The following is a 288358-nucleotide window of genomic DNA, read 5'->3' as shown; positions in this document are numbered from 1 at the left end:
AGTTACCGTGTCTTATAGCATGTGGGCCCCAGGGAAGCGCTCAAGTCCACAGGTACTTCCTTAATTCCTGGTTGGTCTCCTGTTATGATGAGTCACCGAAGGAGGAAAAAACAAAATACCAGCTAAGTCCAGAAAAACCAGAGAGGTTGGCAGCTATCGGATTGCAGACCCCTGAACCAATCCACAACAACTAGCAGTAGCCGTGGGGGGTTCCTACGGTGCCCTAGACCCCTCGATCACAGCCGGAGAGCTACATAGCCTAAAGACAGAAAGGGGAAAAACTAAACTGCCCCAGAGCAGACCCCAAAGCAATAGGCAGCCCCCAACATATAATGACGGTGAAGCAAGATGAAAACACTAACACAGATAGAAAGATAGGTTGAGCAAATGATGGGGCCCAAGCTAACTACATAGGACAGGATAGGAAAGCTGCTGTCTGCCATCCGCAAAAACCCTATCAAAATGAGCCAACCGACTGATAGGAAAAACAGGCCCTGAAGTCGCTAGGCTTCAAAAGACTATATCAGCACTCAGGTATATTCTGAAGACAGAGCAAAAGATCAACAGATCAGAGACAAAAATGGAATTCAGCTCACCAGCGGCCGGGGATGGCAGAACTCCCAAAAAAACAAGGCAAACAAAAACAAAACTGAAGAGTACAAAGCAGAGCAGAAAAACTTAGCTTTGAGATGCAGGAATCAGACTGGTCTCCAAGAATCCAGCAGGAAAATCACCAGCCAGGAAGAAGGGGCGTCGGCAGCCTTATATCCAGTCCTCAATTCCAGCCACCCAGTTATCATCTAGCTGCCCAGGTGTTTGGTAATCAGTCTCACTACCTTCCTTCACCAGAGGAGGGAGTTCATCAGACCTCAATGGTGAAGGGAAAAATTAACTCATAACAGTACCTCCCCCTTGAGGAGGGGTCACCGAACCCTCATCCATGCCACCAGGGCGATCCGGGTGAGCTCGATGAAAGGCACGCACCAATCTTTCAGCATGAATATCAGAGGCAGAGACCCAGGAATTATCCTCCTGACCATAACCCTTCCACTTAACCAAATACTGGAGTCTCCGTCTAGCCAGACGGGAATCCAGTATCTTCTCTACCTCATATTCCATGTTACCTTCAACCAATATAGGGTCAGGAGGTGCCACCACAGGAACTACTGGTTCAACAAACCTCTTCAACAAGGACTTATGAAACACATTATGAATTTTAAATGTGACAGGAAGAGCCAACCGAAAAGAGACCGGATTAATAATCTCCAAAATCTTGTAAGGTCCAATAAATCTAGGCTTAAACTTAGGAGAAGCCACCTACATAGCGATATTTTTTGATGACAACCAAACCATATCACCCACCTTAAACTGGGGACCAACGGTCCTACGCCGGTTGGAAAACCGCTGGGCCTTTTCCTGGGAGAGAGACAACTTATCCACTACTTGGTCCCAGATCTGGTGCATTCTCTCCACCACAGTGTCAACACCTGGGCAGGCAGAAGGCTCCACCTGCCCTGAAGAAAATCGAGGGTGAAAACCAAAGTTACAAAAAAAAGGTGACATCAAAGTGGCAGAACTAGCTCTATTATTTAAAGCAAATTTGGCCAAGGGCAAAAATGAAACCCAATCATCCTGATCAGCGGAAATAAAACATCTCAAATACGACTCCAAGGTCTGGTTTGTTCTCTCCGTCTGCCCATTGGTCTGAGGGTGAAACCCAGAGGAGAAGGACAACTGAATTCCCAGCTTGGAACAGAAAGTCCTCCAAAATCTAGACACAAACTGAACTCCTCTGTCAGATACAATGTTCTCAGGAATCCCGTGCAAGCGAACCACCTGTTGCAAAAACAAGGGCACCAACTCAGAGGAAGATGGCAACTTAGGGAGTGGTACAAGATGGACCATCTTAGAGAATCTATCACAAATCACCCAAATAACAGTCATTCTCTGAGAGACAGGCATATCAGAGATAAAATCCATTGAAATATGGGTCCATGGCCTTCTGGGCACCGGCAAAGGCATCAACAAGCCACTAGAGCGAGAACAAGGTTTAGACCGGGAGCAAGTCCCACAGGACTGCACAAAATTCCTGACATCACGAGACAAGGCGGGCCACCAAAAAGACCGACTCACCAGATCTCTAGTACCAAAAATACCTGGATGACCAGCCAATGCAGAGCAATGAACTTCAGACATCACTCTCTTCCTCCACTGGTCAGGAACATACAACTTTCCACTGGGACACCACTCAGGTTTGTCCTCCTGAAACTCTTCCAGAGTAAGTCTCAAATCGGGCGAGATGGCAGAAAGAACTACCCCCTCGCCTAAGATGGTAGCAGGCTTAGTCACAACAGGAGAATCAGCAAGGAAACTCCTAGAGAGGGCGTCTGCCTTGACATTCTTAGTGCCCGGAAGAAAAGAGACCACAAAATCAAAACGTGTGAAAAACAAGGCCCACCTAGCCTGTCTAGGATTCAAGCGCTTGGCCGACTCCAGGTAAATCAAATTCTTGTGGTCAGTAAGGACCACGACTTGGTGTTTGGCTCCCTCCAACCAATGTCTCCACTCCTCAAATGCCCATTTCATGGCCAACAACAGTTCCCGATTCCCCACATCATAGTTACGTTCAGATGGGGAGAACTTTCGGGAAAAGAAAGCACAAGGATTCATTTTAGATGTCACAGGATCTTTTTGGGACAAAACAGCTCCTGCACCAATCTCAGAAGCGTCCACCTCCACCTGAAACGGGAGTGAGACATCAGGTTGCCGCAAAACCAGAGCAGAAGTGAATCTTCGCTTCAGCTCCTGAAAGGAAGAAACAGCCTCCGGAGACCAATTCAACACATCAGCACCCTTCCTAGTCAAATCCGTCAATGGCTTGGCAATACCAGAAAAATTAGCTATAAATTTCCGATAAAAATTAGCAAAACCCAAAAACTTCTGGAGGGCCTTCAAAGAAGTGGGCTGAACCCAATCATAAATGGCCTGTACCTTGGCCGGGTCCATTTCAATAGTTGACGGAGACAAAATAAATCCCAAAAATGAAACCCTCTGTACCCCAAAAAGGCATTTCGATCCCTTGACATACAGGGAATTCTCCCTCAAAATCCGGAACACAGTCCGAACATGTTCCACATGAGAGTCCCAATTCTTGGAGAAGATCAAAATATCATCCAGATAGATAATCAAAAATTTATCCACAAAGTCTCGGAATATATCGTTCATGAAGCACTGGAAGACAGAAGGGGCATTAGTGAGCCCAAAAGGCATCACCAGGTACTCAAAATGTCCCTCCGGAGTATTAAACGCCGTCTTCCATTCATCCCCATGCTTAATGCGAATAAGATTATACGCCCCCCTGAGGTCAAGCTTGGTAAACCAGCAAGCACCTTTAACTCTGGAGAATAGATCAGAAATCAGGGGTAACGGATACTGATATTTAACAGTAATTTTGTTGAGGGCACGATAGTCAATACAAGGCCTTAATGAACCATCCTTTTTAGCCACGAAAAAAAACCCAGCACCTAAGGGTGAAGAGGATGGTCTAATATGACCCTTCTCCAATGCCTCCTTAATATAGGATCGCATAGCCTCGTGCTCGGGTACAGATAAATTGAAAAGCCGACCCTTGGGGAATTTACACCCCAGGATCAGCTCAATTGCACAGTCATAACTCCTATGAGGAGGCAAAGACGCAGACTCATTCTCACTAAATACATCATAAAAGTCAGCCAAATAGTCAGGAACATCATGCGACTGGGGAGAGGTGGAGAAAACAGGAGCATCACTAAGGGCACACCGACAACCCCAACTCACCACAGACAAAGATTTCCAATCCAGAGCTGGATTATGGATTTGCAACCAGGGAAACCCCAGAACAATGGTATCATGCAAATTATGCAACACCAAAAATCTGCAATTTTCTTGATGGTCTGGGGCGACCCGCATTACCACCTGGGTCCAAAACTGAGGTTTATTCTTCGCCAAAGGAGTAGCATCAATACCCCTCAAAGGGATAGGCGTCCGCAGAGGTGTCATCGGAAATCCACAACGTTTAGCAAAATCCAAGTCCATCAGGTTCAGAGCTGCTCCTGAATCCACAAAAGCCTTGGCAGAAAATGTGGACAGGGAGCAGATCAGAGTAATTGCCAGAAGAAACTTAGGTTGAACACCACCCACAGAAAACGTGTGTGCAAAACGTTTCTCTCGTTTAGGGCAGACAGAAACAATATGCGAGGCATCTCCACAAAAAAAACACAGCTTATTACGCCTTCTGAACTCCTGACGTTGCACCCTAGACAAAACTCTATCACATTGCATAGGTTCAGACATTTGTTCAACAGGTGGCAACATCTCTCGTGTAGTTTTGCGTTCACGTAAACGTCGATCCACCTGAATGGCTAATGACATGGAACAGGAAATCCCACCATAGTATCTTTTACAGTTTCTGACAAACCCTTCCGAAAGAGGGCTGCCAAGGCACCATCATTCCAGGTAGTAAGGACCGCCCACTTTCGGAATTTTTGACAGTACAACTCTGCCGAATCCCGACCCTGGCTTAATGCCAACAGGGTCTTTTCAGCCTGATCAATAGCATTAGGTTCATCATACAACAACCCTAAGGCTTGAAAAAAATGCGTTCACATTATTCAGAATAGGATCATCAGGTTTCAAAAAAAACGCCCAATCCTGGGGATCGCCGCACAGCAAAGAGATGACAATTTTAACCTGCTGCGCGGAGTTCCCCGACGAGTTAGGCTTCAAGGCAAAAAATAATTTACAATTATTCTTGAAATTCAAGAATTTAGACCGATCCCCAAAAAACACATCAGGAGTAGGAATCTTTGGTTCAGCAGCATGTGAATGAGCAAGATAGGCGGAAATTCCCCGCACTTCAGCAGCGAGCTGCTCCACAGGATCAGACAATTGCTTCATCTCCATTGAGAGAAAAATTCCCCCTACGGCCTCAGAGATATAGAGGAAAAAATATGCACACAAAGAAAAAAAAAAATTCTGACACTTTTTTTTTTTTTCTTTCCTTCTTTTACAATTCTCTCCTGCTATTGAGTACCCTAGGATCTGCGGTATGGCTGGTGATTCTGTTATGATGAGTCACTGAAGGAGGAAAAAACAAAATACCAGCTAAGTCCAGAAAAACCAGAGAGGTTGGCAGCTATCGGATTGCAGACCCCTGAACCTATCCACAACAACTAGCAGTAGCCGTGGGGGGTTCCTACGGTGCCCTAGACCCTTCCATCACAGCCGGAGAGCTACATAGCCTAAAGACAGAAAGGGGAAAAACTAAACTGCCCCAGAGCAGACCCCAAAGCAATAGGCAGCCCCCAACATATAATGACGGTGAAGCAAGATGAAAACACTAACACAGATAGAAAGATAGGTTGAGCAAATGATGGGGCCCAAGCTAACTACATAGGACAGGATAGGAAAGCTGCTGTCTGCCATCCGCAAAAACCCTATCAAAATGAGCCAACCGACTGATAGGAAAAACAGGCCCTGAAGTCGCTAGGCTTCAAAAGACTATATCAGCACTCAGGTATATTCTGAAGACAGAGCAAAAGATCAACAGATCAGAGACAAAAATGGAATTCAGCTCACCAGCGGCCGGGGATGGCAGAACTCCCAAAAAACAAGGCAAACAAAAACAAAACTGAAGAGTACAAAGCAGAGCAGAAAAACTTAGCTTTGAGACGCAGGAATCAGACTGGTCTCCAAGAATCCAGCAGGAAAATCACCAGCCAGGAAGAAGGGCGTCGGCAGCCTTATATCCAGTCCTCAATTCCAGCCACCCAGTTATCATCTAGCTTCCCAGGTGTTTGGTAATCAGTCTCACTACCTTCCTTCACCAGAGGAGGGAGTTCATCAGACCTCAATGGTGAAGGGAAAAATGAACTCATAACAGTCTCCCCACGGAACTTGACATGGCTTCCAGGCATAAGAAAGACGGGGGCTAAAAGTGTGCAGTTAGCTTTTAACCCTTTGTGCGCCCCTTCCCATATTTGCCACCGCTCCTCTGGGTTGGACAGAATTCTCCTCCCTTGATCTGCTGGCCGAAATAATTCCCAATATCTAGAATGGGTCATACCTTCCTAGCAGGAGGTCAAAGCGGGACGACTGACGTCTCAATGGGTTCGTTGGGGCTTGACCGATAAAGAGAGTCCAAATTTGGGTCGGCTAAGTGGGTTCTGGAGAGCCAGTCTCGATAGCTCAGTATTCAGGACAGCTAGAGCAATATGAGACGCAGGGGTGTGTGCAGGGGGCTCCCATGGTTCGGGCAATACATTGGACTTAACCCTGAGATGCACGGTACTTTCATAGTCCATCTATAGATGTCAGTGCCAAAGAGTCTAGAGTTCTCCCTTGAACTAAGCAGACTTGCACAAAAGACAGCCTGGGGTCCTAGCTCTGCTCTTCCTTGCCTCATTATCACGTGGCTTCTAAATCACTGGCCATTTGGCAAAGGTTCCATTTTTTGGGGATTGTATACTTCTCCCAAGAGCGGGGGGCAGATTCCAGGAGTGGAGGGAGATCGCTGGATAAGCTATGGGGCCTGAATTCATTAATCCAAAATGGAGTCTCCCTCGTCCCTCACACCCATTGTAAAAAGACACCTCCTCGAGGCACAAGAAGCTCAGACCAGGGTCTACAACTGGTCAGCCAGAGTGAGGCAGTTCAATCCGGGAGACCATATTCTTGTGCTAATTCCTATGGTGGAGACCAAGATCTTGGCCAACTGGCAAGGGCCGTATGAGGTGGTGGAGAAGCTTGGTGATGTAGAGTATAAGATTCATCAACCAGGAATATGGAAACCATATAAGGTTTACCATGTCAACCACATCAAGCCATGGCAAGACAGAGAGCCGGCTGAAACTTCATGCTTTCTGGCCAACCTATATGGTGAGGTTTAAGGTGTTGCTATAGCGGTGACGTTGTCAAAGGCCAAGAAACAGCAGTGCCGGGAGTTGCTCCAGCAGAACAGGGACCTGTTCTCGGAATTGCCCGGGTGCACGAAGGTCTTAGAATACGAAGTTCTGACGGAGCTACATGTGCGTGTAAACGTGAAGCCTTATCGGGTTCAGGAGACCCTTCGAGGAGTGATCTCCAAGGAGGTGGAGCGCATGTTAAAACTCGGGGTCATTGAGGAGTCCAAGAGCAGTTGGTTGAGCCCAATTGTCCTGGTCCTAAAGCCTGATGGTAAATGGAGGTTCTGCAATGACTATAGGAAGTTGAATGAGGTCTCTAAGTTCGACGCATATCCCATGCCACGGGTCGATGAGCTAATCGAGAGACTTGGGCACGTAAGATACATAACCACCTTGGATTTGACAAAGGGATATTGGCAGTTCCCCATGGCACAGGGAGCCAAGGAGAAGACTGCGTTTTCTAAGCCGGACGGATGCTTCCAGTATGTTCGGATGCCGTTTGGACTGCAGGGGGATCCGGTGACCTTCCAGAGAGCTATGGATAGAATCCTTGCACCCCATAAGCAATACGCCGCTGCATACCTGGACGATATTGCTATCTTTAGCGCGGACTGGGAGAGTCATCTGGAAAAGGTCCAAGCGGTGTTTGATGCTCCATGGAAGGCGGAATTTTCAATAAACCCGATGAAGTGTGCCTTGGGGAAAGAATAAGCCAAGTACCGTACCTGGTATATGTAGTGGGTCAAGGTGAAATCAAACCCCAAACCTGCAAAGTGGAGGCAATTCAAACTTGGCCGAGACCGCTGTCCAAGAAACAAGTTAGAGCCTTCCTGAGGATCGTGGGATATTACAGGAGGTTAATCCCGAACTTTGCCATGATGGCCGCGGCCCTGACTGACCTCCTTAAGGGGATGAAATCAGTAATGGTCAAATTGTCTGAAGAGGCAGAGACGGCCTTTCAAGAAATGAAAGGGGCTCTGTGTATAGTGAGTAGAGGAGCTGTAGGCCCATCATGCTGTGTATAGGAGAGCTGTCGGGCATAATGTTTTGTATAGGGGAGCCGTGAGACCATAATACTCTGTATACGGAAGCAGTGTGCTCATCATTCTGTGTATAAGGAAGCTGTATACTGGGAACTCTTGGGACATTATTAAATGTTAAGCAGGAACTTAAGAAGCATTATTGTTGTGAGCTCATCTGTTCATTCATCTTTTGTGTCCGAGGAGCTCCCTCTTCTGGTGAAGGAAGGTAGTGAGGCTGATTTGGATGAAAGAAACCAAACACCTGATCAGGTGGATTGTCACTAGGTAACGGGAACTACAGACTGGATATAAGGCAGCTGACGCCCTTCTGAGTCGCTGGTGATTTCTCTGCTGGATTCTTGGAGACCAGTCTGATTCCTGCTTCCCAAAGATAAGTTTTTGCTCTGCTATTGAACTTATTAGTTTTGGTTTTGTTTACCTTGTTTTTTGAGTTCAGCCATCCCCGGCCGGGGGTGTGCTGGATTCTTTTTCCTTGATCAGTGTTCTCTTTTGCTCTGCTTCCAGAATATTCTGTTCTGAGTGCTGATATAGTGTTTGAAGTCTAGTGACTTCAGGGTCCTTTTTGCTTATCAGTTGTGTTGGTAATATTTTTAGCAGGGTTTTCTCGGATTGCAGACAGCAGCTTTTCTGTCCTGTCCTTTTTAGTTAGCTTGGGCCCCATCGTTTGCTCAAGCTATCTTTCTATCTGTGTTGGTGTTTTCATCTTGCTTCACCGTCATTATATGTTGGGGGCTGCCTATTGCTTTGGGGTCTGCTCTGGGGCAGTCAGTTTTTCCCTTTTCTCTCTTTAGGCTTATTTAGATCTCCGGCTGTGACGAGGTGTCTAGGATCACCGTAGGAACACTCCACGGCTACTGCTAGTTGTGTGATAGGATCAGGGGTCTGCAATCCGCTAGTTTCCAACCTCTCTGATTTTCTGGGTTGAGCTTGTGTTTTGTTTTTTCCTCCTCGGTGACTCAATAATAACAGAATCACCAGCCATAACGCAGATTCTAGGGTACTCAAAAGCAGGAAGGAATTGTTTAAAAAATAAAAAGAAGGGAAAAAAAAAAAAAGGTGTCAGAATTTTTATTTTTTTTGTGTATATTTTTTCCTCTTTTTCTCTGAGGCCGTAGGAGGAATATTTTTTTTTCGATGGAGTTTAAGCAATTGTCTGATCGTGTGGAGCAGCTTGCTGCTGAAGTGCGAGGAATTTCCGCCTATCTTGCTCATTCACACGCTGCTGAACCAAAAATCCCCACTCCTGATGTGTTTTTTGGGGATTGGTCTAAATTTTTGAATTTTAAGAATAATTGTAAATTATTTCTTGCCTTGAAGCCTAACTCATCGGGGAGCTCTGCGCAGCAGGTTAAAATTGTCATCTCCTTGCTGCGTGGCGATCCCCAGGATTGGGCATTTTCTTTAGTACCAGATGATCCTATTCTAGCTAATGTGGACGCATTTTTTCAGGCCTTAGGGTTGTTGTATGATGAACCTAATGCTATTGATCAAGCTGAAAAGACCCTGTTGGCATTGAGCCAGGGTCAAGATTCTGCAGAACTGTACTGTCAAAAATTCCGAAAGTGGGCGGTCCTCACCACTTGGAATGATGGTGCCTTGGCAGCTCTCTTTCGGAAGGGTTTGTCAGAAACTGTAAAAGATACTATGGTGGGATTCTATGTCATTAGCCATTCAGGTTGATCGACGTTTACGTGAACGTAAAATTATATGGGAAACGCTGCCACCTGTTGAACAAATGTCTGAACCTATGCAATGTGATAGAGTTTTGTCTAGGGCGCAACGTCAGAAGTTTAGAAGACGTAATAAGCTATGTTTTTTCTGTGGAAATGCCTCTCACATTATTTCTGTCTGCCCTAAACGAGAGAAACGTTTTGCACACACATTTGCTGTAGGTGGTGTACAACCTAAGTTTCTTCTGGCAATTACTCTGATCTGCTCCCTGTCCACATTTTCTGCTAAAGCCTTTGTGGACTCAGGAGCAGCCTTGAACCCAATGGATTTAGATTTTGCTAAACGTTGTGGTTTCCCTATGACACCCCTGCGGACGCCTATTCCTTTGATTGGTATTGATGCTACTCCTTTGGCGAAGAATAAACCTCAGTTTTGGACCCAGGTGGTAATGCGGGTCGCCCCAGACCATCAAGAAAATTGCAGATTTTTGGTGTTGCATAATTTGCATGATACCATCGTTCTGGGGTTCCCCTGGTTGCAAATCCATAACCCAGTTTTGCATTGGAAATCTGTGTCTGTGGTGAGTTGGGGTTGTCGGTGTGCTCTTAGTGACACTCCTGTTTTCTCCACCTCTCCCCAGTCGCATGAGGTTCCTGACTATTTGGCTGATTTTTATGATGTGTTTAGTGAGAGTAAGTCTGCGTCTTTGCCTCCTCATAGGAGTTATGACTGTGCAATTGAGCTGAGTCCGGGGTGTAAATTTCCCAAGGGTCGACTTTTTAATTTATCTTTACCCGAACATGAGACTATGCGTTCTTATATTAAGGAGTCGTTGGAGAAGGGTCATATTAGACCATCCTCTTCACCCTTGGGTGCTGGGGTTTTTTTTGTGGCCAAGAAGGATGGTTCATTAAGGCCCTGTATTGACTATCGCTCCCTTAACAAAATTACTGTTAAATATCAGTATCCGTCACCCCTGATCTCTGACCTATTTTCTAGAGTTGAAGGTGCTTGCTGGTTTACCAAGCTTGACCTCAGGGGGGCGTATAATCTTATTCTCATTAAGCATGGGGATGAATGGAAAACAGCGTTTAATACTCCAGAGGGACATTTTGAGTACCTGGTGATGCTTTTTTGGGCTCACTAACGCCCCTTCTGTCTTCCAGTGCTTCATGAATGATATTTTCCGGGACTTTGTGCATAAGTTTCTGATCATCTATTTGGATGATATTTTGATCCTTTCCAGGGATTGGGACTCTCATGTGGAACATGTTCGGACTGTGTTCCGGATTTTGAGGGAAAACTCCCTTTATGTTAAGGGATCGAAATGTCTTTTTGGTGTACAGAGCATTTCATTTTTGGGATTTATTTTGTCTCCGTCAACTATTGAAATGGACCCGGCCAAGGTACAGGCCATTTATGATTGGGTGCAGCCCACTTCTTTGAAGGCTCTCCAGAAGTTTTTGGGTTTTGCTAATTTTTATCGTAAGTTTATAGCCAATTTTTCTGTTGTTGCCAAACCATTGACTGATTTGACTAAGAAGGGCGCTGATTTGCTGAATTGGTCTCCAGAGGCTGTTGAAGTTTTTGGGTTTTGCTAATTTTTATCGTAAGTTTATAGCCAATTTTTCTGTTGTTGCCAAACCATTGACTGATTTGACTAAGAAGGGCGCTGATTTGCTGAATTGGTCTCCAGAGGCTGTTTCTTCTTTTCAGGAGCTGAAGCGGAGGTTCACTTCTCTGGTTTTGCGACAACCCGATGTCTCACTTCCATTTCAGGTGGAGGTGGATGCTTCAGAGACTGGTGCAGGAGCTGTTTTGTCCCAAGAAGATTCTGTAACATCTAAAATGAACCCCTGTGCCTTCTTTTCCCGAAAGTTCTCTCCTTCGGAACGCAACTATGATGTGGGGAATCGAGAACTGTTGGCCATGAAGTGGGCATTTGAGGAGTGGAGACATTGGTTGGAGAGAGCTAGACATCAAGTTGTGGTCCTCACTGATCACAAGAATTTGATCTACCTTAAGTCGGCTAAACGCTTGAATCCGAGACAGGCCAGGCGGGCCTTGTTTTTCACACGTTTTGATTTTGTTGTCTTCTTTCTTCCGGGCACTAAGAATGTTAAGGCTGATGCCCTCTCTAGGTGTTTTTTGGCCGATTCTCCTATTGTGACCAAGCCTGCTACCATCTTAGGTGAGGGGGTGGTTCTTTCTGCCATCTCGCCTGATTTGAGACGTGCTCTGGAGAAGTTTCAGGGGGATAAGCCTGAGCATTGTCCCAGTGGTAGGTTATATGTTCCTGACCAGTGGAGGAGGAAAGTGATGTCTGAGGTTCATTGCTCCACGTTGGCTGGTCATCCAGGTATTTTTGGTACTAGAGATTTGGTGAGTCGGTCTTTTTGGTGGCCTGCCTTGTCTTGTGATGTCAGAAATTTTGTGCAGTCCTGTGGGACTTGCTCCCAATCTAAGCCTTGTTCTCGTTCTAGTGGGTTGTTGATGCCTTTGTCGGTGCCCAGGAGGCCATGGACCCATATTTCAATGGATTTTATTTCTGATCTGCCTGTCTCTCAGAGGATGACTGTTATCTGGGTGATTTGTGATAGATTCTCTAAGATGGTCCATCTTTTACCACTCCCTAAGTTGCCATCTTCCTCAGAGTTGGTGCCCTTGTTTTTGCAACAGGTGGTTCGCTTGCACGGGATTCCTGAGAACATTGTATCGGACAGAGGAGTTCAGTTTGTCTCTAGATTCTGGAGGACCTTTTGTTCCAAGTTGGGAATTCAGTTGTCCTTCTCCTCTGCATTTCACCCTCAGACCAATGGGTAGACGGAGAGAACAAACCAGACTTTGGAGGCTTATTTGAGATGTTTTATATCTGCTGATCAGGATGATTGGGTCTCATTTTTACCCTTGGCCGAATTTGCTTTAAATAATAGAGCTAGTTCTGCCACTTTGATGTCACCCTTTTTCTGTAACTTTGGGTTTCATCCTCGATTTTCTTCAGGGCAAGTGGAGTCTTCTGCCTGTCGGTTGACACTGTGGTGGAAAGAATGCAGCAGATTTGGGACCAAGTGGTGGATAAGTTGTTTCTTTCCCAGGAAAAGGCCCAGCGGTTTTCTAACCGGCATAGGACCATTGGTCCCCGGTTTAAGGTGGGTGATAAGGTCTGGTTGTCATCAAAGAATATCTCTATGAAAGTGGCTTCTCCAAAGTTTAAACCTAGATTTATTGAACCTTACAAGATTTTGGAGATTATTAATCCGGTCTCTTTTCGGTTGGCTCTTCCTGTCACATTTAAGATTTATAATGTGTTTCATAAGTCCTTGTTGAAGAGGTTTGTTGAACCAGTGGTTCCTATGGCGGCACCTCCTGACCCTGTGTTGGTTGAAGGTAACATGGAATATGAGGTAGAGAAGATACTGGATTCCCGTCTGGCTAGAAGGAGACTCCAGTATTTGGTTAAGTGGAAGGGTTATGGTCAGGAGAATAATTCCTGGGTCTCTGCCTTTGATATTCATGCCGAAAGATTGGTGCGTGCTTTTCATCGGGCTCATCCTGATCGGCCTGGTGGCTTGGATGAGGGTTCGGTGACCCCTCCTCAAGGGGGAGGTACTGTTGTGAGCTCATCTGTTCATTCATCTTTTGTGTCCGAGGATCTCCCTCTTCTGGTGAAGGAAGGTAGTGAGGCTGATTTGGATGAAAGAAACCAAACACCTGATCAGGTGGATTGTGACTGGGTAACGGGAACTACAGACTGGATATAAGGCAGCCGACGCCCTTCTGAGTCGCTGGTGATTTCTCTGCTGGATTCTTGGAGACCAGTCTGATTCCTGCTTCCCAAAGATAAGTTTCTGCTCTGCTATTGAACTTATTAGTTTTGGTTTTTTAGTTTAGCCATCCCCGGCCGGGGGTGTGCTGGATTCTTTTTCCTTGATCAGTGTTCTCTTTTGCTCTGCTTCCAGAATATTCTGTTCTGAGTGTTGATATAGTGTTTGAAGTCTAGTGACTTCAGGGTCCTTTTTGCTTATCAGTTGTGTTGGTAATATTTTTAGCAGGGTTTTCTCGGATTGCAGACAGCAGCTTTTCTGTCCTGTCCTTTTTAGTTAGCTTGGGCCCCATCGTTTGCTCAACCTATCTTTCTATCTGTATTGGTGTTTTCATCTTGCTTCACCGTCATTATATGTTGGGGCTGCCTATTGCTTTGGGGTCTGCTCTGGGGCAGTCAGTTTTTCCCTTTTCTCTCTTTAGGCTTATTTAGATCTCTGGCTGTGACGAGGTGTCTAGGATCACCGTAGGAACACTCCACGGCTACTGCTAGTTGTGTGATAGGATCAGGGGTCTGCAATCCGCTAGTTTCCAACCTCTCTGACTTTCTGGGCTGAGCTTGTGTTTTGTTTTTTCCTCCTCGGTGACTCAACCATAACACATTATGTTTATAGGAGCACTCAGAGTATTGTGACCATCAAATAGGGCAAAATGTGGACAATGTTTTCAAGGGAATTTGCACAGGGCATTCATATTTTCTATGAGGCATTATTACTATGTAAGGGGCACAGTGGTGGCAATATTATGTGGAGGCACAGTGGTGTCATTATTTTGTGAGTACACAGTATTGGGCATTATTATGTGGGGGCACCGTGCTGATATTATTATGTGGGGGGCACAGTGGTGGCAATATTATGTGGTGGCATTATGTGGGGGCACAGTGGTGGTATTATTATATGGGAGAACAGTGGCGGCAATATCATGTGGCGGCACAGTGGTGGCATTACTATTTGTAGGTATAGTAGTGGGCATTATTATGTAAGGGAACAGTCAGTGGGGGTGTTATGTAGGGGGAACAGTGGTGGGCATTATTATTTGGGGTCACAGTGGGTCTATTATGTGGGGGGCACAGTGGAGTGTATTATGTGGGGCACAGTGATATCATTATTATGTGGGGGCACAGTGGCGGGCATTAGTAAGCAGAGTCACCGTGGGGGTACTATTATGTGGTGGCACAGTGGTGATATGTGGGGGCACAGTGTTGGCATTATTATATGGGGGCACAGTAGTGAGCATTATTTGTTGGTGCACAGTGTTGGCATTATTATGTGGGGCACAGTGGGGGTATTATGTGGGGGCACCGTGGGGGTATTATTATGTGGGGGCACAGTGGGGGTATTATGTGAAGGGCACAGTGGTGGCATTATTATGTGGGGGTATTATTATATGGGGGCATTGTTATGTGGGAGCACAGTGGTGGCATTATTATGTGGGGGCACAGTGGTGGCATTATTATGTGGGGGCATCATTATGTTGGCGCACATTGGGGGCATCATTATGTTGGGGCATGGTGGCATTATTATGTTGGGGCACAGTGTTGGCATTATTATGTAGGGTAGTAAGAGGAGCGTTGTTTTGTGCAACACATCAGGTGCAGTAATAGGGTCACATATGGCAGCAGCAGCTCAGTATCGGGGTGTCAGCAATATGAATGGTTAGTGTAGGTCGAGGATATATGTGTACGGTGCTGTAGATGTGAGAAGTTAATGTGTACGTGCTGTAATCTCAAGTGGAAAAGACGAGAAAAGTGAACGATTCCATCAGATAGAACGCCCTCTGTAAGTCACCATTTATAACTATACTATGTCCTGCAGCACTGGTATCTACACTTTTTGTCACTATATGGCGGTAATATAGATCTTGGTCTCTGTATAGAGATTTCTTTCAGTAACAGAGCGGTCATCTCCTGAGCTTCCCCTATACACACGATTAGGGGATGCCACTGTAGGGAAGTGGACTGACCTATAGACCTGCCTGCAGCAGGAAGGTGAATGCAAAATGTGCAGTAAAAGTACTTGACGTGAACTGGCATATATGTATGTGGGGAGACAGCTAGAGACAGTGAAAGATGGTAAAGTACTGGGTTTTGACCACTAGGGGAGACCAAGAACAGCAGGAAAAGGAGATGGTGCAGTACTAAGGTTTGGCCACAAGATGGAAGCAGAGAGCAGTGAGAAAAGGGCTTAACAGCAGCTTAAGGCTAGGAAACCGCATAGTCATGGTGGGCGGAGTTACAGGGCTCTAGAGGGGAATTCCAGGGGAGGGGAATAAATAGGCAGAGAGAGTTCCAGAAGGAAGCCAGTCCAGGAGGAGGAGTTCAGCAGAGCAGGAGACTGAAGGAGGAAGAGACAGAGAGGAAGAAATCAGGGAGGGACTGGAAGGAGAAACAGTCAGGGGGTGGCCCTGACAGGAGAGCTGCATGACAGAGGAAGACTGGGGGTACCAGACGGATGGACTCAGACAGGTGAAGCGCTGTGGTGGTAGGCCTAGGGCAGCCACAGTGAAAGAACCGCGAGGGACGTCAATTCAGAAAAGAGAAAAAGTGTAAGGTACCTGGGCCTGTGTGTACGGAAGCTGTCGTGCTGCTGTGGTTATCAGGAGGACGGCCAATAAAGAGGACCTGTTGAACGTACATCGGTTTCTGTCTCCAGTCTGTTCGCGGCGAAAAAAGGGACCACCCCCCAGTCGGCGCACGTACCTACACCACCACAGTTGTAATCAGGGTTACTGGTTAGAGGCCACTCAGTTTCTTTCCCCTGAGCTGAACCCGGCCGGGGGAATGCTGGGGGTTATGGATCATTCTGGATGATCCCAGACATGATGGTTTCAGGGCTGCAGGTGGCATCATGGCGGCCTCTGAGGTCATCACTGCACACGGGGCTCTATGATGTCAGTTGCTGACGCTCATGGGCCGCACTGATCACCCAATAATCTTTCTCCATCTGGGCACAGACAATCACTCTGTTCATCCTGGGCTTCCTGGTACATAACCATAATGCTATAACTGAGGTGGAAGGCCATCGCTGCCCAGTGTCTGTATGACAGGACCATGTGGCGGCTGCCATTCTCTTAATTTTGCTGAGGATAATTGTGGCGGGGGATGCACGTTGCTCAGCGCAGCCCCTAATTCTCATCCTGTGCCGCCTTGGACCCAGCACAGACATGGTTAAACATGTCCCGTTTTAGTTTCCTCTGGACGTTTTGTTTCCGACCGTTACGCCAGAGCCAGAATTAATTGCGCTGCCATGTGCAGCTCCCTCATTAGTGGTGCCAGTGGGAATCCGACGCAGGGGGACGGGGGGCTGAGCTCTGGCATCGTTACTGGGTGTTGTAGCGCTTTATAACGATGGCATTGGGGAACTGTGAATTAGAAAGTGCTGAAGGCTCCATGCGGCACAATGAACAACAACGTCTTCTATTCTGGCAGTGGAGACACCGACACGCACCTGCCGGATGTGCTGTCTGTCCTCACCAGGGGGTCTGTCCTCAACTGCCAGATGTGAGGACTGCCCTCACAGGGGGGGCTGTCCTCACCTGACGGATGTTCGGTCCGTCCTCACTGGGGGTCCACCCTCACCGGGGGTCCGTCCTCACCATGGATCTGCCCTCACCAGGGCGTCCGTTCTCTCCTGTCAGATGTGCGGTCTGTCCTCACCGGGGGGGTCCGTCCTCACCAGGGAGCCGCCCTCACCGGGGGGGTCTGTTCTCACCTGCCGGATGTGCGATCCGCCCTCGCTGGGGGGGTATGCCCTCAATGAGGATCCGCCCTCACCAGGGTTCCGTCCTCACCTGCCAGATGTGCAGTCTGTCCTCACGGGGGAACCGCCCTCACCGGGGTTCCATCCTCACCTGTCGGATATGCGGCCCGCACTCACCGGGGGGTTCCACTGTCACCGGGGAGTCTATCTTCACCTGCCGTATGTGCAGTCCGTCCTCACCAGGGGGGGTTCGTCATCACCAGGGGGTTTGTCCTCACCTGCTGGATGTGCGGTCCGTCCTCACTGAGGGTCAGTCCTCACCGGGGGGGTTTGTCCTCATCGAGGGTCCGTCCTCACCACTCACCGGGGGGGGGGGGTCCATCCTCACCGGGGAAGTCTGTCCTCACCTGGGGGTCCGTCCTCCCCGAGGGGGTCTGTCCTCACCGGGAAGGGGGGTTCGTCCTCCATAAGTGCCCTGTTTGTGTGGGTATCAGAGGGCGATATGGGAAGATCTTACTCATTACGGCTCTATATGGCGGCTTGGCTCTGGCTCCGCACAGCAGCACATGGTGATTCTCTGGGGCCAGGAGCCTTTGAACTGAGCAGATCTTGGGTTGTTTGAAGCCAGATAAAAAGAGTGAGGTGAGGAAATCGTACACGGAGCACTGGGAGACGCAGAATAAAAGTGCAGGCAAAGGAAGGAGGCCAGCGCTATACAACTTATACCTCTGGGACCCTCTCGTCTCAACTCAAAGAAATGAACCCCCTGCTCCCAGAGAAGAGATGCCGATCTCGTGTCTCCTCCAGACGTGTGGATTCGTCCATCCTGCAAAGAAACTGTGAAGATGAACTCACCCCGCCATCTTTCATACAAGGGGGAACTGCCTCCCCAACCGGCAAGGACACAACCATGGCGCGGATCACTGGACGGGCCACATGCCCATGTAATAGCGATTTATCACACGCAATTTGCTGTCAATAAGCTGCAGTCAGGGATGGCTGACTACTGTGCTCAGCACAATCCTCGCTCACACTCGGTTGTCACAGTAAAGTCCTGTATGTGAATGTTCATTCACACTCTGAGCACCTGTCCCAGCAAGCAGATGTCCTGAAAAGATTTGCACATGGCAATAGAAAGAATGACCGAGAGGTTAATTAAGAGAAGACCTCTGCCCACTCCTCCAAATTAGCAGATCTGACCCAAGATGCTAATTTCACATTTTTGCTAGTTTTGCCCTTGAATTCGTACTGGAGAATGTGACATTTGTTCTACAGAGATGGGACCACTCCATCGGCTATAAATTTATTCTGCAGCCGGACAACGACCCCCCAAATCCAGCCAATCTTATGCGTTGTGTAAAGAAGAACAAGGAGTACTGAGGGTTATGAGCCAGCATCGGAGCCCCGATCTCATATCATCCCTTCTGTCTAGAATCACATGAAGGGTCTGCACAAGCCTTATACATAGAAGATCTTGGCTCAGTTCTTCAAGATGCTTGGCACATCCTCCTACCGAGATCCTTCACTGCCGAATAGACTATGGCAGTCACTGTGCTGCCCCCACACAATGTGCCACACACAGCAATTGCCTTATCTCTGTTATCAACAAAGCTATTCAGAGGCCCTACATCTCCTCATCTCTGTTTACCACCTAACCATCCTCTCCACAGTGCTTCCCCGCAAATATCTCCTCCTCACCTCTGTTTACCACCCTACTTGTCTTCTCCACAGTGTTTCCCTGTCCAACAACTCCTCCTCATCTCTGTCTACCACCTACCCATCCTCTTCACTGCCCAACATGTCCTCCTTATCTGTCTGCCACCCCTGTCCTCTCCACAGTGCTTGCTCGCCAATATCTCCTCATCATCTCTGATTACCATCCTACTCGTCTTCTCCACAGTGCTCCCCCGCCCAACATCTCCTCATCTCTGTCTACCACCTACCCATCTTCTTCACCACCCAACATCTCCTTCTTATCTTATCTGCCTACCACCCTACCTATCCTCTCAACAGTGCTGCACCACCCTACATCTCCTCATCATCTCTGTCTACCACCTACCTGTCCTCGCCACACTGCTTCACCGTCCAACATCTCTTCCTAATCTTATCATCTTATCTTTGTCTACCACCCTATCCGTCCTCTTTACAGTGCTTCACTGCCCAACATTTCCTCATCTCTGTTTACCACCCAACCGATCTCTCTACAGTGCTTCACCACCCAACATCTCCTCATCTGTCTACCACCCGACCCGTCCTCTCTGCACCGCCGAACATCTCATCTGTCTACCACCCTACCCGTCCTCTCCAGTGCTGCACTGCCCTACATCTCATCACTATCCCCTACCTGTCCCCTCCACAGTGTTGCACCGCCCTACATCTCCTCATCTGTTTACCACCTACCTGTCCACTCCACAGTGCTTCACCGCCAAATATATCCTCCTCATCTATGTTTACCACCTATCCATCCTCTCCACAGTGCTTCACCACCCAATATTTCCTCCTCATCTCTAAAACCCTACCTGTCCTCTTCACAGTGCTTCACCCCCCAACATCTCCTCATCTCTGTTTACCATCTACCCGATCTCTCCACACTGCTTCAAAGCACAGCATCTCCTCCTCATCTCTGTCTACCACCCTACCCATCCTCTCCACAGTGCTTCACCACCCAAAATCTCTTCATCTGTCTATCATCTACCCATCCTCTTCACCGCCCAACATCTCCTCCTTATCTCTGTCTACCACCCTACATGTCCTCTCACAGTGCTGCACCAGCCTACATATTCTCATCTGTCTACCACCCTACCCGTCCTCTCCACAGAGTTGCACTGCCTTACATCTCCTCCTCATCGCTGTCTAGCACCAACCTGTCCTCTCCACAGTGCTGCACCACCCTACATCTCCTCCTCATTTATCTCTACCAACATACCCGTCCTCCCGACAGTTCTGCATAGCCCTACATCTCCTTCACATCTGTCTACCAACTACCTGTCCTCTCCTCAGCGCTGCACCACCTACATCTCCTCATATCTGTCCACCATCCCACCTGTCCACACCACAGTGCTGCACCACCCTACATCTCCTCATCTCTACCACCCTACCCGTCTTTTCCACAGTGCTGATCCACCCTACATTTCCTCATCTGTCTACCACCTACCCATTTTTTCCACAGTGCTACACCACCTTACATCTCCTCATTTCTACCACCTACCCGCTTTCTGGGCAGTTCTGCACCGCCCTACATCTCCTCATCTCTGTCTACCACCTACCCATCCTCTCCACTGTGCTGCACTGCCTTACATCTCCTCATTCCTGTTTACCACCCTACCATTCTCTCCACAGTGCTGCATGGCCCTACATCTTCTCATCTGTCTGCCACCTATCCATCCTCTCCACAATGCTGCACCACCCTACATCTCTTCCTCATCTATTTACCACCCTACCCCATCCTCTTCATAGTGCTACAACACCCTACATCTCCTCCTCATCTTTGTCTACCACCCTACCCGTCCTCTCCACAGTGCTGCACCACCCTACATCTCCTCATCGCTATCCCCTACCTGTCCCCTCCACAGTGTTCCACCTCCCTACATCTCCTCCTCATCTCTGTCAACACCTATCCAACCTCTCCACAGTGCTGCACTGCCCTACATCTGCTCCTCATCTGTCTACCACCTACCCATCCTACCCACAGTGCTGCACCACCCTACATCTGTTCCTCATCTGTCTACCACCCTTCGTCCTCTCAACGATGCTGCACTGCTCTATATCGCCTCCTGATCTAATTACCACCCTACCTATACTATCCACAGTGCTGCACTGTTTTACATTTCCTCCTGATCTGACTACCACCCTGCCCATCCTATCCACAGTGCTGCACTGCTCTACATTTCCTCCTGATCTGACTACCACCCTACCCATCCTATCCACGGTGCTGCACTGCTCTACATTTCCTCCTGATCTGACTACCACCCTGCCCATCCTATCCACAGTGCTGCACTACTCTACATTTCCTCCTGATCTGACTACCACCCTACCCATCCTATCCACGGTGCTGCACTGTTCTACATTTCCTCCTGATCTAACTACCACCCTACCCATCCTCTCCACAGTGCTGCACTGTTCTAGATCTCCTCCTGATCTGACTACCACCCTACCCATCCTATCCACAGTACTGCACTGTTCTACATCTCCTCCTGATCTGACTACCACCCTACCCATCCTCTCCACAGTGCAGTACTGCTCTATATCTCCTCCTGATCTGACTACCACCCTACCCATCCTCTCCACAGTGCAGTACTGCTCTATATCTCCTCCTGATCTGACTACCACCCTACCCATCCTATCCACAGTGCTGCACTGCTCTACATTTCCTCCTGATCTAACTACCACCCTACCCATCCTATCCACAGTGCTGCACTGTTCTACATCTCCTCCTGATCTGACTACCCCCCTACCCATCCTATCCACAGTGCAGTACTGCTCTACATTTCCTCCTGATCTAACTACCACCCTACCCATCCTCTCCACAGTGCTGCACTGTTCTAGATCTCCTCCTGATCTGACTACCACCCCTACCCATCCTATCCACAGTGCTGCACTGTTCTACATCTCCTCCTGATCTGACTACCACCCTACCCATCCTCTCCACAGTTCAGTACTGCTCTATATCTCCTCCTGATCTGACTACCACCCTACCCATCCTCTCCACAGTGCTGCACTGTTCTACATCTCCTCCTGATCTGACTACCACCCTACCCATCCTCTCCACAGTGCTGCACTGTTCTACATCTCCTCCTGATCTGACTACCCCCCTACCCATCCTATCCACGGTGCTGCACTGCTCTTCATTTCCTCCTGATCTGACTACCCCCCTACCCATCCTATCCACAGTGCTGCACTGTTCTACATCTCCTCCTGATCTGACTACCACCCTACCCATCCTCTCCACAGTGCTGCACTGCTCTACATCTCCTCCTGATCTGACTACCCCCCTACCCATCCTATCCACAGTGCTGCACTGTTCTACATCTCCTCCTGATCTGACAACCACCCTACCCATCCTATCCACAGTGCAGTACTGCTCTATATCTCCTCCTGATCTAACTACCACCCTACCCATCTTATCCACGGTGCTGCACTGCTCTACATCTCCTCCTGATCTAACTACCACCCTACCCATCCTATCCACAGTGCAGTACTGCTCTATATCTCCTCCTGATCTGACTACCACCCTACCCATCCTCTCCACAGTGCTGCACTGCTCTATATCTCCTCCTGATCTGACTACCCCCCTACCCATCCTATCCACAGTGCTGCACTGTTCTACATCTCCTCCTGATCTGACAACCACCCTACCCATCCTATCCACAGTGCAGTACTGCTCTATATCTCCTCCTGATCTAACTACCACCCTACCCATCTTATCCACGGTGCTGCACTGCTCTACATCTCCTCCTGATCTAACTACCACCCTACCCATCCTATCCACAGTGCAGTACTGCTCTATATCTCCTCCTGATCTGACTACCACCCTACCCATCTTATCCACGGTGCTGCACTGCTCTACATCTCCTCCTGATCTAACTACCACCCTACCCATCCTCTCCACAGTGCTGCACTGTTCTACATCTCCTCCTGATCTGACAACCACCCTACCCATCCTATCCACAGTGCAGTACTGCTCTATATCTTCTCCTGATCTAACTACCACCCTACCCATCTTATCCACGGTGCTGCACTGCTCTACATCTCCTCCTGATCTGACAACCACCCTACCCATCCTATCCACAGTGCAGTACTGCTCTATATCTCCTCCTGATCTGACTACCACCCTACCCATCTTATCCACGGTGCTGCACTGCTCTACATCTCCTCCTGATCTAACTACCACCCTACCCATCCTCTCCACAGTGCTGCACTGTTCTACATCTCCTCCTGATCTGACTACCACCCTACCCATCCTCTCCACAGTGCTGCACTGTTCTACATCTCCTCCTGATCTGACAACCACCCTACCCATCCTATCCACGGTGCTGCACTGTTCTAGATCTCCTCCTGATCTGACTACCCCCCTACCCATCCTCTCCACAGTGCAGTACTGCTCTATATCTCCTCCTGATCTGACTACCACCCTGCCCATCCTATCCACAGTGCTGCACTGTTCTACATCTCCTCCTGATCTGACTACCCCCCTACCCATCCTATCCACAGTGCTGCACTGTTCTACATCTCCTCCTGATCTGACTACCCCCCTACCCATCCTATCCACAGTGCTGCACTGCTCTACATTTCCTCCTGATCTGACTACCACCCTACCCATCCTCTCCACAGTGCTGCACTGTTCTAGATCTCCTCCTGATCTGACTACCCCCCTACCCATCCTCTCCACAGTGCTGCACTGTTCTACATCTCCTCCTGATCTGACTACCCCCCTACCCATCCTATCCACAGTGCTGCACTGCTCTACATTTCCTCCTGATCTGACTACCACCCTACCCATCCTATCCACAGTGCTGCACTGTTCTACATCTCCTCCTGATCTGACTACCCCCCTACCCATCCTATCCACAGTGCTGCACTGCTCTACATTTCCTCCTGATCTGACTACCACCCTACCCATCCTATCCACAGTGCTGCACTGTTCTACATCTCCTCCTGATCTGACTACCCCCCTACCCATCCTATCCACAGTGCAGTACTGCTCTACATTTCCTCCTGATCTGACTACCACCCTACCCATCCTCTCCACAGTGCTGCACTGTTCTACATCTCCTCCTGATCTGACTACCCCCCTACCCATCCTATCCACAGTGCTGCACTGTTCTACATCTCCTCCTGATCTGACTACCACCCTACCCATCCTCTCCACAGTGCTGCACTGTTCTACATCTCCTCCTGATCTGACTACCCCCCTACCCATCCTATCCACAGTGCTGCACTGCTCTACATTTCCTCCTGATCTGACTACCACCCTACCCATCCTCTCCACAGTGCTGCACTGTTCTACATCTCCTCCTGATCTGACTACCCCCCTACCCATCCTATCCACAGTGCTGCACTGCTCTACATTTCCTCCTGATCTGACTACCACCCTACCCATCCTCTCCACAGTGCTGCACTGTTCTACATCTCCTCCTGATCTAACTACCCCCCTACCCATCCTATCCACAGTGCTGCACTGCTCTACATTTCCTCCTGATCTGACTACCCCCCTACCCATCCTATCCACAGTGCTGCACTGCTCTACATCTCCTCCTGATCTGACTACCACCCTACCCATCCTCTCCACAGTGCTGCACTGCTCTACATCTCCTCCTGATCTGACTACCACCCTACCCATCCTCTCCACAGTGCTGCACTGTTCTAGATCTCCTCCTGATCTGACTACCCCCCTACCCATCCTCTCCACAGTGCAGTACTGCTCTATATCTCCTCCTGATCTGACTACCACCCTGCCCATCCTATCCACAGTGCTGCACTGTTCTACATCTCCTCCTGATCTGACTACCCCCCTACCCATCCTATCCACAGTGCTGCACTGTTCTACATCTCCTCCTGATCTGACTACCCCCCTACCCATCCTATCCACAGTGCTGCACTGCTCTACATTTCCTCCTGATCTGATTACCACCCTACCCATCCTATCCACGGTGCTGCACTGCTCTACATTTCCTCCTGATCTGACTACCACCCTACCCATCCTATCCATGGTGCTGCACTGCTCTACATCTCCTCCTGATCTAACTACCCCCCTACCCATCCTCTCCACAGTGCTGCACTGTTCTACATCTCCTCCTGATCTGACTACCACCCTACCCATCCTATCCACGGTGCTGCACTGCTCTTCATTTCCTCCTGATCTGACTACCCCCCTACCCATCCTATCCACAGTGCTGCACTGTTCTACATCTCCTCCTGATCTGACTACCACCCTACCCATCCTCTCCACGGTGCTGCACTGTTCTACATCTCCTCCTGATCTGACTACCACCCTACCCATCCTATCCACGGTGCTGCACTGCTCTTCATTTCCTCCTGATCTGACTACCCCCCTACCCATCCTATCCACAGTGCTGCACTGTTCTACATCTCCTCCTGATCTGACTACCACCCTACCCATCCTCTCCACGGTGCTGCACTGTTCTACATCTCCTCCTGATCTGACTACCACCCTACCCATCCTCTCCACAGTGCTGCACTGTTCTACATCTCCTCCTGATCTGACTACCACCCTACCCATCCTATCCACGGTGCTGCACTGCTCTTCATTTCCTCCTGATCTGACTACCCCCCTACCCATCCTATCCACGGTGCTGCACTGCTCTACATCTCCTCCTGATCTAACTACCACCCTACCCATCCTCTCCACAGTGCTGCACTGTTCTACATCTCCTCCTGATCTGACTACCCCCCTACCCATCCTATCCACAGTGCAGTACTGCTCTATATCTCCTCCTGATCTGACTACCACCCTACCCATCCTATTCACAGTGCAGTACTGCTCTATATCTCCTCCTGATCTGACTACCACCCTACCCATCCTATCCACAGTGCAGTACTGCTCTATATCTCCTCCTGATCTGACTATCCCCCTACCCATCCTATCCACAGTGCTGCACTGCTCTACATCTCCTCCTGATCTAACTACCACCCTACCCATCCTCTCCACAGTGCTGCACTGTTCTACATCTCCTCCTGATCTGACTACCACCCTACCCATCCTCTCCACAGTGCTGCACTGTTCTACATCTCCTCCTGATCTGACTACCACCCTACCCATCCTCTCCACAGTGCAGTACTGCTCTATATCTCCTCCTGATCTGACTACCCTCCTACCCATCCTATCCACAGTGCTGCACTGCTCTACATCTCCTCCTGATCTGACTACCACCCTACCCATCCTCTCCACAGTGCAGTACTGCTCTATATCTCCTCCTGATCTGACTACCCCCCTACCCATCCTATCCACAGTGCTGCACTGCTCTACATCTCCTCGTGATAAGACTACCACCCTACCCATCCTCTCCACAGTGCAGTACTGCTCTACATCTCCTCCTGTTCTGACTACCCTCCTACCCATCCTATCCACAGTGCTGCACTGCTCTACATCTCCTCCTGATCTGACTACCACCCTACCCATCCTCTCCACAGTGCTGCACTGTTCTACATCTCCTCCTGATCTGACTACCCCCATACCCATCCTATCCACAGTGCTGCACTGTTCTACATCTCCTCCTGATCTGACTACCACCCTACCCATCCTCTCCACAGTGCTGCACTGTTCTACATCTCCTCCTGATCTGACTACCACCCTACCCATCCTCTCCACAGTGCAGTACTGCTCTATATCTCCTCCTGATCTGACTACCCTCCTACCCATCCTATCCACAGTGCTGCACTGCTCTACATCTCCTCCTGATCTGACTACCACCCTACCCATCCTCTCCACAGTGCAGTACTGCTCTATATCTCCTCCTGATCTGACTACCCCCCTACCCATCGTATCCACAGTGCTGCACTGCTCTACATCTCCTCGTGATAAGACTACCACCCTACCCATCCTCTCCACAGTGCAGTACTGCTCTACATCTCCTCCTGATCTGACTACCACCCTACCCATCCTATCCACAGTGCAGTACTGCTCTACATTTCCTCCTGATCTGACTACCCCCCTACCCATCCTATCCACAGTGCTGCACTGTTCTACATCTCCTCCTGATCTGACTACCCCCCTACCCATCGTATCCACGGTGCTGCACTGCTCTACATCTCCTCCTGATCTAACTACCACCCTACCCATCCTATCCACAGTGCAGTACTGCTCTACATCTCCTCCTGATCTGACTACCACCCTACCCATCCTATCCACAGTGCTGCACTGTTCTACATCTCCTCCTGATCTAACTACCCCCTACCCATCCTATCCACAGTGCTGCACTGCTCTACATCTCCTCCTGATCTACCACCCTACCCATCCTCTCCACAGTGCAGCACTGCTCTATGTCTCCTCCTGATCTGACTACCCCCCTACCCATCCTCTCCACAGTGCTGCACTGTTCTACATCTCCTCCTGATCTGACTACCCCCCTACCCATCCTATCCACAGTGCTGCACTGCTCTACATTTCCTCCTGATCTGACTACCCCCCTACCCATCCTCTCCACAGTGCTGCACTGCTCTACATCTCCTCCTGATCTGACTACCACCCTACCCATCCTATCCACAGTGCTGCACTGCTCTACATTTCCTCCTGATCTGACTACCACCCTACCCATCCTATCCACGGTGCTGCACTGCTCTACATCTCCTCCTGATCTAACTACCACCCTACCCATCCTATCCACAGTGCAGTACTGCTCTACATTTCCTCCTGATCTGACTACCACCCTACCCATCCTATCCACGGTGCTGCACTGCTCTACATCTCCTCCTGATCTAACTACCACCCTACCCATCCTATCCACAGTGCAGTACTGCTCTACATCTCCTCCTGATCTAACTACCACCCTACCCATCCTATCCACAGGGCAGTACTGCTCTACATCTCCTCCTGATCTGACTACCACCCTACCCATCCTATCCACGGTGCTGCACTGCTCTACATCTCCTCCTGATCTAACTACCACCCTACCCATCCTATCCACAGTGCAGTACTGCTCTACATCTCCTCCTGATCTAACTACCACCCTACCCATCCTATCCACAGGGCAGTACTGCTCTACATCTCCTCCTGATCTGACTACCACCCTACCCATCCTATCCACAGTGCTGCACTGTTCTACATCTCCTCCTGATCTGACTACCCCCCCTACCCATCCTATCCACAGTGCTGCACTGTTCTACATCTCCTCCTGATCTGACTACCACCCTACCCATCCTATCCACAGTGCAGTACTGCTCTATATCTCCTCCTGATCTGACTACCCCCCTACCCATCCTATCCACAGTGCTGCACTGCTCTATGTCTCCTCCTGATCTGACTACCCCCCTACCCATCCTATCCACAGTGCTGCACTGTTCTACATCTCCTCCACCCTACCCATCCTATCCACGGTGCTGCACTGCTCTACATCTCCTCCTGATCTGACTACCCCCCTACCCATCCTCTCCACAGTGCTGCACTGCTCGATGTCTCCTCCTGATCTGACTACCACCCTACCCATCCTATCCACAGTGCAGTACTGCTCTATATCTCCTCCTGATCTGACTACCCCCCTACCCATCCTCTCCACAGTGCTGCACTGCTCGATGTCTCCTCCTGATCTGACTACCCCCCTACCCATCCTATCCACAGTGCTGCACTGCTCTACATCTCCTCCTGATCTGACTACCACCCTACCCATCCTATCCACAGTGCTGCACTGTTCTACATCTCCTCCTGATCTGACTACCACCCTACCCATCCTATCCACAGTGCAGTACTGCTCTATATCTCCTCCTGATCTGACTACCCCCCTACCCATCCTATCCACAGTGCTGCACTGCTCTATGTCTCCTCCTGATCTGACTACCCCCCTACCCATCCTATCCACAGTGCTGCACTGTTCTATATCTCCTCCTGATCTGACTACCACCCTACCCATCCTATCCACAGTGCAGTACTGCTCTATATCTCCTCCTGATCTGACTACCCCCCTACCCATCCTATCCACAGTGCTGCACTGCTCTACATCTCCTCGTGATAAGACTACCACCCTACCCATCCTCTCCACAGTGCAGTACTGCTCTACATCTCCTCCTGATCTGACTACCACCCTACCCATCCTATCCACAGTGCAGTACTGCTCTACATTTCCTCCTGATCTGACTACCCCCCTACCCATCCTATCCACAGTGCTGCACTGTTCTACATCTCCTCCTGATCTGACTACCCCCCTACCCATCGTATCCACGGTGCTGCACTGCTCTACATCTCCTCCTGATCTAACTACCACCCTACCCATCCTATCCACAGTGCAGTACTGCTCTACATCTCCTCCTGATCTGACTACCACCCTACCCATCCTATCCACAGTGCTGCACTGTTCTACATCTCCTCCTGATCTAACTACCCCCTACCCATCCTATCCACAGTGCTGCACTGCTCTACATCTCCTCCTGATCTACCACCCTACCCATCCTCTCCACAGTGCAGCACTGCTCTATGTCTCCTCCTGATCTGACTACCCCCCTACCCATCCTCTCCACAGTGCTGCACTGTTCTACATCTCCTCCTGATCTGACTACCCCCCTACCCATCCTATCCACAGTGCTGCACTGCTCTACATTTCCTCCTGATCTGACTACCCCCCTACCCATCCTCTCCACAGTGCTGCACTGCTCTACATCTCCTCCTGATCTGACTACCACCCTACCCATCCTATCCACAGTGCTGCACTGCTCTACATTTCCTCCTGATCTGACTACCACCCTACCCATCCTATCCACGGTGCTGCACTGCTCTACATCTCCTCCTGATCTAACTACCACCCTACCCATCCTATCCACAGTGCAGTACTGCTCTACATTTCCTCCTGATCTGACTACCACCCTACCCATCCTATCCACGGTGCTGCACTGCTCTACATCTCCTCCTGATCTAACTACCACCCTACCCATCCTATCCACAGTGCAGTACTGCTCTACATCTCCTCCTGATCTAACTACCACCCTACCCATCCTATCCACAGGGCAGTACTGCTCTACATCTCCTCCTGATCTGACTACCACCCTACCCATCCTATCCACGGTGCTGCACTGCTCTACATCTCCTCCTGATCTAACTACCACCCTACCCATCCTATCCACAGTGCAGTACTGCTCTACATCTCCTCCTGATCTAACTACCACCCTACCCATCCTATCCACAGGGCAGTACTGCTCTACATCTCCTCCTGATCTGACTACCACCCTACCCATCCTATCCACAGTGCTGCACTGTTCTACATCTCCTCCTGATCTGACTACCCCCCCTACCCATCCTATCCACAGGGCAGTACTGCTCTACATCTCCTCCTGATCTGACTACCACCCTACCCATCCTATCCACAGTGCTGCACTGTTCTACATCTCCTCCTGATCTGACTACCCCCCTACCCATCCTATCCACAGTGCTGCACTGTTCTACATCTCCTCCTGATCTGACTACCACCCTACCCATCCTATCCACAGTGCAGTACTGCTCTATATCTCCTCCTGATCTGACTACCCCCCTACCCATCCTATCCACAGTGCTGCACTGCTCTATGTCTCCTCCTGATCTGACTACCCCCCTACCCATCCTATCCACAGTGCTGCACTGTTCTACATCTCCTCCACCCTACCCATCCTATCCACGGTGCTGCACTGCTCTACATCTCCTCCTGATCTGACTACCCCCCTACCCATCCTCTCCACAGTGCTGCACTGCTCGATGTCTCCTCCTGATCTGACTACCCCCCTACCCATCCTATCCACAGTGCTGCACTGTTCTACATCTCCTCCTGATCTGACTACCACCCTACCCATCCTATCCACAGTGCAGTACTGCTCTATATCTCCTCCTGATCTGACTACCCCCCTACCCATCCTCTCCACAGTGCTGCACTGTTCTACATCTCCTCCTGATCTGACTACCACCCTACCCATCCTATCCACAGTGCTGCACTGTTCTACATCTCCTCCTGATCTGACTACCACCCTACCCATCCTATCCACAGTGCAGTACTGCTCTATATCTCCTCCTGATCTGACTACCCCCCTACCCATCCTATCCACAGTGCTGCACTGCTCTACATCTCCTCCTGATCTGACTACCACCCTACCCATCCTATCCACAGTGCTGCACTGTTCTACATCTCCTCCTGATCTGACTACCACCCTACCCATCCTATCCACAGTGCAGTACTGCTCTATATCTCCTCCTGATCTGACTACCCCCCTACCCATCCTATCCACAGTGCTGCACTGCTCTATGTCTCCTCCTGATCTGACTACCCCCCTACCCATCCTATCCACAGTGCTGCACTGTTCTATATCTCCTCCTGATCTGACTACCACCCTACCCATCCTATCCACAGTGCAGTACTGCTCTATATCTCCTCCTGATCTGACTACCCCCCTACCCATCCTATCCACAGTGCTGCACTGTTCTACATCTCCTCCTGATCTGACTACCACCCTACCCATCCTCTCCACAGTGCAGTACTGCTCTATATCTCCTCCTGATCTGACTACCCCCCTACCCATCCTATCCACAGTGCTGCACTGTTCTACATCTCCTCCTGATCTGACTACCACCCTACCCATCCTATCCACAGTGCAGTACTGCTCTATATCTCCTCCTGATCTGACTACCCCCCTACCCATCCTATCCACAGTGCTGCACTGCTCTATGTCTCCTCCTGATCTGACTACCCCCCTACCCATCCTATCCACAGTGCTGCACTGTTCTATATCTCCTCCTGATCTGACTACCACCCTACCCATCCTATCCACAGTGCAGTACTGCTCTATGTCTCCTCCTGATCTGACTACCCCCCTACCCATCCTATCCACAGTGCTGCACTGTTCTACATCTCCTCCTGATCTGACTACCCCCCTACCCATCCTATCCACAGTGCTGCACTGTTCTACATCTCCTCCTGATCTGACTATCACCCTACCCATCCTATCCACAGTGCAGTACTGCTCTATATCTCCTCCTGATCTGACTACCCCCCTACCCATCCTATCCACAGTGCTGCACTGCTCTATGTCTCCTCCTGATCTGACTACCCCCCTACCCATCCTATCCACAGTGCTGCACTGTTCTACATCTCCTCCTGATCTGACTACCACCCTACCCATCCTATCCACAGTGCAGTACTGCTCTATATCTCCTCCTGATCTGACTACCCCCCTACCCATCCTATCCACAGTGCTGCACTGCTCTATGTCTCCTCCTGATCTGACTACCCCCCTACCCATCCTATCCACAGTGCTGCACTGCTCTACATCTCCTCCTGATCTGACTACCCCCCCTACCCATCCTATCCACAGTGCTGCACTGTTCTACATCTCCTCCTGATCTGACTACCACCCTACCCATCCTATCCACAGTGCAGTACTGCTCTATATCTCCTCCTGATCTGACTACCCCCCTACCCATCCTATCCACAGTGCTGCACTGCTCTACATCTCCTCCTGATCTAACTACCCCCCTACCCATCCTATCCACAGTGCTGCACTGCTCTACATCTCCTCCTGATCTGACTACCACCCTACCCATCCTATCCACAGTGCTGCACTGCTCTACATCTCCTCCTGATCTGACTACCACCCTACCCATCCTCTCCACAGTGCAGTACTGCTCTATATCTCCTCCTGATCTGACTACCCCCCTACCCATCCTATCCACAGTGCTGCACTGCTCTACATCTCCTCGTGATAAGACTACCACCCTACCCATCCTCTCCACAGTGCAGTACTGCTCTACATCTCCTCCTGATCTGACTACCCTCCTACCCATCCTATCCACAGTGCTGCACTGCTCTACATCTCCTCCTGATCTGACTACCACCCTACCCATCCTCTCCACAGTGCTGCACTGTTCTACATCTCCTCCTGATCTGACTACCCCCATACCCATCCTATCCACAGTGCTGCACTGTTCTACATCTCCTCCTGATCTGACTACCACCCTACCCATCCTCTCCACAGTGCTGCACTGTTCTACATCTCCTCCTGATCTGACTACCACCCTACCCATCCTCTCCACAGTGCAGTACTGCTCTATATCTCCTCCTGATCTGACTACCCTCCTACCCATCCTATCCACAGTGCTGCACTGCTCTACATCTCCTCCTGATCTGACTACCACCCTACCCATCCTCTCCACAGTGCAGTACTGCTCTATATCTCCTCCTGATCTGACTACCCCCCTACCCATCCTATCCACAGTGCTGCACTGCTCTACATCTCCTCGTGATAAGACTACCACCCTACCCATCCTCTCCACAGTGCAGTACTGCTCTACATCTCCTCCTGATCTGACTACCCTCCTACCCATCCTATCCACAGTGCTGCACTGCTCTACATCTCCTCCTGATCTGACTACCCCCCTACCCATCCTCTCCACAGTGCTGCACTGCTCTACATCTCCTCCTGATCTGACTACCACCCTACCCATCCTCTCCACAGTGCAGTACTGCTCTATATCTCCTCCTGATCTGACTACCCCCCTACCCATCCTATCCACAGTGCTGCACTGCTCTACATCTCCTCGTGATAAGACTACCACCCTACCCATCCTCTCCACAGTGCAGTACTGCTCTACATCTCCTCCTGATCTGACTACCCTCCTACCCATCCTATCCACAGTGCTGCACTGCTCTACATCTCCTCCTGATCTGACTACCCTCCTACCCATCCTATCCACAGTGCTGCACTGCTCTACATCTCCTCCTGATCTGACTACCCTCCTACCCATCCTATCCACAGTGCTGCACTGCTCTACATCTCCTCCTGATCTGACTACCCCCCTACCCATCCTCTCCACAGTGCTGCACTGCTCTACATCTCCTCCTGATCTGACTACCACCCTACCCATCCTCTCCACAGTGCAGTACTGCTCTATATCTCCTCCTGATCTGACTACCCCCCTACCCATCCTATCCACAGTGCTGCACTGCTCTACATCTCCTCGTGATAAGACTACCACCCTACCCATCCTCTCCACAGTGCAGTACTGCTCTACATCTCCTCCTGATCTGACTACCCTCCTACCCATCCTATCCACAGTGCTGCACTGCTCTACATCTCCTCCTGATCTGACTACCACCCTACCCATCCTCTCCACAGTGCTGCACTGTTCTACATCTCCTCCTGATCTGACTACCACCCTACCCATCCTCTCCACAGTGCAGTACTGCTCTATATCTCCTCCTGATCTGACTACCCTCCTACCCATCCTATCCACAGTGCTGCACTGCTCTACATCTCCTCCTGATCTGACTACCACCCTACCCATCCTCTCCACAGTGCAGTACTGCTCTATATCTCCTCCTGATCTGACTACCCTCCTACCCATCCTATCCACAGTGCTGCACTGCTCTACATCTCCTCCTGATCTGACTACCACCCTACCCATCCTCTCCACAGTGCAGTACTGCTCTATATCTCCTCCTGATCTGACTACCCCCCTACCCATCCTATCCACAGTGCTGCACTGCTCTACATCTCCTCGTGATAAGACTACCACCCTACCCATCCTCTCCACAGTGCAGTACTGCTCTACATCTCCTCCTGATCTGACTACCCTCCTACCCATCCTATCCACAGTGCTGCACTGCTCTACATCTCCTCCTGATCTGACTACCCTCCTACCCATCCTATCCACAGTGCTGCACTGCTCTACATCTCCTCCTGATCTGACTACCCCCCTACCCATCCTATCCACAGTGCAGTACTGCTCTACATTTCCTCCTGATCTGACTACCCCCCTACCCATCCTCTCCACAGTGCTGCACTGTTCTACATCTCCTCCTGATCTGACTACCCCCCTACCCATCGTATCCACGGTGCTGCACTGCTCTACATCTCCTCCTGATCTAACTACCACCCTACCCATCCTATCCACAGTGCAGTACTGCTCTACATCTCCTCCTGATCTGACTACCACCCTACCCATCCTATCCACAGTGCTGCACTGTTCTACATCTCCTCCTGATCTAACTACCACCCTACCCATCCTATCCACAGTGCAGTACTGCTCTACATCTCCTCCTGATCTGACTACCACCCTACCCATCCTATCCACAGTGCTGCACTGTTCTACATCTCCTCCTGATCTAACTACCCCCTACCCATCCTATCCACAGTGCAGTACTGCTCTACATCTCCTCCTGATCTGACTACCACCCTACCCATCCTATCCACAGTGCTGCACTGTTCTACATCTCCTCCTGATCTAACTACCACCCTACCCATCCTATCCACAGTGCAGTACTGCTCTACATCTCCTCCTGATCTGACTACCACCCTACCCATCCTATCCACAGTGCTGCACTGCTCTACATCTCCTCCTGATCTACCACCCTACCCATCCTCTCCACAGTGCAGCACTGCTCTATGTCTCCTCCTGATCTGACTACCCCCCTACCCATCCTCTCCACAGTGCTGCACTGTTCTACATCTCCTCCTGATCTGACTACCCCCCTACCCATCCTATCCACAGTGCTGCACTGCTCTACATTTCCTCCTGATCTGACTACCCCCCTACCCATCCTCTCCACAGTGCTGCACTGCTCTACATCTCCTCCTGATCTGACTACCACCCTACCCATCCTATCCACAGTGCTGCACTGCTCTACATTTCCTCCTGATCTGACTACCACCCTACCCATCCTATCCACGGTGCTGCACTGCTCTACATCTCCTCCTGATCTAACTACCACCCTACCCATCCTATCCACAGTGCAGTACTGCTCTACATTTCCTCCTGATCTGACTACCACCCTACCCATCCTATCCACGGTGCTGCACTGCTCTACATCTCCTCCTGATCTAACTACCACCCTACCCATCCTATCCACAGTGCAGTACTGCTCTACATCTCCTCCTGATCTAACTACCACCCTACCCATCCTATCCACAGGGCAGTACTGCTCTACATCTCCTCCTGATCTGACTACCACCCTACCCATCCTATCCACGGTGCTGCACTGCTCTACATCTCCTCCTGATCTAACTACCACCCTACCCATCCTATCCACAGTGCAGTACTGCTCTACATCTCCTCCTGATCTAACTACCACCCTACCCATCCTATCCACAGGGCAGTACTGCTCTACATCTCCTCCTGATCTGATTACCACCCTACCCATCCTATCCACAGTGCTGCACTGTTCTACATCTCCTCCTGATCTGACTACCCCCCCTACCCATCCTATCCACAGTGCTGCACTGTTCTACATCTCCTCCTGATCTGACTACCACCCTACCCATCCTATCCACAGTGCAGTACTGCTCTATATCTCCTCCTGATCTGACTACCCCCCTACCCATCCTATCCACAGTGCTGCACTGCTCTATGTCTCCTCCTGATCTGACTACCCCCCTACCCATCCTATCCACAGTGCTGCACTGTTCTACATCTCCTCCACCCTACCCATCCTATCCACGGTGCTGCACTGCTCTACATCTCCTCCTGATCTGACTACCCCCCTACCCATCCTCTCCACAGTGCTGCACTGCTCGATGTCTCCTCCTGATCTGACTACCCCCCTACCCATCCTATCCACAGTGCTGCACTGTTCTACATCTCCTCCTGATCTGACTACCACCCTACCCATCCTATCCACAGTGCAGTACTGCTCTATATCTCCTCCTGATCTGACTACCCCCCTACCCATCCTATCCACAGTGCTGCACTGCTCTATGTCTCCTCCTGATCTGACTACCCCCCTACCCATCCTATCCACAGTGCTGCACTGTTCTACATCTCCTCCACCCTACCCATCCTATCCACGGTGCTGCACTGCTCTACATCTCCTCCTGATCTGACTACCCCCCTACCCATCCTCTCCACAGTGCTGCACTGCTCGATGTCTCCTCCTGATCTGACTACCCCCCTACCCATCCTATCCACAGTGCTGCACTGCTCTACATCTCCTCCTGATCTGACTACCACCCTACCCATCCTATCCACAGTGCTGCACTGTTCTACATCTCCTCCTGATCTGACTACCACCCTACCCATCCTATCCACAGTGCAGTACTGCTCTATATCTCCTCCTGATCTGACTACCCCCCTACCCATCCTATCCACAGTGCTGCACTGCTCTATGTCTCCTCCTGATCTGACTACCCCCCTACCCATCCTATCCACAGTGCTGCACTGTTCTATATCTCCTCCTGATCTGACTACCACCCTACCCATCCTATCCACAGTGCAGTACTGCTCTATATCTCCTCCTGATCTGACTACCCCCCTACCCATCCTATCCACAGTGCTGCACTGTTCTACATCTCCTCCTGATCTGACTACCACCCTACCCATCCTATCCACAGTGCAGTACTGCTCTATATCTCCTCCTGATCTGACTACCCCCCTACCCATCCTATCCACAGTGCTGCACTGTTCTATATCTCCTCCTGATCTGACTACCACCCTACCCATCCTATCCACAGTGCTGCACTGCTCTATGTCTCCTCCTGATCTGACTACCCCCCTACCCATCCTATCCACAGTGCTGCACTGTTCTATATCTCCTCCTGATCTGACTACCACCCTACCCATCCTATCCACAGTGCAGTACTGCTCTATGTCTCCTCCTGATCTGACTACCCCCCTACCCATCCTATCCACAGTGCTGCACTGTTCTACATCTCCTCCTGATCTGACTACCACCCTACCCATCCTATCCACAGTGCAGTACTGCTCTATATCTCCTCCTGATCTGACTACCCCCCTACCCATCCTATCCACAGTGCTGCACTGCTCTATGTCTCCTCCTGATCTGACTACCCCCCTACCCATCCTATCCACAGTGCTGCACTGTTCTACATCTCCTCCTGATCTGACTACCACCCTACCCATCCTATCCACAGTGCAGTACTGCTCTATATCTCCTCCTGATCTGACTACCCCCCTACCCATCCTATCCACAGTGCTGCACTGCTCTATGTCTCCTCCTGAACTGACTACCCCCCTACCCATCCTATCCACAGTGCTGCACTGCTCTATGTCTCCTCCTGATCTGACTACCCCCCTACCCATCCTATCCACAGTGCTGCACTGCTCTACATCTCCTCCTGATCTGACTACCCCCCCTACCCATCCTATCCACAGTGCTGCACTGTTCTACATCTCCTCCTGATCTGACTACCACCCTACCCATCCTATCCACAGTGCAGTACTGCTCTATATCTCCTCCTGATCTGACTACCCCCCTACCCATCCTATCCACAGTGCTGCACTGCTCTATGTCTCCTCCTGATCTGACTACCCCCCTACCCATCCTATCCACAGTGCTGCACTGCTCTACATCTCCTCCTGATCTAACTACCCCCCTACCCATCCTATCCACAGTGCTGCACTGCTCTACATCTCCTCCTGATCTGACTACCACCCTACCCATCCTATCCACAGTGCTGCACTGCGCTATGTCTCCTCCTGATCTTACTACCCCCCTACCCATCCTATCCACAGTGCTGCACTGTTCTACATCTCCTCCTGATCTAACTACCCCCCTACCCATCCTATCCACAGTGCTGCACTGCTCTACATCTCCTCCTGATCTGACTACCCCCCTACCCATCCTATCCACAGTGCTGCACTGCTCTACATTTCCTCCTGATCTGACTACCACCCTACCCATCCTATCCACAGTGCTGCACTGCGCTATGTCTCCTCCTGATCTTACTACCCCCCTACCCATCCTATCCACAGTGCTGCACTGTTCTACATCTCCTCCTGATCTAACTACCCCCCTACCCATCCAATCCACAGTGCTGCACTGTTCTACATCTCCTCCTGATCTGACTACCACCCTACCCATCCTATCCACAGTGCTGCACTGCGCTATGTCTCCTCCTGATCTGACTACCCCCCTACCCATCCTCTCCACAGTGCTGCACTGTTCTACATCTCCTCCTGATCTGACTACCCCCCTACCCATCCTCTCCACAGTGCTGCACTGTTCTACATCTCCTCCTGATCTGACTACCACCCTACCCATCCTCTCCACAGTGCAGTACTGCTCTATGTCTCCTCCTGATCTGACTACCCCCCTACCCATCCTATCCACAGTGCTGCACTGCTCTACATCTCCTCCTGATCTGACTACCCCCCTACCCATCCTATACACAGTGCTGCACTGCTCTACATCTCCTCCTGATCTAACTACCCCCCTACCCATCCTATCCACAGTGCTGCACTGCTCTACATCTCCTCCTGATCTGACTACCCCCCTACCCATCCTATACACAGTGCTGCACTGCTCTATGTCTCCTCCTGATCTGACTACCCCCCTACCCATCCTATCCACAGTGCTGCACTGTTCTACATCTCCTCCACCCTACCCATCCTATCCACGGTGCTGCACTGCTCTACATCTCCTCCTGATCTGACTACCCCCCTACCCATCCTCTCCACAGTGCTGCACTGCTCGATGTCTCCTCCTGATCTGACTACCCCCCTACCCATCCTATCCACAGTGCTGCACTGCTCTACATCTCCTCCTGATCTGACTACCACCCTACCCAACCTATCCACAGTGCTGCACTGCGCTATGTCTCCTCCTGATCTGACTACCCCCCTACCCATCCTATCCACAGTGCTGCACTGTTCTACATCTCCTCCTGATCTAACTACCCCCCTACCCATCCTATCCACAGTGCTGCACTGCTCTACATCTCCTCCTGATCTGACTACCACCCTACCCATCCTATCCACAGTGCTGCACTGCGCTATGTCTCCTCCTGATCTGACTACCCCCCTACCCATCCTCTCCACAGTGCTGCACTGTTCTACATCTCCTCCTGATCTGACTACCACCCTACCCATCCTCTCCACAGTGCAGCACTGCTCTATGTCTCCTCCTGATCTGACTACCCCCCTACCCATCCTATCCACAGTGCTGCACTGCTCTACATCTCCTCCTGATCTGACTACCCCCCTACCCATCCTATCCACAGTGCTGCACTGCTCTACATCTCCTCCTGATCTGACTACCACCCTACCCATCCTATCCACAGTGCTGCACTGCTCTACATCTCCTCCTGATCTAACTACCCCCCTACCCATCCTATCCACAGTGCTGCACTGCTCTACATCTCCTCCTGATCTGACTACCACCCTACCCATCCTATCCACAGTGCTGCACTGTTCTACATCTCCTCCTGATCTGACTACCACCCTACCCATCCTCTCCACAGTGCAGCACTGCTCTATGTCTCCTCCTGATCTGACTACCCCCCTACCCATCCTATCCACAGTGCTGCACTGCTCTACATCTCCTCCTGATCTGACTACCCCCCTACCCATCCTATCCACAGTGCTGCACTGCTCTACATCTCCTCCTGATCTGACTACCACCCTACCCATCCTATCCACAGTGCTGCACTGTTCTACATCTCCTCCTGATCTGACTACCACCCTACCCATCCTCTCCACAGTGCAGCACTGCTCTATGTCTCCTCCTGATCTGACTACCCCCCTACCCATCCTATCCACAGTGCTGCACTGCTCTACATCTCCTCCTGATCTGACTACCCCCCTACCCATCCTATCCACAGTGCTGCACTGCTCTACATCTCCTCCTGATCTGACTACCACCCTACCCATCCTATCCACAGTGCTGCACTGCTCTACATCTCCTCCTGATCTGACTACCCCCCTACCCATCCTATCCACAGTGCTGCACTGCTCTACATCTCCTCCTGATCTGACTACCACCCTACCCATCCTATACACAGTGCTGCACTGCTCTACATCTCCTCCTGATCTAACTACCCCCCTACCCATCCTATCCACAGTGCTGCACTGCTCTACATCTCCTCCTGATCTGACTACCACCCTACCCATCCTATCCACAGTGCTGCACTGCTCTACATCTCCTCCTGATCTGACTACCACCCTACCCATCCTATCCACAGTGCTGCACTGTTCTACATCTCCTCCTGATCTGACTACCACCCTACCCATCCTCTCCACAGTGCTGCACTGCTCTACATCTCCTCCTGATCTGACTACCACCCTACCCATCCTCTCCACAGTACTGCACTGTTCTACATCTCCTCCTGATCTGACTACCACCCTACCCATCCTATCCACAGTGCTGCACTGCGCTATGTCTCCTCCTGATCTTACTACCCCCCTACCCATCCTCTCCACAGTGCTGCACTGTTCTACATCTCCTCCTGATCTGACTACCCCCCTACCCATCCTATCCACAGTGCTGCACTGCTCTACATCTCCTCCTGATCTGACTACCCCCCTACCCATCCTATCCACAGTGCTGCACTGTTCTACATCTCCTCCTGATCTAACTACCCCCCTACCCATCCTATCCACAGTGCTGCACTGCTCTACATCTCCTCCTGATCTGACTACCACCCTACCCATCCTATCCACAGTGCAGTACTGCTCTATGTCTCCTCCTGATCTGACTACCACCCTACCCATCCTATCCACAGTGCTGCACTGCTCTACATCTCCTCCTGATCTGACTACCACCCTACCCATCCTCTCCACAGTGCAGTACTGTTCTACATCTCCTCCTGATCTGACTACCACCCTACCCATCCTATCCACAGTGCTGCACTGCGCTATGTCTCCTCCTGATCTTACTACCCCCCTACCCATCCTCTCCACAGTGCTGCACTGTTCTACATCTCCTCCTGATCTGACTACCCCCCTACCCATCCTATCCACAGTGCTGCACTGCTCTACATCTCCTCCTGATCTGACTACCACCCTACCCAACCTATCCACAGTGCTGCACTGCGCTATGTCTCCTCCTGATCTGACTACCCCCCTACCCATCCTATCCACAGTGCTGCACTGTTCTACATCTCCTCCTGATCTAACTACCCCCCTACCCATCCTATCCACAGTGCTGCACTGCTCTACATCTCCTCCTGATCTGACTACCACCCTACCCATCCTCTCCACAGTGCTGCACTGTTCTACATCTCCTCCTGATCTGACTACCACCCTACCCAACCTATCCACAGTGCTGCACTGCTCTACATCTCCTCCTGATCTGACTACCACCCTGCCCATCCTATCCACAGTGCTGCACTGCTCTACATCTCCTCCTGATCTGACTACCACCCTGCCCATCCTATCCACAGTGCTGCACTGCTCTACATCTCCTCCTGATCTGACTACCACCCTGCCCATCCTATCCACAGTGCTGCACTGCTCTACATCTCCTCCTGATCTGACTACCCCCCTACCCATCCTATACACAGTGCTGCACTGCTCTACATCTCCTCCTGATCTAACTACCCCCCTACCCATCCTATCCACAGTGCTGCACTGCTCTACATCTCCTCCTGATCTGACTACCACCCTACGCATCCTATCCACAGTGCTGCACTGCTCTACATCTCCTCCTGATCTGACTACCACCCTACCCATCCTATCCACAGTGCTGCACTGTTCTACATCTCCTCCTGATCTGACTACCCCCCTACCCATCCTCTCCACAGTGCTGCACTGTTCTACATCTCCTCCTGATCTGACTACCACCCTGCCCATCCTATCCACAGTGCTGCACTGCTCTACATCTCCTCCTGATCTGACTACCCCCCTACCCATCCTATACACAGTGCTGCACTGCTCTACATCTCCTCCTGATCTAACTACCCCCCTACCCATCCTATCCACAGTGCTGCACTGCTCTACATCTCCTCCTGATCTGACTACCACCCTACGCATCCTATCCACAGTGCTGCACTGCTCTACATCTCCTCCTGATCTGACTACCACCCTACCCATCCTATCCACAGTGCTGCACTGTTCTACATCTCCTCCTGATCTGACTACCACCCTACCCATCCTCTCCACAGTGCTGCACTGCTCTACATCTCCTCCTGATCTGACTACCACCCTGCCCATCCTATCCACAGTGCTGCACTGTTCTATATCTCCTCCTGATCTGACTACCCCCCTACCCATCCTATACACAGTGCTGCACTGCTCTACATCTCCTCCTGATCTGACTACCACCCTGCCCATCCTATCCACAGTGCAGTACTGCTCTACATCTCCTCCTGATCTGACTACCCCCCTACCCATCCTATACACAGTGCTGCACTGCTCTACATCTCCTCCTGATCTAACTACCCCCCTACCCATCCTATCCACAGTGCTGCACTGTTCTATATCTCCTCCTGATCTGACTACCCCCCTACCCATCCTATCCACAGTGCAGTACTGCGCTATATCTCCTCCTGATCTGACTACCCCCCTACCCATCCTCTCCACAGTGCTGCACTGTTCTATATCTCCTCCTGATCTGACTACCCCCCTACCCATCCTATCCACAGTGCTGCACTGCTCTACATCTCCTCCTGATCTGACTACCCCCCTACCCATCCTATCCACAGTGCTGCACTGTTCTATATCTCCTCCTGATCTGACTACCCCCCTACCCATCCTATCCACAGTGCTGCACTGCTCTACATCTCCTCCTGATCTGACTACCCCCCTACCCATCCTATCCACAGTGCTGCACTGTTCTATATCTCTTCCTGATCTGACTACCCCCCTACCCATCCTCTCCACAGTGCTGCACTGCTCTACATCTCCTCCTGATCTGACTACCCCCCTACCCATCCTCTCCACAGTGCTGCACTGCTCTACATCTCCTCCTGATCTAACTACCCCCCTACCCATCCTATCCACAGTGCTGCACTGTTCTATATCTCCTCCTGATCTGACTACCCCCCTACCCATCCTATCCACAGTGCTGCACTGTTCTATATCTCCTCCTGATCTGACTACCCCCCTACCCATCCTCTCCACAGTGCTGCACTGCTCTACATCTCCTCCTGATCTGACTACCCCCCTACCCATCCTATCCACAGTGCTGCACTGTTCTATATCTCCTCCTGATCTGACTACCCCCCTACCCATCCTCTCCACAGTGCTGCACTGCGCTATGTCTCCTCCTGATCTGACTACCACCCTACCCATCCTATCCACAGTGCTGCACTGCTCTACATCTCCTCCTGATCTGACTACCCCCCTACCCATCCTCTCCACAGTGCTGCACTGTTCTATATCTCCTCCTGATCTGACTACCCCCCTACCCATCCTCTCCACAGTGCTGCACTGTTCTACATCTCCTCCTGATCTGACTACCCCCCTACCCATCCTATCCACAGTGCTGCACTGTTCTATATCTCCTCCTGATCTGACTACCCCCCTACCCATCCTCTCCACAGTGCTGCACTGCTCTACATCTCCTCCTGATCTGACTACCCCCCTACCCATCCTATCCACAGTGCTGCACTGTTCTATATCTCCTCCTGATCTGACTACCCCCCTACCCATCCTCTCCACAGTGCTGCACTGCTCTACATCTCCTCCTGATCTGACTACCCCCCTACCCATCCTATCCACGGTGCTGCACTGTTCTATATCTCCTCCTGATCTGACTACCCCCCTACCCATCCTATCCACGGTGCTGCACTGTTCTATATCTCCTCCTGATCTGACTACCCCCCTACCCATCCTCTCCACAGTGCTGCACTGTTCTATATCTCCTCCTGATCTGACTACCCCCCTACCCATCCTATCCACAGTGCTGCACTGTTCTATATCTCCTCCTGATCTGACTACCCCCCTACCCATCCTCTCCACAGTGCTGCACTGCTCTACATCTCCTCCTGATCTGACTACCCCCCTACCCATCCTATCCACAGTGCTGCACTGTTCTATATCTCCTCCTGATCTGACTACCCCCCTACCCATCCTCTCCACAGTGCTGCACTGTTCTATATCTCCTCCTGATCTGACTACCACCCTACCCATCCTATCCACAGTGCTGCACTGTTCTATATCTCCTCCTGATCTGACTACCCCCCTACCCATCCTATCCACAGTGCTGCACTGTTCTATATCTCCTCCTGATCTGACTACCCCCCTACCCATCCTATCCACAGTGCTGCACTGCTCTACATCTCCTCCTGATCTGACTACCCCCCTACCCATCCTATCCACAGTGCTGCACTGTTCTATATCTCCTCCTGATCTGACTACCCCCCTACCCATCCTATCCACAGTGCTGCACTGTTCTATATCTCCTCCTGATCTGACTACCCCCCTACCCATCCTCTCCACAGTGCTGCACTGCTCTATGTCTCCTCCTGATCTGACTACCCCCCTACCCATCCTCTCCACAGTGCTGCACTGTTCTATATCTCCTCCTGATCTGACTACCACCCTACCCATCCTCTCCACAGTGCTGCACTGCTCTATGTCTCCTCCTGATCTGACTACCCCCCTACCCATCCTATCCACAGTGCTGCACTGTTCTACATCTCCTCCTGATCTGACTACCCCCCTACCCATCCTCTCCACAGTGCTGCACTGTTCTACATCTCCTCCTGATCTGACTACCACCCTACCCATCCTCTCCACAGTGCTGCACTGCTCTATGTCTCCTCCTGATCTGACTACCCCCCTACCCATCCTCTCCACAGTGCTGCACTGCTCTACATCTCCTCCTGATCTGACTACCACCCTACCCATCCTCTCCACAGTGCTGCACTGCTCTATGTCTCCTCCTGATCTGACTACCCCCCTACCCATCCTCTCCACAGTGCTGCACTGCTCTACATCTCCTCCTGATCTGACTACCCCCCTACCCATCCTATCCACAGTGCTGCACTGCTCTATATCTCCTCCTGATCTGACTACCCCCCTACCCATCCTCTCCACAGTGCTGCACTGCTCTATGTCTCCTCCTGATCTGACTACCCCCCTACCCATCCTCTCCACAGTGCTGCACTGCTCTATGTCTCCTCCTGATCTGACTACCCCCCTACCCATCCTATCCACAGTGCTGCACTGCTCTATGTCTCCTCCTGATCTGACTACCCCCCTACCCATCCTCTCCACAGTGCTGCACTGTTCTATATCTCCTCCTGATCTGACTACCACCCTACCCATCCTCTCCACAGTGCTGCACTGCTCTATGTCTCCTCCTGATCTGACTACCCCCCTACCCATCCTCTCCACAGTGCTGCACTGTTCTATATCTCCTCCTGATCTGACTACCACCCTACCCATCCTCTCCACAGTGCTGCACTGCTCTATGTCTCCTCCTGATCTGACTACCACCCTACCCATCCTCTCCACAGTGCTGCACTGCTCTATATCTCCTCCTGATCTGACTACCACCCTACCCATCCTCTCCACAGTGCTGCACTGCTCTATGTCTCCTCCTGATCTGACTACCCCCCTACCCATCCTCTCCACAGTGCTGCACTGCTCTACATCTCCTCCTGATCTGACTACCCCCCTACCCATCCTATCCACAGTGCTGCACTGTTCTATATCTCCTCCTGATCTGACTACCCCCCTACCCATCCTCTCCACAGTGCTGCACTGCTCTATGTCTCCTCCTGATCTGACTACCCCCCTACCCATCCTCTCCACAGTGCTGCACTGCTCTATGTCTCCTCCTGATCTGACTACCCCCCTACCCATCCTATCCACAGTGCTGCACTGCTCTATGTCTCCTCCTGATCTGACTACCCCCCTACCCATCCTCTCCACAGTGCAGTACTGCTCAATGTCTCCTCCTGATCTGACTACCCCCCTATCCATCCTCTCCACAGTGCTGCACTGCTCTATGTCTCCTCCTGATCTGACTACCCCCCTACCCATCCTATCCACAGTGCTGCACTGCTCTATGTCTCCTCCTCATCTGACTACCCCCCTACCCATCCTATCCACAGTGCTGCACTGCTCTATGTCTCCTCCTGATCTGACTACCCCCCTATCCATCCTCTCCACAGTGCTGCACTGCTCTATGTCTCCTCCTGATCTGACTACCCCCCTACCCATCCTCTCCACAGTGCAGCACTGCTCTATGTCTCCTCCTGATCTGACTACCACCTCATTTCACCCGTACTCTCTGTTCTGCCAATGATCTAAGACATCAAAGAATAGAAGGAATGGTTTGTGGATGGTTTTGGGGCTTGCTGAGAGCTAATGAGACGTATATCCCAGGATATAAAACAAAATGGTGGTTTATGCTACACGTTTCAAAGTACAAATGACTTCTTAATCAGGAAATACCACAAGTCTACAGCAAAAACAGCAACGGTATCGTTTAAATAGCAATGGAGGTTTCCAATCTGGATGCCAAATACACACGACAGATGTCAGAGTTCAGTCAGGTACCACAAGGGATGGAACATGACATACATGTGATATCTACAGAGAAAAAACATATTGTGTGTAGGTATATCTCAATATATATAAAACTGAATGTATGTATGGGTGTATCACCAACCAATCATGAAGCATCTTTCATTTCATCAGAGCTGTTCAAAAGAAGCTGAGCTGTGATTGGTTGCTATGAGCAACAGTTTGCCTTGCAACCAATCACTAAGCATCTCTCATTTCACCTGAGCTGGTTAAAAGAAGCTGAGCTGTGATTGCTTGCTATGAGCAAGTTTTCCCACTTGACAACACCTCAGTAGACACTGACATGGTGGGAGAAATCTAGCATCCCTGGGAACATAAGTTCCCAGCCATTGTCTGCCACCCAAAAAGGAGTAGAGAGCACATGACAGAAATGAATCCCCCCTCCCGTTCCCATATACCCATCACACATCCTCCATCCCATAGGCACATCTTCCCTCTTAAAGGGATCATTGGTATGTAAGTCAGAGCAAATCCATCCAGCGCTGTGATTCTGATGCCAGGGTCTCTTAAAGGGATCTCCGGTATGGAACTCAGGGCAAATCCACTCAGCGTTCTGGTTCTGATCCCAGGTTGATGGGATGATGTGGGATATTAGTGGTAGTAGTCCGGTGGCTCTGGCTGACGGGATGATGTGGGATATTAGGGGTAGTAGTCCGGCGGCTCTGGCTGACGGGATGATGTGGGATATTAGGGGTAGTAGTCCGGTGGCTCTGGCTGACGGGATAATGTGGGATATTAGGGGTAGTAGTCCGGTGGCTCTGGCTGACGGGATGATGTGGGATATTAGGGGTAGTAGTCCGGTGGCTCTGGCTGACGGGATGATGTGGGATATTAGGGGTAGTAGTCCGGTGGCTGTGACTGACGGGATGATGTGGGATATTAGGGGTAGTAGTCCGGTGGCTGTGACTGACGGGATGATGTGGGATATTAGGGGTAGTAGTCCGGTGGCTCTGGCTGACGGGATGATGTGGGATATTAGGGGGAGTAGTCCGGTGGCTCTGGCTGACGGGATGATGTGGGATATTAGGGGTAGTAGTCCGGTAGCTCTGGCTGACGGGATGATGTGGGATATTAGTGGTAGTAGTCCGGTAGCTCTGGCTGACGGGATGATGTGGGATATTAGGGGTAGTAGTCCGGTAGCTCTGGCTGATGGGATGATGTGGGATATAGTGGTAGTAGTCCGGTGGCTCTGGCTGACGGGATGATGTGGGATATTAGGGGTAGTAGTCCGGTGGCTCTGGCTGGCGGGATGATGTGGGATATTAGGGGTAGTAGTCCGGTAGCTCTGGCTGATGGGATGATGTGGGATATAGTGGTAGTAGTCCGGTGGCTCTGGCTGACGGGATAATGTGGGATATTAGGGGTAGTAGTCCGGTGGCTCTGGCTGGCGGGATGATGTGGGATATTAGGGGGAGTAGTCCGGTGGCTCTGGCTGACGGGATGATGTGGGATATTAGTGGTAGTAGTCCGGTAGCTATGGCTGACGGGATGATGTGGGATATTAGGGGTAGTAGTCCGGTAGCTCTGGCTGATGGGATGATGTGGGATATAGTGGTAGTAGTCCGGTGGCTCTGGCTGACGGGATGATGTGGGATATTAGGGGTAGTAGTCCGGTGGCTCTGGCTGACGGGATGATGTGGGATATTAGGGGGAGTAGTCCGGTGGCTCTGGCTGACGGGATGATGTGGGATATTAGGGGGAGTAGTCCGGTGGCTCTGGCTGACGGGATGATGTGGGATATTAGGGGTAGTAGTCCGGTGGCTATGGCTGACGGGATGATGTGGGATATTAGGGGTAGTAGTCTGGAGGCTCTGGCTGATGGGATGATGTGGGATATTAGGGGTAGTAGTCTGGCGGCTCTGGCTGATGGGATGATGTGGGATATTAGGGGTAGTAGTCTGGAGGCTCTGGCTGATGGGATGATGTGGGATATTAGGGGTAGTAGTCTGGCGGCTCTGGCTGATGGGATGATGTGGGATATTAGGGGTAGTAGTCCGGTAGCTCTGGCTGACGGGATGATGTGGGATATTAGGGGTAGTAGTCCGGTAGCTCTGGCTGACGGGATGATGTGGGATATTAGTGGTAGTAGTCCGGCGGCTCTGGCTGACGGGATGATGTGGGATAATAGGGGTAGTAGTCCGGTGGCTCTGGCTGACGGGATGATGTGGGATATTAGGGGTAGTAGTCCGGTAGCTATGGCTGACGGGATGATGTGGGATACTAGGGGTAGTAGTACGGTGGCTCTGGCTGATGGGATGATGTGGGATATTAGGGGTAGTAGTCTGGCGGCTCTGGCTGATGGGATGATGTGGGATATTAAGGGTAGTAGTCCGGTAGCTCTGGCTGATGGGATGATGTGGGATATTAGTGGTAGTAGTCCGGTGGCTCTGGCTGACGGGATGATGTGGGATATTAGGGGTAGTAGTCCGGTAGCTCTGGCTGACGGGATGATGTGGGATATTAGGGGTAGTAGTCCGGTGGCTCTGGCTGACGGGATGATGTGGGATATTAGTGGTAGTAGTCCGGTGACTCTGGCTGACGGGATGATGTGGGATATTAGGGGTAGTAGTCCGGCGGCTCTGGCTGATGGGATGATGTGGGATATTAGGGGTAGTAGTCCGGTGGCTCTGGCTGATGGGATGATGTGGGATATTAGGGGTAGTAGTCCGGCGGCTCTGGCTGATGGGATGATGTGGGATATTAGGGGTAGTAGTCCGGTGGCTCTGGCTGATGGGATGATGTGGGATATTAGTGGTAGTAGTCCGGTAGCTCTGGCTGACAGGATGATGTGGGATATTAGGGGTAGTAGTCCGGTGACTCTGGCTGACGGGATGATGTGGGATATTAGGGGTAGTAGTCCGGCGGCTCTGGCTGATGGGATGATGTGGGATATTAGTGGTAGTAGTCCGGTGGCTCTGGCTGATGGGATGATGTGGGATATTAGTGGTAGTAGTCCGGTAGCTCTGGCTGACGGGATGATGTGGGATATTAGTGGTAGTAGTCCGGTAGCTCTGGCTGATGGGATGATGTGGGATATTAGTGGTAGTAGTCCGGTGGCTCTGGCTGACGGGATGATGTGGGATATTAGGGATAGTAGTCCGGTAGCTCTGGCTGACGGGATGATGTGGGATATTAGTGGTAGTAGTCCGGTGGCTCTGGCTGACGGGATGATGTGGGATATTAGGGGTAGTAGTCCGGTAGCTCTGGCTGACGGGATGATGTGGGATATTAGGGGTAGTAGTCCGGTGGCTCTGGCTGACGGGATGATGTGGGATATTAGTGGTAGTAGTCCGGTGGCTCTGGCTGACGGGATGATGTGGGATATTAGGGGTAGTAGTCCGGTAGCTCTGGCTGACGGGATGATGTGGGATATTAGGGGTAGTAGTCCGGTGGCTCTGGCTGACGGGATGATGTGGGATATTAGGGGTAGTAGTCCGGTGGCTCTGGCTGACGGGATGATGTGGGATATTAGTGGTAGTAGTCCGGTGGCTCTGGCTGACGGGATGATGTGGGATATTAGGGGTAGTAGTCCGGTGGCTCTGGCTGATGGGATGATGTGGGATATTAGTGGTAGTAGTCCGGTGGCTCTGGCTGACGGGATGATGTGGGATATTAGGGGTAGTAGTCCGGTAGCTCTGGCTGACGGGATGATGTGAGATATTAGGGGTAGTAGTCCGGTGGCTCTGGCTGATGGGATGATGTGGGATATTAGTGGTAGTAGTCCGGTGGCTCTGGCTGATGGGATGATGTGGGATATTAGTGGTAGTAGTCCGGTGGCTCTGGCTGACGGGATGATGTGGGATATTAGGGGTAGTAGTCCGGTGGCTCTGGCTGACGGGATGATGTGAGATATTAGGGGTAGTAGTCCGGTGGCTCTGGCTGACGGGATGATGTGGGATATTAGGGGTAGTAGTCCGGTGGCTCTGGCTGACGGGATGATGTGGGATATTAGTGGTAGTAGTCCGGTGGCTCTGGCTGACGGGATGATGTGGGATATTAGGGGTAGTAGTCCGGTGGCTCTGGCTGATGGGATGATGTGGGATATTAGGGGTAGTAGTCCGGTAGCTCTGGCTGATGGGATGATGTGGGATATTAGTGGTAGTAGTCCGGTGGCTCTGGCTGACGGGATGATGTGGGATATTAGGGGTAGTAGTCCGGTAGCTCTGGCTGACGGGATGATGTGGGATATTGGGGGTAGTAGTCCGGTGGCTCTGGCTGACGGGATGATGTGGGATATTAGTGGTAGTAGTCCGGTGACTCTGGCTGACGGGATGATGTGGGATATTAGGGGTAGTAGTCCGGCGGCTGTGACGGGATGATGTGGGATATTAGTGGTAGTAGTCCGGTGGCTCTGGCTGACGGGATGATGTGGGATATTAGGGGTAGTAGTCCGGCGGCTGTGACGGGATGATGTGGGATATTAGTGGTAGTAGTCCGGTGACTCTGGCTGACGGGATGATGTGGGATATTAGGGGTAGTAGTCCGGCGGCTGTGACGGGATGATGTGGGATATTAGTGGTAGTAGTCCGGTGGCTCTGGCTGATGGGATGATGTGGGATATTAGTGGTAGTAGTCCGGTGGCTCTGGCTGACGGGATGATGTGAGATATTAGGGGTAGTAGTCCGGTGGCTCTGGCTGACGGGATGATGTGGGATATTAGGGGTAGTAGTCCGGTGGCTCTGGCTGACGGGATGATGTGGGATATTAGTGGTAGTAGTCCGGTGGCTCTGGCTGACGGGATGATGTGGGATATTAGGGGTAGTAGTCCGGTGGCTCTGGCTGATGGGATGATGTGGGATATTAGGGGTAGTAGTCCGGTAGCTCTGGCTGATGGGATGATGTGGGATATTAGTGGTAGTAGTCCGGTGGCTCTGGCTGACGGGATGATGTGGGATATTAGGGGTAGTAGTCCGGTAGCTCTGGCTGACGGGATGATGTGGGATATTAGGGGTAGTAGTCCGGTGGCTCTGGCTGACGGGATGATGTGGGATATTAGTGGTAGTAGTCCGGTGACTCTGGCTGACGGGATGATGTGGGATATTAGGGGTAGTAGTCCGGCGGCTGTGACGGGATGATGTGGGATATTAGTGGTAGTAGTCCGGTGGCTCTGGCTGACGGGATGATGTGGGATATTAGGGGTAGTAGTCCGGCGGCTATGACGGGATGATGTGGGATATTAGTGGTAGTAGTCCGGTGACTCTGGCTGACGGGATGATGTGGGATATTAGGGGTAGTAGTCCGGCGGCTGTGACGGGATGATGTGGGATATTAGTGGTAGTAGTCCGGTGGCTCTGGCTGACGGGATGATGTGGGATATTAGGGGTAGTAGTACGGTGGCTCTGGCTGATGGGATGATGTGGGATATTAGGGGTAGTAGTCCGGTAGCTCTGGCTGATGGGATGATGTGGGATATTAGTGGTAGTAGTCCGGCGGCTCTGGCTGACGGGATGATGTGGGATAATAGGGGTAGTAGTCCGGTGGCTCTGGCTGACGGGATGATGTGGGATATTAGGGGTAGTAGTCCGGTAGCTATGGCTGACGGGATGATGTGGGATATTAGGGGTAGTAGTACGGTGGCTCTGGCTGATGGGATGATGTGGGATATTAGGGGTAGTAGTCTGGCGGCTCTGGCTGATGGGATGATGTGGGATATTAGGGGTAGTAGTCCGGTAGCTCTGGCTGATGGGATGATGTGGGATATTAGTGGTAGTAGTCCGGTGGCTCTGGCTGACGGGATGATGTGGGATATTAGGGGTAGTAGTCCGGTAGCTCTGGATGACGGGATGATGTGGGATATTAGGGGTAGTAGTCCGGTGGCTCTGGCTGACGGGATGATGTGGGATATTAGTGGTAGTAGTCCGGTGACTCTGGCTGACGGGATGATGTGGGATATTAGGGGTAGTAGTCCGGTGGCTCTGGCTGACGGGATGATGTGGGATATTAGTGGTAGTAGTCCGGTGACTCTGGCTGACGGGATGATGTGGGATATTAGGGGTAGTAGTCCGGCGGCTGTGACGGGATGATGTGGGATATTAGTGGTAGTAGTCCGGTGGCTCTGGATGACGGGATGATGTGGGATATTAGTGGTAGTAGTCCGGTGACTCTGGCTGACGGGATGATGTGGGATATTAGGGGTAGTAGTCCGGTGACTCTGGCTGACGGGATGATGTGGGATATTAGGGGTAGTAGTCCGGCGGCTGTGACGGGATGATGTGGGATATTAGTGGTAGTAGTCCGGTGGCTCTGGCTGACGGGATGATGTGAGATATTAGTGGTAGTAGTCCGGTGGCTCTGGCTGACGGGATGATGTGAGATATTAGTGGTAGTAGTCCGGTGGCTCTGGCTGACGGGATGATGTGGGATATTAGTGGTAGTAGTCCGGTGGCTCTGGCTGACGGGATGATGTTGGATATTAGAGGTAGTAGTCCGGTGGCTCTGGCTGATGGGATGATGTGGGATATTAGGGGTAGTAGTCCGGTGGCTCTGGCTGACGGGATGATGTGGGATATTAGTGGTAGTAGACTGGTGGCTCTGGCTGACGGGATGATGTGTGATATTAGTGGTAGTAGTCCGGTGGCTCTGGCTGACGGGATGATGTGGGATATTAGTGGTAGTAGTCCGGTGGCTCTGGCTGACGGGATGATGTGGGATATTAGGGGTAGTAGTCCGGTGGCTCTGGCTGACGGGATGATGTGGGATATTAGGGGTAGTAGTCTGGTAGCTCTGGCTGACGGGATGATGTGGGATATTAGGGGTAGTAGTCCGGTGGCTCTGGCTGACGGGATGATGTGGGATATTAGTGGTAGTAGTCCGGTGGCTCTGGCTGACGGGATGATGTGGGATATTAGTGGTAGTAGTCCGGTGGCTCTGGCTGACGGGATGATGTGGGATATTAGTGGTAGTAGTCCGGTGGCTCTGGCTGACGGGATGATGTGGGATATTAGTGGTAGTAGTCCGGTGGCTCTGGCTGATGGGATGATGTGGGATATTAGGGGTAGTAGTCCGGCGGCTCTGGCTGACGGGATGATGTGAGATATTAGGGATAGTAGTCCGGTGGCTCTGGCTGACGGGATGATGTGGGATATTAGTGGTAGTAGTCCGGTAGCTCTGGCTGACGGGATGATGTGGGATATTAGGGGTAGTAGTCCGGTGGCTCTGGCTGACGGGATGATGTGGGATATTAGGGGTAGTAGTCCGGTGGCTCTGGCTGACGGGATGATGTGGGATATTAGGGGGAGTAGTCCGGTGGCTCTGGCTGACGGGATGATGTGGGATATTAGGGGTAGTAGTCTGGTGGCTCTGGCTGACGGGATGATGTGGGATATTAGGGGTAGTAGTCCGGTGGCTCTGACTGACGGGATGATGTGGGATATTAGGGGTAGTAGTCCGGTAGCTCTGGCTGACGGGATGATGTGTGATATTAGGGGTAGTAGTCCGGTGGCTCTGGCTGATGGGATGATGTTGGATATTAGGGGTAGTAGTCCGGTGGCTCTAGCTGACGGGATGATGTGGGATATTAGAGGTAGTAGTCTGGTGGCTCTGGCTGATGGGATGATGTGGGATATTAGAGGTAGTAGTCCGGTGGCTCTGGCTGACGGGATGATGTGGGATATTAGGGGTAGTAGTCCGGTGGCTCTGGCTGATGGGATGATGTGGGATATTAGTGGTAGTAGTCCGGTGGCTCTGGCTGACGGGATGATGTGGGATATTAGGGGGAGTAGTCCGGTGGCTCTGGCTGACGGGATGATGTGGGATATTAGGGGTAGTAGTCTGGTGGCTCTGGCTGACGGGATGATGTGGGATATTAGGGGTAGTAGTCCGGTGGCTCTGACTGACGGGATGATGTGGGATATTAGGGGTAGTAGTCCGGTAGCTCTGGCTGACGGGATGATGTGTGATATTAGGGGTAGTAGTCCGGTGGCTCTGGCTGATGGGATGATGTTGGATATTAGGGGTAGTAGTCCGGTGGCTCTGGCTGATGGGATGATGTTGGATATTAGGGGTAGTAGTCCGGTGGCTCTAGCTGACGGGATGATGTGGGATATTAGAGGTAGTAGTCTGGTGGCTCTGGCTGATGGGATGATGTGGGATATTAGAGGTAGTAGTCCGGTAGCTCTGGCTGACGGGATGATGTGGGATATTAGGGGTAGTAGTCCGGTGGCTCTGGCTGATGGGATGATGTGGGATATTAGTGGTAGTAGTCCGGTGGCTCTGGCTGACGGGATGATGTGGGATATTAGGGGGAGTAGTCCGGTGGCTCTGGCTGACGGGATGATGTGGGATATTAGGGGTAGTAGTCTGGTGGCTCTGGCTGACGGGATGATGTGGGATATTAGGGGTAGTAGTCCGGTGGCTCTGACTGACGGGATGATGTGGGATATTAGGGGTAGTAGTCCGGTAGCTCTGGCTGACGGGATGATGTGTGATATTAGGGGTAGTAGTCCGGTGGCTCTGGCTGATGGGATGATGTTGGATATTAGGGGTAGTAGTCCGGTGGCTCTAGCTGACGGGATGATGTGGGATATTAGAGGTAGTAGTCTGGTGGCTCTGGCTGATGGGATGATGTGGGATATTAGAGGTAGTAGTCCGGTGGCTCTGGCTGACGGGATGATGTGGGATATTAGGGGTAGTAGTCCGGTGGCTCTGGCTGACGGGATGATGTGGGATATTAGGGGTAGTAGTCCGGTGGCTCTGACTGACGGGATGATGTGGGATATTAGTGGTAGTAGTCTGGTGGCTCTGGCTGACGGGATGATGTGGGATATTAGGGGTAGTAGTCCGGTGGCTCTGGCTGATGGGATGATGTGGGATATTAGGGGTAGTAGTCCGGTGGCTCTGACTGACGGGATGATGTGGGATATTAGGGGTAGTAGTCCGGTGGCTCTGGCTGACGGGATGATGTGGGATATTAGTGGTAGTAGTCTGGTGACTCTGGCTGATGGGATGATGTGGGATATTAGGGGTAGTAGTCCGGTGGCTCTGGCTGACGGGATGATGTGGGATATTAGGGGTAGTAGTCCGGTGGCTCTGGCTGACGGGATGATGTGGGATATTAGGGGTAGTAGTCCGGTGGCTCTGACTGACGGGATGATGTGGGATATTAGTGGTAGTAGTCTGGTGGCTCTGGCTGACGGGATGATGTGGGATATTAGGGGTAGTAGTCTGGTGACTCTGGCTGATGGGATGATGTGGGATATTAGGGGTAGTAGTCCGGTGGCTCTGGCTGACGGGATGATGTGGGATATTAGGGGTAGTAGTCCGGTGGCTCTGGCTGATGGGATGATGTGGGATATTAGGGGTAGTAGTCCGGTGGCTCTGACTGACGGGATGATGTGGGATATTAGTGGTAGTAGTCTGGTGGCTCTGGCTGACGGGATGATGTGGGATATTAGGGGTAGTAGTCCGGTGGCTCTGACTGACGGGATGATGTGGGATATTAGTGGTAGTAGTCCGGTGGCTCTGGCTGATGGGATGATGTGGGATATTAGGGGTAGTAGTCCGGTGGCTCTGACTGACGGGATGATGTGGGATATTAGGGGTAGTAGTCCGGTGGCTCTGACTGACGGGATGATGTGGGATATTAGTGGTAGTAGTCTGGTGGCTCTGGCTGACGGGATGATGTGGGATATTAGGGGTAGTAGTCCGGTGGCTCTGGCTGATGGGATGATGTGGGATATTAGTGGTAGTAGTCCGGTGGCTCTGGCTGATGGGATGATGTGAGATATTATAGTGAATGTGGCTATGCGGAGTGGGTGGGGCTCTACACTCAGCTATATATATATATATATATATATAATCATTATAATTTGTTATAACTAACCGCAGTTAGTTACTATGCCCGGCAGCGCTGGGCTCTTCAACTAGTATTATAATATACCTCATCTAGGCATCTTTTTAGTTGTAGGATAAATATTTAAGAAATGATAAATGAGGGAAAAAACTACAAGAAAGAAGGGAAATGGAAAAGAACTCATCTGGACACAAATCCCCAAAACACGCTGAGTTTCTGCATGGATCCTCTATCCAGTGGACCGTCCCATCAGAGAGAGAAGAGATTATTATTTGATTAAATATTGTTTATTTAAGTGCTATAGAAAGAGTTGAAAAATAAATAATTTTCAATTCTTAATAATTTTATAGTATTTACTGAAAACTATCTTTAATTATTTTGATTTAAAAATCTAGTGATTTAAAAATATGTATGTATGAGAAAAAGTGTCTATGCATGTGAACATTAATAAGAAAATGGATGGGACTAAAGAGGGATAAAAAGGAAAAAAAAAAGTGTTGAATAAAATTCAGGGACAACACGAAAATCAATACAATTACCAGAAAAAAACTTTTGTCTTTGGTTTAAGTGCGAGAATAAATAAATAGATAGTGATATGAAGCTGGTAATGAGCTTTGGATGTGGAAAAAGAAATTGCCATACTAACGTGACAACTTGAGGGGATGTCTATCAAAGCGCAGGGATACATGTGAGCTGTGGCTCAGAGGAGTCATATATTGTCTATTAAATAAATGAATATTTATTTCTTACATTTTTTTATTTATTTATTTTTATTATTATTCTGTTTTTTTTTTAATAAATACTTTATGACTCCTCTGAGCCACAGCTCACATGTATCCCTGCGCTTTGATAGATATCCCCTCAAGTTGTGACATTAGTTTGGCAATTTCTTTCTCCCACATCCAAAATTAATTCTCAGCTTCATACCACTATCTATTTATTTATTCTCTTACTTAAACCAAAGACAAAAAAAATTTCTGGTACTTTTATTGATTTTCTTGTTGTCCCTGGATTTAATATATCTTTTTTTTTCTTTTTCCTTTTTTTTTCCCCTTTAGCCCCATTTGTTATTAATGTTCAAATACATTGATACTTTATCTCATACAGTGGGTACGGAAAGCATTCAGACCCCTTTAAATTTTTCACTCTTTGCTTCATTGCAGCCATTTGGTAAATTCATAAAAGTTCATTTTTTCCTCATTAATGTACACTCTGAACCTCATTGTGGCTGAAAAAAACCCCAGAAATGTAGACATTTTTGCAAATTTATTAAAAAAGAAAAACTGAAATATCACCTGGTCATAAGTATTCACACCCTTTGCTCAGACACTCATATGTAAGTCACATTATGTCCATTACCTTGTGATCCTCCTTGAGATGGTTCTACTCCTTCATTGGAGTCCAGCTGTGTGTAATTAAACTGATAGGACTTGATCTGTAAAGGCGCACACCTGTCTATATAAGACCTCACAGCTCACAGTGCATGTCAGACCAAATGAGAATCATGAGGCCAAAGGAACGGGCCAAGGAGCTCAGAGACAGAGTTGTGGCAAGGCACAGATCTGGCCAAGGTTACAAAAGAATTTCTGCAGTACTCAAGGTTCCTAAGAGCACAGTGGCCTCCATAATCCTTACATGGAAGAAGTGTGGGACCACCAGAAGTCTTCCTACACCTGGCCGTCCAGCCAAACTGAGCAATCGTGTGAGAAGAGCCTTGGTGAGAGAGGTAAAAAAGAACCCCAAGATCACTGTGGCTGAGCTCCACAGATGCAGTAGGGAGATGGGAGAAAGTTCCACAAAGTCAACTATCACTGCAGCCCTCCACCAGTCGGGTCTTTATGGCAGAGAGGCCTGATGGAAGCCTCTCCTCAGTGCCAGACATATGAAATCCTGCATAGAGTTTGCTAAAAAACACATGAAGGACTCCCAGACTATGAGAAATAAGATTCTCTGGTCTGATAAGACGAAGATAGAACTTTTTGGTGATAATTCTAAGCGGTATGTTTGGAGAAAACCAGGCACTGCTCATCACCTGCCCAATACAATGCCAACAGTGAAACATGGTGGTGGCAGCATCATTCTATGGGGATGTTTTTCAGCTGCAGGGACAGGACAACTGGTTGCAATTGAAGGAGACATGAATGCGGCCAAGTACAGAGATATCCTGGATGAAAACCTCTTCCAGAGTGCTCTGGACCTCAGACTTGGCCGAAGGTTCACCTTCCAACAAGACAATGACCCTAAGCACACAGCTAAAATAACAAAGGAGTGGCTTCAGAACAACTCTGTGACCATTCCTGACTGGCCCAGCCAGAGCCCTGACCTAAACCCAACTGAGCATCTCTGGAGAGACCTGAAAATGGCTGTCCACTAACGTTCACCATCCAACCTGATGGAACTGGAGAGGATCTGCAAGGAAGAATGGCAGAGGATCCCCAAATCCAGAGGTGAAGAACTTGTGGCATCATTCCCAAGAAGACTCATGGCTGTACTAGCTCAAAAGGTGCGTCTACTCAATACTGAGAAAAGGGGCTGAATACTTATGACCATGTGATATTTCGTTTTTTTTCTTTTTTAATAAATTTGCAAAAATTCCTACATTTCATGTTTTTTCAGTCAAGATGGGGAGCAGAGTGCACATTAATGAGGAAAAAGTTAACTTTTTTGAATTTACCAAATGGCTGCAATGAAACAAAGAGTGAAAAATTTTAAGGGGTCTGAATACTTTCCGTACCCACTGTCCATACATATTTATCACCAGATTTTGAAACAAAATAATTAAAGATGGTTTTCGATACGTAGTATAAAATTATTAAGAATTGAAAATAATTTATATTTTTAACTCTTTCCATAGCATTTAAATAAACAGTATTCAATCAAATAATAGTCTCTTCTCCCGTTGATGGGATGGTCCACTGGATAAAGGGTCCATCCCGAGACTCAGCTTTTTTGGGGGGATTCCTGTCCAGATTAGTTCTTTTCCATTTGCCTTCTTCCTTTCCCTCTTTTTTCATTTTCTTCTTCTCATTTTCTTAAAAATGTATCCTACAATTAAAAAGATGCCCAGATGAGTTATATCATTAACTATACCTTGGGAAGGGAAGCAAAAGACCAGAAAAAGCCATACACATGACAAATGCTATTGAGGATTCTGCTATTAGAAGTGGAAAGGAAGAACAAAGACAAAATAATCTAATTAATAAAAATATTGGAGAAAGAGAAACCAATCACAAACTAAAATGTTTCTATACTAATGCACAAAGCATGGGCAACAAACAAGGAGAATTGGAACTACTAACACAGGAAAAGAAATATGATGTCATTGGAATCACTGAAACTTGGTGGGACAATACACATGATTGGAATACAAGACTAGAAGGATACAACTTATTTGCAAGAAACAGACTTGATAAACAAGGAGGGGGTGTCACATTGTATGTTAGAAACGCGTATATCTGCGCAGAGATCCAAGCTTCAGAGACTGGGAGTTCTGTGGAAACTGTTTGGGTAAGAATACAAGGACAGAACAATGGAAAGGACACCATTGTAGGCATTTACTACAGGCCGCCTGTGCAAGCTGAAGATATGGATGAACTCTTTATGCATCAAATGGCCAAGTTCTCCAAAAAATATGGCTTAGTGGTCATGGGAGATTTCAACTATCCAGACATTTGTTGGGAATCTCTCTCAGGCAAAACTAACAGGTCAAGGAAATTCTTATCCTCTCTTGCTGACAACTTTATCTTCCAAAAGGTCGGGGAGAAAACAAGGGGAACTGCTACCTTGGATCTAATCCTTATAAACAGGGAGGAAATGGTTGAAGAGGTAAAAGTGGCTGGGACCCTAGGAGGTAGCGACCATGCTATTTTAGAATTTTGGATAACTAGAGGAGGAAGACCTGTGAAGACTCAGACGTCAAGGTTAGATTTCAGAAAGGCAGATTTTAAGGGATTCAGAAAGAGAATTGGAGGGATCCAATGGCTGGATATCCTTAAAGACAAAAATGTCCAGGAAGGATGGGAAATCTTGAAAAATGAAATTCTCAAAGCACAATTGTTAACAATTCCGAAAAGAGGGAAGAATAGGAAGCATTTAAGAAAACCTGGATGGATGAACACAGAACTTAAGCACATGCTAAAAAGGAAGAAAAAAATGTTTATAAAATGGAAAGAGGGAGGCATATCTAAAGAAGAATATAATGCTGTCTGCAGAACCTGCAGGGCACAAATCAGATTATCTAAAGCTGACAATGAATTGAGGCTTGCAAGAGATGTCAAAAGCAATAATAAAGGATTTTGGGGATATGTCAAAAGTAAAAGAAAAGTCAAAGATGCTATAGGATTTTTACAGGATGAAAATTATGAAATGGTAAGACAGGATGTTGAGAAGGCCAAACTTTTAAATTCCTATTTTGCATCTGTTTTCTCTCAGAAAGGAAATGTAACATCAACTGTTTTTCACTGTCCTATTAAGGGAATAGAAGAATCCAGGATATCTGTAAACAGAAAGATAGTGAGGAAACACTTAGCTAACCTAAATGAATTCAAGTATCCAGGTCCAGATGAATTACACCCCAGAGTACTGAAGGAGATAGCAGAAGAAATTTTTGAACCCCTCTCCATAATCTTTGAAAATTCTTGGAGAACAGGAGAAGTCCCAGAAGACTGGAGAAAAGCAAATGTTGTTCCTATCTTCAAAAAGGGGAAGAAGGTGGACCCAGGCAACTATAGGCCGGTGAGTCTGACTTCTATACCAGGAAAGATCTTTGAACAAATTATTAAACAACATGTATGTCAGTACCTGGATAAGAATGAAGTGATTAAACAGAGTCAGCATGGGTTTGTAACTAATAAGTCATGTCAGACTAACTTAATTTCCTTCTATGATGGAGTCACTGAATGTGTGAATCAAGGAAATGCTGCAGATATAGTATATCTTGACTTCAGCAAAGCAATTGACAAAGTATCTCATACAATCCTTATTGAAAAAATGACTAAGTATCGAATGGACAAGGCAACTGTTAGGTGGATTCATAACTGGCTTAGTGATCGGACCCAAAGACTGGTCGTAAATGGCTGCACATCCAGTTGGAAGAATGTCTCAAGTGGGGTACCACAGGGCTCTGTCCTGGGCCCTGTATTGTTCAACATCTTTATCAATGATTTAGATGAAGGAATTGAGGGTAAACTGATTAAATTTGCTGATGACACAAAGATAGGAGGGATAGCTAATACTAGAGAAGAGAGAGAGAGGATTCAAAAAGATATAAATAAACTGGAGCAGTGGGCAGTAACTAACAGAATGGTTTTTAACAGGGAAAAATGCAAAGTATCTGGGCAATAAAAATGAAAAAAGCATATATAGAATGGGAGGAATAGGGCTAAGTGACAGCACATGTGAAAAAGACTTGGGTATACTAATAGATCACAGACTGAATATGAGTCAACAGTGTGATGCAGCAGCAAAACAGGCAAATGCAATTCTAGGATGTATTAACAGAAGCATACAGTCTAGATCTCGTGAAGTCATTATTTCCCTCTACTCCTCTTTGGTCAGACCTCATCTGGAATATTGTGTCCAGTTTTGGGCACCACATTTTAAAAAAGACATCAACAAACTGGAGCAAGTTCAGAAAAGAGCGACCAGAATGGTGACTGGTCTGCAAACCCTGTCTTATGAGGAAAGGTTGCAGGATTTGGGAATGTTTAGTTTGCAAAATAGAAGACTGAGAGGAGACTTAATAGCTGTCTACAAATATCTAAAGGGCTGTCACATTGTAGAAGGATCAACTTTATTCTCATTTGCACAAGGAAAGACTAGAAGCAATGGGATGAAACTGAATGGGAGGAGACACAGATTAGATATTAGAAAAAACTTTTTGAGAGAGTGATCAATGATTGGAACAGGCTGCCACGAGAAGTGGTGAGTTCTCCTTCAATGGAAGTCTTCACACAGAGGCTGGACAGACATCTGACTGGGATGATTTAGTGAATCCTGCTTTGAGCAGGGGGTTGGACCAGATGGCCCAGGAGGTCCCTTCCAACTCTACCATTCTATGATTCTACACTCTTGACCGATTCTTTTATCTATTTTTCCTCTGTGCATATCACATGTATGTCGTGTGCCATCCCATGTGGCACCTGACTGCACTCTGACATCACTCATGTGCTTTTGGCATCCAGATTGGCACCCTCCATTGCTGTGTAAGCCATGCCGTTGCTGTTTTTGCTGTAGACTTGTGGTCTTTCCGGATGAAGAACTCATTTCTACTTTGAAACGTGGATCTGCTGCAGCTGAGATTCCATTTGACATGCTTTCTGAATATGTCTAGAAGGTGAGTGTAATCTGATTTTACCGCCTGTCATCTCTGTCGGATAAGATCCCATTTTTGCTCCGATCTCTCCTACAGCTCAGTAATGATCTAAGATCTTGTGACCATAACTGGCGGATAGTATCGCAGCCGAAGAAGCGGTCAAAGCTCTCCGTCCATTAATATTAAAGAGTTCTAATATGGGAGCAGGATGTGAGGTCTAATGAGCACGGGGACTCGGAGGGCGAGGATCGGCCATCTTGGATTTCCACATGCCCAATGTGTTGGGCGTCACCAGCAGCTGTCTAATGTGCGTGACAGTCTCCTTAGACAGACTACATGCCCATCAGATACACAATGATGGATGATGAGAGTCCTCACTGCTCCTGACATCCGCTCAGGCGTGCACTCAGCTGTACCAGGTTTTCCAGCATATTGTCGGCCCTTTCCCCTGCAGATGGGGCCCGTGTAGCCCCCAGGGCCGGCTGCGCGGATGCAGTTTGCCATCTATTGATATGGCTGCCATTGTGCATCATAGCGCAGATCGTCGTGATGCAGCCGCAGCAGATAATTCAGTATTAATAGCTCTCGCCTATTCTTCCTATTTAAGAGGGGACCTTGACAGAAGCTCCGAGGTGTCCGCATTTGTTGTGCTTGGTTTCCGTGGTAACAGGAGCATCCATTGTCACAGTGCTTTGTGCGGGTGTCTCCATAGAGACAGCAATCGGTGGTATTAACCGACTGTGTGCAGGATGGAGATGCTGCGGGCTCCATGTTAGATGCTGATAAATATGTGTAGACAGGAAAGCCTCCCTGACACCCAAACGCACGAGGTCCTACGATGAGTGACCGAAGGCATGGCGTCGATGCTGTGGTCTCGCATGTACTCAATGTGACCCGGGACTGGGCCGCAGCCATGATCTCTGTTGTTTGTGGTCCTTTATTTGGCCATTTCTGGTTAGAAGCTGCTATTGGTCAGAATTACACCCCTTGGTGGAGGGCACATGGCTTCTCACTTCCAAAGACATCGCAATCTGCACTTATTCCATGACATTCAGGATCTGAGGAAAGCGGAGTGGTGCGCTAGGCTGCCGTGAGGTCTGAGAGGCACAGAATGCGTCTTACCCCAAGGGCAAAGGTGCACAGGAGCTTTCACCCCATATTCAGTGTCATGGTGCATCTCTACAAGATGCTAAGATAACCCAGAATATAGACCATGAATCAATGGCCCACACACGGACAGCGCAGGAGCCAAACTGTACTGCACCCCCCTGAGGTCCTGTGATGGAGGACATTTGTCTGCAGACTGCAAGCTGCACAGGGTAAGGATCAGAGATCTCAGCTCTGAAGGCTGCACAGGGTAAGGATCAGAGATCTCAGCTCTGAAGGCTGCACAGGGTAAGGATCAGAGATCTCAGCTCTGAAGGCTGCACAGGGTAAGGATCAGAGATCTCAGCTCTGAAGACTGCACACTGTAAGGAGCAGAGATCTCAGCTCTGAAGGCTGCACAGTGTAAGGAGCAGCAGAGATCTCAGCTCTGAAGGCTGCACAGTGTAAGGAGCAGAGATCTCAGCTCTGAAGGCTGCACAGGGTAAGGATCAGAGATCTCAGCTCTGAAGGCTGCACAGGGTAAGGATCAGAGATCTCAGCTCTGAAGGCTGCACAGGGTAAGGATCTGAGATCTCAGCTCTGAAGGCTGCACAGGGTAAGGATCAGAGATCTCAGCTCTGAAGGCTGCACACTGTAAGGAGCAGAGATCTCAGCTCTGAAGGCTGCACAGTGTAAGGAGCAGAGATCTCAGCTCTGAAGGTTGCACGGTGTATGGAGCAGAGATCTCACCTACTTATGACCATGGGATATTTCAGTTTTTCTTTTTTAATAAATTTGAAAAAATGTCTACATTTCTGTTTTTTTTCAGTCAAGATGGGGTGTAGAGTGTATATTATTGAGAAAAAAGAAAAAAATGTACTTTTTTTAATTTACCAAATGGCTGCAATGAAACAAAGAGTGAAAAAATTAAAGAGGTCTGGATACTTTCCATACCCACTGTAAGATAGGTAGTATAGAGATAGTTGTCTGTAGTTAGATAGCAAGCCCTGTGACCGTCCAGTTCAGCCTATATTCCGTCAGAATAAATCCCCAGATCTCCGTCCTTCTAAAGAACCTAATCACTGTCAGATACAATATTGTTACGCTCCAGGAAGACATCCAGGCCTCTCCTGAACCCCTCAGCTGAGTTCGCCATCACCACCTCCTCAGGCAGGGAATTCCAGATTCTCACTGCCCTAACAGTAAAGAATCCTCTTCTATGTTGGTGGAGAATCCTTCTCCCCTCCAGACGCAGAGAATGCCCCCTTGTGACCGTCACCTTCCTTGGTATAAACAGATCCTCGGAGAGATATTTGTATTGTCCCCTTAAGGCCCCGTCGCACTAAGCGAGATCACTAGCGATATCGCTATGTCTGATACTTACCTCCGACCGGCTCCCCCGCTGGTTATCGCTGATCGCACGAGAACGTCCTGGGCCGTTTCACGTCGGCCGCTTCCTGCTGGGCTTCCTGCTGGCGCCGGCGAGCGACGCGTGGACGCGGGCAGGAGGACGTCAGGATCGCCGCGTCTGACAGGTAAGTAGCGATCGCTGTTATGTCGCTGGTGAGATCTGCCTGTGTGGCAGCTCACTAGCGACCATTTAGCGATGCACCAGCGATCCTGACCGAGTCGTATTGTTGTCGGGATCGCTGGTGCATCGCTAAGTGTGACGGTACCCTTATATACTTATAGATGGTTATTAGATCGCCCCTCAGTCGTCTTTTTTCTAGACTAAATAATCCTAATTTTGCTAATCTCTCTGGGTATTGTAGTTCCCCCATCCTCTTTATTAATTTTGTTGCCCTCCTTTGTACCCGCTCTAGTTCCATTATATCCTTCCTGAGCACCGGTGCCCAAAACTGTACACCGTCCTCCATGTGCGGTCTAACCAGGGATTTGTACAGAGGCAGTATAATGCTCTCATCATGTGGATCCAGAGCTCTTTTAATGCACCCCATGATCCCTTAATATCGGGTTTTCTTTGTCTCTCGGCATTTCATTTTCCAGCGTGAATACCGTGGCGAAGAAGGTGGTTAATATATTCACTTTTTCCTCGTCATCTACAACCATTCTTTCCTCACAATTTATAAGGCGCCTACATTGTCACTTATGATTCTTTTACAATTGATATAGGTGAAGAACAGCTTGGGATTAGTGTTACTCTCCTTTGTGCTTCTCTGTTTCCTCTTTGGCAGCTTTAATTAGTTTTTTAGATAAAGTATTTCTCTCCCTGTAGTTGTTAGATCTTCAGCGGGGCCGTCCTGCTTTAGTAGTGTAAATGCTTTCTTGTGACTGGTGATCGCCCCTCTTACTTCTTTCTTTAGCCACATTGGGTTTTTCCTATTTCTTGTCCTTTTATTCCCACAAGGTATAAACTGCTTACAGCGCCTATTTAGGATGTTTTCTGTATTATTATTTCTGAGGACATTGTCCCTGTCACCCAGATTAAGGGCATCTCTAAGCTGGTCAGACTTTGCCTTCCTAAAGTTCAGTGTTTTTGTGACTCCCTGACATGTCCCCCTAGCGAAAGACAAGTGACACTGTACAATATTGTGGTCGCTATTTCCTGCAGATCTGTTATTCTGTCAGGTCTGTTAGATAGTATTAGGTGTAAAAAGTGCTGCTCCTCTGGTTGGATTCTGCACTAGTTGTGAAAGATAATTTTTCTTGGTTATTAGCAGAAACCTGTCGCCTTTATGGGTTACGCACGTCTCTGTTTCCCAGTTACTATCCGGGTAGTTTAAGTCCCCCATAAACAAGGACCTCATAGTGACGTTAGGGTAAGATATAGTTAATGTTTGGGACTAGCCCATAGTGGAAGGAGCTTGGTGTTAGGGCAAGTGATGGCTTCCTTTAATTAGTCAGTTTGAGTTTGGAGTGCTAAGTGAGCAGTGCTGCCAAAGGAGTGAAGACTTAAGGCCAGTGATAGTGAGATCCCGAAGAGAAGTGACTTTTGGAGAACGGCCAGTGGATAGAAGCTAAGTCATGAACCCCCATGCTTGCTATGCCGAAAGTAATGGGCCTAAACAGGACAGAGTTTTGTGGGACTAGTTGGCTTCCAGAGCGGTAGACACAGGGTACAGGGTACCAGTAGTGGAAGAAATAGCTGATCTGGACTGTGGCGTTCAGGCTGGGCTGTGGTGATGTAGGACGAAACAGTGTGCTTCACCGGCTATGGAGCAGACTACAAAGGAAGGATCTGGTTTGAGGGAAAATGCTTTATACAGCAGAGGAAACAACCATAAGACTTTGTTCCCTGTATATGACCTTGTATATGACCCTTGCCAAGTTACCATTCAGTTAAGACTCTATCTTGGAACGGCCTGTCTCCTATTTTGAGCGGTGGAACCTATGGTCCAGGCCAGCCCACACCTCTGTCTACATGCGGCCTGCATGAGCGTAAGATCCTCACAGGACAAGTCTACCCACACTTTCATGTAGCGCGCTAGGGTGTAAACCCGCCGCGCTGCAGTTGCATGAGGTCTGTGCGGTTTCAGACTGTAGAGAGTGTGAGAGCCGTACATAGGAGAGGGAAAGAGAGAAGGGCTGATATGGATGGAGTGCAGAGGATGTGAAATGACGGTGGGTGTGAGTGACTGCAGCAGCTAGACCATACAGTGGGGAAAAAAAGTATTTAGTCAGTCACCAATTGTGCAAGTTCCACCACTTAAATAGATGAGAGGCGTCTGTAATTGACATCATAGGCAGGGGCGTAACTACCACGGTCATAGCAGTCGCCACTGCGACCAGGCCCGGGGGCAGTCAGGGGCCCGGCAGGTCAGACCATGATATCTCCAAACCGTCCCTATTCATGCGGGACAGTCCCGTCTTTGACCCCCCCCCCCGCGTCCCGCCCGGGAATCTATTCTTCCTGCACTGCACTGAGCCGCCACGCCCCCCATCCTCGCCCTCCCATAGACCCACCGCAGCCCCCCACAGCCTGCAATGACGTCCTAGGCTGTTCTTTTGTGTGCGCAGAGGACCTGTGATGAGGTCACAGGAGGGGAGGAGTCAGGGGTCACATGATCAGGAGCCTGATGTATGGTATGCAGGACTCTGCTGCGCTGGTTGCCATGGTGCTGGATGAGGTAAAGTTTCTGTGTGGGGTCAGGAGGGGTTTACAGGGTGGATGTAGTAGAGCCATGTGTGTACGGGGTGTACAGAGCGGAGCCGCGCGTGGACAGGGTGTACGGACCGGAGCCGCGCGTGTACGGGGTGTACAGAGCGGATCCGCGAGTGTAGGGGGTTACGGAGCGGAGTCGAGCGTTACGGGGTGTACAGAGCGGAGCCGCGTGTGTAGGGGGTTACGGAGTGGAGCCGCGTGTGTACGGGGTGTACGGAGCGGAGCCGTGCATGTACGGGGTGTACGGAGCTGAGCCGCGCGTGTACGGGGTGTACTGAGCGGAGCCGCGCATGGACGGGGTGTACGGAGCGGAGCAGCGCGTGTACGGGGTGGACGGAGCGGAGATGTGCGTGTACGAGGTGTATGGAGAGGAGCCGCATGTGTACGAGGTGTACGGAGAGGAGCCGCGTGTGTACGAGGTGTACGGAGAGGAGCCGCGTGTGTACGAGGTGTACGGAGAGGAGCCGCGTGTGTACGAGGTGTACGGAGAGGAGCCGCCTGTGTACGAGGTGTACGGAGAGGAGCCGCGTGTGTACGAGGTGTACGGAGAGGAGCCGCGTGTGTACGAGGTGTACGGAGAGGAGCCGCGTGTGTACGAGGTGTACGGAGAGGAGCCGCGTGTGTACGAGGTGTACGGAGAGGAGCCGCGTGTGTACGAGGTGTACGGAGAGGAGCCGCCTGTGTACGAGGTGTACGGAGAGGAGCCGCGTGTGTACGAGGTGTACGGAGAAGAGCCGCGTGTGTACGAGGTGTACGGAGAGGAGCCGCGTGTGTACGAGGTGTACGGAGCGGAGCCGCGTGTGTACGAGGTGTACGGAGAGGAGCCGCGTGTGTACGAGGTGTACGGAGAGGAGCCGCGTGTGTACGAGGTGTACGGAGAGGAGCCGCCTGTGTACGAGGTGTACGGAGAGGAGCCGCGTGTGTACGAGGTGTACGGAGAAGAGCCGCGTGTGTACGAGGTGTACGGAGAGGAGCCGTGTGTGTACGAGGTGTACGGAGCGGAGCCGCGTGTGTACGAGGTGTACCGAGCGGAGCCGCGTGTGTACGAGGTGTACGGAGAGGAGCCGCGTGTGTACGAGGTGTACGGAGAGGAGCCGCGTGTGTACGAGGTGTACGGAGAGGAGCCGCGTGTGTACAGAGAGGAGCCGCGCATTTATTTTGGCATGGGGGGCCCATTCGAAATTTCGCAGTGGGGCCCATAACTTTGTAGTTACGCCATTGATCATAGGTAGACCCCAACTATGAGAGCCAAAATGATAAATCAAATCCAGAAAATGACCTTGTCTGATTTGGGAAGATTTACTTTGCAAATTATGGTGGAAAATAAGTATTTGGTCATTAAGAAAAGTTCATCTCAGTATTTTGTGATATATCCTTTGTTGGCAATGACAGAGGTCAAACGTTTCCTGTAAATCTTCACAAGGTTGCCACACACTGTTGGTGGTATGTTGGCCCATTCCTCCATGCAGATCTCCTCTAGAGCAGTGATGTTTTGGGCCTGTCGCTGGGCAACACGGACTTTCAACTCCCTCCAAAGGTTTTCTATGGGGTTGAGATCTGGAGACTGGCTAGGCCACTCCAGGACCTTCATATGCTTCTTGCGAAGCCACTCCTTCGCTGCCCTGGCGGTGTGCTTGGGATCATTATAATGCTGAAAGACCCAGCCACGTTTAATCTTCAATGCCCTTGCTGATGGAAGAAGGTTTGTACTCAAAATTGTCATGACACAGGACAGGTTTTTTTTATCGTCCTGGTTAGGTGGGGGTTAACTTTATGTAGCCTCTCTTTGGTTCAGGGAGGGCTGTTTAGGTCTGCGCCTGGTTCTGTGTCAGTGATATTTCTGCTTACCCGGCTTGAGTTGCTGACCCTGGTTATTGCTCTGATATCGTTGTGCCTCTGGGTGCTTGTGTGTTTCAGTGTATGACCCGGCTAAGTCTCTGCTTCTCATTCTGTCTCTTGATTCGGTACTGCTTTGTATTCCTAGGTTCTAACTCCCGGCTCTGTCCCTGACCACTCTCTGTCTTGCCCTTTGGACCCGCACTCCCGTCTGGCTACAAACTTCGGCTTGTTTCCCACCATCCTTCTGTCGCGTCCCTGGCTGCTGCTTATCTTCCTGGCATCTGACCTCGGCTTGCCTGACTACGTGCTCGACTCTCGTCCAGCGGTCGGCTCTCATCCGTTCACGGAGCTTGACTCCGCCCCCTCCCCAGCTGTCACGTGATCTGCCAGGTCCTGCTCCGCGCACCTCGTGCACTGCGGTGTCCGCGCGCCATGACTGTCCTGCGTCTCACATGCAGCGACTGCTAGAAAGACACACAGTGTGTGTGTGTCTTTGCATTATCACTGACCGTTATGCATTTAGCGCCTTGGGGGGCACATTTTTTTGTGTAATATCGATCCCTTGCGTACGCTGTCTGAGTAGGTTTCAAGTCTTACCCAAATGATGCAAAATCTCACTATACATGGGCCCATTCATTCTTTCATGTACACGGATCAGTCGTCCTGGTCCCTTTGCAGATAAACAGCCTAAAAGCATGATGTTGCCACCCCCCATGCTTCACAGTAGGTATGGTGTTCTTTGGATGCAACTCAGCATTCTGTCTCCTCCTAACACAACGAGTTTTGTTTCTACCAAACAGTTCTACTTTGGTTTCATCAGACTATATGACATTCTCCCAATAATCTTCTGGATAATGAAAATGCTCTCTAGCAAACTTCAGACGGGCTCGAACATGTACTGACTTAAGCAGGGGGACACATCTGGCACTGCAGGATCCAAGCCCCTGGTGGCATAGTGTGTTACTGATGGTAGCCTTTGTTACGGTGGACCCAGCTCCTTGCAGGTCATTCACTAGGTCCCCCTGTGTGGTTCTGGGATTTTTGCTCACCGGTCTTGTGATCATTTTGACCCCACGGGGTGAGATCTTGCGTGGATCCCCAGATCGAGGGAGATTATTAGTAGTCTTGTATGTCTCCCATTTTCTAATTATTGCTCCCACAGTTGATTTCCTCACACCAAGCTGCTTACCTATTGCAGATTCAGTTTTCCCAGCCTGGTGCAGGGCTACAGTTTTGTTTCTGGTGTCCTTCGACAGCTCTTTGGTCTTCACCCTAGTGGAGTTTGGAGTCAGACTGTTTGAGGTTGTGGACAGGAGTCTTTTATAAACAGGCGCCATTACTACAGGTAATGAGTGGAGGACAGAGGAGCCTCTTAAAGAAGAAGTTACAGGTCTGTGAGAGCCAGAAATCTTGCATGTTATTAGGTGACCAAATACTTATTTTCCACCATAATTTGCAAAATAAATCTTACCAAGTCAGACAAGGTGATTTTCTGGATTTGTTTTCTCATTTTGACACTCATAGTTGTGGTCTACCAATGATGTCAATTACAGGCCGCTCTCAACTTTATAAGTGGGAGAATTTGCACAGTTGGTGGCTGACTACATACTTTTTTCCCCACTGTAAATTAATTACACAAATACATATGGTGAATACATTTTGCAGTATAAATTAACTGGGCACAAGTTTGTTTAAATTTCTCACCTGTCTCTTGCCCTGTCCACCTCCCATGTCTCCTGCTCTGCTCACCTGCCATGTGTCCTGTCCACCTGCCATGTCTCCTGTCCTGTCTCCTGTCCACCTGCCATGTCTCCTGTCCACCTCCCATGTCTCCTGCTCTGCTCACCTGCCATGTGTCCTGTCTACCTGCCATGTCTCCTGTCCACCTGCCATTTCTCCTGTCCACCTGCCATGTCTCCTGTCCACCTGCCAATTCTCCTGTCCTGTCTTCTGTCCACCTGCCATGTCTCCTGTCCACCTGCCATGTCTCCTGTCCATCTGCCATGTCTCCTGTCCACCTGCCATTTCTCCTGTCCACCTGCCATTTCTCCTGTCCTGTCTCCTGTCCACCTGCCATGTCTCCTGTCCATCTTCCATGTCTCCTGCTCTGCTTACCTGCCATGTGTCCTGTCCACCTGCCATGTCTCCTGTCCATCTGCCATGTCTCCTGTCCACCTGCCATTTCTCCTGTCCACCTGCCATTTCTCCTGTCCACCTGCCATGTCTCCTGTCCACCTGCCAATTCTCCTGTCCACCTGCCATGTCTCCTGTCCACCTGCCATGTCTCCTGTCCACCTGCCATTTCTCCTGTCCACCTGCCATTTCTCCTGTCCTGTCTCCTGTCCACCTGCCATGTCTCCTGCTCTGCTTACCTGCCTTGTGTCCTGTCCACCTGCCATGTCTCCTGTCCATCTGCCATGTCTCCTGTCCACCTGCCATTTCTCCTGTCCACCTGCCATTTCTCCTGTCCTGTCTCCTGTCCACCTGCCTTGTCTCCTGTTCACCTGCCATTTCTCCTGTCCACCTGCCATTTCTCCTGTCCTGTCTCCTGTCCACCTGCCTTGTCTCCTGTTCACCTGCCATTTCTCCTGTCCACCTGCCACTTCTCCTGTCCTGTCTCCTGTCCACCTGCCATGTCTCCTGTCCACCTGCCATGTCTCCTGTCCACCTGCCATGTCTCCTGTCCATCTGCCATGTCTCCTGTCCACCGGCCATTTCTCCTGTCCACCTGCCATTTCTCCTGTCCTGTCTCCTGTCCACCTGCCATGTCTCCTGTCCATCTGTCATGTCTCCTGCTCTTCTTACCTGCCATGTGTCCTGTCCACCTGCCATGTCTCCTGTCCATCTGCCATGTCTCCTGTCCACCTGCCATTTCTCCTGTCCACCTGCCATTTCTCCTGTCCTGTCTCCTGTCCACCTGCCTTGTCTCCTGTTCACCTGCCATTTCTCCTGTCCACCTGCCACTTCTCCTGTCCTGTCTCCTGTCCACCTGCCATGTCTCCTGTCCACCTGCCATGTCTCCTGTCCACCTGCCATGTCTCCTGTCCATCTGCCATGTCTCCTGTCCACCTGCCAATTCTCCTGTCCTGTCTCCTGTCCACCTGCCATTTCTCCTGTCCACCTGCCATTTCTCCTGTCCTGTCTCCTGTCCACCTGCCATGTCTCCTGCCCTCTCCACCTGCCATGTCTCCTGCCCTCAACACCTGCCATGTTAAACTGCTCTGGCACTTGGATAAGACCTGCACAAATGGCTTCACATGGTCTAAATATATATAGGGACGTTTATGCTTAGATCTAGCACTAATTTAACTTGTTACAACCAATTAAATAGCTTAAGACATCAAGAGGCAATAAAATGTAGACAAACAAATGTGCTGCCCAACATGGAGCAAGTGAGAACCTGAGAGGATCAGGGGACAACTCAGTAAGATGACTGAAATATGTACCATTAATACAGGCATCACTCACCATCCTCATCATCACAATCATCCTCATCACTCTCATCCTCATCACCCTCATCACTATCCCCATCATCCTCATCACTCTCATCCTCATCACTATCCCCATCATCCTCATCACTCTCATCCTCATCACCCTCATCACTATCCCCATCATCCTCATCACTATCCCCATCATCCTCATCACTATCCCCATCATCCTCATCACTATCCCCATCATCCTCATCACTATCCCCATCATCCTCATCACTATCCCCATCACCCTCATCACTATCCCCATCATCCTCATCACTCTCATCCTCATCACTATCCCCATCATCCTCATCACTCTCATCCTCATCACCCTCATCACTATCCCCATCATCCTCATCACTATCCCCATCATCCTCATCACTCTCATCCTCATCACCCTCATCACTATCCCCATCATCCTCATCACTATCCCCATCATCCTCATCACTATCCCCATCATCCTCATCACTATCCCCATCATCCTCATCACTATCCCCATCATCCTCATCACTATCCCCATCACCCTCATCACTATCCCCATCATCCTCATCACTCTCATCCTCATCACTATCCCCATCATCCTCATCACTCTCATCCTCATCACCACTATTTTTTTCGCTCAGGAGAACAAGCTGGGAGGGGCCTAAAGTTTACCTGTGATGTCATCAGAGCCCCTCCCTCCCCTTGTGTATGGGCGGGGCCTCGTGTCACTTGGAAGCTGTAAGTTTCAGGAGCGGCTGTGAGTGCAGAACACATGGAGGGGCAGTGAGGAGCGAAGCAGCCGTTTTCCAGCAGCGCCCACCACCCCGAGGTGAGAGGCGGGCGGGAGGAAAGTCAGAAGGACGGCGGCGGCTGCTGACACCCCTGCTCCCCGGCTCCGCTCCCTGCACCCTGCTCCCCGGCTCCGCTCCCTGCACCCTGCTCCCCGGCTCCGCTCCCTGCACCCTGCTCCCCGGGCTCTGCACCCTGCACCCTGCTCCCCGGGCTCTGCACCCTGCACCCTGCTCCCCGGCTCCGCTCCCTGCACCCTGCTCCCCGGCTCCGCTCCCTGCACCCTGCTCCCCGGGCTCTGCACCCTGCTCCCCGGCTCCGCTCCCTGCACCCTGCTCCCCGGCTCCGCACCCTGCACCCTGCTCCCCGGGCTCTGCACCCTGCTCCCCGGCTCCGCTCCCTGCACCCTGCTCCCCGGCTCCGCTCCCTGCACCCTGCTCCCCGGGCTCTGCACCCTGCTCCCCGGCTCCGCTCCCTGCATCCTGCTCCCCAGGCTCCGATCCCTGCACCCTTCACACCGAGCTCCGTTCCCTGTACCCTGCTCACCGAGCTCCGCTCTCTGCTCCCCGGGCTCCAATCCCTGCACCCTTCACACCGAGCTCTGCATCCTGCTCCCCGAGCTCTGCACCCTGCTCCCCGGCTCCGCTCCCTGCACCCTGCTCCCCGGGCTCTGCACCCTGCTCCCCGGGCTCTGCACCCTGCACCCTGCTCCCCGGGCTCTGCACCCTGCACCCTGCTCCCCGGGCTCTGCACCCTGCACCCTGCTCCCCAGGCTCTGCACCCTGCACCCTGCTCCCCGCTCCCTGCACCCTGCTCCCCGGCTCCGCTCCCTGCACCCTGCTCCCCGGGCTCTGCACCCTGCTCCCCGGCTCCGCTCCCTGCACCCTGCTCCCCGGCTCCGCTCCCTGCACCCTGCTCCCCGGGCTCTGCACCCTGCACCCTGCTCCCCGGGCTCTGCACCCTGCACCCTGCTCCCCGGCTCCGCTCCCTGCACCCTGCTCCCCGGGCTCTGCACCCTGCTCCCCGGCTCCGCTCCCTGCACCCTGCTCCCCGGCTCCGCTCCCTGCACCCTGCTCCCCGGGCTCTGCACCCTGCTCCCCGGCTCCGCTCCCTGCATCCTGCTCCCCGGCTCCGCTCCCTGCATCCTGCTCCCCAGGCTCCGATCCCTGCACCCTTCACACCGAGCTCCGTTCCCTGTACCCTGCTCACCGAGCTCCGCTCTCTGCTCCCCGGGCTCCAATCCCTGCACCCTTCACACCGAGCTCTGCATCCTGCTCCCCGAGCTCTGCACCCTGCTCCCCGGCTCCGCTCCCTGCACCCTGCTCCCCGGGCTCTGCACCCTGCTCCCCGGGCTCTGCACCCTGCACCCTGCTCCCCGGGCTCTGCACCCTGCACCCTGCTCCCCGGGCTCTGCACCCTGCACCCTGCTCCCCGGGCTCTGCACCCTGCACCCTGCTCCCCGCTCCCTGCACCCTGCTCCCCGGCTCCGCTCCCTGCACCCTGCTCCCCGGGCTCTGCACCCTGCTCCCCGGCTCCGCTCCCTGCACCCTGCTCCCCGGCTCCGCTCCCTGCACCCTGCTCCCCGGGCTCTGCACCCTGCACCCTGCTCCCCGGGCTCTGCACCCTGCACCCTGCTCCCCGGCTCCGCTCCCTGCACCCTGCTCCCCGGGCTCTGCACCCTGCTCCCCGGCTCCGCTCCCTGCACCCTGCTCCCCGGGCTCTGCACCCTGCTCCGCTCCCTGCACCCTGCTCCCCGGCTCCACTCCCTGCACCCTGCTCCCCGGCTCCGCTCCCTGCACCCTGCTCCCCGGGCTCTGCACCCTGCTCCGCTCCCTGCACCCTGCTCCCCGGCTCCGCTCCCTGCACCCTGCTCCCCGGCTCCGCTCCCTGCACCCTGCTCCCCGGGCTCTGCACCCTGCTCCCCGGCTCCGCTCCCTGCACCCTGCTCCCCGGGCTCTGCATCCTGCTCCCCGGCTCCGCTCCCTGCATCCTGCTCCCCGGCTCCGCTCCCTGCATCCTGCTCCCCAGGCTCCGATCCCTGCACCCTTCACACCGAGCTCCGTTCCCTGTACCCTGCTCACCGAGCTCCGCTCTCTGCTCCCCGGGCTCCAATCCCTGCACCCTTCACACCGAGCTCTGCATCCTGCTCCCCGAGCTCTGCATCCTGCTCCCCGAGCTCTGCATCCTGCTCCCCGAGCTCTGCATCCTGCTCCCCGAGCTCTGCATCCTGCTCCCCGGGCTTCCGCGCCCTGCTCCCTACTCCCCAGGCTTCCGCGCTCCGCTCCCTGCTCCTCGGGCTCCGCTCCCTACTCCCCAGGCTTTTGTGCCCTGCTCCCTACTCCCCAGGCTTTTGTGCCCTGCTCCCTACTCCCCAGGCTTTTGTGCCCTGCTCCCTACTCCCCAGGCTTTTGTGCCCTGCTCCCTACTCCCCAGGCTTTTGTGCCCTGCTCCCTACTCCCCGGGCTTTCGTGCCCTGCTCCCTACTCCCCGGGCTTTCGTGCCCTGCTCCCTACTCCCCGGGCTTCCGCGCTCCGCTCCCTGCTCCTCGGGCTCAGCGCCCTGCTTTCCGGGCTTCCGCGACCTGCTCTCCGGGCTTCCGTGCTCCGCTCCCTGCTCCCCGGGCTCCACTCCCTACTCTCTAGGCTTTTGCGCCCTGCTCTCCGGGCTTCCGCGCCCTGCTCTCCGGGCTTCCGCGCCCTGCTCTCCGGGCTTCCGCGCCCTGCTCTCCGGGCTTCCGCGCCCTGCTCTCCGGGCTTCTGCGCCCTGCTGTCCGGGCTTCCGCGCTCCGCTCCCTGCTCCTCGGGCTCCACTCCCTGCATCCTACTCCCCGGGCTTCCACTCCTTGCATCCTACTCCCCGGGCTTCCACTCCCTGCATCCTACTCCCCGGGCTTCCACTCCCTGCATCCTACTCCCCGGGCTTCCGCTCCCTGCATCCTACTCCCCGGGCTTCCGCTCCCTGCATCCTACTCCCCGGGCTTCCGCTCCCTGCATCCTACTCCCCGGGCTTCCGCTCCCTGCATCCTACTCCCCGGGCTTCCGCTCCCTGCATCCTACTCCCCGGGCTTCCGCTCCCTGCTCTCCGGGCTTCCGCTCCCTGCTCCCTCAGGCTCGGCTCCCTGCTCTCTTCTCCCCAGGCTCAGCGTCCTGCTCCCTTGGCTTGGCTCTCTGGGCTGCACCCTGTCAGCTGCTCCTGTTAACCCCTTAGTGGGAGCAGTGATCTGGCAGCATCACGTGTGTTTGGCTACTGGGCACTGAAGAGTTAATCTCTTGGGTGGATTCCTCCTCCCGAGATGTTATTTGTTCCTATTTTGGCAGATATTTCTGTCACCTCCTGCGGAGACCTTGGTGTCTGTACAGGAATCCGTCCTCAGCTCAGTGGCTCCATCTGTCTGAGCCCTCAACCACTCCTTGTAGATTGGGGACCTCAAGGTCTGAGACTTCTCATCGCATGGCCCCTGGTCCAGGCCTTGGAGTAATGAGGTCCCCTGGCCTTGGTGTGTGGGGCGTGGGAGGCACTCCCATCCTGGTTACCCTGGTGTATGGGAGACCCCCTTGTCCTGGCCTTGGTGTATAATATAATGGAACCCCCTGTTCCTGGCCTCGTTGTATGGTATATGGGAGGCACCCCCGGTCCTGGCCTCAGGGTGTGGTGTTTGTGACTGATGCCGACTCGTTCTGAGCAGCAGCACAGCTACACGTGGTGGAGGATGCGGGCAGGAGTCAGAATGCTGTAGACCTGGGACATCTGCAGAGGACACTAATGTGTACGGACAGCTCGGTGGTCTGTCCACTGTTGGGAGTGACTGGAGTCACCCCATGGCTGGGTCTAGAGCTGCACCCTCACAGGACGTCCTCTGGGGGTGGACCACTTCTCAGCTGCCATGCGGAGGGATCCCATCACCTTGATTGTACTGTACAAGAAACCACTGAAGTTACAGCATGTGCGCAGCCCCTCGCAGCATGGTCAGCACATGGGGGTCTTCTTCCACCAGGATGTGTCAGACAGGAATCCCCTTGGTGCTGTCAAGGATGCACATTGTGTTCTCGGATTGCTCTGTGTGATGTGACGCGGATGCGTTCATGGAATATTCTCTGTTATTACTGCGCTGTTAACCTGCACTACAAGTCCCATCCTGACCCTGCGAGCGCCAGATGAATGTGCAGCCACTGCGGGCTGTAAAGAGCATGAAATACCTGGATCACAAAGTCATAGCACGTATGGAATATCTATAGGGAACAGATGTGAGACAGCACCACAATAACAACTGCCGATAATGCAGTCCTATGTAACGACAGCGCTGCGATAACAAGTGATGATAACGTAGTGATGTCCCTGCAGTCCTATGTAACACCACAGATAACACAGTATTAGCTCCGTGAGTACAGATAATGTAGTAGATGTCACCTGCAGTCCTATGTAACACCATATATAAGTGATAACTTTGAGAACAGATAATGTAGATGTCACCTGCAGTCCTATGTAACACCACATATAACACAGTGATAACTCTGTGAATACAGATAATGTAGTAGATGTCACCTGCAGTCCCATGTAATAACACGTAACAGCTCGGGAACTGCAGCAGGTGATATCTATGACGGAAGTTCTCGGCTGTGTGCATTGCGGGTTCTCTTCAGGGATGTTGTCCGCGGTTCGGACCCTGCATTATGGAGGATATTTAATATTTGCTTCCTATAGAGATTACTGAGGGCAGGAAATTCACAGACGGGATTTATGTAAAATGTGATTATGTAACGGAGGATTTTACAGCCGGTAATCTGACCAAACACTGAATGTAGAGAGAGCTGTGATGTCGGGGGACCGGGGGCTTTGCTGTGTAAGTGTCTGTGTGTGTATATATAGATGTATAACATGCACATATATACAGTGTGTGATAGATGCTGCAGTCATGGAAGGGTTAATAGTTTATCAATGAATAAAATGACTGAAGAGAAATGTAAATCATCGGTATCTGGTGGCGGCCCGTCTCCTCGGTCATCGTTATCTGGTGGCGGCCCGTCTCCTCGGTCATCGTTATCTGGTGGCGGCCCGTCTCCTCGGTCATCGTTATCTGGTGGCGGCCCGTCTCCTCGGTCATCGTTATCTGGTGGCGGCCCGTCTCCTCGGTCATCGTTATCTGGTGGCGGCCCGTCTCCTCGGTCATCGTTATCTGGTGGCGGCCCGTCTCCTCGGTCATCGTTATCTGGTGGCGGCCCGTCTCCTCGGTCATCGTTATCTGGTGGCGGCCCGTCTCCTCGGTCATCGGTATCTGGTGGCGGCCCGTCTCATCGGTATCTGGTGGCGGCCCGTATCCTCGGTCATCGTTATCTGGTGGCGGCCCGTATCCTCGGTCATCGGTATCTGGTGGCGGCCCGAATCATCGTTATCTGGTGGCGGCCCGTCTCCTCGGTCATCGTTATCTGGTGGCGGCCCGTCTCCTCGGTCATCGTTATCTGGTGGCGGCCCGTCTCCCCGGTCATCGTTATCTGGTGGCGGCCCGTCTCCCCGGTCATCGTTATCTGGTGGCGGCCCGTCTCCCCGGTCATCGTTATCTGGTGGCGGCCCGTCTCCCCGGTCATCGTTATCTGGTGGCGGCCCGTCTCCCCGGTCATCGTTATCTGGTGGCGGCCCGTCTCCCCGGTCATCGTTATCTGGTGGCGGCCCGTCTCCCCGGTCATCGTTATCTGGTGGCGGCCCGTCTCCCCGGTCATCGGTATCTGGTGGCGGCCCGTCTCCTCGGTCATCGGTATCTGGTGGCGGCCCGTCTCCTCGGTCATCGGTATCTGGTGGCGGCCCGTCTCCTCGGTCATCGGTATCTGGTGGCGGCCCGTCTCCTCGGTCATCGGTATCTGGTGGCGGCCCGTCTCCTCGGTCATCGGTATCTGGTGGCGGCCCGTCTCATCGGTATCTGGTGGCGGCCCGTATCCTCGGTCATCGGTATCTGGTGGCGGCCCGTCATCCATTGAAAAACAAACGGAAATAATTTTAAGGGAAAATAACAACGCACTAATGTGGTTGCATAAGTGTACACACTGTTATGAATGGGTCACCGAGGAGAAAAAGCAAAACAAGCTAAGTCACAGAAAACCAGAGTGGTTGGTAGCTATGCAGATTGCAGATCCGTGATCTTACCACACAACTAGCAGTAGCCGTGGAGCGTGCCTACGATGTTCCTAGATGCCTCGTCACGGCCGGAGGACTAAATAAGCCTAAAGCAAGAAAAGGGAAAACTAACTGCCCCAGAGCAGACCCCAAAGGAATAGACAGCCCCTACACATGTATTGACGGTGAAACAAGATACAAACACAGGCAGGAAAATAGGCTGAGCAAACGATGGGGCTCAGACTAAATAGACAGAAAAGGAAAGGGAAGACACTATCTGCAACCTGCAAAAAATCCTACAAAAATAATGTCCAACACTTCTGATAAAAATTAACCCTGAAGTCACTAGACTTCTCCCGCTATATCAGCACTCTGAAATATTCTGAGACAGAGCAAAAAGAGACCGAACTAGTAAGGGACAAAAAGCCAATTGGCAAAATACTGATAAATAAGAGTGGAAATTCAGCTCAGCCCCCAGCCGGGGCTGGCAGGCCACACAAAAAACTGAATAGACCAACAAAATCAAGTGTGAACATTAGCAGAAAAACTTAGCTTTAGATGACTGGAACAGAGCTGAAAACCAAGAGCTGACAAGCCAGAAGGAATCACCAGCAACTGAATAGGGCGTCGGCTGTCTTAAATCCAATCGTCATCCTCATTCTCAGGTGGCAGATCTCCACAGATCAAACCAGCCGCACCACCACCCGTCACCACCAGAGGGAGTCCAGAAGGAATTCACAACTGGTGAACCAGAGAATGAACTCACAACAGTACCCCCCCCCTTGAGGAGGGGTCACAGAACCCTCATCCACGCCACCAGGCCGATCAGGATGGGCCTGGTGAAAAGCACAAACCAATCTATTGGCATGAATATCGGAGGCAGAGACCCAAGAATTATCCTCCTGACCATAACCCTTCCATTTGACCAAATACTGGAGTCTCCGTCTAACCAAACGAGAATCCAATATTTTCTCTACCTCATATTCCACATTGCCTTCGACCAACACAGGGTCAGAGGTGCTGCCATAGGAACCACTGGCTCAACAAACCTCTTCAACAGAGATTTGTGAAATACGTTATGGATCTTGAACGTAACTGGAAGAGCCAATCGAAACGAAACAGGATTAAGAATTTCCAAAATCTTATAAGGACCAATAAATCTTGGCTTAAATTTAGGAGATGCAACCTTCATAGGAATATTCTTAGACGACAACCAAACCATATCACCCACTTTAAACCGGGGACCAATGGTCCTATGCCGGTTGGAAAATCGCTGGGCCTATTCCTGAGAGAGTGACAACTTATCCACCACTTGGTCCCATATCTGCTGCATTCTCTTAACCACAGTGTCCACACCTGGGCAGGACGAAGATTCCACTTGCCCTGAAGAGAATTGTGGATGAAACCCAAAATTACAGAAAAAGGGTGACATCAAAGTGGCAGAACTAGCTCTATTGTTCAGTGCGAATTCGGCCAAGGGCAAAAATGAGACCCAGTCATCCTGATCAGCAGATATAAAACATCTCAAATAAGACACCAAGGTCTGGTTTGTTCTCTCAGTCTGTCCATTGGTCTGGGGATGAAACATGGAGGAGAAGGATAACTGAATTCCCAGACTGGAACAAAAGGCTTTCCAGAAACAAAACTGGACTCCTCTGTCGGACACAATGTTCTCAGGAATCCCACGTAACCGAACCACCTGTTGTAAAAACAAGGGCACCAACTCAGCAGAAGATGGCAGCTTTGGGAGTGGTACAAGATGGACCATCTTCGAAAATCTATCACAAATCACCCAGATAACAGTCATTCTCTGAGAGACAGGAAGATCAGAAATAAAATCCATTGAGATATGGGTCCATGGCCTCTTGGGCATCAGCAACCCACTAGAACGAAAAAAGGGTTTAGACCGAGAACAAGTCCCACAGGACTGTACAAAATTCCTGACGTCACGAGATAAGGCAGGCCACCAAAAGGACCGACTCGCCAAATCTCTGGTACCAAAAATACCTGGATGACCAGCCAATGCGGAGCAATGAATTTCAGACATCACTCTCTATCTCCCCTGGTCAGGAACATACAATTTTCCCATAGGGCAACGCTCAGGTTTATCCTGAAATTCCTCCAGGGCGCGTCTCAAATCGGGTGAAATGGCAGAAAGAACTACCCCCTCACCTAGGATGGTAGTAGGCTCGGTCACACTAAGAGAATCAGCAAAGAAACTCCTAGAAAGGGCGTCTGCCTTAACATTCTTAGTGCCCGGAAGAAAAGAGACCACAAAATTAAAACGCGTGAAAAACAAGGCGCATCTAGCCTGTCTAGGATTCAAGCGTTTGGCCGACTCCAGATAAATCAAATTCTTGTGATTGGTGAGGACCACAACTTGATGTCTAGTTCCCTCCAACCAATGTCTCCACTCCTCAAATGCCCACTTCATGGCCAACAATTCCCGATTCCCCACGTTATAGTTGGATTCAGATGGGGAGAACTTTCGAGAAAAGAAGGCACAGGGATTCATCTTAGAAGTCACAGGGTCTTTTTGGGACCAAACAGCTCCTGCACCAATCTCAGAAGCATCTACCTCCACCTGAAATGGAAGTGAGACATCAGGTTGCCGTAAAACTGGAGCTGAAGTAAATCTCTGCTTAAGCTCCTGAAATGCTGAGATAGCCTCAGGAGACCAATTCAGCACATCAGCACCCTTCTTGGTCAGATCAGTCAGTGGTTTGACAATACCAGAAAAATTACCTATAAATTTACGATAGAAATTAGTAAAACCCAAAAACTTCTGGAGGGCCTTCAAAGAAGTAGGCTGAATCCAATCATAAATGGCCTGTACCTTGGCCGGGTCCATTTCAATAGTCGATGGAGACAAGATAAATTTCAAAAATGAAATTAAATCCTCTGTACACCAAAGAGGCATTTCGATCCCTTAACAAACAGGGAATTCTCTCTCAAAATCCGGAACACAGTCCGGACATGTTCCACATGAGAGTCCCAATCACTAGAAAAGATCAAAATATCATCCAGATAGATGATCAAAAACTTATCCACAAAGTCTCGGAAAATATCATTCATAAAGGACTGGAAGACAGAAGGGGCATTAGTGAGCCCAAAAGGCATCACCAGGTACTCAAAATGTCCCTCCGGAGTATTAAACGCCGTCTTCCATTCATCCCTGTGCTTGATGCGAATAAGATTATACGCCCCCCTGAGGTCAAGCTTAGTAAACCAGCAGGCACTCTTAACTCTGGAGAATAAATCAGACATTAGAGGTAACGGGTACTGATATTTAACCATCATCTTGTTAAGGGAACGATAATCAATACACGGTCTTAATGAACCATCTTTCTTGGCCACAAAAAAAAACCCAGCACCTAAAGGTGACGAGGATGGTCTAATATGACCCTTCTCCAACGACTCCTTAATATAGGATCGCATAGCATCATGTTCGGGTACTGATAAGTTGAAAAGCCGACCCTTGGGGAATTTACACCCAGGCATCAACTCAATTGCACAGTCATAACTCCTATGAGGAGGCAAAGACGCAGACTTACTCTCACTAAATACATCAGAGAAATCAGCCAGATAATCAGGAATATCATGAGACTGAGGAGAGGTGGAGAAAACAGGAGCATCACTAAGGGCACACCGACAACCCCAACTCACCACAGACCCAGATTTCCAATCCAAAACTGGGTTATGAGTTTGCAACCAAGGAAAACCCAGAACAATAGTATCATGCAAATTATGCAGCACCAAAAATTTACAATTTTCTTGGTGGTCTGGGGCAACTCGCATTATCACCTGGGTCCAAAACTGAGGTTTATTCTCCGCCAAAGGAGTAGCATCAATACCCCTCAAAGGAATAGGCGTCATGGAAAAACCACAACATTTAGCAAAGTCCAAATCCATCAGATTCAGAGCTGCTCCTGAAGCCACAAAAGCCTTAGTGGAAAACGTGGATAAGGAGCAGATTAGAGTAATTGCCAAAAGGAACTTAGGTTGTATACTGCCCACAGCAAATGTGTGTGCAAAACGTTTCTCTCGTTTAGGGCAGACAGAAATAATATGAGAGGCGTCTCCACAGAAAAAAAAACAGCTCATTACGCCTTCTGAACTCCTGACGTTGCGCCCTAGACAAAACCCCATCACATTGCATAGGTTCAGACATTTGTTCAAAAGGTGGCAGCGCCTCCCGTGTAGTTTTACGTTCAAGTAAACGTCGATCAACTTGAATGGCTAATGACATAGAATCATCCAGACCAGAGGGTACAGGAAATCCCACCATAACATCTTTTACGGTCTCTGACAAACCCTTCCGAAAGAGAGCTGCCAAGGCACCATCATTCCATGTAGTAAGGACCGCCCACTTTCGGAATTTTTGACAGTATAACTCTGCAGAATCCTGACCCTGGTTCAATGCCAATAGGGCTCTCTCAGCTTGATCAATAGCATTAGGTTCATCATACAACAACCCCAAGGCTTGAAAAAATGCATCCTCATTAGTCAGAATAGGATCTTCAGGTGTCAGAGAAAACGCCCTATCCTGGGGATCGCCGCGCAGCAAGGAGATGACAATTTTAACCTGCTGCACAGATCTCCCCGATGAGTTAGGCTTCAAGGCAAGAAATAACTTACAATTATTCTTAAAATTCAAAAATTTAGACCGATCCCCAAAAAACACATCAGGAGTAGGAATCTTTGGTTCAGCAGCATTTGAATGAGCGAGATAGGCAGAAATTCCCTGCACTTCAGCAGTGAGCTGCTCCACACGATCAGACCATTGCCTAATCTCCATTTAAAAAAAAAAAAATCCTCCTACGGCCCCAGAGAAAAAGAGGAAAAAATACATCTATAAAAAAAAATTCTGACACTTTTTTTTTTTTTTTACAATTCTTTCCTGCTTTTGAGTACCCTAGAATCTGCGGTATTGCTGGTGATTCTGTTATGAATGGGTCGCCGAGGAGAAAAAAAGCAAAACAAGCTAAGCCACAGAAAACCAGAGAGGTTGGTAACTGCAGATCCCTGATCTTACCACACAACTAGCAGCAGCCGTGGAGCGTACCTACGATGTTCCTAGACGTCACGGCCGGAGGACTAAATAAGCCTAAAGCAAGAAAATGGAAAACTAACTTCCCCAGAGCAGACCCCAAAGGAATAGATAGCCCCCAACATGTATTGACGGTGAAACAAGATGAAGGCACAAACACAGGCAGGAAAATAGGCTGAGCAAACGATGGGGCCCAAACTAACTAGACAGGAAAGGGAAGACACTATTTGCAACCTGCAAAAAACCCTACAAAAATAATGTCCAACACTTCTGATAGCAAAATTAACCCTGAAGTCACTAGACTTCTCCCACTATATCAGCACTCTGAAATATTCTGAGAAAAGAGACTGAACTAGTAAGGGACAAAAAGCCAATTGGCAAAATACTGATAAATAAGAGTGAAAATTCAGCTCAGCCCCCAGCCGGGGCTGGCAGACCACACAAAAAACTAAATAGACCAACAAAATCAAGTGTGAACATTAGCAGAAAAACTTAGCTTTAGATGACTGGAACAGAGCTGAAAACCAAGAGCTGACAAGCCAGAAGGAATCACCAGCAACTCAATAGGGCGTCAGCTGTCTTAAATCCAATCTGAGAATCCTGAGATCCAATCGTCATCCTCATTCTCAGGTGGCAGATCTTCACCGATCAAACCAGCCGCACCACCTCCCGTCACCACCAGAGGGAGTCCAGAAGGGGAACTCACAACTGGTGAACCAGAGAATGAACTCACAACAACACACCCTCTTATTGGAGCTGTGGTTGTGTTCAGAATCAGCCAGTCACATTTCCCTCATGTTGCATAATAGTCAGGGCTCGGCTGCCATCATTTCTAGCGATTCTGTTGAGGGGTAAGATGGAGCCTTTTCTACCAAAACCTCCATCACGTCGGCCAGAAGCAGGAAAATGTGATTTGTCGGAGACTGAGAGAGAGCTGCGGCCATAAATCCAATAGGTGTAAAGCCGAAACTGCTCCATCCCCACTGTGAGGCGTGGTGGGGGCAGCATTGTGTTCTGATGCTGCTTTTCAGCAGTTGGAACAGGGGCTTTAGCCAAGAGGGAGGGGATTATGGACAGAACAAACATCAGACACATCAGAACCTTCTGGCTGCTGCTAAAAAGCCGAAGATGTAGAGGAATTTCACCTTTCAGCCTTTCACGTGGACCTGTCCTGTGTGACACGACCCGCAGGCCGGTAACTAAAGCAGCAAGACACGGGGGAAGGGGAGACAGTTACAATGGTGGGCCCTGCGATCGGGGACGTGGAGACCTCCTGCACTCCCCTGAGTCAGTGTCCCTCACACTCCTAACGTTCCCTGTACAGGCTCCTCACCTGTCGCCGAGCCGGAACCTGTCACCCTAGCACACCCTACACCTACCCCTTGCTAGGGAGCTGGGTGGTGCAGGCACTGGCCCCACCTCTGTACTAATACACACCAGGGAAAAATACAAACAGGGATAACACCACTTAGCTTTGCTCTGTTGCTCTTGCTCCCAGCAACAGAGTCCAGCACCAGAATGCAGCTTTCCTCCTGAATAGCTGCTACTTCTCCAAGCTTTGTCAGAGCTGCAAGGAACTCCTCTCTGTAGTTCCTTCCTTCACCAGTCTTGGTTGGAAATGAGCAATATTACCAACCAAGACAAAGCTTGGAGAAGTAGCAGCTATTCAGGAGGAAAGCTGCATTCTGGTGCTGGACTCTGTTGCTGGGAGCAAGAGCAATAGAGCAAAGCTAAGTGGTGTTACAGCAGAAAAAGAGGAAAAAATATTCAGCCTACCGTACATCAGTGTCCATATAGTCGATAAGCGGTCTGATGCCAGGAGATGTCCAGTGCGGTTCAACTGGCGCTATAAATCCAATTCCAAAGAAAGAGGGGGTCTCCAGCACCAAAATTAGTGAAAAAAGATAAAACTCACATTTATTAGGAAGGTTTTAAAATCATATTAATAAGCCACCATGACAGGCAAGGCTACCTTATGCGTTTTATCTGTCTGAAACGCGTAAGGTAGCCTTGCCTGTCATGGCGGCTTATTAATATGATTTTAAAACCTTCCTAATAAATGTGAGTTTTATCTTTTTTCACTAATTTTGGTGCTGGAGACCCCCTCTTTTTTTTTCTTTGCAAGTGGTGTTATCCCTGTTTGTATTTTTCCCTGGTGTGTATTAGTACAGCGGTGGACCCAGTGCCTGCACCACCCAGCTCCCTAGCAAGGGATAGGTGTAGGGTGTGCTAGGGTGTCAGGTTCCGGCTCGGCGACAGGTGAGGAGCCTGAATAGGGAACGTTAGGAGTGTGAGGGACACTGACTCAGGGGAGTGCAGGAGGTCTCCACTTCCCCATTCCCTATCACAGGGCCCACCGTTGTAACTGTTTCCCCTTCCCCCGTGTCTTGTTGTTTTAGTTACCGGCCTGCGGGTCGTGTCACACAGGACAGTTACACGTGCCGTGTCTTGTTGTTTTAGTTACCGACCTGCGGGTCGTGTCACACAGGACGGGTCCACGTGACACCGCCATGATGACCCTGAGCGATCTTCAAATCACCAAAATAATGGCTTCACCAGAAGATGGAAGTTCTGCAGCGGCTGAGACCAGACCTGAACCCAAGGGGCAATCTGTGGTGACCTGAAGAGGGCGCTTTACACAGGAGATGACCCCACAATCTGTGGTGTCCTGAAGAGGAGCGGAGACTGTAGGACAGGAGACTACAATCTATTACTCCCCGTTATCAGCCATTACTGGGGAGGAGACTGTAGGACAGGAGACTACAATCTATTACTCCCCGTTATCAGCCATTACTGGGGGAGGAGACTGTAGGACAGGAGACTACAATCTATTACTCCCCGTTATCAGCCATTACTGGGGAGGAGACTGTAGGACAGGAGACTACAATCTATTACTCCCTGTTATCAGCCATTACTGGGGAGGAGACTGTAGGACAGGAGACTACAATCTATTACTCCCTGTTATCAGCCATTACTGGGGAGGAGACTGTAGGACAGGAGACTACAATCTATTACTCCCCGTTATCAGCCATTACTGGGGAGGAGACTGTAGGACAGGAGACTACAATCTATTACTCCCCGTTATCAGCCATTACTGGGGGAGGAGACTGTAGGACAGGAGACTACAATCTATTACTCCCCGTTATCAGCCATTACTGGGGAGGAGACTGTAGGACAGGAGACTACAATCTATTACTCCCCGTTATCAGCCATTACTGGGGGAGGAGACTGTAGGACAGGAGACTACAATCTACAACCCCTGGCAAAAATTCTGGAATCACCGGCCTTGGAGGATGTTCATTCAGTTGTTTAATTTTGTAGAAAAAAAGCAGATCACAGACACGGCACAAAACTAAAGTAAATTCAAATGGCAACTTTCTGGCTTTAAGAAACACTAAAAGAAATCAAGAACAAAAAACGTGGTAGTCAGTAATGGTTACTTTTTTAAACCAAGCATAGGGAAGAAATGATGGAATCACTCAAGCCTGTTGTGAAGGACTACCCCTGGGACGGACAGTCTGCAGGATGTCTGTGATCTCTGTTCTCTTCCTCCTATCTATATTCATGGCTGAATTTTTGTTACTGTATCTAGACAAAGACTGACTGGCACTTCCAAGCTAGTGTGAACAGGTGGGTCATTCCATGGTAACTTACAAAGCCGATGGTAACTTGCATTACAATACCATTACTTCATATGAGAAGTAAACTTATTGTAACGTAAGTTACCATGGAATGACCCAGGTGCATACTAAGAGCAGCCATCTCCATATACAGTAAACAAAAATGTTGCACTCTGTAATGCTGAAGCTTCCCAGCAGTTCAGAGACCGCCTTGTTGTTGGTTGCATGAATTGGCCAAATTATGTGCTAAGTGTCTCAGTTTTTTCCAATTATCATGAAGCAGTATTGCTATCCATATTTCATATTGACATGCTTTAGCACTACAGAGTGCAACTTTTTTTGTTACACTGTATCTAGACAGTCCTTTGGTCCCAGCAGCCAGGATTGTTTACTCTGTAGTGTATAGCTGCGGGGGCTATAGGTGAGACATGACTAGTCCGGAGCGGGCCCCTGGCCGGCTTCTTACGACTCTGCTCCAGTTGATTGACAGGTACCTCCCATGTATGGACATAGGGAGACTTTTATGACTCAGGCAGCATGAATTTACTTACAGGTCCCTTTAGGTTCAGAGGACAGTGTCTGAAAAAGAATTGCTAGTAACAAACCCTCAGCTGTCTTGATTGCTCAGTAAGAGCAGGCGATGCTGGGAGTATTCTGCTGTCCGTGGTGCTGCACATGCCGAGACTTGCAGGATTCTCTGAGAATTGTAGTTCCTGTGGTTGGGCAGCGTCTCATTGTCCTTGGTCTGTAGCTAGATTCCTCTGGTTTCTTGTCAATGCATTTTTGGACACTGTTCTTTTGGGGGTATGTTCATAGACCCCCTGCTCCCCAGCAAGAGTGACACACCGTTTGGGACATTACACAAATGATACGGTGTGGGCGGTCTATGGGGGCTCAGTGGGGCCACATTCATGCTGGAGAGGACTGTTTCCTGCGGTATCGGCCCCTGGGGCTGACCACGAGTCTGGTCACCTGCTGACCACTCTGGGTCATCTCCTCCAAACATAACATTAAAGAGCACAGAGGTCGCCGGACCCCGGCTGCCCCCCACCCTGAGCTGCAGGAATACATCAGATCCTACATTGAGCTCCATCCGCCATCGGAACCAGTATTCCCAGTCCTGGAAGCTTTCATATCCTGGTATAAAAAAAGGGTTAATGCCCCCTCCTCCGCTCCATGGACAAGGTGCAGCTGCTGCGCTGAGGATCCGCTGTACACCAGCATATTCTCGGATATGAATGTAAAACCTACAGGGAAATCTGTCAGATCCGCTCCATATTGCCTGCATTACATCCGCCGAGCTGCACCACAATCTGGACACTGAGTAATGGCCTCCGCGTATCGGAGCGACGAGTCTGGGAAGACGGCGCAGTGTGTCCCCGAGAGCGGGGGGCTACAGCTGTGGGGAGGGTCTGCTGTAAATTTAGGTGATAATGACATGTTGTGTGTTGTGCGTGGTTGAGTTTCTGTAATCACACGGCAGAAGCCATAAAGTTCTGCAGAGAATGGGATGATGATGGCGGACGCTGACTCCGCACAAACTAAACCCCAATTACCCATCATTAGAAAAAAGAACGAAAATATCTGTGAGGTCTCAGCCCCGAACCCTCGTTTCTGATATATCCTACATGTCTACAGATGACACCTCCAGATACCACAAATGCAGGGATCAATAGAGAGGGGAGGAGCAATGCGCTGTGAAATAGGGCATGAGATTGTACCTTGGATTAAATTTCATCTACACACACACATGAACTTCCTACAAATCTCCAGATCCCCTGCCATACAGTTATGCAAAATATTAAAACTGACTGCAGCCACCACTAGGGGGAGCTCCCTGTATACAGAGATACATGATAAGATCCTGTCTGCAGCCAACACTAGGGGGAGCTCCCTGTTTACAGAGAAGGAGAAACGTTACCCCTTAGACCTGGAGAAAAAAGGGCACAGAATTTCAGGAAAAGAACATCTCGCCAACCATTAAGCATGGTGGTGGATCAGTCAGGCTTTGGGGTTATGTTGCAGCCAATGGCACGGGGAACATTTCACGGGTAGAGGGAAGAATGGATTCAATGAAATTTCCACAAATTCTTGATGCAAACATAACACTCTGTAAAAAAAAAAAAGATGAAGATGGCTTCTACAAATGGATAAAGATCCTAAACACACGTCACAATCCACAATAGACGACCTGAAAAGGCGCAAGATGAAGGTTTTCCAATGGCCCTTACAGTCCCCTGATCTGAACATCATTGAAAATCTGTGGCTAGATCTCAAAATGGCAGAGGATGGAAGACGATCCAGGAATCTCACAGAACCGGAGGAATTCTAAAAGTAAGAATAGAGGAAAATTCCTCAATCAAGAATAGGAAGACTCTTGTCTCGCAACAAAAAGCGTTTACAAGCTGTGATACTTACAAAAGGGGGCGCTACTAGGTACTAACCATTGGAAACATATATAGGTGGACGCTCATAGAATTGAAGAAAAGACTCTTTATTTAATACTTAAAACATTGTGGTCCAAAAAGATATATATGGTAGTGAACCAAAATATATGTGGCATCACGTGATGGCAGGCAGACATATACTAATAGAAGCAACAAACAAATTTCATACTTATAGTTATAACCAGGGCTGTGGAGTCGGTAAGCCAAAACCTGCGACTCCAACTCCTCAATTTCCCTGACTCCGACTCCCACATATATTGCTTATATTTATTTATTGTAGTACAATGTGAACATCAGACATTTAATCATTTTTATGATACAATAATCAAGACATTTAGATAGAACATAATATATATTTATTGGAATGCAACTCTAGAACACAAAACTGTAATAAAATGTAAATATGTAATACACTATGTACGGTAATATCGATTACATATATACTTTGTGTGTGTGTGTGTGTGTATATATATATATATATATATATATATATATATATATATATATATTCACTATGACATCTCAGCTAAGACAAAGCCTAGATCCTCAGGCTACATTCACCCCATGGGCGTAGCCAGGATCAAACCTGGGGGGGGACAGAACCTCATACTGTTCCACAGAGCCTCATACTGCACACCTCAGCTGCTGCAGAACCTCATACTGCACACCCCTACACTTGAAAATAAAGCCTGCACCATAAGATGTGGTGATGAATGCAGTCTATTTATTCCAACTATCTGTTGATGTGTTACTGAAGACGAGCAATGCCTGTCCTGGGCGTCCTTTTGGGCAGCTATGAGGTGTCCCTGACTGGTGCTAAAAAAAAAAAGGAGTGTTAGTCTGTGTGCTACCCGGCTTTCATTCTTTTTGGTACAGATAAGATATGAATAGACAGATATGGATAAATGGATATATAGATAGAGCAGATTTCTAATCTGCTTTTGCTATTGAAAACATTATCTATGAGCTCAAAATCCTTTCAGGTGATGCAGGTTTTTGTAAAAAGCTGATCGGCTTTTGCAGCTGAAAAACGTATCCTCAAAAAACGCAGGAAAAACGCTGTGTGTGAATGTAGCCTTAGATCAGGAATAGAACGGCCATTTATAGGACATTTCATAACTTTCCCAAATTCCTACGAAAAATATTCAGCACATTCTGCATTGAATTACTGCACCCAATTTATTATATATTCGGAGTCGGACCATTTTATACCGACTCCACCAAAATGAGCTCCGACTCCACAGCCCTGGTTATAACACTAAAACTGAACATGAATAGTTGTAGGTAAACGTCCCTAACTCGTATTAAAGTGCACAGTGCTTATAGAGAACATGGGTCTTATTCAGTAGTGCTACAGAGATAAAGATACATGTGGTATGCTGCAAAGAGAGTAACTGAGTGTTTACGTGAACCATGCGATGGTGCCACAGCCCCTACGTGCGTTTCAGTAAGGTGCCTTCATTAGGGTGAGTCTCAGTTACTCTCTTTGCAGCATACCACACGTATCCACCCATCATAATCATTTCACCTTGCTTAACTGTTCACAATAGCAGTAATTTTGACCAGGGGTGCCCAAACGTTTACATGCCGCTGTACATAAGATCCTGTCTGCAGCCACCACTAGGGGGATGAATGTTTCTGCAGCTGACTCTGCCAAGATACAGGGTGAGATGTGTGCTTTGGGGTAATTGTGTTACTGCTGTTTTCTGCCGTTGATAATTGCCATTATTCACATTTCCAGAAATCCTGGATCTGATGTTTTTGACTCGTAAACCCTCCTGGATACTTGAGTCTCCATGATCCTTCATTGCCTACGGAGCCGATCATTAAAGGGGTTTTCCACTATTAGGACAACCCCTTCTTGATCTACAGGTTTGGCCCCAATAAAATAATAAAGCCTATACTCCCCTCCCATGCTGGTGCGGTTCCTGCGCGATCAGCAGCAGCCCTGACTTCCTCTTCATGTTCAATCTGTATCAAGGTGGAGTGTTATGATATGGGTCCCCGAGGAGGAGAGCAGGCCCAGGCTAAAGGTACTGTCACACTTAGCGATGTACCAGCGATCCCGACCAGCGATATGACGCGGTCAGGATCGCTGGTGCATCGCTAAGTGGTCGCTAGTGAGCTGCCACACAGGCAGATCTCACCAGCGACATCGCTGGGGACGGGGGTCGCTACTTACCTGTCACACTAGGCGATCCTGACGTCCTCCCGCCCGGCTCCACGCTCGTCTCTCCACAGGAAGCGCCGCAGGAAGCTGACGACGAGAAACAGTCCAGGACGTTCTCGCGCGATCAGCGATAACCAGCGGGGAGCGGGTCGTAGGTAAGTATCAGACACAGCGATATCGCTAGCAATATCGCTATAACGTCACAAGTTATAGCGATATTGCTAGCGATATCACTTACTGTGACAGTACCTTAAGCCACAGAAAACCAGAGAGGTTGGGAACTAAGCAGATTGCAGACCCCTGATCCTGTCCACACAACTAGCAGTTGCCGTGGAGTGTGCCTACGATGATCCTAGATGCCTCGGCACAGCCGGAGAGCTAACTAAGCCTAAAGCAAGAAAGGGGAAATCTAAACTGCCTCGGAGCAGACCCCAAAGGAATAGACAGCCCCCAAACATACAGTCATATGTAAAAGTTTGGGCACCCCTATTAATGTTAACCTTTTTTCTTTATAACAATTTTGGTTTTTGCAGCAGGTATTTCAGTTTCATATATCTAATAACTGATGGACTCAGCTATATTTCTGGATTCAAATGAGGTTTATTGTACTAACAGAAAATGTGCAACCTGCATTTAAACAAAATTTGACCGGTGCAAAAGTATGGGCACCCTTATCATTTTCTTGATTTGAACACTCCTAACTACTTTTTACTGACTTCCTGAAGCACTAAGTTGGTTTTGTAACCTCATTGAGCTTTGAACTTCAAAGCCAGGTGTATCAAATCATGAGAAAAGGTATTTAAAGTGGCCACTTGCAAGTAGTTCTCCTATTTGATTCTCCTATGAAGAGTGGCATCATGGGCTCCTCAAAACAACTCTCAAATGATCTGAAAACCAAGATTATTCAACATAGCTTTTCAGGGGAAGGATACAAACAGTTGTCTCAGAGATTTAACCTGTCAGTTTCCACTGTGAGGAACATAGTAAGGAAATGGAAGAACACAGGTACAGTTCTTGTGAAGCCCAGAAGTGGCAGGCCAAGAAAAATATCAGAAAGGCAGAGAAGAAGAATGGTGAGAACAGTCAAGGACAATCCACAGACCACCTCCAAAGACCTGCAGCATCATCTTGCTGCAGATGGTGTCACTGTGCATCGGTCAACAATACAGCGCACTTTGCACAAGGAGAAGCTGTATGGGAGAGTGATGCGAAAGAAGCCGTTTCTGCAAGCACGCCACAAACAGAGTCGCCTGAGGTCTGCAAAAGCACATTTGGACAAGCCAGTTACATTTTGGAAGAAGGTCCTGTGAACTGATGAAACAAAGATTGAGTTGTTTGGTCATACAAAAAGGCGTTATGCATGCGCTGTATTGTTGACCGATGCACAGTGACACCATCTGCAGCAAGATGATGCTGCAGGTCTTTGGAGGTGGTCTGTGGATTGTCCTTGACTGTTCTCACCATTCTTCTTCTCTGCCTTTCTGATATTTTTCTTGGCCTGCCACTTCTGGGCTTAACAAGAACTGTACTTGTGTTCTTCCATTTCCTTACTATGTTCCTCACAGTGGAAACTGACTGGTTAAATCTCTGAGACAACTTTTTGTATCCTTCCCCTGAAAAGCTATGTTGAATAATCTTTGTTTTCAGATCATTTGAGAGTTGTTTTGAGGAGCCCATGATGCCACTCTTCATAGGAGAATCAAATAGGAGAACTTCTTGCAAGTGGCCACTTTAAATACCTTTTCTCATGATTTGATACACCTGGCTATGAAGTTCAAAGCTCAATGAGGTTACAAAACCAATTTAGTGCTTCAGGAAGTCAGTAAAAAGTAGTTAGGAGTGTTCAAATCAAGAAAATGATAAGGGTGCCCATACTTTTGCACCGGTCAAATTTTGTTTAAATGCAGATTGCACATTTTCTGTTAGTACAAAAAACCTCATTTGAATCCAGAAATATAACTGAGTCCATCAGTTATTAGACATATGAAACTGAAATACCTGTTGCAAAAAACAAAATTGTTATAAAGAAAAAAGGTTAACATTAATAGGGGTGCCCAAACTTTTACATATGACTGTATATTGTCGGTGAGACAAGAGGAAAACACAAACGCAGGCAGGAAAATACACTGAGCAAACTATGGGGCCCACACTGACTAGACAGGAAAGGAAAGACACTGTCTGCAATCACGCAAAAAACCCTGCAAAAAGTCCAACACGTCTGATGCACAAAAACACTGAAGTCGCACGACTTCGCCCCCACTATATCAGCACTCTGTTATATTCTGAAAGCAGAGCAAAAAGAGACCAATATAACAGGGGAAAAAACAAACTGGCACAAGCAGTAACATATGGGCGGTGATTCAGCACAGCCCCAGCCAGAGCAGCCTGACCTGCACAAAGCAGAGATGGACAAAACCAGATCAAATGCAAACAGAATAGCAAATGAACCACTTAGCTGAACCATGCAGGGACAGAGCACGAGACATCAGACCTCAGGAGGCACAAGAGGAAAATCACCAGCAGGGATAGAGGGAGTCAGTTTTCTTAAATCCCAATCAGAAACCCCAGATCTCCAATCGTCATCCTCATTATCAGGTGGCAAGCCTCTGTCAATCAGATCAGCTCCACTACTTCCAGTAACCACCAGAGGGAGCCCAGAAAGAGAACTCGCAACACCTCTGTCAATCTGACCAGCTCCACTACCTTCAGTAATAACCAGAGGGAGGGCAGAAAGAGAATTCACAACAGTGGAGACAGTGATGCCAGCTCTGGGGTCATGTGTCATAAGCACACTGGAGCCCCGGGACAAGTAGTGCCGACACCACGGGAACGGCACCAACAAGGGAGGGGAGTATAGGCTTTATTTTATTTGGGCCAAGCCTATAGATGAAGGGATGTCCTAGTAAAACCCCTTTAATAAAGTGATCAATTACATGTAACGTAATAGTGGACGCACGTTCAACCTACTTATACCCTTGTTTAATAGGGTCATCTGTGACAGTGGGGGGGGATTAAGTTCATAAATCGTGTCCCTTAAACAATTTACTCCAAATCTCCAAGATTATGCCACATAGGTAGATGGTGACCAGTGGCGGCCCCCCCGGGAATGATTCGATGACTGTACGCAGTAGGACTTTAGCTGTAATGATGAGCCTGTGATCAGAGATCATAGAATCGTAGAGTTGGAAGGGACCTCCTGGGCCATCTGGTCCAACCCCCTGCTCAAAGCAGGATTCGCTAAATCATCCCAGTCAGATGTCTGTCCAGCCTCCGTTTGAAGACTTCCATTGAAGGAGAACTCACCACTTCTCGTGGCAGCCTGTTTCACTCATTGATCACTCTGTCAAAAAGTTTTTTCTAATATCTAATCTGTGTCTCCTCCCATTCAGTTTCATCCCATTGCTTCTAGTCTTTCCTTGTGCAAATGAGAATAAAGTTGATCCTTCTACAATGTGACAGCCCTTTAGATATTTGTAGACAGCTATTAAGTCTCCTCTCAGTCTTCTCTTTTGCAAACTAAACATTCCCAAATCCTGCAACCTTTCCTCATAAGACAGGGTTTGCAGACCGGTCACCATTCTGGTCGCTCTTTTCTGAACTTGCTCCAGTTTGTTGATGTCTTTTTTAAAATGTGGTGCCCAAAACTGGACACAATATTCCAGATGAGGTCTGACCAAAGAGGAGTAGAGGGAAATAATGACTTCACGTGATCTAGACTGTATGCTTCTGTTAATACATCCTAGAATTGCATTTGCCTTTTTTGCTGCTGCATCACACTTGTTGACTCATATTCAGTCTGTGATCTATTAGTATACCCAAGTCTGCACCCAACATTACAATATCTGGGGGGTTAATATTGGGGCTGCAGGGGGTTACATGAAGTGTTGGGGTGCACTTCTGAAGTGTGATAAATCTCAGACGCAAAGATAGAAATGGCCATCTCCACTGGTATCGTTTTGGGGAGTATATGGCGGGCGCTCTCCAGGCCCCTGGTGTGAGTTTCCCCTATAGATGGTGCTCTGCTGTGGTGAGGCCACTGTATTTTGAGGGTGCATAGGTCAGAATCTCGGGTACGAGAGCTGTGGACATGTCTGACAGATGAGATCGGGTAACGGGCACCGAGTTTTCGGGGAATTACAAAGCTGCCGATCGCCCACTGTGCCAACAGCCGGGAAGATCAAGGGACTATACCAAAATCTCATTCAGTCAATTACACAAGCAAAGAACAGGATTGTGAATTACAGGGTTAGGCTACGGCCACACTGTCAGTATTTATTCAGTATTTTTTTTTCTCAGCATTTGTAAGCCAAAACCCGGTGAGGAAAAATCAGAGGACAAGGTATAATAGAAACAAGTGCACCAATTCTGCATGTCTGACCCACTCCGGGTTTTGACTCACAAATACTGATGTGAAATACTGACTAAATACTGATAGTGTGGCCGTAGCCTAATGAGGAAAATGGAGGCCGCCCAATTATACCGCAGCGATATAAGCAGCAACTTATAATAGTACATCCCCTGTAGACTGTGAGCCCTCGCGGGCAGGGCCCCCTCTCCTTCTGCACTTGTGTGTGTGCCTTGTTTTGCTCATGTTTCTTATACTTGTCCTATATTTCCCCCTTTTTCAAATGTAAAGCGCCATGGAATAAATCGCGCTATAAAAATGTATAATAATATAGGAACAGGGAGAGAATAAGGGGGTGTAATGACCTCTATGACAGGATAACAAGGGCTGTTATAACATGATAGGAGAGAATGGGAAGACTTTACAGTTTTGATACATTTAGTCACTTATGATTCAATTCCCCCCCCACCCAAAAAAAAAAAAAAATGTTTAGCTCCATAGTATTTATTTGTATTAATACAAAGTATCAGCCCAGGATGCAAAAATGGCTCCTGTTGTGCTGTATCATGTACATAGCATATCCTGGCCATCTCGTCCCTCCTATCCGAGACACCTCATCCCTTCAACCCCGGCTGTCTCGTCCCTCCTATCCTAGCACCCCGGCGGCCTCTCGACCCTCCTGCCCCGGCACCCTGGTGGCCACTTGACCCTCCTGTCCCGGCGGCCTCTCGTCGCTCCGGCACCCATCGGCCTCTCGTCCCTCAGCCTGAGTATTACACGTGTCATCTTGATGCATTAATAGCATTTGCGGATTCTCCGGCTGGGATCGGTTGCTATGGTAACGCCCAGCTTTAACATCACTATAAAGTTAAATACAATCCTTCCTCCGCATGTACCTGAGGACGCCATTTTTCTCTGTGTGACTCATTAGCTAATGTCAGCACCCCCGCACTGAACACGCAAACACGTGACTGTGTATGTATACAGGGCCTTATGCGCCCCATGATGGGTACAGGGCAGTATGTGTACACCCTGTACTAAGTATGTGTGTATATACAGCTCTGGCAAAAATTAAGAGACCATTGCAAAATGTTCAGTTTCTCTGATTTTTCTCTTTTTATATTTTTGAATAAAATGTAAATTGCTCTTTTATTCTATAAACTTCTGACGACATGTCATTTCCAAGCACTAAATGTTGTATTTATTTTCAGAAAATGAGAAATGGTCAAAATAACAATAAATGCAGAAAACAAGGTCCTAATCATTTAGAAACAACAATACTAATGTTTTACCTCAGGAAGAGTTCAGAGATCAATATTCTGTGGAATCCCCATGATTGTTAACCCCAGCTTTCCTGCGTCTCGGCTGCTTTCCACCAGTCTGTCACGCTGCTCCTGGGTGACCTTATGCCGCTCCTGGTACACACATGTCAGCAGCTCTTCTTTGTCTGATGGCTTGTGACTCTCCTTCATCCTCTTGATTACATTCCAGAGGTTTTCAGTGGGGTTCAGGTCTGGAGATTGGGTGGCCATGACAGGGATTGGATGTGGTGGTCTCTTAATTTTTGCCAGAGCTGTATATACGTGTGTGTGCCCGAATGAAGATGTTCCGGGGCAAAAGTCTAAATGAGTTTAGCGATTTGTTTTGCTTTTCTGCTCCAACACAACGTTCCAGCCAATCATCCAATGACCACTCTTCATAAACTGGCATTATTGCCTCCAATACCTTGGCAGTAGGAGGTGGTGTATCAGGTTGGAAGGTTGAAGGTCTTCCTCTGGCTTTACTCCAGTTGGTCCATCTTTCTTTACCTGGTGGACAGTTGGCATGTCGCCATTCATCATTAGTGGAACTATTGTCATAGCCTGGGGCCCATATTTGTTTCCTCATTTCCTCCATGGAGTCGGCATATCTAGCCAAGCTCAATAGTTAATGACGTCACCGATGTCTGGATCTGCTAACTTTCCAGCAGCTTCGCCACCGATGCCTTTTATATATATATATATATATATTTTTTTTTTTTGCAATGTGAAGGTTCATGGCCTTTCTTTTTTCTACAATTCTGACATTCATTTTTCACGACCGTAGCTTCACAGATTCACATTTGAAATTCCGCTAAACGTTTTGCTGTCCCTGTCTCCAATATACTTTTTGTAAAGAGCTCAGTGATGGCGTCGATCTCCACGTTACCCAGATGCCTTCATGATTTGTGGAGCACGTTTCATGCCATGCATTGTATTCCTCAGTATTGTCCTATTTCTGTTCCGCACACTACACGCTCCGCTCAACCTACTTTTCTCTACGACGTCGACTACTTTTTTTCGAATGTTTCCAATTCGAGTGGACACCAGAGATGACGATCCTCTTTACATCCATGTTCCGTCTCCAGAGACTGTTCTTACATTTCCGGCTTGCGTTATAAGGCACTTGTGCACTGCAGAAGCTGATGGAAGTGTTTACAGCCATGACACGTGTCCAGCCAGCCGCAAAATGGACGTAGGCCTTCACATCCAACACCGGATAGTCGGAAGACAAGCAGAAGGCGACGGTTGATCTGAGACACCGTGTGAATAGGCGGCACTCAGGGCAAACCTCATCACCGCAGCTCTCGTCGTCTTACATCCTTCTCCTCGATGTGGCGGCGGAGAGAATTTTACATGGTCTTTGCAAGTCTTCTATCTATTGATGCAATTATCAAAAACACTGAAATATTCAGAATGCAGTAACCAAATTCTCTCAAATGGGCAACTCAATCTATTTTTCAAAACTCTGAGGTTTTTGTTTTTTGGTTATGCGCTCGCAAACTGAGTCCTGTCCACTCGTGTGTTGTTGCCTTGAAGTTCCCATTGTTAGAATACTATGGACGCGCTTTATAACCGCTCAAGACTTTTTTTGTTTATCCGTTTACACTATTTTTCTAAACTTCTAAAATCCATGAATATCTTGGTTAGTGTCTACTCATCACAGATCGTCTACAGCAACCAGAGCTGTCGGCAGCGTCCTGCTGAGGTAAAGTGAAAGCTGAGCTCTGATTGGCTGCTGTGGTCAGCTGACACAGTCTAACTGGGAGGAGTCGCACATTCTCTGCTGTATATAGATTCACCTATTAGATCTCGGACCAGAGTGAGGTGATTACTGAGGGTCGTAATAGTAAGGAGGTCTCTAAAAGCCCCCCAAAAGCGACCATCTATGGGCAAGTTACTCCAAAAGCTAAGAAGGCACACGGCCGACGGTGTAACCCGTACGCTAACCCATGCTCGCCCGACCGACGGTGTAACCCATACACTAACCCATGCACGCCCGGCCGACGGCATCACCCGTACGCTAACCCATGCACGTCCGGCCGACGGCATCACCCGTACACTAACCCATGCACGCCCGGCCGACGGCATCACCCGTACATTAACCCATGCACGCCCGGCCGACGGCATCACCCGTACACTAACCCATGCACGCCCGGCCGACGGCATCACCCGTACACTAACCCATGCACGCCCGGCCGACGGCATCACCCGTACACTAACCTGTTGTGATTTCATTTTTCCCTTGACCATTGAGGTCTGATGAACTCCCTCCTCTGGTGAAGGAAGGTAGTGAGGCTGATTACCAAACACATGGGCAGCTAGATGATGACTAGGTGGCTGGAATTGAGGACTGGATATAAGGCTGCCGACGCCCTTCTTCCTGGCTGGTGATTTTCCTGCTGGATTCTTGGAGACCAGTCTGATTCCTGCATCTCTAAGCTAAGTTTTTCTGCTCTGCTTTGTACTCTTCAGTGTTGTTTTTGTTTTGCCTTGTTTTTTGGGAGTTCTGCCATCCCCTGCCGGCGGTGACCTGATTTCCATTTATGTCTCTGATCTGTTGATCTTTTGCTCTGTCTTCAGAATATACCTGAGTGCTGATATAGTCTTTTGAAGCCTAGCGTCTTCAGGGCCTGTTTTTCCTATCAGTCGGTTGGCTCATTTTGATAGGGGCTTTGCGGATGGCAGACAGCAGCTTTCCTATCCTGTCCTATGTAGTTAGCTTGGGCCCCATCATTTGCTCAACCTAACTTTCTATCTGTGTTAGTATTTTCATCTTGCTTCACCGTCATTATATGCTTGGGGCTGCCTATTGCTTTGGGGTCTGCTCTGGGGCAGTTTAGCTTTTCCCCTTTCTGTCTTTAGGCTATTTAGTTCTCCAGCTGTGATCGAGGGGTCTAGGGCACCGTAGGAACCCCCCACGGCTACTGCTAGTTGTTGTGGATAGGTTCAGGGGTCTGCAATCCGATAGCTGCCAACCTCTCTGGTTTTTCTGGACTTAGCTGGTATTTTGTTTTTTCCTCCTTCGGTGACTCATCATAACACTAACCCATGCACTCCCGGCCGACGGCATCACCCGTACACTAACCCATGCACGCCCGGCCGACGGCATCACCCGTACACTAACCCATGCGCTCCCGGCCGACGGCATCACCCGTACACTAACCCATGCACGCCCGGCCGACGGCATCACCCGTACAACTAACCCATGCACGCCCGGCCGACGGCATCACCCGTACAACTAACCCATGCACGCCCGGCCGACGGCATCACCCGTACACTAACCCATGCACTCCCGGCCGACGGCATCACCCGTACACTAACCCATGCACGCCCGGCCGACGGCATCACCCGTACACTAACCCATGCACTCCCGGCCGACGGCATCACCCGTACACTAACCTGTTGTGAGTTCATTTTTCCCTTCACCATTGAGGTCTGATGAACTCCCTCCTCTGGTAATCAGCCTCACTACCTTCCTTCACCAAATACATGGGCAGCTAGATGATGACTGGGTGGCTGGAATTGAGGACTGGATATAAGGCTGCCGACGCCCTTCTTCCTGGCTGATTTTCCTGCTGGATTCTTGGAGACCAGTCTGATTCCTGCATCTCTAAGCTAAGTTTTTCTGCTCTGCTTTGTACTCTTCAGTTTTGTTTTTGTTTTGCCTTGTTTTTTGGGAGTTCTGCCGGCGGTGACCTGATTTCCATTTATGTCTCTGATCTGTTGATCTTTTGCTCTGTCTTCAGAATATACCTGAGTGCTGATATAGTCTTTTGAAGCCTAGCGTCTTCAGGGCCTGTTTTTCCTATCAGTCGGTTGGCTCATTTTGATAGGGGTTTTGCGGATGGCAGACAGCAGCTTTCCTATCCTGTCCTATGTAGTTAGCTTGGGCCCCATCATTTGCTCAACCTATCTTTCTATCTGTGTTAGTATTTTCATCTTGCTTCACCGTCATTATATGTTGGGGGCTGCCTATTGCTTTGGGGTCTGCTCTGGGGCAGTTTAGCTTTTCCCCTTTCTGTCTTTAGGCTATTTAGTTCTCCGGCTGTGATCGAGGGGTCTAGGGCACCGTAGGAACCCCCCACGGCTACTGCTAGTTGTTGTGGATAGGTTCAGGGGTCTGCAATCCGATAGCTGCCAACCTCTCTGGTTTTTCTGGACTTAGCTGGTATTTTGTTTTTTCCTCCTTCGGTGACTCATCATAACGCTAACCCATGCACGCCCGGCCGACGGCATCACCCGTACACTAACCCATGCGCTCCCGGCCGACGGCATCACCCGTACACTAACCCATGCGCTCCCGGCCGACGGCATCACCCGTACACTAACCCATGCTCTCCCGGCCGACGGTGTAACCCATACACTAACCTATGCACGCCTGGCCGACGGCATCACCCGTACACTAACCCATGCACGCCCGGCCGACTGTGTAACCCATACACTAACCCATGCACACCTGGCCGACGGCATCACCCGTATACCAACCCATGCACGCCCGGCCGACGGTGTAACCTGTACACTAACCCATGCACGCCCGGCCGACGGCATCACCCGTACACTAACCCATGCACGCCCGGCTGACGGCATCACCCGTACACTAACCCATGCACGCCCGGCCGACGGTGTAACCCATACACTAACCCATGCGCTCCCGGCCGACGGCATCACCCGTACACTAACCCATGCACGCCCGGCCGACGGCATCACCCGTACACTAACCTATGCACGCCCGGCCGACGGCATCACCCGTACACTAACCCATGCTCTCCCGGCCGACGGTGTAACCCATACACTAACCTATGCACGCCTGGCCGACGGCATCACCCGTACACTAACCCATGCACGCCCGGCCGACGGCATCACCCGTACACTAACCTATGCACGCCCGGCCGACGGCATCACCCGTACACTAACCCATGCTCTCCCGGCCGACGGTGTAACCCATACACTAACCTATGCACGCCTGGCCGACGGCATCACCCGTACACTAACCCATGCACGCCCGGCCGACGGTGTAACCCATACACTAACCCATGCACACCTGGCCGACGGCATCACCCGTATACTAACCCATGCACGCCCGGCCGACGGTGTAACCTGTACACTAACCCATGCACGCCCGGCCGACGGCATCACCCGTACACTAACCCATGCACGCCCGGCCGACGGCATCACCCGTACACTAACCCATGCACGCCCGGCTGACGGCATCACCCGTACACTAACCCATGCACGCCCGGCCGACGGTGTAACCCATACACTAACCCATGCACGCCCGGCCGACGGCATCACCCGTACACTAACCCATGCACACCCAGCCGACAGCATCACCCGTACACTAACCCATGCACACCCAGCCGACAGCATCACCCGTACACTAACCCATGCACGCCCGGCCGACGGCATCACCCGTACACTAACCCATGCACGCCCGGCAGATGGCATCACCCGTACACGCCCAGCCAACGGCGTAACCCATATACTATAACCCTTACACGCCGGCCGACGGCATCACCCGGCCGACGGCATCACCCGGCCGACGGCATAACCCATATACTAACCCTTACACGCCCGGCTGACTGTGTAACCCATACAAACACGCCTGGTCAACACAATGCTCCATTGTTCACCACGCAGTCTGAGCACCGAGCGCGTGCTGGAGATCGCTCCCCATAAGGGGATTATAACTTTATTAATATTTTGAATCGCGCTAAATTGTTTTGCAGATATATTCTCCACAATAAATACATGGAGAAAAAAAATAGATTTTTTCAGATCTGCCGGACTAGAAGATGCTCTTATCTGATTGACCTGTTCAGTATAAGGTAATAACACTAATATAATCCTGAGTCCAGGACATCCTGTGTGTAATGTGTGACTGCACCAGCAGTATAGTGAGCGCAGCTATGGAGTATAGAACACACAAAGCACAAAAAGTACTAAAACATTTTAAAATATACAGTGGTTATTAACCATAAACTGTATAGATGTAAGCAGACACAAGCCCTATACAATATCCCCTAATTATGCAGAGAATGTCAAATGCAGCATAGCCACAAAATTTACCATTATGATAAGAAAGGATCTTGTATTAAACTGCAGGGAAAAAAATTCCTAGTTGTAAATTAAATTCATATGTGCAAGGAATATAAAAATGACCTATACATATATAATACAGAGTATTTTTGCACCAGAGTGTAAGCTAAATTCCTAGCTGCCGCCAATGATAATGTGCAACTAACCCATGGGTTATGGGAGCGATACTATGCCCCTCCATACTAATCCATGCATAATGGCCATCTACATTGAATGAGCATTTCCTATTTCAGCTTGCTGGGGTGGTAAAGTATTTTAGGAAGAGTTGCAAATCTTCTTGCTATTGGCGCTATTTTGTACCTTTTTTGTATAGTGATTTATTGGATATTGGTTGGTGCACTAACTTCTATCCTAATGGACTGTTATTTGGTGCCTCAACCCTATCCCCACTATTTGTAGCTGTGATTCTTTGCCTTAGCAACTTTGGACACTCTAGTTGCACATTATCATTGGCGGCAGCTAGGAATTTAGCTCACACTCTGGTGCAAAAATACTCTGTATTATATATGTATAGGTCATTTTTATATTCCTTGCACATATGAATTTAATTTACAACTAGGAATTTTTTTCCCTGCACTTTAATACAAGATCCTTTCTTATCATAATGGTAAATTTTGTGGCTATGCTGCATTTGACATTCTCTGCATAATTCGGGGATATTGTATAGGGCTTGTGTCTGCTCCCATCTATACAGTTTATGGTTAATAACCACTGTATATTTTAAAATGTTTTTAGTACTTTTTGTGCTTTGTGCGTTCCAAGAAATAAATTTGTGATTTGTTTTCATGGTGATCCCTGCTGTTTGTGTATGTTTTCTTTGCCCTTGGTTGTGTATCAGTATACGGATTATGTTCTGGCTGATATTCTTCTTATGTTTCTGTTATTATTATTGTTATGTTTTTCATTTTTATAATAAAAGATCTACAGGATGTAACTCAGGATCAGTAATGTAATGTATGTACACAGTGACTGCACCAGCAGAATAGTGAGTGCAGCTCTGGAGTATAATACAGGATGTAACTCCGGATCGGTAATGTATGTACACAGTGACTGCACCAGCAGAATAGTGAGTGCAGCTCTGGGGTATAATACAGGAGGTAACTCAGGATCAGGGATGTAACGCGTGTACTTAGTGACTGCACCAGCAGAATAGTGAGTGCAGCTCTGGGGTATAATACAGGATGTAACTCAGGATCAGGGATGTAATGTATGTACACAGTGACTGCACCAGCAGAATAGTGAGTGCAGCTCTGAAGTATAATACAGGCTGTAACTCAGGATCAGTAATGTATGTACACAGTGACTGCACCAGCAGAATAGTGAGTGCAGCTCTGGAGTATAATACAGGCTGTAACTCAGGATCAGGGATGTAATGTATGTGCATAGTGACTGCACCAGCAGAATAGTGAGTGCAGCTCTGGGGTATAATACAGGATGTAACTCAGGATCAGTAATGTAATGTATGTGCATAGTGACTGCACCAGCAGAATAGTGAGTGCAGCTCTGGGGTATAATACAGGAGGTAACTCAGGATCAGGGATGTAACGCGTGTACTTAGTGACTGCACCAGCAGAATAGTGAGTGCAGCTCTGGGGTATAATACAGGATGTAACTCAGGATCAGTAATGTAATGTATGTACACAGTGACTGCACCAGCAGAATAGTGAGTGCAGCTCTGGAGTATAATACAGGATGTAACTCAGGATCAGGGATGTAACGCGTGTACTTAGTGACTGCACTGTTTACGGAGCTTCCTTCTAATGACGCGATGTCAGTTACTCACATCAGCAAATGTTTTGTTATTTCTATTCCCCACAATAATATTCTACAGAATGTTGGGAGAATACTCTGATGTGATTTTGGCTTGACTACAGATCGTCTTCTCCTTTTGGGGGCGGTCTGAGTTTCGCACCCTGTTTACGGCCCCGATATTTTCCCCATCTTTGATCTATCTGAGCAGATCTTTCTTCCCGCACCTGGCGCAGTGTTCTCCATCACGCACAGCGCTAGCCCATTCCCCTCTAAAGCTCAAAGATGACCGAGAATAGAGGGAAGACAAAGTGCGTCTTGCAGATGAGAGGACAAGCGCTATGAATAAAATATATCCCTGGTGCCGCTCACGTGACTGCTCGCTCACATCTTACCAGGCGTAGGGAGAGCTTTGATGAGACGATCCTGGGATGCGCTAGTCTCCGCAGGACGCTCCTCTCAAAGGGAACACGGACAATTGAAAAACAAATGAACTAGAACCACAGATACAAATGTAAAAGCAGAATACTGAGAAATGACAAGGCGCAGGGAAGTGAAAGCCGCTGTGGGGCAGTCATTATTCCAGCCCCATGGCGAGAGCACGTCATTATTCTGCCGGTGATCAGAGGCGTTGGGGTCACGATCATCTGTCATGTGATCACTCTCTAAACTCTGGCTGCAAAATGTTCAACATAGATTAGGATCAAAGGCTCGGCGCTCTCTCCCCGAGCCGCAGCAGACGCCTTTGTGCAGCAGACGCGCTGATACCACGTGGCAGTCACCAGTGTCGTACCATGATTTGTACAAGGGGATGAGGATACGGCACAACACTTGTGTCCAGTGACTTTAGAGTAGTTATTTGCCCCATAATTGACGCACACATAAAACTGCCCTAGGGTGAAGACCGTGGACCCGTCATGTATGCCCTAGTGTTAGGCGTCGGCTTCCTGTCGCTGCACAGCGGGAATCCAGAGCCTTACTTCCAGCGGTCTCCCATTCCTCTCCAGCCGCAGAGGAGCTTGCTCAGCAAACTCGTCGGTCCCGGCGCTCTGCCCAGACCAGCTCCGTGGGTTTGCTTGCTGCTGCCACCTCTGGCACAGCTTTGGAAATGCATGCTGCTCAGCAGCGAGTTTCTCCAGGGACTAAGTCCCCATGTCGGGCCACTAAGCATGCCCGTGGTGTGATCTCCCATTGGAGATCGAAGGTCACGTGCTCAGGTCCTGCACGTGTTCGGATTGACCCATCCGAGAAGCCAGGAAGGTCCCGGACGCGCACGGCTATAAAAGGTTCGCATGGCCGCTCGGCCATGAGCTAGGATACACTGTATTTTCAGACTATGAGGAGTGAGTGATGTATGCACGTATGAATGTCTCTGATGACTGACTCATTATGAAACCCCAACCCTTGGTACGCATGTGTTGTGCAGCCTAGCCTGCTAGTGCCCAGGCTTAGGTGTAGGTAGGGCAGAGTCGGAGTCAGGCATTAGTCCCCATCGGTGGCTCAGCACGCCTCAGTGCACATGCTCCACACCCCGTAGCCAGCGTCTATAGCGGCGTTCGCGGCAGCGACGCCGTGCGCTCAGAGGGCCTAGAGGAACTCTAACCCCGTGTCCTTGGGGTAGGGTTCTGTGGCCGCTTTCTGTGCGCTTTTTGGCCGGGCTCTGTGAGCTAAACAGGCTCTGGTATTTGCGTTCAGGGGTTGTGCGGCTCTGTGAGTCAACAGAGTTCTCTCCTGTTCACACTGGGTGACGTAACCCACGTGTGAGTGTTTTCACGCCGCTCTATTCTTCCGCCATTACCTAGCAGCAGTGTACCACCTCTGCACGGTGGACCCCGGGCTGCGAACGCACCTACTGTTATTTATAATTTTGTGCGTTCCGCCAGCCCTAACACCTAGGGTCTACATGGAAGTACTTCCCACTGGGCTGCTGCTGTTACTGGCGAGACCACCGCCAGGCCTGTGCATCCCGACCATGGCTGACTTATCAACTGATTATGTGATCTACTAGATTTTCCTGGGGACAGTGGAAACGTGACAGTTGCTGCTCCGGGGTAAGAATGTATCGAATGGTTGTCGCTGCCTTTCCCTTTCCCCCCCACACAATAATGGGACGGGGACAAAGCCATGACTGCACAACCTCATGGCTGTACAAAACCTATACAGACCCCTGCGATGTCGCTGCTGCATCTGTCAGTGCAGGAGTTAACAGTGCGCTGATCCTGGCGGTGGGGACTTGTGAGCTTCTCTCCCCCTAAGTGCTCCTTTTCCAGGTCAGTGAGTGAGCAGCCCTGCGTCCTGTCACTACGCATCGCTCTGCAGGAGCACAACGCTCTGGGGGAATGCGGAGAAAAGCGCCACGTGTCCAGGGCGAACGCGTATACGGCTCCTTTCCAGGCTCCCTGCCCCGTGCAACCGGGAGACACGATGGCTGTAGAGGAGATCTAGAGATGGAAACGTATGGGGCGGACATGACAGATATGAGAGATGACTGATGTCAGAAAGACCGAGAAGCCATCAATGTTCATGAGCCGAAACCGTCCAGAGCTCTTCATGGCCAATTATCGTCATTTCTGCACATTAACTACTGCAGTGCCACCATTCCCTTTTTGTTTTTCACAGTTATTTTGAGGGGTTTCGGCAATCCTCAAGGCAGCACCTGGAAACACGACTAGAGCGGCTTCATCTATTTCTATCTTAGAAGATGACAGATACAAAAAATAAAAAATGTCAGTAGGCAGATGAATATTGCAGGAAAAAGTGGACTTTAATTAGCCCAAGTGAGAAACAAACCAGCCACAGGGGCCAATAAGAGGCCACAGCCAAACCAGCCACAGGGGCCAATAAGAGGCCACAGCCAAACCAGCCACAGGGGCCAATAAGAGGCCACAGCCAAACCAGCCACAGGGACCAATAAGAGGCCACAGCCAAAACAGCCACAGGGACCAATAAGAGGCCACAGCCAAACCAGCCACAGGGACCAATAAGAGGCCACAGGCAAACCAGCCACGGGGGCTAATAAGAGGCCACAGCCAAACCAGCCACGGGGGCCAATAAGAGGCCACAGCCAAACCAGCCACGGGGGCCAATAAGAGGCCACAGCCAAACCAGCCACAGGGGCCAATAAGAGGCCACAGCCAAACCAGCCACAGGGACCAATAAGAGGCCACAGCCAAACCAGCCACAGGGACCAATAAGAGGCCACAGCCAAACCAGCCACAGGGACCAATAAGAGGCCACAGCCAAACCAGCCACAGGGACCAATAAGAGGCCACAGCCAAAACAGCCACAGGGACCAATAAGAGGCCACAGCCAAACCAGCCACAGGGACCAATAAGAGGCCACAGCCAAACCAGCCACAGGGACCAATAAGAGGCCACAACCAAACCAGCCACAGGGACCAATAAGAGGCCACAGCCAAACCAGCCACAGGGGCCAATAAGAGGCCACAACCAAACCAGCCACAGGGACCAATAAGAGGCCACAACCAAACCAGCCACAGGGACCAATAAGAGGCCACAACCAAACCAGCCACAGGGGCCAATAAGAGGCCACAGCCAAACCAGCCACAGGGGCCAATAAGAGGCCACAACCAAACCAGCCACAGGGACCAATAAGAGGCCACAACCAAACCAGCCACAGGGACCAATAAGAGGCCACAGCCAAACCAGCCACAGGGGCCAATAAGAGGCCACAACCAAACCAGCCACAGGGACCAATAAGAGGCCACAACCAAACCAGCCACAGGGACCAATAAGAGGCCACAAGCAAACCAGCCACAGGGGCCAATAAGAGGCCACACCAAACCAGCCATATGGGCCAATGAGAGGCCACAACCAAACCAGCCACAGGGGCCAATGAGAGGCCACAACCAAACCAGCCACAGGGGCCAATGAAAGGCCACAACCAAACCAGCCACAGGGGCCAATAAGAGGCCACAGCCAAACCAGCCATGGGGGCTAATAAGAGGCCACAAGCAAACCAGCCACAGGGGCCAATAAGAGGCCACAAGCAAACCAGCCACAGGGGCCAATAAGAGGCCACAAGCAAACCAGCCACAGGGGCCAATAAGAGGCCACAAGCAAACCAGCCACAGGGGCCAATAAGAGGCCACAACCAAACCAGCCACAGGGGCCAATAAGAGGCCACAAGCAAACCAGCCACAGGGACCAATAAGAGGCCACAGCCAAACCAGCCACAGGGGCCAATAAGAGGCCACAACCAAACCAGCCACAGGGACCAATAAGAGGCCACAACCAAACCAGCCATATGGGCCAATGAGAGGCCACAACCAAACCAGCCACAGGGGCCAATAAGAGGCCACACCAAACCAGCCATATGGGCCAATGAGAGGCCACAACCAAACCAGCCACAGGGGCCAATGAAAGGCCACAACCAAACCAGCCACAGGGGCCAATGAAAGGCCACAACCAAACCAGCCACAGGGACCAATAAGAGGCCACAACCAAACCAGCCACAGGGGCCAATAAGAGGCCACAACCAAACCAGCCACAGGGGCCAATAAGAGGCCACACCAAACCAGCCATATGGGCCAATGAGAGGCCACAACCAAACCAGCCACAGGGGCCAATGAGAGGCCACAACCAAACCAGCCACAGGGGCCAATGAAAGGCCACAACCAAACCAGCCACAGGGGCCAATAAGAGGCCACAGCCAAACCAGCCATGGGGGCTAATAAGAGGCCACAAGCAAACCAGCCACAGGGGCCAATAAGAGGCCACAAGCAAACCAGCCACAGGGGCCAATAAGAGGCCACAAGCAAACCAGCCACAGGGGCCAATAAGAGGCCACAACCAAACCAGCCACAGGGGCCAATAAGAGGCCACAAGCAAAACAGCCACAAGGGCCAATGAGAGGCCACAACCAAACCAGCCACAGGGGCCAATGAAAGGCCACAACCAAACCAGCCACAGGGGCCAATAAGAGGCCACAGCCAAACCAGCCACGGGGACCAATAAGAGGCCACAGCCAAACCAGCCACGGGGGCTAATAAGAGGCCACAGCCAAACCAGCCACGGGGGCTAATAAGAGGCCACAAGCAAACCAGCCACAGGGGCCAATAAGAGGCCAAAAGCAAACCAGCCACAAGGGCCAATGAGAGGCCACAACCAAACCAGCCACAGGGGCCAATGAAAGGCCACAACCAAACCAGCCACAGGGGCCAATGAAAGGCCACAAGCAAACCAGCCACAGGGACCAATAAGAGGCCACAACCAAACCAGCCACAGGGGCCAATAAGAGGCCACAAGCAAACCAGCCACAGGGGCCAATAAGAGGCCACAAGCAAACCAGCCACAGGGGCCAATAAGAGGCCACAAGCAAACCAGCCACAGGGGCCAATAAGAGGCCACAAGCAAACCAGCCACAGGGGCCAATAAGAGGCCACAAGCAAACCAGCCACAGGGGCCAATAAGAGGCCACAAGCAAACCAGCCACAGGGGCCAATGAAAGGCCACAAGCAAACCAGCCACAGGGGCCAATAAGAGGCCACAACCAAACCAGCCACAGGGGCCAATAAGAGGCCACAAGCAAACCAGCCACAGGGGCCAATAAGAGGCCACAAGCAAACCAGCCACAGGGGCCAATAAGAGGCCACAAGCAAACCAGCCACAGGGGCCAATAAGAGGCCACAAGCAAACCAGCCACAGGGGCCAATAAGAGGCCACAAGCAAAACAGCCACAAGGGCCAATAAGAGGCCACAGCCAAACCAGCCACGGGGGCCAATAAGAGGCCACAGGCAAACCAGCCACGGGGGCTAATAAGAGGCCACAGCCAAACCAGCCACGGGGGCCAATAAGAGGCCACAGCCAAACCAGCCACGGGGGCCAATAAGAGGCCACAGCCAAACCAGCCACGGGGGCCAATAAGAGGCCACAGCCAAACCAGCCACAGGGGCCAATAAGAGGCCACAGCCAAACCAGCCACGGGGGCCAATAAGAGGCCACAGCCAAACCAGCCACGGGGGCCAATAAGAGGCCACAGCCAAACCAGCCACGGGGGCCAATAAGAGGCCACAATCAAACCAGCCACAGGGACCAATAATCATTAATGATTTAGAGATGATCTGCAAAGATGAGTGGAGCAAAATTCCTCCCCTGACATGTGCGCAAACCTCATCAACTACAAAAGACGTCTGACTGCTGTGCTTGCCAGCAAGGGTTTTGTCGGGAACACCGCACTGAACTTGCTCACTGAGCCAGTGCGTGTGTCCTGAGTAAAGCGAACTGTGCTCAAAGATACCTGTGGAGCGGGCAGCAGCCGAGTAGATGCGTACTTCAGAGCCGCAGGACCTGAAGCACGTGACTGCCAGGGGCGTGGCCTAAGCTCCAGAGAGCTGGGAGCTGCAAGAGAACGCCTAGCAGGGTAACTGCGAGACAAAGTTACCAAGGGGCATAGACAGGGAGAATAGTCAGGACGTAGCCAATGAGTCATACACAGAGATAGCTGCAAGGTACCAGAGGGGCGAGCAGAGAGTAGTCAGGTCACAGGCAATGAGTCTTACACAGAGAGGGAAGCGCAGTACAGAATCAACAGGCAAACTCACAACGGGGAACAGAACCGGGTCAGAACCATATAAACAAGCTATAACAACGAACAGGCACACAGGGGTCAGCACACTAGGCCAAAGGCAAAAGTATAACTGGCAGGGATTGGAGCTTCCCAGAGGTTTAAGAAGCTCTTCCAGAACCAGAAAGAGGCCACAATCATTAACCCCAGGTGTGCAGGTCAAAACCTGCACTGAGCTCCAGACATTAACCCCTGACGTGCAGCTCAAAAACCTGCACTGGGATCATGACAGGTTTTACCTCCAAGCATTAATTGTTTGCCAGAGGGATCAAATATTTATTTCTCACTGCAAAATGCAAATAAATTTATGTAATTTATACAATGTGATTTTCTGGATTTTATTTTTGATATTCTATCTCTCAATGTTAAAATTAACCTACCCTTAAAATTATTAACTGTTCATGTATTTGTCAGTGGGCAAACTTACAAAGTCAGCAAGGGATTAAATAATTATTTCCCCCCACTGTACTTGCACCCGCAATGTAGTCTTTTGGTGGTCGTCTGTTCTATTCTTATAGATCAGTGATGGATAATTGGGTATTAGATGTGGATGGATGGCGAGATTAGCTCGGTACGGACCAGTTCTATCTGTGCTGCAATTTATAAGCAACAAGTAGACTCTGATGGCATCTCTGATAAAGGCCATATAATGATTATCCTGTGTCTTGGTGCAGGCAGGCGATGCCGTTTGGATGTGTGACTTTGGGCGACAAGAAGGATTATAATCAACCCACGGAAGTGAGCGACAGATATGATTTGGGACAACTTATCAAAACGTAAGTGTGAAAAGATCACTACACACACTGATGCCAGCCGCCCCCTGTGGAGCCACCGGCTGCCCCCTAAATAGCTGATGGTGCCAGCCACCCCCTTCTGGAGCTGCCAGGCGAACCTTGTGGAGCCGCTGGTACCAGTCGCCCCCTCGTGGAACTGCCAGCTGCCCCCTATGGAGCCGCTGCTGCCGGCCGTCCCCTTTTGGAGGTGCCAGGCGACCCCTGTGGAGCCGCTGGTACCAGCCGCCCCCTCGAGGATCCGCCGTCCTTCCCCTCTGGAGCCGCTGGTTCCTGCCTCTCTGAGTCTCCTCTTTAGTCAAGTATTTAGAATTCAAAGAGACTTAGGCCTAGATAAATGGTTCTTCCAACACAACTGTCATCCAAAAAGATTATGGAAGCATATAGCCATTAAATACTACCATTTTATTAGAGTCAATACAAAAGACACAAGACACAAATATGTACAAGATAAAAGGAGATGAACATCCAATTTGACACCGCAAGGTACATATGCAGAAAGTGGTATACTCAGTGCTAACACCATACACGTCACCTAAGAGACATCAAAGTTATTCAAAGAGTGACTACAAATACATCTAGATCACTCCAATGCAAAGCCCATATAGTATACCGTAATTTTACATGTCTCCACCAAAAAGTGGGTGGGCAGGGCTGGTACAGTTCACACATAAACTAGAGCAATATTAAAATGCTGAGTGATGGCTGCTTCCGTGCATTAATGCCTGAATGGTAATAAATCATGAGAAAAATCTAATACATAAGGCAAATTCCCAAATCAGCAACACATGTCCCTGTATAGTACAGAAATATCCATAGTGAAGCAAAATTGCTCCTGCAAAAAGTAACAAATGTATAATTGATAAGTAAAGAAGCTGAACTGTTAGATGAGATTGCTGTATACATATCGAACTAAAGTATTCAGAGTAAACTCCATGCTAGCATGAAAGATAGCAGCCCAGGAGGGCGATATAGGAATAGAGCATACGACCTGGAGGTGTTGTGATCCCCGACGCGCGTTTCGCGTGAGCTTCGTCTTGGGGGTAAGTGTTTAGGTTGCTGTTTTGCTATGTATTCGTGTTTTCTGGGGTGCCCGGTCGTGTGATGTCCTCGGACGTTGTCACCCAGCTTGTCAACAACCTCTTATGTTGTCTTCCCAGAGAAGAGTTCTGTGAAGTATTTCGAGCCAAAGAGAAATCTTCTGGAAAACTTTACACCTGCAAAAGGTTCCTGAAGAGAGATGGCCGAAAAGTACGGAAGGCGGCAAAGAATGAGATCAACATCCTTAAAATGTGAGTGTCCTGGATGAGTGGAGCATGCCTCGGTATTGCGACATTGGCCCTTCATTATGGCGAAGCCTCAGATATCATTGTCTAGAAACACCTTATTTTTGGATAATGTAAACTTGGCACTTAAATTGCGCTGAATGTATGATTATGGGATAAATTGCACCATAAATGTGGTGCCTGTATGCGGTGGAGGTGTTGCACGAGTCTCCTGTCAGGAGAGGGGCAGCACAATCAGAGGTGGGGGCTTCGTGTCGTGTATATTAGGGAATCGCTGTTATGTAGACACCGCAGGATGCACGCTGCCACGTTATACTGTTTGTGATGGAGGAGGAGGATGATTTCTTCTGTATGTCTCTCATGTCTTCCAGGGTTAAACACCACAACATCCTGCAATTGATCGATGTCTTTGAAACAAAAAAAGAATATTTCATCTTCATGGAGCTGTAAGTAGCGTTCACCTCTGTGGCAGCGTCATGGGATCATGTTATATAGCGCCACATCATAGTGGTATGGTCTACTCACGCTGAAGCTCCATCCCTTATTGTGGCGCCTTCCCAAGCTGAAGCTTCTCCCCTTAGTGTGGCGTCTTCCCACGCTGAAGCTCCTCCCCTTATTGTGGCGCCTTCCCAAGCTGAAGCTTCTCCCCTTATTGTGGCGCCTTCCCACGCTAAAGCTCCTCCCCTTATTGTGGCGCCTTCCCAAGCTGAAGCTCCTCCCCTTATTGTGGCGTCTTCCCACGCTGAAGCTCCTCCCCTTATTGTGGCGCCTTCCCAAGCTGAAGCTTCTCCCCTTATTGTGGCGCCTTCCCAAGCTGAAGCTTCTCCCCTTATTGTGGCGCCTTCCCACGCTAAAGCTCCTCCCCTTATTGTGGCGCCTTCCCACGCTAAAGCTCCTCCCCTTATTGTGGCGCCTTCCCACGCTGAAGCTCCTCCCCTTATTGTGGCGACTTCCCACGCTGAAGCTCCTCCCCTTATTGTGGCACCTTTCCATGCTGAAGCTGCTCTCCATGTCTGGCGCCCCCTCCCCTTGGTCTCTGTGCAGCAATTTGCCTGATGCGCTTTCCTCTTTCCCTGCTGGTTCAGATTCTTGTCATTCTTGTGTCTTGGCTGTAATTTATCACATCTCAATGTACAGACCTCCTGCTGAGCTTGTGCTTGGCTGAGATGAACAGCTGCAGTGTAAATCATGGACGGCAGGAGCCTGATAATGGCACAGAATGTAGATTTTGGACTATGTGAGACTCCAGTGGACAATGCCATTGAGCTGGAGTGTTTGATGGAGGCCTTCGCCCAGTGTCCTGTGCCTTGTAGTTCCTTCCCCTTCTGATCACCTATGTGTCGTCCCACGGCCAAATAAAGAGAAATGCACCTGCAGTTTGTTTTCTTCATTACCTGAGCAGGTGAACACAAGCTGTTCTCCCTGTTATCAGCCACCCAGGACTGCAGGCCAGATCCCGGTTGATCACCACTTTCTTACATCTCAGTACTGTGGATCTCCAGAGACTTTTCCATGATTTCTGACGTCTGGTCCTCGCTCTGATCAAGGCTCCGGCCTCTAATTGCCGACATATTTTCTGGCCTCCCACAGCCGCTGCTCCTATAACTCTGAAAACGCAGCATTCTGCCATTTCTGCTGAGTCCATTGACTTATTACAGTAATTACATCGCTATAAAAAGCGAATCTTCCACCCGCCGCACATTGAGGACTCCGCTGAACAGAGATCCCATTAATTAAGCCGAGCTGCAGCTATTACTGGTCCCAAGAACTGACAATCCTCTCGCCTCTGTGCAGAAGACGTCTCATAAAGCAGATTAAATTCAGAGGCCGAAGGGAATATTGCACACGTGGCACTTGTATCACCCGCTGTGCCTGTAGCAGCGGGCGTATTACAGACTGTACAACGGTCCGAGGCGCCGCTGCGGCCAGTCACTGGTGGGACAACATGGAAACATAATGGCAAAGCCACAAAAAGAGGACTAAAATCCTCCAAAAAATCAAGACTACAGCAAAAAAGGGGCAGCAGTGTTCACCTGCCAGGTGTCCGAGCTAATGCATCACGATGCAGCAAGCCCTTGTAGTAAAGATGGAGGCAGCACAAGTGCAGTATACGGATGAGACAGCCACCCACCCACCAATACACAGAGGGGGGATTGCTTACTATTCGATTGTACAAAAGCGCAAACACTGCTGCCCCTTTTTTTTGCTGTATTCTTGAATTTTTGGAGGATCTTTTGTGGCTTTGCTATTAAGTTTAGTGTTAGGACACAAGTGTGCAGACCCCTGTCATGGGTTGCAAGCTTCCATATATTGGCCAGAATATCGACCAATAATGAGGTATGTAAATAAGGGGCACGTAGAGCAGTGATGACACCTGGTGGTGAGACACCCACACCGCAGGCCGATCTTAGGCAACGTATTGATGACCAGAAGCATCAGGAATCCGGACCAAGGACTCTAAAATCTGGTAGAGTTGAAAAATATAGCAACACAAGTCTCATAATATATCGTTATCTTGTGCATCTCAGCAAGTCTCTCCAGTTATGCTCTGTGACAAGTTATTTCATGCCACGGCTTTGGTTTAGGACAGATGCTCTGAATCTCTACTGTTCAGGGTTCAAAATCTGCAATGTTGTGGCTTAGGATTGATGCTCTGGTGCAGGGCGGATGCTCTGCGGGGCTGGTGCTCTGCGGGGCTCTGGGGCAGGGCTGATGCACTGCGGGGCTCTGGGGCAGGGCTGATGCACTGCGGGGCTCTGGGGCAGGGCTGATGCACTGCGGGGCTCTGGGGCAGGGCTGATGCACTGCGGGGCTCTGGGGCAGGGCTGATGCACTGCGGGGCTCTGGGGCAGGGCTGATGCACTGCGGGGCTCTGGGGCAGGGCTGATGCACTGCGGGGCTCTGGGGCAGGGCTGATGCACTGCGGGGCTCTGGGGCAGGGCTGATGCACTGCGGGGCTCTGTTACGAGGTTGATGCTCTACGGGACTCTGGTGCAGGGCGGATGCTCTGCGGGGCTGATGCACTGCGGGGCTCTGGGGCAGGGCTGATGCACTGCGGGGCTCTGGGGCAGGGCTGATGCACTGCGGGGCTCTGGGGCAGGGCTGATGCACTGCGGGGCTCTGGGGCAGGGCTGATGCACTGCGGGGCTCTGGGGCAGGGTTGATGCTCTTCGGCAGGATTAATGCACTGCAGGGCTCTGTTACGAGGTTGATGCTCTACGGGACTCTGGTGCAGGGCGGATGCTCTGCGGGGCTGATGCACTGCGGGGCTCTGGGGCAGGGCTGATGCACTGCGGGGCTCTGGGGCAGGGCTGATGCACTGCGGGGCTCTGGGGCAGGGCTGATGCACTGCGGGGCTCTGGGGCAGGGCTGATGCACTGCGGGGCTCTGGGGCAGGGTTGATGCTCTTCGGCAGGATTAATGCACTGCAGGGCTCTGTTACGAGGTTGATGCTCTACGGGACTCTGGTGCAGGGCGGATGCTCTGCGGGGCTGATGCACTGCGGGGCTCTGGGGCAGGGCTGATGCACTGCGGGGCTCTGGGGCAGGGCTGATGCACTGCGGGGCTCTGGGGCAGGGCTGATGCACTGCGGGGCTCTGGGGCAGGGCTGATGCACTGCGGGGCTCTGGGGCAGGGCTGATGCTCTTCGGCAGGATTAATGCACTGCAGGGCTCTGTTACGAGGTTGATGCTCTACGGGACTCTGGTGCGGGGCTGATGCTCTGCAGGACTCTGGTGCGGGGCTGAGGCTCTGCAGCTCTTGATCAATATTCCGGTGCTGCAGCCTGTTGTGGAGCTTTGTGCCGCAGTCTCTGTGGAAACTGCAGCTGAATATCAAATCTGAAGATTTTTGATTTTGGAAGATGAGATGGAAAAATGCTGGAAGCAGAAATCTCCACGTAATTCGATGTCTGCTCCCCGTCATCTGCGGCCCTCACACAATATAGAGGCCCCTAATGAGCTCTGCAGTCAGTGACTTTATTGATAATTAGGGGTCTCCTAAGCAGCAGATGATGGGTCCTGTCCTGGAGACCTCTGCCCTGTACTAAAATTCCCATCCCCACCTGGAGCCCCCCATCCTGCAGACCCCCCGCCCTTTCTTGTGAGAATCATTTTTATTGTAAACATTCCTGGATTCTACTTTAAAGTGCACCTGTCACCTGTTTTGGCCTCTGTAAGATGCGGCGACTGCCTTTCAGGGCTTATCTACAGCACTCTATAATGCTGCATGTCTGCCCCCAGTCCAACCTAAAAGATAAGAAAAATAAGTTTTATTATACTCCCCTGGGGGGGGCGGACCGATACGGTCAGATGGGTGTCATCCGGCGCCTCCCATCTTCTTGCAACGCCGCCCTCCTGCTTGGTTCATCACTCCCCGGCATCGCACTACTGCGCAGGCGTACTTATCTTCCCTGTTGAGGGCAGAGCAAAGTACTGCAGTGCGCAGGCGCTGGGAAAGGTCATAGAGGCCCGGCGCCTGCGCACTGCAGTACTTTCCTCTGCCCTCAACAGGGCAGATAAGTAAGTCTGTGCAAGAGCGTGATGCCGGGAAGCGATGAAGCAAGCAGGAGGTTGGCGTCGCAAGAAGATGGGAGGCGCTGGACCTGCGACACCCATCAGACTGGCCTGCCCCCCGGGTGAGAATAATAAAATATATTTTTCTTGACTTGCAGGTCAGATCAGGGGCTTATCTACAGCATTATAGAATGGTGTATATCATCCCTGAAAGGCAGCAACCACATCTTATAGCGGCCAAAACAGGTGACAGGTGCACTTTTAAAAGAGAAATTTAAAGATTTTCCATCATTGAGCTGAGATGCGGCGTTCTCCTCAGGGCTGTGGAGTCGGAGTCGTGGTTCTCCTTCACATTTTCTCATCCGTTCCTTCCTCAGGGCATCCGGACGTGAAGTCTTTGACTGGATCCTGGACCAGGGTTATTACTCGGAGAAGGACACCAGTAACGTCATCCGGCAGGTCCTGGAGGCAGTGGCGTATCTACACTCACTCTGTATCGTGCACAGGAACCTGAAGGTGAAGGGCCTGGTGTGACCAAGGTGGAGGTTGTGGGGTGTGAACAAGGTGGAAATTGTGAGGTGTGACTGAAGTTGTGACTGAGGCACGGGTTGCAGGGTGTTACCGAGCTAGAGGGTGAGGGCTGTGGGGTGTGATCAAGGTGGAGGTTGTGGGACTTGACCGAGGTGGAGGGCGGGGCGTGACCAAGGCATGAGTTGCAGGACGTGACTGAGGCGGGGGTTGCTGGGTTTGACAGGTGGAGGTTGTGGAGTGTGGCAAGGGCGGGGGTTGCTGGGTGTGACCAAGGTGGAGGTTGTCGGGCATGATCGGGGCGGGGGGCTGTGACTGAGGTGGAGGGTGTGGGTGGGGTTTGTGGAGCTTGACCGAGGTGGGGGGATGTTTGCGGAGCGTTACCAAGATGGGGCGTGACCGGGGTAGGGTTGCTAAGTGTAACCGAGTTGGATGTTGTGGGGTGTGACCATGGCAGAAGTTGCCGGGTGTGACCGAGGTGGATGTTGCAGGCTATGCCCAGGGTGCACACACAGACTGAGTGCAGGGGTCCTGGAGTCTGCAGACGATCACTCTCATTTGACTCTTTTAGTTGGAGAATTTGTTGTATTTTAATCGTATGAAGAATTCGAAGATCGTCATCAGCGACTTCCATTTGGCCAAAGTGGAGACGAGTCTGATCAAAGAGCCGTGTGGGACCCCCGAGTATCTGGGTGAGCTGCTCATGAATCGTCAATGTCCATGGTGCAGCACGGCCCCCTTCCCCGTACATCCACCGGCACTAAACCAATAATTTCTTGCAGCACCCGAGGTGGTTGCCCGACAGCGATATGGACGACCTGTTGACTGCTGGGCGATCGGAGTCATCATGTATATACTGTGAGTGGCAGGGGAGATGTCGTAGTGGAGGGGGGCAGCGTACAGGGGGCTGATGTCTGCTCTCCCTTAGTCTCTCTGGGAACCCCCCATTCTACGACGAGTCGGAGGATGAGGACTATGAAAGCCACGACAAGAACTTGTTCCGGAAGATTCTGCACGGAGACTACGAGTTTGATTCACCATACTGGGATGACATTTCCCCTGCAGGTGGGCGACAGCCATGCTCCATCTGAAGGGGTGATCGGCAGCTGATGGCTTTGTTACAATGTATCACACACACCTGTAGTGATAAATGGACTGTTACAATGTAGTGGAGGATTGCACAGATATTCTGCCATATCATAACTAATGCTTCATTCTCTGCAGCCAAAGACCTGGTGACCCGTCTGATGGAGGTGGAGCAGGACCAGCGGGCGACAGCGGCTGACGCCATCAGCCACGAATGGTGAAGTTTCACCTCTGTCCCCCCATAGTCCTCACTTACCCCATGTCCTGACCGGTGTCCAGCATTTCCATCATGTCCGTGTGTCGTGTGCTCAAGAGGTAAAGCCCACACAGTCACCACTTGGGGGAATACACATCGCACAGACTCGCTCAGGTCCATGTGGCGAATTCTCTCATTACCACATGACCGGAATCTACAGACCGGACAGTCAGTGATTTCCATAGTGACAGAGGGCGTCAGGTGGAGGGAGACGCCACTTATATGTACAGTCCCCACAGTGACACCCACCAGTGGGTCCTGATGTAACCGGACTGCACGGAGTGGAGCTGTCGGCCTTGTTCCATGAGGTGTCATGATCTCATTTTAGAATAACTATGAAAATTACCATCTGATGATGACATCTAAGCTGCAGTCGCTGAATACAGCTGTGCCCGAAAAGAGCAGAGCTGCAGGGTGCAGCATGGAGGAAGCTTTTAAAAATAGATTGTGCACAGGTATAAACTATAATGCAGCAAACCTATGGTCAGTGACTGCGGAGGCAAGTAACACCCAGAAGTAAAGTGCGACTTCAGCCACATGTGTCGTGTGAGTGCAGAAAGTGTGTGTGCGCGATGCTAGGCCTGTCCTAAACTCACATCACTCATCATGATGGCTCCTGCAATCATATTCACCACCTTCCTTATGTCTGGGGAGTACCCTGCGCTCTGACCCACATAAAGATGTCACCTCCAACAGCCGACTGCTAAATATCCCCCTTTATTACAGGATTTCAGGGAACGCAGCTTCAGACAAAAACATCAAGGACGGAGTCTGCGCTCAGATCGAGAAAAACTTTGCTAAAGCCAAATGGAAGGTAAAAAGTTGACAGTATAAAGATATCGAGAGCGGCCCCCTATGTACAGGGATATACCTACTATAATACTGCCCCCTATGTACAGGGATATACCTACTATAATAGTGCCCCCTATGTACAGGGATATACCTACTATAATACTGCCCCCTATGTACAGGGATATACCTACTACAATACTGCCCCCTATGTACAGGGATATACCTACTATAATCCTGCCCCCTATGTACAGGGATATACCTACTATAATAGTGCCCCCTATGTACAGGGATATACCTACTATAATAGTGCCCCCTATGTACAGGGATATACCTACTACAATACTGCCCCCTATGTACAGGGATATACCTACTATAATACTGCCCCCTATGTACAGGGATATACCTACTATAATAGTGCCCCCTATGTACAGGGATATACCTACTATAATAGTGCCCCCTATGTACAGGGATATACCTACTACAATACTGCCTCCTATGTACAGGGATATACCTACTATAATACTGCCCCCTATGTACAGGGATATACCTACTATAATACTGCCCCCTATGTACAGGGATATACCTACTATAATACTGCCCCCTATGTACAGGGATATACCTACTACAATACTGCCCCCTATGTACAGGGATATACCTACTACAATACTGCCCCCTATGTACAGGGATATACCTACTACAATACTGCCCCCTATGTACAGGGATATACCTACTATAATACTGCCCCCTATGTACAGGGATATACCTACTATAATACTGCCCCCTATGTACAGGGATATACCTACTATAATACTGCCCCCTATGTACAGGGATATACCTACTATAATACTGCCCCCTATGTACAGGGATATACCTACTATAATACTGCCCCCTATGTACAGGGATATACCTACTATAATACTGCCCCCTATGTACAGGGATATACCTACTATAATACTGCCCCCTATGTACAGGGATATACCTACTATAATACTGCCCCCTATGTACAGGGATATACCTACTACAATACTGCCCCCTATGTACAGGGATATACCTACTACAATACTGCCCCCTATGTACAGGGATATACCTACTATAATACTGCCCCCTATGTACAGGGATATACCTACTATAATACTGCCCCCTATGTACAGGGATATACCTACTACAATACTGCCCCCTATGTACAGGGATATACCTACTATAATACTGCCCCCTATGTACAGGGATATACCTACTATAATACTGCCCCCTATGTACAGGGATATACCTACTACAATACTGCCCCCTATGTACAGGGATATACCTACTATAATAGTGCCCCCTATGTACAGGGATATACCTACTATAATAGTGCCCCCTATGTACAGGGATATACCTACTACAATACTGCCCCCTATGTACAGGGATATACCTACTACAATACTGCCCCCTATGTACAGGGATATACCTACTATAATACTGCCCCCTATGTACAGGGATATACCTACTATAATACTGCCCCCTATGTACAGGGATATACCTACTACAATACTGCCTCCTATGTACAGGGATATACCTACTATAATACTGCCCCCTATGTACAGGGATATACCTACTACAATACTGCCTCCTATGTACAGGGATATACCTACTATAATACTGCCCCCTATGTACAGGGATATACCTACTATAATACTGCCCCCTATGTACAGGGATATACCTACTATAATACTGCCCCCTATGTACAGGGATATACCTACTACAATACTGCCCCCTATGTACAGGGATATACCTACTACAATACTGCCCCCTATGTACAGGGATATACCTACTATAATACTGCCCCCTATGTACAGGGATATACCTACTATAATACTGCCCCCTATGTACAGGGATATACCTACTATAATACTGCCCCCTATGTACAGGGATATACCTACTATAATACTGCCCCCTATGTACAGGGATATACCTACTATAATACTGCCCCCTATGTACAGGGATATACCTACTACAATACTGCCCCCTATGTACAGGGATATACCTACTACAATACTGCCCCCTATGTACAGGGATATACCTACTACAATACTGCCCCCTATGTACAGGGATATACCTACTACAATACTGCCCCCTATGTACAGGGATATACCTACTATAATAGTGCCCCCTATGTACAGGGATATACCTACTATGATAGTGCCCCCTATGTACAGGGATATACCTACTACGATACTGCCCCCTATGTACAGGGATATACCTACTATAATACTGCCCCCTATGTACAGGGATATACCTACTATAATAGTGCCCCCTATGTACAGGGATATACCTACTACAATACTGCCTCCTATGTACAGGGATATACCTACTATAATACTGCCCCCTATGTACAGGGATATACCTACTATAATACTGCCCCCTATGTACAGGGATATACCTACTATAATACTGCCCCCTATGTACAGGGATATACCTACTACAATACTGCCCCCTATGTACAGGGATATACCTACTACAATACTGCCCCCTATGTACAGGGATATACCTACTACAATACTGCCCCCTATGTACAGGGATATACCTACTATAATACTGCCCCCTATGTACAGGGATATACCTACTATAATACTGCCCCCTATGTACAGGGATATACCTACTATAATACTGCCCCCTATGTACAGGGATATACCTACTATAATACTGCCCCCTATGTACAGGGATATACCTACTACAATACTGCCCCCTATGTACAGGGATATACCTACTACAATACTGCCCCCTATGTACAGGGATATACCTACTATAATACTGCCCCCTATGTACAGGGATATACCTACTACAATACTGCCCCCTATGTACAGGGATATACCTACTATAATACTGCCCCCTATGTACAGGGATATACCTACTACAATACTGCCCCCTATGTACAGGGATATACCTACTACAATACTGCCCCCTATGTACAGGGATATACCTACTACAATACTGCCCCCTATGTACAGGGATATACCTACTACAATACTGCCCCCTATGTACAGGGATATACCTACTACAATACTGCCCCCTATGTACAGGGATATACCTACTATAATACTGCCCCCTATGTACAGGGATATACCTACTACAACCACTGGCAAAAATTCTGGAATCCCCGGCCTTGGAGGATGTTCATTCAGTTGTTTAATTTTGTAGAAAAAAAGCAGATCACAGACACGGCACAAAACTAAAGTAAATTCAAATGGCGACTTTCTGGCTTTAAGAAACACTAAAAGAAATCAAGAACAAAAAATGTGGTAGTCAGTAATGGTTACTTGTTTAGACCAAACATAGGGGAAAAATTATGGAATCATGAAAAACAAACCAACAAAAAACCCTCCAACCCATCACTAGTATTTTGTTGCAAAACCTCTGGCTTTTCTAACGGCTTGCAGTCTCTGAGGCCTGGATTTAATGAGTGTCACACAGCTCTCTTCATCAATCTGGCTCCAACTTTCTCTGGTTGCTGTCGCCAGATCCGCTCTGCAGGTTGGAGCCTTGTCATGGACGATTTTCTTCAACTTCCACCAAAGATTTTCAATTGGATTGAAAGCTGGACTATTTGCAGGCCATGACATTGACCTTATGTCTTTTTTCAAGGAATGTTTGCACAATTTTTGCTCTATGGCAGGATGCATTATCATCTTGAAAAATGATTTAATCATCCCCAAACATCCTTTCAATTGATGGGATAAGAAAAGTGTCCAGGATATCAACATAAACCTGTGCATTTATAGAAGATGTAATGACAGCCATCTCTCCAGTGCCTTTACCTGACATGCAGCCCCATATCATCAATGACTGTGGAAATTTGCATGTTCTCTTCAGGCAGTCATCTTTATAAATCTCATTGGAACGGCACCAAACAAAAGTTCCAGCATCATCACCTTGCCCAATGCAGATTCGCGATTCATCACTGAATGTGACTTTCATCCGGACATCCAGAGTCCACGATTGCTTTTCCTTAGGCCATTGTAACCTTGTTTTTTTCTATTTAGGTGTTAATGATGGCTTTAGTTTAGCTTTTCTGTATGTAAATCCCATTTCTTTTAGGCGGTTTCATACAGTTCGGTCACAGACGTTGACTCCAGTTTCCTCCCATTCGTTCCTCATTTGTTTTGTGCATTTCCTGTTTTGGAGACATATTGCTTTAAGTTTCCGGTCTTGATGCTTTGATGTCTTCCTTGGTCTACCAGTATGTTTGCCTTTAACAACCTTCCCATGTTGTTTGTATTTAGTCCAGATTTTAGACACAGCTGACTGTGGATAACCAACATCTTTTACAACATTGTGTGACGATTTACCCTCTTTTAAGAGTTTGATAATCCTCTCCCTTGTTTCAATTGACATCTCTTGTGTTGGAGCCATGATTCATGTCAGTTCATTTGGTGCAACAGCTCTCCAAGGTGTGATCACTCCTTTTTAGATGCAGACTAATGAGCAGATATGATTTGATGTAGGTGTTAGTTTTGAGAATGAAAATTTACAGGGTGATTCCATAATTTTTTCCCTCAGAATTGAGTGACTCCATAATTTTTCCACTATGCTTGGTTTAAAAAAGTAACTATTAGTGACTACCACATTTTTTGTTCTTGATTTCTTTTAGTGTTTCTTAAAGTCAGAAAGTTGCCATTTGAAGTGACTTTAGTTTTGTGCCATGACTGTGATCTGCTTTTTTTCCTACTAAATTAAACAACTGCCATAACAAGAGAAACTGGAGTGCGCGGTGACAGCAAGAAAAATACTTTTTGGTAAAATATAAATGTTTATTATGCATACAAAATATATAAATAATTATACATAGTAGGATAGTGCACCAAGGAGCATACAAGCAAAACACGAGGGCCACCCCTCTGGCAAAGCAATCCTATTGCAAGCAAGTACTCAGGTCAAGTGACCAAAAGAAAGAATGTATAAGAGGCAGGTCAGGAAGTTCCCATCATGGACCACAATAATACCGCGATATATCCTGAGTAGCCAGGTTAAATAAATGAATAATGCCGCTTACCGGGATCTAAGAAGCCAGAGAGGGAGCCCCAGGTGCCTAATGTCCACCCCCGACGCGCGTTGAGGAAGCAGGCTTCAGAGCCCGCGAAACGCGCGTCGGGGGTGGACATTAGGCACCTGGGGCTCCCTCTCTGGCTTCTTAGATCCCGGTAAGCGGCATTATTCATTTATTTAACCTGGCTGCTCAGGATATATCGCGGTGGTATTGCGGTCCATGATGGGAACTTCCTGACCTGCCTCTTATACATTCTTTCTTTTGGTCACTTGACCTGAGTACTTGCTTGCAATAGGATTGCTTTGCCAGAGGGGTGGCCCTCGTGTTTTGCTTGTATGCTCCTTGGTGCACTATCCTACTATGTATAATTATTTATATATTTTGTATGCATAATAAACATTTATATTTTACCAAAAAGTATTTTTCTTGCTGTCACCGCGCACTCCAGTTTCTCTTGTTATGGCATAATTTATTGGAGTTGGTGTATTTGTTTGCTGGGAGGCTCACCAGGTGGTGATGTCATCCTGTGCATTTTTATGCACACTGATTTTGTTTTTAAATTAAACAACTGAATGAACATCCTCCAAGGCCGGTGATTCCATAATTTTTGCCAGGGGTTGTATAATACTGATCCTATGTACAAGAATATAACTACTATAATACTGCTTCTATGTACAAGAATATACCTATTATATGTGACTATTCTGCTGTGTCGGTTTCTAGAGTGGACCCTCTGGGTCGTGGCACCCACCCACCTAGGGTGAGTTGACCTTTTGAGGACCACCCCCTATACAGGGAGTGTCAGGGGCAAGACCAAGGGGGTGAGCCACCACGACTGCTGAAACAAGATGGCTGACTCATGGAAGACACAAGTTTGAGTGTCTGGCAACAGGGAACATGCAGGGTACAAGAGATGGCAAAGCGTGGTCACAGGGTTTCTCTGGTAAAACGTGGTCTCAGGGTTTCACCAGGTTCAAGACGTAATTGCGAGGACACAGTGATACATACCAGTGATACATAGCAAGTCGCGTGCGAGATCACGCCAAGGTCCAAGGTATGGTGCGTTCTAGGAGACACGCCAGGGTTCAAAGTTCAAGGCTAGGGCTTGCGCGTGCTAGGAGGCACGCCAGGGTTCAGGGTAGGGCCTGCGCGTGCTAGGAGACACGCCAAGGTTCAAGGCAAGATGCGTGCTTGGGGAACACGCCAGGGTCCAAGGTTTAGGCTAGGGCCTGTGCGTGCTAGGCGACACGCCAGGGTTCAAGACAAGATGCTTGCTTAGAAGACACGCCAGGGTTCAGGCTAGGGCCTGCGTATGCTAGGAGGCACGCCAAGGTTCAGGCAAGGACCGGAGTACTAGGCGGGGTTCTAGCTAGGACCTGCGCGAGCATAGGGAGCACAAGGAGGCAAACCAGGGAGCAGGAAGGGCCTGCACATGCCAAGAGGCACGAGGTGCACAGTTCAGGGGCAGCGTGAGTGCAAGGAAGCACAGAGACTGGGGCACTGGCAGGCTGGTCAGGCTGAGGCACAAACAGGCGGACACAGCTAGGTCACTGGCCGGCGAGCACGGCTGAGGTACAAGCAGGCGGGCATGGCTGAGGCACTAAAAGGCGGGCAAGGCAAGACCAGGCGCATGCATAGGGCACGCGGAGAAACAAGGCAAGGCTAGGCAAAGTACAGACAGAATACAGAGCAAGGAGCAGAATGTAGGCTGAAGCACAGAGCTGGGTAAAGAAAAGAGAAGCGGGGCGTATGCTAGAGCCCAGAGCCGGGTCAAGGAAGAGCAGAGTACGAGACAAGGAGTACAAAGATATAGCTTAAGGCAGAGTACATGGCCAAAGCACGTACAGACAGCACGGCGAGGCACAGTACAGACACAGGGTTGTGCAAGAGAGCACGATAGGACAGGGAAAGAAGTAGAGCATGTGCCAATGGAGCACAACAGAGCAGAGGAAAGTAAAGCCACACGAGACAAAGTACAGGACATGAGACAAAGTACAGGACACAAGAGAAGTACAAGCACAGAGCGTGTGCGAAGAAGCACAACAGGGCTGAGTGCAGGGGCACAGAATACAGGGAGCGACCGAGCAGAGACCAAGCAGCTCTTGCAGGGAAGCAACACGATAATCAGGCGCCTCCCATAGGAAGAGGCGGCCTGATATAGGGCTTGGATACTTGGACTTCCCGGTCAGGTCCTCCAGGATCACAGAGAGGATTTCCGGGTCGGGTCCACCAGAACCATAGAGGACTGCTAGGTCAGGTCCTCCAGGACCATAGAGAGGATTGCTAAGTCAGGTCCTCCAAAACCACAGAAAGGATCGCTGGATCAGGTCCTCCAGGACCATAGAGAGGATCGCTGGATCAGGTCCTCTAGAACCATAGAGAGGATCGCTGGAAGAGGTCCTCCAGGATCATAGAGAGGAACGCTGGATCAGGTCCTCCAGGACCATAGAGAGGAAAGCTGGGTTGGGTCCTCCAGGACCATAGATAGGAACGCCGAGTCTGGTCCTTCAGGACCATAGAGAGAGCCGCTGGATCAGGTCCTCCAGGACCACAGAGAGGATCGCTGGATGAGGTCCTCTAGAACCATAGAGCGGATCGCTGGAACAGGTCTTCCAGGACCAGAGAGAGGAACGCAGGATCAGGTCCTCCAGGACCATAGAGAGGAAAGCTGGGTTGGGTCCTCCAGGACCATAGATAGGAACGCCGAGTCTGGTCCTTCAGGACCATAGAGAGAGCCGCTGGATCAGGTCCTCCAGGACCATAGAGAGGATCGCTGGATGAGGTCCTCTAGAACCATAGAGCGGATCGCTGGAACAGGTCTTCCAGGACCAGAGAGAGGAACGCAGGATCAGGTCCTCCAGGACCATAGAGAGGAAAGCTGGGTTGGGTCCTCCAGGACCATAGAGAGGATCGCTGGATGAGGTCCTCTAGAACCATAGAGAGGATCGCTGGAACAGGTCCTCCAGGACCAGAGAGAGGAACGCAGGATCAGGTCCTCCAGGACCATAGAGAGGAAAGCTGGGTTGGGTCCTCCAGGACCATAGATAGGAACGCCGAGTCTGGTCCTTCAGGACCATAGAGAGAGTCTCTGGATCAGGTCCTCCAGGACCATAGAGAGGAACTGTTGCAGGCAGCATAGAGATGAGCGCGCACATGCACGCCGGACACAGGCATCAGCTGAAGGATCCAGCACAGGAGATGCGCGTGCGCACCAGCAACGGCGTGCAGTCGCAAGGTGAGATGCGCATGCGCATTAGAGGGCGGTCCCGGAGCAGCTGCAAGGACCCTGCTCAGGGAATCATACGACGCAAGTGGCATGGCAGGCATGACAGTGGGAATCATGCGGCGCAAGCGGCATGACACTATAATACTTCTATGTACAAGAATATACCTACTGTAATACTGCCCCTATGTACAAGAATATAACTACTATAATACTGCTGCCTGTGTACAAGAATATACCTACTGTAATACTGCCCCTATGTACAAGAATATAACTACTATAATACTGCTCCTATGTACAAGAATATAACTACTAGAATATTGCTCCTATGTACAAGAATATAACTACTATAATACTGCTCCTATGTACAAGAATATAACTACTATAATACTGCTCCTATGTACAAGAATATAACTACTATAATACTGCTCCTATGTACAAGAATATAACTACTATAATACTGCTCCTATGTACAAGAATATAACTACTATAATACTGCTCCTATGTACAAGAATATAACTACTAGAATATTGCTCCTATGTACAAGAATATAACTACTAGAATACTGCTCCTATGTACAAGAATATAACTACTAGAATACTGCTCCTATGTACAAGAATATAACTACTAGAATATTGCTCCTATGTACAAGAATATAACTACTATAATACTGCTCCTATGTACAAGAATATAACTACTAGAATACTGCTCCTATGTACAAGAATATAACTACTAGAATATTGCTCCTATGTACAAGAATATAACTACTATAATACTGCTCCTATGTACAAGAATATAACTACTATAATACTGCTCCTATGTACAAGAATATAACTACTATAATACTGCCTCCTATGTACAAGAATATAACTACTATAATACTGCTCCTATGTACAAGAATATAACTACTATAATACTGCTCCTATGTACAAGAATATAACTACTATAATACTGCCTCCTATGTACAAGAATATAACTACTATAATACTGCTCCTATGTACAAGAATATAACTACTATAATACTGCTCCTATGTACAAGAATATAACTACTATAATACTGCTCTTATGTACAAGAATATAACTACTATAATACTGCCTCCTATGTACAAGAATATAACTAATAATAATAATAATAATAATCTTTATTTATATAGCACCAACATATTCCGCAGCGCTTTACAGTTTAACAGTTTCAAAACACAAGTCATAAGTAACAACGCTAACAATACAATAATTAAAGCAAAATAAGACGAAATAAGACGACCCTGCTCGTGAGAGCGTACAATCTACAGTGAGGTGAGGGAGATACAGAGTACAGGTGTGTATTTACAATGGTGTATTTACAATGAAGGTCCAGCCATCTTGCAGGAGTGAAGGATGGATTTAGTGAATGGGCTACGCACGCACACTTACACAGAGAATGACTTTGATTAGTGAATGTGATAGGCCGCTCTGAACAGGTGTGTTTTGAGGGAGCGCCTAAAACTATGCAAATTGTGGATAGTCCTGATTTCTTGGGGTAGAGCATTCCAGAGGATAGGAGCAGCACGGGAGAAGTCTTGGAGTCGGGAGTGGGAGGTACGGATTAGTGCAGAGGTTAGTCGAAAGTCGTTTGCAGAGCGCAGCGATCGGCTAGGCCGATAGACAGAAATGAGAGAAAGATGTAAGGGGGTGCCGCACTGTGGAGAGCTTTGTGGGTGAGAACAAGTACTTTGAATTGGATCCTATAATGAATGGGCAGCCAATGTAAGGACTGGCGAAGAGCGGACGCGTCCGAGTACCGATTACCCAGATGGACGATCCTGGCCGCTGCATTAAGTATGGACTGGAGAGGGGATAGTTGAGTAATGAGGAGGCCAATTAATAGAGCGTTGCAGTAATCCAGGCGAGAGTGGATCAATGCAACAGTGAGGGTTTTTGTTGTTTCCATAGTGAGAAAAGGGCGGATTCTAGAGATGTTCTTTAGGTGTAAGCGGCAGGAGCGGGCAAGGGACTGTATATGGGATGTGAAGGAGAGATTGGTGTCAAACATAACACCCAGACAGCGCACCTGCTGCCGGGGTGTTATTGTGGTACCACCCACGGAGAAGGAAATGTCAGATTTAGGGAGGTTAGTAGACGGCGGGAGCAGAAGAAGTTCAGTTTTGGAGAGGTTGAGTTTCAGATAGAGAGCGGACATGATATTGGAGACTGCGGACAGACAGTCACTGGCGTTCTGTAGTACAGCGGGGGTAAGGTCGGGGGAAGACGTGTATAGTTGTGTGTCATCAGCATAAAGATGGTACTGAAAGCCAAATCTGCTGATGGTCTGTCCAATTGGGGCCGTGTAGAGAGAGAAAAGAAGGGGGCCAAGGACTGAGCCCTGAGGTACCCCGACAGCAAGAGGAAGAGGAGATAACGTGGAGCCAGAGAACAAAACACTGAAGGAGCGGTCAGAGAGATAGGAAGAGAACCAGGAGAGTGCAGTGTCCTTAATGCCTAGTGACTGGAGCCTAGAGAGTAGGAGATGGTGGTCAACAGTATCGAAAGCTGCAGATAGGTCAAGAAGAATGAGCAGAGAGTGGTCACCGTTACGTTTTGCTGTCAGAAGGTCATTGGTCACTTTGATGAGTGCAGTTTCAGTCGAATGTAGGGGGCGGAAGCCGGACTGTGAAGGGTCTAGAAGGGAGTGAATGGAGAGGTAACGGGTAAGGCAGGAGTAAACTAGGCGTTCCAAAAGTTTAGAGATGAAGGGGAGATTGGAGACTGGTCTGTAGTTGTTTGTGCAGGATGGGTCGAGAGCAGGTTTCTTTAGTAGTGGAGTAACGATGGCGTGTTTGAAGGAGGATGGGAAAATGCCCGAGGAGAGGGAGAGATTAAAGATTGTAGTTAGGTGGGTTGTGACGACTGGAGAGAGAGACTGGAGGAGATGTGAGGGAATGGGGTCGGTAGTGCATGTAGTCGGACGAGAAGAAGAGAGGAGTCTGGAGACTTCTTCTTCTGTTATGGGATCAAATGTGGAGAGTGAGCCAGGGGAGATGTAGGAAGGGATGGGAGTCACAGCACTTGGTGGTTGGGAGCAGATTTCTTGACGGATATTATCTATTTTTTCTGTAAAGTGGGAGGCCAGGTCATCAGCACAAATGTCTGTGATAGGGGCTTGTGCTTTTGGCCTGAGGAGGGAGTGAAAAGTGTCAAAAAGTTTCTTGGGGTTGTTGGCTAGTGAGGAGATCAGGGTGGTGAAGTAGGTCTGTTTGGCAAGGTGAAGGGCAGCGTTATAGGTTCTTAACATAAATTTGAAGTGGATGAAGTCTTCTGGTGTGCGGGTTTTTCTCCATAGGCGTTCAGCACTCCTGGAGCATCGCTGGAGAAGTTGAGTTTGCGATGTGAGCCAGGGCTCTTTTACTCTGTGTTTGGAGGTTCTGAGGGTGAGGGGAGCTACTTGGTCAAGGGTGCTTCTAAGAGTGTCATTGTAGTGATGAACAGCCAGATTAGGACAGGAAAGAGAGGAGATTGGGGACAGAGATGAGTGTAGGGAATCTGAAAGTGTCTGAGGGTTAATAGCTTGTAGATTTCTGACTGTGTGGTAGGTAGGAATGAGCTGGGGTGGGCGAGGATTTGTGAGCGTGAAGGAGAGAATGTTGTGGTCAAAGAGTGGAAGCGGTGAGTTGTTTAGGTGGGAGATTGAACAGAGCCGGCAGAAGACCAGATCAAGGGTGTTACCGTCCTTATGTGTCTCAGAGGTTGAAAGCTGTGAGAGGCCTAGAGAGGTGGTTAGTGATAGAAGCTGGGATGCAGATGTGGAATTAGGGCTGTTAATGGGGATGTTGAAGTCTCCCAGGATGAGGGTTGGTAGTTCTGAGGACATGAAGTGTGGCAGCCAGGCTGAAAAGTGGTCAAGGAAGAGGGTGGGTGAGCCTGGGGGCCGGTATATGACCGCTACCCTGAGGGAGAGGGGACGGAAGAGCCTGATGGTGTGGACCTCAAAAGAAGGGAATAAGAGTGATGGGACTGGGGGGATGACCTGGAAAGTGCATTGTGGGGACAGGAGTATGCCAACTCCACCACCAGGTCTGTTTGTGGGTCTCGGGGAGTGAGAGAATTGTAAGCCACCGTAGGAAATGGCAGCAGGAGAGACAGTGTCAGAATCCTGAATCCAGGTTTCAGTGAGGGCCAACAGATTAAGAGAGTTGTTCAGAAAGTAGTTGTGTAGGAAAGGAAGCTTGTTACAAGCAGACCGTGGATTCCAGAGGGCACAATTAAAAGATTGAGATGAGGGAGTGCAAGTAATGTTAATCAGATTATTGTGGTTTCGATATGAGGTAGGGTAGGGGTCGAGGTTGGGGGATGGTGGACCAGGGTTGGGGGAGATGTCCCCTGAAATCAGTAGGAGAAGGAAGATAAAGAGCCAATAGTTGTTGGAATTGTAAGTAGTTTTTTTCTGCGATGTGTTTGGGCAAGATGGGCTGAGGTTTCTCAGGAAGGTGAGGAGTGTGTGGGAGCTGTACATGGGAGAGGGAAGTATAGAGGGGCTGATGTGTATGAGTCGTGATGGAGGGGGGATAGGGTGATGAATGTGGATGGCAAGGGAACACAGGAGGATAAAAATAAAGCACATGGTTAAAGGGGAAGGCAAGGTGTGGGTTACCTGACTCCTGCCCTGACTAACTGCCATGTATAACTGCCGTTTTGCTGGATGCTTATCTTCTGTGATGCTTTGCTTATGGGATGCTTGCGTGCTGTACCCCACACTGCGTGCTTCCCCTTAGCAACTACTACATATATAGGCCACACTACAGGGTCAGGAGAGAGGGATTGTGGGAGATGGTTGGGTATAATTTGGCAGCTGGGGCCAGCACACCAGGGGATGACTACTATAATAACTACTATAATACTGCCTCTTATGTACAAGAATATAACTACTATAATACTGCCTCCTATGTACAAGAATATAGCTACTATAATACTGCCCTATGTACAAGAATATAACTACTATAATACTGCCCCTATGTACAAGAATATAACTACTATAATACTGCCTCTTATGTACAAGAATATAACTACTATAATACTGCCTCCTATGTACAAGAATATAGCTACTATAATACTACTACTATGTACAAGAATATAACAACTATAATACTGCCCCCCTATGTACAAGAATATAACTACTATAATACTGCCCCCTATGTACAAGAATATAACTACTATAATACTGCTCCTATGTACAAGAATATAACTACTATAATACTGCCCCTATGTACAAGAATATAACTACTATAATACTGCCCCCTATGTACAAGAATATAACTACTATAATACTGCCCCTGTATACAAGAATATAACTACTATAATACTGCCCCTATGTACAAGAATATAACTACTATAATACTGCCCCTATGTACAAGAATATAACTGCTATAATACTGCCCCTATGTACAAGAATATAACTGCTATAATACTGCCCCTATGTACAAGAATATAACTACTATAATACTTCCCCTATGTACAAGAATATAACTGCTATAATACTGCCCCTATGTACAAGAATATAACTACTATAATACTGCCCCTATGTACAAGAATATAACTACTATAATACTGCCTCTTATGTACAAGAATATAACTGCTATAATACTGCCCCTATGTACAAGAATATAACTACTATAATACTGCCTCTTATGTACAAGAATATAACTGCTATAATACTGCCCCTATGTACAAGAATATAACTACTATAATACTGCCTCTTATGTACAAGAATATAACTGCTATAATACTGCCCCTATGTACAAGAATATAACTGCTATAATACTGCCCCTATGTACAAGAATATAACTACTATAATACTGCCTCTTATGTACAAGAATATAACTGCTATAATACTGCCCCTATGTACAAGAATATAACTGCTATAATACTGCCCCTATGTACAAGAATATAACTACTATAATACTGCCTCTTATGTACAAGAATATAACTGCTATAATACTGCCCCTATGTACAAGAATATAACTGCTATAATACTGCCCCTATGTACAAGAATATAACTACTATAATACTGCCTCTTATGTACAAGAATATAACTGCTATAATACTGCCCCTATGTACAAGAATATAACTACTATAATACTGCCCCCTATGTACAAGAATATAACTACTATAATACTGCCCCCTATGTACAAGAATATAACTACTATAATACTGCCCCCTATGTACAAGAATATAACTACTATAATACTGCCCCCTATGTACAAGAATATAACTACTATAATACTGCCCCCTATGTACAAGAATATAACTACTATAATACTGCCCCTATGTACAAGAATATAACTGCTATAATACTGCCTCTTATGTACAAGAATATAACTGCTATAATACTGCCCCTATGTACAAGAATATAACTACTATAATACTGCCCCCTATGTACAAGAATATAACTACTATAATACTGCCCCTATGTACAAGAATATAACTGCTATAATACTGCCCCTATGTACAAGAATATAACTACTATAATACTGCTCCTATGTACAAGAATATAACTACTATAATACTGCCCCTATGTACAAGAATATAACTACTATAATACTGCTCCTATGTACAAGAATATAACTACTATAATACTGCCCCTATGTACAAGAATATAACTACTATACAGTCATGGCCAAATGTATTGACACCCCTGCAATTCTGTCAGATAATACTCAGTTTCTTCCTGAAAATGATTGCAAACACAAATCCTTTGGTATTATTATCTTCATTTAATTTGTCTTAAATGAAAAAACACAAAAAGAATTGTCCTAAAGCCAAATTGGACATAATTCCACACCAAACATAACAAAGAGGGTGGACAAAAGTATTGGCACTGTTCGAAAAATCATGTGATGCTTCTCTAATTTGTGTAATTAACAGCACCTGTAACTTACCTGTGGCACCTAACAGGTGTTGGCAATAACTAAATCACACTTGCAGCCAGTTGACATGGATTAAAGTTGACTCAACCTCTGTCCTGTGTCCTTGTGTGTACCACATTGAGCATGGAGAAAAGAAAGAAGACCAAAGAACTGTCTGAGGACTTGAGAAACCAAATTGTGAGGAAGCATGAGCAATCTCAAGGCTACAAGTCCATCTCCAAAGACCAGAATGTTCCTGTGTCTACCGTGCGCAGTGTCATCAAGAAGTTTAAAGCCCATGGCACTGTGGCTAACCTCCCTAGATGTGGACGGAAAAGAAAAATTGACAAGAGATTTCAACACAAGATTGTGCGGATGTTGGATAAAGAACCTCGACTAACATCCAATCAAGTTCAAGCTGCCCTGCAGTCCGAGGGTACAACAGTGTCAACCCGTACTATCCGTCGGCATCTGAATGAAAAGGGACTGTATGGTAGGAGACCCAGGAAGACTTCACTTCTTACCCCGAGACATAAAAAAGCCAGGCTGGAGTTTTCCAAAACTTACCTGAAAAAGCCTAAAACATTTTGGAAGAATGTTCTCTGGTCAGATGAGACAAAAGTAGAGCTTTTAGGGCAAAAGCATCAACATAGAGTTTACAGGAGAAAAAAGAGGCATTCAAAGAAAAGTACACGGTCCCTACAGTCAAACATGGCGGAGGTTCCCTGATGTTTTGGGGTTGCTTTGCTGCCTCTGGCACTGGACTGCTTGACCGTGTGCATGGCATTATGAAGTCTGAAGACTACCAACAAATTTTGCAGCATAATTTAGGGCCCAGTGTGAGAAAGCTGGGTCTCCCTCAGAGGTCATGGGTCTTCCAGCAGGACAATAACCCAAAACACACTTCAAAAAGCACTAGAAAATGGTTTGAGAGAAAGCACTGGAGACTTCTAAGGTGGCCAGCAATGAGTCCAGACCTGAATCCCATAGAACACCTGTGGAGAGATCTAACAATGGCAGTTTGGAGAAGGCACCCTTCAAATATCAGGGACCTGGAGCAGTTTGCCAAAGAAGAATGGTCTAAAATTCCAGCAGAGCATTGTAAGAAACTCATTGATGGTTACCGGAAGCGGTTGGTCGCAGTTATTTTGGCTAAAGGTTGTGCAACCAAGTATTAGGCTGAGGGTGCCAATACTTTTGTCCGGCCCATTTTTGGAGTTTTGTGTGAAATGATCAATGTTTTGCTTTTTGCTTCATTCTCTTTTGTGTTTTTTCATTTAAGACAAATTAATTGAAGATAATAATACCAAAGAATTTGTGTTTGCAATCATTTTCAGGAAGAAACTGAATATTATCTGACAGAATTGCAGGGGTGTCAATACTTTTGGCCATGACTGTAATACTGCCCCCTATGTACAAGAATATAACTACTATAATACTGCCCCCTATGTACAAGAATATAACTACTATAATACTGCACCCTATGTACAAGAATATAACTACTATAATACTGTACCCTATGTACAAGAATATAAATACTATAATGCTGCCACCTATGTACAAGAATATAACTACTATAATACTGCTCCTATGTACAAGAATATAACTACTATAATACTGCCACTATGTACAAGAATATAACTACTATAATACTGCTCCTATGTACAAGAATATAACTACTATAATACTGCTCCTATGTACAAGAATATAACTACTATAATACTGCTCCTATGTACAAGAATATAACTACTATAATACTGCTCCTATGTACAAGAATATAACTACTATAATACTGCTCCTATGTACAAGAATATAACTACTATAATACTGCTCCTATGTACAAGAATATAACTACTATAATACTGCTCCTATGTACAAGAATATAACTACTATAATACTGCTCCTATGCACAGGAATATAACAACTATAATACTGCCCCCTATGTACAAGAATATAACTACTATAATACTGCCTCTATGTACAGGAATATAGCTACTATAATACTGCCCCCTATGTACAAGAATATAATTACTATAATACTGCTCCTATGTACAAGAATATAACTACTATAACACTGCCCTATATGTACATGAATATAACTATTATAATACTGCCCCTATGTACAAGAATATAACTACTATAATACTGCACCCTATGTACAAGAATATAACTACTATAATACTGCCCCTATGTACAAGAATATAACTACTATAATACTGCCCCTATGTACAAGAATATAAATACTATAATGCTGCCACCTATGTACAAGAATATAACTACTATAATGATCTTTTTATTTAAAAACTGGCAACCATATGTTACAAAAATATTACATTAAAATCTCAAAGCAATAAATGGTAAAGGAGAGAAATATTGTGCTGTTACATCACTTAAACCAGTGATTTTCAACCTTTTTTGAGCCGCGGCACACTTTTTATACGTAAAAAATCCCGGGGCACACCACCAACCAAAATGGCACAAAATGACACTAAAACAGTACATATTATACATATAGTTAATAATATAGATTCTAAATGTATTTTTACTCACTCAGTGTGAGGTCCTTTCAATAAATTATTTATTTTAAAAAAGTTAAATAAAAAAGGATAACCCCCTCATGTATACAATCCCATGTAACCTCATACATACAGTCCCATGTATTCCCATATATATATATATATATATATATATATATATATATATATATATATATATATATATATATATATATACAGTCCCATGTAAAGTCATACATACAGTCCCACGTATATGAGCCACATAATTATCAGCATATACCATATATATATAGTATATGAGCTGGCGCTTGTACTCCAGCCTCATGGCCATAGTATTTCTCATTGTACCCCTTTATATTGCAGTATATGAGCCACATAATTATCCCTTGCTTTTAGTAATATGCCCCATCATTATCCCCTTCTTTTAGTAATATGCCCCATCATTATCCCCTTCTTTTAGTAATATGCCCCATCATTATCACCTTCTTGTAGTAATATGCCCCATCATAATCCCCTTCATGTAGAAATTGCCCATTCCACTACCTCCATCATTTCCTTCTCCCCACCACCCCATTATTGCCCTTTCGACAACCCCATCATTGCCCTCTCCCCACCACCGCCTTCTTATCACCCCCATCACCGCCTTCTCCATTGCCCTCTCCCCATCACCGCCTTCTCCATGACTCCCATCATTGCTTCTCATCACATCCATCAACTCACCTACACACGCACACAAACACACACCTCTCACCTAGACACACACACACACACACACACACACACACCCCCCTCACCTCTCCTCACCGGCAGCTTCCTCTCACTGGCACACAGTGGAACACTGGTTGAAAACCACTGACTTAAACAATAGCATTAGCAAACATTGACAAATCCTGGTACCTGGATGTTCCTCCAGTTCACATTCCCTGGGTTCCCCTTTATATCCTTCTTATATACGGCCTTGAGACTTTCTAGGATCTTGTACCTGACAGTATCACAGGACAGGACTTCCTTATTGATGAGCAGGCAGCACCGCGCACACCACAGATGGTAGATGGTCACCACATTTATTATATACAGAGAGCTTCTGTCATACGCCCTGAGCTCAGGCTGGAAGTCTCCGTACAGCAGCTGACCATACGACTGTCCCACCAGGTGCGGTAACTTTAGGGACAAGGACACAGACTCCCATACCTGCATACTGAAGGGGCACTCTAACAGCAGATGGTCCATCGTCTCCAGTATATGGGGGCACTCTTATCTGGCACAGGATCTGTCTGATACATTCCTGCACTTTAGATTATCTCTAACGTACATCTTACCATGGAGCGCCAGCCACGTTACATCTCTCATATGAGGGGGAACTCTGGGATCTAGCACGTTTCTTACAGCCCATTTTACATCCAGACTCGGAGCGCCCCTCGGTTGTACCTGGACACTGAAGTGAGATGACAGGACGTTCTTATACAGCTCCTTCCTACTGAGCTGCTTGACGTCATCATACAAGATCCTCCATCTGACGACCTTACTTGTTATGTGGACACCAAGAAACATTATTCTTACGCGGGGCTTACGCGTGCAACAGATATTAATTGCAACAGGATCAAGTGTTTTGCAGTTAGACAATGCAGTTGGGCAGGAGACAGGTAAGGTGCATAAGTTTTTCATGCACGCATGCTTCTTGGTCAGTCGTACTACATTTGCATTGATCATATTAACCTGCTGCTTATTTGTCTTCACTTCTGCTTTTTAACAACTCGCCTGCCCTTTTACACATTCTGTGCACTCTCTGCATATCCACCCCTCCCTTTTCCCCTCTCCCATGTTTAACTCTGAGGCTCTATTGACATTTCTTACCCACACCAAACCATCCAAAACCTCCATGCAGCACTCAAAACGTTCATACAAATCATCCCACCACCTGCTTTTTCTGTTTTTTCTCCTTTTAATAGTTGCAGGTGACATCTCCCCCAACCCTGGGCCTCCCTCCACCAGCATACGTTACTCTCCTCCAGCTGCATATAGAAACCCTGCTAATCTTATTAACATTCAGTGCATGCCTTCTCCTCTCACTTTCCAATGTGCTCTCTGGAATGCACGGTCTGTGTGTAACAAACTGACTTACATTCACGATCTTTTTCTCTCTAATTCCCTTAACCTTCTGGCTATTACAGAAACCTGGATCCAGCATTCAGACACCACCGCTGCTGCCGCTCTCTCGTTTGGTGGGCTGAAATTTTCACATACCCCCAGACCTGAGAACAGACAGGGTGGAGGTGTTGGTTTGCTCCTTTCATCACAATGTGCTTTCCAGGTCATCCCCCCCGGTTCCCTCACTTACATTTCCTTCCTTTGAAGTCCACGCCGTCAGACTCTTTAAGCCCTTCTCCTTACGAGTGGCGGTCGTTTATCGCCCTCCAGGCTCCTCCCGCCAGTTTCTAGACCACTTCACCACCTGGCTTACTCACTTTCTGTCCTGTGACATCCCCACCCTCATCATGGGAGACTTTAACATCCCCATCAATGATCCGCTCTCCCAGTCTGCCTCTCATCTTCTTTCTCTAACTTCTTCATTCGGCCTCTCACAGTTTACTAATTCTCCTACACATGAGGACGGGAATACTCTGGACCTGGTTTTCTCCCGTCCCGGCTCGCTGCACGTCTTTACTAATTCACCTCTCCCGCTCTCGGACCACAACCTTCTTTCCTTCTCTGTCAAGAATTGTCTCCTCACCCGGGACACCCCCACTTACCACACTTATCGGAATACACGTACCATTAATACCCAACAGCTTAGGGACAATCTCCACACATCTTTAGCCCCCATCTCCACCCTCTCCTGTCCAGACATAGCATTGTCACACTTCAATAATACACTGAAGAATGCCCTAGATGAAGCAGCACCTTCTATACGCAGAAAGACCCGACACAGACAACGGCAGCCCTGGCACACAACGCAAACACGCTTTCTTCAGCGCTGCTCGTGGTGTGCAGAGCGGCAGTGCAGAAAATCTCTCTTAGCAGAAGACTTCATCCACTATAAGTTCATGCTCAAAACCTATAACTCTGCCCTTCATCTGGCCAAACAATCCTACTTCACCACCCTCATCACCTCACTATCCAACAACCCAAGACGACTTTTTGAAACCTTAAACTCCCTCCTGAAACCTAAAGTACAGGCCCCCATCACCAACCTCAGCGGTGAGGATCTGGCCACTTATTTCCTAGAAAAAATCAACCACATCCATCAGGATATCTCAGCCCAATCTCCTCAGTGCCTGGATCCCCTTCCCTGCCGCACCTCAAGCTCACTAGACATCTTTGAGCCTGTTTCAGAAGAAGAAGTTTCCAAGCTCCTCGCTTCTGCTCGGCCTACAACCTGCAACAGTGACCCTATTCCTTCACAGCTCCTGCAGTCTCTCTCACCAGTGGTCACCACTCACCTGACTAAAATATTTAACCTCTCTCTTTCTTCAGGTATATTTCCCTCCTCATTTAAACATGCCATCATAACCCCTTTACTTAAAAAGCCATCCCTGGACCAGAACTGCACTGCTAACTACAGACCTGTCTCTAACCTTCCCTTCATCTCTAAACTCCTGGAACGCCTGGTCCACTCCCGTCTAATCCGCTATCTCTCGGATAACTCTCTTCTCGACCCCTTACAATCTGGTTTCCGCTCTTTACACTCTCCTGAAACTGCCCTCACTAAAGTCTCTAATGATTTAATAACAACTAAATCGAAAGGTCATTTGCTCCCTGCTGATTCTCCTGGATCTCTCTGCCGCATTTGACACTGTGGATCATCAGCTCCTCCTCACTATGCTCCACTCTATAGGCCTCAAGGACACAGCCCTCTCCTGGTTCTCCTCCTACCTCTCTGACCGCTCCTTCACTGTATCTTTTTCCAGCTCCTCTTCCTCTTCTCGTCCCCTTACTATCGGGGTCCCGCAGGGCTCAGTCCTAGGCCCCCTCCTCTTCTCTTTATACACTGCCCCTATTGGACAAACAATCAGCAGATTTGGGTTCCAGTATCATCTCTATGCTGATGACACCCAATTATACACTTCTTCCCCTGACATCACCCCTACCCTAATTCAAAATACCAAGGATTGTCTGTCTGCTGTCTCTAGCATCATGTCCTCCCTCTATCTGAAACTAAATCTCTCTAAAACTGAACTTCTTGTGTTTCTCCCCTCTACTAACCTCTCTACCTAACATCGAAATAACCCTGGAGGGTTCAACCATAACTCCCAAGCAGCATGCCCGCTGTCTTGGGGTCATATTCGACACTGAACTTTCCTTTACTCCGTACATCCGATCACTCAGTCGCTCTTGTCACCTGCATCTTAAAAACATCTCCAGAATCCGACCTTTTCTCACCTTTGAAACTGCTAAGACTCTTACTGTCGCTCTTATTCATTCTCGTCTGGACTACTGCAACTCTCTTCTGATCGGTCTCCCTCTTACCAAACTTTCTCCTCTCCAATCCATCTTGAATGCGGCAGCCAGGGTCATATTTCTGTCCAGCCGCTTCACCGATGCCTCCATCTTGTGCCAGTCATTACACTGGCTGCCTATTCGCTACAGGGTCCAGTATAAACTCATCTCTCTCACCCACAAAGCTCTCCACTGTTCTGCACCGCCTTATATCTCCTCTCTCGTCTCTGTCTATCGCCCTACACATGCCCTCCGTTCTACAAATGACCTAAGACTAACATCCCCCGTAATCCGAACCTCGCACCTCCGTCTCCAAGACTTCTCTCGTGCTGCTCCAGCTCTCTGGAATGCACTTCCCCAGACGATCAGACTGATACCTAGCCCTGACCTATTCAAGCGCGCTTTGAAAACCCATCTCTTCAAACAAGCCTACCACATCAACTACTCAGCAAGCTAACTTTGCCCTGTTCCCTCCTTCCAAATATTATTCTGAATCTGCACCCTACTATTCATCTGTCTCCACACCCTCCATGCACATGATAACTGCACTTGATACTTGTCTATTGCACTTAAACACACGGGCTGATGACCGGATCATGCAGCTTTATATGAAAATCCCTATTATAATTGCCAGACCTGAATTAACAAGCACTTCTCACCTACTGTGTCCCCCCATTTCCTTGTAGATTGTAAGCTTGCGAGCAGGGACCTCACTCCTAATGTCATTGTTTGAATTGTCTTAACTTGTATTGAATTTATTGTCTGTACATGTCCCCGCTTAATTGTAAAGCGCTGCGGAATATGTTGGCGCTATATAAATAAAAATTATTATTATTATTATTATTCTTTAGTCGTCCTGAGATTCTCTTGATGGGGTCCCCTACCGACCACACAGACACAAACTGCTGGATCTGGCGCTTAAACAAACACGACCATGGCACCTTCTCTGAATTCTTACAAAATGAAAAATTCTTCATGAGAAACAAAAGATTAAAGAAGAGCTCCGGACAAGGCATGGCGAGACCACCATCCTTATGAGGGAGATAAACAATGTTTCTCCTGACCACATTCACCCTGTTGCCCCACAAGAAGTGAAAAAAGACATTGGTGAGTCTGGGGAGCAACGTATCTGGCAGCGGGAACACCACACTGATATAGAGGAACAGCGGGAGCAGGAAGGTCTTCAGCAGGCGGATCTTCTCCAGATATGTCAGCTTCCAGTGTCTCCAGCTCTGCATCTTCCGCTCACACACCACCAGCTTCTCCTCCCAGTTCACCTTCCCATCATCTACAGCACCAAACACAACTCCCAAAATCTTTATCTGATCCTGAACTGTTCTGAAGGGCACAGAGAAGACATCACGGTCACTCCCCAGCCACAACGCCTCGCTCTTCTCCATGTTCACAGAGGAGTTAGATACTTGGGAGAAGGCCGTGATCTCCTGCTGTAGAGCCGCACAATCATCTCTAGAAGACACCACAACCGACACATCATCCGCATAGGCACAGAACTTTACCTCCTCCACCATACTTTGGAGGTAGCACCTCAGCCCTGTAAAATCTCTATGATCTGCAGCTTTCTAAGGAAAGGATCCAGACTGAAGACATACAACAATGGGCTGAGAGGACAGCCCTGCCTCACCCCTGACATGATCGCAAAGGGCTCGGCCTAGTGACCATTAATCAGCTGCAGGCTTATAGCTTCCTCATACAGAAATCGCAGCCACTGCACAAACCGCATCGGGAGGCCATACTGTAACAACACCTGATACAGGTAATCATGATGGACTCTATCAAAGGCTTTACTCTGGTCTAAGCCCACAATATACGGCCCCACATGGTGCTGCTTCATGTACGTCACGGCTTCTCTCACCAACAACAATGAGTCCTCTATCGTCCGACCCTTCACACCACACGTCTGGTTGACGATGATGAGCTCACCCGCCACCTCACTCAGCCGATAATACAAGATCTTGGCCAGAATTTTATAATCTGTGTTCGGCAAAGACAATGAACGCCAGTTCTTTATATCTTTTAGATTTCCTTTCTTTGCCAGGAGAACCAGAACAGATTTATACTGGGACGGTAGAAGCTTCCCTGCAGAGAGGCAATCATTATAGACCTGCACCAGGTCCGGAGCTAATAAGTCCCTGAACTCTCTATAAAACTCGCTGGTCAGGCCGTCCAGCCCCGGGCTCTTGTTGGCCTTTAAGGAGTCAATGCTCTTTTTCACCTCCTCCTCAGTTATGGGACCGGCCATACTATCTGCCTGTGTGGGGTCTAATGTTGGTAGGGACACCCCCTTCAGGTAGGCATTAATGGCTTCCTTATCAATATTAGCCCCTTTATAGAGATCTCTGTAATAATCAGCAATGATCTTGTGGACTTTCTCCGGCTCTGACTGCTCCACCCCATTCTCATCCAACAAACCAGTGATTAGTTTCTTACTGACCCTGTTTTTACAGGCAATGAAAGGATCTGGGTTATGAACGCCCCAATTATCAAACTGTCCCTCCGCCTTGAGAGACTTGATGCGATCATACTGCAGCTCCCTCATTCACTGCTTTATGTGGCTGACGCTCCGTCCATCCACCTCCTCACCACCATTCATCCTGCTATATAGCCGGCTCAGTTGCAGTCTCAGGGCAGAGTATCTCATATACTCCATATTACTATGTCTCCTGGCTGCTCGTATAATACACTGCTTGATGTCACTTTTCATGGTCTCCCACCACTCAGCTGTGTCATCACACATACATTGGGTGGTCCTACGATCATTATAGAAGGTGGTGAAGGCCTCTCTGAACCGTGGATCTTGTATCACGGAGCTATTCACCTTCCTGTACCCCTTTCCACAGACCACAGCTTGGGTCAGATCCAGCGTTGCGCTCACCATGCAATGGTCAGAGAACTCCAGAGGGCTGATCCTGTACTGAGAGCACCTCACCTCTCTCTTTATATACACCCCATCTATTCTGCTGGCATTACCACCCTTATGGTATGTGTATGTCTTACTGGTATGGTGGGAACCATAGGGGTCTACTAGGTGGGCCTGCTGGACTATATTATTAAGAAATGTCTCATCATATCTCTTTCTTGTGCCTGCTGGATCTATCCACATTACAAGACACATTATTAAAATCCCCACACAACATAAACACTTTAGAGGTAAAGCAATATGGCTTCATATGGTCAAACAGTTCCCTCCGCTCTTTCCTGATCTGCGGACCATAAATGTTTATTGCTCTATAATGGATGGCATCCAGTACAAAGTCCAGCATCAGACAGCGGCCCGGACAGATCTCCAGGACTCTGTCCACCTAGACATCCATGGTATTAAAGAGGATTCCCACACCGTCATTCCTCTCCAGCCCGAAGGACCAGAATGATGGACCTAGTCTCCAGTCTCTCTTGGCTGCATACACATGGGCATTACATTTCAGATATGTCTCCTGTAAGAAGAAGACATCAAATCTCTCATCAGACAATCGCTGGTAGATCGCCTGCCGTCGGCTTCCAGTCCTCACACTGTTCACATTAATGGAGCTTATTCTCAGCCGCATCCTGATCACTTAGACTTTCTGGTCTTCTTTCTCTTTCCACTGCTGTCACCTGCAGTACCCCATCTCTTCGTGGACACGGGAGGGTCAGGATCCACCTCATCAGAGTCATTTTCTATGATGTATGAAGAACCTTGCTCCATTTGTGCCTCTTCTTCTTTGTCTTCTTCTCCCAGTACATTGTAACGTCCTGGACTTATCACCAGCACTGGAGGCTCAGAGGTTTTCTGGACAGTTGTGATTTTCCTGGAGGAATCCACATAGGCTTTTTTCCTTTTTATGGTCACAAAACCTTCGTCATCCACGCTGGACACTGCGGACAGTTTATCTGCTTCTACAGATGTACTGGGCTGAAGCTTGGATGGTTTGGTGACAGATTTTCTGGACACCTTAGTGACTAGTATTTTAGGTCTTAGTTTAGTAGCTGACCATTGCGTAGATCTTACTTTACTGGCTGATGGTGGTTTAGCTCTGGCTGGTGGTACTTTAGGTGTTTCTTCAGTCTGGTGGTCCTAATAGTGCAGCATCCATCAATATTATATCAGACTCTGGAGCAGGCTCACTGTTACTGTGACTTATCACCTCATCAGTGCCGGCTTCTTGGACAACATCTGCACCTCTTGTGGTTTCTTTTCCCATAATTTCCAAGGAGGTCTGGCCATTATATTTATTATGCTCTGCATGAGGGAAATCACGAAACGTATGCCCGGGTCCTGAGCACAGGTTACAGGTGACTGTTCCTGTGCATTTGTCCTTTGTATGCCCGAACTGTCCACACAATGAGCACGTGATACGAGAGCAGTTTATGGCGAGGTGCCTGCCCCCACATCTATGGCACAGACGTGGCTGGCCGGGGTAATAGCATATCCCCCTCTGTGAGCCCAGGTAGAAGGAGTGCGGCAGATGTCTGGTTACACCATTCTCTTGTAGAAGCTGGATTTTCACAGAATATCCTCCGCTCCATATTTGCTCCTCATCATAGATCTTCTGGGGATGACTTCTCACCATGCACTGCCGGCTCAACCAGTGCTGCAGCTCCGCCAGCGCTACCACCTCAGACTGAAACAGGACAGTGGCCGTTATTTCCTGCGGCTTAGACAGCTGGATACAATGGAGATGATCCCAGATCTCATCTTCTCTAGTGTCATTATAGATGTTCCAGAACATAGCCAGATCACACTGAAGCTTAAAGCTGATGTCATAGCTCCTGCTGGATGGAACATGGATCAGTGCGTAGACCTCAGATGCCTTAAACCTCATAAAGTCTTTCAGAAGAACTTTTCCAATATAAATTCTGGATGGGATGTTCTCCTCTGGCCCTGTGTACTTTATCCTGACTGCATTCCTCCTCTGAGGTGGAGGGTTGACTAGTCTTGTGACACTGGAGAACAGTCTCCTGAACTGATGTTGGTCAGGAGGAGGATCAGTGCCCGAGCTCTCCCCAGCTGCAGGAGGATCAGTGCCGGAGCTCTCCCCAGCTGCAGGAGGATCAGTGCCCGAGCTCTCCCCAGCTGCAGGAGGATCCGTGCCGGAGCTCTCCCCAGCTGCAGGAGGATCCGTGCCGGAGCTCTCCCCAGCTGCAGGTGGATCCGTGCCGGAGCTCTCCCCAGCTGCAGGTGGATCAGTGCCGGAGCTCTCCCCAGCTGCAGGTGGATCAGTGCCGGAGCTCTCCCCAGCTGCAGGTGGATCAGTGCCGGAGCTCTCCCCAGCTGCAGGAGGATCAGTGCCGGAGCTCTCCCCAGCTGCAGGAGGATCAGTTCCGGAGCTCTCCCCAGCTGCAGGTGGATCAGTGCAGGAGCTCTCCCCAGCTGCAGGTGGATCCGTGCCGGAGCTCTCCCCAGCTGCAGGTGGATCAGTGCCGGAGCTCTCCCCAGCTGCAGGAGGATCAGTGCCGGAGCTCTCCCCAGCTGCAGGAGGATCAGTGCCGGAGCTCTCCCCAGCTGCAGGAGGATCAGTGCCGGAGCTCTCCCCAGCTGCAGGAGGATCAGTGCCGGAGCTCTCCCCAGCTGCAGGAGGATCAGTGCCGGAGCTCTCCCCAGCTGCAGGTGGATCAGTGCAGGAGCTCTCCCCAGCTGCAGGAGGATCAGTGCCGGAGCTCTCCCCAGCTGCAGGAGGATCAGTGCCGGAGCTCTCCCCAGCTGCAGGAGGATCAGTGCCGGAGCTCTCCCCAGCTGCAGGAGGATCAGTGCCGGAGCTCTCCCCAGCTGCAGGAGGATCAGTGCCGGAGCTCTCCCCAGCTGCAGGAGGATCAGTGCCGGAGCTCTCCCCAGCTGCAGGTGGATCAGTGCCGGAGCTCTCCCCAGCTGCAGGTGGATCAGTGCAGGAGCTCTCCCCAGCTGCAGGTGGATCAGTGCCGCCCGGCACTCTCCCCAGCTGCAGGAGGATCAGTGCCGGAGCTCTCCCCAGCTGCAGGAGGATCGGTGCCGGAGCTCTCCACAGCCCCATGATCACTGACACGTGTTTGTGCTGAAAAAACGCCCAGATCCACTACTGATTGTTGCACAATGTGGTCTTCATTCATTGACATAAAGGGTTCAGAGTCCATTATTATTGCAGTGTGGTCTCCATTCACTGACATGGAAAGTTCAGAGTCCATTATAATGTTTGTATCTGTTGCAGACATACATTCACTAGCACCAATGAGCGGGGACTCACACACAGCACCAAGTGGAGTCTCACTCACAGCACTGAGCGGGGTCTCGCACACAGTGTCTGTACAGGGGGCACTTCATCACTTACAGGAGCTGAGCTCCCTTCATTGCTGTACACAGAGTCCACTGCAGTTAACCCCTCGGTTGCTGACACGCTTTCCTCTGAAGCGCTCCCAGCATTGTCTGCTGCCTCAGAACCCTCACACTGTGTGGCTGATATAAGTGCTGCATTCCTTACCAGACGTCCTTGCTCCACATTGTGCACAATTTCAGATTTAATGTCCTTATTACTAATGGAGTGTTTTCTATTCTCCTTCTGGACTCTGGCTCCTCTCTTTTTCTCCATAGCCCAAGTTTCCTTTCTGGGCACAGAGTTTACATCTTTGTCCAGGTTTCCTTTCCGAATGTCCAGCTCTCGTCTGCAAACATCCAGGCTCTCACATTTCATCAGTTTTATCTTTGGATTAGTCTCATTCATAATTTCATCTTATAAAAAAGGGGGAGACAGAAGCGCACAATAGGGTCTTATCCAATGATATAAACGTTTCACAGATATGGATCCACTCACCTGGTTCAGTTGTGTGGAACACAACAACCATAAGCACAAATGGGTAGGATCTGATGAACTGCAGCAATCAGCCGGTCACTAGAATTGCATATATAGGAAGGAGAGAAGTCCGGCTTTCAGGATCGCGCTGTTCCAGTCCAAAGTTCACAAGGAGTTAATCCAAGGACCAAGCAGTGATTATAACTTTCTTTTTATTCCATAAACTCTACGCGTTTCGTGTACACACTGTACACTTCCTCAGGAGCAAAGTTACACTGGCATCACATTCCATTCTCCTTATATACTAACTCCCCCAGGAAGTGAGGTAGGTGATCATTGCACTTAAAAAAATTCACACATAACTATCAACATAATGTAAAATCACAAAAATCACTAAAATTCATCTATAAAACACACTTCTATAGAAACACACATATGTAAAACTTCACACTAGAAAAAATGTAAAACATTATAATAAAATTATGATTATACTCAATAAAAATCTAAAATTCTTGGTACATCATATCAATTAGCAGAACAACATTCACAAATCTCTTATATAACCGCACTTATATTTTCCTTTCAGTATTAACCCTTCATTCAAAATATTATACTTTTACTTTCCTTATATTTCAGGCAGATGATCATATACTAATTAATGTATGTGCTCCTATGCGGATTCGATCCTGCACAGCAGACCCATGCTCTGCACTCAAGAAACGTTTCTGTTCTCTCAGCCAAAGGCTCCACATCTCCAGAGCTGTCAGTTCCTTTTCAAGGCACCAGCCAACTATTCCAATCATAGTAAAATACCGCCGATTGTATCTCTTTATATGTTAGCGCTATGATCATTCCCTTGCTGTAATGTTATAGCATGGACATCACACAATTATCAGATGCCAATACTACTCCAATCCTTAGCAGACAAATATGCAGAGCACCAAAATTATTTAAAGATGTCAGATATTTCATTTAAACCGTATGGTTGCAGAGTCTGCAACCTATGAATCCAGTAAATTTCCTTTCTCATCAGAATGACCCTCCTGTTCACAGAGTCTTCTGAAACATAATCAATTGGGGCCACTTTAATACATGGTTTCTTCCCATGTTTTATAGTGCAATGTTTTGATACTCCATGGAACATAAAACCTTCAATTATATTGTGTCTGTGTGAATTCATGCGGTTATGCAGTTCTTGTGTGGTTTTACCCACATACTGTAAACCACATTCGCATTCTATCAGATATATCACAAAACTACTTTTACAATTCAGGGAAAACTTTATATCAAACACCTTATTATTCTGAATTGATCTGAATGTGGTCATATTATGCATAATCATGCCACAACACAGACACCGAGCGGTATTACATTTAAAGACTCCTGGTTTTTTGCATTGTTCATCCCTAATTTTTTCATTTTTCAGGCGACTGGAGGCCAGTATATTTCTAAGAGTAGAGGATCTTTTAAAGGTTAGCCCTGGTTTATTCGGTAGCATACTCCCCAACACTGGATCATTAAGAAGAACAGACCAATGATCCTGTAAAATATTCCTAATTTTTTGATTTTGTTTAGTAAAATTAGTTAAAAAGTTTAAGGAGAAACTATCATTCTCTTTTTCTTTTTTCTTAGGATTCACTAGGTCCATCTGTTCCAAACCTGCGCACTCATATGCTTTTTCTAGCAGTTTTTTTGGGTAGTTTTTCTCAATAAACCTATTTTTCAATTCCTTGGCTTGTGATACAAAATCTGACTCTAAACTACAATTTTTCTTAATCCTTTTATACTGGTTCTTCGGGACATTGATTAACCATTTATAATAATGGCCACTATTAAAATCTAACAAACTATTTGCATCACACTTCTTAAAAAAAAGTTTTAGTAAAAATCTTCCCTTCTGAATGGAAAATGGTCAGATCCAAATAATCTATACTCTCCATATTATATACCCATGAAAAGGTGAGACCCCAATCATTCCTCTGAATGCTCTCCAGAAATTGTTCTATGTTATTACATTTATTATCAAAGACTATCATTAGGTCATCTATGTACCGTTTAAAAAATATAATATGCTCTGAAAAAATGGGATTCTGCCCAGCTGATTCATTTGATGAAGGATATAGTGTGGAAAGATTCATACATGTTCCTACTATAGATGTTGCATCCCTCTATTCAAATATTAGACATGATCTAGGATTGTATTGTTTTGGGAGATATGTGACAGAAGATGCCCGTTTACCATTGAATCAGAAAGCCTTTTTAATGGATAGCATGAAGTTTATACTGCACAATAATTTTTTTGACTTTCAGGGAAAACTATATCACCAACAAGTCGGAACCGCAATGGGTTCGAAAGTAGCGCCAACTTTCGCTAACCTATTTATGGCCATTTTTTAATTCATTTATATAGAAAATTCCATTTTTTCAGAGCATATTATATTTTTTAATCGGTACATAGATGACCTAATGATAGTCTTTGATAATAAATGTAATAACATAGAACAATTTCTGGAGAGCATTCAGAGGAATGATTGGGGTCTCACCTTTTCATGGGTCTATAATATGGAGAGTATAGATTATTTGGATCTGACCATTTTCCATTCAGAAGGGAAGATTTTTACTAAAACTTTTTTTAAGAAGTGTGATGCAAATAGTTTTTTAGATTTTAATAGTGGCCATTATTATAAATGGTTAATCAATGTCCCGAAGAACCAGTATAAAAGGATTAAGAAAAATTGTAGTTTAGAGTCAGATTTTGTATCACAAGCCAAGGAATTGAAAAATAGGTTTATTGAGAAAAACTACCCAAAAAAACTGCTAGAAAAAGCATATAATGAGTGCGCAGGTTTGGAACAGATGGACCTAGTAAATCCTAAGAAAAAAGAAAAAGAGAATGATAGTTTCTCCTTAAACTTTTTAACTAATTTTACTAAACAAAATCAAAAAATTAGGAATATTTTACAGGATCATTGGTCTGTTCTTCTTAATGATCCAGTGTTGGGGAGTATGCTACCAAATAAACCAGGACTAACCTTTAAAAGATCCTCTACTCTTAGAAATATACTGGCCCCCAGTCGCCTGAAAAAAGAAAAAATTAGGGATGAACAGTGCAAAAAACCAGGAGTCTTTAAATGTAATACCGCTCGGTGTCTGTGTTGTGGCATGATTATGCATAATATGACCACATTCAGATCAATTCAGAATAATAAGGTGTTTGATATAAAGTTTTCCCTGAATTGTAAAAGTAGTTTTGTGATATATCTGATAGAATGCGAATGTGGTTTACAGTATGTGGGTAAAACCACACAAGAACTGCATAACCGCATGAATTCACACAGACACAATATAATTGAAGGTTTTATGTTCCATGGAGTATCAAAACATTGCACTATAAAACATGGGAAGAAACCATGTATTAAAGTGGCCCCAATTGATTATGTTTCAGAAGACTCTGTGAACAGGAGGGTCATTCTGATGAGAAAGGAAATTTACTGGATTCATAGGTTGCAGACTCTGCAACCATATGGTTTAAATGAAATATCTGACATCTTTAAATAATTTTGGTGCTCTGCATATTTGTCTGCTAAGGATTGGAGTAGTATTGGCATCTGATAATTGTGTGATGTCCATGCTATAACATTACAGCAAGGGAATGATCATAGCGCTAACATATAAAGAGATACAATCGGCGGTATTTTACTATGATTGGAATAGTTGGCTGGTGCCTTGAAAAGGAACTGACAGCTCTGGAGATGTGGAGCCTTTGGCTGAGAGAACAGAAACGTTTCTTGAGTGCAGAGCATGGGTCTGCTGTGCAGGATCGAATCCGCATAGGAGTACATACATTAATTAGTATATGATCATCTGCCTGAAATATAAGGAAAGTAAAAGTATAATATTTTGAATGAAGGGTTAATACTGAAAGGAAAATATAAGTGCGGTTATATAAGAGATTTGTGAATGTTGTTCTGCTAATTGATATGATGTACCAAGAATTTTAGATTTTTATTGAGTATAATCATAATTTTATTATAATGTTTTACATTTTTTCTAGTGTGAAGTTTTACATATGTGTGTTTCTATAGAAGTGTGTTTTATAGATGAATTTTAGTGATTTTTGTGATTTTACATTATGTTGATAGTTATGTGTGAATTTTTTTAAGTGCAATGATCACCTACCTCACTTCCTGGGGGAGTTAGTATATAAGGAGAATGGAATGTGATGCCAGTGTAACTTTGCTCCTGAGGAAGTGTACACGAAACGCGTAGAGTTTATGGAATAAAAAGAAAGTTATAATCACTGCTTGGTCCTTGGATTAACTCCTTGTGAACTTTGGACTGGAACAGCGCGATCCTGAAAGCCGGACTTCTCTCCTTCCTATATATATAATTTCATCTTGTAATTTACTGATTTGCATTTCCAGGTAAAAATGCTTTGCCTTGTAACTTTACCACTCAATCCAGCAACATAACATGCAGGTTTAGAAGACTCACCAGCCACCATTTCCAGCTTTGCATTACCATGAGGTCCATGCGGCAGGCCACACTCCAGGCTAGGGGCTTTCCCTGGATCATCAGCCCAGCTTCCCTCCCCTCCACCTGGGTCAGAAGCCATGTCTCCGCCCTGCTGGGAGCTCACAAACACACGTCTATCCTCTCCTATGTACAAGAATATAACTACTATAATACTGCCCCCTATGTACAAGAATATAACTACTATAATACTGCTCCTATGTACAAGAATATAACTACTATAATACTGCTCCTATGTACAAGAATATAACTACTATAATACTGCTCCTATGTACAAGAATATAACTACTATAATACTGCTCCTATGTACAAGAATATAACTACTATAATACTGCTCCTATGTACAAGAATATAACTACTATAATACTGACCCTATGTACAAGAATATAACTACTATAATACTGCTCCTATGTACAAGAATATAACTACTATAATACTGCTCCTATGCACAGGAATATAACAACTATAATACTGCCCCCTATGTACAAGAATATAACTACTATAATACTGCCTCTATGTACAGGAATATAGCTACTATAATACTGCCCCCTATGTACAAGAATATAATTACTATAATACTGCTCCTATGTACAAGAATATAACTACTATAACACTGCCCTATATGTACATGAATATAACTATTATAATACTGCCCCTATGTACAAGAATATAACTACTATAATACTGCTCCTATGTACAAGAATATAACTAGTATAATACTGCCCCTATGTATAAGAATATAACTACTATAATACTTCCCCCTATGTACAAGAATATAACTACTATAATACTGCCCCTATGTACAAGAATATAATTACTATACTACTACTCCTATGTACATGAATATAACTAATACAATACTGCCCCTATGTATGAGAATATAACTACTATAATACTGCCCCTATATACAAGAATATAACTACTATAATACTGCCCCTATATACAAGAATATAACTACTATAATACTGCCCCTATATACAAGAATATAACTACTATAATACTGCCCCCTATGTACAAGAATATAACTACTATAATACTGCTCCTATGTACAAGAATACAACTACTGTAATACTGCCTCCTATGTACAAGAATATAACTAATCCAATACTGCCCCTATGTGTGAGAATATAACTACTATAATACTGCCCCTATATACAAGAATATAACTACTATAATACTGCTCCTATGTACACGATTATAACTACTATAATACTGCCCCCTATATTCAAGAATATAACTACTATAATACTGCTCCTATGTACAAGAATACAGCTACTGTAATACTGCCCCTGTGTACAAGAATATAACTACTATAATTGTCATGCTGCTGCAATGCAGGTAGGTGCAGACTCCACTAGATGGCAGTAGAGTGGAAGTAGGACTGCACCTAAAAATAACAGGTCTGCAGTGCAGCAGTGAGGCTACCACGGGTGGCAGCAAAATAGTCAAACAAGCTGGGTCAAATCCTAGACTGTAGCGCAGTACCAAAGTAATAAGCAAACTCACGGTCAGAGACAAGCCAGGGAATCGGTAACGGTCAGGAGCGGATAAGACAAAAGACAGAAGCAGGTCAGGATACAAGCCAGGTCAGAACCAGGGAGTCAGCACACTAAAGAGAAACACTGCATCAGGATGGGAATGGGGGGAAAACAGAGACACGGGTTCAGACAGCAAATGCAGGAGGACAAATCAGATCAACCAGAGTCAGCTATAGCAGCCGTAGATAGGAACTATAACTGACATCGCCTGCAGGAAGCAGCTGCAATAAATAGCCAACCTGAACCCAGACTGAGGTGGGAAAAGGGTATCTCTTGACATGACCAGACCGAGAAAAATGGAAAACAGGACTCAAAACCCAGTCTGGATCATGACAATAATACTGCTCCTATGTACAAGTATATAACTATAATACTGCTCCTATGTACAGGAATATAACAACTATAATACTGCCCCCTATGTACAAGAATATAACTACTATATTACTGCCTCTATGTACAGGAATATAGCTACTATAATACTGCCCCCTATGTACAAGAATATAGCTACTATAATACTGCCCCTATATACAAAAATATAACTACTATAATACTGCTCCTGTGTACAAGAATATAACTACTATAATGCTGCTCCTATGTACAAGAATATAACTACTATAATGCTGCCCCTATGTACAATAATATAACTACTATAATGCTGCCCCTATGTACAAGAATATAACTACTATAATACTGCCCCCTATGTACAAGAATATAACTACTATAATACTGCCCCCTATGTACAAGAATATAGCTACTATAATACTGCTCCTATGTACAAGAATATAACTACTATAATACTGCTCCTATGTACAAGAATATAACTACTATAATACTGCCCCCTATGTACAAGAATATAACTACTATAATACTGCCCCCTATGTACAAGAATATAGCTACTATAATACTGCCCCTATATACAAGAATATAACTACTATAATACTGCTCCTATGTACAAGAATATAACTACTATAATACTGCCCCCTATGTACAAGAATATAACTACTATAATACTGCCCCCTATGTACAAGAATATAACTACTATAATACTGCTCCTATGTACAAGAATATAACTACTGTAATACTGCCTCCTATGTACAAGAATATAACTACTATAATACTGCCCCTATGTACAAGAATATAACTACTATAATACTGCCTCCTAGCTGTGAGGTTGTATTGTGTGGATCTCCTCATGTCTGGAGCAAGCCCAGGGAGGGGCCACCCTGGGCGGGGAAGCTCCCCTGGCAAGGCCCAGGCTTCCTGGCCTACACTGGGACAAGTCTCCCAGGTTTCTACTAATGGGAATGTTAATCCCAAAGCCACTGTGAGACCAGTGAATGCAGCGAGTCAAAGCTGCAGCAGTTCGGTGAAGGAGGAGAAAGCTGTGAGTAAAGTTTTGGGAGGAAAACCTTCTCCAGTTCCAGCAAAGAAGCAAGAAGGAAAAGTGTCAGTGAGTGATGGAATCCAGCAGAATGTGAAGTCTTGTAGCTCCCCAGTCAGTAAGCAGCTCCTGCCAGGTGCACAGGTGAGATCGGCCCCAGCTGTGCAGATCACCTCTCCTGCTTCCAGGCAGAGACGGACGTCTTTGGAAAGGCAGACAATGCAGGAGAACCTACAGCAGCATGGCAGTATGGCGCGGTCAGGACGCACACGGTCACAATCAGGTGACAGCGATAAACCTGCTGCGGAGCCTGCATCCAGCCAAGGGGCCACAAAACCATCCGTGGTGGACCCACACAAGACGGTCTTCAAAACCCCTGTACCCGTGGTCAAGACTAAACCTGTGGGGCCGGCGCGTGCACCCGAGCTGCAGCTAGCGGATGAGATACCGGGACTTGTCCGAAAACTGGGTGAGTTACAGCAGCAAAAAAAAGCGCTGCAAATGGAGGTAGACTTCATCTATAACCTAAAGACCACTAATCCTGCCAGTAATGACGCCTATGACCTGAGACTGAACACACTGGGTGTACAGCTGGCGAGTGTTGTGCAGGACACTGAATCTGTGCTGGAGAGCATGGGGCCCCTGGCAGAGACCTACAGGAACCGGGAGCAGTTCGCCTCCTACAAGCAGGACTGTGCTGTAGAGGCCAGGACCCCTGATGTTCACGACGGGACCCCCCAGCAGCGGACACGGCCAGTGTTACAGGCTGCCCGCTTCTGCTTCCAGGAGGGAAAACAACTGCAGCAGCAGCAGGCAGCTCAGTGTGAACAGGAGCATACACTTCAGACTGCAGCAGAGGCACCACAGGTCCCAGAATGCCCCACACAGGAGCAGGACAGTGTATGTGAGACTGTTTGTGCTGATGAGGCTGAGGCTGAAGCACAGACTGTGGCTGGTGATGCTGTGACATGGGGTCGGGGGTTGGAGGGGTTTCACACTCTGTATTGGACGTCGCACTGTCTGATAATGATGCTGCTCATGATAATGTGCATGATATGTGTGATTATCCCCCTTTGCCATCCAGTCCACAAGGTGTGACAGCCCCCCCTGCTGCAGGCCTTCTCCTTGTCAGTCAGCCCAGTGTGACCCGGCAAGTCCCCCCCAGGAATGCCTGGAGCCGCGGCGCCCCATCCTTCACTTCCAGCGCCAGGTATACCGGCCAGACATTCAAACGCATTAATGTGGTGCAGTTTAAATACATAGGTGCCAAGGAGGATCTGCAACAACGCAGGTATGTGGTGAGAGAGCTGCTCTGCGGCCAGATGGGGTTTGTGGCAAATGAGATACTGACAGTGTCTAATCTTCAGGACAGGCAGGGCTACGAGGTCAGCTTCAAGCTCATGTCTGACCTGGACAGATTCTGGGCCAATTACCCCAAGTTCAGAGATGCTGAGGGCTGGAATAAGTTTGTGTTGGTTCCTATCTCCAGGCCGGACACTGTCACAGTGAATATCACCTTCTGGAATGAGGCCGTTCCTCCACAGGACATCGAGGTGTGGCTCCGGAGACACTGTGACCTCATCTCTGGACTCACCAAGGTCAGAGATGAGGATGGTATCTGGACAATGGGGTGGCGGGTCTTGGTGAAACTGCGGCAATGTGAGAACATCACTGACCACTTACCCAACTCCTTCTTTATTGGGAGGGAGAAGGGAAGGTGTTATTATCCCGGGCAACCCAGAAAGTGCTTTAAATGTGGTGGGAAAGGTCATCTGGCTAACGCCTGTACTGTGGTGAAGTGCAGTCTGTGTGGGGCAATCGGCCATGTCGCTGCAGACTGCCGGGACGTCAGGTGCAACCTCTGTGGTAGGATGGGCCACCCTCACAGGGACTGTCCAGACGCCTGGCACAACATCTGCAGAGTCTTCCCTGATGAGTTAGTGATGGCAGGGGCAGAGGCTCAGGAGGATGAGGATGTGGTGGCAGGGACACATGGGGAGGAGGAGTTAATGTCAGGAGAGCTGCTGACCAGCTCAGATGCCCACCAGGAGTCCACTCAGGCAGCACCAGAGAAGCAGGGTGCAGAGGGGAACATGGAGGTCGTCCATCAAGTCCAGCAGCCTCAGATAGCCCCCCTTCAGCATCGCTGTCTGTATCTGATGACCGGAGCATTAACAATAATAAAAGGAAGAACACATCGTCCCGTAAACCTGAGGCAGAATATGACACTGGTCAGAGTGCTAGTAAGAAGGTTCAGAATTCTGCAGGAGTGATGGTCGTGTCCAACAAGTATGGAGTTTTATCTGACTCCAATGGTGACGATTATGAGGAAGAGTTGAGGAAAATTGATGCCGAGTGTGACAGGGACATAGAGGACTGTTGTGAGTTCATTTTTCCCTTCACCATTGAGGTCTGATAAACTCCCTCCTCTGGTGAAGGAACGTAGTGAGGCTGATTACCAAACACATGGGCAGCTAGATGATGACTGGGTGGCTGGAATTGAGGACTGGATATAAGGCTGCCGACGCCCTTCTTCCTGGCTGGTGATTTTCCTGCTGGATTCTTGGAGACCAGTCTGATTCCTGCATCTCAAAGCTAAGTTTTTCTGCTCTGCTTTGTACTCTTCAGTTTTATTTTTGTTTTGCCTTGTTTTTTGGGAGTTCTGCCATCCCCGGCCGGGGGTGAGCTGAATTCCATTTTTGTCTCTGATCTGTTGATCTTTTGCTCTGTCTTCAGAGTATACCTGAGTGCTGATGTAGTCTTTTGAAGCCTAGCGACTTCAGGGCCTGTTTTTCCTATAAGTCGGTTGGCTCATTTTGATAGGGTTTTTGCGGATGGCAGACAGCAGCTTTTCTATCCTGTCCTATGTAGTTAGCTTGGGCCCCATCATTTGCTCAACCTATCTTTCTATCTGTGTTAGTGTTTTCATCTTGCTTCACCGTCATTATATGTTGGGGGCTGCCTATTGCTTTGGGGTCTGCTCTGGGGCAGTTTAGTTTTTCCCTTTTCTGTCTTTAGGCTATGTAAATCTCCGGCTGTGATCGAGAGGTCTAGGGCACCATAGGAACCCCCCACGGCTGCTGCTAGTCGTTATGGATAGGTTCAGGGGTCTGCAATCCGATAGCTGCCAACCTCTCTGGTTTTTCTGGACTTAGCTGGTATTTTGTTTTTTCCTCCTTCGGTGACTCATCATAACAGAATCACCAGCCATACCGCAGATCCTAGGGTACTCAATAGCAGGAGAGAATTGTGTATTAAAAAAAAAAAAAAAGGGAAAAAAAAAGTGTCAGAATCTTTTTGTGTGCATATTTTTTCCTCTATATCTCTGAAGCCGTAGGAGGAATTTTTCTCTCAATGGAGATGAAGCAATTGTCTGATCGTGTGGAGCAGCTCGCTGCTGAAGTGCGGGGAATTTCCGCCTATCTTGCTCATTCACATGCTGCTGAGCCAAAGATTCCTACTCCTGATGTATTTTTGGGGGATCGGTCTAAATTCTTGAATTTCAAGAATAATTGTAAATTATTTTTTGCCTTGAAGCCTAACTCGTCGGGGAACTCCGCGCAGCAGGTTAAAATTGTCATCTCTTTGCTGCGCGGCGATCCCCAGGATTGGGCGTTTTCTTTGAAACCTGATGATCCTATTCTGAATAATGTGAACGCATTTTTTTCAAGCCTTAGGGTTGTTGTATGATGAACCTAATGCTATTGATCAGGCTGAAAAGACCCTGTTGGCATTAAGCCAGGGTCGGGATTCGGCAGAGTTGTACTGTCAAAAATTCCGAAAGTGGGCGGTCCTTACTACCTGGAATGATGGTGCCTTGGCAGCCCTCTTTTGGAAGGGTTTGTCAGAAACTGTAAAAGATACTATGGTGGGATTTCCTGTTCCCTCTGGTCTTGACGATTCTATGTCATTAGCCATTCAGGTGGATCAGCGTTTACGTGAACGCAAAACTACACGAGAGATGTTGCCACCTGTTGAACAAATGTCTGAACCTATGCAATGTGATAGAGTTTTGTCTAGGGCGCAACGTCAGGAGTTCAGAAGGCGTAATAAGCTGTGTTTTTTTTGTGGAGATGCCTCGCATATTATTTCTGTCTGCCCTAAACGAGAGAAACGTTGTGCACACACGTTTTCTGTGGGTGGTGTTCAACCCAAGTTTCTTCTGGCAATTACTCTGATCTGCTCCCTGTCCACATTTTCCGCCAAGGCTTTTGTGGATTCAGGAGCAGCTCTTAACCTGATGGACTTGGATTTTGCTAAACGTTGTGGATTTCCTATGACACCTCTGCGGACGCCTATCCCTTTGAGGGGTATTTATGCTACTCCTTTGGCGAAGAATAAACCTCAGTTTTGGACCCAGGTGGTAATGCGGGTCGCCCCAGACCATCAAGAAAATTGCAGATTTTTGGTGTTGCATAATTTGCATGATACCAATGTTCTGGGGTTTCCCTGGTTGCAAATTCATAATCCAGTTCTGGATTGGAAATCTTTGTCTGTGGTGAGTTTGGGTTGTCGGTGTGCCCTTAGTGATGCTCCTGTTTTCTCCACCTCTCCCCAGTCGCATGATGTTCCTGACTATTTGGCTGACTTTTATGATGTATTTAGTGAGAATGAGTCTGCGTCTTTGCCTCCTCATAGGAGTTATGACTGTGCAATTGAGCTGAACCCGGGGTGTAAATTCCCCAAGGGTCGGCTTCTCAATTATCTGTACCCGAGCACGAGGCTATGCGATCCTATATTAAGGAGGCGTTGGAGAAGGGTCATATTAGACCATCTTCTTCACCCTTAGGTGCTGGGTTTTTTTTCGTGGCTAAAAAGGATGGTTCATTAAGGCCTTGTATTGACTATCGTGCCCTCAACAAAATTACTGTTAAATATCAGTATCCGTTACCCCTGATTTCTGATCTATTCTCCAGAGTTAAAGGCGCTTGCTGGTTTACCAAGCTTGACCTCAGGGGGCGTATAATCTTATTCGCATTAAGCATGGGGATGAATGGAAGACGGCGTTTAATACTCAGGAGGGACATTTTGAGTACCTGGTGATGCCTTTTGGGCTCACTAATGCCCCTTCTGTCTTCCAGTGCTTCATGGACGATATATTCCGAGACTTTGTGGATAAATTTTTGATTATCTATCTGGATGATATGTTGATCTTCTCCAAGAATTGGGACTCTCATGTGGAACATGTTCGGACTGTGTTCCAGATTTTGAGGGAGAATTCCCTGTATGTCAAGGGATCGAAATGCCTTTTTGGGGTACAGAGGATTTCATTTTTGGGATTTATTTTGTCTCCGTCAACTATTGAAATGGACCCGGCCAAGGTACAGGCCATTTATGATTGGGTTCAGCCCACTTCTTTGAAGGCCCTCCAGAAGTTTTTGGGTTTTGCTAATTTTTATCGGAAATTTATAGCTAATTTTTCTGGTATTGCCAAGCCATTGACGGTTTTGACTAGGAAGGGTGCTGAATTGGTCTCCGGAGGCTGTTTCTTCCTTTCAGGAGCTGAAGCGAAGATTCACTTCTGCTCCTGTTTTGCGGCAACCTGATGTCTCACTCCCGTTTCAGGTGGAGGTGGATGCTTCTGAGATTGGTGCAGGAGCGGTGTTGTCCCAAAAAGATCCTGTGACATCTAAAATGAATCCTTGTGCTTTCTTTTCCCGAAAGTTCTCCCCATCCGAACGTAACTATGATGTGGGGAATCGGGAACTGTTGGCCATGAAATGGGCATTTGAGGAGTGGAGACATTGGTTGGAGGGAGCAAAACACCAAGTCGTGGTCCTTACTGACCACAAGAATTTGATTTACCTGGAGTCGGCCAAGCGCTTGAATCCTAGACAGGCTAGGTGGGCCTTGTTTTTCACACGTTTTGATTTTGTGGTCTCTTTTCTTCCGGGCACTAAGAATGTCAAGGCAGACGCCCTCTCTAGGAGTTTCCTTGCTGATTCTCCTGTTGTGACTATGTGACACCGGCGGCTATGCCCGCCGATGCCCCTTCTGCAGCAGCGCGCACCGCAGCGTTTCCTTACCTGCGCGCTCCCGTCCGGGCGCGCGCCCGTCGTCCACTCGCCCTCACGGCGGCTCCTGGCCCCCGCCCCCTGTCTCGCGCACGCCTCCTCCCGCTCTCTCTCTCCAGCGGTGGGCGGCGCTGAGGGGCTGGACTGGGGGACGCACTTCCGGGGGTTGGTGTATTTCAGGCGTCCTCGCTGTTAGGAGGACGCCTGATGATTGTGTAGTTTTCTGCACCCTCTGGCCTCTACAGTTCTCCTGTAGCTTTACTTTTCTCTGCCTTATACTCCCTGCCGTCCTCAGCCTCGTTCCCCTCGTCCTCCCCAGTCTGCCCAGGCGCTGCTTCCTTTCCATCCCCTGTGCCCGTCCTCTGTCTCCAGTTCGCCCTGGTTCTTCCTCTTGCCATTTCCCGTATTGTGTCTTTCCCTGTGCTACCTGTCACTGCTCGTATCTCGGTCCGATGCCTCCCCAGCCCTTTTGTCCGTGGAGCCGTCCCTCTTGGTTCCGGCTGTCACGCCTCCGTCCTCTGTGGTCCTGCCCCAAACGATCCCTGTATAGGGGTCGGTCTTCACCTGGCGTGCTCGGCCCAGGGGCTCCGGATCCGCGATCCAGAGGGTCCACTCTCTGACGTAGTTTCTCCTCAGCGTTACAGTATCATCAGGCCATGGACCCCGCCGGTGCCGCGGCTGCCACTCAAAAGGAACTGCTTTTCCTAAGAGAGAATCAGACCCGTATCATGTCATTCATGAAGTCCATGGACACCCGGCTCTCCGCCCTGCAAACCGCTGACCCAGCGCATGCACCTCTCTTAGTCAGTCTCCAGCAGGAGCTCGCACAGCAGCGCGATGCGCAATCTCACATTTTGGGGTATATGGCGTCCGTGGATGATCGGCTGCTTTCTTTGCAGTCCTCTGCGGCCGCTTCTACCCAAGCCCGGGACGCTGTCTCTTTCCCTCCTCCCCGTCTTGGTAAGCCGCCTAGGTACTGTGGGGACCCAAAATTGTGTAGGGGATTTTTAAACCAGTGCAGATTGCACTTTGATCTTCTGCCCCAACAATACCCCACGGACCGTGCTAAGGTGGCCTTTATAATCTCCCATCTAGAGGGGGAGGCGTTGGCTTGGGTGAATCAGTTGTGGGAGAGGGATGACCCGGTGGTGACTAACATCCAGAGTTTTTTGGAAACATTCCGTAAGGTTTTTGATGAACCCGGACGCCTTGCTTCCTCTACAGAGGCCCTTTTTAACCTCTGCCAGGGGTCCCTTACGGTAGGGCAATACGCCATCCGTTTCCGGACCTTGTCCTCGGAGCTGGGGTGGAATAACGAAGCCCTGGTTGGTGCCTTTTGGAGAGGCCTTTCTAGTAAAATCAAAGACGAGTTGGCCGGGCGTGACCTTCCTACCACCCTGGAAGATCACATCTCCCTGGCTACTCGTATTGACCTGCGTTTTCAGGAACGCGCTAGAGAGTCAGCCAGGGAGAAGAGGCCCTTTAGATTATACCAAGCTCCCATTCCGCACACCGTTGCTCTCCCTAGTAACACTGCCCCCGAGCCTATGCAGGTGGATCGCATCAAGCTGTCCGAACAACGGCGTAAGGAGAGGCTGACTAAGGGACTCTGTCTATATTGTGGAGGGGCCAATCACTTCGTACGCACTTGTCCTGAGAGACCGGGAAACGCATCCGCCTAAGCCAGGTAGGAGAGGGCCCCCTAGGTGATCAGACCCCCTCTCTCCCACTTACTCTTTCAGCTCTGCTTATTACAGGTCGGGGGCGTGGCTCTGTGGAGGCGTATGTGGACTCGGGCGCAGCAGGCAACTTCATCCGCCAGGAGGAGGTTGACAAACTCCAGATTCCCGTGGTCGTCTTAAGTAACCCTCGAGCAATCACCTCCATCGATGGCAAACCTCTTCCTGGGCTCATCACCACGGTTACCACTGAAGTAAAACTACAAATTGGCGCACTTCATTCTGAGAAGATTGCCTTTTATGTCCTGCCTCAATTATCCCACGCCATTCTCTTGGGACTACCTTGGCTTAGGCTGCATGAGCCAGTTGTCGACTGGCGCTCCGGAGAGATCCTGCGCTGGGGGCACACCTGCCATGCAAGCTGTTTACGTACCCTGGTTCGTTCCCATTCTCAGCTTAGGCCAACGGACCTCCCCGGCCTTCCTGTTCCATACCACGCCTACGCTGATGTTTTCTGCAAGAAGGAGGCGGACTCCCTGCCCCCGCCCCGGTCCTATGACTTCCCCATCGACCTGATTCCTGGAGCACTTCCTCCCAGAGGTAGAACATACCCTCTTTCTCCTGCCGAGACCTCTGCCATGACGGAATATATCCATGAAAATCTGTCCAAGGGGTTTATCCGGAAGTCCTCCTCTCCTGCGGGCGCGGGTTTCTTCTTCGTCCGGAAGAAAGACGGATCACTGCGGCCTTGCATTGATTACCGGGGTCTAAACAATATCACCGTTAAAAATCGTTACCCCCTTCCGTTGATTCCGGAGCTCTTTGACCGGCTGAGAGGAGCCCGGATCTTCACGAAGTTAGATCTGCGGGGAGCCTACAATTTGGTCCGGATCCGTGCTGGGGATGAGTGGAAAACGGCCTTCAATACCCGTGACGGGCATTATGAATACCTAGTCATGCCATTCGGCCTTTGCAATGCCCCCGCTGTGTTTCAAGAATTTATCAACGAGGTATTCCGGGATCTACTCTATTCCTGTGTGGTCATCTATCTGGACGACATTCTCGTTTTCTCGCCCGATCTGTCCTCCCATCGCAAAAGCGTACGCTTGGTCTTGCACCGCCTTCGAGAGAACCAACTCTACGCCAAGATTGAGAAATGCCTTTTTGAGCAGTCGTCACTGCCCTTCTTGGGATATGTCGTCACCGATTCCGGTCTAAAGATGGATCCCGAAAAACTCAGTGCGGTACTCAAGTGGCCCCGTCCAGTGGGGATTAAGGCCATCCAGCGGTTTCTTGGGTTCGCAAATTATTACCGTCAGTTTGTGCCTCATTTTTCCACGGTTACCAAACCCATCACGGTCTTGACCCGTAAGGGAACTAAGCCCAACAGCTGGTCCCCTGAAGCTGAAAACGCTTTCCAAGCTCTGAAACGTTCTTTTGCGTCAGCACCCATTTTGCATCGGCCTGTGACCAGCAGGCCCTTCGTCCTGGAAGTGGATGCCTCCTCCACTGGAGCGGGGGCGGTCCTGTCCCAGCAGGCTTCATCCGGACGGCTGGTTCCTTGCGGCTTCTTTTCTAAAGTCTTTTCACCTGCGGAGTGCAACTACTCCTTTGGAGACCGAGAATTACTGGCCATTAAGATGGCCTTGGCTGAATGGCGGTATTTACTCGAGGGGGCTGTACATCCCTTTACCATCCTCACGGACCACAAGAACCTGGCTTACCTGCAGTCTGCCCAGAGACTCAATGCCCGGCAAGCCAGGTGGGCCCTGTATTTCTCCCGCTTTGACTTCCAACTTCACTTTCCACCTGGTAATAGGAACATCAAGGCCGATGCCCTTTCCAGGTCGTTACAGTCATCGGAGAGGGATGAAGTCCCATCCTATATTATCGAGCCTACTAAGATGATCACCGTGGCCCCTGTGAATTTTGCTATTCCTCCGCCCGGTAAGACTTTCGTCCCTCAAAGCAGACGTACAGAGGTGTTGGGCTGGGGGCATTCCTCCAAAATTGCTGGACATGTTGGGACTAAAAAGACTCTCTTGCTGCTGTCCCGGTATTACTGGTGGCCCACGCTTCGCCAGGATGTGATGGACTATGTTGCCTCGTGCACAATCTGTGCCCAGAACAAGGTGACTAGGACTTTGCCCGCCGGTCTTCTTCACCCATTGCCAGTTCCTGAGGTCCCCTGGCAGCAGATCGCCATGGATTTTGTGACTGATTTACCCCGCTCAGCCGGATGTACCACCATCTTAGTCGTGGCAGATCGTTTTTCCAAAATGGCCCACTTCATTCCCTTACCGGGACTACCGTCCGCCCCGAAGTTGGCCGAGATTTTCATCCACCAGGTCTTCAGGCTGCATGGTCTTCCTCAGCGGATTCTGTCGGATCGGGGGGTCCAGTTCACCTCCCGCTTCTGGAGGGCTCTCTGCCGGCTTATGGGTACATCTCTCGACTTCTCCTCCGCATACCATCCTCAGACCAACGGGCAAGTGGAGCGAATTAATCAGGTGTTAACCACCTTCCTACGTCACTTCGCCAACGCCCATCAGGACAATTGGGTCGCGCTCTTACCTTGGGCTGAATTCTCGCACAATAATCATCCCAGTGAATCTACCACCAAGTCACCTTTTTTTGTGGTAACCGGTCAAAACCCAGGTATTCCGTTGCCTTTCTCCACGTCTACAGGAGTACCCGCAGCCGATTCTCTTGCTAAAGAATTCTCGCAGATTTGGAGAGAGACCAGGGACTCGCTCAAGGGTGCCAACAACCGAATCAAGAAACATGCAGACAAAAGACGGAAGGACGTGCCTCCGTACCATCCAGGTGACAAAGTCTGGCTTTCAACTCGACATATCCGTCTGAGAGTTCCCTCTTATAAGCTGAGTCCTCGGTACATTGGGCCGTTTGAAGTGATTGGACGTATTAATGAAGTGGCTTACAAACTGAGGTTGCCTGCTTCGCTCCGGGTTCCCAACGCTTTCCATGTCTCGCTCTTGAAACCCGTAGTCCTGAATCGGTTCCAACCAGTTTCCATCGTCCCTCCTTCACCTGTTATCTCGGACAACGTCTTCGAGGTCAAGGACATCTTGGCTATGAAGAGTCCGGGGTAAGACCCTTTTTCTTATCGATTGGGTGGGTTTTGGTCCCGAGGAAAGGTCCTGGGAGCCTCGGGAAAATATCAACGCTCCCCGGATTCTGAAAAAGTTTTTGGCCAATCTCAGTAAGGGAGGACGTAAGGAGAGGGGTACTGTGACACCGGCGGCTATGCCCGCCGATGCCCCTTCTGCAGCAGCGCGCACCGCAGCGTTTCCTTACCTGCGCGCTCCCGTCCGGGCGCGCGCCCGTCGTCCACTCGCCCTCACGGCGGCTCCTGGCCCCCGCCCCCTGTCTCGCGCACGCCTCCTCCCGCTCTCTCTCTCCAGCGGTGGGCGGCGCTGAGGGGCTGGACTGGGGGTCGCACTTCCGGGGGTTGGTGTATTTCAGGCGTCCTCGCTGTTAGGAGGACGCCTGATGATTGTGTAGTTTTCTGCACCCTCTGGCCTCTACAGTTCTCCTGTAGCTTTACTTTTCTCTGCCTTATACTCCCTGCCGTCCTCAGCCTCGTTCCCCTCGTCCTCCCCAGTCTGCCCAGGCGCTGCTTCCTTTCCATCCCCTGTGCCCGTCCTCTGTCTCCAGTTCGCCCTGGTTCTTCCTCTTGCCATTTCCCGTATTGTGTCTTTCCCTGTGCTACCTGTCCCTGCTCGTATCTCGGTCCGCTGCCTCCCCAGCCCTTTTGTCCGTGGAGCCGTCCCTCTTGGTTCCGGCTGTCGCGCCTCCGTCCTCTGTGGTCCTGCCCCAAACGATCCCTGTATAGGGGTCGGTCTTCACCTGGCGTGCTCGGCCCAGGGGCTCCGGATCCGCGATCCAGAGGGTCCACTCTCTGACGTAGTTTCTCCTCAGCGTTACAGACTAAGCCTGCTACCATCTTAGGCGAGGGGGTAGTTCTTTCTGCCATCTCGCCCGATTTGAGACGTGCTCTGGAAGAGTTTCAGGAGGACAAACCTGAGCGTTGTCCCAGTGGAAAGTTGTATGTTCCTGACCAGTGGAGGAAGAGAGTGATGTCTGAAGTTCATTGCTCTGCATTGGCTGGTCATCCAGGTATTTTTGGTACTAGAGATCTGGTGAGTCGGTATTTTTGGTGGCCCGCCTTGTCTCATGATGTCAGGAATTTTGTGCAGTCCTGTGGGACTTGCTCCCGGTCTAAACCTTGTTCTCGCTCTAGTGGCTTGTTGATGCCTTTGCCGATGCCCAGGAGGCCATGGACCCATATTTCAATGGATTTTATCTCTGATATGCCTGTCTATCAGAGAATGACTGTTATTTGGGTGATTTGTGATAGATTCTCTAAGATGGTCCATCTTGTACCACTCCCTAAGTTGCCATCTTCCTCTGAGTTGGTGCCCTTGTTTTTGCAACAGGTGGTTCGCTTGCACGGGATTCCTGAGAACATTGTATCTGACAGAGGAGTTCAGTTTGTGTCTAGATTTTGGAGGACTTTGTTCCAAGCTGGGAATTCAGTTGTCCTTCTCCTCTGCGTTTCACCCTCAGACCAATGGGCAGACGGAGAGAACAAACCAGACTTTGGAGTCGTATTTGAGATGTTTTATTTCTGCCGATCAGGATGATTGGGTTTCATTTTTGCCCTTGGCCGAATTTGCTTTAAATAATAGAGCTAGTTCTGCCACTTTGATGTCACCTTTTTTTTGTAACTTTGGGTTTCACCCTCGATTTTCTTCAGGGCAGGTGGAGCCTTCTGCCTGCCCAGGTGTTGACACTGTGGTGGAGAGAATGCACCAGATCTGGGACCAAGTAGTGGATAAGTTGTCTCTCTCCCAGGAAAAGGCCCAGCGGTTTTCCAACCGGCGTAGGACCGTTGGTCCCCAGTTTAAGGTGGGTGATATGGTTTGGTTGTTATCAAAAAATATCGCTATGAAGGTGGCTTCTCCTAATTTTAAGCCTAGATTTATTGGACCTTACAAGATTTTGGAGATTATTAATCCGGTCTCTTTTCGGTTGGCTCTTCCTGTCACATTTAAAATTCATAATGTGTTTCATAAGTCCTTGTTGAAGAGGTTTGTTGAACCAGTAGTTCCTGTGGTGGCACCTCCTGACCCTATATTGGTTGAAGGTAACATGGAATATGAGGTAGAGAAGATACTGGATTCCCGTCTGGCTAGACGGAGACTCCAGTATTTGGTTAAGTGGAAGGGTTATGGTCAGGAGGATAATTCCTGGGTCTCTGCCTCTGATATTCATGCCGAAAGATTGGTGCGTGCCTTTCATCGTGCTCACCCGGATCGCCCTGGTGGCATGGATGAGGGTTCGGTGACCCCTCCTCAAGGGGGAGGTACTGTTGTGAGTTCACTTTTCCCTTCGCCATTGAGGTCTGATGAACTCCCTCCTCTGGTGAAGGAAGGTAGTGAGGCTGATTACCAAACACATGGGCAGCTAGATGATGACTGGGTGGCTGGAATTGAGGACTGGATATAAGGCTGCCGACGCCCTTCTTCCTGGCTGGTGATTTTCCTGCTGGATTCTTGGAGACCAGTCTGATTCCTGCATCTCAAAGCTAAGTTTTTCTGCTCTGCTTTGTACTCTTCAGTTTTGTTTTTGTTTTGCCTTGTTTTTTGGGAGTTCTGCCATCCCCGGCCGGGGGTGAGCTGAATTCCATTTTTGTCTCTGATCTGTTGATCTTTTGCTCTGTCTTCAGAATATACCTGAGTGCTGATGTAGTCTTTTGAAGCCTAGCGACTTCAGGGCCTGTTTTTCCTATCAGTCGGATGGCTCATTTTGATAGGGTTTTTGCGGATGGCAGACAGCAGCTTTCCTATCCTGTCCTATGTAGTTAGCTTGGGCCCCATCATTTGCTCAACCTATCTTTCTATCTGTTAGTGTTTTCATCTTGCTTCACCATCATTATATGTTGGGGGCTGCCTATTGCTTTGGGGTCTGCTCTGGGGCAGTTTAGTTTTTCCCCTTTCTGTCTTTAGGCTATGTAGTTCTCCGGCTGTGATCGAGGGGTCTAGGGCACCGTAGGAACCCCTCACGGCTGCTGCTAGTTGTTGTGGATAGGTTCAGGGGTCTGCAATCCGATAGCTGCCAACCTCTCTGGTTTTTCTGGACTTAGCTGGTATTGTTTTTTCCTCCTTCGGTAACTCATCATAACAGAGGACCATCCCCCGCCAAAGCGGAAGCCCTTATCTGTAGACCCTCAGGTAGAGTCTGACATGGACACCAGTGGTGGACAGAACATCTCTGACTCATGATGATGGCTCTTACTCTGCTCTTTCTATATTGTGTTGTGATGGCAGGGTTCTCATTGACAGTGACCTCGAGTAATGTGAATAGCATTAAGCTGAGGAGAACTAGACACGCGGTGTATGAACATCTCACATATCTGGACACAGATGTCATCTTCCTGCGGGAGACACGACTGACATCTCTGGGGCTTATGAGAGAGGCTGAGAGGGAATGGCGTTCCGGTCCTTCTTTCTGGTCATTGGCTGTGGAGCCTTACGCCGGGGTCGCTGTCCTGTTTAACACCAATGATGTGACTGCGCATAGGATGACGGAGGTGGTCATGGGAAGATGTCTGGTCCTGGAAGTCACTGGACATGGGAGGTGACTCCGGCTTATTAACATCTATGTGCCACAGACAGTGACTGACAGGATTCAGCTCTTTAATGACGTCAAGCCTTACCTCTTCACTTCTCTTCCAGTGGTGATGGCGGGGGACTTTAATGCCATACTGACATCAGGTGACAGCTCCTCAGGCAGGACAGTGACCAGGGATGGTAAGGTCCTACATAACGTCATAATGCAGGCAGGACTGACTGACGTTTTCACACAGGGTGGGTGACAGCCAAAATTCACGTATTCATGTTCCAACAGGTGCAGTAGGATAGATTTTGCTTTTGTCAGTCCTACTGAGGCTGTCAGCACCCTGAGTGAGAAGGTCGTCCCTTACTCTGATCACCTCGCCTTGTGCTTCTCTTTGGGGACCTCTAACCGTCCGGACATTGGTAGAGGGTTGTGGAAGCTCAATTTCAGTGTCCTGGATGATGCCTATGTTCAGAGCCGTGTTCACTCCCTTATCCAGCTTCATCTAGACAGGGTTGACTTCTATGACAACATGACCGACTGGTGGGAGGCATCAAGGAGGATATCAGATCCCTCTTAAAGAGACTGTCAGTTAATAAAGGGAGGAATAAGTACAGCCAGTACCTAAAGCTGCGCAAAGAATTGGAGTCACTGTATTCGGCGGGCGGCGATGACAAAGTGAGGATCGACAGGATGAAATCTGAGATAAGGCAGTATCAGTATAGCAGGTATATCTCCCTGGTTCTTGAACGGGATTATGGGTCCTTGGGGGTCCCTGATCCCTTTGAGAATTGCAGGGAGAGGGTGGCCAAAAAAATGGTCACAGGTTTCATTGACTCCCAGGGTGTATTGCAGGATTCACGGGAGGGTATCCTGGAGGTGGGGAGATCTTACTATGCTGACTTGTTTCAGAGGAAAGTTTTTGATAAAGATAAGATGGCTCAATTCTTGGAGGCAACTCCAGTGCCTGATACTAATGATCTGGACTTCTCTCCTTTAACAGCAGAATTAACGGTGGAGGAAGTTAAGGTGGCTATTGATAAGTTATATCTGAAGAAGGCACCAGGTGCAGATGGTATAACGGCAGAATTTTATAAGAAATTCAGAGACCTCCTGGCTCCAATTCTCGTGGATGTGTATAGAAATTGTCTAGAAAATCACCTGATGCCTCCATCCATGAGAGTGTCCTCGTTAATTCTGCTGTCTAAAGGTAAAGAGCCGAGCGACATCAAGAACTGGAGGCCGATTGCCCTCTTGAATGTGGACAGGAAGATTCTGGCAAAGATCCTATTTTCTAGATTAGTCTGTTTGTCCCCGGCACTGTTGGCAGGCTCTCAGTTTAGCAGAGTAAAAGGGCGGAACATCTCTGGAGCAGTCATCTCGATACGGGAGATGTTTGAGAGATGTAAAGCTCTGCGGTGTGGGAGATATGTTGTTAGTCTGGACCAGGCTAAAGCCTTTGACAGGGTTGATCATGATTATCTGTGGGCCACTTTGTCAAAGTACGGTATTCCGGGACAATTTGTGGATTGGCTGAAGACGTTATACAGAGAGGCGGTGAGCTTTCCTCTGATTAATGGTTGGCAGGGTGGCACTTTTGGAGTTGGGGCGGGGGTGAGGCAGGGTTGCCCACTGAGTCCACTCCTGTATGTTTTTGCCCTAGACCCGTTTCTGAGGTCACTGCAGGAGTGCGATTTTCAGGGGGTGCCGGTCCCCCACTGCCTGCCTCTGAATGTTGTTGCCTATGCGGATGATGTGACGTTGGTGATCTCCAATCCTCGTGAGGTGCAGATGTTATCTGCGTCCATCAGAAGCTACTCAGAGGCCTCCAGGTCTCTTGTCAACCTTGAAAAGAATCAACCTCAGTGGACATTAGATACTGAGCCCAGCTTTGATCTGCCGCAGTTTTCCAAAGCCTCCACCCATATTAAGATCCTAGGGGTTAAATCTGGGAGGGATGATAATGCTACGCTAAATTGGGAGGAGAAATTGGAAACCAGAAATGCAAAGGTTCAGCGATGGAAGAACTGGAGGCTGACCTACAGAGAAAGGGTCACAATGTTGAAGACTTACCTGGTCCCTGTTTTCTTGTATGTCTCTGTCGCTTTCCCTTTGCCAGAATCTTTCTCAGCGAGGCTCTTCAGCCTGTTCTTCCAGCTCTTGTGGGGGAATAGGTTGAAACTAATAAAGAGGGGAATATCGTACTTACGACGGAGAGAGGGTGGGCTGGATATTTTGAATCTAATGGTTTTCTTTGACTCCTTGTTTCTAAAGGTGTATTTTGGGAACATGGACTCAAACAGTAGCTCCCTGTGGGTAAATAGTATCAGGTACTGGATATTGTCTTTTGCAGAATCTTGGGTGCGAAGGCGGCAGTCTCAAGAGGAGGAGATGGACAGGTGACCACCTCCCCCAGTATCTGGACTATGGTCTGAAGTGTGTTAGGAGGTGGGGACTGGAGAAGTCTTACATTGAGAGCAGTACGAGAAGAGACCTGTATGCTCATGTATGTAGGACTTTCTTCTACTCTCTACTGGCCCTGAGAGATTGTGTCACCACCACCCTGCAGGAAAGTCTTAGGTTCCTAAACGGGAAACGACTTCCTCCTAAGGCCTCTTTCACACTTCAGTTTTTTGCATCAGTCAAAATCCGCCAAAAGGACGGATGCTGGATCCGTTTTAGAACTGATGACAACGGATGCCACCCATCCGTTTTTTTGACGGATCCGGAAAATGAAGAATTTGAAAGGAATCGCAGCCTGGAAAAGGGGAAGAGAGAGAGAGAGATTGATTGATTTCTTTTTGTCTGGCACCCAGAAAGAATTTCGGGTTAAATGAGTGTCTGGAGGATCCGCCAGAAAAAAAACGTTGCAAGCTCCGTTTTGAAATCTTTGAGGATGGTGACGGACAGCAATCCGCCATTAATGAAAGTCAATGGAGAAAAAAAACGGATCCTCAAAAGAAAATTGAGGATCCGTTTTTTTCAAAACCTGGCGGATTGTGACTGATTGTAAAAAACTGAAGTGTGAAAGATGCCTAAACTGTTCAATATCACTTGGCTTTCACTCCATAGTCGGCTCTTTGTCAGGGCGAACCTGAAACATCTGTGTGTCTCTGATCGGAATTGTCCCCTTGGTTGTCAGCAGGAGGAGACTATGGAGCACTTTATATGTGATTGCTGGGGAGGGAGGAAGATCTGGGAGGAAGTGTCAGATAATCTAAAAATCCCCAGACTGCGGACTCTAAAGTATCCCGACATAATCTATGGTGTCCCCTCCACTGTTAGTGACATCGACAGAGAGACGATGTACATTCTAATCAGTGTCATCAAATACTATCACTGGCACATGAGAACCCGGGTGTCACTGCACAATGAGCTGTTCAATCACACCGCTGCCGCCAATCAGGTTATGTCAGAACTCCGGTGGATAAAATCACTGGAAGTTGGAAGGAGTCCAGGAAACATAACGTTATGGAGAAACGTAAAATTCAGTTAGGAAATGTGCTTTTTTTTTTCTCTATAACTTTGTTTTTCCATCCCCAGGTGTGGACACTTTATTTATGAATATGATTTGATTATTTAGTGCTTGTGTATGTATTACCTAAGTGATTTGTGTTTTGTAATGCTGGATGATTTTTGTTTTTTTATAATTGTATTTATGTTTGGTTTTATAATAAAAATTGCCCCTATGTACAAGAATATAACTACTATAATACTGCCCCTATGTACAGGAATATAACTACTATAATACTGCTCCTATGTACAAGAATATAACTACTATAATACTGCCCCTATGTACAGGAATATAACTACTATAATACTGCTCCTATGTACAAGAATATAACTACTATAATACTGCCCCTATGTACAGGAATATAACTACTATAATACTGTCCCCTATGTACAAGACTATAACTACTATAATACTGCCCTATGTACAAGAATATAACTACTATAATACTGCTCCTATGTACAAGAATATAACTACTATAATACTGCCCCTATGTACAGGAATATAACTACTATAATACTGCTCCTATGTACAAGAATATAACTACTATAATACTGCTCCTATGTACAAGAATATAACTACTATAATACTGCCCCTATGTACAGGAATATAACTACTATAATACTGTCCCCTATGTACAAGACTATAACTACTATAATACTGTCCCCTATGTACAAGACTATAACTACTATAATACTGCTCCTATGTACAAGATTATAACTACTATAATACTGCTCCTATGTACAAGATTATAACTACTATAATACTGCCCTATGTACAAGAATATAACTACTATAATACTGCCCCTATGTACAGGAATATAACTACTATAATACTGCTCCTATGTACAAGAATATAACTACTATAATACTGCCCCTATGTACAGGAATATAACTACTATAATACTGTCCCCTATGTACAAGACTATAACTACTATAATACTGTCCCCTATGTACAAGACTATAACTACTATAATATACTGTCCCCTATGTACAAGACTATAACTACTATAATACTGTCCCCTATGTACAAGACTATAACTACTATAATACTGCTCCTATGTACAAGACTATAACTACTATAATACTGCTCCTATGTACAAGACTATAACTACTATAATACTGCTCCTATGTACAAGACTATAACTACTATAATACTGCTCCTATGTACAAGACTATAACTACTATAATACTGCTCCTATGTACAAGACTATAACTACTATAATACTGCTCCTATGTACAAGACTATAACTACTATAATACTGTCCCTATGTGCAAGAATATAACTACTATAATACTGACCCCTGTGTACAAGAATACAACTACTGTAATACTGCTCCTATGTACAAGAATACAACTACTATAATACTGCTCCTATGTACAAGAATATAACTACTATAATACTGTCCCTATGTGCAAGAATATAACTACTATAATACTGCCCCTATGTACAAGAATATAACTACTGTGACGTTCGGGAACCGAGTACGTCCGAGAGTGGACCCTCTGGGTCGCGGATCAGGAGCCCCTGGGCCGAGCACGCCAGGTGAAGACCGACCCCTATACAGGGATCGTTAGGGGCAGGACCGCAGGGGGCAGAACCGCGACAGCCGGTACCAAGAGGGACGGCTCGAAGGACAAGGCAGGACAGAGACCAGGGTACCGGGACGGGGTAACGGAGGAACTAGGCAGCGGCTAGTAATAAGGTAGCAAGACGTTGCTACAGGTGGCTAGGGGGTACGGAGGAAGATCCACGGGGGAGAGTAGGAGCGGAGAGGACAAGGTGAGACAGGCGAGGGGGGGAACAGAGCGAGACACAAGGCTGACAGGGGGAACTGAGCAAGACACAAGGCAGGCAGATGTGCTATAGGAAACTATAGCGGCCAGAGAGTGCAGAGTAGCCACACAATCATCAGGCGTCTTCCCCATAGGGAGGACGCCTGAAATACCTACTGGCCAGGAAGTGGGCGGTAGGCCCCGCCTTCAGCGACGCCCACCGCTGGAAGAAGGAAGCGGGCGAGCGTGTGCCCGCGACCTAGGGACTGAGCGCGGAGATGCAGCAGCGCAGAAGGTCGGGTAAGAGAGCGTGCCGCCGGGGGGGGGGGCGGCGGTGGGGAGCGGCAGCGGCGGTTACCGCCGCAGAAGAGACATCGGCGGGCTCGGCCGCCGATGTCACAGTACCCCCCTCCTTACGTCCCCCCCCTTCTGAGAGTGGCCAAAAACTTTTTCAGTAAAAGAGGGGCATTAACATTCTCTCGAGGTTCCCAGGACCTCTCCTCAGGGCCAAAACCCTTCCACTCAATGAGAAAAAACGTCTTCTTCCTAACTCTTTTCATAGCCAAAATGTCTTTTACTTCAAAGACGTCCTCAGCCCCAATAGGTGAAGGAGGAGCAGTGGCGGTAGGTTGAAACCGGTTCAGAACCACAGGTTTCAGGAGCGAGACATGGAAGGCGTTAGGGACTCGAAGTGAAGCCGGCAACCTCAGTTTGTAAGCCACCTCATTAATGCGTCCAAGTACTTCGAAAGGACCGATATATCGGGGACTTAACTTGTAGGCAGGAACTTTTAGACGGATATACTTGGTCGACAGCCAAACTTTGTCGCCCGGACGATACGGAGGAAGGTCTCTTCGTCTTTTGTCCGCATGTTTCTTGATTCGGGTGTTGGCCCTTACGAGGGCTTCTCTGGTCTCCTTCCAGATTTGCGAAAAATCCATGGCAAGAGTATCTGCTGCGGGAACTCCTGATGACGAAAAAAAGGATAGCGGAACCCCCGGGTTCTGACCAGAGACTACAAAGAACGGCGACTTTGTGGTGGATTCACTGGGATGATTATTATGGGCAAATTCTGCCCAAGGTAGGAGAGAGAGACCCAATTGTCTTGATGGGCGTTGGAAAAGTGGCGTAGATAGGTTGTTAGAACCTGATTAATCCGTTCCACTTGCCCGTTGGTCTGTGGATGGTAAGCGGAGAAGTCAAGGGATGTGCCCATAAGCCGACAGAGAGCCCTCCAGAATCGAGAGGTAAATTGGACCCCACGATCAGATACAATCCGCTGGGGAAGGCCATGTAGACTGAAGATCTGGTGGATGAAGATCTCGGCCAACCTTGGGGCTGAGGGCAGTCCGGGCAAAGGTATAAAATGGGCCATTTTGGAGAAGCGATCTGCTACGACTAAGATGGTAGTGCATCCAGCAGAGCGGGGCAAATCTGTTACGAAATCCATTGCGATTTGCCGCCATGGAGCCTCCGGAACCGGTAACGGGTGAAGAAGGCCAGGAGGCCGGGTTCTCGGAACCTTGTTTTGAGCACAGGTCGTGCAAGAGGCTACATAGTCCATCACGTCTTGGCGAAGGGAGGGCCACCAGTAGTAACGGGAGAGAAGCAAAAGGGTCTTCTTGGTACCAACGTGCCCAGCAACCTTAGAGGAGTGCCCCCAGCACAGTACCTCCGGGCGTTTATTCTGGGGAACGAAGGTTTTGCCTGGTGGAGGGGAAGAGAATTTCACAGGAGCCACGGTGATAACTTTGGCAGGCTCGATAATATAAGGACCCTCATCCCTTTCAGGCGACTGCAAGGACCTGGAGAGAGCATCCGCTTTGATGTTCTTATTGCCGGGACGGAATTGCAGCTTGAAATCAAAACGAGAAAAATACAGAGCCCAGCTGGCTTGTCTGGAGTTGAGTCTCTGAGCGGACTGCAAATAGGCCAAATTCTTGTGGTCCATGAAGATTGTAAAGGGGTGCACTGCCCCTTCAAGCAGGTACCGCCATTCCTCCAGGGCCATTTTAATGGCCAACAATTCCCGGTCTCCAATGGAGTAATTGCACTCTGCCGGTGAAAAGGACTTGGAAAAGAACCCACAGGGGGCCAGCTGTCCAGAGGGAGCCTGCTGGGAAAGGACTGCCCCGGCTCCCGTGGAGGAGGCATCCACCTCTAGGACAAAAGGCCTACTGACCACCGGGCGATGTAAGATCGGTGCTGATGCAAAAGAGCGTTTCAAGGCAAGGAAGGCCTCTTCAGCCTCGGGAGACCAGCTGTTTGACTTGGTTCCTTTACGGGTCAGGACCGTAATGGGCTTGGTCACTGTGGAAAAATGAGGCACAAACTGTCGGTAATAATTAGCGAATCCGAGGAAACGCTGGATGGCTTTTATACCAACAGGACGAGGCCACTTGGGCACTGCAGAGAGCTTCTCTGGATCCATCTTCAGGCCGGAATCCGTGATTATATACCCCAAGAAGGGTAACAAGGTTTGCTCAAAGAGGCATTTCTCAATCTTGGCGTAGAGATGATTCTCTCGAAGGCGATGCAGGACCATGCGAACGCTTCTCCGATGAGAGGATAGGTCGGGCGAAAAGATGAGAATATCATCTAAGTACACCACCACGCAGGAATACAGTAGATCCCGAAACACCTCGTTAATGAATTCCTGAAACACGGCCGGAGCATTGCAGAGGCCAAACGGCATGACTAAATATTCATAATGCCCATCCTGGGTATTGAAGGCCGTCTTCCACTCGTCCCCTGCACGGATCCGGATTAGATTATAAGCTCCCCGCAGATCCAACTTCGTGAAGACCCGAGCCCCCTCAGCCGGTCGAAGAGTTCAGGGATGAGCGGAAGCAGGTATCGATTCTTAACGGTGATGTTGTTCAGGCCCCGGTAGTCAATACATGGTCGGAGTGATCCGTCTTTCTTCCGAACAAAGAAAAAGCCTGCGCCTGCAGGGGACGAGGACTGCCGAATGAACCCCTTGGCCAGGTTTTCTTGAATGTATTTCGTCATAGCCGTGGTCTCTGCTGGGGATAGAAGATATGTTCTCCCTCTGGGAGGAGTGGCCCCAGGAATCAGGTCGATAGGACAGCCATAGGCCCGGTGCGGAGGTAGTGAATCCGCTTCTTTTTTGCTGAACACATCAGCATACGTGTGATACGGTGCGGGAAGGCTCAGGAGCTCGACAGACTTAGGCAGCGGACGAGGAAAGATGACGGACCGCAGGCAACGTTCATGGCAGGAGTGACCCCACCGCAGAATCCCCCCAGAGTGCCAGTCAACAACCGGCTCATGCAGCCTGAGCCACGGTAATCCAAGGAGAATGGCATGGGATAATCGTGGCAGGACGTAAAAAGCGATTCTCTCGAGATGAAGTGCTCCAATTTGCAGGTCTACTTCGGCTGTAACCCTGGTGATGGGATCGGGGAGAGGTTTGCCGTCAACGGAGGCGATAGCGCGCGGGTATTTTAGGGTGACGACCGGAATCTGGAGCTTGTCAACCTCTTCTTGCCGGATGAAATTACCAGCCGCACCCGAGTCCACATACGCCTCCACAGATCTACGCTCCCGACCTGCAATAATTTAAAGCTGAAAGGGTAAGGGGCAGAGAGGAATTATGATCACCTAGGTAAACCTCTCTTACCTGACCTAGGTGGAGGCGTTTCCCGATTTCTCAGAACAGGTGCACACAAAGTGATTGGCCCCACCGCAATACAGAGACTGTTCGTCATCCTCTCCCTGCGTCGCTGTTCGGACAGCCTGATACGATCAACCTGCATGGGCTCGGGGGCGGCGCTAGTGGAGGGTGCAGAGGAGCGTGGAATAGGAGCCTGATAGAGCCTAAAGGGCCTCTTCTCCCTAGGCGATTCTCGAGCGCGTTCCAAAAACCGCAGATCGATACGAGTGGCCAGGGATATGAGATCCTCCAGGGTAGTAGGGGTATCTCGCCCGGCAAGCTCGTCCTTGATTTTACCTGAGACCCCTCCAAAAGGCTCCCACAAGTGCCTCATTATTCCACCCCAGCTCCGACGATAATGTCCGAAAGCAGATGGCGTACTGTCCCACAGTCAGGGAACCCTGGCGGAGGTTAAAGAGGGCCTCCGTGGTGGATGCTACGCGACCGGGTTCGTCAAATACTTTGCGGAACATTTCCAGAAAGTTCCTGATACTAGAGACTATAGGGTCATCCCTCTCCCATAAAGGATTCACCCAGGCCAGGGCCTCTCCCTCAAGGTGGGATACAAAGAACGCCACCTTGGCGCGATCTGTGGGATATTGCTGGGGTAAAAGCTCAAAGTGCAATCTGCACTGGTTTAAGAAGCCCCGACATAACCTGGGATCTCCGCCATACCTGGGCGGCTTTCCCAGTTGAGGGGGCGGGGCTGAGGCTGCGTCCCGAGATGAGGTTGAAGTGGCCGCCGAGGACTGCAAGGCAAGCAGTCGATCGTCGACGGACGCCATGTAACCTAAGATGTGAGACTGAGCATCACGTTGCTGCGCGAGCTCCTGCTGGAGACTAGCTAAGAGGGGTGCATGCCCCGGGTCAGAGGTTTGCTGGGCAGACAGCCGGGTGTCCATGGATTTCATGAAGGACATTATCCGGGTCTGGTTTTCATGTAGAAAAAGTAGTTCTTTCTGTGTAGCGGCCGCGGCACCGGCGGGATCCATGGCCTGATGATACTGTGACGTTCGGGAACCGAGTACGTCCGAGAGTGGACCCTCTGGGTCGCGGATCAGGAGCCCATGGGCCGAGCACGCCAGGTGAAGACTGACCCCTATACAGGGATCGTTAGGGGCAGGACCGCAGGGGGCAGAACTGCGACAGCCGGTACCAAGAGGGACGGCTCGAAGGACAAGGCAGGACAGAAAACAGGGTACCGGGACGGGGTAACGGAGGAACTAGGCAGCGGCTAGTAATAAGGTAGCAAGACGTTGCTACAGGTGGCAAGGGGGTACGGAGGAAGAGCCACAGGAGGGAGAGTAGGAGCGGAGAGGACAAGGCTGAGACAGGCGGGGGGGGGGGAAACAGAGCGAGACACAAGGCTGACAGGGGGAACTGAGCAAGACACAAGGCAGGCAGATGTACTATAGCGGCCAGAGAGTGCAGAGTAGCCACACAATCATCAGGCGTCTTCCCCATAGGGGGGACGCCTGAAATACCTACTGGCCAGGAAGTGGGCGGTAGGCCCCGCCTTCAGCGACGCCCACCGCTGGAAGAAGGAAGCGTGCGAGCGCGCGCCCGCGACTTAGGGACAGCGCGCGGGGATGCAGCAGCGCAGAAGGTCGGGTAAGAGAGCGTGCCGCCGGGGGGGGGGGGCGGTGGTGGTTACCGCCGCAGAAGAGACACAACTACTATAATACTGCCCCCTATATACAAGAATATAACTACTATAATACTGCCCCTATGTACGAGAATATACTATAATACTGCCACCTATGTACAAGAATATAACTAATATTGTTGCCCCTATGTACAAGAATATACTATAATACTGCCCCCTATATACAAGAATATAACTACTATAATACTGCCCCTTTGTACAAGAATATAACTACTATAATACTGCTCCCTATGTACAAGAATATACTGTAACTACTATAATACTGCTCCTATGTACAAGAATATAACTACTATAATACTGCCCCCTATGTACAAGAATATAACTACTATAATACTGCCCCCGATGTACAAGATAGTCAGTCCTAGGTGTCTTTAAGTTCATCTGCAGATGGTTGCTCCCGGGTGGCTTTATACTTATTCCTTTCCAGATGGTCACTCCCGGGTGGCGTTACGCCTCTGCTGACGTTCGGCCTGCCGCTTTGTGTTTATAATGAGGATGTCTCCTTAATCCGCTGTGACATTCCCGATGTCTTCAGGCTTTTTCTTCTCGCTGCCGTCTGATACTGAGCGCGGGGTTGGGCTGTGTACGGCGGCAGCTGACCCCGGGCTGCTGCTGATGCTCTTGTTGTGTGGATCTTGGGCTTGTAATACATGTAGTGCTAAATAACGTGGCGCTCATTTCCATCTGCAGTGTGTGATGTGCGGGAACACGTCAGCATCTCATATCCACACTGTGTGATTTCAACGCTCTCGGCATCTCTATAATCATTACTGTAGTCTCAGCACAGTCTGATTTGAATTACTCTGTCTCCTTATGAGGCGCTGAGACCTGCAGAGACTGAGTGGAGTACAACTCCCACCGTGGCCCTTTCTGCATTGAGCAGATTTTCACCGCGTGTGCCTCTGTCCGGCGCTGAGCTTTGTGTTGTCCGATTCCTAGATCTGGTCACTATCATCCAGAGTGCTGGAAGAAGATGAAGTATCCACTCCACCGGCCACTGTTAATGGGGGTTGTCCTCCACTGGGGAAGGCGCTGCTCCGATATATCGCAGCGGTCTCCTCTGATGGCTGCGTTCAGACGACCATATAAATTGATCCAAGAACAGACTGTAATTTACAGAAATATATGAAACTGTGAAACTCGGAGCCACTGTCCAGTTCGAGCATTGCAGTCTGATCTCGGGCCGATTTCTATGGCCGTCTGAATGCACCGAGTGTCCTCATCTTATGTCAGAGATCAGAATGCTCCGTCTTATAAGAGAATGATCAGAGTGGTTTTGTCTGATTTCTAAGGGCTTAGAAGACGGGTCCTGCCTGACGAATAATGTAAAGTCACTGAAATCTAAATTGTGACTATACTGAAGAAATATGATGCGCAGTGAGTGCTCTGTACTAGTGATGAGCGAGCATACTCGTTGCTCGGGTGTCCTCCCGAGTATTTTGGCAGTGCTCGGAGATTTAGTTTTCGTTGTCTTATCTGCATTATTTGCGACTTGCAGACAGGCTGAATACATGTGGGAATTCCCTTACAAACAGGCATTCCACACATGTATTCAAGCTGTCTACAAGTAGCAAATCATGCTATGAAAACTAAATGTCCGAGCACGGCAAAATACTCTGAGGACACCCGAGCAACGAGTATGCTCGCTCATCACTACTCTGTACACGTCGGGTGTCAGAACCGTTATTGGAATACCCAGGGCCAGGGGCTCCTTCCCTGTCCCCAATGCTAGGGGCGCCCTAGCTATCCCTCCTTTATGGATTACTTGTGATGGTGAAGACACCGGGGCCACGTTCCTTGATGTCCTCCCCACCCAGGGAAGTGGGGAGTAATTGTATGTATATACACCAACCAGACTAACAAGCGAGAACGTACAGGGATAAATGAATATTTTATAGGAAAAATGCCAGACATAGAAATATGCACTCACAGACAACAGAGGGAAACGCCTGAGCGAATGAGGGGTAAATAAAATAGGAGCGCATATGGATTTTCACACAGCAGAAACACCAAGCAACAGTCACAGATCAACACTCAAAACGCCTCTTCCAATATCCAACTCCTCCACTCCACAGTGGCAGTACAAGACTTGCCTTGCATTGACTGCTTGCCAAAGGCCAGTATATATGGGAGAGGCCAACACTGGAAAGCTGAGATTATCCAAGCAGGATAGCTGTAGAGTCTCTAGCTGAACAGTTTAATTAACCCCTGCACTGCCAACAGAAGCCTGCACCTTTTATATGAAGTGCTTCTAATCAGTTGAGGAATATGTGAAATCAGACGCGCGGTCTTCTGGCCTCTCTCTATTGTGGTAAACTCCATGACATCGGGACTGTGCCGCATTATTTTATTTTATTTTTGCTTTTTCTGCTCGTTATTTGCTGTTATCTTTGTGCCGCGGACTCTTTGAAGCCGTTTCTCATGTCTCCTCGTCCTCTCACCTCCCTTGTTTCTATTGCAGAAAGCCGTACGAGTGACCACCATGATGAAGAGGCTGAGAGCTCCGGAGCAGACAGAGTCCAAGACACCTTCACCATCTAACGAGAGCGAGCTGACGCCAGGCCTGGCCACCCCAGCGCCATCACCAGTCAGCACACCGGCTGGGGACACTCCAACTCTGCTGACTCCATCTCCAGATGAAACAGGCTGAGACCCCAAGAGAGAATAGAAAACTTAGCCCCCTCTTCATCGCAGAGCATACTCTCATTAACCCTTCCTTCCCCTCCACTCAGGAGGGCTTCTCTGCAGTTATGTCATTAACATTGTTGCTGTCAGAGAGATTTGCACCTGATTGCAGCACAGAGCGATGCCAGACCCGCTGATTGCTAGACAGAACCGCAGCACTGACCCCATTGCATTGCCCATTAACCCCTTCACTGCTAGAGCAAAGCCTTTATTTTTATTCCGCATCCCTTAGTTGCTAGAACTTTGCGCCATTAGAATAACGTTATTTCCCTCCCATTATGACGCTAAGTATAACCAGCACCCTCATCGTCGCCTCTTCTTAGTAACGTTGACCTCTCGCCGCAGAGAAAAGTTTATAAAACTTTTTACTAAATGTAACTTTTTTGCAGCCTCTTTGTGGCAATTTCTTATTACTCCCCCAACAAGTATATAAAAAGAGCATAACATGGCTTCCGCCCTCACTCCAGGGCTTAGGGAGCTGCCTAAGATAAGCCATACCCCCTCTTCAGTACACGATGCCGTTGAGTTCACAGGTCCACTTTAAGTCTGTAGGAAGCGGCAAGCTTATATCTTCTGGTCGCCCCCTTGTTTCCTCGCCCTTTCCTGAACCCTTTCTGTGCCCCCTTTAGTGGGACATATAATGTACAGACCTCTCCTCTGTGTTTTGTAAGCTTTATCTGAATAAATGTGCTGCTTATCCCATTTGTCGCAGTCTCCATAATGGGTGGAGGGTCTGAACATATAAAAACTACAAGCAATGAAAAAGGATGTGTACAGGTGGTGCTCCTCAGGGGTGGAGACTAAGAGAGCCAAGTCTCTCCCCTGCATAGGCAGGACAACCCCCACCCTCATGGCTCCGCTTGGATAAATCATGATAGTGAACAGTAGAGAACATCGGCAGGGCCACAATCTAGCTGTGAATCTTACGGATGGAGTATCACGGAAAGGAGCAGCAGACACCGCCACGTCCCCACTACTTGTAACAGTCTCAGTCCCTGCTGCTGGACACAAACTACACTTCACAGGCTGCGGGCAGCTAGTCACATGGGAGAGCGATGCTCTGCGGCTGCACATTGTCTAAATGAGCAAATGGATAAAATGTAACTTTTATCCAAAAAATTAAAAACACAAAAAAAAAATCACCCTGGTGCAGTACAAAACCAAAAAAAACGTATAGACACTAGTAAAAATACCCACAGGAATTACCTGTTGATATTGGGTAGAAGGCCTCTTTTGAATAATGTGACAGTTTTTTGAGATAGGTGCAGTATTAACAACCTAGATACCATAAATACAAGGGCTCTCACTAAAGCAAAATGTCGTTACTGCCACACACCTGAATTAAACCAACACGACCGCCACAACCTTCAGGATTATATTACATATGATCAGCAGTCCTTTTTTGTAATCTCAAAAGTGCTTGGTGCATGTGTTGAGCTTTGCCCCTGCATGGGGAACTCATGCTCTATATTGCACTTAGTGGACAGTCGTTCACCGTCTCAAAAAAGTGCTTTGTGCCTGCACGAAATATCACCCATTACTGGGAAAAATAGAGGCCTTGCAAAGTCATTCAAAGCAAGCAGCAGATAGTCGTAGGCAAACCGAGAGATCATCACATGTGTCGTCACAGATTTAGAGCCATGCTTCCTCACTGACTCCGTGAGCGTTCCCTGTGACAATTCTGCGATATCACCATTAGTCGCGCCGTGTTAATACATGCCATCACGGCTCTATACTGTCAGATCTCACCCGGTCAGAGGAGTCCCGTCATCCAAGTATACTGGCATGTTATAACAGGGAGCCCCTGCTGCGCTGGTGACCCGTTGTTGCCTCCCTCACACGTTGCGTCTCCCGACGCGTTTCGTCATAATTTGACTCATCAGGGGAGTCTCTGCAAAGAGTCTGGCTGCCTTACTGATGTCCCCGCTCCTGTGATTCAAGTAACTACTGCCAGGAGTCGCGCCAGATGAAACCACGCCCCCAGCGTGTGACGCACTTCCGGTAGGTGGACCTCATAGCTTATGCAACGCCTGACCGGCCTATGGAGCGCTCCGTCACCGTAGTGACACATGAAGCTCAAAAACCCCTTATTCAGGCGCGTCATATCAGAGCGTTTGTTATCACAGTGCCGTCCACCACAATTAACACATTATAGACTGGGGCCACAATATCCAAGATTGTCGGCCCTATATACGCTAAACATGATAGGGCTTACCCAAAACTTAATGGGCATAATGATCCATATGTTTGCGTATAACCCCGCAGTGAATGGATCCCATTAACACTGAGGGAAATCCAATTGGTATGATTCAAGGTAACTCCCGCCCCCATATGCTGCCAACCATGTGTGGCTAGGCCAAAGAAATGCGACTCAAATGATTCAATATCCAAATAATTCTTACGAATTTTTTGAACAGTTATAAAGGATTTTTTGAAAAAAATCTTCTTTAGGAGAAAAAACTTTTCAGGAGTGGACCCCTGGAGCCATGTGGTGGGGAAACTGGGCGAGCGATCCACGTGAAGACCACCCTCTATACAGGGAGTGTTGGGGCAGACCCAGAAACCCAATCCAACACGGCAAGATATCCAAGAGTGCGGCTCCAAGAATTAACCCACGCAGGGAACTCTCTCATTATGGAAAATTGAAAATAAAAAACCACGTGGCCCCCACTGCTCCACCAATGCTCAGACTGCGGTGCTGCATGGTGGCGGACAGTCCCTCTCCTCACCCGCTGAAGGGGTTAGATGGAGCTAGGGTGCCTGCACCGTCCTGTTTTTTGTCAAAGACCCCCTCACATACCTGCGCTGCAGGCGGAAGAGGATCATCGGAGAGAGAGTCTGGGAGGGCTCCTGGAAGTCTTCGGGCTGGAGCCCACAGCACTAGCCATGCAGAGGATACGTCAGGCGGCAACCTGGAATGCCGCACGGGTCAGTAGCGCCATACCGCCCCCCCGGTCGGGTAGGGGGAAAAATTGAGGCCGCGGCTTCACCCGGAAGTCCCGCCCCCGGGACAACGCGTCACTTCCGCCCGCCCTGCACTGGGCGACAATAGAAATCGAGGCCCTGGCTTCGGAGCGCGGCTAGGCCACAAAGCGGAAGTACCGCCCCTAGGCCCGTTTTCACAGGCTGGCGCGCATCGCAGATGTCGGCGCGCGATTTGAAGGAAGATCCACGTTGGGGGGGCGCAGGACTGGGGTAAGTGCCCGAGAGCCCACGCTACAGGGAAAAACGAGGTGCTACCTCCTCCCCATAGACCCAGCAGCGGACAGATACAGCATGTCCGAGAAGGAAAAGACGCACACGTTCTTTTACGCTGCATGCATCTATTGTCAGGCTGCGTTTCCGCGGGCGCAGAGCAAGCGTTTATGCGAAGCCTGCGATTCCGAACGCGCCCAGGAGCCCTCCCCTGCAACCGCTACCAATGTGTCAAATCCCCCGGAGTGGGCCCGATCACTGTCACAATCCATGGCGTCGCTTACAAGAACAATAGAGTCCCTTCAAGCCCCAGATAAGGGCAGGGACTGTGGCTCACTGTTGTTAGAAGGAACCTCCACCTCACTAGAGCCTCCGGCCTGCAGGGGCCGCTCTCATTCCAGGCAGACCCAGAGGAAACTAATCCACACAGTGTCGCCCAGTCCATCCGGTGGCTTGGCATCCGTAAGCTCTGCTTCTCGCTCCCCGTCACAAGTAGTTGATAGCGAGCAAACCTTGGATTGCGACTCAGATGAGCCCCTTGACCTGGATTCTCCAGGGTCACGTGAAACAGTGGACAGCCTCATAGAAGCCGTCAATCAGACCCTGGGGATTGAGGATGATCCCGCAGCGGCTACGGGGCATAAGGTGGCATTTAAGCGAGTGAAGCACCCGCACAGAATTTTTTCCTCTCACCCTGAGTTTGAGGACATAGTGCAGCGAAATAGAGAACATCCAGACCGGCATTTCTCGGGTCAAAAGGCACTCGAAACAAGGTATCCGTTTGCTCCGGACCTCCGGAAAAAATGGATGGAATCCCCGATAGTGGATCCGCCGGTTTCATGCCTGGCCACTAAGACCCTGTTATCTGTCTCTAGTGTTTCCTCGATTAAGGATCCCACGGACCACCTTATTGAGAGCTTAGCTCGGTCAGTATATGAGGTGTCAGGGTCAGCGCTCGCTCCCTCGTGCGCAGCAACTTGGGTAGCTAAGGCCATGATATCATGGTCAGAAAGATTAAACAAGATCGCGCAGGAACAGGATCTACCTGCAGAGATTTCGGAGGTCGCAGGTCAGATGGCGATGGCCGGAGACTATGTAATTAATGCATCTTTGGATGCGGCCAATTGTTCGGCATTTGCTGCCGCTAATGCAATCTCTATCAGAAGAGCCCTGTGGTTGAGGACATGGCGAGCCGATTCTACTTCTAAGAAGTCCTTGACTTCCCTGCCTTATCAGTGCGGCCGCCTATTTGGGGAAAAGTTGGACCAACTTATCTCCGACTCCACAGGAGGAAAGAGCGTGTTTCTCCCTCAACAAAAGGTCAAACCGCTTTTTCGTCACCCTTTTCAGGCATGTTTTCGGGCCTTTCGCAACCCCGGGTGGACTACAGGGCCCAATTCCGCCGCCTCAGGCCACCCCAACCAGGATAGGGAGTGGCAGGTCTCATATAGAGCCAACCCATTGGGGAGAATGCGTGCTCAACAGGCCAGATCGAGAGGATCCAGATCCCAAAGATCATCAGCCAAATGACTTGAGGCCTTTACCAGACGACACCAACAGGGTGGGCGGCCGCCTACTCTGGTTTCACCACGTCTGGGCCAACGTCGCTCACGACGCATGGGTATAAGAATTGGTGTACTCAGGATACAAAATAGAATTTGTCAGATGCCCTCCAAGACGGTTTTTTCTTTCCCGGCTTCCCAGGGTAGATGCCCAGGCAAGGGCTCTATTGAGAGCCATCAAATCGCTCCAGCACAACAGAGTCATTCCAGTGCCGGAATACGAAAGAGCTCAGGGCTTCTATTCCAACCTCTTTGCAGTTCCCAAAAGGTCGGTCAGGCCTGTGTTGGACCTGAAGCTTCTGAACAGATTCGTCAGGATCAGACATTTTCGGATGGAATCTCTCCGTTCAGTCATATCGGCCAAGGAGCAGGGAGAATACTTGGCCTCAATAGACATCCAAGATGCATATCTGCATATTCCCATTTTTCCTCATCAGAGGTTCCTACGCTTCGCCATCAACGATCAACATTTTCAGTTCGTAGCGCTACCCTTCGGGCTAGCCACGGCTCCCAGAGTGTTCACAAAGGTTATGGCAGTTGTCATGGCCATACTGCATTCTCAAGGCATAGTCGTCTTGCTTTATCTGGACGACCTCTTGGTCAAAGGCCCTTCAATACGGGCATGCGAGGAAAATGTCAGCATCATGCTGGATACTCTTGCCCGCTTAGGGTGGTTGGTCAATGTGAAGAAGTCATCCCTTGTGCCAGCTCAGAAGATCTCCTTCTTGGAAATGATCTTCGACACTTGTGTTCCTGGTGGCCATCACTTCTATCAGTCAGGTCTCGGAGCTGGCGGCCCTATCCTGCCGAGCTCCGTTCCTCACTTTCCATAAGGATAAGGTGGTGCTCAGACTAGCCCCTCCTTTTCTCCCGAAGGTCGTGTCCTCATTTCACATTAATGAGGATGTTGTCTTGCCTTCTTTTTGTCCAGCACCGGTGCACCGTGTGGAAAAGGCTCTTCACACGTTAGACCTGGTAAGAGCCCTCCGGAGGTATGTGTCGAGGACGGCGCCCTTTCGGCAGAAGGACACGCTGCTCGTGCTCCCCGAAGGGTGCAGGAAGGGACTCGCTGCTTCAAAATCGACCATAGCCAGATGGATTCGTTTGACTATTCAGGAGCCCTACCGCAGTAGAGGCACGCCGATTCCAGCAGGGATCGGAGCGCACTCTACTCGGGCTGTGGGTGCCTCTTGAGCGCTTCAGTATCAAGCTTCGACGGAACAGGTTTGCAAGGCATCAACCTGATCCAGCCTGCACACATTTGCCAAACATTACAATATCCATACTCAGGCCTCAGCGGATGCGAGCCTGGGTAGAAGGATTCTCCAAGCAGCGGTGGCGCACCTTTAAACAAGAGGTGCATGTAGCTTGGATCGGTGAGTCGATCTCCCACCCAGGGGCTGCTTTTGGACGTCCCACAGTCTCTGTGTCCCCCAATGAGGCGAAGGAGAAACATGGATTTTTGTGAGAACTCACCGTAAAATCCTTTTCTCTGAGATGCTCATTGGGGGACACAGCACCCACCCTATTAGTCAGTTGGCTCTTGTTTTGTTTAAATTGATATATGTTTACTTATTTGATATAGGGGTGGTGTTTTTCGTTGGACATGTTGTACCTGTATTAAGGCTGATTTTGTTGTCCTCCTACTGCTTTGGCACCAAACTGATTTCCGCCCGCAATAGGGGCGAGGGTGTATACTGCGGAGGAGGAGCTAACCTCTTTTTTTTCACTTAGTGTCAGCCTCGTAGCGGCAGAAGCATACACCCACAGTCTCTTTGTCCCCCAATGAGCGTCTCGGTGAAAAGGATTTTACGGTGAGTTCTCACAAAAATCCATGTTTCATGCATGCACAAAGCACTTTTTTTAAGACAGTGAACGACTGTCCACTAAGTGCAATATAGAGCATGAGTTCCCCATGCAGGGGCAAAGGTCAACACATGCACTAAGCACTTTTGAGATTACAAAAAAGGACTGCTGATCATATGCAATATAATCCTGAAGGTTGTGGTGGTCTTGTTGGTTTAATTCAGCTGTGTGGCAGTAACTACATTTTGCTTTAGTGAGAGCCCTTGTATTTATGGTATCTAGGCTGTTAATACTGCACCTATCTCAAAAAACTGTCACATTATTCAAAAGAGGCCTTCTACCCAATATCAACAGGTAATTCCTGTGGGTATTTTTTACTAGTGTCTATACGTTTTTTTGTGGCTTTTTGGTTTTGTTCTGCACCAGGGTGATTGTTTTTTTGAGTTTTTTATTTTTTTGAATAAAAGTTACATTTTATCCATTTGCTCATTTGGATTAACAATAGTGGATACAAAAATCCTGCTTTCTAGGCTGCACATTGTCCCCTGCAAACAGTTTATTACTGTATCAGGTGCGATCATGTCTGACCGCACAGTAAGTGACTGTGGCTGCAGGGACCCCCGTGTCCTCTGTCCCCTGATCTTCACATCAGTCACACATCAGAAATACGGCCACCCCACGATCGGTGACGGGAGCGGGAACGTCTAGGAAGGAGGAGATATTCCGAAGACTCATTAGTTATTATGCTTCTTGTATAATTTACTGGAAAGTGATCATAAAATCCGAATAATACAAGGACACAACAATATGGGTCATCTTGCTATAACCTCGGCATTTATATAGAGATGTGGAACATGACGGTATAACTTGGGCATTTCCTGTGTATATTTGTATAGTTATGGCCGATATAATCTGGGCATCTCCGGTGTATATTTGTATAGGTATGTCCGGTATAACCTGGGCATTTATATAGAGATGTGGAACATGACGGTATAGCCTGGACATCTGTGTATATTTGTATTGGCATGGTTGGTATAATCTGGGCATTTCCTGTGTATATGTGTATAGGCTTGGCTGGTATAATCTGGGCATCTCCTGTTTAGCGGTAGCACACTGTGCAGTGATGAGGCAGTGACCCAGCAAAATTCAAAACAAAACATCATTTTAATGTTCAACTCAGCAAAACACAGCACACGATATCCTCCGGATCGCAGCCGGGCACATATCTTCTGGATTACAGTCACTATTAACGCCAGTCCACCTCTGACCTGTTGCCGTAGGCGACTGCACCACCGTGTTAATGTGCTACTCGCAGCTTTACACAGTACACAATATCCTTCAGTTAACAGTCACTAAACGCCAGTCCTTCTCTTGAGACCTGTTCCCGTGGGTGACTGCACCACTGTTAATGTTCTACTCACAGCATTACACAGTACACGATATCCTCCAGATCGCAGCCCGGAACCATATCCTCCAGCTTACAGTCACTAAACACACCAGTCCTCCTTCAGGCACAGGACAGTACCTCTGGTTCACCGCCGGGCACGAGACAGTCCACTTCCGAAACCAGTTGCCGTGAGTAGCTGTGGGTGCCAGTCTCTTCAGCTCCCTTTGCCATTTGGTTCTGCTTATCTGTGTTGCCTCACACAGGTGGAGCTCTGCACTCTAACAAACACCAACTGACTCTAGCCCTGACACACCCAAACCCTATACTGAAGGGTTTTTAACTAGCAACCTGTGGCCTTCAGCCACATGGAAAACCCGGCGAGTCTTGCAGTTTGTTTCAAAACACAAACCCAGAGCAGGTTTTCCCTAAATCTGCCTTGGACAACCAGCATGTCCAAGAACTATACTCACTTTAGTCTGCATTGCAATCACAGCTACGCCTGTGACTGCAATACACTCTCATGGCCTCAATGCGCATCCTGGGGGAGCATACAGTGACCCTCACGTGTAACAACAGTCACTGCCTCACACTGGGCATTTATATAGGGTTATGGAACATGACGGTATAACCTGAGAATTTTTATAGTGATATAAAACATGAAGGTATAACCGGGGCATCTCCTGTGTATATTTGTATAGGTATGGCTGGTTTAACCTGGGCATCTTCCTATATAAATTTCACACACATAGTCCTGGTCAAAAGTACTGGCACCCTTGAATTTGCTCCATAAAATGAAGTATTTCTCCCAGAAGTTATGGCAAATCCCCATGTTTGGTTATACATGTTTATTTATTTTCTGTGAATTGGGCCAGCTATTAGTGTGTATGTGTATATATACACCATGTTCCAACTTATTATGCAAATTATATTTTTCTCTGATTTTCCTAAGTGGTCTGTGCAAATGACAGTCAGTCTAATAAAAGTCATCACCCGTTAGATAATACATCGAATTTTATTGAAGAAACCTCCCAATGATAACAGTATAATCTCCAAAATGAATAAAAACTCACAATGCACTGTTCCAAATTATTAGGCACAGTAGAATTTCTAAACATTTGATGTTTTAAAGAACTGAAAATGCTCATTTGTGGAATTTACAGCATTAGGAGGTCAAAGTCATTGAACAAAAAAGGTATTTAACTCCAAAACATCCTAACAGGCCAAGTTACATGGTAACATAGGAACCCTTCTGTGATGTCACCTTCACAATTCTTGCATCCATTGAACTTGGGAGTTTTTGGAGAGTTTCTGCTTGGATTTCTTTGCATGAAGTCAGAATAGCCCCCAGAGCTACTGTTTTGATGTGACCGGCCTCCCACCCTCATAGATCTTTTGCTTGATGATACTCCAAAGGTTCTCTACAGGGTTGAGGTCAGGGGAAGATAGTGGCCACACCATGAGTTTATCTCCTTTTATGCCCATAGCAGCCAATGACATGAGATGGTGCATTGTCATGCATGAAGATGATTTTGCTCCTGAAGGCACGGTTCTGCTTTTTATACCATGGAAGAAAGTTGTCAGTCAGAAACTCTACAGTTGTGGCCAAAAGTATTGACACCCCTGCAATTCTGTCAGATAATACTCAGTTTCTTCCTGAAAATGATTGCAAACACAAATTCTTTGTTATTATTATTATCTTCATTTAATTTGTCTTAAATGAAAAAAACACAAAAAGAATTGTCCTAAAGCCAAATTGGATATAATTCCACACCAAACATGAAAAAGAGGGTGGACAAAAGTATTGGCACTGTTCGAAAAATCATGTGATGCTTCTCTAATTTGTGTAATTAACAGCACCTGTAACTTACCTGTGGCACCTAACAGGTGTTGGCAATAACTAAATCACACTTGCAGCCAGTTGACATGGATTAAAGTTGACTCAACCTCTGTCCTGTGTCCTTGTGTGTACCACATTGAGCATGGAGAAAAGAAAGAAGACCAAAGAACTGTCTGAGGACTTGAGAAACCAAATTGTGAGGAAGCATGAGCAATCTCAAGGCTACAAGTCCATCTCCAAAGACCTGAATGTTCCTGTGTCTACCGTGCGCAGTGTCATCAAGAAGTGTAAAGCCCATGGCACTGTGGCTAACCTCCCTAGATGTGGACGGAAAAGAAAAATTGACAAGAGATTTCAACGCAAGATTGTGCGGATGTTTGATAAAGAACCTCCACTAACATCCAATCAAGTTCAAGCTGAACTGCAGTCCGAGGGTACAACAGTGTCAACCCGAACTATCCGTCGGCATCTGAATGAAAAGGGACTGTATGGTAGGAGACCCAGGAAGACCCCACTTCTTACCCCGAGACATAATTAAAAGCCAGGCTGGAGTTTGCCAAAACTTACCTGAAAAAGCCTAAAACATTTTGGAAGAATGTTCTCTGTCAGATGAGACAAAAGTAGAGCTTTTTGGGCAAAGGCATCAACATAAGAGTTTACAGGTGAAAAAAAAGAGGCATTCAAAGAAAAGAACATGGTCCCTACAGTCAAACATGGCGGAGTTTCCCTGATGTTTTGGGGTTGCTTTGCTGCCTCTGGCACTGGACTGCTTGACCGTGTGCATGGCATATGAAGTCAGAAGACTACCAACAAATTTTGCAGCATAATGTAGGGCCCAGTGTGAGAAAGCTGGGTCTCCCTCAGAGGTCAAGGCTCTTCCAGCAGGACAATGACCCAAAACACACTTCAAAAAGCACTAGAAAATGGTTTGAGAGAAAGCACTGGAGACTTCTAAGGTGGCCAGCAATGAGTCCAGACCTGAATCCCATAGAACACCTGTGGAGAGATCTAAAAATGGCAGTTTGGAGAAGGCACCCTTCAAATATCAGGGACCTGGAGCAGTTTGCCAAAGAAGAATGGTCTAAAATTCCAGCAGAGCATTGTAAGAAACTCATTGATGGTTACCGGAAGCGGTTGGTCGCAGTTATTTTGGCTAAAGGTTGTGCAACCAAGTATTAGGCTGAGGGTGCCAATACTTTTGTCTGGCCCATTTTTGGAGTTTTGTGTGAAATGATCAATGTTTTGCTTTTTGTTTTATTCTCTTTGGTGTTTTTTCATTTAAGACAAATTAAATGAAGATAATAATACCAAAGAATTTGTGTTTGCAATCATTTTCAGGAAGAAACTGAGTATTATCTGACAGAATTGCAGGGGTGTCAATACTTTTGGCCACAACTGTATATACTTTGCAGAGGTCATTTTCACACCTTCAGGAACCTTAAAGGGCCATTACCAGCAGTCACCTGGAGCACATACTAATGGGGATAATCCGTACAAATGGAAGCAGAAAAAAAAACACCAAACTATGCTCTTGCGTTAAATTATTATATTGTGTTTTAACTATGTACTTACCAGCAGCCCTGTACTTAAATGCAGCCCTCTGCGCTCAGCAGCCCTCGCTTGGAGAGTATGGCACTTATAGTCCTTCAAGCAGCAAGCACGCACTCTCCTGCCCTGTGATGCCACGTTCTTCTGCCTTGTGATACCGTGCTCTCCTGCCCTGTGATGCCACGCTCTCCTGTTCTGTGATACCGTGCTCTCCTGCCCTGTGATAATACACTCGCCTGCCTTGTGATACCGTGCTCTCCTGCCCTTTGAATCACACTCTTCTGCAGCTGTGATACTATACTCTCCTGCCCTGTGATGCCACGCTCTCCTGCCCTGTGATGCCACGCTCTCCTGCCATACCACTGACCTGTGTTACCACACTCTCCTGCCCTGTGATACCACACTCTCCTGCCCTGTGATACCACACTCTCCTGCCCTGTGATGCCACGCTCTCCTGCCATGATACCACTGCCCTGTGATACTACGCTCTCCTGCCCTGTGATGCCACACTCTCCTGCCCTGTGATGCCACGCTCTCCTGCCATGATACCACTGCCCTGTGATGCCACACTCTCCTGCCCTGTGATGCCACGCTCTCCTGCCATGATACCACTGCCCTGTGATGCCACGCTCTCCTCCCATGATTCCACTGCCCTGTGATACCACGCTCTCCTGCCCTGTGATGCCACTGCTTTGTGATACCACTCTCCTGCCCTGTGATACCACGCTCTCCTGCCATGATACCACTGCCCTGTGATGCCACACTCTCCTGCCCTGTGATGCCACGCTCTCCTGCCATGATACCACTGCCCTGTGATGCCACGCTCTCCTCCCATGATTCCACTGCCCTGTGATACCACGCTCTCCTGCCCTGTGATGCCACTGCTTTGTGATACCACTCTCCTGCCCTGTGATACCACGCTCTCCTGCCATGATACCACTGCCCTGTGATACCACACTCTCCTGCCCTGTGATGCCACGCTCTCCTGCCATGATACCACTGCCCTGTGATACTACGCTCTCCTGCCCTGTGATGCCACACTCTCCTGCCCTGTGATGCCACGCTCTCCTGCCATGATACCACTGCCCTGTGATGCCACACTCTCCTGCCCTGTGATGCCACGCTCTCCTGCCATACCACTGCCCTGTGATGCCACGCTCTCCTCCCATGATTCCACTGCCCTGTGATACCACGCTCTCCTGCCCTGTGATGCCACTGCTTTGTGATACCACTCTCCTGCCCTGTGATACCACGCTCTCCTGCCATGATACCACTGCCCTGTGATACCACGCTCCTGCCCTGTGATGCCACGCTCTCCTGCCTTGTGATGCCACTGTTTTGTGATACCACTCTCCTGCCATGATACCACTGCCCTGTGATGCCACGCTCTCCTGCCAGACACTCGGATCACAGATGGATGGAGATTGAGCTGACTGTCTCGCAGAAGAGAACATGTGCCACTGTGACCGCGGCCTTACACTTTATAATGTGGAATGATGGGGGGCGGCTTTTATCGAGGGCAGACGAGGCTGCTGGGAGCCATATGATTAACTCCTTCCGAAAAACAAGGTGAATAAGGATCAAAACTTTCCCTGGTCTTATACATCCGTTGTTTGGTAAAGAGACGAGAAGGATTTGGAGCAAAGCTCCTGTTACTGCAGTGTGGAGACATTCGCCATCCTCTGCCAGATGCTATAAATGTGACAGTGTACAGCAGCCATCACATGGAGCTATAACTCCTGCTGAGCTATAGATTGCTGCTGTGGCCAGAATGCAGCTTATGGCCTTTAAAGCGCCACCTGCAGGGTGAACGCCAAAGATACGGGACACTTTACTGATTTTCACTGGATGGGGTAAATGAAGCAACATTTCATCCTCACATTCGCAGATCTGTGATCTTTTCCCATATGTGTAGCTGTACACTGTTTCTTTGTGCAGAGGAGACCTGTACATTTATCTATTCACTTTTATTATTTGTTGAAGACCCAACTATTTCATCCCTTGTTGTTAATTGTGTTTTTTTTATTTTGCCTCTGCAGAATAAACATGATAATTTTACAGGTCAGCATGAAGGTGACAATGATTCTGCACCGCGATCTAAATTATTCCACAAATTCTAGTTTCCTCTGAAGTCCCTGGATGCAGATGAGTCGCACAATGTCCAATCATCGACCGTTAGAGGATAAATCACGTTTATTGGACAAATCTCCCAATGAGAACACGATTTATTTCAAAACTAAAAAACTCAGAAAGCAGCAACTTCTTCTGCAGAACAAGAGTCCGGACATTTCATAGGTTGTGAAGCGCTGAGATCGGTGATTTGTGGGATCTGCAGCGTTAGACGTCACATTACCGACATCAGAAGCTTTTCCATCAGAAACCTCCGGACGGGCCGACTCCACGTCACATCGGAGCCGCTGTGATTTCACCTCCACAACTCGGCCTCCATTGATCTGCATTTTTGGAGAGTTTCTGTTCTGATGTGATCGGCCTCCCACCCTCATAGATCTTCTGCTGAGGATAAACCAAAGGTTCTCAATAGCGCTGAGGTCAGGGGAGGGGGGTGGCCGCACTTTTATATCAGTAGCAGCTAATGACTCAGAAGTTTCTTGACAGCGTGAGATGGGACATTGTCAGCATGAAGATTATGTTGCTAAAGATGGCAAACCTTTTCTTTTTGTACCAAGGGAGAAAATGGTTGTCAGAAACGCTACAGCTCTGGCAAAAATTAAGAAAATCACTGCACAGTTTTATAACAATCCGCTTCTCTCCATGGCTGACAGCCATTCCATTCCAGTGTCAGCTGAATTCCATCCAGCGTCCACCTCATTCTACTTCATGTGCTTCTGATTAGGTGATCACCTGAGCCAAATCTTATCTAACGAAGGAAAGTATAAAAAACCCTGCTGTGGTGTTCACAATCCTCCTGCAATAGGACAAGCTGGACGGCAAAACAAGTGCTAGTAATATCCCAAAAGTAATAGGAATGAAAAAATAACTTTTAACCATTCCAAAGGAGGTGAAAAGAAAAGTCTTGAGTGAGGAAAAGAAGGGCTCAGTTCTGGCTTTACTAGCAGAGGGATACAGTGAGCACCATGTTGCCTCCATCCTTAAAATTTCAAAGACAGCATCCATTACAACAAGGTCACGCAGCAGACATTGGGGACAACAAAGCTACAGACCGGCAGAGGGCGAAAACTAACTCTCCACTGACCGGGATGACCGTCATCTTATTCAAATGTCACTCAGCAACCGCAGGATGACATCAAATGACCTACAAAAGGAATATCAAATGGCAGCTGGGGTGAAGTGCACGGCAAGAACAGTTCGTAACAGGCTCCTAGAGGCAGGGCTCATGTCATGTAAAGCTAGAAAAAAGCCTTTCATTAATGAGAAGCAAAGGAGAGCCAGGCTGAAGTTTGCCAAAGACATAAGGATTGGACCATAGAGGACTGGAGTAAGGTAACCATAGAATCATAGAGTTGGAAGGGATCTCCTGGGCCATCTGGTCCAACCCCCTGCTCAAAGCAGGATTCGCTAAATCATCCCAGTCAGATGTCTGTCCAGCCTCTGTTTGAAGACTTCCATTGAAGGAGAACTCACCACTTCTCGTGGCAGCTTGTTCCACTCATTGATCACTCTAACTGTCAAAAAGTTTTTTCTAATATCTAATCTGTGTCTCCTCCCATTCAGTTTCATCCCATTGCTTCTAGTCTTTCCTTGTGCAAATGAGAATAAAGTTGATCCTTCTACAATGTGACAGCCCTTTAGATATTTGTAGACAGCTATTGTCTCCTCTCAGTCTTCTCTTTTGCAAACTAAACAATCCCAAATACTGCAACCTTTCCTCATAAGACAGGGTTTGCAGACCGGTCACCATTCTGGTTGCTCTTTTCTGAACTTGCTCCAGTTTGATGATGTCTTTTTTAAAATGTGGCGCCCAAAACTGGACACAATATTCCAGATGAGGTCTGACCAAAGAGGAGTAGAGAGAAATAATGACTTCACGTGATCTAGACTGTATGCTTCTGTTAATACATCCTAGAATTGCATTTGCCTTTTTTGCTGCTGCATCACACTGTTGACTCATATTCAGTTTGTGATCTATTAGTATACCCAAGTCTTTTTCACATGTGCTGTTGCTTAGGCCTATTCCTCCCATTTTGTATATGCTTTTTCATTTTTATTGCCCAGATGTAGTACTTTGCATTTTTCCCTGTTAAAAACCATTCTGTTAGTTGCTGCCCACTTCTCCAGTTTATTTATATCTTTTTGAATCCTCTCTCTCTCTTCTCTAGTATTATCTATCCCTCCTAGCTTTGTGTCATCAGCAAATTTAATCAGTTTACCCTCAATTCCTTCATCTAAATCGTTGATAAAGATGTTGAACAATACAGGGCCCAGGACAGAGCCCCGTGGTACCCCACTTGAGACATTCTTCCAACTGGATGTGCAGCTATTTCCGACCACTCTTTGGGTCCGATCACTAAGCCAGTTATGAATCCACCTAACAGTTGCCTTGTCCATTCCATACTTAGTCATTTTTTCAATAAGGATTGTATGAGATACTTTGTCAAATGCTTTGCTGAAGTCAAGATATACTATATCTACAGCATTTCCTTGATCCACCCAATCAGTGATTCCGTCATAGAAGGAAATTAAGTTAGTATGACATGACTTATTAGTTACAAACCCATGCTGACTCTGTTTAATCACTTCATTCTTATCCAGGTATTGACATACATGTTGTTTAATAATTTGTTCAAAGATCTTTCCTGGTATAGAAGTCAGACTCACCGGCCTATAGTTGCCTGGGTCCACCTTCTTCCCCTTTTTGAAGTTGGGAACAACATTTGCTCTTCTCCAGTCTTCTGGGACTTCTCCTGTTCTCCAAGAATTTTCAAAGATTATGGAGAGGGGTTCAAAAATTTCTTCTATCTCCTTCAGTACTCTGGGGTGTAATTCATCTGGACCTAGAGACTTGAATTAATTTAGGTTAGCTAAGTGTTTCCACACTATCTTTCTGTTTATAGATATCCTGGATTCTTCTATTCCCTTAATAGGACAGTGAAGAACAGTTGATGTTACATTTCCTTTCTGAGAGAAAACAGATGCAAAATAGGAATTTAAAAGTTCAGCCTTCTCAACATCCTGTCTTACCATTTCATCATTTTCATCCTGTAAAAATCCTATAGCATCTTTGACTTTTCTTTTACTTTTGACATATCCCCAAAAACCTTTATTATTGCTTTTGACATCTCTTGCAAGCTTCAATTCATTGTCAGCTTTAGATAATATGATTTGTGCCCTGCAGGTTCTGCAGACAGCATTATATTCTTCTTTAGATATGCCTCCCTCTTTCCATTTTATAAACATTTTTTCTTCCTTTTTAGCATGTGCTTAAGTTCTGTGTTCATCCATCCTGGCTTCCATAAATGATTCCTATTCTTCCCTCTTTTCTGAATTGTTAACAATTGTGCTTTGAGAATTTCATTTTTCAAGATTTCCCATCCTTCCTGGACATTTTTATCTTTAAGGATATCCAGCCATTGGATCCCTCCAATTCTCTTTCTGAATCCCTTAAAATCTGCCTTTCTGAAATCTAACCTTGACGTCTGAGTCTTCACAGGTCTTCCTCCTCTAGTTATCCAAAATTCTAAAATAGCATGGTCGCTACCTCCTAGGGTCCCAGCCACTTTTACCTCCTCAACCATTTCCTCCCTGTTTATAAGGATTAGATCCAAGGTAGCAGTTCCCCTTGTTTTCTCCCTTACCTTTTGGAAGATAAAGTTGTCAGCAAGAGAGGATAAGAATCTCCTTGACCTGCTAGTTTTGCCTGAGAGAGATTCCCAACAAATGTCTGGATAGTTGAAATCTCCCATGACAACTAGGTCATATTTTTTGGAGAACTTGGCCATTTGATGCATAAAGAGTTCATCCATGTCTTCAGCTTGCACAGGCGGCCTGTAGTAAATGCCTACAATGGTGTCCTTTCCATTGTTCTGCCCTTGTATTCTTACCCAAACAGTTTCCACAGAACTCCCAGTCTCTGAAGCTTCAATCTCTGTGCAGATATACGCGTTTCTAACATACAATGCGACACCTCCTCCTCGTTTATCAAGTCTGTTTCTTGCAAATAAGTTGTATCCTTCTAGTCTTGTATTCCAATCATGTGTATCGTCCCACCAAGTTTCAGTGATTCCAATGACATCATATTTCTTTTCCTGTGTTAGTAGTTCCAATTCTCCTTGTTTGTTGCCCATGCTTTGTGCATTAGTATAGAAACATTTTAGTTTGATTGGTTTCTCTTTCTCCAATACTTTTATTAATTAGATTCTTTCGTCTTTGTTCTTCCTTTCCACTTCTAATAGCAGAGTTCTCAATAGCATTTGTCAGGTGTATGGCTTTTTCTGGTCTTTTGCTTCCCTTCCCATGTTGTTCTAGTGTAAAGCTCTCCTTACGAGTGTAGCAAGGCGACTTCCAAATACATGTTTTCCAGTCTTCGTAAGGTGCACCCCATCTCTAGCAAGTAGTCCATCGTATAGGTAATTCACTCCGTGATCCATAAATCCAAATAGTTGCTGACGGCACCATCGACGTAGCCAGTTGTTCACCTGCAGAATCTTATTCCACCTCAATGTTCCATGGCCATCCACTGGGAGGATGGAAGAGAAGACCACCTGCGCTCCCAGTTCTTTCACTTTCTTGCCTAAGTCTTCAAAGTCTCTGCAGATGGTTTCCAGGTCGTTTCTTGCGGTGTCATTTGTCCCCACATGTAGTAGCAGGAATGGGTAGTCATCTGTAGGTCTGAAGAGTCCTGATATCCTGTCAGACACATCTTTAATTTTTGCACCTGGAAGACAGCACATTTCTCTTGAAGTTATATCCGGTCTGCAGATAGCGGCCTCTGTTCCTCTCAACAGAGAATCCCCCATGACCACCACTCTCCGTTTCTTCTTCACAACATTTTTCTTTCTCCATCCAGGAGGACTCTGAAGGCGTACAAGGTTGCTGTTTGTGGGCAAAGTCTTATCCTGATGAGTCTAGTTTTCAGCTTTGGCCAACACCTGGTTGTCTATTGGTTAGACGGAGACCTGGAGAGGCGTACAAGCCACAGTGTCTTGCACCCACTGTGAAATTTGGTGGAGGATCGGTGATGATCTGGGGATGCTTCAGCGAGGCTGGAATTGGGCAGGTTAATCTTTGTGAAGGACGTATGAATCAGGCCGCATATTTCCTGGAAAAACAGCTGATTCCTTCTGCTCAGGCAATGCTCCCAAACTCTGAGGACTGGTTTTTCCAGCAGGACAATGCGCCATGCCATACAGCTAGGTCAATCAATGTGTGGATAAAGGACCACCACATCAAATCCCTGTCATGGCCGCCCAATCTCCAGACCAAAACCCCATTGAAAACCTCTGGAATGTAATCAAGAGGAAGATGGATAGTCACAAGCCATCAAACAAAGAAGAACTGCTTACATATGTGTACCAGGAGTGGCATAAGGTCACCCAAAAGCCGTGTGAGAGACTGGTAGAAAGCAGCCAAGACGCATGAAAGCGGAGATTAACAATCATGGGGATTCCACAGAATATTGATTTCTGAACTCTTCCTGAGTTAAAACATTAGTATTGTTGATTCTAAATGATTATGAACGTGTTTCTTAGCATTATTTGAGGTCTGCAAGCGCTGTATTTTTTTTTGTTATTTCGACCTTTTCTCATTTTCTGAAAATAAATACAAAATTTAGTGCTTGGAAATTCGGAGACATGTTGTCAGTAGTTTATAGAATAAATGAGAAATTTACATTTACTCAAAAATATAAAGAGAAAAATCAGAGAAACTGAACATTTTGCAGTGTGTTAGGAACGGCGGAACGCACTAAATAAAATAATAATAAAGTGCGTTCGCGGCTCGGGGTGCACCGTGCAGTAGGTGGTATAACTGCTGCTAAGTGGTGGCAGACAAGCAATATGGCGGTATGATGCACATGGGTTAAACTTCACCCAGAGTACGCAGAGCGGCCTCTGTTCACACACAGAGGCGCCGCAACAAAAAACATACAAAACGCTGAACCTGTTAGTGACACAGGCTTCAGGTAGATGCACACACGGTATCTGGTCACAGGAGCAGGACCCAAGACAGAGGAGCTGCGTCCCTCAAGACTTACCGTTTGTGCGGCGTCGCTTCTGCGGATGCCAAGGAGGGCTGCAACTGCAGCGCGGCGTAGGACACTGCCTCTCAACGACAAAGCCTGAAAGCAAGCGCGATGTCGGACGCTAGCGGTGCGGTGAGCATAGTGGCTTAAGGCTTGCCACTGACTTGCGCTGACTGATAAACTAATTCCCTATCCACATACGTATTATCAGAGGGAAGGGGTTTCAAATGAGTCAGTCACCAGAATCATGCGTCCTTCACCATTCACACATAGCAAGTATAGTCTATACTAGCGCATGGCGGAACGGCCATGTGCGCTTTTTATAGCCGTGTGGGACCTTCCAGATCTCCGAGATGGACCAATGAGATCTGGAACAGGACCTGGCACGACTCCCGATCGCCAATGGGAGATCGTCTCGTGAGCATGCCCAGTAGGAGCACAGAAGGACTTAGTCTCTGGAGCAGTCTGCTGCAAAGCAATCTCCTCTGCAGTAGACAGACAGCAGGAGACCGCAGAATGTGAGGATCTGGATTCCTGCAGAGCAGACGCAGAAACCTGACGCCTAACATTACCCCCCTCCTAGGGCCCCCTCCTCTAGACTTCCAATCCACCTCCCTGTGCCCATCAGAGGCATAGGCCTCAGACTCGTCCGAAGGCAAGTCTGATGTCCCGGTAGGTGACTCGGAAAACCGGGACACGTGGAAGGTATCAGAGGTGGCAAGATCGCCAGGTTTAAGAAGGGACACGTGGGAGACAACGGGAGCGGCAAAACCTCCCGAAGCATAAGTTGAAGTGGGACGCCGCGGTGTGTCGGCGGACGGCTCCACTCTCTGTTTAAGGAAGCTGACCCGAGCACACGAGGCGCATGCCTGAATATATTTCTTAATGTCCCGAGCCCTGTGTGGCCACCAATACGACCCTGCCAGGAGTTTTGTGGTCTGCATGTAGCCACAGTGACCACCCGCCCTGGACGCCTGTGCCCACGCGAGAACCTTCGGCCGAAGGCGAGGGGGGACAAAGGTCTTGCCCGGCGGCACAGAGTTTGGCCATTGCGGGGCCCTGTTATCCTGGTGAACAGAGTGCTGACAGTGGCAACCGCAAGTAGAGCTTAGTGTCGGACGCGCCTCGAGACTGGCGCGAGACACCTCCATGGGCTCTGGGAGTGAACACTCTGGCTCGGGTGATTCCAGAGGTTCAAAGAGGTTGGGAGCCGGAGTAACCTTCCGTCTGGATTGAGCACGCTCCAGCCCGCGCTCCGAAAAACGGAGATCAATACGGGTGGCAATGGCAATCAGCTCCTCCAGATTTGCAGAAACCTCTCTGGTAGAAATAGCATCCTTAACATGCTCAGCTAAACCTCTCCAAAAAACAGAGATGAGGGCTTTGTCAGACCACTCCAGCTCGGAAGCCAGTGTCCGAAAACGAACGGCATACTGACTAACCGAGAGGGATCCCTGAGTCAAAGCCAGTAGCTGTAGAGAGGTATCGTGCGTGACCCGTGGTCCCAGGAAGACCTGCTTAATAGCTGTTAAAAACTGAGCAGCGGTCCGAACCACTGGGTCACCACGCTCCCATAGTGGCGTGGCCCACTCCAACGCCTTGCCTGACAGAAGGGAAACAATAAACCTCACCTTGGCCCGTTCCGTAGGGAATCGTGCAGCCAGTAACTCCAGCTGGATAGAGCACTGGCTGACGAAACCCCTACAGGAGGCGCCATCGCCAGAAAATTTATCGGGTAACGGGAGGCGGGTAACTGTCGGCGCGTGGGAGGACGTGGACATACGTGAAACCGCCTCTGCGATCGCTTGTACAGCAGCCTCCGAAGACTTCGCCGCTGCGATAATGCTCTCAAGAGTAGCCAACCGGCCCTCTAGCTGGCGAATGCACTGTAGGAGTTGCTGCTGATCTGCCATTATTAGCCAGACCCTGGCGCTAGTATAATGTTAGGAACGGCGGAACGCACCACATAAAATAATAATAAAGTGCGTTCGCCGCTCGGGGTCCACCGTGCAGTAGGTGGTATAACTGCTGCTAAGTGGTGGCAGACAAGCAATATGGCGGTATGATGCACACGGGTTAAACTTCTCCCGGAGTGCGCAGAGCGGCCTCTGTTCACACACAGAGGCGCCGCAACAAAAAACATACAAAACGCTGAACCTGTTAGTGACACAGGCTTCAGGTAGATGCACACACGGTATCTGGTCACAGGAGCAGGACCCAAGACAGAGGAGCTGCATCCCTCAAGACTTACCGTGTGTGCGGCGTCGCTTCTGCAGACGCCAAGGAGGGCTGCAACTGCAGCGCGGCGTAGGACACTGCCTCTCAACGTCAAAGCCTGAAAGCAAGCGCGATGTCGGACGCTAGCGTAGCGGTGAGCACAGTGGCTTAAGGCTTGCCACTGACTTGCGCTGACTGATAAACTAATTCCCTATCCACATGCGCGCTTTTTATAGCCGTGCGGGACCTTCCAGATCTCCGAGATGGACCAATGAGATCTGGAACAGGACCTGGGCACATGACTCCCGATCTCCAATGGGAGATCGTCTCGTGAGCATGCCCAGTAGGAGCACAGAGGGACTTAGTCTCTGGAGCGGTCTGTTGCAAACCAATCTCCTCTGCAGTCGACAGACAGCAGGAGACCGCAGAATGTGAGCCTCTGGATTCCTGCAGAGCAGACCCAGAAACCTGATGCCTAATATTGTGGTCTCTTAATTTTTGCCAGAGCTGTATATACTTTTCCTAAGTCATTTTATCACTTTCAGGGACCCTAAAGGGGCTAACCGCTTTCCCCCAATGATTCCGGCCCAAAACATGACTCCGCCACCTCCATGCTGACTTCGCAGCCTTGTTGGCACATAGTGGCCGTCCACCAACCATCCACTACTTCATCGATCTGGACCAACCAGGGTTGCCTGTTGTCATCATTAAAAATGGCTGGTTTACAATGAGTCTTCATGTATGTCGGGGTCACTACAACCTGTCTGCTTGTGAGCATGGTTTAGGGGCAGCTAAATAGTAGGTTTATGCACAGCACCGGCCTCTGGAGGATCCTACAACTTGAGGTTTTGGACTCCAGCAGCTTCACATACCTGTCTGCTGCTTTGTAGTGGGATGTAGACAACGGCTTTCTTAATCCAATGAATTTTTCTGGCAGAAACCTACCTCATGCTGCCTTTATCCACACAAACCTTCCTTATTATGCCTCGCCTTTATCTGCAGGAACAGCCTGTGCTCTGAATCAGCCACAAATCTATTCACAGAACGATGATTGCTCTTAAGTTTCCGTGAAGTATCTAATGTTTTCATACCTTGTTGAGACACTGCACTATGTGACACTTTTCAGCAGCAGAGATCCTTTTTCTTTCCCACATTGCTTGAAACCTGTGGCTGCTTAATAATATGGATCATCCTTCTTCTTAAGGCGTTTCCTTTAATTGGGCACTTACCTGACAACTAAATATCACAAGTGTCTGAGATTGATTTCAGTGATTAAAGACCCCGAGACACAAACTGTCCAGGAGTTTATGGAAAAACATAAAATTACATCTTTATGGCACTTATTTCACTGACTATTCCAATTGGAGTGATATACACTGCTCAAAAAAATAAAAGGGACACTTAAACAACAGAATATAACTCCAAGTAAATCAAACTTCTGTGAAATCAAACTATTCACTTAGGAAGCAACACTGATTGACAATCAATTTCACATGCTGTTGTGCAAATGGAATAGACAACAGATGGAAATTCTTGGCAATTATCAAGACACCCTCAATAAAGGAGTGGTTCTGCAGGCGGGGACCACAGACCATATCTCAGTACCAATGCTTTCTGGCTGATGTTTTGGTCACTTTTGAATGCTGGTTGTGCTTTCACACTCGTGGTAGCATGAGACGGAGTCTACAACCCACACAAGTGGCTCAGGAAGTGCAGCTCATCCAGGATGGCACATCAATGCGAGCTGTGGCAAGAAGGTTTGCTGTGTCTGTCAGCGTAGTGTCCAGAGGCTGGAGGTGCTACCAGGAGACAGGCCAGTACACCAGGAGACGTGGAGGGGACCGTAGGAGAGCAACAACCCAGCAGCAGGACCGCTACCTCCACTTTAGTGCAAGGAGGAACAGGAGGAGCACTGCCAGAGCCCTGCAAAATGACCTCCAGCAGGCCACAAATGTGCATGTCTGCACAAACGGTTAGAAACCAACTCCATGAGGATGGTCTGAGGGCCCAATGTCCACAGATGGGGGTTGTGCTCACAGCCCAACACCGTGCAGGACGCTTGGCATTTGCCACAGAACACGAGGATTGGCAAATTCGCCATTGGCGCCCTGTGCTCTTCACAGATGAATGCAGGTTCACACTAAGCACATGTGACAGACGTGACAGAGTCTGGAGACGCCATGGAGAGCGATCTGCTGCCTCCAACATCCTTCAGCATGACCAGTTGGCAGTGGGTCAGTAATGGTGTGGGGTGGTATTTCTCTGGAGGGCCACACAGCCCTCCATGTGCTCGCCAGAGGTAGCCTGACTGCCATTAGGTACCAATGAGATCCTCAGACCCCTTGTGAGACCATATGCTGGTGCGGTTGGCCCTGGGTTCCTCCTAATGCAGGACAATGCCAGACCTCATGTGGCTGGAGTGTGTCAGCAGTTCCTGCAAGATGAAGGCACTGAAGCTATGAACTGGCCTGCCCGTTCCCCAGACCTGAATCCAATAGAACACATCTTGAACATCATGTCTCGCTCCATCCACCAACGTCACGTTGCACCACAGACTGTCCAGGAGTTGGCGGATGCTTTAGTCCAGATCTGGGAGGAGATCCCTCATGACAACATCCGCCGACTCATCAGGAGCAAGCCCAGGCGTTGTAGGGAGGTCATACAAGCACATGGAGGCCACACACAATACTGAGCATCATTTCCTTGTCTTGAGGCATTTCCACTGAAGTTGGATCAGCCTGTAATTTGATTTTCCACTTTGATTTTGAGTATCCTTTCAAATCCATATCTCCATGGGACATTAATTTTGATTTAAATTGATCATTTTTGTTTTATTGTTCTCAACGCATGCCACTATGTAATGAATAAAGATTTGCAGCTGCGATATTTCATTCAGTAATATCTACGATGTGGTATCTTAGTGTTCCCTTTATTTTTTTGAGCAGTGTATATATATATATATATATATATATATATATATAGTAGCATTTCATCAGATCCAGGTTCTCTTGTCTTGTCTATGAATGGTTTGTTCCAGTAGCCCATTTATTATCAGATTGTCCTGGTTCCTCGACATCTGATGCGGACCTTGTTAATCCGGGCGATGTCCGCGCTGGCATGACTCTCTTTGTTTGTGACACTCTCATGTTTCTTCAGGTAGGCACTATAGAGTTAGTAGTCTTGCCCAAGGACCACTAATAGTATATTATTTCCAACAGGGCAGAGAAAGTATTTGAAACCCCAGTCTCCCATGTTGGTAGTTGTGCACTTTTAACAGCTATAAAACAGCCACCTAAGGCTATGTGCACACGCTGCGGATTCACCAGCGGATTTGTATCTGCGGATCCGCAGGTAAAACTACCTGCGGATTGTCACCTTGACAATGGAATAGGTGGCAAACCGCAGCAAGAATTGACATGTCAATTCTTTCTGCGGATTCAAAACCACAGCTTTTCCGCAGCATGTAAATCCCATAGACTTACATTGTACTGTACACTGACTGCAGAACTGCACATAGCCTAAGCTATAGTATTATAGTGTTAGGAGCCTTAGTACATAATTTTTTTTTTTCAGTTTATTTTCAACAGGTCAGAGTCAGGGGTTGAACCCCAGTCTCCCATATCATAGGCTGCGCATTTAACCATTACAGTATACCAGCCAGAGAAACATCAAAAGAGGACTGGAGAAGATGTGGAAGGTGAAGGGAACAATGATTCCAGTGGTGATAGGACTACAAAGATCACCCCCTTTGGGGGAGGAAGTTTTTTTTTTTTAAATATATAAATATATATCTAATATATAAAGTTCAAAGTGTGTGTGTGTGTATGTATGTGTGTGTATGTATGTGTGTATGTATGTGTGTGTGTGTATGTATGTGTGTATGTATGTGTGTGTGTATGTAAGTCCGGGATAGGCATCCGCACCGTTGCAGCTACAGCCACAAAATTTGGCACAGTCACACGTCTGGACCCCGAGAGCGTCCTAAGCTATGTTGTGTGAGGCAAAATTTTAACCCCGCACGTTCCAATTCACCAAACAATTTTGCCCCTATCTACATACTGGGGAAACTGTGTGCGTATCAAGCCCCGCCCCTCATTATGATGTCACAATGGTTGCCATGGCGACGCTGATGTCATCATAGGTTGCAAGCCCTGCCGCCGCTCATTATGATGTCATAATGGTTGACTATGGAATGGAGGATGTGTGATGGGTATATGGGCATGGGACTATGGGATGGAGGATATGTGTGATGGGTATATGGGCACGGGCCTATGGGATGGAGGATGTATGATGGGTATATGGGCATGGGACTATGGGATGGAGGATATGTGTGATGGGTATATGGGCACTGGACTATGGGATGGAGGATGTGTATGATGGGTATATGGGCACGGGACTATGGGATGGAGGATATGTATGATGGGTATATGGGCACGGGACTATGGGATGGAGGATGTATGACGGGTATATGGGCACTGGACTATGGGATGGAGGATATGTATGATGGGTATATGGGCACGGGACTATGGGATGGAGGATATGTGTGATGGGTATATGGGCACTGGACTATGGGATGGAGGATATGTATGATGGGTATATGGGCACGGGACTATGGGATGGAGGATGTATGATGGGTATATGGGCACGGGACTATGGGATGGAGGATATGTGTGATGGGTATATGGGCACTGGACTATGGGATGGAGGATATGTATGATGGGTATATGGGCACGGGACTATGGGATGGAGGATGTATGATGGGTATATGGGCACGGGACTATGGGATGGAGGATATGTGTGATGGGTATATGGGCACTGGACTATGGGATGGAGGATATGTATGATGGGTATATGGGCACGGGACTATGGGATGGAGGATGTATGACGGGTATATGGGCACGGGACTATGGGATGGAGGATGTATGATGGGTATATGGGCACGGGACTATGGGATGGAGGATATGTATGATGGGTATATGGGCACGGGACTATGGGATGGAGGATGTATGACGGGTATATGGGCACGGGACTATGGGATGGAGGATGTATGATGGGTATATGGGCACGGGACTATGGGATGGAGGATATGTGTGATGGGTATATGGGCACGGGACTATGGGATGGAGGATGTATGACGGGTATATGGGCACGGGACTATGGGATGGAGGATATGTATGATGGGTATATGGGCACGGGACTATGGGATGGAGGATGTATGACGGGTATATGGGCACGGGACTATGGGATGGAGGATGTATGATGGGTATATGGGCACGGGACTATGGGATGGAGGATATGTGTGATGGGTATATGGGCACTGGACTATGGGATGGAGGATATGTATGATGGGTATATGGGCACGGGACTATGGGATGGAGGATGTATGACGGGTATATGGGCACGGGACTATGGGATGGAGGATATGTATGATGGGTATATGGGCACGGGACTATGGGATGGAGGATATGTATGATGGGTATATGGGCACTGGACTATGGGATGGAGAATGTGTGATGGGTATATGGGCACGGGACTATGGGATGGAGGATATGTATGATGGGTATATGGGCACGGGACTATGGGATGGAGGATATGTATGACGGGTATATGGGCACGGGACTATGGGATGGAGGATATGTATGATGGGTATATGGGCACGGGACTATGGGATGGAGGATATGTATGATGGGTATATGGGCATGGGACAATGGGATGGAGAATGTGTGATGGGTATATGGGCACGGGACTATGGGATGGAGGATATGTATGATGGGTATATGGACACGGGACTATGGGATGGAGGATATGTATGATGGGTATATGGGCACGGGACTATGGGATGGAGGATATGTATGATGGGTATATGGGCACGGGACTATGGGATGGAGGATATGTATGATGGGTATATGGGAACGGGACTATGGGATGGAGGATATGTATGATGGGTATATGGGCACAGGACTATGGGATGGAGGATATGTATGATGGGTATATGGGCACGGGACTATGGGATGGAGGATATGTGTGATGGGTATATGGGCACGGGCCTATGGGATGGAGGATGTGTATGATGGGTATATGGGCACTGGACTATGGGATGGAGGATATGTATGATGGGTATATGGGCATGGGACAATGGGATGGAGAATGTGTGATGGGTATATGGGCACGGGACTATGGGATGGAGGATATGTATGATGGGTATATGGGCATGGGACTATGGGATGGAGAATATGTATGATGGGTATATGGGCATGGGACTATGGGATGGAGAATATGTATGATGGGTATATGGGCATGGGACAATGGGATGGAGAATGTGTGATGGGTATATGGGCACGGGACTATGGGATGGAGGATATGTATGATGGGTATATGGGCACAGGACTATGGGATGGAGGATATGTATGATGGGTATATGGGCACAGGACTATGGGATGGAGGATTTGTGTGATGGGTATATGGGCACTGGACTATGGGATGGAGGATGTGTGACGGGTATATGGGCATGGGACTATGGGATCGTGGATATGTATGATGGGTATATGGGCACGGGACTATGGGATGGAGGATGTGTATGATGGGTATATGGGCATGGGACTATGGGATCGTGGATATGTATGATGGGTATATGGGCACGGGACTATGGGATGGAGGATGTGTATGATGGGTATATGGGCACTGGACTATGGGATGGAGGATATGTATGATGGGTATATGGGCACTGGAGTATGGGATGGAGGATATGTATGATGGGTATATGGGCACTGGACTATGGGATGGAGGATATGTATGATGGGTATATGGGCACTGGAGTATGGGATGGAGGATATGTATGATGGGTATATGGGCACGGGACTATGGGATGGAGGATATGTATGATGGGTATATGGGCACTGGACTATGGGATGGAGGATATGTATGATGGGTATATGGGCACGGGACTATGGGATGGAGGATGTGTGATGGGTATATGGGCACTGGACTATGGGATGGAGGATGTGTATGATGGGTATATGGGCACGGGACTATGGGATGGAGAATATGTATGATGGGTATATGGGCACGGGACTATGGGATGGAGGATATGTATGATGGGTATATGGGCACGGGACTATGGGATGGAGGATAATTATAACTTGTTATAACTAACCACAGTTAGTTACTATGCCCGGGCAGCGCCGGGCTCTTCAGCTACTATATATATATATATATATATATATACTGTGACAAAGTCGATGGCAAAGTACTAGAAGGGAGATATGTAGCACTGAGGTTATTAACTTCAGTAATATAAACCTAGGAAAAAATCCTCCAGCAGACTAAGTGATGAGAGGGGATAATCAGCCAAGACTGAACAGCTGTAGAGGGGAGGAGTCCAGTGGATAAATACCCAGCTTTCGAGAGCATTGGGTCTGGAGATGTGCAGTGGTGTTAAGGAAATCTGACAAATGGAGGTTGTTTGCTAAAGGACGTGGACGCTGGACTCTATGCTGGGTATCGTATGGACTTGTTATTTATGTTTTACTGTCTGCCGCACAGAGGCTGGATTTACATTGTCTGCAGACGTGGTTTATGAGAATTGCAATAAACCAGTCAGATTGTAAATAGAAACGGTTCCTGTGTCTACGTCTTAAAGAAACCGAGTGGGCTGACCTGCCACCACAACACACATAAGGTACATACAAATATATATATATATATATACACACTGCATATATAAATTAACAGTTCAGTAAATAATTTGTGCTCTGTACAGCGCACGACAAATGTCCCTAAGACCTCCGTCCAATGCTGCCATGCCATAACCTGTTATAATCCTCATGTGCAAAGTCAGAACATTTACAAATAATGCAAGAAAACACAAGGATGCCGTGCCATGTGAACACTGCGCCATGTGAACACAGCCTTACCGTTAGGATTATATAACCATTCCAGGACTCGGCGGTGATGTCAGTACGGATGACGCACCAGGTACGAGCAGGGTGGCACATAACCTGGCAGGTAACCACAGACTTATACGGGAGTGTTTTTAAAGCAGATTTTCTCCAAAATCTTTCTGAAAGCCCAACAGGTCCCAGAATGGTGGCAGACCCCGCTCTTCTGCAGTATATCTGCAATACTTACCTGCGTCCACAAGATGGCAGCACAACAGCGTCGCTCAGCAATGAGCGGATCATGGGCCTCATGGTAATATTTCACACCAGCAGAGTCCTGCAGACTGTCGCGCACCTGCTAATGGCCATTTTTCCAAGGGCACTGATGCATTAAGAATCTTCCATTTATTCGTGAAGTCCAGGCCAACAATTTCTAGTTTTGAGTCTGGGAGCCGGTGGCCACAAGCCGTAGACACCAATAACTATGCAGGGTCATTCATTGATATGACAAGTCTTGGTCCAGAGGCTAGCTCTTCATGGCGCAGTGCGGCTAGATTCAGGCCACTAGCAGTGGAGACCATTTGTTCGCTTAGTGTATAAGATCCATGAATGAGCTTCTTCACACATCACCGGAGACCCCTCACCACTCATTTCCCCTCGATCTGCTTAGTGGCAACAATTATCCCCATCTCTCTATTTCTCCAGCTCTGCCCCATCATCATCATTACGGCCAGTTCAGTCGCTCCTGCCCTATAATCCGTCATGTCCTCTGCACTCCTCAATCGTCAGCTCTGGTGCCCGGGATCCCCCACTGGCTGCGTCCTCTATTCAGGTCTCGCTGTCTTCCAGTCAGTCCATTGTCGCTCTTGACCTTCCTCTCCTTGCTGGGACCTGTATGTATGGCCACCGCCGACCTCTTCTCACCTGTTATCCTGACTCCATTACTCCTACTCTTCCTCAGCTCCAAATAACTCCTCATGTAATTCTACAAGGATGCTGATGGACGAACACCGCCATATGCTGCTTACACAGCAACCATTCAATGACTTGTCCCAATAATACCGCCATACAGTGCCATATTATATGAATGTTCCAATAATGCTGCCATAGAGTGCATCGGCCAATAATGCTACCATACAGTGCACTGGCCAATAATACCATCATACAGTGCACTGGCCAATAATGCTACCATACAGTGCACTGGCCAATAATGCTACCATACAGTGCACTGGCCAATAATGCTACCATACAGTGCACTGGCCAATAATACCATCATACAGTGCACTGTGTAATAATGTCGCCATACAGTACACTGTGTAATAATGTCGCCATACAGTGCACTGGCCAATAATGCTACCATACAGTGCACTGGCCAATAATGCTACCATACAGTGCACTGGCCAATAATGCTACCATACAGTGCACTGGCCAATAATGCTACCATACAGTGCACTGGCCAATAATGCTACCATACAGTGCACTGGCCAATAATGCTACCATACAGTGCACTGGCCAATAATGCTACCATACAGTGCACTGGCCAATAATGCTACCATACAGTGCACTGGCCAATAATACCATCATACAGTGCACTGTGTAATAATGTCGCCATACAATGCACTGCCCAATAATGCTGCCATACAGTGCACTGGCCAATAATGTGACTATGTAGTTCACTGTGTAATAATACCATCATACATGCAAGGGAAGCAAGGAAAGGATCCGCATATACAGGGGAAGCGGGGAGAGGATCCGCATATACAGGGGGAGAGGATCCGCACATACAGGGGAAGCGGGGAGAGGATCCGCACATACAGGGGAAGCGGGGAGAGGATCCGCACATACAGGGGAAGCGGGGAGAGGATCCGCACATACAGGGGAAGCGGGGAGAGGATCCGCACATACAGGGGAAGCGGGGAGAGGATCCGCACATACAGGGGAAGCGGGGAGAGGATCCGCACATACAGGGGAAGCGGGGAGAGGATCCGCACATACAGGGGAAGCGGGGAGAGGATCCGCACAGACAGGGGAAGCGGGGAGAGGATCCGCACAGACAGGGGAAGCGGGGAGAGGATCCGCATATACAGGGGAAGCGGGGAGAGAATCCGCACATACAGGGGAAACAAGGAGAGGATCCGCACATACAGGGGAAACAAGGAGAGGATCCGCACATACAGGGGAAACAAGGAGAGGATCCGCACATACAGGGGAAACAAGGAGAGGATCCGCACATACAGGGGAAGCGGGGAGAGGATCCGCACATACAGGGGAAGCGGGGAGAGGATCCGCACATACAGGGGAAGCGGGGAGAGGATCCGCACATACAGGGGAAGCGGGGAGAGGATCCGCACATACAGGGGAAGCGGGGAGAGGATCCGCACATACAGGGGAAGCGGGGAGAGGATCCGCACATACAGGGGAAGCGGGGAGAGGATCCGCACATACAGGGGAAGCGGGGAGAGGATCCGCACATACAGGGGAAGCGGGGAGAGGATCCGCACATACAGGGGAAGCGGGGAGAGGATCCGCACATACAGGGGAAGCGGGGAGAGGATCCGCACAGACAGGGGAAGCGGGGAGAGGATCCGCATAGACAGGGGAAGCGGGGAGAGGATCCGCATAGACAGGGGAAGCGGGGAGAGGATCCGCATATACAGGGGAAGCGGGGAGAGAATCCGCACATACAGGGGAAACAAGGAGAGGATCCGCACATACAGGGGAAACAAGGAGAGGATCCGCACATACAGGGGAAACAAGGAGAGGATCCGCACATACAGGGGACGCGGTGAGAGAATCTGCACAAACAGGGGAGCGGATCAGTACATACAGGGGTAGCAAGAAGAGGATCTGCACATACAGAGTAAGCCAGGAGAGAATCTGCACATACAGGGGAAACGAGGAGAGGATCAGGACATACAGGGGAAGCGGGGAGAGGATCAGCACATACAGGGGAAGCGGTGAGAAGATCTGCACATACAGGTAAGCCAGGAGACAATCTGCACAGCCCTAGAATCATAGAATGGTAGAGTTGGAAGGGACCTTCTGGGCCATCTGGTCCAACCCCCTGCTCAAAGCAGGATTCACTAAATCATCCCAGTCAGATGTCTGTCCAGCCTCTATTTGAAGACTTCCATTGAAGGAGAACTCACCACTTCTCGTGGCAGCATGTTCCACTCATTGATCACTCTCACTGTCAAAAAGTTTTTCTAATATCTAATCTGTGTCTCCTCCCATTCAGTTTCATCCCATTTCTTCTAGTCTTTCCTTGTGTAAATGAGAATAAAGATGATCCCTCTACAATGTGACAGCCCTTGAGATATTTGTAGACAGCTATTAAGTCTCCTCTCAGTCTTCTCTTCTGCAAGCTAAACATTCAAAAATCCTGCAACCTTTCCTCATAAGACAGGGTTTGCAGACCGGTCACCCTTCTCTGAACTTGCCCCAGTTTGTTGATGTCTTTTTTAAAATGTGGTGCTCAAAACTGGACACAATATTCCAGATGAGGTCTGACCAAAGAGGAGTCTGCATATGCAGGGAAGCGAGGAGAGGATCAGAATGTACAGGGGAAGTGAGAAGATCTGCACATACAGAGTAAGCGAGGAGAGGATCCTCTCGTGGCTTCCCCTGCGCGGGCGGATCCTCTCGTGGCTTCCCCTGCGCGGGCGGATCCTCTCGTGGCTTCCCCTGCGCGGGCGGATCCTCTCGTGGCTTCCCCTGCGCAGGCGGATCCTCTCGTGGCTTCCCCTGCGCGGGCGGATCCTCTCGTGGCTTCCCCTGCGCGGGCGGATCCTCTCGTGGCTTCCCCTGCGCGGGCGGATCCTCTTCTCGCTTCCTTTGTGTGGGCGGATCTTCTTCTCGCTTCCCTAGTGCACGCAGATCTGTTGTGAGTTCATTTTCTGGTCTACCAGTTGTGAGTTCTCCTTCCAGGCTCCCTCTGGTGGTAACAGGAGGTAGTGAGGCTGATTTAATCAGTAGAGATTTGCCACCTGATAAGGAGGATGACGATTGGACCTGAGGAATCTCAGACAGGATTTAAGACAGCTGACTCCCTATTCTGGTGCTGGTGATTCCTTCTGGCTTGTCAAGTCTTGGTTCTCAGCTCTGTTCCAGTCAGCTCAAGCTAAGTTTTTCTGCTAATGTTCACACTTGATTTTGTTGGTCTATTCAGTTTTTTGTGTGGTCAGCCAGCCCCGGCTGGGGCTGTGCAGAATTTCCACTCTTACTTATCTGTATTTGCCAATTTGCTTTTTGTCCCTTATTAGATTGGCCTCTTTTTGCTCTGCCTCATAATATTTCAGAGTGCTGATTTAGTGGGAGAAGTCCAGTGACTTCAGGGTTAATTTTGTTAACAGAAGTGTTGGACATTATTTTGTAGGGTTTTGGGCAGATTGCAGTGTCTTTCCTTTCTAGTTAGTTTGGGCCCCATCGTTCGCTCAGCCTATTTTCCTGCCTATGTTTGTGTTTTCATCTTGTTTCACCGTCAATACATGTGTGGGGGCTGTCTATTCCTTTGGGGTCTCCTCTGGGGAAGTTAGTTTTCCCCATTTCTTGCTTTAGGCTTATTTAGTCCTCCGGCCGTGACGAGGCATCTAGGTTCATCGTAAGTACGCTCCACGGCTGCTGCTAGTTGTGTGGTTAGGATCAGGGATCTGCAATCTGCATAGTTACCAACTTCTCTGGTTTTCTGGGGCTTAGCTTGTTTAGGTTTTTCCTCCACGGTGACCCATTCATAACACAGATCCTTGCTTCCCCTGTGGATCCTCTCCTCTCTTGCATGTGTGGATCCCCTCCTCGTGCGGATTCTCTCCTCGCTTTCCCTGCGGATCCTCTCCTCTCTTGCTTCCCCTGTGTGGGCGGATCTTCTTCTCGCTTCCCTAGTGGATCCTCTCTTCGTTTTTCCTGCATGTGCGGATTCTCTTGCTTTCCCTGTGGATCCTCTCCTCTCTTGCTTCCCCTGTGCGGGCAGATCCTTGCTTCCCCTGCAGATCATCTCCTCTCCACCCCTGTGCGTGTGGTTCCTATCCTCGCTTTCCCTGCGCATGCAGAACCTCTCCTCGCTTCCCCTGTGCGTGCGGATCCTCTCCTCTCTTCCCTTGCTCGTGTGGATCCTCTCCTGGCTTCCCATGCGCAGTCGGATCTTCTCGCTTCCCCTGCGAGTGCGGACCCTCTCCATGTTTCCCCTGTGGATCCTCTCCTCTCTGGCTTGTGTGGATCCTCTCCTGGCTTCCCCTGTGCGGGCGGATCCCTGCTTCCCCTGTGAGTGCGGATCCTTTCCTCGCTTCCCCTGCGCGAGCGGATCCTTTCCTCGCTTCCCCTGCACGTGCGGATCCTCTCCTCGCTTCCCTTGCGCGTGCGGACCCTCTCCTTTCTTCCCCTGCGGATCCTCTCCTGGCTTCCCCTGCACGTGCGGATCCTCTCCTGGCATCGCCTGCGCGGTTGGGTCTTCCCGTTTCCCTAGTGAGGGCGGATCTTCATCTCGCTTCCCCGGTGGATCCTCTCCTCTCTTCCCCTGCTTGTTTCCCCTGTGGATCCTCTCCTGGCTTCCCCTGTGCTGGCAGATCTTCTTCTCGCTTCTCCTGTGCGGGCGGATCTTCTTATCGCTTCCCCTGTGCAGGAGGATCCCTGCTTCCCCTGTGAGTGCGGATTCTCTCCTCGCTTTCCCTGCGGATCCTCTCCTCTCTTGAATATGTGGATCCTCTCCTGGCTTCCCTTACGCGGTCGACTCTTCTCGCTCCCCCTATGGGGGCAGATCTTCTCATTTCCCCTGCACGTGCGGATCCTCTCCTCGCTTCCCTTTCGCGTGCGGACCCTCTCCTTTCTTCCCCTGCGGATCCTCTCCTGGCTTCCCCTGCACGTGCGGATCCTCTCCTGGCATCGCCTGCGCGGTTGGGTCTTCCCGTTTCCCTAGTGAGGGCGGATCTTCATCTCGCTTCCCCGGTGGATCCTCTCCTCTCTTCCCCTGCTTGTTTCCCCTGTGGATCCTCTCCTGGCTTCCCCTGTGCTGGCAGATCTTCTTCTCGCTTCCCCTGTGCGGGAGGATCCCCGCTTCCCCTGCGAGTGCGGATTCTCTCCTCGCTTTCCCTGCGGATCCTCTCCTCTCTTGAATATGTGGATCCTCTCCTGGCTTCCCTTACGCGGTCGACTCTTCTCGCTCCCCCTATGGGGGCAGATCTTCTCATTTCCCCTGCACGTGCGGATCCTCTCCTCGCTTCCCTTGCGCGTGCGGACCCTCTCCTTTCTTCCCCTGCGGATCCTCTCCTGGCTTCCCCTGCACGTGCGGATCCTCTCCTGGCATCGCCTGCGCGGTTGGGTCTTCTCGTTTCCCTAGTGAGGGCGGATCTTCATCTCGCTTCCCCGGTGGATCCTCTCCTCTCTTCCCCTGCTTGTTTCCCCTGTGGATCCTCTCCTGGCTTCCCCTGTGCTGGCAGATCTTCTTCTCGCTTCCCCTGTGCGGGAGGATCCCCGCTTCCCCTGCGAGTGCGGATTCTCTCCTCGCTTTCCCTGCGGATCCTCTCCTCTCTTGAATATGTGGATCCTCTCCTGGCTTCCCTTACGCGGTCGACTCTTCTCGCTCCCCCTATGGGGGCAGATCTTCTCATTTCCCCTGCGCGGGGGGATCCTCGCTTCCCCTGCACGTGCGGATCTTCCCCTCACTCGCTGTTCACAACTATTTCCTTTTCTTCATGAATTGTGGTGACTGCACGGGAGATAAGGACACAACAACTTCATCTGGTACACATCTATGCCCCTCAGGTTCCTGGGGTGCACCAGACTCTATGTATTCTCTGCATATGACAAGTCTCCATCCATTATTATCAGATGCCCCCCATTCAATAATACCTCCCCCACCGCACTCCCTCATTCCCTGCACAGACCACCAGCAGGAAACATCTCAAATTCTCTCCCAGTGTTCAATACTCCTCGTGCCCTCACAGCAGACATTACTTATTTATGACCACAAGCGCCCCCTCAGCATTCAGGTAAAGTCATTAGGAGAAGAGGAAGGAAGCGACACCTTCCAGTGACCAAGACTCTGACGGAGACCCATCCTCCATGGCTCTCTCCGCCTGAACATGTCTGTGCCCCCTGAACATTGGAAATGTCTCTGCTTCTCTCACGTTTCCTCCTGTCCTCAATTTATACATCTCCAAAGTTGCATTTTGTCTGGAAATCTTTGCTTTGCCTCACACCCGCATGTCCCCTCTCACTTCTACACTCTTGTGGAGACATGGTGGGTGAGCGCGTCCCTGGTCCGTAAGTGGAAACTACATGTACCAGGGCACATCCCACTGAACGCCCACTCTCCCTTTAATATGGGCATAACGCTACTCCGACAACACAGGGTGAGGGTAACACAGTGTGGCAATGCTTTATTGAACCACAAAAAACGCAGATAACACGTAGATCAGTTCCAGTACAGTACCCAAGATGGTGCACATTACAGAGTCTCACCTTTCTGCTGACTCGCCGGGATCAGAGCAGCTGTGATCTCAGACCTTCCAGTGCCGATTACCCCACCTGTGCCACACACAGAGGTCACGACAAGCTTAGGAAGATGACAGTCCACTGAGGTAAAAGGCCAGGTGAACTGAGAGTCCCAACCTGGCTTCTCCGAACATCTGCATGGAGCCACTTCCCCTCGATAAAGCTACTGCGTGTATTCTTTCAGCCACGGCCGTGGTCCCCAAAGCTGGCATCCTGTAGAATGACAAATCTGTGTCCCTCGTGATGGAGCCATGATGTCTTGGCTGCTATCTTGTAGAGAGTCTCTGGTTCTTTGGATCTCTTGGCCAAATGGATGTATATCTGTTACAGAGGAACATATCCTCTTTTTATAGTTAACAACTGTCCTTCAAGACAGCATCCAGAGGGCAAGGGGAAGAATGGTGACGAGATCAACATGGTTTAATTATTTAATCTATTTGCATAGTTTTTTTTCTCCTCTGTTTTGCAAGTCAACAAATTGCCTGGCCTGCACAATGTGTAATCAAGATATCAGTGAACATCTCTAGTCATCCAGGATAAGAGCACAATGTCACATCAAATGTAAACTATCAATTCCATATGTGATGGTGTGATATGTTATGTGGATGTCATTTTTTGTATATTCCTATTTTTAACAATTCCAGTTATTTTCATAGTGTTATTCTTATTACATTGTAAGTCTACAGCCTCACTGTATCTGTCTCTTGATGACCCCCTGTAGTGCATTAATCCCTAAGGCCCTTTGTTCTCTTCTGGGAGGCAACTTGTTTGACTACCCCTGGACAAGGAAGGGGGTGGGGGGAAGAACGGCAGCTGGACAAGTCAGTTCCGGTAGAGACAAGATGGTGAAAAGGCTGCATTTCAGAGAGAAGGACCCATTTTTATCCTCTGGTGCTAGAGTTGTGGAATCTCGGTTCCCTGGACATTTTATCCTGATACTGGACTACATTCTTATTCTGGACTATCTTATCCTTTGTGTGGTGGACTGAATCTGGACCTTTCCGTATTTTTGCCTGAATAAAGGTCTTGGAATTGTTCACTCTTCGCTTGCTCTGTTGATTGTGTGATACCAGAGAAGGACCCCGTGACAACTGGTGGCAGCGGTGGGATCAACAGAGCGTAACCCAATGGAGAACCACCCACAGAGTGAGTACAGAAATTGGACTGTATGCAGTTTACAGGAGAGAGCCAGAGACCTGGGCCTGAACTACCAGGGACTGACTAAAGAGGCCTTAATTGATCTACTGGTGGGCGCTAGCCCGGCCACCTCCTCCCAGATGTCTGAAGGACGAGCACTGGAGACAGGGATCCCCATCCAGAAAAGCCAGTGGTTGGTGTGGTATGAAGAAGAGATGGCGGTTCTGGGCCCCGGCGTCTCTCAGGAGTACAAGGAGGAGGGTGCCCGCCGGGCACAGCGGAGACCGGAAGCAATGGAGCTTGAAAAAGGGAGTAACGCAATGTGGAGTGTAACCCCAACAATCCGGGAGCCTGTATGGAACACCCGGACAGAGTTTAAACCATTTGAGGCTTCTGGAGATGTGGAGGGCTTCTTCAAAGACTTTGAGCAGCAGTGTGCTGTGATGGAGGTGCCCCACTCTAGCTGGATGCGTTTGTTAGTGGGGCTCCTGAATGGAAGCTTGGCGGAGGCGTACCGAACCATTGATGCACTGCGGAATCGGGATTATAACATTGTAAAGCGGACTGTCCTGGATTACCATGCTATCACCCCAGACTCATATAGGGCCAGGTTCCGAGACCTCCCACGCACCACGGGGGGATCGTTTAGGATGTATGCACACAAGATGTCCGAGGCATGTCGGAGATGGCTGGAAGCAGAAAACTCCTTTACTGTGGAAGATGTTATACAGGCGTTCCTTATAGAACAATTTCTTGCCAAGTGCCCTGCAGAGGTACGGGAATGGGTCCGGGAGCGCACGCCGTGTACCGTGGATAGAGCTGCAGCCCTGGCCGATGAAGCCCTTACTATCCGGCCGCAATGGAGGAGGCTTCTGGACAATGAACCACGGCCTGCTCCCGCAACCCGTCCCCCTCCAATTATATCTGCCCTTCCACCTAGTCGCAAGCCGATGACAATCACGCCTCACAATCCTAGGCCCCAACAGTTCCGACCACGACCTGGGGGTATCACAGAGAGGAGGTGTTATGGGTGTGGGCAACCTGGACATTTGCAGTCTGGCTGTCCCTCCAAGATTCGGAGGGAGCCCCACGCAGCCCCACCTCGTCCAGTGCATCTTGTACATTCCACCACACCTGAGGAAGAGCTACCACCACCCCCACCAGAGTGGACCACTGACCACGGCACCGTAGATACCCCTCCTGGAGTGTACGGACTCCGGCCTCTGTCCTTTAGCTACTCAGAGCAACGGCAACGCCACCTGCAGGATGTCTTTATTGATGGATACAAAGTGTCAGGATTTAGAGACACGGGGGCATTCTTGACTATCACTGACCCCATGTGGTTCGACCCGAGGCAATTTACCAGGGTCCGGGAATTCACATTGTCCTGGCGGGTGGTGCCCGCAAATATATACAGCGAGCTACTGTGCGTTTGGATTATGGTTGTGGAGAAAAACTGTGTTGGATTGGAGTTATGGGAGGACTTCCTGCAGATATCCTCCTTGGGAACGACATTGGGGAGTTACAGTGCCAATTTGTGGGAGCAGTCACCCGACTACAGGCCCTTCAAGCACTACGTCATCCGGACCCCACCGGGGAGCAACCACCACGAACAGCATCAGAGTCTGTAAGCAATACTTTCGCTGCTACTACATTGGGAGAGTCTTGGGACAGAGAGGAGTTTAGGATAGAAATAGAGGGTGACACTACCTTAGCAGCCCTTAGGCGAAAGGCAGAAACTGGGCACATGGGAGATAATGGGGATGGCTTCACTCGAGAAAACGGACTGTATTATCGTGTAACAAAGGGCAGTGACCAGGGCAACCCTGACGCAACGACCAGGCAACTCATTGTCCCTCAGAAGTACAGGTCACAGCTACTTCAACTGGCCCATGACATCCCCTTGGCTGGGCATCAAGGGAGAAAAAGGACTGAAAAGAGACTCACCCAAAGTTTTTACTGGCCGGGCGTCTCGCAGTCGGTAGCCCATTATTGCAGAACCTGTGATGTGTGCCAGCGAATGCGGCATCCAGGAGCTCGACATAATGTACCCCTGCAATCCCTGCCCATAATTGAGGAACCATTTCAACGTGTAGCCATCGACATCATAGGTCCTCTGGCCCACCCCAGCAGATCGGGGGAAAAAATATATCCTGACCGTGGTGGACTATGCCACTAGGTATCCTGAAGCTGTGGCCCTGTCCAGTATTACAGCTGTAAAGGTAGCCGAGGCCCTTGTTACCATCTTTACCCGGGTAGGGTTTCTGTTGTGAAATATTGTCGGATCAAGGCACTTAGTTCATGTCAGATCTGGTCCAGTCCCTATGGCATACCTGTGGTGTTCGAGCCATTCGCACCACCCGCAGACCAACGGACTATGTGAACGCTTTAATGGAACCCTAAAAAAATATGCTGAGGGCTTTTGTTGACGTTGAAAAAGACTGGGAAAAGTACCTGCCACATCCCCTCTTCGCCTATCGGGAGGTTCCCCAAGAGTCCACAGGGTTCTCTTCCTTCGAACTACTGTTTAGCCGGAAGGTCCGTGGGCCTCTCACTCTTCTGAAAGAACATTTGGAGGGAGACATCTCAGATACCGGAATGCCCATCGTTCCCTATGTTCTAGAGCTCAGAGACCGTCTCGCCCAGCTAGCTACCTTCGCTAAAGAACATCAGCGAATGGCCCAGTCCAGACAAAAAACCTGGTATGACCGTAATGCCAGGAACTGGGAATTTATGGAAGGACAGCAAGTGCTCATGATTACTGCTTCCCCTGCCAACAAGCTTCAAGCAGTGTGGGAAGGCCCTTATCAGGTTGTCAAGAAAATTAATGACACTAACTATGTTATTGCCCTGGACTCTAGTGGTCGACGACAGAAAACCGTCCACATTAACATGCTGAAAGACTACCACGACCGATCTCTGCCTGTTCTAGCTGTCTGCCACCCCCCTAGTGATACCGCCGATGACGAGTATCTCCCAGATCTCCTCCAGGTTGCCCAAGCGGGAGGATCACTGGAACAAGTGCCCCTGGGCTCCCATTTATCGGATATACAAAAGGACGATATTGTCGCCGTACTAAGGCCGAGGGCTGCTGCTTTCTCCTCAAAGCCGGGGAAGACTACTCTCACCAGTCACCATGTGGAAACCCCCGGACAACACCCCATCTAGCAGGCTGCCTACCGGGTTCCAGAGGCTGTTCAAGGCATGATAAAGAACGAACTGGAGGATATGAAACAACTGGGAGTTATTCAGCCATCTCACAGTTCTTGGGCCTCTCCTGTCGTCCTGGTCCCCAAGAAGGATGGTACAACACGATTCTGCGTTGATTACAGACGACTAAATGATGCCACCAAGACTGACGCTTATCCCATGCCCAGGATTGATGACCTATTGGATCGTCTGGCCAGTGCCCAATTTGTGACCACGTTAGACTTGAGCAAGGGGTACTGGCAGATACCCCTAACTGAGGACGCTCGGGAGCGCTCAGCCTTCATTACTCCATTTGGGCTTTGAGTTCCTGGGAATGCCCTTTGGGATGAAAACTGCCCCGCTACTTTCCAGAGACTGGTGGATCGACTGTTACAACAATGTCAGGACTTTGCCTGTGCTTACTTAGACGACATCGCCATTTTTAGCACAACCTGGGAGGAACATCTTAAACACTTGGGCATAGTGCTGGACTGTATCGTTACTGCAGGACTGACCATTCGCCCTGATAAGTGCCAAACAGGGATGGCTGAGGTGCAGTACCTCGGGCATAGAGTAGGGGGTGGGACACTAAGGCCTGAGCCTGCCAAGGTGGAAGCCATTAGCAACTGGTGTAGACCCCAGACTAAAAAGCAGGTACTTGCGTTTTTAGGAACTGCTGGTTACTATCGCAAATTTGTTTCTAATTTCAGCACCTTGGCCAAGCCCCTAACCGACCTGACCCGCAAGAACATGCCTAGGAATGTGACGTGGACGACCGCATGCGAGGATGCCTTTTCAGCGTTAAAGACTGCCCTCGTCACTGCTCCTGTCTTGGCTGCCCCGGATTATAAACGCAGGTTCCTCGTGCAGACAGATGCATCCACCTTTGGGATTGGGGCAGTACTTAGCCAAGTGAACGCCGCCGGAGAAGAACATCCTGCTGCTTTTGCCAGTCGGAAACTACTGGATCGGGAAGTTGCCTATGCCACTATTGAAAAGGAGTGCCTTGCCATCGTATGGGCGCTAAAAAAATTGCAGCCCTACTTGTATGGCAGAGACTTTACAATTGTTACAGACCACAACCCCCTCACATGGCTGAATCGCGTATCAGGGGACAATGGAAGATTTCTGCGGTGGAGCTTGTCCTTACAACCCTACTGCTTCTCCATCCAATACAAGCGAGGAAGCCAACACCAGATCGCCGATGGACTGTCTCGACAAGAAGAACCATAGGCTCCCCAGGCCGACCTACCCCTGCCACTGTACAAGGAACTATAAATAACTGAGCAATGTGGACTAAAGTGAGCAGGCCAGAGGTCTGTGTAGACTTCATGGAGTGCTCACTTATTATGGGGGGGGAGAGGTTGTGATGGTGTGATATGCAATGTGGCTATCATTTTGTGTATATTTCTATTTCACTAATTTTCATAGTGTTTTTCTTGTGGCCTTGTATGTCTATAGCCTGACTGTATCTGTCTCTTGATGACCCCCTGCAGTTCCTTAATCCCCAAGGCTCCTTTGTCTCCTCAACCTGTCTGACTACCCCTGGACATAAGGAGGGGGCTTGGGAGGACAGGAGCTGTACACAAGGAAGGGGGTGGGGAGGAGAGGAGGTGGACAAGTCAGTTCCTGTGTGGTGAGCTTCGTGAAGACTGCACCCCAGAGAGAAGGTCCCATTTTATCCTCTGGTGCTAGAGTTTTGGAATCTTGTCTCCCTGGACATTTTATCCTGTTACTCGACTGCATTCTTGTTCTGGACTATTGCATCCTCAGTGTGGTGGATTGTTTATGGACCTTCTAATTTTGCCTGTAATAAAGGTCTTGGGATTGTTCACACTTCCCTCGCTCTGTTGATTGTGTGGTATCGGAGAAGGACCCCGCGACATACAATGACCTGTGATGTCACCTCCCTATAGGATGTATACAGCCCATACACCTCAGTATACGGGGCGCAGCGGCTCGGTCTCTATAATAATAATAATAAATTTTATTTCTACAGCACCGACATATTCCGCAGCACTTTACATTTCGGAGGGGATTTGTACAGACAATAGACATTACAGCATAACAATAACCATAGATTATAACAAATACCAAGAGGAATGAGGGCCCTGCTCGCAAGCTTACAGTCTATGAGGAAAGAGGGAGACACGAAAGGTGGGTGGGAACAGTTGCCCTGATTGTATGGACCAGCCATAATGTTAAGTGTGTAACAGTACAGGCACAGAGGGCTAATGGATGCATAAAGCATGTGGGAACATGATGCGGGCACCTGGTTATGGTAAAACTTTTGGCTCTGCCACACAAGGATAGATTAGGTTAATGTGTTGAGGCGATAGGCCAGTCTGAATAAATGCGTTTTCAGGGCACGCTTAAAATTGTGGGGATTGGGGACTAATCGTATTGACCTGGGAAGTGCATTCCAAAGAATTGGCGCAGCACGTGTAAAGTCTTGGAGACGGGAGTGGGAGGTTCTGATTATTGAGGATGCTAACCTCAGGTCATCAGCAGAACGGAGGGCGCGGGTAGGGTGGTATACTGAAACAAGGGAGGAGATGTAGGGTGGTGCTGAGCCATGGAGGGCTTTGTGGGTGAGGGTAATAAGTTTATACTGAATTCTGGAGTGGATGGGTAGCCAGTGTAATGACTGACACAAGGTAGAGGCATCGGTGTAACGATTGGCGAGGAATATGCTCCTGGCTGCAGCATTCAAGACAGATTGGAGGGGGGAGAGTTTGGTAAGAGGGAGACCGATTAGAAGAGAGTTACAATAGTCCAGACGAGAATGAATAAGAGAAACAGTAAGAGTTTTTGCAGAGTCAAAAGTAAGAAAAGGTTGAATTCTAGAAATATTTTTGAGGTGCAGATAACAGGAGCGAGCCAGTGATCGAATGTGGGGGGCAAAGGAAAGCTCGGAATCAAGTATGACCCCAAGACAGCGGGCCTGTTGCTGGGGAGTAATAGTGGAACCACACACGGAAATGGCAATGTCGGGTATAGGTACATTAGTAGCGGGAGGAAACACCAGGAGTTCAGTCTCTGACAGGTTCAGTTTCAGATATAGTGAGGACATGATTTTAGACAATCGCCGGTGTTTTCTAGAAAGGCTGGCGTGATGTCAGGAGAAGCGTATAATTGGGTGTCATCAGCATAGAGATGGTACTGGAAACCAAATCTACTGATTGACCAATAGGGGCAGTGTACAAGGAGAAGAGGAGGGGGCCTAGAACCGATCCTTGAGGAACCCCAACAGTAAGGGGAAGGTGAGAGGAGGAGGAACCAGCAAAAGATACAGTAAAGGAGCGGTCAGAGAGATAGGAGGAGAACCAGGAGAGAACGGTATCCTTGAGGCCAAAGGAACGGAGCATAGTGAGGAGGAGCTGATGATCCACAGTGTCGAATTCTGCAGAGAGATCCAAGAGAATTAGCATGGAGTAGTGACCATTAGATTTAGCTGTTAGTAGATCATTAGAGACTTTAGTGAGGGCAGTTTCAGTAGAGTGTAAAGAGCGGAAACCGGAGTGGAGAGGGTCGAGAAGACAGTTATCAAAGAGATAGCGGATAAGATGGGAGTGGACCAGGCGTTCCAGGAGTTTAGCGATGAAGGGAAGTTTAGAGACAGGTCTATAGTTAGCAGCACAGTTTTGGTCGAGGGATGGTTTTTAAGCAGTGGATGTATGATGGCATGCTTAAATGAGGGAAAGATACCAGAAGAGAGAGAGAGAGGTTAAATATTTTAATTAGGTGAGTGGTGACAGCAGGGGAAAGGGACTGGAGGAGATGTGACGGAAATGGGTCACTGATGCAAGTGGTTGGGCGAGCAGATGCAAGGAGCCTGCTTACTTCTTCTATGACTGGTTCAAAATCAGAGAGTGAGCTAGATGCAGTGGGGGAGGGAAGACAGTGCATGGTATGAGGTGATTGGGAGATAATTTCCTGTCGGATCTGGTCAATTTTTTCTTTGAAATAATTGGCCAGATCGTCAGCTCGGAGCTCCGTGGTTGGGGCCTGTACTCTTGGGTTGAGTAGAGAATGAAAAGTGTCAAAGAGACATTTTGGGTTCTCTGCATTATATATGTGATGTTGCCCTCCTTTATATACAGTGATCTGTGATGTCACCTCCCTACAGGATGTATACGGCCCATACACATCAGTATACGGGGTGCAGCGGCTCGGTCTCTACATTATATATGTGATGTTGCCCTCCTTTATATACAGTGATCTGTGATGTCACCTCCCTACAGGATGTATACGGCCCATACACATCAGTATACGGGGCGCAGCGGCTCGGTCTCTACATTATATATGTGATGCTGCCCTCCTTTATATATAGAGACCTGTGATGTCACCTCCCTACAGGATGTATACGGCCCATACACATCAGTATACGGGGTGCAGCGGCTCGGTCTCTACATTATATATGTGATGCTGCCCTCCTTTATATACAGTGATCTGTGATGTCACCTCCCTACAGGATGTATACGGCCCATACACATCAGTATACGGGGCGCAGCGGCTCGGTCTCTACATTATATATGTGATGCTGCCCTCCTTTATATATAGTGATCTGTGATGTCACCTCCCTACAGGATGTATACGGCCCATACACATCAGTATACGGGGTGCAGCGGCTCGGTCTCTACATTATATATGTGATGCTGCCCTCCTTTATATATAGTGACCTGTGATGTCACCTCCCTACAGGATGTATATGGCCCATACACATCAGTATACGGGGTGCAGCGGCTCGGTCTCTACATTATATATGTGATGCTGCCCTCCTTTATATACAGTGATCTGTGATGTCACCTCCCTACAGGATGTATACGGCCCATACACATCAGTATACGGGGTGCAGCGGCTCGGTCTCTACATTATATATGTGATGTTGCCATCCTTTATATACAGTGACCTGTGATGTCACCTCCCTATAGGATGTATACGGCCCATACACATCAGTATACGGGGTGCAGAGGCTTGGTCTCTACATTATATATGTGATGCTGCCCTCCTTTATATACAGTGATCTGTGATGTCACCTCCCTACAGGATGTATATGGCCCATACACATCAGTATACGGGGCGCAGCGGCTCGGTCTCTACATTATATATGTGATGCTGCCCTCCTTTATATACAGTGATCTATGATGTCACCTCCCTACAGGATGTATACGGCCCATACACATCAGTATACGGGGTGCAGCGGCTCGGTCTCTACATTATATATGTGATGTTGCCATCCTTTATATACAGTGACCTGTGATGTCACCTCCCTATAGGGTGTATGGGCCGTATACATCCTATAGGGAGGTGACATCACAGGTCACTGTATATAAAGGATGGCAACATCACATATATAATGTAGAGACCGAGCCGCTGCACCCCGTATACTGATGTGTGTGCGCCGTATACATCCTATATCAGTATACGGGGTGCAGAGGCTTGGTCTCTACATTATATATGTGATGCTGCCCTCCTTTATATACAGTGATCTGTGATGTCACCTCCCTACAGGATGTATATGGCCCATACACATCAGTATACGGGGCGCAGCGGCTCGGTCTCTACATTATATATGTGATGCTGCCCTCCTATATATAGTGACCTGTGATGTCACCTCCCTACAGGATGTATATGGCCCATACACATCAGTATACGGGGCGCAGCGGCTCGGTCTCTACATTATATATGTGATGCTGCCCTCCTTTATATATAGTGACCTGTGATGTCACCTCCCTATAGGATGTATACGGCCCATACACATCAGTATACGGGGTGCAGCGGCTCGGTCTCTACATTATATATGTGATGCTGCCCTCCTTTATATATGGTGACCTGTGATGTCACCTCCCTATAGGATGTATACGGCGCACACACATCAGTATACGGGGTGCAGCGGCTCGGTCTCTACATTATATATGTGATGCTGCCCTCCTTTATATACAGTGATCTGTGATGTCACCTCCCTATAGGATGTATACGGCCCATACACATCAGTATACGGGGTGCAGCGGCTCGGTCTCTACATTATATATGTGATGCTGCCCTCCTTTATATATAGTGATCTGTGATGTCACCTCCCTATAGGATGTATACGGCCCATACACATCAGTATACGGGGCGCAGCGGCTCGGTCTCTACATTATATATGTGATGTTGCCCTCCTTTATATATAGTGACCTGTGATGTCACCTCCCTATAGGATGTATACGGCCCATACACATCAGTATACGGGGCGCAGCGGCTCGGTCTCTACATTATATATGTGATGTTGCCCTCCTTTATATATAGTGACCTGTGATGTCACCTCCCTATAGGATGTATACGGCGCATACACATCAGTATACGGGGCACAGCGGCTCGGTCTCTACATTATATATGTGATGCTGCCCTCCTTTATATATAGTGACCTGTGATGTCACCTCCCTATAGGATGTATACGGCGCATACACCAGTATACGGGGTGCAGCGGCTCGGTCTCTACATTATATATGTGATGCTGCCCTCCTTTATATATAGTGACCTATGATGTCACCTCCCTATAGGATGTATACGGCGCATACACATCAGTATACGGGGCGCAGCGGCTCGGTCTCTACATTATATATGTGATGCTGCCCTCCTTTATATATAGTGACCTGTGATGTCACCTCCCTATAGGATGTATACGGCGCATACACATCAGTATACGGGGTGCAGCGGCTCGGTCTCTACATTATATATGTGATGCTGCCCTCCTTTATATATAGTGACCTGTGATGTCACCTCCCTATAGGATGTATACGGCGCACACACATCAGTATACGGGGTGCAGCGGCTCGGTCTCTACATTATATATGTGATGCTGCCCTCCTTTATATATAGAGACCTGTGATGTCACCTCCCTATAGGATGTATACGGCCCATACACATCAGTATACGGGGTGCAGCGGCTCGGTCTCTACATTATATATGTGATGCTGCCCTCCTTTATATACAGTGATCTGTGATGTCACCTCCCTACAGGATGTATATGGCCCATACACATCAGTATACGGGGTGCAGCGGCTCGGTCTCTACATTATATATGTTATGCTGCCCTCCTTTATATACAGTGATCTGTGATGTCACCTCCCTATAGGATGTATACGGCCCATACACATCAGTATACGGGGTGCAGCGGCTCGGTCTCTACATTATATATGTGATGCTGCCCTCCTTTATATACAGTGATCTGTGATGTCACCTCCCTACAGGATGTATATGGCCCATACACATCAGTATACGGGGTGCAGCGGCTCGGTCTCTACATTATATATGTGATGCTGCCCTCCTTTATATATAGTGATCTGTGATGTCACCTCCCTATAGGATGTATACGGCCCATACACATCAGTATACGGGGAGCAGCGGCTCGGTCTCTACATTATATATGTGATGCTGCCCTCCTTTATATATAGTGACCTGTGATGTCACCTCCCTACAGGATGTATACGGCCCATACACATCAGTATACGGGGTGCAGCGGCTCGGTCTCTACATTATATATGTGATGCTGCCCTCCTTTATATATAGTGACCTGTGATGTCACCTCCCTATAGGATGTATACGGCCCATACACATCAGTATACGGGGTGCAGCGGCTCGGTCTCTACATTATATATGTGATGTTGCCCTCCTTTATATACAGTGATCTGTGATGTCACCTCCCTATAGGATGTATACGGCCCATACACATCAGTATACGGGGTGCAGCGGCTCGGTCTCTACATTATATATGTGATGCTGCCCTCCTTTATATATAGTGACCTGTGATGTCACCTCCCTACAGGATGTATACGGCGCATACACATCAGTATACGGGGTGCAGAGGCTTGGTCTCTACATTATATATGTGATGCTGCCCTCCTTTATATATAGTGACCTGTGATGTCACCTCCCTACAGGATGTATACGGCGCATACACATCAGTATACGGGGTGCAGAGGCTTGGTCTCTACATTATATATGTTATGCTGCCCTCCTTTATACTGTATATAGTGACCTGTGATGTCACCTCCCTATAGGATGTATACGGCCCATACACATCAGTATACGGGGTGCAGAGGCTTGGTCTCTACATTATATATGTTATGCTGCCCTCCTTTATACTGTATATAGTGACCTGTGATGTCACCTCCCTATAGGATGTATACGGCCCATACACATCAGTATACGGGGTGCAGCGGCTCGGTCTCTACATTATATATGTGATGCTGCCCTCCTTTATATACAGTGATCTGTGATGTCACCTCCCTATAGGATGTATACGGCCCATACACATCAGTATACGGGGTGCAGCGGCTCGGTCTCTACATTATATATGTGATGCTGCCCTCCTTTATATACAGTGATCTGTGATGTCACCTCCCTACAGGATGTATACGGCCCATACACATCAGTATACGGGGCACAGCGGCTCGGTCTCTACATTATATATGTGATGTTGCCCTCCTTTATATATAGTGACCTGTGATGTCACCTCCCTACAGGATGTATACGGCGCATACACATCAGTATACGGGGTGCAGAGGCTTGGTCTCTACATTATATATGTTATGCTGCCCTCCTTTATACTGTATATAGTGACCTGTGATGTCACCTCCCTATAGGATGTATACGGCCCATACACATCAGTATACGGGGTGCAGAGGCTCGGTCTCTACATTATATATGTTATGCTGCCCTCCTTTATACTGTATATAGTGACCTGTGATGTCACCTCCCTATAGGATGTATACGGCCCATACACATCAGTATACGGGGTGCAGCGGCTCGGTCTCTACATTATATATGTGATGTTGCCCTCCTTTATATATAGTGATCTGTGATGTCACCTCTCTATAGGATGTATACGGCCCATACACATCAGTATACGGGGTGCAGCGGCTCGGTCTCTACATTATATATGTGATGCTGCCCTCCTTTATATATAGTGATCTGTGATGTCACCTCCCTATAGGATGTATACGGCCCATACACATCAGTATACGGGGTGCAGCGGCTCGGTCTCTACATTATATATGTTATGCTGCCCTCCTTTATATATAGTGATCTGTGATGTCACCTCTCTATAGGATGTATACGGCCCATACACATCAGTATACGGGGTGCAGCGGCTCAGTCTCTACATTATATATGTTATGCTGCCCTCCTTTATACTGTATATAGTGACCTGTGATGTCACCTCCCTATAGGATGTATACGGCCCATACACATCAGTATACGGGGTGCAGAGGCTCGGTCTCTACATTATATATGTGATGTTGCCCTCCTTTATATATAGTGACCTGTGATGTCACCTCCCTATAGGATGTATACGGCGCATACACATCAGTATACGCGGTGCAGAGGCTTGGTCTCTACATTATATATGTGATGCTGCCCTCCTTTATACTGTATATAGTGACCTGTGATGTCACCTCCCTACAGGATGTATACGGCGCATACACATCAGTATACGGGGTGCAGAGGCTTGGTCTCTACATTATATATGTTATGCTGCCCTCCTTTATACTGTATATAGTGACCTGTGATGTCACCTCCCTATAGGATGTATACGGCCCATACACATCAGTATACGGGGTGCAGAGGCTTGGTCTCTACATTATATATGTGATGCTGCCCTCCTTTATACTGTATATAGTGACCTGTGATGTCACCTCCCTATAGGATGTATACGGCGCATACACATCAGTATACGGGGTGCAGAGGCTTGGTCTCTACATTATATATGTTATGCTGCCCTCCTTTATACTGTATATAGTGACCTGTGATGTCACCTCCCTATAGGATGTATACGGCGCATACACATCAGTATACGGGGTGCAGAGGCTTGGTCTCTACATTATATATGTTATGCTGCCCTCCTTTATACTGTATATAGTGACCTGTGATGTCACCTCCCTACAGGATGTATACGGCGCATACACATCAGTATACAGGGTGCAGAGGCTTGGTCTCTACATTATATATGTTATGCTGCCCTCCTTTATACTGTATATAGTGACCTGTGATGTCACCTCCCTATAGGATGTATACGGCCCATACACATCAGTATACGGGGTGCAGAGGCTTGGTCTCTACATTATATATGTGATGCTGCCCTCCTTTATACTGTATATAGTGACCTGTGATGTCACCTCCCTACAGGATGTATACGGCGCATACACATCAGTATACGGGGTGCAGAGGCTTGGTCTCTACATTATATATGTTATGCTGCCCTCCTTTATACTGTATATAGTGACCTGTGATGTCACCTCCCTATAGGATGTATACGGCGCATACACATCAGTATACGGGGTGCAGAGGCTTGGTCTCTACATTATATATGTTATGCTGCCCTCCTTTATACTGTATATAGTGACCTGTGATGTCACCTCTCTATAGGATGTATACGGCGCATACACATCAGTATACGGGGTGCAGAGGCTTGGTCTCTACATTATATATGTGATGCTGCCCTCCTTTATACTGTATATAGAGACCTGTGATGTCACCTCCCTATAGGATGTATACGGCGCATACACATCAGTATACGGGGTGCAGAGCCTTGGTCTCTACATTATATATGTTATGCTGCCCTCCTTTATACTGTATATAGTGACCTGTGATGTCACCTCTCTATAGGATGTATACGGCCCATACACATCAGTATACGGGGTGCAGAGGCTTGGTCTCTACATTATATATGTTATGCTGCCCTCCTTTATATACAGTGATCTGTGATGTCACCTCCCTATAGGATGTATACGGCCCATACACATCAGTATACGGGGTGCAGAGGCTCGGTCTCTACATTATATATGTTATGCTGCCCTCCTTTATACTGTATATAGTGACCTGTGATGTCACCTCCCTATAGGATGTATACGGCCCATACACATCAGTATACGGGGTGCAGCGGCTCGGTCTCTACATTATATATGTGATGCTGCCCTCCTTTATATACAGTGATCTGTGATGTCACCTCCCTACAGGATGTATACGGCCCATACACATCAGTATACGGGGTGCAGCGGCTCGGTCTCTACATTATATATGTGATGCTGCCCTCCTTTATATATAGTGACCTGTGATGTCACCTCCCTATAGGATGTATACGGCCCATACACATCAGTATACGGGGTGCAGCGGCTCGGTCTCTACATTATATATGTGATGCTGCCCTCCTTTATATATAGTGACCTGTGATGTCACCTCCCTACAGGATGTATACGGCGCATACACATCAGTATACGGGGCACAGCGGCTCGGTCTCTACATTATATATGTGATGCTGCCCTCCTTTATATACAGTGATCTGTGATGTCACCTCCCTACAGGATGTATATGGCCCATACACATCAGTATACGGGGTGCAGCGGCTCGGTCTCTACATTATATATGTGATGCTGCCCTCCTTTATATATAGTGATCTGTGATGTCACCTCCCTATAGGATGTATACGGCCCATACACATCAGTATACGGGGTGCAGCGGCTCGGTCTCTACATTATATATGTGATGCTGCCCTCCTTTATATACAGTGACCTGTGATGTCACCTCCCTACAGGATGTATACGGCGCATACACATCAGTATACGGGGCACAGTGGCTCGGTCTCTACATTATATATGTGATGCTGCCCTCCTTTATATATAGAGACCTGTGATGTCACCTCCCTACAGGATGTATACGGCGCATACACATCAGTATACGGGGCACAGCGGCTCGGTCTCTACATTATATATGTGATGCTGCCCTCCTTTATATATAGTGACCTGTGATGTCACCTCCCTATAGGATGTATACGGCCCATACACATCAGTATACGGGGTGCAGAGGCTTGGTCTCTACATTATATATGTGATGCTGCCCTCCTTTATATATAGTGATCTGTGATGTCACATCCCTATAGGATGTATACGGCCCATACACATCAGTATACGGGGTGCAGCGGCTCGGTCTCTACATTATATATGTGATGCTGCCCTCCTTTATATATAGTGACCTGTGATGTCACCTCCCTATAGGATGTATACGGCCCATACACATCAGTATACGGGGCACAGCGGCTCGGTCTCTACATTATATATGTGATGCTGCCCTCCTTTATATATAGTGACCTGTGATGTCACCTCCCTATAGGATGTATACGGCCCATACACATCAGTATACGGGGTGCAGAGGCTCGGTCTCTACATTATATATGTGATGTTGCCCTCCTTTATATATAGTGACCTGTGATGTCACCTCCCTATAGCATGTATACGGCCCATACACATCAGTATACGGGGTGCAGCGGCTCGGTCTCTACATTACACTCACTGGCCACTTTATTAGGTACACCATGCTAGTAACGGGTTGGACCCCCTTTTGCCTTCAGAACTGCCTCAATTCTTCGTGGCAGAGATTCAACAAGGTGCTGGAAGCATTCCTCAGAGATTTTGGACCATATTGACATGATGGCATCACACAGTTGGCGCAGATTTGTCGGCTGCACATCCCTGATGCGAATCTCCCGTTCCACCACATCCCAAAGATGCTCTATTGGATTGAGATCTGGTGACTGAGGAGGCCATTTGAGTACAGTGAACTCATTGTCATGGTCAAGAAACCAATCTGAGATGATTCGAGCTTTATGACATGGCGCATTATCCTGCTGAAAGTAGCCATCAGATGTTGGGTACATTGTGGTCATAAAGGGATGGACATGGTCAGCAACAATACTCAGGTAGGCTGTGGCGTTGCAACGATGCTCAATTGGTACCAAGGGGCCCAAAGAGTGCCCAGAAAAAATTCCCCACACCATGACACCACCACCACCAGCCTGAACCGTTGATACAAGGCAGGATGGATCCATGCTTTCATGTTGTTTACGCCAAATTCTGACCCTACCATCCGAATGTCGCAGCAGAAATCGAGACTCATCAGACCAGGCAACGTTTTTCCAATCTTCTACTGTCCAATTTCGATGAGCTTATGCAAATTGTAGCCTCAGTTTCCTGTTCTTAGCTGAGAGGAGTGGTACCCAGTGTGGTCTTCTGCTGCTGTAGCCCATCTGCCTCTAAGTTCGACGCACTGTGCGTTCAGAGATGCTCTTCTGCCTACCTTGGTTGTAACGGGTGGCAATTTGAGTCACTGTTGCCTTTCTATCAGCTCGAACCAGTATGCCCATTCTCCTCTGACCTCTGGCATCAACAAGGCATTTCCGGCCACAGAACTGCCGCTCACTGGATTTTTTTTCTTTTTCGGACCATTCTCTGTAAACCCTAGAGATGGTTGTGCGTGAAAATCCCAGTAGATCAGCAGTTTCTGAAATTCTCAGACCAGCCCTTCTGGCACCAACAATCATGCCACGTTCAAAGGCACTCAAATCACCTTTCTTCCCCATACTGATGCTCGGTTTGAACTGCAGGAGATTGTCTTGACCATGTCTACATGCCTAAATGCACTGAGTTGCCGCCATGTGATTGGCTGATTAGAAATTAAGTCTTAACACACAGTTGGACAGGTGTACCTAATAAAGTGGCCAGTGAGTGTATATATGTGATGTTGCCCTCCTTTATATATAGTGACCTGTGATGTCACCTCCCTATAGGATGTATACGGCCCATACACATCAGTATACGGGGTGCAGCGGCTCGGTCTCTACATTATATATGTGATGTTGCCCTCCTTTATATATAGTGATCTGTGATGTCACCTCTCTATAGGATGTATACGGCCCATACACATCAGTATACGGGGTGCAGCGGCTCGGTCTCTACATTATATATGTGATGTTGCCCTCCTTTATATATAGTGATCTGTGATGTCACCTCCCTATAGGATGTATACGGCCCATACACATCAGTATACGGGGTGCAGAGGCTCGGTCTCTACATTATATATGTGATGCTGCCCTCCTTTATATATAGTGATCTGTGATGTCACCTCCCTATAGGATGTATACGGCCCATACACATCAGTATACGGGGTGCAGCGGCTCGGTCTCTACATTATATATGTGATGTTGCCCTCCTTTATATATAGTGATCTGTGATGTCACCTCCCTATAGGATGTATACGGCCCATACACATCAGTATACGGGGTGCAGAGGCTCGGTCTCTACATTATATATGTGATGTTGCCCTCCTTTATATATAGTGATCTGTGATGTCACCTCCCTATAGGATGTATACGGCCCATACACATCAGTATACGGGGTGCAGCGGCTCGGTCTCTACATTATATATGTGATGTTGCCCTCCTTTATATATAGTGATCTGTGATGTCACCTCCCTATAGGATGTATACGGCCCATACACATCAGTATACGGGGTGCAGAGGCTCGGTCTCTACATTATATATGTGATGTTGCCCTCCTTTATATATAGTGACCTGTGATGTCACCTCCCTATAGGATGTATACGGCCCATACACATCAGTATACGGGGTGCAGAGGCTTGGTCTCTACATTATATATGTGATGCTGCCCTCCTTTATACTGTATATAGTGACCTGTGATGTCACCTCCCTACAGGATGTATACGGCGCACACACATCAGTATACGGGGTGCAGAGGCTTGGTCTCTACATTATATATGTTATGCTGCCCTCCTTTATACTGTATATAGTGACCTGTGATGTCACCTCCCTATAGGATGTATACGGCGCATACACATCAGTATACGGGGTGCAGAGGCTTGGTCTCTACATTATATATGTTATGCTGCCCTCCTTTATATATAGTGATCTGTGATGTCACCTCCATATAGGATGTATACGGCCCATACACATCAGTATACGGGGCGCAGCGGCTCGGTCTCTACATTATATATGTGATGCTGCCCTCCTTTATATATAGTGATCTGTGATGTCACCTCCCTATAGGATGTATACGGCCCATACACATCAGTATACGGGGCGCAGCGGCTCGGTCTCTACATTATATATGTGATGTTGCCCTCCTTTATATATAGTGACCTGTGATGTCACCTCCCTACAGGATGTATACGGCGCATACACATCAGTATACGGGGTGCAGAGGCTTGGTCTCTACATTATATATGTTATGCTGCCCTCCTTTATACTGTATATAGTGACCTGTGATGTCACCTCCCTATAGGATGTATACGGCGCATACACATCAGTATACGGGGTGCAGAGGCTTGGTCTCTACATTATATATGTTATGCTGCCCTCCTTTATATATAGTGATCTGTGATGTCACCTCCATATAGGATGTATACGGCCCATACACATCAGTATACGGGGCGCAGCGGCTCGGTCTCTACATTATATATGTGATGCTGCCCTCCTTTATATATAGTGATCTGTGATGTCACCTCCCTATAGGATGTATACGGCCCATACACATCAGTATACGGGGCGCAGCGGCTCGGTCTCTGCATTATATATGTGATGCTGCCCTCCTTTATATATAGTGACCTGTGATGTCACCTCCCTACAGGATGTATACGGCGCATACACATCAGTATACGGGGTGCAGAGGCTTGGTCTCTACATTATATATGTTATGCTGCCCTCCTTTATACTGTATATAGTGACCTGTGATGTCACCTCCCTATAGGATGTATACGGCCCATACACATCAGTATACGGGGTGCAGCGGCTCGGTCTCTACATTATATATGTGATGCTGCCCTCCTTTATATATAGTGACCTGTGATGTCACCTCCCTATAGGATGTATACGGCGCATACACATCAGTATACGGGGTGCAGCGGCTCGGTCTCTACATTATATATGTGATGCTGCCCTCCTTTATATATAGTGACCTATGATGTCACCTCCCTATAGGATGTATACGGCGCATACACATCAGTATACGGGGTGCAGCGGCTCGGTCTCTACATTATATATGTGATGCTGCCCTCCTTTATATATAGTGACCTGTGATGTCACCTCCCTATAGGATGTATACGGCGCACACACATCAGTATACGGGGTGCAGCGGCTCGGTCTCTACATTATATATGTGATGCTGCCCTCCTTTATATATAGAGACCTGTGATGTCACCTCCCTATAGGATGTATACGGCCCATACACATCAGTATACGGGGTGCAGCGGCTCGGTCTCTACATTATATATGTGATGCTGCCCTCCTTTATATACAGTGATCTGTGATGTCACCTCCCTACAGGATGTATATGGCCCATACACATCAGTATACGGGGTGCAGCGGCTCGGTCTCTACATTATATATGTGATGCTGCCCTCCTTTATATACAGTGATCTGTGATGTCACCTCCCTATAGGATGTATACGGCCCATACACATCAGTATACGGGGTGCAGCGGCTCGGTCTCTACATTATATATGTGATGCTGCCCTCCTTTATATACAGTGATCTGTGATGTCACCTCCCTACAGGATGTATATGGCCCATACACATCAGTATACGGGGTGCAGCGGCTCGGTCTCTACATTATATATGTTATGCTGCCCTCCTTTATATACAGTGATCTGTGATGTCACCTCCCTATAGGATGTATACGGCCCATACACATCAGTATACGGGGTGCAGCGGCTCGGTCTCTACATTATATATGTGATGCTGCCCTCCTTTATATACAGTGATCTGTGATGTCACCTCCCTACAGGATGTATATGGCCCATACACATCAGTATACGGGGTGCAGCGGCTCGGTCTCTACATTATATATGTGATGCTGCCCTCCTTTATATATAGTGATCTGTGATGTCACCTCCCTATAGGATGTATACGGCCCATACACATCAGTATACGGGGTGCAGCGGCTCGGTCTCTACATTATATATGTGATGCTGCCCTCCTTTATATATAGTGACCTGTGATGTCACCTCCCTATAGGATGTATACGGCCCATACACATCAGTATACGGGGTGCAGCGGCTCGGTCTCTACATTATATATGTGATGTTGCCCTCCTTTATATACAGTGATCTGTGATGTCACCTCCCTATAGGATGTATACGGCCCATACACATCAGTATACGGGGTGCAGCGGCTCGGTCTCTACATTATATATGTGATGCTGCCCTCCTTTATATATAGTGACCTGTGATGTCACCTCCCTATAGGATGTATACGTCCCATACACATCAGTATACGGGGCGCAGCGGCTCGGTCTCTACATTATATATGTGATGTTGCCCTCCTTTATATATAGTGATCTGTGATGTCACCTCCCTATAGGATGTATACGGCCCATACACATCAGTATACGGGGTGCAGCGGCTCGGTCTCTACATTATATATGTGATGCTGCCCTCCTTTATATATAGTGACCTGTGATGTCACCTCCCTACAGGATGTATATGGCCCATACACATCAGTATAAGGGGTGCAGAGGCTTGGTCTCTACATTATATATGTTATGCTGCCCTCCTTTATACTGTATATAGTGACCTGTGATGTCACCTCCCTATAGGATGTATACGGCCCATACACATCAGTATACGGGGTGCAGAGGCTTGGTCTCTACATTATATATGTGATGCTGCCCTCCTTTATATATAGTGACCTGTGATGTCACCTCCCTACAGGATGTATACGGCGCATACACATCAGTATACGGGGTGCAGAGGCTTGGTCTCTACATTATATATGTTATGCTGCCCTCCTTTATACTGTATATAGTGACCTGTGATGTCACCTCCCTATAGGATGTATACGGCCCATACACATCAGTATACGGGGTGCAGAGGCTTGGTCTCTACATTATATATGTTATGCTGCCCTCCTTTATACTGTATATAGTGACCTGTGATGTCACCTCCCTATAGGATGTATACGGCCCATACACATCAGTATACGGGGTGCAGCGGCTCGGTCTCTACATTATATATGTGATGCTGCCCTCCTTTATATACAGTGATCTGTGATGTCACCTCCCTATAGGATGTATACGGCCCATACACATCAGTATACGGGGCGCAGCGGCTCGGTCTCTACATTATATATGTGATGCTGCCCTCCTTTATATACAGTGATCTGTGATGTCACCTCCCTACAGGATGTATACGGCCCATACACATCAGTATACGGGGCACAGCGGCTCGGTCTCTACATTATATATGTGATGTTGCCCTCCTTTATATATAGTGACCTGTGATGTCACCTCCCTACAGGATGTATACGGCGCATACACATCAGTATACGGGGTGCAGAGGCTTGGTCTCTACATTATATATGTTATGCTGCCCTCCTTTATACTGTATATAGTGACCTGTGATGTCACCTCCCTATAGGATGTATACGGCCCATACACATCAGTATACGGGGTGCAGAGGCTCGGTCTCTACATTATATATGTTATGCTGCCCTCCTTTATACTGTATATAGTGACCTGTGATGTCACCTCCCTATAGGATGTATACGGCCCATACACATCAGTATACGGGGTGCAGCGGCTCGGTCTCTACATTATATATGTGATGTTGCCCTCCTTTATATATAGTGATCTGTGATGTCACCTCTCTATAGGATGTATACGGCCCATACACATCAGTATACGGGGTGCAGCGGCTCGGTCTCTACATTATATATGTGATGCTGCCCTCCTTTATATATAGTGATCTGTGATGTCACCTCCCTATAGGATGTATACGGCCCATACACATCAGTATACGGGGTGCAGCGGCTCGGTCTCTACATTATATATGTTATGCTGCCCTCCTTTATATATAGTGATCTGTGATGTCACCTCTCTATAGGATGTATACGGCCCATACACATCAGTATACGGGGTGCAGCGGCTCAGTCTCTACATTATATATGTTATGCTGCCCTCCTTTATACTGTATATAGTGACCTGTGATGTCACCTCCCTATAGGATGTATACGGCCCATACACATCAGTATACGGGGTGCAGAGGCTCGGTCTCTACATTATATATGTGATGTTGCCCTCCTTTATATATAGTGACCTGTGATGTCACCTCCCTATAGGATGTATACGGCGCATACACATCAGTATACGCGGTGCAGAGGCTTGGTCTCTACATTATATATGTGATGCTGCCCTCCTTTATACTGTATATAGTGACCTGTGATGTCACCTCCCTACAGGATGTATACGGCGCATACACATCAGTATACGGGGTGCAGAGGCTTGGTCTCTACATTATATATGTTATGCTGCCCTCCTTTATACTGTATATAGTGACCTGTGATGTCACCTCCCTATAGGATGTATACGGCCCATACACATCAGTATACGGGGTGCAGAGGCTTGGTCTCTACATTATATATGTGATGCTGCCCTCCTTTATACTGTATATAGTGACCTGTGATGTCACCTCCCTATAGGATGTATACGGCGCATACACATCAGTATACGGGGTGCAGAGGCTTGGTCTCTACATTATATATGTTATGCTGCCCTCCTTTATACTGTATATAGTGACCTGTGATGTCACCTCCCTATAGGATGTATACGGCGCATACACATCAGTATACGGGGTGCAGAGGCTCGGTCTCTACATTATATATGTTATGCTGCCCTCCTTTATACTGTATATAGTGACCTGTGATGTCACCTCCCTATAGGATGTATACGGCGCATACACATCAGTATACGGGGTGCAGAGGCTTGGTCTCTACATTATATATGTTATGCTGCCCTCCTTTATACTGTATATAGTGACCTGTGATGTCACCTCCCTACAGGATGTATACGGCGCATACACATCAGTATACGGGGTGCAGAGGCTTGGTCTCTACATTATATATGTTATGCTGCCCTCCTTTATACTGTATATAGTGACCTGTGATGTCACCTCCCTATAGGATGTATACGGCGCATACACATCAGTATACGGGGTGCAGAGGCTTGGTCTCTACATTATATATGTTATGCTGCCCTCCTTTATACTGTATATAGTGACCTGTGATGTCACCTCCCTACAGGATGTATACGGCGCATACACATCAGTATACGGGGTGCAGAGGCTTGGTCTCTACATTATATATGTTATGCTGCCCTCCTTTATACTGTATATAGTGACCTGTGATGTCACCTCCCTATAGGATGTATACGGCCCATACACATCAGTATACGGGGTGCAGAGGCTTGGTCTCTACATTATATATGTGATGCTGCCCTCCTTTATACTGTATATAGTGACCTGTGATGTCACCTCCCTACAGGATGTATACGGCGCATACACATCAGTATACGGGGTGCAGAGGCTTGGTCTCTACATTATATATGTTATGCTGCCCTCCTTTATACTGTATATAGTGACCTGTGATGTCACCTCCCTATAGGATGTATACGGCGCATACACATCAGTATACGGGGTGCAGAGGCTTGGTCTCTACATTATATATGTTATGCTGCCCTCCTTTATACTGTATATAGTGACCTGTGATGTCACCTCTCTATAGGATGTATACGGCGCATACACATCAGTATACGGGGTGCAGAGGCTTGGTCTCTACATTATATATGTGATGCTGCCCTCCTTTATACTGTATATAGAGACCTGTGATGTCACCTCCCTATAGGATGTATACGGCGCATACACATCAGTATACGGGGTGCAGAGGCTTGGTCTCTACATTATATATGTTATGCTGCCCTCCTTTATACTGTATATAGTGACCTGTGATGTCACCTCTCTATAGGATGTATACGGCCCATACACATCAGTATACGGGGTGCAGAGGCTTGGTCTCTACATTATATATGTTATGCTGCCCTCCTTTATATACAGTGATCTGTGATGTCACCTCCCTATAGGATGTATACGGCCCATACACATCAGTATACGGGGTGCAGAGGCTCGGTCTCTACATTATATATGTTATGCTGCCCTCCTTTATACTGTATATAGTGACCTGTGATGTCACCTCCCTATAGGATGTATACGGCCCATACACATCAGTATACGGGGTGCAGCGGCTCGGTCTCTACATTATATATGTGATGCTGCCCTCCTTTATATACAGTGATCTGTGATGTCACCTCCCTACAGGATGTATACGGCCCATACACATCAGTATACGGGGTGCAGCGGCTCGGTCTCTACATTATATATGTGATGCTGCCCTCCTTTATATATAGTGACCTGTGATGTCACCTCCCTATAGGATGTATACGGCCCATACACATCAGTATACGGGGTGCAGCGGCTCGGTCTCTACATTATATATGTGATGCTGCCCTCCTTTATATATAGTGACCTGTGATGTCACCTCCCTACAGGATGTATACGGCGCATACACATCAGTATACGGGGCACAGCGGCTCGGTCTCTACATTATATATGTGATGCTGCCCTCCTTTATATACAGTGATCTGTGATGTCACCTCCCTACAGGATGTATATGGCCCATACACATCAGTATACGGGGTGCAGCGGCTCGGTCTCTACATTATATATGTGATGCTGCCCTCCTTTATATATAGTGATCTGTGATGTCACCTCCCTATAGGATGTATACGGCCCATACACATCAGTATACGGGGTGCAGCGGCTCGGTCTCTACATTATATATGTGATGCTGCCCTCCTTTATATACAGTGACCTGTGATGTCACCTCCCTACAGGATGTATACGGCGCATACACATCAGTATACGGGGCACAGTGGCTCGGTCTCTACATTATATATGTGATGCTGCCCTCCTTTATATATAGAGACCTGTGATGTCACCTCCCTACAGGATGTATACGGCGCATACACATCAGTATACGGGGCACAGCGGCTCGGTCTCTACATTATATATGTGATGCTGCCCTCCTTTATATATAGTGACCTGTGATGTCACCTCCCTATAGGATGTATACGGCCCATACACATCAGTATACGGGGTGCAGAGGCTTGGTCTCTACATTATATATGTGATGCTGCCCTCCTTTATATATAGTGATCTGTGATGTCACATCCCTATAGGATGTATACGGCCCATACACATCAGTATACGGGGTGCAGCGGCTCGGTCTCTACATTATATATGTGATGCTGCCCTCCTTTATATATAGTGACCTGTGATGTCACCTCCCTATAGGATGTATACGGCCCATACACATCAGTATACGGGGCACAGCGGCTCGGTCTCTACATTATATATGTGATGCTGCCCTCCTTTATATATAGTGACCTGTGATGTCACCTCCCTATAGGATGTATACGGCCCATACACATCAGTATACGGGGTGCAGAGGCTCGGTCTCTACATTATATATGTGATGTTGCCCTCCTTTATATATAGTGACCTGTGATGTCACCTCCCTATAGCATGTATACGGCCCATACACATCAGTATACGGGGTGCAGCGGCTCGGTCTCTACATTACACTCACTGGCCACTTTATTAGGTACACCATGCTAGTAAGGGGTTGGACCCCCTTTTGCCTTCAGAACTGCCTCAATTCTTCGTGGCAGAGATTCAACAAGGTGCTGGAAGCATTCCTCAGAGATTTTGGACCATATTGACATGATGGCATCACACAGTTGGCGCAGATTTGTCGGCTGCACATCCCTGATGCGAATCTCCCGTTCCACCACATCCCAAAGATGCTCTATTGGATTGAGATCTGGTGACTGAGGAGGCCATTTGAGTACAGTGAACTCATTGTCATGGTCAAGAAACCAATCTGAGATGATTCGAGCTTTATGACATGGCGCATTATCCTGCTGAAAGTAGCCATCAGATGTTGGGTACATTGTGGTCATAAAGGGATGGACATGGTCAGCAACAATACTCAGGTAGGCTGTGGCGTTGCAACGATGCTCAATTGGTACCAAGGGGCCCAAAGAGTGCCCAGAAAAAATTCCCCACACCATGACACCACCACCACCAGCCTGAACCGTTGATACAAGGCAGGATGGATCCATGCTTTCATGTTGTTTACGCCAAATTCTGACCCTACCATCCGAATGTCGCAGCAGAAATCGAGACTCATCAGACCAGGCAACGTTTTTCCAATCTTCTACTGTCCAATTTCGATGAGCTTATGCAAATTGTAGCCTCAGTTTCCTGTTCTTAGCTGAGAGGAGTGGTACCCAGTGTGGTCTTCTGCTGCTGTAGCCCATCTGCCTCAAAGTTCGACGCACTGTGCGTTCAGAGATGCTCTTCTGCCTACCTTGGTTGTAACGGGGGGCAATTTGAGTCACTGTTGCCTTTCTATCAGCTCGAACCAGTCTGCCCATTCTCCTCTGACCTCTGGCATCAACAAGGCATTTCCGGCCACAGAACTGCCGCTCACTGGATTTTTTTTCTTTTTCGGACCATTCTCTGTAAACCCTAGAGAGGGTTGTGTGTGAAAATCCCAGTAGATCAGCAGTTTCTGAAATACTCAGACCAGCCCTTCTGGCACCAACAATCATGCCACGTTCAAAGGCACTCAAATCACCTTTCTTCCCCATACTGATGCTCGGTTTGAACTGCAGGAGATTGTCTTGACCATGTCTACATGCCTAAATGCACTGAGTTGCCGCCATGTGATTGGCTGATTAGAAATTAAGTCTTAACACACAGTTGGACAGGTGTACCTAATAAAGTGGCCAGTGAGTGTATATATGTGATGTTGCCCTCCTTTATATATAGTGACCTGTGATGTCACCTCCCTATAGGATGTATACGGCCCATACACATCAGTATACGGGGTGCAGCGGCTCGGTCTCTACATTATATATGTGATGTTGCCCTCCTTTATATACAGTGATCTGTGATGTCACCTCCCTATAGGATGTATACGGCCCATACACATCAGTATACGGGGTGCAGCGGCTCGGTCTCTACATTATATATGTGATGTTGCCCTCCTTTATATATAGTGATCTGTGATGTCACCTCTCTATAGGATGTATACGGCCCATACACATCAGTATACGGGGTGCAGCGGCTCGGTCTCTACATTATATATGTGATGTTGCCCTCCTTTATATATAGTGATCTGTGATGTCACCTCCCTATAGGATGTATACGGCCCATACACATCAGTATACGGGGTGCAGAGGCTTGGTCTCTACATTATATATGTGATGCTGCCCTCCTTTATACTGTATATAGTGACCTGTGATGTCACCTCCCTACAGGATGTATACGGCGCACACACATCAGTATACGGGGTGCAGAGGCTTGGTCTCTACATTATATATGTTATGCTGCCCTCCTTTATACTGTATATAGTGACCTGTGATGTCACCTCCCTATAGGATGTATACGGCGCATACACATCAGTATACGGGGTGCAGAGGCTTGGTCTCTACATTATATATGTTATGCTGCCCTCCTTTATATATAGTGATCTGTGATGTCACCTCCATATAGGATGTATACGGCCCATACACATCAGTATACGGGGCGCAGCGGCTCGGTCTCTACATTATATATGTGATGCTGCCCTCCTTTATATATAGTGATCTGTGATGTCACCTCCCTATAGGATGTATACGGCCCATACACATCAGTATACGGGGCGCAGCGGCTCGGTCTCTACATTATATATGTGATGTTGCCCTCCTTTATATATAGTGACCTGTGATGTCACCTCCCTACAGGATGTATACGGCGCATACACATCAGTATACGGGGTGCAGAGGCTTGGTCTCTACATTATATATGTTATGCTGCCCTCCTTTATACTGTATATAGTGACCTGTGATGTCACCTCCCTATAGGATGTATACGGCGCATACACATCAGTATACGGGGTGCAGAGGCTTGGTCTCTACATTATATATGTTATGCTGCCCTCCTTTATATATAGTGATCTGTGATGTCACCTCCATATAGGATGTATACGGCCCATACACATCAGTATACGGGGCGCAGCGGCTCGGTCTCTACATTATATATGTGATGCTGCCCTCCTTTATATATAGTGATCTGTGATGTCACCTCCCTACAGGATGTATATGGCCCATACACATCAGTATACGGGGTGCAGCGGCTCGGTCTCTACATTATATATGTGATGCTGCCCTCCTTTATATACAGTGATCTGTGATGTCACCTCCCTATAGGATGTATACGGCCCATACACATCAGTATACGGGGTGCAGCGGCTCGGTCTCTACATTATATATGTGATGCTGCCCTCCTTTATATACAGTGATCTGTGATGTCACCTCCCTACAGGATGTATATGGCCCATACACATCAGTATACGGGGTGCAGCGGCTCGGTCTCTACATTATATATGTTATGCTGCCCTCCTTTATATACAGTGATCTGTGATGTCACCTCCCTATAGGATGTATACGGCCCATACACATCAGTATACGGGGTGCAGCGGCTCGGTCTCTACATTATATATGTGATGCTGCCCTCCTTTATATACAGTGATCTGTGATGTCACCTCCCTACAGGATGTATATGGCCCATACACATCAGTATACGGGGTGCAGCGGCTCGGTCTCTACATTATATATGTGATGCTGCCCTCCTTTATATATAGTGATCTGTGATGTCACCTCCCTATAGGATGTATACGGCCCATACACATCAGTATACGGGGTGCAGCGGCTCGGTCTCTACATTATATATGTGATGCTGCCCTCCTTTATATATAGTGACCTGTGATGTCACCTCCCTATAGGATGTATACGGCCCATACACATCAGTATACGGGGTGCAGCGGCTCGGTCTCTACATTATATATGTGATGTTGCCCTCCTTTATATACAGTGATCTGTGATGTCACCTCCCTATAGGATGTATACGGCCCATACACATCAGTATACGGGGTGCAGCGGCTCGGTCTCTACATTATATATGTGATGCTGCCCTCCTTTATATATAGTGACCTGTGATGTCACCTCCCTATAGGATGTATACGTCCCATACACATCAGTATACGGGGCGCAGCGGCTCGGTCTCTACATTATATATGTGATGTTGCCCTCCTTTATATATAGTGATCTGTGATGTCACCTCCCTATAGGATGTATACGGCCCATACACATCAGTATACGGGGTGCAGCGGCTCGGTCTCTACATTATATATGTGATGCTGCCCTCCTTTATATATAGTGACCTGTGATGTCACCTCCCTACAGGATGTATATGGCCCATACACATCAGTATACGGGGTGCAGAGGCTTGGTCTCTACATTATATATGTTATGCTGCCCTCCTTTATACTGTATATAGTGACCTGTGATGTCACCTCCCTATAGGATGTATACGGCCCATACACATCAGTATACGGGGTGCAGAGGCTTGGTCTCTACATTATATATGTGATGCTGCCCTCCTTTATATATAGTGACCTGTGATGTCACCTCCCTACAGGATGTATACGGCGCATACACATCAGTATACGGGGTGCAGAGGCTTGGTCTCTACATTATATATGTTATGCTGCCCTCCTTTATACTGTATATAGTGACCTGTGATGTCACCTCCCTATAGGATGTATACGGCCCATACACATCAGTATACGGGGTGCAGAGGCTTGGTCTCTACATTATATATGTTATGCTGCCCTCCTTTATACTGTATATAGTGACCTGTGATGTCACCTCCCTATAGGATGTATACGGCCCATACACATCAGTATACGGGGTGCAGAGGCTCGGTCTCTACATTATATATGTTATGCTGCCCTCCTTTATACTGTATATAGTGACCTGTGATGTCACCTCCCTATAGGATGTATACGGCCCATACACATCAGTATACGGGGTGCAGCGGCTCGGTCTCTACATTATATATGTGATGTTGCCCTCCTTTATATATAGTGATCTGTGATGTCACCTCTCTATAGGATGTATACGGCCCATACACATCAGTATACGGGGTGCAGCGGCTCGGTCTCTACATTATATATGTGATGCTGCCCTCCTTTATATATAGTGATCTGTGATGTCACCTCCCTATAGGATGTATACGGCCCATACACATCAGTATACGGGGTGCAGCGGCTCGGTCTCTACATTATATATGTTATGCTGCCCTCCTTTATATATAGTGATCTGTGATGTCACCTCTCTATAGGATGTATACGGCCCATACACATCAGTATACGGGGTGCAGCGGCTCGGTCTCTACATTATATATGTGATGCTGCCCTCCTTTATATATAGTGACCTGTGATGTCACCTCCCTATAGGATGTATACGGCTCATACACCTCAGTATACGGGGTGCAGCGGCTCGGTCTCTACATTATATATGTGATGTTGCCCTCCTTTATATATAGTGACCTGTGATGTCACCTCCCTACAGGATGTATACGGCGCATACACCTCAGTATACGGGGTGCAGAGGCTCGGTCTCTACATTATATATGTGATGCTGCCCTCCTTTATATATAGTGACCTGTGATGTCACCTCCCTATAGGATGTATACGGCCCATACACATCAGTATACGGGGTGCAGAGGCTTGGTCTCTACATTATATATGTGATGCTGCCCTCCTTTATACTGTATATAGTGACCTGTGATGTCACCTCCCTACAGGATGTATACGGCGCATACACATCAGTATACGGGGTGCAGAGGCTTGGTCTCTACATTATATATGTGATGCTGCCCTCCTTTATACTGTATATAGTGACCTGTGATGTCACCTCCCTATAGGATGTATACGGCTCATACACATCAGTATACGGGGTGCAGAGGCTCGGTCTCTACATTATATATGTGATGTTGCCCTCCTTTATATATAGTGACCTGTGATGTCACCTCCCTATAGGATGTATACGGCCCATACACATCAGTATACGGGGTGCAGAGGCTTGGTCTCTACATTATATATGTGATGCTGCCCTCCTTTATACTGTATATAGTGACCTGTGATGTCACCTCCCTACAGGATGTATACGGCGCATACACATCAGTATACGGGGTGCAGAGGCTTGGTCTCTACATTATATATGTTATGCTGCCCTCCTTTATACTGTATATAGTGACCTGTGATGTCACCTCTCTATAGGATGTATACGGCGCATACACATCAGTATACGGGGTGCAGAGGCTTGGTCTCTACATTATATATGTGATGCTGCCCTCCTTTATACTGTATATAGAGACCTGTGATGTCACCTCCCTATAGGATGTATACGGCGCATACACATCAGTATACGGGGTGCAGCGGCTCGGTCTCTACATTATATATGTGATGCTGCCCTCCTTTATATACAGTGATCTGTGATGTCACCTCCCTATAGGATGTATACGGCCCATACACATCAGTATACGGGGTGCAGAGGCTTGGTCTCTACATTATATATGTTATGCTGCCCTCCTTTATACTGTATATAGTGACCTGTGATGTCACCTCTCTATAGGATGTATACGGCCCATACACATCAGTATACGGGGTGCAGAGGCTTGGTCTCTACATTATATATGTGATGCTGCCCTCCTTTATATACAGTGATCTGTGATGTCACCTCCCTACAGGATGTATACGGCCCATACACATCAGTATACGGGGTGCAGAGGCTTGGTCTCTACATTATATATGTTATGCTGCCCTCCTTTATACTGTATATAGTGACCTGTGATGTCACCTCTCTATAGGATGTATACGGCCCATACACATCAGTATACGGGGTGCAGAGGCTTGGTCTCTACATTATATATGTTATGCTGCCCTCCTTTATATACAGTGATCTGTGATGTCACCTCCCTATAGGATGTATACGGCCCATACACATCAGTATACGGGGTGCAGAGGCTTGGTCTCTACATTATATATGTTATGCTGCCCTCCTTTATATACAGTGATCTGTGATGTCACCTCCCTACAGGATGTATACGGCCCATACACATCAGTATACGGGGTGCAGCGGCTCGGTCTCTACATTATATATGTGATGCTGCCCTCCTTTATATATAGTGACCTGTGATGTCACCTCCCTATAGGATGTATACGGCCCATACACATCAGTATACGGGGTGCAGAGGCTTGGTCTCTACATTATATATGTGATGCTGCCCTCCTTTATATACAGTGATCTGTGATGTCACCTCCCTACAGGATGTATACGGCCCATACACATCAGTATACGGGGTGCAGAGGCTTGGTCTCTACATTATATATGTTATGCTGCCCTCCTTTATACTGTATATAGTGACCTGTGATGTCACCTCTCTATAGGATGTATACGGCCCATACACATCAGTATACGGGGTGCAGAGGCTTGGTCTCTACATTATATATGTTATGCTGCCCTCCTTTATATACAGTGATCTGTGATGTCACCTCCCTATAGGATGTATACGGCCCATACACATCAGTATACGGGGTGCAGCGGCTCGGTCTCTACATTATATATGTGATGCTGCCCTCCTTTATATATAGTGACCTGTGATGTCACCTCCCTATAGGATGTATACGGCCCATACACATCAGTATACGGGGTGCAGCGGCTCGGTCTCTACATTATATATGTGATGCTGCCCTCCTTTATATACAGTGATCTGTGATGTCACCTCCCTACAGGATGTATACGGCCCATACACATCAGTATACGGGGTGCAGCGGCTCGGTCTCTACATTATATATGTGATGCTGCCCTCCTTTATATATAGTGACCTGTGATGTCACCTCCCTACAGGATGTATACGGCGCATACACATCAGTATACGGGGCACAGCGGCTCGGTCTCTACATTATATATGTGATGCTGCCCTCCTTTATATACAGTGATCTGTGATGTCACCTCCCTACAGGATGTATATGGCCCATACACATCAGTATACGGGGTGCAGCGGCTCGGTCTCTACATTATATATGTGATGCTGCCCTCCTTTATATATAGTGATCTGTGATGTCACCTCCCTATAGGATGTATACGGCCCATACACATCAGTATACGTTGTGCAGCGGCTCGGTCTCTACATTATATATGTGATGCTGCCCTCCTTTATATATAGTGACCTGTGATGTCACCTCCCTATAGGATGTATACGGCCCATACACATCAGTATACGGGGCGCAGAGGCTCGGTCTCTACATTATATATGTGATGCTGCCCTCCTTTATATACAGTGACCTGTGATGTCACCTCCCTACAGGATGTATACGGCGCATACACATCAGTATACGGGGCACAGTGGCTCGGTCTCTACATTATATATATGTGATGCTGCCCTCCTTTATATATAGTGACCTGTGATGTCACCTCCCTATAGGATGTATACGGCCCATACACATCAGTATACGGGGCGCAGAGGCTCGGTCTCTACATTATATATGTGATGCTGCCCTCCTTTATATACAGTGACCTGTGATGTCACCTCCCTACAGGATGTATACGGCGCATACACATCAGTATACGGGGCACAGTGGCTCGGTCTCTACATTATATATGTGATGCTGCCCTCCTTTATATATAGAGACCTGTGATGTCACCTCCCTACAGGATGTATACGGCGCATACACATCAGTATACGGGGCACAGCGGCTCGGTCTCTACATTATATATGTGATGCTGCCCTCCTTTATATATAGTGACCTGTGATGTCACCTCCCTATAGGATGTATACGGCCCATACACATCAGTATACGGGGTGCAGAGGCTCGGTCTCTACATTACACTCACTGGCCACTTTATTAGGTACACCATGCTAGTAACGGGTTGGACCCCCTTTTGCCTTCAGAACTGCCTCAATTCTTCGTGGCAGAGATTCAACAAGGTGCTGGAAGCATTCCTCAGAGATTTTGGACCATATTGACATGATGGCATCACACAGTTGGCTCAGATTTGTCGGCTGCACATCCCTGATGCGAATCTCCCGTTCCACCACATCCCAAAGATGCTCTATTGGATTGAGATCTGGTGACTGAGGAGGCCATTTGAGTACAGTGAACTCATTGTCATGGTCAAGAAACCAATCTGAGATGATTCGAGCTTTATGACATGGCGCATTATCCTGCTGAAAGTAGCCATCAGATGTTGGGTACATTGTGGTCATAAAGGGATGGACATGGTCAGCAACAATACTCAGGTAGGCTGTGGCGTTGCAACGATGCTCAATTGGTACCAAGGGGCCCAAAGAGTGCCCAGAAAAAATTCCCCACACCATGACACCACCACCACCAGCCTGAACCGTTGATACAAGGCAGGATGGATCCATGCTTTCATGTTGTTTACGCCAAATTCTGACCCTACCATCCGAATGTCGCAGCAGAAATCGAGACTCATCAGACCAGGCAACGTTTTTCCAATCTTCTACTGTCCAATTTCGATGAGCTTGTGCAAATTGTAGCCTCAGTTTCCTGTTCTTAGCTGAGAGGAGTGGTACCCGGTGTGGTCTTCTGCTGCTGTAGCCCATCTGCCTCAAAGTTTGACGCACTGTGCGTTCAGAGATGCTCTTCTGCCTACCTTGGTTGTAACGGGTGGCAATTTGAGTCACTGTTGCCTTTCTATCAGCTCGAACCAGTCTGCCCATTCTCCTCTGACCTCTGGCATCAACATGGCATTTCCGGCCACAGAACTGCCGCTCACTGGATTTTTTTTCTTTTTCGGACCATTCTCTGTAAACCCTAGAGATGGTTGTGCGTGAAAATCCCAGTAGATCAGCAGTTTCTGAAATTCTCAGACCAGCCCTTCTGGCACCAACAATCATGCCACGTTCAAAGGCACTCAAATCACCTTTCTTCCCCATACTGATGCTCGGTTTGAACTGCAGGAGATTGTCTTGACCATGTCTACATGCCTAAATGCACTGAGTTGCCGCCATGTGATTGGCTGATTAGAAATTAAGTCTTAACACACAGTTGGACAGGTGTACCTAATAAAGTGGCCAGTGAGTGTATATATGTGATGTTGCCCTCCTTTATATATAGTGACCTGTGATGTCACCTCCCTATAGGATGTATACGGCCCATACACATCAGTATACGGGGTGCAGCGGCTCGGTCTCTACATTATATATGTGATGTTGCCCTCCTTTATATATAGTGATCTGTGATGTCACCTCTCTATAGGATGTATACGGCCCATACACATCAGTATACGGGGTGCAGCGGCTCGGTCTCTACATTATATATGTGATGTTGCCCTCCTTTATATATAGTGATCTGTGATGTCACCTCCCTATAGGATGTATACGGCCCATACACATCAGTATACGGGGTGCAGCGGCTCGGTCTCTACATTATATATGTGATGTTGCCCTCCTTTATATATAGTGATCTGTGATGTCACCTCCCTATAGGATGTATACGGCCCATACACATCAGTATACGGGGTGCAGAGGCTTGGTCTCTACATTATATATGTGATGCTGCCCTCCTTTATATATAGTGATCTGTGATGTCACCTCCCTATAGGATGTATACGGCGCACACACATCAGTATACGGGGTGCAGCGGCTCGGTCTCTACATTATATATGTGATGTTGCCCTCCTTTATATATAGTGACCTGTGATGTCACCTCCCTACAGGATGTATACGGCGCATACACATCAGTATACGGGGTGCAGAGGCTTGGTCTCTACATTATATATGTTATGCTGCCCTCCTTTATACTGTATATAGTGACCTGTGATGTCACCTCCCTATAGGATGTATACGGCCCATACACATCAGTATACGGGGCGCAGCGGCTCAGTCTCTACATTATATATGTGATGTTGCCCTCCTTTATACTGTATATAGTGACCTGTGATGTCACCTCCCTATAGGATGTATACGGCGCATACACATCAGTATACGGGGTGCAGAGGCTTGGTCTCTACATTATATATGTTATGCTGCCCTCCTTTATACTGTATATAGTGACCTGTGATGTCACCTCCCTATAGGATGTATACGGCCCATACACATCAGTATACGGGGTGCAGCGGCTCGGTCTCTACATTATATATGTGATGTTGCCCTCCTTTATATATAGTGATCTGTGATGTCACCTCCCTATAGGATGTATACGGCCCATACACATCAGTATACGGGGTGCAGAGGCTCGGTCTCTACATTATATATGTGATGTTGCCCTCCTTTATATATAGTGACCTGTGATGTCACCTCCCTATAGGATGTATACGGCCCATACACATCAGTATACGGGGTGCAGAGGCTTGGTCTCTACATTATATATGTGATGCTGCCCTCCTTTATACTGTATATAGTGACCTGTGATGTCACCTCCCTATAGGATGTATACGGCGCATACACATCAGTATACGGGGTGCAGAGGCTTGGTCTCTACATTATATATGTGATGCTGCCCTCCTTTATATATAGTGATCTGTGATGTCACCTCCCTATAGGATGTATACGGCGCACACACATCAGTATACGGGGTGCAGCGGCTCGGTCTCTACATTATATATGTGATGTTGCCCTCCTTTATATATAGTGACCTGTGATGTCACCTCCCTACAGGATGTATACGGCGCATACACATCAGTATACGGGGTGCAGAGGCTTGGTCTCTACATTATATATGTTATGCTGCCCTCCTTTATACTGTATATAGTGACCTGTGATGTCACCTCCCTATAGGATGTATACGGCGCATACACATCAGTATACGGGGTGCAGAGGCTTGGTCTCTACATTATATATGTTATGCTGCCCTCCTTTATATATAGTGATCTGTGATGTCACCTCCATATAGGATGTATACAGCCCATACACATCAGTATACGGGGCGCAGCGGCTCGGTCTCTACATTATATATGTGATGCTGCCCTCCTTTATATATAGTGATCTGTGATGTCACCTCCCTATAGGATGTATACGGCCCATACACATCAGTATACGGGGCGCAGCGGCTCGGTCTCTACATTATATATGTGATGTTGCCCTCCTTTATATATAGTGACCTGTGATGTCACCTCCCTACAGGATGTATACGGCGCATACACATCAGTATACGGGGTGCAGAGGCTTGGTCTCTACATTATATATGTTATGCTGCCCTCCTTTATACTGTATATAGTGACCTGTGATGTCACCTCCCTATAGGATGTATACGGCCCATACACATCAGTATACGGGGCGCAGCGGCTCAGTCTCTACATTATATATGTGATGTTGCCCTCCTTTATACTGTATATAGTGACCTGTGATGTCACCTCCCTATAGGATGTATACGGCGCATACACATCAGTATACGGGGTGCAGAGGCTTGGTCTCTACATTATATATGTTATGCTGCCCTCCTTTATACTGTATATAGTGACCTGTGATGTCACCTCCCTATAGGATGTATACGGCCCATACACATCAGTATACGGGGTGCAGCGGCTCGGTCTCTACATTATATATGTGATGTTGCCCTCCTTTATATACAGTGATGTCACCTCCCTACAGGATGTATATGGCCCATACACATCAGTATACGGGGCGCAGCGGCTCAGTCTCTACATTATATATGTGATGCTGCCCTCCTTTATATACAGTGATCTGTGATGTCACCTCCCTATAGGATGTATACGGCCCATACACATCAGTATACGGGGCGCAGCGGCTCGGTCTCTACATTATATATGTGATGCTGCCCTCCTTTATATACAGTGATCTGTGATGTCACCTCCCTATAGGATGTATACGGCCCATACACATCAGTATACGGGGCGCAGCGGCTCGGTCTCTACATTATATATGTGATGCTGCCATCTTCTGCTCTTCACTGTCGTTTTCTCTACAATTATTTGGGTGCTTGCTGATGTTTTGCTCATGTGCACACACATGAAGGATGGGATTATAGAACCCCCATATACATCTGTGCCATGTGGCCTTCATATGAAAGTCTCCATAGCAAAATACAACATGGCGCGATATAGCACTCTATGAGAATCTGCAACGGTGGTGAATGGGGCAGAATAACGAGGTCGTGCAGTCACAAGAATAGCGGATAATGTTTAATTATGGTGTAAAAAAAATCAAAGGGGAAAATGAAAGAGGAAAACGGTGTCACTGGGGTCTGTGGGGGACAAGACAAACACAATGTAATACTAGAAAGTGACGGCCACTAGGGGGCACAATGTCTTCATACAAAACCAAGTTGGACATTTGTGAACACCGAACACAACAGACTAAACTGCGCACACTGCAGGACGGAAAACTAAAGTAGCAGTAACCTAGTATACACTAATGCTGACTAGGGCAGCTCTGCTACATCCACACATTACCTGTACAGCTGGGATGGAGAGGATCCAGGTGCACACAACAGTGACATCACCGCTCCCCAGATATCAGTTATATTATACAGAGGTGACATCACCGCTCCCCAGATATCAGTTATATTATACAGAGGTGACATCACCGCTCCCCAGATATCAGTTATATTATACAGAGGAGACATCACCGCTCCCCAGATATCAGTTATATTATACAGAGGAGACATCACCGCTCCCCAGATATCAGTTATATTATACAGAGGAGACATCACCGCTCTCCAGATATCAGTTATATTATACAGAGGAGACATCACCGCTCCCCAGATATCAGTTATATTATACAGAGGAGACATCACCGCTCCCCAGATATCAGTTATATTATACAGAGGAGACATCGCCGCTCCCCAGATATCAGTTATATTATACAGAGGAGACATCACCGCTCCCCAGATATCAGTTATATTATACAGAGGTGACATCACCGCTCCCCAGATATCAGTTATATTATACAGAGGAGACATCGCCGCTCCCCAGATATCAGTTATATTATACAGAGGAGACATCACCGCTCCCCAGATATCAGTTATATTATACAGAGGAGACATCACCGCTCCCCAGATATCAGTTATATTATACAGAGGAGACATCACCGCTCCCCAGATATCAGTTATATTATACAGAGGAGACATCACCGCTCCCCAGATATCAGTTATATTATACAGAGGAGACATCACCGCTCCTCAGATATCAGTTATATTATACAGAGGAGACATCACCGCTCCCCAGATATCAGTTATATTATACAGAGGAGACATCACCGCTCCCCAGATATCAGTTATATTATACAGAGGAGACATCGCCGCTCCCCAGATATCAGTTATATTATACAGAGGTGACATCACCGCTCCCCAGATATCAGTTATATTATACAGAGGAGACATCACCGCTCCCCAGATATCAGTTATATTATACAGAGGAGACATCGCCGCTCCCCAGATATCAGTTATATTATACAGAGGAGACATCACCGCTCCCCAGATATCAGTTATATTATACAGAGGAGACATCACCGCTCTCCAGATATCAGTTATATTATACAGAGGAGACATCGCCGCTCCCCAGATATCAGTTATATTATACAGAGGTGACATCACCGCTCTCCAGATATCAGTTATATTATACAGAGGAGACATCACCGCTCCCCAGATATCAGTTATATTATACAGAGGAGACATCACCGCTCCCCAGATATCAGTTATATTATACAGAGGAGACATCACCGCTCCCCAGATATCAGTTATATTATACAGAGGAGACATCACCGCTCCCCAGATATCAGTTATATTATACAGAGGAGACATCGCCGCTCCCCAGATATCAGTTATATTATACAGAGGAGACATCACCGCTCTCCAGATATCAGTTATATTATACAGAGGTGACATCACCGCTCCCCAGATATCAGTTATATTATACAGAGGTGACATCACCGCTCCCCAGATATCAGTTATATTATACAGAGGAGACATCACCGCTCCTCAGATATCAGTTATATTATACAGAGGAGACATCACCGCTCCCCAGATATCAGTTATATTATACAGAGGAGACATCGCCGCTCCCCAGATATCAGTTATATTATACAGAGGAGACATCGCCGCTCTCCAGATATCAGTTATATTATACAGAGGAGACATCGCCGCTCTCCAGATATCAGTTATATTATACAGAGGAGACATCGCCGCTCCCCAGATATCAGTTATATTATACAGAGGAGACATCACCGCTCCCCAGATATCAGTTATATTATACAGAGGAGACATCGCCGCTCCCCAGATATCAGTTATATTATACAGAGGAGACATCACCGCTCTCCAGATATCAGTTATATTATACAGAGGTGACATCACCGCTCCCCAGATATCAGTTATATTATACAGAGGTGACATCACCGCTCCCCAGATATCAGTTATATTATACAGAGGAGACATCACCGCTCCTCAGATATCAGTTATATTATACAGAGGAGACATCACCGCTCCCCAGATATCAGTTATATTATACAGAGGAGACATCGCCGCTCCCCAGATATCAGTTATATTATACAGAGGAGACATCACCGCTCTCCAGATATCAGTTATATTATACAGAGGAGACATCGCCGCTCTCCAGATATCAGTTATATTATACAGAGGAGACATCGCCGCTCCCCAGATATCAGTTATATTATACAGAGGTGACATCGCCGCTCTCCAGATATCAGTTATATTATACAGAGGAGACATCACCGCTCTCCAGATATCAGTTATATTATACAGAGGTGACATCGCCGCTCCCCAGATATCAGTTATATTATACAGAGGAGACATCACCGCTCTCCAGATATCAGTTATATTATACAGAGGAGACATCACCGCTCCCCAGATATCAGTTATATTATACAGAGGAGACATCACCGCTCTCCAGATATCAGTTATATTATACAGAGGTGACATCACCGCTCCCCAGATATCAGTTATATTATACAGAGGAGACATCACCGCTCCCCAGATATCAGTTATATTATACAGAGGAGACATCGCCGCTCCCCAGATATCAGTTATATTATACAGAGGAGACATCGCCGCTCCCCAGATATCAGTTATATTATACAGAGGAGACATCACCGCTCCCCAGATATCAGTTATATTATACAGAGGAGACATCACCGCTCCCCAGATATCAGTTATATTATACAGAGGAGACATCACCGCTCCCCAGATATCAGTTATATTATACAGAGGAGACATCGCCGCTCCCCAGATATCAGTTATATTATACAGAGGAGACATCGCCGCTCCCCAGATATCAGTTATATTATACAGAGGAGACATCACCGCTCCCCAGATATCAGTTATATTATACAGAGGAGACATCACCGCTCCCCAGATATCAGTTATATTATACAGAGGAGACATCACCGCTCCCCAGATATCAGTTATATTATACAGAGGAGACATCACCGCTCCCCAGATATCAGTTATATTATACAGAGGAGACATCGCCGCTCCCCAGATATCAGTTATATTATACAGAGGAGACATCACCGCTCCCCAGATATTATACAGGCTGAGTTTACGCTCTGGCCGTAGATATGGGACAGAGAAATAAAGATGGATGAAGCCTTTGAGGCGGCCGCAGCATCAGACAGTACATTGGGCAGAGGAACTGAAGCTGCTAATTGCACAATGATGTCAATAGTCAGACAGCGCTTATGTCACTGAATAAATCATACGACCGATAATGTGCCCAGATTTAATGATGTCATCAGAGAACGGCACAAGACCCCTCAGCCCTCGCAGCTCAGGGTCAGTGGTTCAGAAGCATGAAGTTTTCTTGCTTTACCTATGGACTGAGGATTGGGGCAGGAATTTCTCACTTCTGTGCGACAGATCCGTCCTGATGTTCAAACATCTGTCCCAGAGTCCTGCTTAGAATAAAGGGTTAAGTGGCAGCTCGCCCTGACAGCCCCAATCATGAGCTCATATCACTTTCCCCATAAATCAGAAGTGGGCGCCACCTGCAATCCAGATCCAATTATGGCCGCCGCTGTGGGACCCTCCTGTGAGCTCATTACTTCGAGGCTTGGGCCATCTCCCATCTATTGCTGGAGGTACCCCATGTTTTTATCAACCACGAGGGGTTAAAAGCAGCTGCAGCCAGAGCACAGAGAAGCTTCAGGAAACACATTCATAGCCGGCGAGAAACCTGCGAACAATTATAGAATGGCGCAGAGTCCTCATTAAGGCACAGGAGAGCCGCGAACGACCGAGTCTGAGGCCAAACGTGGCCCCCTGCTGCTGCGACATCACTGAATAATGGAGGTGGATGGGGTCACACTGCGACCATAGAGGACCCTGACCAGCAAAAAACAGAGCCAGAAACTGGCGGGTCACAATGTCGCCCTATTCACCTGCGATGTGTGGCGTCGCAGCAGCGGTGCGATTACGTTCCACCGTGTGACTTGTCTCACGGTGGAAATTGCTGTATGACTCCAGCCCAAGACGGAGACACGGGATCAGCGCACTTATGTTCGGTTATGTGCAACCTCAGTCCATGCCAATTTCTAAGCCTGGGCCAAAGCTCTGAGGGTGCAAATATTGCCGGGACTGGAGGACAAAGTGGCTATGAAGGAGGCATCGTGGACTCTCCGAGCCCTAGCCCCGAGCAGGTCCACAGCCGCTATTTCTGATCACTATGGAGCCTTCGTTATGTGGCTGACTAGAATGTAAGCTCTTCTGCTGCCGGACACGACTGCACACCCCAGTGAGTGTCCACGACGTGGCACTGCGATACCCAGAGGTAGCAGGGTCCTGGCGAGAACGCAGGTGCAGACGTCATGTTTTCTATGGCTGGAGACAAGTTGTCTATTTCACAATGTCTGACCCTACAGTACGGCTCACAAGAGGTTAATGTGGTGCGAGCTCCCAGGCACCTGGATCCAGTCTACAGCAAGCACAGGTGTGAGCGTCCCCCGTGCACTGCGCTCCCCGGCACCACCGCGTCCGGTGACATATAAAAAGAAATTAATTTCCCACTAATATGAAAGCAAACTGTTATTAAATGGAAAGAATGCGAGGAATCGCACATCAGGTGTTTCCGCTGCGGTCCCTGCGCTCCACACGCGCCCAACCAATCACTAAATTATGACGTGAGCGCGAACGCCTACAGTCACTGACTGTGCAAAGCCGTCACCACATGTGGGGGCAGGCCGGATCCGTGCAGCACCCTGCAGGCAACGCAAGGAAGCCCAGCCGCCATGTTTTATCATCCATGGAAAGAAGCTGCACATCGCCAAACAATACGACCTGGCGGCAAATTGCAGTTCTGCAGTTATCCACTGACAGCTGTGACTCTGGGATCACCACCCCCATCACTGCATATATGTAACCGAACAGGGTCAGAACGTTTTATATGGCCGGCCGGCCCCTGCAGCCTCTGGTGGCTCTCCATGTCGGGGCTGCAGACGTCTAGGTCCAGGCTCTGCTGTTTCTGCATCCAATGCCTCTCCACAAGAAGTAAGGATGGAGAAGCCCCCGTAACCTCCCTCCCATGAAGATTCAGAGGAGCCCCCCTCTGTTATTGATCTCCTCTTCATGCTTCTGTCACATTTGTCTTTGGTTGCCCCTTTAGACCTTCTTTTTGACCCAAACTTGCACTTCAATCATAGCCGCCATCCTCCAGTGAGTGACACCATGTGAGAGCGCCCCCTCCTGGCCACACCCAGAAGATGCCCCTGCAAAGTGGTGGTTACTCTAATAATGTACAAGATGGATGGAATATTACAAAACTTTTCATCCCTCATAGACACTGGGAGAGTCACGGCTCCCTGGATGACTGACCCGATATCACAGGAAGAAGCTGTCAGTATCACTACAAGCAGCAGCGGTGCAGGAGGACATTATCCCCACGCTGGGAGGGTCCGGCTCTGGCAGCGATCATCCTCCCACCAGTGGCTATCCCTCTGATATATTGCAGTCACCATATTATACAGCACGGTGTCCTTATAAGCTCTATGTAGAAACAGGAGGTCAAGTTTACCTGTATGGCTCATGAGTCATCACTGTAAAAGTCCAGGGAGGAGAGAGCAGCCGAGTCAGGAGTTGAAGAGTGGGACAATAAATGCAGGGACAGGAGACTTCCTGTTTCTACATAGAACAGAGAAAAGAGAAGAATGATCTGAGTTAAAGGGCAAATGAGCAATTGTACAACCAATCCCATACAGCGCTATTTATCCTACACCTGCCACGTACAGTTGTGGCCAAAAGTATTGACACCCCTGCAATTCTGTCAGATAATACTCAGTTTCTTCCTGAAAATGATTGCAAACACAAATTCTTTGTTATTATTATCTTCATTTATTTTGTCTTAAATGAAAAAAACACAAAAGAGAATGAAGCAAAAAGCAAAACATTGATCATTTCACACAAAACTCCAAAAATGGGCCAGACAAAAGTATTGGCACCTTCAGCCTAATACTTGGTTGCACAACCTTTAGTCAAAATAACTGCGACCAACCGCTTCCGGTAACCATCAATGAGTTTCTTACAATGCTCTGCTGGAATTTTAGACCATTCTTCTTTGGCAAACTGCTCCAGGTCCCTGATATTTGAAGGGTGCCTTCTCCAAACTGCCATTTTTAGATCTCTCCACAGGTGTTCTATGGGATTCAGGTCTGGGCTCATTGCTGGCCACCTTAGAAGTCTCCAGTGCTTTCTCTCACACCATTTTCTAGTGCTTTTTGAAGTGTGTTTTGGGTCATTGTCCTGCTGGAAGACCCATGACCTCTGAGGTAGACCCAGCTTTCTCACACTGGGCCCTACATTATGCTGCAAAATTTGCTGGTAGTCTTCAGACTTCATAATGCCATGCACACGGTCAAGCAGTCCAGTGCCAGAGGCAGCAAAGCAACCCCAAAACATCAGGGAACCTCCGCCATGTTTGACTGTAGGGACCGTGTTCTTTTCTTTGAATGCCTCTTTTTTTTCTCCTGTAAACTCTATGTTGATGCCTTTGCCCAAAAAGCTCTACTTTTGCCTCATCTGACCAAAGAACATTCTTCCAAAACGTTTTAGGCTTTTTCAGGTAAGTTTTGGCAAACTCCAGCCTGGCTTTTTTATGTCTCGGGGTAAGAAGTGGAGTCTTCCTGGGTCTCCTACCATACAGTCCCTTTTCATTCAGATGCCGACGGATAGTACGGGTTGACACTGTCGTACCCTCGGACTGCAGGGCAGCTTGAACTTGTTTGGATGTTAGTCGAGGTTCTTTATCCAACATCCGCACAATCTTGCATTGAAATCTCTTGTCAATGTTTCTTTTCCGTCCACATCTAGGGAGGTTAGCCACAGTGCCATGGGCTTTAAACTTCTTGATGACACTGCGCACGGTAGACACAGGAACATTCAGGTCTTTGGAGATGGACTTGTAGCCTTGAGATGGCTCATGCTTCCTCACAATTTGGTTTCTCAAGTCCTCAGACAGTTCTTTGGTCTTCTTTCTTTTCTCCATGCTCAATGTGGTACACACAAGGACACAGGACAGAGGTTGAGTCAACTTTAATCCATGTCGACTGGCTGCAAGTGTGATTTAGTTATTGCCAACACCTGTTAGGTGCCACAGATAAGTTATAGGTGCTGTTAATTACACAAATTAGAGAAGCATCACATGATTTTTCCAACAGTGCCAATACTTTTGTCCACCCTCTTTTTTATGTTTGGTGTGGAATTATATCCAATTTGGCTTTAGGACAATTCTTTTTGTGTTTTTTCATTTAAGACAAATTAAATGAAGATAATAATACCAAAGAATTTGTGTTTGCAATCATTTTCAGGAAGAAACTGAGTATTATCTGACAGAATTGCAGGGGTGTCAATACTTTTGGCCACAACTGTACCACGTGGTGTGCGGATGAGACCACTCCGCCACAGCAGATTTGTGAAGCCAGAGTTGCACTTAACTGACCTCTGCTTCCTAGAAATGTGGTGTAATGTCCTGCACCCCAAACAGTCCAGAGACGGGGAAAACACAGAGACATCCAGATTATATTATTGGACAGACTCCATTCCTATGCACAGCTACTATCCAGTGTAGTAATGCAGTATATATGTATGCAATGCATATATCATCTGCAGTTATATATCAAGTGCAAAGCTTCTTCAGCTTCACTCTCTGCACAATCCTTATCACACAACGGTCTGCAGCTGAGGCTGTGGCCCCTCATATATAGGATCTATGGTCGCTCTCCTACCTGCTCCCTCGTATATAGGAGCTATGGCCGCTCTCCTTCCTGCTCCCTCGTATATAGGAGCTATGGCCGCTCTCCTGCCTGCTCCCTCATATATAGGATCTATGGTTGCTCTCCTTCCTTCTCCCTCGTATATAGGAGCTATGGCCGCTCTCTTGCCTGCTCCCTCGTATATAGGAGCTATGGCCGCTCTCCTGCCTGCTCCCTCATATATAGAAGCTATGGCCGCTCTCCTACCTGCTCCCTCATATATAGGAGCTATGGCCGCTGTTGTGAGTTCATTTTCCCCTTCGTCACTGAGGTCTGGTGAACTCCCTATTCTGGTAAAGGAAGGTAATGAGCCTGATTATCAGGCACCTGAGCCTAATGATGATGACTGGCTGAGTGGAGTCACGGACTGGATATAAGGCTGCCGACGCCCTTCTGCCCTGCGGGTGATTTCTCTGTGGACTTCTAGGACACCAGTCTGATTCCTGCTCCTCTAAAGCTAAGTTTTCTGCTTTGCCGTTTAGCATTTGTGTTTTGTTTTTGTTTGCCTTGCTTTTCTGGATTCAGCCATTCCCTGCTGGGGTGAGCTGAATCTCCTTTTGCCGGTTCCTCTGTCTTCAGAATATTCCTGAGTACTGACATAGTCTTTTTGAAGCCTAGCATCTTAAGGGCCTTTTTCACTGTCAGTCTGTTGGTTCTTATTTTCGTAGGGTTTTTCACGGATTGCAGACAGCAGCCTTCCTGTCCTTTCCTACCTAGTTAGCTTGGGCCCCGTCTTTGCTCAGTCTATCTTTCTGTCTGTGTTAGTGTTCTTTCTTCTTGCTTCACCGTCATTATATGTTGGGGGCTGCCTTTTGCTTTGGGGTCTTCTCTGGGGCAGTTTAGATTTCCCTTTCTGTCTTTAGGCTATATAGTCCTCCGGCTGTGATCGAGGGGTCTAGGGCATCGTAGGAACTCCCCACGGCTACTGCTAGTTGTGTTGATAGGTTCAGGGGTCTGCAATCCGATAGCTGCCAACATCTCTGGTTTTCTGGACTTAGCTAGCATTTCTGTTTTTGTCTCCTACGGTGACTCATTCATAACAGGCCGCTCTCCTTCCTGCTCCCTCGTATATACGATCTATGGCCGTTCTCCTTCCTGCTCCCTCGTATATAGGATCCATGGCCGTTCTCCTTCCTGCTCCCTCGTGTATAGGATCTATGGCCGCTCTCCTTCCTGCTCCCTCGTATATAGGAGCTATGGCCGCTCTCCTACCTGCTCCCTCGTATATAGGAGCTATGGCCGCTCTCCTGCCTGCTCCGATATATAGGAGCATGGCCACTCTCCTGCCTGTTCCCTCATATATAGGAGCTATGGCCGCTCTCCTGCCTGTTCCCTCATATATAGGAGCTATGGCCGCTCTCCTACCTGCTCCCTCGTATATAGGAGCTATGGCCGCTCTCCTGCCTGCTCCTTGATATATAGGAGCTATGGTCGCTCTCCTACCTGTTCCCTCATATATAGGAGCTATGGCCACTCTCCTGCCTGTTCCCTCATATATAGGAGCTATGGCCGCTCTCCTGCCTGCTCCTTGATATATAGGAGCATGGCCACTCTCCTACCTGTTCCCTCATATATAGGAGCTATGGCCACTCTCCTGCCTGTTCCCTCATATATATAGGAGCTATGGCCGCTCTCCTACCTGCTCCCTCATATATGGGAGTTATGGCCGCTCTCCTACCTGCTCCCTCATATATAAGAGCTATGGCCGCTCTCCTGCCTGCTCTCTCATATATAGGAGCTATGGCCGCTCTCCTGCCTGCTCCCTTGTATATAGGAGCTATGGCCGCACTCCTGCCTGCTCTCTCATATATAGGAGATATCTAGGAGCTATGGCCGCTCTCCTGCCTGCTCCCTCATATATAGGAGCTATGGCCGCTCTCCTACCTTCTCCCTCATATATAGGAGATATATAGGAGCTATGGCCGCTCTCCTGCCTGCTCCCTCATATATAGGAGATATATAGGAGCTATGGCCGCTCTCCTACCTTCTCCCTCATATATAGGAGATATATAGGAGCTATGGCCGCTCTCCTACCTTCTCCCTCATATATAGGAGATATATAGGAGCTATGGCCGCTCTCCTACCTTCTCCCTCGTATATAGGAGCAATGGCCGATCTCCTACCTGCTTCCTCATATATAGGAGCTATAGCCGCTCTCCTACCTTCTCCCTCGTATATAGGAGCTATGGCCGCTGTCCTACCTGCTCCCTCGTATATAGGAGCTATGGTCGCTCTCCTGCCTGCTCCCTCATATATAGGAGCTATGGCCGCACTCCTGCCTGATCCCTCATATATAGGAGATATATAGAAGCTATGGCCGCTCTCCTTCCTGCTCCCTCGTATACAGGAGCTATGGCCGCTCTCCTACCTGCTTCCTCATATATAGGAACTATGGCCGCACTCCTGCCTGATCCCTCATATACAGGAGATATATAGGAGCTATGGCCGATCTCCTACCTTCTCCCTCGTATATAGGAGCAATGGCCGATCTCCTACCTTCTCCCTCGTATATAGGAGCTATGGCTGTTCTCCTTCCTGCTCCCTCGTACAGAGGAGCTATGGCCGCTCTCCTGCTTGCTTCCTCATATATAGGAGCTATGGCCGCTCTCCTGCCTGTTCCCTCATATATAGGAGATATATAGAAGCTATGGCCGCTCTCCTACCTGCTTCCTCATATATAGGAGCTATGGCCGCACTCCTACCTGCTCCCTCATATATAGGAGCTATGGCCGCTCTCCTACCTGCTCCCTCATATATAGGAGCTATGGCCGCTCTCCTACCTGCTCCCTCATATATAGGAGCTATGGCTGCTCTCCTACCTGCTCCCTCATATATAGGAGCTATGGCCGCTCTCCTACCTGCTCCCTCATATATAGGAGCTATGGCCGCTCTCCTACCTGCTCCCTCATATATAGGAGCTATGGCCGCTCTCCTACCTTTTCCCTCGTATATAGGAGCTATGGCCGCTCTCCTACCTGCTCCCTCATATATAGGAGCTATGGCCGCTCTTCTACCTGCTCCCTCTTATATAGGAGCTATGGCCGCTCTCCTGCCTGCTCCCTCGTATATAGGAGCTATGGCCGCTCTCCTGCCTGCTCCCTCATATATAAGAGCTATGGCCACACTCCTATCTGCTCCCTCATATATAGGAGCTACGGTCGCTCTCCTATCTGCTCCCTCTTATATAGGAGCTATGGCCGCTCTCCTGCCTGCTCCCTCGTATATAGGAGCTATGGCCGCTCTCCTGCCTGCTCCCTCATATATAAGAGCTATGGCCACACTCCTATCTGCTCCCTCATATATAGGAGCTACGGTCGCTCTCCTATCTGCTCCCTCTTATATAGGAGCTATGGCCGCTCTCCCGCCTGCTCCCTCGTATATAGGAGTTATGGCCGCTCTCCTGCCTGCTCCCTTATATATAGGAGCTATGGCCGCTCTCCTGGCTGCTCCCTCGTATATAGGAGCTATGGCCGCTCTTCTACCTGCTCCCTCTTATATAGGAGCTATGGCCACACTCCTGCCTGCTCCCTCGTATATAGGAGTTATGGCCCCACTCCTGCCTGCTCCCTTGTATATAGGAGTTATGGCCGCACTCCTGCCTGCTCCCTTATATATAGGAGCTATGGCCGCTCTTCTACCTGCTCCCTCTTATATAGGAGCTATGGCCACACTCCTGCCTGCTCCCTCGTATATAGGAGTTATGGCCCCACTCCTGCCTGCTCCCTTGTATATAGGAGTTATGGCCGCTCTCCTACCTGCTCCCTCATATATAGGAGCTATGGCTGCTCTCCTACCTGCTCCCTCATATATAGGAGCTATGGCCGCTCTCCTACCTGCTCCCTCATATATAGGAGCTATGGCCGCTCTCCTACCTGCTCCCTCATATATAGGAGCTATGGCCGCTCTCCTACCTTTTCCCTCGTATATAGGAGCTATGGCCGCTCTCCTACCTGCTCCCTCATATATAGGAGCTATGGCCGCTCTTCTACCTGCTCCCTCTTACATAGGAGCTATGGCCGCTCTCCTGCCTGCTCCCTCATATATAGGAGCTATGGCCGCTCTCCTGCCTGCTCCCTCATATATAAGAGCTATGGCCACACTCCTATCTGCTCCCTCATATATAGGAGCTACGGTCGCTCTCCTGCCTGCTCCCTCATATATAAGAGCTATGGCCACACTCCTATCTGCTCCCTCATATATAGGAGCTACGGTCGCTCTCCTGCCTGCTCCCTCGTATATAGGAGCTATGGCCGCTCTCCTGCCTGCTCCCTCATATATAAGAGCTATGGCCACACTCCTATCTGCTCCCTCTTATATAGGAGCTATGGCCGCTCTCCTGCCTGCTCCCTCGTATATAGGAGCTATGGCCGCTCTCCTGCCTGCTCCCTCATATATAAGAGCTATGGCCACACTCCTGGCTGCTCTCTCATATATAGGAGCTATGGCCGCTCTCCCGCCTGCTCCCTCGTATATAGGAGTTATGGCCGCTCTCCTGCCTGCTCCCTTATATATAGGAGCTATGGCCGCTCTCCTGGCTGCTCCCTCGTATATAGGAGCTATGGCCGCTCTTCTACCTGCTCCCTCTTATATAGGAGCTATGGCCGCTCTCCTGCCTGCTCCCTCGTATATAGGAGTTATGGCCCCACTCCTGCCTGCTCCCTTGTATATAGGAGTTATGGCCGCACTCCTGCCTGCTCCCTTATATATAGGAGCTATGGCCGCTCTCCTGCCTGCTCCCTCGTATATAGGAGTTATGGCCGCACTCCTATCTGCTCCCTCATATATAGGAGCTACGGTCGCTCTCCTATCTGCTCCCTCATATATAGGAGCTACGGTCGCTCTCCTATCTGCTCCCTCATATATAGGAGCTATGGCCGCTCTTCTACCTGCTCCCTCTTATAAAGGAGCTATGGCCGCTCTCCTGCATGCTCCCTCGTATATAGGAGTTATGGCCGCACTCCTGCCTGCTCCCTCATATATAGTAGCTATGGCCGCTCTCCTGGCTGCTCCCTCGTATATAGGAGCTATGGCCGCTCTCCTGCCTGCTCCCTCGTATATAGGAGTTATGGCTGCTCTCCTGCCTGCTCCCTCGTATATAGGAGCTATGGCCGCTCTCCTGCCTGCTCCCTCATATATAGGAGCTATGGCCACACTCCTGGCTGCTCTCTCATATATAGGAGCTATGGCCGCTCTCCTGCCTGCTCCCTTGTATATAGGAGCTAAGGCCGCTCTCCTGCCTGCTCCCTCATATATAGGAGATATATAGGAGCTATGGCCGCTCTCCTACCTTCTCCCTCATATATAGCAGATATATAGGAGCTATGGCCGCTCTCCTGCCTGCTCCCTCATATATAGGAGATATATAGGAGCTATGGCCGCTCTCCTACCTTCTCCCTCATATATAGGAGCTATGGCCGCACTCCTGCCTGCTCCCTCATATATAGGAGATATATAGGAGCTATGGCCGCTCTCCTACCTTCTCCCTCGTATATAGGAGCAATGGCCGATCTCCTACCTGCTTCCTCATATATAGGAGCTATAGCCACTCTCCTACCTTCTCCCTCGTATATAGGAGCTATGGTCTCTCTCCTGCCTGCTCCCTCGTATATAGGAGCTATGGCCGATCTCCTACCTGCTTCCTCATATATAGGAGCTATGGCCGATCTCCTACCTTCTCCATCGTATATAGGAGCTATGGCTGTTCTCCTTCCTGCTCCCTCGTATATAGGAGCTATGGCCGCTCTCCTACCTGCTTCCTCATATATAGGAGCTATGGCCGCACTCCTACCTGCTCCCTCATATATAGGAGATATATAGGAGCTATGGCCGATCTCCTACCTTCTCCCTCGTATATAGGAGCAATGGCTGTTCTCCTTCCTGCTCCCTCGTACATAGGAGCAATGGCCGCTCTCCTGCTTGCTTCCTCATATATAGGAGCTATGGCCGCTCTCCTACCTGCTCCCTCATATATAGGAGCTATGGCTGTTCTCCTTCCTGCTCCCTCGTACATAGGAGCAATGGCCGCTCTCCTTCTTGCTTCCTCATATATAGGAGCTATGGCCGCTCTCCTGCCTGTTCCCTCATATATAGGAGATATATAGAAGCTATGGCCGCTCTCCTACCTGCTTCCTCATATATAGGAGCTATGGCCGATCTCCTACCTTCTCCCTCGTATATAGGAGCTATGGCTGTTCTCCTTCCTGCTCCCTCGTATATAGGAGCTATGGCCGCTCTCCTACCTGCTCCCTCATATATAGGAGCTATGGCCGCTCTCCTACCTTTTCCCTCGTATATAGGAGCTATGGCCGCTCTCCTGCCTGCTCCCTCATATATAGGAGCTACGGTCGCTCTCCTGCATGCTCCCTCGTATATAGGAGTTATGGCCGCTCTTCTACCTGCTCCCTCGTATATAGGAGCTATGGCCGCTCTCCTGCCTGCTCCCTTATATATAGGAGCTATGCCGCTCTCCTGCCTGCTCCCTCATATATAGTAGCTATGGCCGCTCTCCTGGCTGCTTCCTCGTATATAGGTTCTATGACCGTTCTCCTTCCTGCTCCCTCGTATATAGGAGCTATGGCCGCTCTCCTGCCTGCTCCCTCGTATATAGGAGCTATGGCCGCTCTCCTGCCTGCTCCCTTGTATATAGGAGTTATGGCCGCACTCCTGCCTGCTCCCTCATATATAGGAGTTATGGCCGCTCTCCTGCCTGCTCCCTCATATATAGGAGCTATGGCCGCTCTCCTGCCTGCTCCCTCGTATGAGTTATGGCCGCTCTCCTGGCTGCTCCCTCGTATGTAGGAGCTACGGTCGCTCTCCTATCTGCTCCCTCATATATAGGAGCTATGGTCGCTCTCCTATCTGCTCCCTCATATATAGGAGCTATGGTCGCTCTCCTATCTGCTCCCTCATATATAGGAGCTATGGTCGCTCTCCTGCCTGCTCCCTCATATATAGGAGCTACGGTCGCTCTTCTACCTGCTCCCTCTTATATAGGAGCTATGGCCGCTCTCCTGCCTGCTCCCTCTTATATAGGAGCTATGGCCGCTCTCCTGCCTGCTCCCTCGTATATAGGAGTTATGGCCGCTCTCCTGCCTGCTCCCTCGTATATAGGAGCTATGGCCGCTCTCCCGCCTGCTCCCTCGTATATAGGAGTTATGGCCGCTCTCCCGCCTGCTCCCTCGTATATAGGAGTTATGGCCGCTCTCCTGCCTGCTCCCTCATATATAGTAGCTATGGCCGCTCTCCTGGCTGCTTCCTCGTATATAGGATCTATGACCGTTCTCCTTCCTGCTTCCTCGTATATAGGATCTATGACCGTTCTCCTTCCTACTCCCTCGTATATAGGAGCTATGGCCGCTCTCCTGCCTGCTCCCTTGTATATAGGAGTTATGGCCGCACTCCTGCCTGCTCCCTCATATATAGGAGTTATGGCCCCTCTCCTGTCTGCAACCTCATATATAGGAGCTATGGCCGCTCTTCTACCTGCTCCCTCTTATATAGGAGCTATGGCCGCTCTCCTGCCTGCTCCCTTGTATATAGGAGTTATGGCCGCTCTCCTGCCTGCTCCCTTGTATATAGGAGTTATGGCCGTTCTCCTGCCTGCTCCCTCGTATATAGGAGCTATGGCCGCTCTCCTGGCTGCTCCCTCGTATATAGGAGTTATGGCCGCTCTCCTGCCTGCTCCCTCATATATAGTAGCTATGGCCGCTCTCCTGGCTGCTTCCTCGTATATAGGATCTATGACCGTTCTCCTTCCTGCTCCCTCGTATATAGGAGCTATGGCCGCTCTCCTGCCTGCTCCTTTGTATATAGGAGTTATGGCCACACTCCTGCCTGCTCCCTCATATATAGGAGTTATGGCCGCTCTCCTGCCTGCTCCCTTGTATATAGGAGTTATGGCCGCTCTCCTGCCTGCTCCCTCGTATATAGGAGTTATGGCCGCTCTCCTGGCTGCTCCCTCGTATATAGGAGCTATGGCCACACTCCTGCCTGCTCCCTCATATATAGAAGTTATGGCCGCTCTCCTGCCTGCTCCCTTGTATATAGGAGTTATGGCCGCTCTCCTGCCTGCTCCCTCGTATATAGGAGTTATGGCCGCTCTCCTGCCTGCTCCCTCGTATATAGGAGCTATGGCCGCACTCCTGCCTGCTCCCTCATATATAGGAGCTACGGTCGCTCTCCTATCTGCCTCCTCATATATAGGAGCTATGGCCGCTCTTCTACCTGCTCCCTCTTATATAGGAGCTATGGCCGCTCTCCTGCCTCCTCCCTTGTATATAGGAGTTATGGCCGTTCTCCTATCTGCTCCCTCATATATAGGAGCTATGGCCGCTCTCCTGCCTGCTCCCTTATATAGGAGCTATGGCCGCTCTCCTGCCTCCTCCCTTGTATATAGGAGCTATGGCCTCTCTCCTGCCTCCTCCCTTGTATATAGGAGCTATGGCCGCTCTCCTATCTGCTCCCTCATATATAGGAGCTATGGCCGCTCTCCTGGCTGCTTCCTCGGATATAGGAGCTATGGCCGCTCTCCTGCCTGCTCACTCATATATAGGAGATATGGCCGCTCTCCTGCCTGCTCCCTCATATATAGGAGCTATGGCCGCTCTTCTACCTGCTCCCTCTTATATAGGAGCTATGGCCGCTCTCCTGCCTGCTTCCTCGGATATAGGAGCTATGGCCGCTCTCCTGCCTGCTCCCTTGTATATAGGAGTTATGGCCGCTCTCCTGCCTGCTCCCTTGTATATAGGAGCTATGGCCGCTCTTCTACCTGCTCCCTCTTATATAGGAGCTATGGCCGCTCTCCTGCCTGCTTCCTCGGATATAGGAGCTATGGCCGCTCTCCTGCCTGCTCACTCATATATAGGAGATATGGCCGCTCTCCTGCCTGCTCCCTCTTATATAGGAGCTATGGCCGCTCTTCTACCTGCTCCCTCTTATATAGGAGCTATGGCCGTTCTCCTGCCTGCTCCCTCATATATAGGAGCTATGGCCGCTCTCCTGGCTGCTTCCTCGGATATAGGAGTTATGGCCGCACTCCTGCCTGCTCACTCATATATGGGAGCTATGGCCGCTCTCCTACCTGCTCCCTCATATATTGGAGCTATGGCCGCTCTCCTACCTGCTCCCTCATATATTGGAGTTATGGCCGCTCTCCTACCTGCTCTCTCATATATAGGAGCTTTGGCTATCCTACTTGTGTCTTATCCTCCAGTCACCTCCAGACATGCCTTCACTATTCTGCTGTTACATCATGTCTTATCCTCCAGCAGTCACCTCCAGAGCTGCAGTCACTATTCTGTTTTTACATTGTGTCTTATCATCCAGATTTAAGGGCCTTTTACACATAGCGATATCGCTAAAGCGTCGCCGATTGTGTGACGCAACAGCGACATCTCGCTACATGTGACACTTACCTCCAACCGCCCCCCCCCCGGATATCGCTGAGTGCGCGAGAACGTCCTGGGCCATTTTCTTCTCGCTGGAATCCCGCTGGCGCCGACGAGCGACTCATGGATGCAGGCGGAAGACGTCATCCTTGCTGCCGTCTGACAGGTAACGACAGCCGAGCATCGCTGGTGAGATCTGCCTGTTTGGCAGCTCACTAGTGACCATTTAGCGATGCACCAGCGATCCTGACCGAGTCGTATCATTGTCGGGATCGCTGGTGCATCGCTAAATGTAACGGGACCTTTACAGTCAATATTCTATCACATCATCTTTCCTTCCAGTCACTTCCAGAGCTGCAGTCACTATTCTGCTGTTACATTGGTGTCTTATCCTCCAGAGCTGCAGTCACTATTCTGCTGTTACATTGGTGTCTTATCCTCCAGAGCGGCAGTCACTATTCTGCTGTTACATTGGTGTCTTATCCTCCAGAGCTGCAGTAACTATTCTGTTGTTACATTGGTGTCTTATCCTGCAGAGCTGCAGTCACTATTCTGCTGATACATTGGTGTCTTATCCTCCAGAGCTGCAGTAACTATTCTGTTGTTACATTGGTGTCTTATCCTCCAGAGCGGCAGTCACTATTCTGCTGTTACATTGGTGTCTTATCCTCCAGAGCTGCAGTAACTATTCTGTTGTTACATTGGTGTCTTATCCTCCAGAGCGGCAGTCACTATTCTGCTGATACATTGGTGTCTTATCCTGCAGAGCTGCAGTCACTATTCTGCTGTTACTTTGGTGTCTTATCCTCCAGAGCTGCAGTCTCTATTCTACTGTTACGTTGGTGTCTTATCCACCAGAGCTGCAGTCACTATTCTGCTGTTACATTGGTGTCTTATTCTCCAGAGCTGCAGTCACTATTCTGCTGTTACGTTGGTGTCTTATCCTCCAGAGCTGCAGTCACTATTCTGCTGTTACGTTGGTGTCTTATCCTCCAGAGCTGCAGTCTCTATTCTACTGTTACGTTGGTGTCTTATCCTCCAGAGCTGCAGTCACTATTCTGCTGTTACGTTGGTGTCTTATCCTCCAGAGCTGCAGTCACTATTCTGCTGTTACGTTGGTGTCTTATCCTCCAGAGCTGCAGTCTCTATTCTACTGTTACGTTGGTGTCTTAGCCTCCAGAGCTGCAGCCACTATTCTGTTTTTACATTGTGTCTTATCATCCAGACTTAAGGGCCTTTTACACATAGCGATATCGCTAAAGCGGCACCGATTGTGTGACGCAACAGCGACATCTCGCTACATGTGACACTTGCCTCCAACCACCCACCCCCGGATATCGCTGAGTGCGTGAGAACGTCCTGGGCCATTTTCTTCTCGCTGGAATCCCGCTGGCGCCGACGAGCGACGCATGGACGCAGGCGGAAGACGTCATCCTTGCTGCCGTCTGACAGGTAACGACAGCCGAGCATCGCTGGTGAGATCTGCCTGTTTGGCAGCTCACTAGCGACCATTTAGCGATGCACCAGCGATCCTGACCGAGTCGTATCATTGTCGGGATCGCTGGTGCATCGCTAAATGTAACGGGACCTTTACAGTCAATATTCTATCACATCATCTTTCCTTCCAGTCACTTCCAGAGCTGCAGTCACTATTCTGCTGTTACATTGGTGTCTTATCCTCCAGAGCTGCAGTCACTATTCTGCTGTTACATTGGTGTCTTATCCTGCAGAACTGCAGTCACTATTCTGCTGATACATTGGTGTCTTATCCTCCAGAGCTGCAGTCACTATTCTGCTGTTACATTGGTGTCTTATCCTCCAGGGCTGCAATCACTATTCTGCTGATACATTGGTGTCTTATCCTCCAGAGCTGCAGTCACTATTCTGCTGTTACATTGGTGTCTTATCCTCCAGAGCTGCAGTCACTATTCTGCTGTTACATTGGTGTCTTATCCTGCAGAACTGCAGTCACTATTCTGCTGATACATTGGTGTCTTATCCTCCAGAGCTGCAGTCACTATTCTGCTGTTACATTGGTGTCTTATCCTCCAGGGCTGCAATCACTATTCTGCTGATACATTGGTGTCTTATCCTCCAGAGCTGCAGTCACTATTCTGCTGTTACATTGGTGTCTTATCCTCCAGAGCTGCAGTCTCCATTCTGCTGTTACATTGGTGTCTTATCCTCCAGAGCTGCAGTAACTATTCTGTTGTTACATTGGTGTCTTATCCTCCAGAGCTGCAGTAACTATTCTGTTGTTACAGTTGTTACATTGGTGTCTTATCCTGCAGAGCTGCAGTCTCCATTCTGCTGTTACATTGGTGTCTTATCCTCCAGAGCTGCAGTAACTATTCTGTTGTTACATTGGTGTCTTATCCTCCAGAGCTGCAGTAACTATTCTGTTGTTACAGTTGTTACATTGGTGTCTTATCCTGCAGAGCTGCAGTCTCCATTCTGCTGTTACATTGGTGTCTTATCCTCCAGAGCTGCAGTAACTATTCTGTTGTTACAGTTGTTACATTGGTGTCTTATCCTGCAGAGCTGCAGTCTCCATTCTGCTGTTACATTGGTGTCTTATCCTCCAGAGCTGCAGTAACTATTCTGTTGTTACATTGGTATCTTATCCTGCAGAGCTGCAGTCACTATTCTGCTGTTATGTTGGTGTCTTATCCTCCAGAGCTGCAGTCTCTATTCTACTGTTACGTTGGTGTCTTATCCTCCAGAGCTGCAGTCTCTATTCTGCTGTTACATTGGTGTCTTATCCACCAGAGCTGCAGTCACTATTCTGCTGTTACGTTGGTGTCTTATCCTCCAGAGCTGCAGTCTCTATTCTACTGTTACGTTGGTGTCTTATCCTCCAGAGCTGCAGTCACTATTCTGCTGTTACGTTGGTGTCTTATCCTCCAGAGCTGCAGTCACTATTCTGCTGTTACATTGGTGTCTTATCCTCCAGAGCTGCAGTCACTATTCTGCTGTTACATTGGTGTCTTATCCTCCAGAGCTGCAGTCACTATTCTGCTGTTACATCTTGTCTTACCCTTCTAACAGTGCAGATACAGCCCTGTATGTTGACCTGGTTCCTGTAGGTAGAGGGTCTGTAATCAGGTGCTGGGGTCTTTTATTCACCTCTCATTCCTCTGCCTCTTACAGTGAAGGGTTAAGTCTTGGGCAGTCCTGGTGAAGCAGCAGGTTGTACCCTGGCAGGAGTGCCAGGTGTCTGCTCTCTGCAGATGATTGTGGAGGATTAGACAGATCATATTCATGTAAAGCAAGAAGCAACATGCCCTCCTGACACAGCAGTAACATGGTGAGCTCGAGCCCGAGGGCACAGGGAGGGCAGAGCCCCAACGGGCAGTGCCAGCCTCACCACACCCTGCTGCCGGCACAGGAGACACTGCCTCACCTACAGATTAGTGTGGACATAGTCGGGGGACACTACGTATTAGACATCACCACTACTGGTGATCTGAGACCAGTGACCAAAAACTGAGGACCACATTGACCAGACTTGGGGGTAGAGACCATGGTGATGACCACTGTCATCAGAAACCAGGGATCACAGTGGCCAGAGATAACTGTGACAAAGGCAACCAGGGACTGGTGACCAGAAACTGGAGACCACAGTGACCGCTGACCAGAAACCGGGAACTACAGTGACCAGAGACCACTGTGACCAGAGACCACTGTGACCAGAGACCACTGTGACCAGAGACCGATGACCAGAGACCGATGACCACTGTGACCAGGGAGACTAATGATGAGTGTGACCAGTGACAACAGTCCTGTAGAAATTCAGTTATATAGTATAAACACAGTTCCATGTAAATACACAGTCCTATGTAAACTAATTCTGAACATTACGCACCGTTCTAGTAGACATTGTATTCTTATTCGGCACCATTTTCAGCACTTCTGTTTCCTGTTAGAAAATGAAAATGTAATTGGTTATATATTATTATTAATTATTATAGCATCCTTTATTCCATGTCGCGTGACATGTGAGGGGTGTACATAATAAAAATCTGTGCAATAATCATGAACAGTCACCGCCCGGTCCAGGAGGAGAGAGGACCCTGCCTGCGAGAGCTCACAATCTACAAGGGGTGGGTGAGGATACAGTAGGTGAGGGCAGAGCTGGTAGTGCAGCGGTTTGGTGGATCGGTGGTCACTGCAGGCTTGTCGGAAGAGGTCGGTCTTCAGGTTTCTTTTGAAGGTTTCCACGGAAGGCGAGAGTCTGATACGTTGGGGTACACAGTTCCAGAGTAGGGGTGATGCGCGGGAGAAATCTTGTATGCGATTGTGGGAAGAGGAGATAAGAGGGGAGCAGAGAAGGAGATCTGGTGAGGATCGGAGGTTTCGTGCAGGTAAGTACCAGATGAGGTCACAGATGTGTGGAGGACACAGGTTGTGGATTGTGTTGTATGTCATGGTTAGAGTTTTAGAGTCTCTGGGTAATGGAGAGCCAGTGCAGGGATTGGCAGAGGGGAGAGGCCGGGGAATAGTGGGGGGACAGGTGGATTAGTCATACAGCAGAGTTTAGGATTGGAGAGGCTTAAATCCCCTCATCGCTCAATATGTCTGACAGCTGAGGATTTGCTGCAATGTTCCCAGTGTAAGCATTGGTCTGTTCGTCAGGGGAGATGATGATGATGTCAGATTGTGGACTGCCAGTCACTTCCTCAGAGACACCCAAGTTCTCAGTTGAGTGAGGCTCCTGTGTGTGAGAGAGACGGCACAGACGAAGCCATCTGAGGAGCCTGGTCGCTTTCCAGTCGCCGGTGGTTGATTTTTGCTGCCTTGTTTTCTCCTTCGTTTTCTCTCAGTTCTGACTGGTGTCCCCCGAGGTTCGGAGCTGGGTTTGAAGAGTGAGGCTGGAGACACACTAGTGATTTAAAAATCGGTCCGATTTTGATGTAGGCGAGTCGGACGAGTGAATGCAAGTGCCATGCAGTTTTTTATGTGAGTACATTCCGATTTTTTACACCTAGTATCAGATTTACATCACAATGCAATGCGATTTTAACATGAGCTTTTACACACAGCAACTCTCTGTCATTAACACATCGTTTTCAAACAAAACACACACATATAAATATATATATTATATAGATATATAGATTAAAAGCCGGCAAATGATCTGCTGCATACAGTATAATCACAGAGTGACACGTTAGAATAGATAAATATACTGTGTATACAGCTCTGGCAAAACTTAAGAGACCGCTGCATAATGTTCAGTTTCTCTGATTTTTCTCTTTATATTTCTGAGTAAAATGTAAATTGCTCTTTTATTCTATAAACTTCTGACGACATGTCTCCGAATTTCCAAGCACTAAATTTTGTATTTATTTTCAGAGAATGAGAAATGGTCAAAAGAACAAAAAATGCAGAAAACAAGGTCCTAATCATTTAGAAACAACAATACTAATGTTTTACCTCAGGAAGAGTTCAGAGATCAATATTCTGTGGAATCCCCATGATTGTTAACCCCAGCTTTCCTGCGTCTTGGCTGCTTTCCACCAGTCTCTCACACGGCTTTTGGGTGACCTTATGCCACTCCTGGTACACACATGTCAGCAGTTCTTCTTTGTCTGATGGCTTGTGACTATCCATCTTCCTCTTGATTACATTCCAGAGGTTTTCAGTGGGGTTCAGATCTGGAGATTGGGCGGCCATGACAGGGGTTGGATGTGGTGGTCCTTCATCCACACATTGATGGACCTAGCTGTGTGGCATGGCGCATTGTCCTCAGAGTTGGGGAACATTGCCGGAGCAGAAGGAATCCGCTGTTTTTCCAGGATTACCTTGTATGCGGCTTGATTCATAGGTCCTTCACAAAGATTAACGTGCCCAATTCCAGCCTTGCTGAAGCCTCCCCAGATCATCACCGATCCTCCACCAAATTTCACAGTGGGTGCCAGACACTGTGGCTTGTGCGCCTCTCCAGGTCTCCGTCTAACCATTAGACGACCAGGTGTTGGGCAAAGCTGAAAATCAGACTCCTCAGAGAAGGATACCTTACTCCAGTCCTCTATGGTCCAATCCTTATTGTCTCTGGCAAACTTCAGCCTGGCTCTCCTTTGCTTCTCATTGATGAAAGGTTTTTTCCAGCTTTACATGACTTGAGCCCTGCCTCTAGGAGCCGGTTACAAATTGTTCTTGCTGTGCACTTCACCCCAGCTGCCATTTGCCATCACTTTTATAGGTCAATTGATGTCATCCTGCGGTTGCTGAGTAACATTCAAATAAGATGAAGGCCATCCCGGTCAGTGCAGTGTCGTTTTCACCTTCTGCCGGTATGTAGCTTTGTTGTCCCCAATGTCTGCTGCTTGACCTTGTTGTAGTGGACTGCCGTCTTAGAAATTGTAAGGATGGAGGCAACATGACGCTCACTGTATCCCTCTGCTAGTAAAGCCAGAATTGAGCCCTTCTTTTTCTCACTCAAGACTTTTCAACTCCTTTGACATGGTTAAATGTTATTTTTTCATTCCTATTACTTTTGGGATATTACTAGCACTTGTTTTGCCGTCCAGCTTGTCCTATTGCAGGATTGTGAACACCACAGCAGGGTTTTTATAATTTCCTTCGTTAAATAAGATTTAGGTTCAGGTGATCACTAATCAGAAGCACATGAAGTAGAATGAGGTGGACGCTGGTTAGAAATATAAATATATATACATATAATTATATAAAGCTCAATGTGTGTATGTCCGGTGTGTATGTGTGTATGTCCGGGATTGGCATCCGCACCGTCGCAGCTACTGCCACAAAATTTTGCACAGTCACACATCTGGACCCTGAGAGCGTCATAGGTTATGTTGTGAGGTGATATTTTAACCCCGTGCGTTCCAAGTCACCAAACAATTTTGCCCCTATCTACATAATGTGGAAAAAGTGAAAGGAAAAGTGTTGGAGGCAAATTGACAGCTGCCAGATGTGAACAAGGGGCACTTAAAGAATGAGAGCGATGGCGCCAAAGAGTATTTACCGTACAGTTGGTAAGGTGGGGCCCTGACATGGGATACTCATCACACACGGGGATATCAACACACACACAAGATGAGCCACACCACGTGCTTCAACACATATACCACCCTCAGCACACATTTCACCACACATACACCAACCTCGCCAAATAAAAGTCGAAACACAAAAGTCGCCACTCAAAACTCGCCATGCTGTCCCAGAGCTGTTTACAAGATGAAAGCTGAGCTGTGATTGGTCGCTATCAGCAACAGTTTTCTTTGTAGACAGTTGTGGTAACTGAGGCCGATTATTCTTATCATTTCTATGGTGTTATCGTCCATCTGTAAAGCTGGAAATAACACAATTTATTACCGTGCCAACACAGACCACCCTCTGACACAGACTGCAGTGGGAGCCCAGGACAGGATTAGATACACGGCTCAGCAGTCAGTATCACACATAATAGGATTAGATACACAGCTCAGCAGTCAGTATCACACAGGAGAGGATTAGATACACAGCTCAGCAGTCAGTATCACACAGAGGATTAGATACACGGCTCAGCAGTCAGTATCACACAGGATAGGATTAGACGTACGGCTCAGCAGTCAGTATCACACAGGAGAGGATTAGATACACAGCTCAGCA

General features: G+C 48.5%; 1 protein-coding gene and 1 long non-coding RNA gene across 2 annotated transcripts; both read left to right on the top strand.

Moving 5' to 3' along the window:
- The first annotated feature begins 74365 nt into the window (after positions 1 to 74365).
- Positions 74366 to 187816, top strand: CAMKV (CaM kinase like vesicle associated). The gene is made up of 11 exons (XM_073562575.1): positions 74366 to 74497; positions 114601 to 114702; positions 115878 to 116009; positions 116375 to 116449; positions 120895 to 121033; positions 121617 to 121737; positions 121828 to 121903; positions 121974 to 122110; positions 122270 to 122348; positions 123114 to 123201; positions 186891 to 187816. Exons 2-11 carry the CDS (start codon positions 114608 to 114610, stop codon positions 187077 to 187079), a joined length of 1131 nt encoding a protein of 376 aa, XP_073418676.1. The 5' UTR covers positions 74366 to 74497; positions 114601 to 114607; the 3' UTR covers positions 187080 to 187816.
- A 28440-nt stretch (positions 187817 to 216256) lies between these two features.
- Positions 216257 to 286356, top strand: LOC141075488 (uncharacterized). The gene is made up of 3 exons (XR_012227286.1): positions 216257 to 216321; positions 285568 to 285703; positions 286100 to 286356. It is a non-coding gene; the product is annotated as an uncharacterized lncRNA (long non-coding RNA).
- Positions 286357 to 288358: the final 2002 nt, after the last annotated feature.

Source organism: Dendrobates tinctorius, unplaced genomic scaffold (assembly GCF_039654945.1).
Source record: "Dendrobates tinctorius isolate UK_male_01 unplaced genomic scaffold, ASM3965494v1 ptg000357l, whole genome shotgun sequence".
In the NCBI taxonomy this organism is placed as follows: domain Eukaryota; kingdom Metazoa; phylum Chordata; class Amphibia; order Anura; family Dendrobatidae; genus Dendrobates; species Dendrobates tinctorius.
The sequence above is the reverse complement of the archived record's forward strand: the minus strand, read 5'-3'. Positions and strand labels throughout refer to the sequence as shown.

What these genes read in the sequence shown, in the direction of transcription:
- CAMKV (XM_073562575.1), top strand. Translation starts at nt 114,608, where the DNA reads ATGCCGTTTGGATGTGTGACTTTGGGCGACAAGAAGGATTATAATCAA. An exon ending in GAGATCAACATCCTTAAAAT is followed by an intron (nt 116,010 to 116,374) that starts GTGAGTGTCCTG and finishes CATGTCTTCCAG; the next exon opens with GGTTAAACACCACAACATCC. An exon ending in GACGCCATCAGCCACGAATG is followed by an intron (nt 122,349 to 123,113) that starts GTGAAGTTTCAC and finishes CCTTTATTACAG; the next exon opens with GATTTCAGGGAACGCAGCTT.